Here is a 264,878-nt window from a genome sequence, read left to right as displayed (position 1 = left end):
CTTTCCTTCCCTCCATCCCCATTCCTGCCTCTCTCCACATCTGTTTACAGTTAGGCAGTGTGGTAATAAGGGCTGGGACCAGCTGTCGGGAAGCACGCCCTTATTCCACATCCTGGATTTCTGAGGGGCTGCTTGGATTACAGAAATGAGGCCCGCTAGTCCAAAAGCTCAGTCTGAGTGTCCTGCCTTCAGTTAAACTGGGTTTAACACAAGCAATTGAGCAATTCAGGCAATTGAGTTCTTCAGGGCTGAACAAGCAGGATCACAGTCACACGCCAGAACCGACTCACCCACTTCCCAGGAATGCTGAGCTGACTGAGGTAAAAGCTCGGCTGAAACACCATAAGCCGTGTTTGAGATGAGCTTTGTTTCAGAGTGAAGAGGACATGATGAGACAAAGGTACTGGTCTCACAGATCACACTGCTCACTGTTCGGTTAGAGGAACCAAGATGCAACACTGGGACGGAGCGGATGCTGGTGGCTGTCGGGCAATGTATCGATTGCCATAGATCTGTCTGGTGATGACAGGGCCTGTTGTGTCTCATTCAGGTCAGTCATGTTGAATCACAAGACAGAACCCACACACACGTCACTCCAGTCACTCCATCTGACTCACACCTCTGGCAACATGCTGCACATTCCTGCTGCCTGCTTCCAACCAAACCACATCCACACCGCCGACTGAGATAAAAACTGTTTATGTGGTCTGTGTCCGTTGCACCCGCTCTGCAAATCAAGTTCTCTGCTACATAGTTCTGTGCACAACCACCAGGTGTCTCTTTAGTCATTAGCTAGAGGTGGTGCATGATGAAGTGAAGCATAAACCTATGGCTAATTAGATATTAGCTCAACTAATTATGAGCGGTCTACAAATGCACACATCAAAGCCACAGAGAGGGGAGGAAAGAGGACTCGAGGGAGAGGAGAGCTTTTGAAGACAGCTTGTGATGTATCACTTTCATCGGCATTCATTAATGTCAATATCCCATTGCATGGAATTAATAACATTATGGCTTTTTAATTACCATTAGCCTCTCAGCCATGAATAAATGTAGTTTCCATGATCCATACAGAGCTTGGTGTGACTTCATCATGGAATAAAAAAAATCTGATTCCTGGGTTTATTTGTTTATTTTAGCCTTTTATTTATTTGACTCCTACTCCACATGTCAAACCTCCAGATCAGAAGGTGTTGGCTCCCACAGCTTCCTACTCAGCAGTAACCATGGAAACACAGGTGAATGATCTTGAAAATTTCATCAGGCTACCTGCCGAGGTGGATAGAAACCCACTCATGTTGAAATACAACATCACACCCCAAAGTATTCAAGGAGAAAAACAATTATTGTATATTTTTTTTATGATAAATTAGGATTGACGCAATAAATATTCAATGAAAATGTTGTTTGGTAGTTTGGATACTGACTATATTGCAACATTTTGAAAAACAGCAAGCAGGAGTGTTATAATAGGGCCTGGGGCTATCCTCTGCTTGGTAACCTCAGTGTGGGCAGCAATCTGACAAGTCACATGGTCTCCCAGAGGGTTTGACAGTGTAACTTTAGCCGGCCAGGGCGCCAACTGACAATTTGATCTGTCCAGTTGGACGGGCTGACACGGTGTCTCAATATGGGATGCACAGGGGCACACAGCTGGACCGCCGCAAAATACGTCACTCACCACAGCCGCAAAGCACGTCACTCCCCATACATCTCTCTTCTAGGAAAGGCCCAGAGAGGAAACTGGAAACTGATCTTCAGTGTTGCTCATTAACGGGCTCTTCTTGTGTAGGAGTGACGGACTCTCCGCTGCCGTTGCCCGAAAACACTTGTACAATCAACGTTAATACCTTCCTGTGCTGTTGTGTCAGAAGTGTGATTGCTAAATACATGACCACACTGACTTAATTTCTGTTAATGGCCACCACTAGATTCCCACCACTAGATGGCGATAGTACGGAGAATAAATGCAGACTAACAAGACTCTACGATATTGTGTTCTACTGAAAATCAGTTAAAAGTCCAAATGTGTTTCTGCTTGTACCGAAAAAGGCTGTAGTATGGTATATTTTTAAAATTGTGAATGTGCATTTTGCACTGTATGTCGTATTCACAAAAAATGCTTTAGTAAATGATGCAAATATATATACACACAATGATTCTATTTGTTGATCAACATGCAGGTCGGTAATCTCTATACTGTATGGGTCAGAGGCTTATAGGTGATTGAATAAGAGCCTTTCATGAAAAATGTGCTGAATGGGATGGGTGCTAACAGAGAAGAATCTCAGATCTGGTCGTCTTTTTTCCAGTATGAGGGGCTTGGTAACCATGGCAACCAGTGGCACTGTACGAGTATGCAGGGAGAGAGCTGAGGAAGCTGATATTGAGACAGGAGTATAAATCACTCTTGCACAGGCACACACACGCTGTGCCAACCTACATATCCCCCCTCACACTCTCACACTCTCGCTCTGCATCTCGCTCTCCATCTCACTCTCCCTCTCCCCCTCTCCCCCTCCATCTCTCTCTCAAACATACACACACATGCACAAGATTATTGGTTAAATCCCACATATCTAATGAGTTCTATCAGAGAATTCTGTTCCCTCTACCCTCGTCTTGGGACAGGAATGATGCTCCCTGCTCCTCCTGATGGCAGGCCAACGCTCCGCTCAGAGGGGAAGTGACATCAGCGATGAGACAGGAGAGCTGCTGGAGCAGTGCTGGAGTCCTGAGCAGTCAGCCTCCTCAGCACTTCCTGGTCTCCAACCTAGAATCCGGTTTCATAACAAATCTTGTAGCTGCAGCCTGCATGGGCGGTGCTAGCTGCCTTCTCCGTTACCATCTAAAAGGGAATCTGAAAGTTTGCTTTGCAACAGTACTGAGGTCATTAGTCAAGCTGACAGGAATAGAATGAGCCACGAAAGAAGTCGTCTCAACCAATCAACACACCATTTTGCACTTAAAAACAAATGAGAAAACCTCGAGTTATTTCCTTACAGTGTTTTGCACATTTGGAAGGTTAGAATTATACTCATCATTTATTTAATGTTGTGCTTAAACCCACTGTTGGACAGTATGGACCTGTGAAAGTGTGTGACTTTAATAGAAGCAAAGCTAACCAACCCCACAGCCAGTTTGCCATTGAATAATTTACCGCCATTTTGTCATTCGAGCCGAGTGGCAGCCAGAAGCTGGGTGACCGAGTGGCAGGCGTCATGGTAACAGCTCCATTCTAGGGAGTGGTGGCGAGCTGCACTGGCTGTGTCCTGGATCCACAGCTGGCCGCTGACCCAGGAGCCTGTGGCCTGGTTGGCAGAGCGGGCAGTTTGACCCAAAGGGGAGGAGGGGGAGGTATTTGTGCAAAAGCTCTGGCATAGTCCAAGTCAAGTCTAAATAAGGCTTTATTACAGTAATAGCTTTTAAAACGCCTCAGATCTCTTACATGCAACGTTTTCCCTATACTGTAAAATGCCATTGTTAAAAGCATAGCTTGTTTTCGATGTATATATTTTTCCGTCTTAAACAGTGGAGAGAGGTACAATTCTCTCTCTCTCTCCCCCTCTTGAAATATGAAGAAATGCAACGAGAGACTCCAGAGTGATCCAGTCGTAAAAAGGAGAATCTCATCATGAGACGTGGAGGAACTGGAAATGATATCTATCACGATAATTGGGTTAGGGTTAGGGTAAGATAAGATCACGAAAGCTCACCATAAAGCTGCCATCTGTCAATTTGTTATTAATTGTGTGTGTACTTGTGTGTACATGTGTGTGTATGTCTGTGTGTTTGTTGGGTGGGTGGCTACTCCAGCCTATGCAGCAGATATTTCTATCCAGGCACGGATAATTACTTACCGGGAATTGTTAACGCCAGCCCACATTCCCTGCCTTGCTTATGCAGTAAGCGCAGCACTTAATCACCTTATAGAAACTTCTGCATGAGTTCCCCCAAGGTGATGCTCCATTTAGAGCTGTGAGAACACAAACTGTATTATAACACTGTATACAGGAGTTCACATTGTTGTCAGGCTTCTAAGGAACATGTTTGAAGCAACCTGTCAAAAACATGGATTAAGCAAACAGAACCTTATCAGAAATGATACAATCTGATGAAAACTCCAAATAATGGCTCGCCTCCGAGAATTAGAGCATTAGTCCGCAAGAATTCATGGTTTGCTGTGTTTGTCAAGGGTAAACTTAAATTGGCGTACTCAGTCCATTACACCACAGTAAACAACAGCCTTTCCATGAAGAGAAAAACAACCGGGATGTGTTTGTCTGGTCAGTCAGACACAAGGTTAGTTTCCTCCTCTGGAGTTTAGTTCCATAATTGCTCACAAATGTGTACAGTCACACCTAATGGAGATGGTGAGTAGGCAAACAGAGGACAGAGCCTGAGTGTGTGTGTGTGTGTGTGTGTGTGTGTGCGTGTGCGTGTGCGTGTGATGTACAAACTGTGAAGCGGGCACTGTGCTGGGGCTTGGCGAGGGGGATGATAAATGACTGGGCTGTAGGTGTTAGGGAAGGGAGAGATAGTGCTGTGGTGAGCTATGGTCCAGGGTGATGCTGGAACTGGGACACAGACAGGAGGTACAGAGAGAGCTGGGTGTGGAGGCAGAGCTGGGTGTGGAGGCAGAGCTGGGAGTGGAGGCAGAGCTGGGAGTGGAGGCAGAGCTGGGAGTGGAGGCAGAGCTGGGAGTGGAGGCAGAGCTGGGTGTGGAGGCAGAGCTGGGTATGGAGGCAAAGCTGGGAGTGGAGGCAGAGCAGGGAGTGGAGGCAGAGCTGGGAGTGGAGGCAGAGCTGGGAGTGGAGGCAGAGCTGGGAGTGGAGGCAGAGCTGGGTGTGCAGGCAGAGCTGGAAGCGGAAGCAGAGCCGGGTGGAGGGGGGGGGGGGGGGGGGAGGAGGAGCTGGGGAGCAGACTTGGCACCTCGTCTCAGCTCTGTTCCAGACATTATCAGCAGTAAGCCGCAGCACTCGAACGCCCCACTCAGCTTCTATGGCTCTTCAGAACATCAATAAAACAAACACAAATGTATTAAGACACAGACCCACTTTGTGGCCAGCTCCTTGAACAAATATTAATATCTATCCAAAAGCATCTCGCAATATGAACTCAGCTGATATAACAATATTTATATACTGTATAAATGACAAGTGAGCTTTTTCAAAAGAGTATAAGGGAAATAGCAGTCACTAACAAAGCCAAAGCATAATTGTTTAACATTTTGTAACAGTAAAGATTAAAAATTTACAGTAGCAAAAAGTTTTTTGACGAACAAATTCAAGGTCATCAACTCAGACCTGGAGCTCTCACTGAGCCAGTTAAATAATGAAGCTGTTTGATTTGGTGTTCATTAACATGAAATAATTACATGAATTAATTTATTGCCAAAAGCCACATTCCAGTAGTGTGGAAGCTCTGCAGTACACATTTGCTTTGATGTCTCTGTATGAATTATTTTTATTGATATATATCTTAATTGGATTTAATCAAACATAGTACTTGCCAGGTTGAACATGGTTTAGGACATGCAATTCTCTCCCTGTATGTTTACCAAACAGAACCATCTGGATCGCCCAACACTATGAGTGCCAGTTACGCACTTGTTTAAAATTACACCAGTCTCAACCTTGACTATAGCAGCTGGAAATTTGATATGAAACGTTTTGCCTCAATCTGCCTAGTTCACATCAGGTGTACGTGAGATGAATGTATAATGCTGCAGACTGCTCTCTGGAGTGACAAAGTGATCAAAGCTGAACAGTATTTAACCCAAAGACAGCGAGAGCTCACAGTTAGCTCTGGTCTCAGTGGGATGGCTTTTCTTGGTTAAGAGTTGTGGAGAGCACCAGAAGAGGCTCCCGGGTTCAAACTCACAAGAAAACGAATCCCACAGAGCCTCTGCGTGTGTTTGTGTCGGTCTGTTCAACGCTCGGTCAGACACCGCGGGGGGTCCTGACCCGCGGACCCCCGCCCCCCCCGCAGCCCCCCGCCCGCCGCCATGTCACGCCACACGCGTGCCGTCTCCGGGAGTTCTTGCATCGACATGGCAACCTCAGAGGACAGTGACGGCACACACACACCCCAGGCCACACCCCCCAGGCCACACCCCCCAGGCCACACCCCCCAGGCCACACCCCCACCCCCTGGGATGAAAATGTCTCCTGGACACTGGTCACGCAATGAGTAATCAGACGGATGAACACAACCCTGGAACAGATGAGGAGGCGGAGAGAGGGGGAGAGAGCGGAGAACGAGCGAGGGGTGAGTGGAGCTCAGCGAAGAACATTTGACTGCAGATCAAGGTTCGAACGCACCCTCCCCTGAATGTAGAATTTACCGAAAAACGTGTGGTGATTGATAAGTGGATGAATCAGATTACAACAGCTGCCTACTTGTACCCCGTACAATGAAATGTCCAAATTGTCAGGGAGACGTGTTGGGGATAACCGGACGATCCGGAGAACGGACCTGAACGCTGTGACGCCTTCATGCGGCCGGTCACGTGACCTTTAATCAAGCACCGCATGAAGCCCCTCTGCACCCTCAGCACCGCAACCTTAAACATAATCAACAGGGCTCTACTGACGTGTAAAGAGCAAGGGAGTGTGCCAGCGTGAGGCAGGCCGGCCTCTGTATTGTTTACCATACTCCTGTCTCAGCTGTCAGCTCACAGCAAGGCCCTCGGATCAATCTCTCTCCTCAAGGCCACCGCTGCCCGGACCTGCTTGCTGAGACACTGCTGCCAGCTGCAGCGCCCTTCCTTCGGATGAAAGAACAAGAAACAAGCCTGGGAAGTCGACTCCCCACCCTGCACTGTTGTCCTTGGCTTCATCTTACTCTAGCAATATTTTGACTGACAATGTCGCCCGAGTGTTGTGCACGCCGACACAGCTGCCTGGAGAATCTGGGTCATTTGGTGTCGGGGACCAGAATCTCCCCTGGAGATATGTAAAGCCATGCATGTGTGAACGCGGCGCTGTAAAAACTCACACTGTAATCCACACTTCTCTCCAACTCCTTCTCTCAGTCACAGAACTGAAAGCGGAAAATGGGGCTGAAATCCTGGGAGTGAGGAGGGAAAGACATGAAATGAGAGATAGAAGAGAGAGAGAGATAGAAAAGACAGAGAGATAGAAGAGAGAGATAGAAGAGAGAGAGATGTAGAGAGAAACAGAGAGAGAGTAGGAGAGAGAGAGAGAGATAGGAGAGAGAGAGAGAGATAGAAGAGAGAGAGAGAGATAGGAGAGAGAGAGAGAGGCGGATGAGGACATTTCAAACTCGCTCCACTTTTCTTTGCTTTCTCGCTGGATTAGCATTTAGGGCAACGCAGCCCTCATTAAAAACCCAACATTACAGACTGGAGGATGCGTCTTGCCAGGTTCTACACTCCAGTCCTGAGAGTGACTAATAAGAACCACTAGAGAACAACAGGAACAGGAACTAGTTTGTGATGTGTCAGCCTCAGGAAAAAAAAAACGAGTGTTGAAGAGTACGGCTAAAAGGATGAATTTATGGCGTCGATGCAAAATCTCCCGTGTCATCTGATCCGTCTCTCCTGCTTGCGACTCGGCTCGCGGAGGTAAACAGTCATCCCAACAGTCCAAGCCCTCTCCTCCACGAGACGGTGAATCTGCTGACCTTTTCACAGTCAGTTATGTGTGAACATTGAGTATAGAAGGGATAATGAAAGGAGACAGATGATTACAACCATAGCTTATGGGAAAGAGCAACGGCTATACAGGAGTGGAAATATCAATAGGTCAAGTACAGACGTGATGAGAAGGGAAATGAACAAATCACTTGTGTTATATCCTCTTACACTTATGATGGCAACAGCAGGCCACATAAGCATTTCAATAATATGCCATCTAGTTCTCTCCCTCTCGGCATAAAAATAACTCCCCCGAAAAGATTTAATTAATCAGAGCTTAACTCTTATCAGTACAAAAAATGCACAACACATCATCTCCTCTCACAGCCTCTCAATCAATGAAGGCATTATTACCATATCCTGAGTAAATCAACCCCAGTGAGTATCGATAGCAGAGAGAATAAGCACTCCCTCTTGACGTGTCTGTAAACAACGGCAGGCACTTCAGACAGAGAGTCATCTCAGGACTACTCAGACCGGCTGTCGATGAGGCAAGAAGCATCCATCAGGAATCCAATTCCCCAGCTCCCTCCATCTCTCCTCCTCCTTTCCCCAGCTCCCTCCATCTCTCCTCCTCCTCCTTTCCCCTGCTCCCTCCATCTCTCCTCCTCCTCCTCCTCCTCCTCCTTTCCCCAGGCCCCTCCATCTCTCCTCCTCCTTTCCCCAGCTCCCTCCATCTCTCCTCCTCCTCCTCCTCCTTTCCCCAGGCCCCTTCAGGGCCTCCTACAGCCTGTCCTTGAACGGGAAGCGCTCGCTGCTGCGCTGAAGCGGCCCTGGTGCAGCGGTGGCCCGAGGAGACGTGAGTAACGAGGACGAGGGCAGGTGGCAGGGACGAGCCAGCCCTCCTGGAGGCTGTTCACATGTCCTGCCCACGGCGCCACTAGGCGTCCTCAAGAACGGCAATCACACAAAGTCAGAACGATGAACAACAGTCTTATACCCAAGGCAGTTTTTTCCCCCCTTTCTTCTCCCAGATAAAAACACACAGACCAGCCACACCTAGAACAGCTGCTTGGGAGCCTGCTTTCCTTGCATTAATGTGAAGCAGATTTCAGGGCTGGACACCATATGCTGCCAGCACGATTTTAATGGGCCAGGTGGGCAGACCGACTGACCTTACCGTTTGTATTGATGCCAGATAAGGACAGGGGAGGCCGAGCGGAGAGTCCCCCCCCCCGGGCGCTGCTCAGGAGCAGATTCAGGGAGGATCATTTGGAACTGGAACAACCACTTCTGAGCTGGAACTGTGGTATAAGCGAGTAGAAGACAGTTTGCATCTTGAGATCTGCTGTAGCTTCTGCAGTGAGAGGACCACTGACCTGAACAGCTGCTCACGGGACCCACACCATACACATCATATATCAGGAATACAAACCACAGCTCACAGTACAAACATGTAGAAACAAGCAGGTATATCTGCCGGGAAGAAAATCATCATGTTATATTTTTTTCAAAATCTTGTTTATTAAATTTAGAAAACACCATTTTGTTAACGGTTTCATAGCAATAGCAGGAAACAACTGAAAGTGAAAGAGGGAGAGAGAAAGAGGGGGCGTGGGCCAACCCCTGAGTTTAAAACCACGTGGTAGGGGCTGATCGTGTGATCATGTGCCCTGATGCGACCCCCCCTGGGGTCAGCAGGCCCTGACCTGGCATAGACTAGAAGAGACAGTCAGCATGGTAACCAACACGATGGTCTTCACCTGGTAAAACGTCTAAAGGAACAGGACATCATAAAACTCCAGAGACATCAGGTAGAAAAGTTGAATTGCAAAGTCACTCTTCAAGTCAAGGTATTTCCTGCCAAAATATACCAAATATGCAACATTAACATGTAATTAGGTTGCCAAACCATATCGGTACATGGATTTCATCACTAGGGAGACGGAGACGGAGGGGGGGGGGGGGTTCTGCACAGCTTTGGGAGAGGAGGAGGGGGGGGGTACTTCGGGATGCAGTACAGATTTAGTCCAAAAGGGAAGTGCAAACAATGTCTATAGTGTGTGGGGGGGGGAGGGGGGTCTGTGGGGGTGTAAGCAGGGTGGCCCCCTGCCCCGCCCCCCCCCCCCCTCGATCCTCAAGGTGCTGAGAGGGGCGACTCTCTGGAGGGCGAGCCCGTGAGGTCCTCGGGGGGGAACACCGTGAGCGTGCAGGCCCGGATCCCGCCCAGCGACTCGGGGAGGTCAAACACTTTGTGCCACTCGTCCTTCTCCGGGTCGTACTTCTGGACAATCTCCACCATGCAGCGGTTGTTCCACGAGTAGCCGCCCACCACGTAGATCTTGTTCTCGAACACGGCCACGCCCACGTCGCTCTGGCCCCGCAGCATGGCGGCGATGGGCGTCCACAGGTCCAGGGCGGGCGAGTAGTACTCGCAGCTCAGCACGTCGTCGTAGTCGCTCGTGCCCCGGAAGTGGTTGCCCCCGATGACGTAGAGGCGGTCGGCGACCGTGCACATGCAGTGCAGGCCGCGCACCGTTGTCATGGGCGCTTTCTGAGTCCATTTGTCTGCGTCCGGGTCGAAACACATCAGCTCCTTCTGGAAAGTGTCGTGAGTGATTCCACCTGCAAACGGACAAAACACAATGGCGGTCACAAACAAGCCGTGAAATCGATTCTCTCGGGTTTTCTAAAATAGCCCCGGGCGCTAAACAAAAAGCATTTAACGGAGCGAGCCAATTGTACACTCGACCTAATGGGGAACTCTATCCTCCCCCCGTCAGCCCAGACCTACATTACAGCCTGGCACGTTGGACAGCATGGGGCAGGACTGGACACGCCCCAGGACCCTCAGTCACATGGCCAGGCAACAGCTCTGTGACTGGCCACTCTGGGTAGAGAAGGCCAGGCCCCAGAGAAGGCAAGCCCCAGTGAGGGGGCCAGGCCCCGGAGAGGGGGCCAGGGCCCAGGGAGAGCCAGGCCCCAGAGAGGGGGCCAGGGCCCAGGGAGAGCCAGGCCCCAGAGAGGGGGCCAGGGCCCAGAGAGAGCCAGGCCCCAGAGAGAGCCAGGCCCCAGAGAGAGCCAGGCCCCAGAGAGAGCCAGGCCCCAGAGAGGGGGCCAGGGCCCAGAGAAGATGTTCTATAGAAACCCTCCACACCTCTCTGAGCATGGCTCCCCTCTGAGCATGGCTCCCCGGGACACCCAGCCCTCAGCAGCAGCCTATCATCAGCCCCACGCTCATTAAGGACAAACAATAACAAACACGCTCCTCCCTGAGAAAACAAGAGCGAGAGAGGGAGGAGGCTACTAAGTGCTCCACACTGTAAAGTGATTGTACGCAGACACACCCTGGTGGAGACACAAATGCTGGAGATGGGACAAGCAAAGCCGAGGGAGGGGGGGGGGGGGGGCGGAGTGAAAGAAAAAAAAAAACTAAACAGGACATGTCTACAGGGAAGGCTGAAAATAAAGAGGAACACAATCCCAGCATGCATCTGAGTGGGAGCCAGCCCCTCCCCCCCCCTGCCCGCCCGCCCCGTGCAGAGTGGCTGGAAGCAAACACACCACAGAAAGAATCTGCAGTGCATGCCGAGAGGAGCCGGAATCCATGCTCTGCTGTTGCCGCCCAGAGCCCTCTCTCCCCGTTTGTCTCCCTCTCTCTTTCTTTCTCTCTCGCTCGCTCTCCCTCTTTCTCCGCTTCCCTCTATCCAAGACCCATTAATCTATACTTACAGGCTTATTTATATGCTGTGGCCCTGGCCGATCAGGAGACTGATGCCAGCTCCTCTGGGACCGTCTGAGTCCCCTGCGCTGGAGAGATCGAGCACCACGATGGCCAGAGGTTCCCTTCTCTCTATGTGAGCCACTGTCCATTAAAACAATGACTTCAAGGCAGACACGTCCAGCCCAGTGAAGAGTGACCCGGTCTGACATGGCGAGTAGATCAGCTGAGTTTGCACCTCACAGCCCAAGGTTAGTGGGAGATCTCGACGTAATGAATGCTTCTTGAACACCCGCCCCAGATATCCCCCCCCCCCCGCCGCCACAAATCCCAGGCAGAGAAAAAAAACGAAACAAAGACCTACTTTTGTTCCTTAAGAAAAAAAGAAAGAAGAAGACAGTTGTTCCCGCGGCGACCACACACACACACACACACACACACACACACACACACACACACACACACACTCGGCGTCTCAGACAACAGCTTGTCGTCTGTGCCGAGTGTGCGCCGCACCTGCCCGTATCTCCCCGCCATCGCCATCGCAACGCCGCCGCTACATTCATCTGTCTGTTGGACGAGATAAAACTGCGCAGGGCGGCGACCGGTTGTAAAAATAAAAACAGATGAGCTGCTGGGTAGATGAGCGGCGCTGTAACAAAACGAGACCCGGAGTGGAGGGGGGGGGGGGGAGAGGAGCGAGACAAAAACCAATGGGTCAGCACGTTCCCTAAATCCCCCGTGGTGATAGAGAGAGAAGGGCCAGATGCAAGCTCCAATGTCACCCTGTGAAGATCTATCCTTAGTCTCGGAGTACACCGATGGCTTGGGGCAGATTCGCTGAAGGAGGCAGTTTGTTCGCCTGAGATAGCGCCGCTGAAACGGAACCCGGAAGAAAAGGAGCAGGCGTCCTTTCAGCTCAGAATACTCTCGGCCGACATCACGGCGAATCAGACTTGGGGAAGTGAACGTGATACGGGGCCCCGAAAACCTTCCAAAACAACAAAAAAAACACGCCCTTCTCCCCCAGTTCCTCCAGCAGTGGGGAGCTGCTGCTGCTGGTGTGGGCAGATGTGAGGGCCCCACCGTGGGAGGAGAGCTGCGAGGCCTGTGGGCCTGAGCGCGTGCGTCAGCTCCAGACAGCTGATGCGATGCCTTCAGACAGCCCAGCAGCCCAACCAGGCAGTGGGGCCTGATCTGGCCCGACAGCCAGCCCTGACCTGCACCTCCGCCCGCGTGGGGCCACCTCACGCCTCCGCCCCACGTGACCCTGCAGGCCCCGCTCCCTGCCAGCGCCCCTCCAAACCCCAGCCCCCCCCCCCCCCCCCCCCCCCCCTGAGCCTGAACACCAGCCCGCTGTTAGGCAAGCTCATTTACACATACCAACCCTGACCTCTGTGCTTAACTTCCCGGGGCTGGTTGCGAGCAGGTGTCATGGAATGGTCCCCCGTCTCCATGCAGAGTCGGGGCTGTCTGGGCTGAGCGCTGCTGAGCTGACCTAGCTCCGCCCCCTGGACACGCACCTCTGGCGTGACGGAGGAGGAACGCGTGTTCCCACGTGCTCCTGCCTCCTGTCCGAGGGGCTGTTTGAGTGCCAGTCTGACCTGAAGCCACATGCCAACCAGTGACAGAAATAGCGGGCAGTGCAGAGGCAGTGAGCCCCGTCAGCTGGGAAGTGTGAACACTGCAGAGAGACTGCAGCAGGCCCAGACTCCCACCACAGGGCTGGGCCGTGTGTGTGTGTGTCCTCTGATTGTGTACATTGTGTGGAGCGGCCAGTTTGGCTTAACACAACCTCTCCCTCTCTCTCTCTCTAGCATCACTTTGCATTAGTCACACGTTGAGAAACTAGGGCTCATCTCCATAAGGCAGGATTTTGTTTTCAATCCTATGAAGTGAACAAGCACGGTGCTGACTCCTACAGAGCAACAGAGGATTAGCTGCACCCAAGTCTCTGACAAGGAGCGATTCACAAGTCCCCCCCCCTGCCCCCCCCCGGCAACACCGATGTGGGGGTGCAGGAGAAGACACAGGCAGAGCCACCGGATGACCTTGGGATTTGGGGAGGGCTTTGCGTGGGCCCCTGTAGAAGCCTGTGAGCTTGAGAGCAGATCGTCTGTGACCCGCCCACCTCGTAGGGCCCGGGCGCCTACAGAGCCCTACCATCTGGTGCGCAGACGCTGAGAAACGCACGCTCAGCCAAGACGACTGGGCACTGCGTCCACCAGCAGGGCTGCCGCGCTGCTGGGGAGAAGGATCTGGGAGCCGTACCTGAAATATACATGTAGCCTCCGTAGACCGTCCCCGCGTGGCCATAATGTGGCTCGTTCATCTTGGCGACGTACGTCCACTCGTTTGTCCTGGGGTTGTAGCACTCCACAGTGGCTGGGGGAGAACAGAGAGGGGGGGGGGGGGAGAGAGAGGGGGGGGGGGGGGATATACAGCATTAGCGGAAAGTAGGTCAAGTGAGAACTAAGAAGAACAAACGGCAGCAAATGAGGCATTGGAAGGTCTCAGGGACTTAACCCCCCCCCCCCCCCTCCATTCCCCCCTCCATTCCCCCCCCGCCACAGGCTTCTACCTCCCCCAGCGCACGCTGCAGTGGCTCGACAAGAGACGGAACATTTTAGGGAGGGATGGAGGGGGGGCATCAATTACCTCGTTACATAATAACACAGCTTTTTGAAGAAAAAGTTTTTTTTATGTCATCCACTGTCGTTTTGTGCCTCTTTTAAAAATGTTTTTCTTGGGGTTCAGGCCCCGTTTATGCACCGGAACCGTTTTGAAAGTAGCGATTTGGCACTGGTATCTAAAAAACCCAAACACACCCCTGGGTTTAAACTCAACTGATCCGACAATGAGCTCACTTCTCCAGTCTGTGGGCTGGGACTGAGGAGTCAAGCTCCTTTCATTCAGACAACACGTCCATGTAGAGTGGGGGTGGCCTGAGTCTGTGTCACTCAGCAGTCAGAGAGGAATATTCAGAGCTGGATGATAACGTGCTCATCCCGGCCGTGACATGCAGGCGGCAAGCGGAGCCACCTGTCCAGGTGATCGGCTCAAACTGCAGATCCTCCTCTGTCTCTGTCACGTGACGGCACAGTGCCGCATGACTGCATCGATCCGTCGACCCAGTTCTAAACGGGAGTGTCACGGTATGTGCGTGTGTGCGAGAGAGTGTGTTTGTGTGCGAGCGTGAGAGAGCACGAGTGTGTGTGTGTGTGTGTCTCAGTGATTTTGCGCCGGTAGCAAACAACTCGACATGAGGCCCTGGATCAAAACAGACTTGGATCTCCACAGGTGAGGCTCTTCACCGAACGGTTACCATGGAAACCAACCAACAACTCTCTTATCCAAGTCTTATCTTTCTGTGACGACACGTGACCTCCTTACCTGAACTAAACATTTGAGCAATGTAAGCTATGGGCCTATTCACCTGGACAACTCTGCTTTGCCGACCGTGGGATCGTTGGCGTGGTGTGAGCATCAACCTTCCAGGTAGCTTTTATAGTCCTGAGGCACCCTAGTATCCTCCCCTGTGCCACTGCCTCAGGCACGCCCTGGTAGAGGACAGGCCCACAGCCCCAGACTGAGGCCAGGCCCACAGACTGAGGCCAGGCCCACAGCCCCAGAGCCCCAGACTGAGGCCAGGCCGACAGACTGAGGCCAGGCCCACAGCCCCAGACTGAGGCCAGGCCCACAGCCCCAGAGCCCCAGACTGAGGCCAGGCCGACAGACTGAGGCCAGGCCCACAGCCCCAGACTGAGGACAGGCCCACAGCCCCAGAGCCCCAGACTGAGGCCAGGCCCACAGACTGAGGCCAGGCCCACAGCCCCAGAGCCCCAGACTGAGGCCAGGCCCACAGACTGAGGCCAGGCCCACAGCCCCAGAGCCCCAGACTGAGGCCAGGCCCACAGACTGAGGCCAGGCCCACAGCCCCAGAGCCCCAGACTGAGGCCAGGCCCACAGACTGAGGCCCACAGGCCTAGACTTTCTGACAGGATGTTTGGTCACAGACACAGGACGATCAGTGCTCAGTTAATTGCAGCCAGAATGGAAGAATCCTTTCATACATAAAAAAAAAAATAAAAAATGGTGGCGAGAGAAAGCCATTAAAATCCAAGCAATTAAACTTTTGTGTAATGTGTCTGTGTAGCCTATTCCACCTCCTTCCTGCATAATAAACCACTTGTGAGAAAGCATGAAAAAAAAAAAAAGTATATATTTTTCCAATCTGAATTAAGTAACAGCCACACAGTTATACCCAATGCATGTCTACTTCTCCCTGGGGTACTATATGCTTTAAGGTATAAATGCAAATGACTGCTCAAGAACCATGCAAAGGCACGCAGCTATATTTACAACAGCGTCGTATAAACCAATGATTTAAACAGACAGCGTCTCTGTCATTGTTCCTCCATGTTTGTGCTTCGCAGTGCAGTGCACTGCAGTGACTTATGGTGACAGGAGTTTAGACTGACAGTTATGGAGGACTATAGCCTGAGAGGTTAACAGGATGGATGTTTGAAGAGAGAGAGAGGGGGGGGGGGGGGGGGGGGGGGGGTCGAGGGGAGAATTCCTGAAAATATAACGCCTGATGGTTTATAACTGCAGTTACCACCTTGCACGCACGGATGCGGGCACAGACAGTTTTCCACCCCGACTGTGCAAAGCCTTTTATGTTCTTTAAATCTTTTACAGCAAACTGACAGACTTTCGGTGGCTTATCAAAGTTCCAAACCATTCTCCCGTCATCGCACCTTCACAGGGTTACATCAAACAGATTCATGTATGAAAGAAACGGATACAATGCAGCCGAATTGTCAAGTTTAGAGAGGGATGAGTGACAGTGACCCTTCATGAGATGAAGGAGGAGAGAGGCAGCATTATTGCCTCACACAAGGTGACTTGGTTTGGTTTTATTTAACGTGGCAGCTACGCACACTGCAACCACACAATCCAGCTACAAAGACCAAACTTGAGGAGTGATGCTTGTCCCACTAGGGTTAGGGGCACAGCTGGCCCCCTCGCCTTGCAATTACGGCAGGGTTTCCCACAGCACTTTGCAGCAACACGCGCCTGCAACACGCGCCTGCAACACGCGCCTGCAACACGCTTCTGCAACACGCTTCTGCAACACGCTTCTGCAACACACGCCTGCAACACACGCCTGCCGCCTCAACTACTAAACAAATGATATCCGCCGTGTTACTCTGTCCTGATTTCTCCCTTCCATTTCAAATCGTGACCAACGCCAGTCTCCCTTCTCTGCAGAACGCGTTAGTCTATCGCACAATGCATTTAGGTGTTGGGTGCAGTCTGACTGCTGATGGGCTGGGCTGGGCACTGACGTCAAACCAACGTCCTGTTAGGCTGTGAACATTCGAGTCTAGACTCCAGAGCGACCCCGCTGCTGCCGTCTGTCACATGACCACTGTCCGGCTTCCGTATTCTCCATCTCATCTCATGGCTGGCTGTGCTACATCGGTACGTTGCGAAACTTGGGGTGTCGATACAAATGTATAAAGTTACAGAATCAGTGGAACTTATGTGTTTGATGTTAACGACTCCTAGATTCCTTAGCTTACCCCCCCCTTATCATTTCCAGATGTTTAAAGCTGTAGAGTTCGAGATGGAGACTTCTAGAAGCGAGACAAACTAGAAACAGGGAAACCCCCAGCTCACCTAGCTCCCCGGCCGCGTTGCGCCCTCCCACGGCGTACAGGTGCCCCTTGAGCGCGCTGAGGTGGAAGAAGGTGCGCTTCTCGTTGAGGCACGCCACCTGCATCCACTTGTTGTAGCGCGGGTCATACCGGAAGACCGTGTCCACCGCCGTCTTGCCTTTGGTGTCGTAGTTGCTCTGGCCGCCCACCACGTACAGGAAGTTCCCGATGACTGCGATGCCGTGCTGGTAGCGCGGCGCGTCCATGGGCGCCAGCGCCTTCCACTCGTGGGCCTTCTCGTCGAACAGGCGCAGCTCCTTGCTCACCACCAGCTGCTGGCGCAGCACGCCGCCCAGCGTGACCAGGTGGGCGCTGTCCGAGCGGATGGCCGTCCTGTCCGACTGCATGACGGGCTGCATGTAGGGCATCATCTGGTAGTTGCTGGCCTCCAGGAGGAGGTTGACGCAGGTGTTGTCCGTGCGCATGAAGTCCACCGTCTGCACGTGGTTGATGAGCTCCTGTGGGTTCATGAGGGGGAAGCGGATGTTCTTCATGAGCTTGGGGGCGTGGTCCATGCGACCGTCCTCGTAGCGCAGCCAGCGGCACGCCGCCTTGAACAGGTCCAGCTCGCTGCAGTGCTTCAGGCTGTTGCTGGACAGGACGAAGGCCAGCCGCTCGAAGGGCAGCTTGACGAACTCCCCCGTGCCCAGCAGCGAGGGGAAGTTCTTGAGGATGAAGTTGTTGACGTATTTGTCCACCTCGGTGAGGTTGTACGTGTTGGCGATGCGCCCCACTTCCACGCAGTTATCCAGAGACACCTGCGAGGGGGGAAAATGAGACATTGAGATTCTCCTACTGTCTGTCCGTTCTAGGCTACCTAAAAAACAAATGCACACTTTCAAATGTCAGGCACACAAACAAACAAACATATGCACATGAACCCTCACAGACAAACACACACATTGAGAAGCGAGTTGAAACGGAGCAGACCATCGCAGAAAGCCAACATTGACAGAAGCAGCCGTCAGACGTGTGTTAAGCTGTAGGTTCTAATCCCCCCCTCGTCTGGTGATGGGGGAGCTGAGCTGGCTAGAACAGGCTCCTTACCCCGGATATGAGGAAGACCTTGCAGAAGTCGAGCACAGGGAGGATCTGCAGGAAGCTGGCTGCCTCCAGAGTGTCCTGCAGGTTCTCCATGTTGAGGGAAAGCTTGGCCGTGTAGATGAAGTCGATGATCTTCTTCAAGCCTATTCGGTTCACGCCGTGTAGTTTGATGCACATTAAATCCTGTTCTTTCATTCCACCTGACGGACAGCAAAATGAAAAAAAGACGGAAGATTGGTGTTGGCTCCACTCAATTTGCTTGCTTGAAAAGGCCATTTAAGAGTCTAATTTATTTGATTTCATTGTGCCTTTGACAATTGAGTCTAAATGGAGGAAGCGTAAACTTGTGAAATGCAGTCTTCCATCCGCAATGATGTCAACATGTCAAGGGAATGTCTTGAGCAGTGCCTGGAGACGACAGAATAGTACTGGAGGACTGAGGGTCTCAGGGAAAAGCATTTACTCAGCACAAGCCTACTCTACTTATTAGCGTCTTAAATACAGTCTCACTTCCCCCTCTTAACAGGTCCACTTCAACACAAAAACACTTTTAAACCTCTTGTATATGTTCTCATCTAAGAGCAGTATAACCTCCTTGAGTTAATGAGAACGTCTCATTTGCCCCTCTTAAGGAATAGCATACGAAAACACTATTCGGTGGGATTTGTCTTTTAAGATAAAGGCATCAGGTGTATAATTCTGGTTGAAATACCATGATTAAAGAACTAGGAGAGGAAGACAAGAAAAAGAGACATGGTGGTAAAAATACACAACAAAGGATTTGAAATCAAAGAGAATCCATGCAACACAAAGCTTTTCCAGGGAGATTGACAACCTCATAATATGTTTTTCTCAACCATGCCGCCGACACCAGACAGACACGATCAAGTAATACCCTTTTGATTTTCTATTGCTAGTTCAAACACACACACACAGAAATATATACACAGCCTACGGAGCTCTGCGATTTCTGCCACCACTGAAAACCCCACACGGTTAGCAGCTGTGGTGCTCCGGAGAGCTTATCCCACCGTAGCTGTTCATCAGCGCTAACGAGGACACGCGGCTCCTCCCCCGCTCTGTGGCGGCGCTAGCAGGTGGCTGGCGTTAGCATGTGGCGGCGTTAGCATGTGGCGGCGTTAGCATGTGGCGGCGCTAGCATGTGGCTGGCGTTGGCAGGTGGTGGTGCGGGGCTTACCTGTGAACATGGCTTTGAAGTAGTCGCTGGAGGACGCCATCATGGCGCGGTGGACGGGAAAGGCCTCGTCGCCGTCCCCCGCCACCAGGGTGACGTCACATAGTAATCCCTCTATCCTCAGCTGGTCAAATCCCTGGGAGGAAGAGAGGAGGACAGGGTTGGGAGGTTAGAGACTGCAGCAAGGTGGAGCAGGGAAGAGACTAAGAGACTACGACTGGAACCTGGCCCCCTGTAACCTGGGCCCCTGTAACCTGGGCCCCTGTAACCTGGCCCCCTGTAACCTGGGCCCCTGTAACCTGGTCCCCTGTAACCTGGGCCCCTGTAACCTGGTCCCCTGTAACCTGGCCCCCTGTAACCTGGCCCCCTGTAACCTGGCCCCCTGTAACCTGGGCAACAACAGACACAAAAAAAAAAACAATTTCCTCTCTAAAAAACATTGAGGTACTGGACAAAATAACTTATCTGGAAAGATAATACAATCAGAATAGCACAGTTTTATTTGCACAATAGAAGTATCAAGATTAATGCCACAGCACGGCACATAGATTCCAAACATCCCCTTCTCCAGCGCTACGCCCTTTTCCTGACCTTTTTATGCTGAGGAAAAAGTGCTAATCAAAATGCGCGATGAAACGTCTATTAAGACACAATGTGGCCCATCAGCATCCGGCGCCAGGCTCCGACAACGCCGACTGCTTCCTCAGCAGTCACTTAGCAGGCAGCCCTGGGTAGGCGGCATGCGCTCCACACATCCTAATGATGTTTAGGTCTCATGCAGCGTACGGAGTATCTTGGCAGACGAGGGCCTGGCTGGGAGGATCTCTCCATGAACTGTGAACCCTGGTCTGCAACAGTGGCATCTACTCAGACTGTTACCGCGACAAACCCCTTAAACAGCCGCTGCTATTACAAGCGTGCGAGGGTTGACACCCGCACGTTATGGCTGAAAACACAGTTCGACTGACGTCACAGGAAATGACATCTGTACATTTTCGTTTCTGTGAGAGAAGAAAAAAAAAAAGCTACATTCCATCAATAACTGACTGAGTGGCCTCTAAGAGCCAGGCCGTGGTAATAGCCCGCCGCAATTAGACGCAGTTAGCAGCGGCCTGACAACCTTCGATGCCACGTCAATCAATGCCTTGGTGCCTCACGAGGTGGGCTGTGTGGGTATATGTAACTCTGCCAGGCCTGCCACGCCACAACGCCTTTCAGCGGGGACAGATGCCAGGCACAGGGCAGGGAACGGAGCCAGATCTTCTGAGGGTGGCATGGCAACGCAGTGACCCGTGGCCTGGCACGCTAGGCTAGCAAAGGTCTGCAGTGCAGCAGAATGGCTCGGCTTCACGTGGTCTGACGAGCAGGAAGGGGACCAGGGAGGGAGTGGGTGGGCTCCTCACCTGCAGGACCACTGAGCTGTGGGTGTTGCTCGTGAAGAAGCGGGTGTTTCCAGTCTTGGAGGCCTGCAGGTGGGCGGAGACGCCCATGTCACCGCACCCTAGCGACACTTTCATGTGAGGGTCGTCGTCCTCCACGAGGGATCTGCGATAGGACAGAGGGAGAGAGACAGGGAGAGGGGCACAGTGAGACAGGGAGAGAGACAGGGAGAGGGGCGCAGAGAGACAGGCAGATAAGCTCATAATTAGTGTCAAAGTAAAGAAACATGACCAACTGACTGGGGACTGCCAAAACTAGGAAAAGCTCAAGTGTCACAAAAGAGATGTAACACAGGGATAACACAACAAAGGAAGGCCTATTTATATGGTTCTATTCCACAGCACAGTACATGAATTCCCCAGCATCTTCCAACTGCTACACACACACACACCCACACACGCAAGGAAAATGGGTCCTGCTAGATGACAAGGCACCTGTAACACTATTACGTTACAGATCATTTGACAAGGCACTGGTATACCCCCCCTCCCCCACGTCTAATGATGTAGAGATACTGGAAGAGGTGGAGTTTCCTCTGTGGGGCGTGGCCCAGGCCCAGGCCCAGCTCCCAGCTGGGCCTGGGTATCAGTCTGCAGCGAACGAGACAGCGCTTCTCCGTTCATTATGATAATGGAGAGGAACAGGACACAGACCATCGCTGGAGCTCTTTCAGTTCCGCCTTGACTTTCATGCCCCAACGATGAAAGCAACGAAAGCCACACGAACGACGCAATCATTCCATTCATGCCGCGCGGGAGACAAGACTGCAGACGAGCATTTCTATCATGAAAAAAAAGGTTGTTTGTGAGAGCTGAAGAGATTTTGTCTCCCGCGCTTCTCATCGGATCATTTTGCATTAAAAAGAGAATCTAAAACGTTTGACATCAAAGAGAACCAAGGCTGCAATAACATTGGAGAGGAGGATCAGGAAATGCATTCGAATTATGATTCCCCTCACATGTCATCGGGCTACAGCTAGACGCCACGATCAGTCAAGATGATACAGGCCTAGCCTCCGTCTCCTCAAAGCACCCACACACACACACACAACGATGCCAAAGCTACTAAACACAACGATGCCAAAGCTACTAAAACTACCACCACAGGTAAACAAACTAGCTGGCACGACGGCCTCACAAAGAGGCTACGGACACACCCCCACACCGTGCAAGGCCACATACCCAGCCTCCAGGCCTGGGGGGGGGGGGGGGGGGGGGGGGTGAGGCAGAGCAAAGTGTACTAATGCAGATCATCGAGTAAGGATTCATACATGGGAGTTGTGAGGCGGGAGGGGGAGGTGGAGGGATGGTGAATGGCCGCTAGCGGGACATCAGGGTCCACGCTAGCAGATGCTGAGGAGTCGTCATGGCTACAGGAGTGGGCACAGTCACAGTAACAGACAGCACAGGCGGCAAAGCTACTGGTTCATTTACCCCGTCAGGTGGTAAGTCGGGGAGGCAGCGAGGAGAGAGTGGGTCGTCCAAACCACAAAGGAGTGTTGGTGGCTGCCGGGGACGAAACAGAGAGAGAAGCTAAAAGAATCCCAGAAACAGACACTCCTCACAGGCAGCAGAAACAGAGAGAGAAGCTAAAAGAATCCCAGAAACAGACACTCCTCACAGACAGCAGAAACAGAGAGAGAAGCTAAAAGAATCCCAGAGACAGACAAGCAGAAAGACAAAACGACACACAGGAGGGCTTCTGACGTCTCCGAGGTGAACGGTACGTTCTTTGTGCGTAAACACGCACACTCGTACCGTCCTCGCGGGCAGACAGACAGACAGGCAGAGAGACAGACAGGCAGACAGACAGTTATGAATGACACACCAACAATTGGTACACAAGTCTGACTACTCTGCATCAGTGGAGAGAAGTGGGGGAGGACATTTGTATTATTAGCAAGAAGCTGCAACGTGGCAAGAATCGGCTGCTTGGGAGAACGAGAAATAAATAGTGTGAACCACTTCTGAGAAACACCAGGGAACACTTAATTAAATTGGTCAAATTGGATAGGGGTAGGCGTGCGATGAGTCTTAATTGCTTTTGTAAATTGGATGATCACTATAATGAAAACTTGCAGCTTAAGGACAGCAGCAACTTTAATCAAAGAGATGTTAACACACAATTTCTTCACAGCATCCTTTTTCATGCTTCTTACAGATGCAAAGCATGGAAAGGGGAAAGGGCAGGGAATGAAAGGAAAAAAAAAGGTGAACAAACAAATATAACATCAACACCACGACAAACACCTACAAAAAGACCCCACTCTCGGCCCCTAGACACATTAGGCTGTGTCCAAAACTACAAACCTGCTATCAGTTAGGCTACATTCTCCCCCAACACAATCCACTTTCTCCTGTGGCTGATTCCAAGTCCCTGAAGAATAGAACCGACTGCTGCAATGCATTAGAGAACATTCAATTCACCCAGCGAGCCCTCGAGCTCACGTTGTGTAACCACCCTCCTCTGTGAATCCTGGACATCTCAAAGGGAGTCCATCCCAAACCCCCAAACACTGAATTACCACGACAGATCCCCCCCCCCCCCCCCCCCCCCCCCCCCCCCCCCCTAATTTGAGATGCTAATGAGGTGCAGCCGTGCTCCAGGTAGCAGGAGCAGAGCAGCTGTGATGTGATTTCATGCTGTGCCAGATTTCGTCTCCCTGAGAAGGATATTCACGGTGGGACTGACCCCTCGTACCTCCTCATCTTTGAATACCCAACATCCCTTTCAACTGGGTTGGACTGTGCGCCTGTGTCTTAATTAAGCTTTGAGAGAGAAGCACGATCAAACAGAGAGGTGCTTTCCTTTGAAAATATATATGTTGCCAAAAATGTCAGAATGAATGTTTGATAGCTGTTTATACACACATAACAATCTAGAATGATGCCCCCTATCGCGCTGCTTCTTTTGCAAAATACGGGCTTTCAACCTGAAAGTGGGGATAAACACAGACCTCCAGGTGAACCTGAAGTCATTTTGTAGGTCTTCTGGACGAGGCACCTTCACCTGCCATTCCTCCCAAGCATGAAATCTGCACCATGGGCAGCTATGCTATATTTAAACCTGTGTGGGATCACTGGAGGCAAATACACACGCACACACACGCACACACACACACACACGCACACACACACCATGATAATCTCCAGCAGAGATACCATTACACGTTTACACACACCAGCTCATCCTAAAATACCCCTCTATCCCTACATCCCTGTTTCTATGTCAGGGCAAACACTGGCACTTCCCTCTCAAAGTTGAAGCAGACCAAAGCTACGACAAGGGTAGAGGCTTCGCTCAGAGGGCACCATGGAAACGCAGGTTATTTCCCTTCCTCAGAGAGAGAGACCACAGAGAAACCTATAATCAGAGCTCTCAGATCAGCCTCTCCAAAAACACATCACACAACGTAAAGTCTAAATAGAAACGGTTCTTCCTGGACAGGGCAGGGCAGGGCTCAGTTAGAGGTTAGGCGTTTTGAATGGGGTGAAACATAGCTAAAAAGATGGGTCAGAATGAAGAGAAATTGGGTTTGGCCATACTGTGAAAACTATACGACACACTGCATTACAGCCCATGTGATGACGTTTAGCTGACACAATATCAACACAGACCGTGAAGCTAAATCTCTGCTCCAGCTCAGCCCAACCTTACAAGAGGCAGAGAGGGGTCAACATCATTAACTACGGCAAAGGTTACACGGAAGATTGGGAGTCGATTCAGTTTGGATCCAATCACTCTGTATATCCGTAAACACTGAGAAAAAGTAACCGATACTTCTAATGCCAAGTCTAAAGACTTAAACCGGTAAACTGTCACTAAGGAAGAGGAAAATCACGTAGAAATGTCCTGTTTTTCCATTCAACACTAGCCTGCTGCCACTCCTCTGTCCCAGACCAGGTGAGTGTGCAGGGGGAGACCTCCAACATCAAACCCCCTCAGCAGGCATCCAAGAAGGGGATGCAGGACAGAGACACCTCCCCCTCACACAACGGGGGAGACTGAGAGGCAGGACTGAGCCCCCAATGCCCCCTCAGCATTCTGCCCTTCCCCCCTCCACAGCAGCAGACGACAATAGCTCCTAAACCAGGGCACGTCAGGAGCACTGACAAAGGCAGGCAGGCAGGGAGGGAGGCAGAGAGGCAGGCCGACTCCTCCCAAACTGCCCTGGCCAGGAGTCCTTGTAGCGGAACACAGCCCCAGGCAGGGTGGAAGGCCGGTCGACATGGGTACGCTAACACTGAAATGGGCCAGAGATAATGAGGCACACTGCTCTGGAAGACACTGTTCCGCTAGCTGGCTGGTCGGCGCACAGCGCGCACAAAGGAGGTTATTAAATCAAGCGCTCTCGACACACAACAATGCTCCCGTCATAGTCTGCCCAATTAGGCTGCAATCAATGAAACGAAGGGGACTCCATGTACTCCAAAAAAATCTTTGTAATGAACCCCCCCCCACACACACACCTCCCCACCCCAAAGCAAAAAACAGTCAGTAACCCCAGCACCACCGTAGCATGCTGTGAATGCTGAATTCTCCGTACTCACATGTAGGCGGGCGATAGCGGAGAGGACCTGGAGGTCTTAAGCACTGGCACTGGGAATTTCCAGCTGACCGGGGAACCACTTTTCCATTTTAACGGCATGTTGTTGTCACCAGCCCGGCGCTACAGCGATATCAACAGCAAAGAGCATTTCCACAAACAGGCTTCCAACGAGGGCTTCCATCCCACTCTGCCCACACGCATCGGTGGGGGGGGAGGGAGGAGAGAGAGAGAGAGCGAGGCGGACAACAGCCGTGGCGTGGAGGATGCGGCGCAGGCTAACGACGGAGGATTTAGAGCGCTAGCGGGAGAAGCCAGAGAATCCCGTCCCCCAGTGTTCACTGGCCCGGTACGCGTCCCTCAAGTCACCTGCTGTTGGAGAGCCCTCCAGTCCTGAGGCCTCTGACCACTCAACCCAGCAGCTCCGCAACAGTGCCACCTTGTTAAAGGACAGGCGACTGCAGTGCTCGGCTTGTTATAGGGAGAGGCAGAGGAGAGGGAGGAGTAAGAGAGAGAGGGAGGGAGGGGAATGTACATACAAAGCACTGAGCAGAGGCTTAGACCACAGTAGCATGCTCCCCTCCCCTTCCCCATTGAGAGAACTGCCCAAAAATAACATTTGCTTACACTGGATAAATAACTTGCAATTTTCAACCGGCAAATTAACACCACTACTAATAGCTCCGATGACATTTGCTCTTGTAATATGTTGGATATTGCACATGTATCTGGTGCAAGGTGCTGATCTCAGAGCTTGTTGACAGTTAACGGTGGGGATGTAAGAGTAACACTTCTAGGAAGATCCTCAGAAAAGATGTTGACCGGACTTTTAATACACAGTAAGCAATGGAGCTGTTTGGAATCGAGCTGGAAGACTGCAGGTGTGCATGCAGCTGTAGCCCTGCCTGGAAACAACAACTCATCTTGATCAAACACAAACGTCCACCCTCAACGTGTACAGAACAATTTCCATCTGAGCCGTGGGAGCAGAACAACTCAGGCATAGAGCTGGGCGCTGTGCTCGTTTCTGCCATTACGCTCCCTCTCGTCTAACAACAGCTGAGGACAACGTCAAGAACGTTTAAGCCTAGGCTTCCAGTGCACCTTGTTCTTTTGACAAGTACTTTCTCCGCCTTTGCACAAGAACACTTCTAGAATCTCACACACGCAGAATGAACCCTGGCCATCATCCTCCCTAACCGTCGACCTGTCCGTCGACCTGACAGCCCACGATATCTAACCACCATCCTTCTATCTGTCAACCAGACAGGCTACAATATCCAACCACCATCTCTCTATCTGTCGACCAGACAGCCCACGATATCTAACCACCATCTCTCTATCTGTCAACCAGACAGGCTACAATATCCAATCACCATCTCTCTATCTGTCAACCAGACAGGCTACAATAATCAACCGCCATCTCTCCATGTTGCCAGCTCCTCAGTGTGTAGGATCCCACTCCACAACTCCAGATGCTGGACTCCCCACAGCAGGGCTGCTGCAGACCCAGCCCCGGCCCTGGCCCAGGCTTCAGGTCGTTATCTTCCAGCCCACACCTTCCCCTCTGAGGACACACGTGCCTGAGTGGCCCCTGGATGCTTTCTTCTGTGAACTGGACTCGAAAAGACGACATTGTCTTTTTTTTTTACCGGGCCCGAATTGAAGTGGATGAAGGTGGCAGGGACCAAGACAAAAGGGAACGAGGGGATTAAAAAGCCCTTTGTGAGATGAGTGGTGCGAGAGCACAGCCAGATGGGAGCCCATTAACAAAAACACAAAAGAACTGATATTTATATCAGAGAGAATGAACACTGGTACAATACTTTAGACAAATACACTATTTTTACTTCTCTGTATAAATACACACACCGGCGGGCCAACTTGAGAGAAAAATAAACATGATAAAACCAATTATGAAACTCAGTCAACACAGCACTGCCAACATTCAATTAACACCTATTGCAGACACTTTTCTGTCTTGATAACAGACTGTAGAACATATTGAAGAATATTTATACTGGTGTACTTCCTTGGTGATAAACCTGAAGGATGCAGCATGGCCAAGAATGACAAGGCCACAGACAAGATCACACGCACTCCATTTGTGGACATAAAGGCACAGTTACATCAACATCCTAAACTAAAATACTAGTGTTGATTCGTAAACTAAACAAAAACACACACACACACTCGATTATACCAAGTACAGAGTCAGACACACGATCCCTAAGACTGAAGAACCGGATTCAGCCTATACTACAGAACAGACAGAAAACATTGCGGAGGAGAGGATGCATACACGATTGACCATTGGATCCAATGAATTGGCTTCTGTGAAGCGAGCCTTAGTCTGACATTTACACAGACCATGAAGAGTGAGTGGAAGCATGCGCCTGGAGACATCAGGACTATAGAGACAGCCGTCCTGACTGCAGGCTGAGACAAACATCCTCCATCTACTGGTTGGAGGAGGAACTTGGTTGTCCGAATCTTGTCCGAGTGACTTCCACAGCAAGCGGTCAGCAGCAGATAAGAGGGTGCAGTCGCTGTCTCCCTCCTTCACCACTCACATCAAAAACGATCTCGCCTCTTCTGCCGGGCAGAGTCTAAGATCCTGTACATCTGTCACCACAAGAGTGACAGGACTTTCAATTGACACGTAGGGAATGTTTATGAGAGCAACCACAGGGCATGGCAGATCAAATCAAACGACTGGAGACAGAGGGATGGAACACCTACAGGGGTGGTGTCCTTCAGAGTATATTAAGCCTTTGAGTTTTTGTTTGCTTCTCCACCGAACGATGACATATTTAACACGAGCAGAGTGGCGCTCAAACTTCGGGCGTGAATCACAACACCCAGGGGGGGGGGGGGGCAAGGCACAGGAGGATGCCAGGGAGATTGTATAAAATAAAAGAAAGTATAGTTGCTATTAAAAGAAAAAGTGCAATAGGGAGTGACGCGGGCTTGAGCTGAAATGATTTCCCATTTTCAACAAGGGGGCCTTGACATCAAATGTTTGAAAAGCACTGCATTAGCAGAACAGGGCTAGGAACTAATCTAATCCTGAATAAGTGCTTGTTTAGAGACACACTCCCACCAGTGAATACATCAGTGCATGGAAGAGACTCTGAGCATTAGGAGGCTGAGGTGATGAATGCTCCAGCAGGAGCTGGTGGAGGACTCTTCACCTCCAGGATAGAACCATGCCAATGCAGCCGTGGCCAGCCGCCGACCCCGTCCTCAAGCTTCAGCCTGTTTATTGGGCTAACATAAGGCCACCGCCTCAGTCACAAACGATCTGCCATCCTCACTCACAATCAATCTGGATAACCGAGACCAGAGTTAGTAGATGGTCTTAGATGTAATGACTGCTTAATGGTTTAATCCAAGGCTCTCGACCCTGCTTCTGGGTAACTCCTGTGCTTCCTTCCATGAAGTGGTTGTTGTGAGCTGGTTGTTAGGTACAATGTTGTGAGCTAGTTGTTAGGTACAATTAGTTACAACGTCAGAGAGTAAATCTTTAGGAGGTTGTTTTTTTTGCACTCAAAAAACAGAGTTATTGAGCTCTCATTCACTGGCTGATTGAAAGTTACCTTTCACCAACGATCCCGTGATACTGCCCTTAAGAAGGATGAGCTTAACTCATCTGGCAGATGACAGGACCTCTTTCTCCCAACAGCCTCAGTTCAAAGGTCACATGGTCATCAGGACAATACAATAAAGCTACAACACTTTATTTTCATAAAAACAATCATCCGGCTGAGAATAGAAAGACACGGACATAAAGCTCTGTCCCCAAGCCTGATAAATAGTCTGGAACAACACATCCAACTGACGTCATTTTCTAATTTTAGCCATCAACTGTGAAATATAGGAAAATGACAAAGACCTAAATAGCTATTTTTGTCCTTGTTGTATTGTAGAAAAAGATGTACCTGAGCCTCAAACCGAGACTCAGCTTCCTGCAAACTGACAGGCTTTCATCAGACCAACGTCACTCAAAACTAATCACAAAGCAATACTGTCCCAACAGTGCATCATCCCCTCTATTCATTGAAACACAATATTGCAAAGAGTATTTCTTCACAACCTAAACTGGTTTGGGTTGGTCAATGTTGTGTACATGCTATATGCCAAGATTACTGGCAAGTGGCAATTTAGGCTCTTGATTAAATCATCATCCGCTTTGCCTTCAGTCAGCTTGCAACCTCTCCTGGTCGCTCCACTGCACCGCACTCACTACAGAGACAAGCTCACTGGACAAAGACAGCCATTGCCTAGCAACCACTTACTTGGTGCCTGTAATGAGGCAGCTTTCTGCTTGACAGCTGAACAGCCTGCAAGTTTTGAGGTCTCAAACTGTTTCTTGACTGACTTAAAGACTGGAACCAAGATTTGGAAATAGAAAAAAATTGACTACAAGGCTTGTCCGAACATCCTTGCCATGCCAATAATTCAGGTGGATTTCAAAAGGGGCCAAAGCAGCCATTGGCAATTGTTAAGACTAGTAAAGTATAATGGCTTCAGTAAACCGTAAAGGCTAATGTATGTGCTCAAGTACACTGTAAGTAAAGCCTACAAGCAGCGATGCATATAGCTCAAGAGCACAGCTAAATCTGTAACTCTCTGTCATAAAAGCCTTTCTGTTTCAAGAACTTTTCTTAAATCTTCTTGACGTCCTCAAAGCAGGCAAAATCCATCAGAACAGCTGCAGCAACAAGCGAACTGGCATAAATGACAGGGGATTAACGAAGCCTGACACAAATGCCAGGGAGGACACAGAGCTGACAATCATTCATTATACAACATTTTCAACTATATATATATATATATTTTCAACTATATATATTAATCTCCTGCATAATTTCCCCCCTAATCATAGAAATTCTTTGGAACTTCTGCCAATGGCAAGTTAACTGGCTTATGGAGGAAACCCACTCAACTTGAGGTAATGAATTAGTCACCTGGTACAAAAGCATTCAGTTGAGAGGGGACCTGGAAACAGCGTATGGTTGCGGTTACATGCACTTTAAAAGGTAATAATATGTGTGTTATGTGAATGTTAAATGTGATGGTAGAGTAGAAAAATAAAGTTGGACATACATTGCACAGTACCTGTCGTACAGTCCCATGGACATGGTCTCCCCTCTGTTCACAGGGTGCTCCATTCCCTCGCCAAACCACACCTCTGAAACCACAGAAAGACAACGCACAGACCCACCATCTTCAAAAGGCCACAGGGAATAAAACAGTTTACAGTTCACACATTCTCTACAAAACAACAGTAGCTCATACAAGAGTCAGTTTGTGAGTGATAAAAAAAAAAAAAATTGTATAGAAGATCAACTGAAATAGCCCTGGTTTGAGCAACATCATCCACTTCTCCACTATCATCTGTCCCAAGTCAAATGTATTAATGGACTGTGAACATATGGTCTTTCTATTAATATTTCAGACTCATATTTTGGGGCGTTGTCTGCCATCTGTCCTGCCTGCACCCCACTGTTAGACATGGTCCTGATTACAGAGGATATCAGATGGGGTGATAATTGCAGCACAGCCAGTGTGTGGATTGAGTTCATGGTCCAGATGACCACAGCCTCACAAAGGAGACGACACACTCTGAGACCGGGCATAGAGGAGAACGAAGGGCAGTAGACAATACAGTACTCACTAAAGCCTAGGCTTCTTGTTCAAGGACACTGTCACTAGTGATGGTGGGTTTAACCAAACTAAACATAAAAGCATCTACAACTTTAGCTCAACAAAAACAAACTTCAACGAGAACTATTCTGTTTCACATTTTGAGGACCTCATGGTTATAAAACAATCACAACAATGGATTTATTCAAAACTGACTTTCAGTCATCAGCTGACAACTCCACAAGAAATGTGTGGCAAAGGGCCCATTGTTCCCTATGGTGAACACTGTCTCTATACTGGACAGATGACAGCCAAACAGGGTGACGGTCAGAGAATACTCATGTTTAGAACACAGTGCAAAGAACCAGTACAATTCAATATAAATTAGCTGCAGGTACATACTTTTGCCTTTGCTACACAATATGACATTTACACCTCAAACAACACTCAACTTGCTTTCCAGAATTCTAGAGTTCGGCTTCTTTAGGAGCAACTAAACATCCAGAACAGCTACTTGGGTCAGGTAGCTGCAGGTGTCATGTTTCTGAAGGCAGGCCGGGTTCTTGCCTCTGGTCTACATTAAAATTGTCAACACGAAAACGTTTACCAACTAGCCATCAACTTCATGGAGAAAGTGAAATTGCATTTAGACAAAACATCAAGTTAGCACCAGCATGACCAGCGCGTCTTCGACATTCAAGAAGATTTTAGCAAACCAACAAGTAGTCTAAGCTAGAATGGAGAAGCACTACCTTTACAAAACGTGCGCCGTTCCATCATAGTAAAGATGTCGTATGGTTTTCGTAGCGTTAAAAGGTGTTGGGTTTTTAAAACAATGTGCTATTGATGTCTTAAGAATGATCACATCATTAGAAACCAAATTGTAATGGGGCCTAACCATGGCTACAAGCTATCTTCTACAATTGTCAGAATATATTCACCCCAACAAGCCTAAATTAGCCACCTAGCGTTATCATGACATGAAGCTAACGCGACGCTCCCGTCGCGGTGACAGAAGTAGATGACAGATTTATAAGTCTAGCTAGCTAACTTTCAAGCTAACACTGTTCTTATATCACTGTTAAAAATAACTTAGCTAGCAAGCCAAACAACTAGTTGGCTGGTGGCATACTAATATATAGTATGACAGACTTGTCGGGATTGTTTCTGACAATAACTAGAGTACAGTCGAGTTTGGCATGACAGGCTAACTAACTATCCTAACGTTAGCCAATTTAGCACTTGCTAGGTAGCTAGCACTAGCTAGCTCTATTCTGATTCGTTAGCTATAGCCACCAGAAGTAGCAACCACCAAAAAGGTGTACCGTAACGTTAATCTTAAGGCAACAAGCGATAGGTAGCCTTTCCTATTAAATAGTACGTGAAACAATGAAATTTGTTTTGAACTATGTTAAATCCCATTTAATAAACTTTCAAACTGGGCAATTCGTACCTGCAACTGTGGGATACGTCCTTGTTTTCCTCTCTTCGCAACACCCCAAATCCACTGAAAACTCTCCGTCCTCCAGCCTATCAAGACCTCGCTTGCTGGAACGGTGGAGTATTCAGGCTGGTTACTGGTGATTTTAGATGGCAATCTACTCATCACGCACAAAGCAATGAGGTTATGGCTATGTAGAGGTAGAACCTCGCACTGCCACTCTGATTTGTGTACCAGCAAGCTAACCACCTCCTCCTCCTCAATCAGAAACTTGTTGAAAATGTTAATGTTTGGAAACAGTTCCAGATGGAAGTGGGAAATATAGTTCTAATCAACTATAGTAGCCTACAACAAATCCTAAACATTCAAAGCTCTACTCTTGGTTGTCCTGTCAGTGAGTCTGGTCATTGGAAGTTTATCCTCTCATTTTTATTTGGTTACATTAATTACATTTACAAATACAGTAGCCTGAAAAACCTAAGCTCACCATCTGATGGCAGCAATGCTCCATAATGCAAGGTAAAAAAAGAAAGAAGGAACGCCTACAATTCTATGGACGAAGAAGAGCCAGCGATAAGCTGTCAACTCAACTCTCGCGTAGTTCTAACAAGCTAAAACAAGTAGGTTTAGCTCTAGCTAGCTAGGCTACGTTCACAAGCTAAGCCACAGCCCAAGCACCAGCAGAGATGCTAAACTTGCTAATATGTTCTGATTATTTGTCCTTTGTCTCTACATTTGGATTTGTTGCGGACCTCTCAATATAATATTTTGGTTATGGGCATCCGTTATAAACAGAGAGTACAGTGTCAAGTAGCAAGTTTAAATTATTTCAAACAACTTTGTTGTGGTGGTACTGGATCCAGATAGCTTGCTACCTTACGTAGCATAGCCAGCTAGCGCTTTGCTGCTTCTGAGTATAGTCTAGCCATAGATTGCAGTTTGTGGTACACACTTTAATTGTTGTATGTAGCTTCTCAGTACTCAGTCAGATCAGACGATTTCAAGATTTTTGAATCAGACCCAGACAGGCCGTTGCTTTTCAAATTGCATGTATCCAATTAGCTAGCTGTCAAGCTAGCTTGTATTGTAGAATAGAAAATTGCTAGTATGGCGTCAGATACAAGTGATACAGAAGAATTCTACGATGCACCCGAAGACGTACATTTCACCCCATCTCCCAAAGTGTAAGTAGCTGGCGAATTTGAGCATAATCTGTGTGATATTCTAACGATAACGTTGTCATTTTTGTGTTTTGTTAACGGTATTTGCTGTGATTAACAACATATGTTAGCTTGCAGGCTAGTACTTCCTGTATTAGCAAACCTTATTTGTCAACACTAATCGACCCCCTATCCTAGTAGTGAAGTAGAAGTGCAAATAAACCGCTTATGTAACTTGTCTTGTAAAACGAGTATGGTTATTCTATTTTACATTATGCCTGTGAGTTAACGTCATAGCACAGGCAGGCAAGTGTAAACAGGCAATTCGAGTCCTTTAATTAATTTGTAACGTGCACCTAATTTAAAGATTACAATTATGCCGGAACACAACATTTGCATTTTGTCTGAGAGTGCTATGGTGACTAAATGACTGCCTTAAATGTTTAGGTCTCCTGCAAAGTTTGTCCTTCCCTCAATCAAGGTATGTCATTCTTTGTACTGACAGCATGCTCTACTCCATATCCAGGTTTTGCATGACTAAAGTGAAAAGTGATGCTTTTTTAGTTTAATCATTAATTAAGATTGCCATTTGGAGTTTTATTGAGGTTAAAGTTAAGAAAAAACACAGCTCTACTTATAGTTGTTTTCGTTCTTGTGAGAGGCCTATTCAATGTCCAGAACAGGGTAGCAAGTTTATCAATATATTAATATGAAGGCTGCAGTACATATATGAATTCATTTTAAGTCTTTCTGCACCTGTTTAAAGGGCCAGGTAGAAAATCCACCACAGGATGCAACTGTTGGGCCTGTCCCACCCGAGACAAGTCAGGATGATTCCCTTCAGGTACCTATCCCCTTTTCTTACTGTCTAATCCACATTCTCACACAGCCTTGGGATCTTGGTACAGTGAATAGTAATGTGATAATAATTTCCTTTTTTTATTGTAAATTCTTTACTGTCATTTTTATTCCATTAACGACATTGAAAGAAGTATAAGGATATACCCTGTTGTTGATCATCTATTTCTCCTAGATCATCGACAGTATTATTGAGGAAAGCCAAAAGGAGAGTGGTGCAGGGGAGGTTCTGTTGTTGGGCGAGAAAGATGTTGACACAAGCCCAGAGTCAGAGCTGAGGAATGCAAGCGCAGCCGTCGTGATGCCTCAACCTCCCGTGGAACCTCAGATGGTTGCCGTGGAGCCAGACTGTGCTGCTGTGGAACCTCCGCCTGCAGGGAGGAGCCTTGAACAGCCACAGGAAGAGGCAGAGCTGCAGGGGGCCTGCTCCATGACTGTCCCAGTGAGCTCAGCGTCTGGGTCACAGGAGCACGCCCAGCCTCCAGACATTACTAGTGCCCTGGGCCAGAATCAGCCAGAACTACCAGACCTGCCAGACCTTCCCCGGGTGGCTGCAGATGGAGACAGGGAGCACAGACCGGCAGACATCCTGGACCACAAACCAGCCGAGTCAGACCACTCTGGACCATCCAAACCCCCCCGGCAGTTCACTGTTGAACCTGACATTGTGGCCAGCACCAAGAAGCCCCCACCTTCACGCCCGCCCCCTCCCGGCGGAGCTCCTCCTCCGAGGCCCCCTCCCCCATCCCGCCCGGCACTGCCACCCAGCAAGAAGTCCCAGGAGGCTATGAGGCCAAGCGGTCTTGAAGGTAAGTAACAGAGTGTGTTTGACTACAGCAGCACAAAAGCACAAAGTCAAGTGTACACAAGCTGATAAGTGCATATGTGTTTGAAATGTTCTTTTGGGGTCTGGACACTTCCGTAGAACATGTGGCTGGACACAAAGACACATTCCATGTGGCCACTAAGCACGTTTACCCCCACATCAGTAGATTCTTTTTATACCAGTGTTATACTGTATTTGACCTATGCACTTGTTGTAAAGCTTTTTCTTGTCGTTTTGGATGAAAGCGTCTGCTAAATGACTAAATGTAAATGTAATACTAGTTTATTAACAGTCAGTTAACCTTTGCCCTCTGCTTGCCAGTGTGTGTGGCTGAGCCAGTTGAAGCGATGGAGCCGCTGGGTCTGGTGTCTCCCAGCAGTACCGTGAGGAGCATCACCAAGGACCTGCAGCACTCTCTGGACCTGGCCAGTGCCACCAGTGGGGACAAGGTGGTGACAGCACAGGTCAGTGAGACACACCATTCACAACCACTGGCTGGCCTAGAAAGTAAAAAAAAAAAAAAGTTCTAACGTTTTTTTCCCTGCAGGAGAACGAGGACGGGGCGGCTTCTTCATCCAGTGGGGGGGACACTCCTGGTCCCCAACGCCCACGATCCGACTCTGGTAGAGAGCTGACTGATGAGGTAAAGAGCCCTGGATGATTCTCCCCCACCCATCTACCCATGAGCTACTCTGAAGACATTTCCACCGTTACTATCACACCATGTCATTCTGGGGAATGTAGACCTTTAACCTTGTCCTGTTTGGGTGTCCGGGGACGTCTAACAGGAGATCCTGGCGAGTGTGATGATCAAGAATCTGGACACTGGAGAGGAGATCCCTCTGATCCAGGCGGAAGAGAAGCTACCCACAGGAATCAACCCTCTCACCCTTCACATTATGAGGAGGACTAAGGAGTACATCACGTGAGAAACTCTCATTACCTCCCGTCTTAATGGGTCTCCAAATATATTATTCATGTGTTTCAATCACATTTATTATTAATTCCACAGTACAGCAGTCCCTTGCCTGTTCATTTGAACAACTGTGAGTAAAGTATAGAATAGGATGTGCAGAATTCACTAAACACGTAGATACACATAGATACATCACCAGCATCACTGTATTGCTTTATAAATGGCTGTAATATACGGGGGGGGGACCACTTTCCTCAGATCTCCAGGGAAACCGGTTCCCCCTGTGTTCTCAGTGTAAAAGACTGGTGTCCAGATGAAACTTGTAATACATCATGAGTTTTGTAGAAAATATGTTTCAAACCTTTTAGAAAACCTTTTTTAATACAGCCACACCAAGAATTGTGTCAGCCCTATCACAAAACAAGAAAGAAAATGGTGTATTGTGTATGTATTAATATTGTAATTCAGACATTGATTTGAGCCCCACGACTGGGTGGATTACTTAAAAAGTGTTACAAATTACCTAGACCCATGTCAGAATGTAAACATTTTGTTCTGTTCAGTTTGGGACGGTTAATTTTGCACTTCGGGGCGGTACTGGGACAGTGAGGGAAAAAAAAGTTAGTTGTGAGGCCTGTTTGGAACATCTTCCTGAGTCATTTTGTGTCTTTGTGTTGTTGTCCCTCTCAGCAATGACGCAGCACAGTCAGATGACGATGACAAGTCCCAGCCTCCGCTCACAGACACCGACGGGGGCAAGTTAAAGCAGAAGACGTAAGATTTGGAGTGTTAAGTTGTTAAGTTAAGTTCTCTCTCTAATGAAAAGTGAGTCGTAGTTTTATCCAATCTCATCCGGCTCTTTCCACCCCCCCCCCCTCCCTCCCTTCCCTCCTCCAGTACACAACTGAAGAAGTTTCTGGGCAAGTCTGTGAAGAGGGCCAAGCACCTGGCGGAGGAGTATGGGGAGAAGGCAGTCAACAAGGTGAAGAGTGTCCGCGATGAAGGTAGGTGAACACTCCAAGGCTGCATTCTCAAGTCTCTGTTCGTCGCCGTTGTTGCTGTTGTTGGCTGTTCTGTGGACTGTGACTCACCACAGGCTTGTTTCAGTCTTTCACACAGACCAAGACGACCCCTCCTCCAGCGATGACGAGGGCATGCCCTACACCAGACCTGCCAAGTTTAAGGCAGCCCACAGCTTCAAGGGCCCCTTTGACTTTGACCAGGTCAAGGTGGTCCAGGATCTGAGTGGAGAGCACATGGTGAGGAGACATGGTGTCTGGGTTAGCAGATGTTTACTGTGGACAACAGGCCACAAGGATGCCTGATGTTTGTTTCCTCGTGAATGTGAGGCTGTGTGTGTATGAACCCCAGTATACCCACCACCTCTCCCCTGCACGCAGGGTGCAGTGTGGACCATGAAGTTCTCCCACTGTGGCAGGCTGCTGGCCACAGCGGGCCAAGATAACGTGGTACGAATCTGGGTTCTGAAAAATGCCTTTGACTACTTCAACAACATGAGGATCAAGTACAACACGGAAGGTAAATCCCGTTCCTTTCCGTTCATCCAAAGCTTGAGCTCTTTTGAGTTGTTGCGTCGTGCCTGCCGTTGACGTCAGTAGGAAAGCATGTTCAGCAGGGTTTTTTTAACAGGGCACCTCCCCCTGTTCTGTCCCTCCCAGGTCGTGTGTCGCCCTCTCCCTCTCAGGAAAGCTTGTGCTCCACCAAGTCCGACACAGATGGTGGGGTGAGTCAGGTTAGGACAAGTCTCTATGCTTCCAGAGGTTCAGCAGAGGTTCATCTGTGCAACCTGCAGACGCGGAGTTACACAGGCCCTTTGTTCGTCGATGAGGGCTCGGCTGGGAATGTTTTTTTTTTTTTCACCCAAGTGTGTTCGGCCGGTTAAAACCTTGTGGGGTGCGTTGTGTGTTTTCTAGATGAGCAGTGTTCCAGAGGACCCTGACACCGAGGACAGGAATGCCCCCTTCCGCCAAGTCCCCTTCTGCAAGTACAAAGGTCACACGGCTGACCTGCTGGACCTGTCTTGGTCAAAGGTCAGAGTTCACGGCACCCCCCTCCCACCCTCATCCTCCCCTTCCTCATTCGCTCACGCACACAGGTCCTCATGTTTTCCCCGTATTGTTTCCTGTGATTCCAGAACTACTTCCTGCTCTCTTCGTCCATGGACAAGACGGTTCGACTGTGGCACATATCCAGGAGAGAGTGTCTATGCTGCTTCCAGCACATTGACTTTGTCACAGCCATCGCCTTCCATCCCAGGGTAAGGGCCTTGTATGGCTCTGCCACTCAACAAAGACGTGTCTCCTTATGTTTATGCAGCTTGTCTACAAATGCTTTTATATTACGTATAAACGTATACAAAATAAGTTCAATGTTATCTTATGTCCCTTGTTGATTTGATTTGTACGTCATCTCTGTTTGACTTGTAAATGTGTGGCCTGGTGCAGGATGACAGGTACTTTCTGAGCGGCTCTCTGGATGGGAAGCTGCGTCTCTGGAACATTCCAGACAAGAAGGTGGCGCTGTGGAACGAGGTGGACGGCCAGACGCGCCTCATCACTGCTGCCAACTTCTGCCAAAACGGGAAGTATGCAGTCATCGGGACCTACGACGGCCGCTGCATCTTCTACGACACAGAGGTACCCTAGCACCGCCCCCGGTCCACCGCTCTGCTGTTTCCAGGTGCTGCAGAAGGACTCCAAGCGGAGGTTTAAACTGGTCTTGACTTCCGCGAGCGCCATTCATTCGGGGTGACCATTTGTTTTGTGTGTTTCTTTCCCAGCGCCTGAAGTACCACACCCAGATTCACGTCCGGTCCACCAGAGGACGAAACCGAGTCGGACGCAAAATCACCGGCATAGAACCTCTTCCTGGAGAGAACAAGGTGTGGCCTCTCCCCCCCCCCCCCCCTGTCCTCCACCAAACACGGCTCTTAAACCCCACAGTTGGTGAAGAATTCTTCTTATCCTGCAGATTTTGGTGACATCGAATGACTCCAGGATCCGCCTGTATGACCTGAGGGACCTGTCTCTGTCCATGAAGTACAAGGGCTACGTCAACAGCAGCAGTCAGATCAAGGCCAGCTTCAGGTGGGAACAGTTTCTTCTCCACTCAGGTCATGGGTGTCACCCAGAGTGAGTGTTCACCAGGGCTGATGATCTCTCTCTCTCTCTCTCTTTTTCTCTCTTTTTCTCCTGCAGCCACGACTACTCCTTCATTGTGAGCGGTTCAGAGGACAAGTACGTGTACATCTGGAGCACCTACCACGACCTGAGCAAGTTCACCTCAGTACGGCGAGACCGAAACGACTTCTGGGAGGGCATTAAAGGTAATTGGATAGCGTTCGGCTGGCTCGCACTGAGGATACCTGATCCCATCTCAGTTCCCCACCCCTTCATCCCTCTCTCTCTCTCTCTCTCTCTCTCTCTGTTTTTTTCAGCCCACAATGCAGTTGTCACATCAGCCATCTTTGCACCCCACCCTGGCCTGATCGTTCCGCAGGAGGCCGGGGCAGAAAAGCCCGATGCCGAGTGCAAGAGCCTGGACTCCACAGACTCCGAGACCATTCCCTCAGGTAGGGTGGATAGATCCATCACTTCCTCCTCAAGACTATTCATATATTCACTGTGCTGTAATCAAGAGAATAGAAAGTCGGATCAGTCTTCCGGAATGACCCTGGTTTCTCCCCCTCTCCTTCCTCAGGAGCCTTGAAGACGGATCACACTGAGGTCCTACTCTCTGCGGACTTCACCGGCGCCATCAAAGTCTTCATCAACGTCAAGAAGTACTGAGCTCTTAAAAGGCCACGTCAAGGCATAGCCTGGAGCCGGAACTCCCATATGGACCCTGTCAGTACGTTAGTGTGTGTGTGTACAGTGAAGCCCCACCATGGACGCAGAGCTACCTGCTGCCAGCACTTCGAAACGAGCGTCCCTCTACCGGTGAGTGCTCTTGGAGGATAGATCGCCTGTCATCCTCAAGAGAACAGTGACCCAGCGTAAAGGAACATGTCAAGGAGGACGTATATGGGGGGGGGGGGGGGGGATTATGGAAGAGGACTGTAAATGGAAGAAGCAACTCATTGATATCCTGTCATTGCCTTTGTTTTTATGTTTTTTTTTATTTTTTTACATGAATACTTGTGCACCTGGTTCCCTTTGTAGCACAGGTGGTTAGATGGGAGCTGTAAAGCATTGCCTATGTGTCACTGGTGCAGAACATGAATCTTAACCAATAAGCAGGATGAGGTGGATGATTGAAAGACACTGAGCCGTCTGTGTGCAAAGGGCACGCTGTATTTGCACCGCAAAAGCTCACTGCTTTTCTAGACGCCCTTCTCAGCAATCCTTGACGCAAAACATGACACTGTAATAATTGTTCAACGGTTAGCACTCAAATTACTTGTTAGAAATTGTTTTTCATTTCTTTGTTGGTGTTTGGTATGAAAATAAATGGAACCACTGATTTTAACATTTTGATTCACTTAACAGTAATAAAGTAAAAGAAAAACCAGTGTTATATTGCATGAAATGCTCTTGATTCCCTGTTATGAGTTCCAAGCTGACATGAAAGGTACCTGGGGACAAATGACCTCAGGAGTGGAGATCTTTCATTTATTAGACTTTCCAATTACCAAACTGGAATCCGGACAGCACAGACATCATCAGGAGGGATTTATCGTGAAATCTCAGGGACTGGTAGCAATAAACTGACTGAATGGAGTTTACAAACAAGCAATAAAACAAAACTGTACAAATAATGTTCAAACTTCATCATACAAAAATGTGCCAACTCTTGACTGGACCAGTCAGGAAATGGGTACAGGGGGAGAACAAACAGCTGTCAGTCGGTCTGGAGAGCCAGTCCAAAGGTATCGTGGGAGAGAAGCATGTGGCTCTGCCTCAGTGAAGGGCCAGTCCATGGTGTTGCCTGGCCGCCTCAGAGCTCGAGGTGGGCAGGAGGAGGGAGGGAGGGGGGGGGGGTGGGGGGTGTGTGAGGTCCAAGGTTGAGGATCAGTGTTTGTTCTTCTTTGTCTTTTTGTGGGAGCGGTGCGGCGAGCGGGAGCTCGACCTCCACACCTTCCTGGCAGGCGAGGGCGACCGTGACCTCTTTGACCTTTTGGGTGACTTGGACTTTGTTCTGTTGGGACAGGGAGGAGGGAGAGGGAACGCGGTCAATGCCCACACACACAGGACAGTGACGACGGGAAACGACACAGCAGTATAAAGCCCTGGACTTACTTGGAGGGGGAGTCGCTTCTGTACTTCTGGGTCCGCTCCTCCGAGTCTTTACTCCGCCCCCTGCTTCTGTCCCGGTCTTGACTTCTTCTGCGAGTCTCTCTGTCTCGTCCTTTACCGCTGTCCTCCACCTTGTCCCTCCGCTCCTCCTTCTTGGAGCGTTCTTTAGACTTCTGTGCCGACCTTTCTTTCTTCTCCTGGTCGTCCTTGTCAAACTCCTTCAGGAGACACACGCAGCCCAGAACAGAGAGGAGGATGGGAGTTGTAGTTTTGATTTCGAAACACTTTTCTAAAGGTGTGGGTGCAGTGTATTTTAGCAGCAGCAGCGACTCACCTTCTGCAGCAGCTTGTTCCTGTACTGGGCCACCTGTTGGTGCAAGTTGCCAGACTTCTTGGGTCTCTTCCCTGACTCCAGCTCATCTTGGAACTTCATAACCTTCACCTGCGCGGAAGGCGAGAATCTACACATCAGGCCAATAGAACAATAGAACAATGCAATAGAACTCCCTAGAAGAGTTGAATACGAGTCGATGGGCGTGGGTGGTGGGAAACACTAAAAAACATGTTGGATGCGTTATGGGGGGCTGAGGTGGCAGGGCCGGGGCAGAGAGGGAGGGGGTCTGAGGAGATGTGGCGATGTAGGGGTGTGGAGGTGCAGGGTTTGGAGGTGCGGGGTGTGGAGGTGCAGGGTGTGGAGGTGCAGGGTGTGGAGGTGTGGAGGTGCGGGGTGTGGGGGTACAGGGTGTGGAGGTGCAGGCTGTGGAGGTGTGGAGGTGTGGAGGTGCAGGGTGTGGAGGTACAGGGTGTGGAGGTACAGGGTGTGGAGGTGCAGGGTGTGGAGGTGCAGGGTGTGGAGGTGTGGAGGTGCAGGGTGTGGAGGTACAGGGTGTGGAGGTACAGGGTGTGGAGGTGCAGGGTGTGGAGGTGTGGGGGTACAGGGTGTGGAGGTACAGGGTGTGGAGGTGCAGGGTGTGGAAGTACAGGGTGTGGAGGTACAGGGTGTGGAGGTACAGGGTGTGGAGGTACAGGGTGTGGAGGTGTAAGGTGTGGAGGTGCAGGGTGTGGAGGTGCATGCTTGCCTCCAGCTCCCGCAGTCGGCTCCTCTTGCTCTCGGACATCTGGAAGCTGCTCAGCGAGCTCTTGAAGTCGACGCTGTCGTACTTGGATGGACTGGACGAGTCGTCACTGCTGTCCTCCTCTGAATCCCTGTCCCCATCCTTGGTGTTGCCACTGTCAGAGACAGGAATAACAGGGTCAATTAGATTCACCTATATTCATGTTCATTCAGATTTACTGAAGGAAGGCCATCTGCTGGACAGACTCTTTACCTCTGGTGTGTATGTCTGCCTACAGGTGAAGAGAAAGCAAACACTACCCACCTTGCGTTCCTCTCATCCCCGGAGTCTCGCTCGCCCACGTTGTCCCATTTCGACTCAGTCTTGGCTGGAGGAGGAAGAGGCAGGATTAACTGGGCTGTGGGAGCTGTATAGGATCAGTACAGATGAATACAGGTGTTTCCAGTACGGTACCTAGGGGCAGAGCTTCAGCATCCTCCACCCTCTCCCACTTAGACAGAGCCACCTTGGAGTGAAGGGCGTTTCTGCTGTCGTCCACTGGAAGAGGCAAACACAACTCAAATCAAGCCCACACCTAGTGAGCCTTTAAAAGGCATCAAGCCCACACTTAGTGAGCCTTTAAAAGGCATCAAGCCCACACCTAGTGAGCCTTTAAAAGGCATCAAGCCCACACCTAGTGAGCCTTTAAAAGGCATCAAGCCCACACCTAGTGAGCCTTTAAAAGGCATCAAGCCCACACCTAGAGAGCCTTTAAAAGGCATCAAGCCCACACCTAGTGAGCCTTTAAAAGGCCTTCATTCGTACGGGACGGAAGGTGAACCTACGAGGCATTCCATCAATGTCATCTATGGGGACCCCCAGGGGCACCCCGTCTATGGGGACCCCCAGGGGCACCCCGTCTATGTCGTCCACAGGAACCCCGTCCAGGGAGGAGGGGTCCCAGCCCAGGGGGCAGCCGTCCAGGTCATCCAGGGGGGCTCCATCCAGGGGCGCTCCGTCTAGCGCCAGCCCGTCCAACGGAGCTCCGTCCAGGTCAGGAGACTCCACCTGGGGGAGGGAGGGAAAGCAGTCACCACCCTCTCTCTCTCTCTCTCTCTCTCTCTCTCTCTCTCTCTCTCTCTCTCTCTCTCTCTCTCTCTCTCTCTCTCTCTCTCTCTCTCTCTCTCTCTCTCTCTCTCTCTCTCTCTCTCTCATGCCTGGCCGCAGCTACAGGCTGGTCTCCGCCGCACTGGGTGCTGTCACTTCAGTGGCCATCTATGGAGGACGGTAGGGGGTGGGCGGGGTCTGTTTGTCGCGCTCACCTCTGGTCTGACGATCACCTCCTCTCCGGCTTTCACCAGACCCAGGAAGATGTTCTGCAGCTGGATCAGGTAGGACTCGGGGTAGATGGCCCAGTCTTCCCAGGCCCTGAAGCAGCACATGATCTTTTGCTGAGGAGGAAAGACAAACACAGATGCATGGGAACAGATTTGCACTGCGAAAGTCCACAGTCAGGACCTGTCAGACTGATGACCACTGCTTACCTTGAACTGTTCAGCTTGCAGTCTGGCTTGGATGTTCCTGTAGGCTTCACTAATGTCCCCGAATATCTGTGGCAGCTTTGTCTCAAAGCTGAAAAGAAAGCAAAAGCATACATTATTTAGTCATAATACATGCGTACCACAATATGAATGAAATATGTAGTCCTGGGAAATACATGACAGTTTAAACTTACAATTTGCGATAATAGGAGGCATTGGAAACCTTGGCACAGGAGTTGTATAAGATGTCTGACACCAGATATAATCTGGCAATCTGAAGGAGTAAATATAGATGTTAGTGAGAGGTGCATGATGTAGCTTCAGTCCTGAACAGGGAAATCAACAGGAACAAGACTTGGTGTGATAAAAGAGCTGTCAAAATCTACCTTCTTCTGTAAGGGCGTTTGGAGAAGAGACAGTGATTCAGCGATACAGCCCACCACCTCCTCTGCAGCCTCCGCCCTCTCCAGGCAGAACAGCATGGCGTCGCCAACCTCTTCCCTCCGAGGGCTGAGTCCTCTCAGCAGGGTCTCCAGCCTCTCTCTGTGTCTGGGGGTGCAAACACAGAACGACGGTCTCAACAAGGTCCACAGTCAGATGGCTGAGCGGTTAGGGAATCGGGCTATTACTCAGAAGGTTGCCGGTTCGTGTCGTGCAAAATAACTTTGTGTCCTTGGGAAAGGCACTTCACCCTACTTGCCTCGGCAGGAATGTCCCTGTACTTACTGTAAGTCGCTTTGGATAAGAGCGATAAGATAAGAGCTCTGGATAAGAGCGTCTGCTAAATGACAAAAATGTAAATTCTCCTAACACGCGTGCGGCCCTGAACGCTCCCTCCTTCCAGGTCCAGCAGGGGGCACTCACTCAGCCTTCAGCTGGCCCTTCTTCAGCTCCTCCTCTTCCTGGGACGCGGCCTCGTCCTCCTCCGCCCCCTCCTCGTCTCCGTGGAGATAGGGGTTCAGCAGGGGGGGCCTCCAGATGGAGCCCCCCCGGAACATGCGGAAGTCCGTGGTCCTCCACTCGCTGGGAGACTCGCCCTGGAGAGGGGACACACACACACAGAGGAACGTGTCTGAAGCACAACAGGGATATGGATTCCTGACCAAGGAGGAGAGAGGAAGGGAGAAAGAACCTACCTGGAGAATGGAGTACAGTTTCCAGCGGTAGTACACGTGATCTTGGCTCTTGTTGTCAAACAGGAAGCTAAAAAGAAAACAATCTATAAATATCAGATGGGTGTACACACTTTGAGTGTGAAACGGTCAACATCGGAGAGGAGTGAGAGGAGTGAGAGGAGACCGTACCGGAAGTCAGGGCTATTCTTCTCTTTGCTCATGATAATGGCTTCAAACATTGGTCCCTCACGCACCACAAACTCTATCATCCGGTGAATGAGGCCCAACAGATTCCTGTGGAGTAGAAGCAGAGTTGATCAGAGGCTCGAAGGCATGCTGTCTCTCTCCCCCCTCTCCATCCACACCTGAGGCCTTGTCAAAGCACTCACTGCACACTGGCCCTAAACCCTCCTACAGCTGCGCTCTGGTTCGTGAAACACAAAGCCACGTACCGAGGGATCCCTGTCCCTCAACTCTCACTGTCACAGCCTGATAGAAGCCTCACTGTTGTGTGTCTGTATACAGAGAATAGATGTAAATCCCTAATGAGCATCTATACTAACAGAAAGCACACATGCAGTGTTACACAGCTCATGTCACATGTCTCTACCAGTAGTGCAATTTATTCCCCCTTCTGTCCCTAAATGATGGTTTGGATTGAATCAGAGTGGCACTGTTAGTGATGGTGACTGCATTTACTTACTACGATAAGATGCTAAGGAAATGGATCAATCCATCTGCCTTCTTGCTGTATCTGTCTGCAGTGTCTCAACCAACCTGGATGTTAGCCATGGTTGATGCTGATGCTTGCAGAGTTCCGCACTCGTTTACGAATGCATGCTCTGGCCATGCCAAACTAATATCATTTCTAATTCCCTAACCATATGTTTATACTGTACATTCTATACAAGACTTTATGGATGTTATCAATAACGAGCCTCTCTATACGTCAGAAGGTGTTTGCAGTCCTAATACACGGGGATTCCCAATGCCCTGAACAGCCGCCATGTCGCCAATAAGACCCTTTGACAAAGGCTTGATGCAGACCAGTTAAAACACATCTACACACTAAGAAGCACATGAAGGCGGTTACACTGTACGCTGCCCTTTCAACTCCCATTAGTCCTGGCCAGGTGTAGGACTTAGGCCCCTGGGTCTTGCTGTTGCTAACATACTGTGTGTACACAGGAACAGTGGAGCAGCAGTCCGCTGTTCACTAACACAGTTGTGTGAGAAGGGCTGGTCAGTCGTAAGGAGCAGTAGTAAGAATGGATAGAGAGTGTGTACCTTTCTGTTGGGATAACCACTTTGACTACGGCTTCGGACAGAGTCTGTTCGTGAAGTCAAATCAAATAGTGAAGATATGAAAGAGTGAGTATAAATACAGGTGAAACACTGCAGGATACATACAGCATAGAAAACGACTACAGCATTAAAAGCTACAACTATTTCTGAATGGTGGAAAATGTCTTGTTCGACACAGTACTAAATAGCACACCCTTTTTATCTACGAGATAATCCCACCCTCCATTATGGTTACAGCTATTGGGATTACGTAATGCACTGGTAAACTACATCATAACACAGGTTGAGTCAAACACCTCTGGAATTGTACACATTGCTTTTCCCTAAACTGAAAACTAGAGCTTTCTAGTGCTGAGAATGAACTAATCAAATACATCTATACACCTACCACAGGACAAACCAACTGGACTAAAACAAAACAGAAAATGTGAAACAGAACGGTGACACCAAGGACTGATCCAGCCTTCAGCTCATGGATCTGTGAGCAATTCTGAATTCCAGGTCAAACTTTAAAGTCCAGTTTGGTCATTCTGTGATAAATGTATAGCTACTAGGTTACACAGTCCCCACACTTTGCCACGGGTCTTTAATACAGAATAAAAAGACATGTTTCAGAGAGCCATGCACAGACCCTAGAGTAAAGACGATGGTACCTTGTCAAACTCCTCCTTTGACCTGCCCCAGGGCTTGGTGAAGTCGTTACGGAAGCGATCTCGGGGCTGAGCATTAAAGGGCAGACCAGAAGGGGGTGGAGGAGTGGCCATTTTGAGAACCCCTATGGGCGTGTAGAGAGGCTGGGGAGGGATGCGAACCGCTTTCCCCCATCCCAGTTTCATTTCGAAACCCATAACTGTTTTACCTGTGGCAACAAACAAACAAACAAAAAAGGCTCCATAAGGACTCCATTATAACCCAACTGACTGAACACATGGCGTTTACAAATTTACATTTACATTTAGCAGACGCTCTTATCCAGAGCGACTTACAGTAAGTACAGGGACATTCCCCCCGAGACAAGTAGGGTGAAGGACACAACGTAATTTGGCTCGGCCGGGAATCAAACTGGCGACCTTCAGATTACTAGCCCGATTCCCTAACCGTTCAGCCACCTGACTCCCTGGCGTTCCCTGGCCGGGAATCGAACTGGCGACCTTCAGATTACTAGCCCGATTCCCTAACCGTTCAGCCACCTGACTCCCTGGCATTACAGACATCAAGTGTTGTGTGTTTCCGTAAAGACTTTATAAAGGCTCACCGTCGAGTGCAGCCAGAGCTCGCTCTGCATCTTTCCTGGTCATGAAGGCCACGAAGCCTCTGTTGGTGACTCTGGTGCGCTCCTCGTCCGTTCGAGGCCACATGATCTTTACGCTCGCCAGGGGGCCGTACTTGCCAAACTCTTTGCAAAGCATCTCCTCATTCATCTGAAGTATCATCGGTGTGATGTTAGCACAATCGCACCCCCCCACACACAAACCATTCAGACCCATGCTGGATTATATATATTTGTTATTTTCCTTGATTTACCTTTGGATTAATGCAGCCAATGTACAGGTTGGTTGTGTTTGGCACCGCTGGGTCGTCATCAAATACTGATAGAAACATTACAAGGAGACATGTTGAAGCTTCAAAGTGGACTTGTGCAACACACCCAATGGATACAATGTACATATTTAAAGCTTCAAGCCATTTTCACTGCGGGACAGGTTGAAATCTCACTTGATCGACGTGATAAAGGTAGCTCCACATCTCCATATCCACCTCCGGGTTCATTTTTCTTTCGTTTGTACCTTTCTTCACGCTCTTCTTGTATTCTGACAAAAAAATATTATTTTCAAAACAAACAAGCAAAAACCCTTTACCAAGACATTACACATCAGAGACCATAACATAACATACTGTTTAAGTTCTTCTTTAAAAAGTTCAAGGTTGCTCTTTTTCTTCTCCTCTGTCCTCTTTTTAGTATTCTGTGAAAGAACATTGACAAATATTAAAGACTACAGACATTAAAGACTTCAAATTTAAAGGCTTGACGCATTTGTTCAGCCTTGGCGTTTCCAAGACAACTCACAGGCCTTCGGAAATCAGATTGCACAGGTGAGACATTCTGTGGCACAAACTTGGTGGACGGTCTGTAAAGCTTGTTCTTCTTCACCTCTGCTGCTTCTTCTTCTGTAAAAACAAACAACAACAATAACAAAACAGCATTCATGAGATGACACTTACAGCGTTTCCCACAGATTAGAAAGCTATATGTGGGGGGGGGGGGGGGGGTGTTGTTTCATGTCAGACGGGGGGGGGGGGGTCGAAATAATTCACAAAATCAATCAACAACAACAAACAAATAATTTCTGCATATGCAGGTAGCGACGCTGCATACAGGGTGCTAAATAACTATTTAACTGGTCGGCTCCATGACGCCGGGTAAGTAGCTAGCTCTTGAAACTTCTCACCAAAACAACGAAGGGGAACCTTCGATTAAGACATGTCCGTCGGTACCTAGCGAAAAGTAGCCTCAACTTTCCTAGACCTTTAGCTACGGCACTAATGCTGAAGGCTCGCTGATATAGCTGTCGGTCTCACTAGAACGGCGTATGCATCGTTGCTAACGTGTGCTGACGTAGTGACTGTGTGTGTATGTGAGAAAGACGCGTGCGTGAAAGAGACGGAGGGAGAGCAGGGAAAGGAAATGCAGCTGAACGAATACGCTGCGTGTTTTTACCTAAATAGCGATAAAAAAAAATGTTTACGAAACGCAATGTGTGGCGGCCGGTGTTGATTCTGTGGCGCACCGCCACAAATTAGTCTATGTGTGGGAAACACTGACTTAGTTGCAGATGCTCAGACCAGCCGGTAGGCAATATTTCTGCTCACCTTTAGTAGCATTCACGATTCCTCCACGAACAAAGGTTTTCACCCCACTCTTGTCATTAGTGTCAAACGATGCTAAAAATTCTTCAAAAACTTCAGCTGCTTTTTCTTGTTCCTGATAATGATATTTACATTTTAGACACAAATAAGGCAAGCATTGTTACCATTCTTATTACTGCCTCCATTTCATGATTTCATACCTTTTTCTTGTGATCTTCTTGTTCTTTCTTTGTTAAACTTCTTTTGACACTGACAGGTTTCCCTTTTTTCTCTGCCATGCTCAGTCTGGAAGAGGAAATAACCAATATTTCAGATCCATAATGCCAATGACTGTTATTTTCTCCCAGACACAGACGCACGTTGGCAGACGAAATACACGCGCACGTACAACCCGTAACTCTGTGTCTCTTTCTCTGTGAGTGTGTGTGTGTGTGTCTGTTTCTCTCTCACACACACACACATACACACATACACACCTACATACACACACACACACACATACACACTAACTATGATGTTTGTTTACAGTGACCGTTGCTAACTGTTGGATTATTAAGATGTTTATCTTCTTACTTTGTTAACTACATCGCAAACCTAGACTTTCATTGAGGTTAATGGATCCAATGAATCGGTTGTGGCTAAAGGAGCCAGAGTGGCCTAGCTAGCGAGGGTGGCTAGTTACTACTAGCTTGCTAGCTAGCTAGCCACTGAAGTGCAAGCCTTTGCAGGACACTAGCTAGCCCGCTAGTGTTCATTAGCTAACGTTGGTTAGCTAGCCAACACGTTAGTACATGTTTATTTTACATATAATATGCGAAATACACTGGTTATGCACTAGACTGAAAGTTTCACATTTCTTACCCTTAGAAGTGTTCAATGCGTTTATTATTGCTCCACCATTTTCATTACGACAAAAATGGACATCGCGGAAAAATGATGTCAACACACCCTAGCCAATGAACGAAAGAAACGAGCCGCTGAAGCGTATGTCGCTTTGGTTAAGGATGCCCAAACCGCCCTGCGGTGACGCCTGCAAGTCACTCCTTGGTGGTTAAGGATTAGGTGGATTTTAGTCTAATATAAGTGAATATGAGTGAATTAAGCCATGTTTAATTCATAGATGACTGGATCACAAGAATAGAAGTATAAGGTGAGGTGATTACATTTTCACATAGTGAAAGCCACTTTTACTTCTATATAGCTATATAGATAATATGTTTATTATCATCATAACATAATAATTCAGAGCACTCGAAACTATTCCATTTATTTTGAGTTCAAATATGTCAATTGCACAGTGCCTAAAAACACACCAATAAAAAGTCTCCAATTAAATCAACCTGCTTGCCATGTAAGACCACCCTTATGCAGTATAAATCTGGAAAATCATAATTAAATAAAAACCGTACACTGAATAACTTCAAAATAACACATTTTTAAACAGCCCACAGCATAATGTACAGTTATGTTTAGCAAAGGGTCACTGTAAGACAACAGTCCGTCCTAGTCCCCGGCCTCTTCCTCTTCCCCTGCTGCCCCCTCTCTGGGGACCCTGTCCTGGAGGTGGAAGGATCCTCATGCCAGTGAAGCGGTCGTTGAGAGTCACTCCTGTCTGGAACCCATAAAACAGATACACTTGCAAGTTTCGTGAACACGAATCTCTCACAGACTTCATGTAAACGACTGTTAAAATAGTATTCCTTTATAACAGATAATAGATGTAAAACCAATTAATTTCTAGGGATATTTTCTAACCTAATGGTGTCCTACCTGATTGATTGTGGCCCTCAGATTAAATCTAAGGGGAATGCCTTTGGGAGAGGAAGTTTCACCACCTGTAGAAATAGAACGGTCCATAGTCTGCTTGGCCTTGGTGCTGAGAAACATTAAACACACATTATTGGTCTAAATTACCGCAAAAAAGGAAATTACAAATCTTAGTTACTGTGAAATAGGCTGTAAATAAAAACTGTACTCACCCAGGCTCTGGGCTGGCTTTAGCGTTTGGAAGGGACACTGTTAAGGTACAGCCAGTAGAGGGCGCCTTTCGCCAACTGCCCAGAAAAGTGTGATAGTGATCAATTCAGTATATGGACTATAAAATACACGACAAGCAAAGCCAAGCTAACAAAGTATAGCATCTCACCTCCTAGCTCTTTGGTACCTTTCCAGTTTCTCACTGGCTTGCATGGCAGAGAACTAAATGAAGGAGGGGGTTTAATTTGAGTTGTTCAGCATTGAATCAATATAAAATCTTAAATATTATTCAATTTAGGGGCTAAAGCACAACAAAAAATCCTTGTGGGGAGTTAAAATGATACAACTATTACTGGGAAATGCTTGAGGTAGGTTGACATGTAGGAACAACAGTAAATAGGGGGTCAGATGGCTGAGTGGTTAGGAAATTGAGCTTTTAATCCGAAGTTTGCCGGTTCGATTCCTGGCCGTGCAAAATGACGTTATTGGCAAGGCACTTCACCCTACTTGCCTCGGGGCGAATGTACCTGTACTTACTGTAAGTCGCTCTGGATAAGAGTGTCTGCTAAATGACTAAATGTAATGGAAGTACCCCTCTGTTGAGCACAAACGGCCGGGCACTTCCTCGTCTCTGTTTTGGCTGGAATGGTGGGTGTCCCTGCTCTCTGGGTGCATGGGCAGGCCTGACACCAAACCCAAAACCACAACACAGAATACAAGTTACAGTACCATTTTAAAATGCATTTTTAGAATGCACAGCAAAGGCAAGAGTGATTACTATATGATACGAAATCTCTCTGTGGAAACTGAACAAAATCACACATCAATCAAGGCGTGCTGAACCTTCTCTGTGCTGCTGTAAGACTTCTGTTTCGCTGATAAAACACTCCCTTGAAGAAAGGTTTGCGTTGTCCGAATTGAACCGTAGCCTTAGAGGGGAGAAATACAATAGTTTCATCTATGGAACCATTTTTTTCTGAATCAAAATATGTCCACTATACATTTTGGTCAATTTGATCAAATCTCTCAATCACTTCTTGCAGTTGACTTGGCAGTTCTGGAAATATTTTCCGAGAGAAGGTTTCTGTTGGTTCCTGAACATGAGAATACAGTCATTTGTCATGAACATACCTTTGTGTTCATAGGACGCCTGTTTAAAGGACTCACTCCTTTAGCTCCAATGGCAGCCTTTTTAATGTTGAATGGCTTTACTTTGTAAAACCAGCGAGGGGAGGCTCCCATGTACTTTGATCTGTAGGCGCCTTAAAACAAGGCCATATTGTATAGAAAATCACCTTATTTCCCAGAGTGACAAAGTAATAAATAATGATTAATAGCATCATCATACAAAGGCAAATGAAACAGATGTGCTGATACCTTGCTGACTTTGGCCTTGTCTGACAGGGAATCTTTGCTGGTGTCCTGGGTTGTCTAGTTTCCTCAGGACGTTGGGCTTGTTTGAGGCCTTGCTGGCAGCCCTGTTCACTCTCTGCTCTTTCCTGTTCAGTTTGATGATGTCATCTGGCAATAAAGGGTAACAGACATGTGAGGCCCCTCAGACTCTGAATCATAGGCCTTTTCATGTCATACGAGAGCCTGAATCCATTATGTGAAAGGTGAGCTAATGAGGGGCAAGTTAACGGTGCATTTCAGTTTCTCTATGCATTACAAAATCCCCAGAGACGTGTCAACATAATGGATTTGAATAGTGGGCTTAGACTGCATCTCACAAAAGAGAACTGAGCTATGTGTTTTTTTTACACTGATGGATATGGTAGCAAGAGCCCTTATAGGCATATGACAAGGAGAAGTTATTATACTCTTATCAATTCAAACAACTGTATGAAGAAAACATCAACATACTATGAAACTCACATGTGACGGAGAATTATTTAAACTTAATGATAATGTGACATATTAAAGTGAATTGGCAAATACATTTGAGTTTCTCATCAGTGGTTATACTGTGGCCATATAGAACCACTGAACAGCTGAGAATTGAACACTGACATAGACAATTAATGGCGAGACGACTCTGACGTGCAATTTAACATACATTTGAGTCGTTGACAAGAACATTATCTGAACAAAGGTAAACATGCACGAATCAGGCGCTAACCCAATGACAAGTCTATTTTATCCGAGTTGGCAGACTCCAGCGACTCCATGGGCTCCGGGTCCGGGTTGTCGCTGTTCGGTGGGTTGTCAGTAGTTGGGGTGGCGGTGGAAGAGTCGTCCATTATTTTAAGAGTTGAACTCGGTTATTAAACCTTAGACAGACCGTCAGCTTTGTTGGGACAGTCTTTTCTAATTGCAATTTAGTTGAAGGCACGTTGTATCCTTCTAATTTAGAATGATCGAGGTATAGCCTGCAGTTTTTACTTTTACCAAGTCTCTTCACCTTACTTCTACTGCAACAATATCCAGAGCAACCCAACCCTTCAACATTATGTGTGCGACCAACTGCATGACAGAACCAAAAATAGCCTGTGCTCTAACAGTAGCCGCTATCAAGGGCCTCACTGTAGACTAAATAGCGTGCTTGAGAGGACTGTTGGCATGAAGGACAAAAACACAGTCATGATTGTGATTACATCCTCTGATGGCAGGCAGACCTACGGTTTGGGACAACCATAGCCTTTTTAGTCTATACAAGCAACTGTAGCTACACTCCTCCATTTGACCTATAGGGACCGAATAACCCTACATGTAGCATGTTGAATTAGACTGCAGAGAGGCTCGCCAAGAACGTGACAACCATTTTCGGTTGAGGATACTGTGTGCAATCTCACTGTCGTGAACAACCTATTCTCATTGATAAGAAATAGAATAGGCGTAACTCGTTAAGTCGTCCCCCTACGCCCACGCCCTCTCAAGAGAAGCCCTTCCCCTAACGTCCCTGGAGTGTGCCTTTGCTTTATGCGCATGGGCGGAGAAACAGTCGCTGTTATTATTGTAAGAATAATTTCTCTTACGAAAATGGCGTCGAGTCACGGAGGTGTGGGAGCAGTAACGGCTCTTCAAAGCCATCATTATCCGAATGGACCTCAATGGAACCCGGGTATCAACCAGCATCAGCACCAGCTCCTGACGGCCCGTAGTTTAGACCGTGCTCTGGAGGATGCCGTGTGCTCCGGGATGTTGAATCTAAGTGGGAGGAAGCTGAGAGAGTATCCTGGAATGAGCTATGATCTTACCGATACGACACAAGCAGGTGGGTCTCTATTGCTTGCACTCGTAACCTCTGTTGGTTTAATAAAATAGCCAGTAAAACCTTATTGTGCATGTAACAAAATTACCAAATTTTCTCGCAATTGCACAACCTTATGCATATTAAATTTGTGTTTTACGCAACACTTGGGTGGCATGTGAGTATACACAAGGTTAACAACTCGTTTCCACAATGAACAATGTGTGGAATTCCACGTAATGTCTCTCAATGTAAAAGGGTGCTTGGAATGCAGCGGCAAACCTAGATTACAACTGTCTGCTTGTTTTGGTCGCCTCGGCTCAATCGCCCCCCTGTTGAGACCATATGCATGAATGAAACGGGCGCACCCAAGCCAATGCGAATGAGCCGTTGTACACTAACCTACATTTCTGATAGCGATAACTAGCTGATGCGCACCTGGGTATATCACAAATTGGATATAGGTTACTGTAGCCTACGACTTGTTTGTCTTTGGCCGATTAATTTTACGTTTTAGTTTCAGGGAGCATGATGTTCACTCAGATGCTGTTTTGTACCCGACAGCCCAAGACAAAAGGAGTCTTCTCAGTCTAACCTACAGTATGGGGGCGCGTGCCTCGCTGCCTGCCACAGGAAATATGTGCCTATATCGGATCCATTTCTTTAATATTGGTTTAAGATCATATTCTTTCATTAGGAATACCCGTTTTTTATTCCTCTGGATATGCAGTTGTAAATGTAGTGATTGATTAGAATTCTGCGACCATGTCAACCGCACACATCTCCAAAAAGAAAGGTGTTTGGGTGATTTTCTTATAGAGATTTTTAGGCGAGACCTACACTAAGATAGGCTAGACATGCTGACTGTTCACCACAGTGTCTCAAGGTTTTCCTCTTGATTGTAGGCTACACACATGTGATGTTGAGAGGCTCGGTGATCTATGTGCTAAGATAGGCTGGTATAGGTTCCATCAGGAGCATTTTTATTCCATCATTAATCCTATTTTAGAATAAAGCATTTGTATGCGTGTACATTTTGCATGTCTTTTCACAAGACTTCTTAGACATTATTTTACCAGTTCATTGTTTTTTTGTGTTCAAATTGATTGGATTTGTGTTTATCTGCTAAATACCCAAACTACACAGTTTCTTTTCCATCTATAGCCCAGCCCCCAACACCGCACTCACTCACAGACAAACTAGTTTGCGTTGCTTGGTGAATCCAAGGCGCCTACCATTTGAAGCAACAAGAAACTGAAGTAACAATGTATATTTAGATTTGTGCCTTGGTCTGGTAGGGTTCTTTAGATTGGTGGAAAAAGCTCTGGAAATGCTATAGAGAAGTAACATGCTTGTTGTGATTCATTCGGTTTTTAGGGGAAATGGCAAAATCAGTAGTTTTGTCTAAGATAGCTCCTTGCTCAAATAACAAAAGCATATGATTGCATGAGACCTTTGGAAGAACCAACCTACGTTATGACTGACATCCTTTGAATGACATTGTCAATTCACCAGTACACTACCTTACATCCCTAAATGAATGACATAGCCTACTCAACTACATCAGCGACGTTGATTTATTCAAGCTTACTTTGAAGGGCTTTAGTTGAATTATACATGGTATTTCCTATCAAGCTGAAGTAACAAGCTGCTTGTGTGTCTATTTTTGGAGCGATAGGATGTGCGCTTTTGTTTGTGGCCACAGAAACAGTCAGAGTCAGTCGTCTAAACAATATGACTGGCCTGAAATATACAGTGGGAGATAGCATCAGCCTACGCTGCTTCAGTACTAAAACACCTATGTCACTGGTTAAGTACAACAGCGGTCTATGATGGATGTGAATCATACAGAGTAACAAGAGTTGGAGAATCAGTCAAGACAGGAAGTGACATCAGCCTGTGCGTGCCTTATGCAGGCGTACACTGTGCTGAACGAGGTAGGGTGAGTTGTCCACATCATTAACTGGGCTATATCAAAGAGAAGGGTTTCCAGCACAAAGGGTTAATTGTCTGCTGGAGTACCAGAGTGCTGGAATGTCATGTGGCATTGCATGACATAATTACCTGAAAAATACCTCCATTGTGTCTGCATACTGCAGGTACACGTGCGGGGACATGCCACTGGCAAAACAAAATCCACTTATCCACAAAGAAGTATCACCTTTTCTTTTGAAATGCATATTTATCTAATAGAGAACTGCAGTGAATACTCCATCACAATCTAAACTGTTTATTTAGACAAACTAACTAACTCTGACTCTCCCATCCAGAACCCTGCATCTTGGAGATGAAGCTCTTTTACTGTTGAATACAATCAGTGTAGCAGCCACGATGTGTGTTTCATGTCTCACAAGTACTTGGTTAATGACTTAAGAACAATTCCTTGTACTTTTAGTTGGAGGTGTTCAAAGCGTTTCATCACAAAACCCCCCCATCTGTTAATTGGACCTTCTTCTTAAATATGTCATGGAACGACCGTTAAAGTTTCACCCAGCTGCTATGTGAACAGGGGCCACAGCCTGTGTGTCTTTGTGTGTGTGCTGTTTACAAAAGACGGACACAAAGAGAGAGAAAGGCGAGCTCACACAGTGGCGTCAGTTTGCTGTGGGCTGTTGACAATTTGTCGGCAGTCAGTTAGTTTTCCCATGGGAATGTGTGAGAGTTGTAAGCTGATGCCCTGACCTTGGAGAGAGGGGGACCATGGTCTCAACTGGCCCAGATGTTGGAGCCAAGAGGCTAGGGTGCAGCTATATGCCTCGACCCTGGCCCAAGGGAACTAGCACCCACTGCTGCTAACAAGAGAGCTTCTGCTCACCCTCTGGGAGCAGAATTCCAGCCTAGCCTCCCTCACCCTCCCTATCATCTTACCACCCTCCCAAATTCCACCCTTCAGTTGGACAGACAATGGTTGAGGAAATGCCTGGCCATCAAAGGTGAGAAGTGTGGACCGTAAACACTGGGCCCTGGGCCAGGAACCATGCAGGGCTTTGGGGAGGTTTCGGTTCTTCAGTCATGTGACCTTTACTCCCTCAGGTGCGTTGGTCTTGAATGAGTGTCATGATTGAGTAAACTGCTCCTTTAAGCTCCCAGTTCTCTTCTGGGCTTGCAGGTGTTCTCCAGCATGCTTGGACATGTTAGCACCATACCTGCCAGTGAAATCAGGAAGTTGATCCTGTGTTGTCCGGAGCTCCTATAGACTGATTAGAATTCTTTCTCTGACATAATTCGATTAGGGTTCTTTATCTCGGGCCAAATGACTGTGATTATCTGTGGGGAACATGGGTAAGAATGGGCTTAATTCTGAGCGCTACCTCTGTTGTAAACACTGCAGAGGGTGTTTGTGTGTGTGTGCGTGTGTGTGTGTGTCGCGTGTCTATCAGCAACCAGCTCTGTGAAGATACTTATCAGATTAGACCAGGAGCCCCAACCATCTTTTTGATATCCCCTGACATGATCTCTTTTGTCCGGCTGCTAAGCATGCACACTGAGGTGATGCACTTAGTTGGAGCCAGCCACTCAAGGCCTGTGCTCTTTGACAATGTGACATTGTAAGAGAAATTGAAAGCTAAGAATAAAACTGGGAAGAGCAGGTAGAGTCTCTGTGCGTGTCATACCATCCACCACAGGCTCATTGCTGTGGCCTGGTGATTAATGGCAGCCATTTTGCTCCAAAGCGTGCACCCTACGCTTCAATACCCTTGGTAGAGCCAGGAATTAAGAAGCCACTGGACTTGAAGGATATTGCCCCTCTGGCAGACACGGATAGCTCCTATAACTCCTGACAATAGCACCGTGCCTCAAACTAAACACACATTTAAAGCTTTATTAATGAATGATCCGTTACATTTAAATTGCTGGTAAGCCAGATCAACCCCATCACCACACTCAGCCTTGTAATCAGTTAGACTTCCACTGTTAACGTCTACAGTTGAACTGTGAGCTTGGGTGTGAACATGCAGGGTGGAGCTGTGTTGAGTAGCCAGTCATCCAGGCAGACCCTGTCCTGCTGTTGCTAGCTGTGGACATGAACTAACGAGCTGTAGCCCTGCTCTGCCTGCTTAGGCCGGCAGCCTGGCCCTGCCACAGATGGGGTTTGGTCAGGGGCCAGGATGGGGATGCAGATGGAGGTGGACAGCCCCACAGGAAAAAAATCCTCTCCCATCCGTCTTCCATCAACCAACGGGAGTCTCAGCGGTGGTCTGGCCTTTGTTCAGCCCTGCAGGGGCTGTGCTTCATACGCAGATGGGAGGCAGCGTCGCAACATTAGGGTCCACATCCTGGAGAGAGAGTTTTTGGGCCACGATGGTCCTCGTGGGTCCTCCCTTGAGTTCTTCTCCCTGGCAGCGTTTGTCTTTTTTCTTGGTCTCTGTACACAGCTAACTGTCTGGGTGTTGTCATCCACATGCTGCTGTTTGGGTTCTGATCGCCGTTCTGGAGCAGGGCTCCGGTGAGTCTGTGTCATGGGAATGAACAAAGACCTGTCAGAGATCAAGAGCTACAAACACACAACACACACACACACACGTGTGTTAAGCCTCCGCTTCCTTATGTTCTGACATCACAGGAAACAGGGGGTTATAAGTGTATTTTGATGGGTCTCGCCAGAAAAGGAATCCAGGGCTCAATCATGTGGTATGCCTTGGGTATGAATGATTGATGTTCTAACGCCAGATCACTCAGCACAGAACTGGCACCACTGGCTTTTCACAGGATGCTGAATTTAGACTGGGTGCTTTGAAGTTTCTCATTAAGGTGTCTGCTTGTTGGTTGGTCTTTGTGTGGGGAAGAATCATTTGGCGTGAATCCGACTCTCTTTTTGTCTCAGAGGGAGCGATACAGAAATTAAAAGGCAAGTGATTGAAAGTGAAAGGAAGATATTTTTGGTAGCGTACTGCTGAATCTAATTGACTTCCCACAGGGCACTCTCCTGTTGGCCAGTGAGGTGGTTTCCAATAAAGACAATGATTACAGAGCTTAATTGTTTAATTGACACTATTTTGGAGTTTGTGTTAACATTTGGAGTGCTTAAAAACAGGACTGAGGTATGTGGCTGTGTAATCCTGTGTGCCTGGATGTGAGGGAGCGTGTCTGGGTGTGCACGCGGGTGTTTGTGTATGTATATCCGTACATAGAAAGCCCTGTGTGTTGATCAGGGGTTGTGCTGCTCCTCACGTGGGCTCCTAACTGCTCTGTCTGTCTGTGATGAGCCCTGGCTGCTGCACCGCCCGCCCGCCTCAGCAGAGACACCGCAGCAGCGCCGAGGCCATCTCCGTTTGGTCTCTCGAGTGTGTGTGAAACGTGAATACAGGAATGAAGTCGACCTGTCACTGTGAATCATGCTCGCATACGCTGTTGGTTTTGTCTTCAGAGGAAATGTTTGTCCCCGCCAGACGTACTTGTCTTAGACGGGCGTGTCGTAGTGTCTACTGTCCTATCATCTTCCAACGCGGATGAGATTAGGCTACAAGGTCACAACGCCATTTGAGGGCATTCTCACACGTTGGTCAAGATTGTTTTGTTCACAGGGACTGACACCTTGAATTAGGGAAGGGTCGTCGTCGTCATCTGCCGCTTGTCCGGGGATCGGGTCGCGGGGGCAGCGACCTAAGCAGGGAGGCCCAGACTTCCCTCCCCCCGGCCACTTCCGCCAGCTCTTCCTGGGGGACCCCAAGGCGTTCCCAGGCCAGCAGAGAGACATAGTCCCTCCAGCGAGGGTGGGAATAGAAAATATAGTGGTGAGGTTACCTCCTCTCTTGGGTCCACTGGTCCCAAACAAAGCCCCGTCTCCCCCCTCCACTTAACCCAACAGGGGTGTATCTGAGGCAGCCTACCATGGCTCCATTTGCAGGCCTGCCTCAGGGGAGGTGTACATATATGATACACTCTAAGTTCAGGGGGGCGGCTCATGAGTGGGAGTAATATGGTGTGACACGCCATCTACTCCACCACCTCTCCCCCTCTCTGGGTCTCTTACTCTCTTCTCACCCTTTTCACACTCTCTCTCTTTCTCTCTCTCTCTCTCTTTCTCTCTTTCTCTCTGTCTCTCTCTACGGCTCTGTCTCTCCCCCTCTCCTTTCTCCTCTCCCCATTTTGGCCGTCGCGAAGAGAGATGGTCCCTGGGGGGTCGTTTGGGGGGCGCAGGAGGTGTCTGGGGGGGTGGGGTGGGGGGTTATCCTCCTTTTGGTTAGCAGCTGAGCCTCCTAGTCTCCATCATCACCAACCCTAACCCTCCACCTGATAGGCTGTGAAATTACACACTAATGGGATTTCGCTACAAGCACATTAACAGTTAGACAGGGTCGCACATGTGAACCGTGTGTGTGTGTGTCTGTGTGTGCATCTGTGTCTGAGTGTTTATGTGTGTCTGTATGAGTGTGTGTCTGTGTGTGTGTGTACATGTGTGTGTGTCTGTGTGTGCGTGTCTGTGTGTGTGTGTGTGTGTGTGTCTGTGTGTCTGCCAAGGTGTATTACCTTGCTAGTCTTTGTGATGGAGCCTGCCAGGCCGGAGGATACAGTTGTCCACTCGAGCTGACATGTAAATCAACTTCCTGTTTGGTTTTGTCTGACAGAGATGTCCCTGTCACAGAGACTTCCCATCACTGTCCCTGCAGACAGATTGTGCTGATTTGTTGCTGTTGTGTCACCACCAAGCTGAGGACGAGCTCTCGTTTCATCCTTTCAGTTGATTGGTTGGGTGGAGTTTGGGCTCCTCTGCAGAGAAATGATCCTGTTGGATCTGGGGAGGAAATTCAAGGAAATATAGGCATGCAGTTTACAGGAAGGGTTACTGAGAGCAGACATGTGGGTAGTGTAGTCTGAGGTTGGGACACCCCTTCCTTCTCTGTTCCTGTTGTGACGTGGTGGGGATGCTGGCTCAATTTTCCCTGTTCCAGATGGACCCAAATCTAGACCAGCCTCCGAATGCATGCCTGAGCTCATCTCTATCTGCATCTCTCCATCCCTCTCTCTCTTCCTCTCTCTCTACCTCTCTCCTGCGTGCCAGTTCTGTGTGGACTTTACTGAATGGTCTGGCATCTGAATATTTTATGGGTAGCCCAGGTTTTCTTGAAGACGGAAAGTGGAGGTTGCTGGTTGGCTGGTGAGAAGCAGGGATTACAAATGTGGCCATTACTAATCCTCATGTTGGGGAATGGATAACTACACATAATTCGGGCGATTAGCTGCTGCCTGTGGTACTGTCCACAGTCTAGCTGATGAACTTGATACAACTTAACTGTCAATGGAAATGGGTTTATCATGTAGCACATTATGCAGAGTTCAGTGTGTGCACTTATAATGCGGAGGACACACCTCAATGTGCTAGCTCTGTGGTAATGATGGTGACATGGTGACATGGTGTCTTGACGTTTCCTCATAGAAGGATACTGAGTCACATGATCATTTGTGTTCTTTCGAAGATTGAGCTACCTGAAAGGTTTGTTTGACTGAAGGAGATACTAACTGCTATACCTGTGGTCAAGCCCTTTCTGCAGACTGTTCCTACCATGTCTGCACACAGCGAGCTAGCAGTGTGTACACAAACTACCCTGTGGATCAACACGTATCTTTTCCAAACAACACGCCTACTTCTAGAATAGAGGAAGGCAGAACTTCATTTTCCTTAAATGTACAAATGTCCCCCTTTCAGGTGAGTCAAACTTTGGTCACAGGCTTACTTTAAGATGTCTCTGTCATCTCTGCCCAGATTAGCTTGTCTTCTTTGTGAGACGAAACAGTGGGGTCTGTGTGATTAGTCTCACTGTGTTCCAGAGAGAGAGAGAGAGACAGACAGAGAGAGAGAGAGACAGAGAGAGAGACAGAGAGAGAGAGAGAGAGGGGGGTCTGACTAGCATTGATGTTGGCAGCGTTCCCTCACTGCCTTTGATGATGCGTCTCTGCCACGGTGCATCTGAAAAGATGGTAGCCTCAGGGCAAACTCGTTCTCATGTGCTCAGCTGGTATGTCCCCAAAAACCAGGAAGGGAGAAACGGTTCTCTCCTCGCAGGGGAACTGAAGCTGAAATTGAGCTGATTCGGGTTTTAACAAATGCACGCAAATGACAGTCCAATTCTGTGAATTTGCTTGATGTGATACCTATAGTCTCTCAATGACCTTGTTTTAGAATATAAGGATGGGCACCTGGAAACTGTCAGCTGTGTTGACACATATACTGCACTGCTTACTGAATCCCCCCTAGACACACACACACATACACGCACACGCACACATTCACACACAGCCAGAGGCCAGATTAGGGACCAACAGTCTGTCCATTTTGAGGAACTTTCAGTATAATTTCCAGTTAGGTCAGCACCAGTACTCTCCTCTGCATGCACATACTCCAAGACGAGCCGGGAAAAGAGACGCAGGCTCACTCCCGAGGCAAACCCAAACACCCAGAGCCAGAGACGTCTCTCAAGACGCATTCACTCGCCGCTTCCTCCTGGACCCGTGCTGTTGCCATGGCATCGGCAGTGCCTTTACAGAATCCTTCGTGAAGCTCTGCAGCTCCACGTTCTCCTTCACACACAGGCCGGTCTGAGAACAGCTGCCTGAAGCACACAGAGTGACAGACTGCCAGGCAGGCTATCATACCCAGTCTGACATCAGAATGCCATACCATGAACACACTGTAACACAGACTAGCCTTGCACTATACAGAATCATGACCAATGTATGATGGCACATTCTGGAGGAATGTCAGACATGTAAAGTGCTATGTGTGTTTGACTCCCAAAGCCAGGTTGTTTAGTGTGATGTACAGCTCGTGAACGCAGTGTTGCTAGTTGTGTGTGTCAGTCCAATTTATGAATGAACTGAAGTGCAGCGAGTGTCTCTCTGAGGTGTGGAGGCCCGCCCCCTCCAGACGGCGCCTGATTGGCCGGCAGGAGCATCTGTCAGCAGGACTTGAAGGGCTTTATGGGAGTGATAGTGTGCTTGACTAGCTGTCACATCACATCACACATTGGTCCTCCTGCCTCACAATGGGTTCTGTCTGGAGCATGACAGCGTGTTCATAATTCATGTTCTGATTCACAACCCATGAAATTAGAGCACTGCTGGAATCGAATCAGCAGCTTAGTGCACTGCCTTCAAGGACAGCCCAAACAGGAAGATGTTTCTGGATGCTATCGAATGCCAGGTGCAGAATGTGTCAACACCAAATCTGTTACATACACAGACAGCGCTGGTGCCAGAGCACTCATGTTGGTTCGATCGATACCAGAAACACTTTGAGGATGGATGTCGCATGGATTCATCCGACCCAAGCAACAAGACTGTAGTCGTGTGAGTGACAGAACCGACAAGACAACATGCCATAACAGCAGACCTGACTTTGAAAAAGAGCCCTTGTTCTCATTGATCAATCATTTAGACATATCGACCAATCGAGACTTCCTGGAATCAATCCACCCTCCCACATCAGTCCTATCAGACTCAACTCACAGCAGCTATAGTTGCACTCTCAGAATACGGTCGGACTCCGTGTCTGCTCGCGGTAAACCCCAGGTCAGACCAGTGACGCTGTGTTTTTACGCTCCTTCCGGCCCTCAGATCTGTCCAAGAACCTTCTGACGGAGATCCCTCCAGAGGTGTGTCTGTTTTGCCCCCTCGAGTCCCTCAACCTCTACCACAACTGCATCAAAGGCATCCCAGAAGCCATCATCAACCTGCAGATGCTGACGTATCTCAACATCAGGTCAGTGACGGGTCACGTGATCCCTGTCGCAGGCCCTACAGGAGGCCTGATTCCCCAGACCTGGGGTCAGGTCCAGATTTACTGCCGTCCCATGAGTCATTACAGTGTTCCTCTTTCAGTGAATTCACAAACATGAACTTGCAGAAGCATTTCCTCTTTCACACACCAAAACAGGCCTTGAAACAAGCCAACATGCATAGACACAGACAAAACACTGTCACGTAAACAACAATAGTCTTGCCACATTGATACTGTTTGCATATCAAATAGAGCTGGTCTTCTCTTACACAAGGTCAAGAGTTCTGTGTAGATCCTGAATCATTGATATTCCACCCACACTGTGTACCTGAACACACAGAGACTGACCTTCGAGGCATGGCAGTGTCCTGTCATACTAATGTTGGTTGGCCTACCTGTATTTTGTCTTTCTATAGCCGGAACCTTCTCTCAACATTGCCAAAGTATCTGTTCAGCCTCCCCCTCAAAGTGCTGGTTGTGAGCAACAACAAGCTTGTGTCAATCCCAGAGGAGATTGGAAAAGCCAAAGAGCTGATGGAACTGGTAAGCATGGTTTGTATGAGAGTGTCTGTCTGTCTGTCTCTATTTGTGGGTGTGTGAATGAGCCTGGCTGCCTGCCTGCCTGCCTGCCTGCCTGCCTGCCTGTCTGTCTGTCTGTCTGTCTGTCTGTCTGTCTGTCTGTCTGTCTGTCTGTCTGTGCCTGTGGGTGTGTGAATGGGTCTGTCTGTCTGCCTGCCTGCCTGCCTGCCTGTCTGTCTGTGTCTGTGGATGTGTGCATGGGTCTGTTTGTCTGGGTCTGTGGGTGTGTGAATGGATGTGTGGACCTGTGTATGTTTGTCTATGTAAGACTTTGCTATGTCTCTCCCTGTAGGACATCAGCTGTAATGAGATCCAGGTGCTGCCCCCTCAGGTGGGGAGGCTTCATGCCTTAAGGGAACTCAACATCAGGAGGAACTGCCTTCAGATGCTTCCTGAGGGTCAGACTCCACCTGGTTACTGGGCCCCACCTGTCACATGATTCTACCTGGTTCTCCATGACCTTGATCATGAGAATGTCTCCCTCCTGTAAATCCTCTGTGGAGACAGAGTGAGCTATGGGTATTTTACCATCTCCATCTTTCTCTATCCAGAGCTGGCTGACTTGCCCCTCATCAGACTGGACTTCTCCTGCAACAAGATCACAGAGATTCCTCCAGTCTACAGGAAACTCAGGCAGCTGCTGCACATAGTCTTGGACAACAACCCTATGCAGTCTCCACCTGCACAGGTGTGTGTGTGTGTATCTGTCTGTCTGTGTGAAGATGACTATTAAATACAGAAATGCTCAACATGTCCCCCTAGCTGAGACTTTGTGATAATTATGTTATGGCGCCATCTAGTGGTGACTTGTGTTCTTTTTGGATGTGTATTCATGTATTTAATTATTCTTTAATTTATTTACTTGATGTTTTAGTACACACAGAGACATATTTATTTGACAATTTACAATTATTTGTATATTTTAGATCTGCCTTAAAGGAAAGGTGCACATATTCAAGTACCTGAACATCCAGGCGTGCAGGATGGATAAGAAACCTGACTCTCTGGACCTCCCCTCCCTGGGAGGCAAACGGGGATGCCTCCCCCAGCCACTCACAGACAGGTACACGCCCCCCTCTCAGTGCATCGCAGCCAATCACATCAACAGGATCCTACATATGTACCGCCCACCGTCACGCTTGGTTTTCCAATGCAGCATGGAGGACTTCTACCCCAGCAAGAACCACGGCCCTGACTCTGGTATAGGCAGTGACAACGGGGACAAGAGGCTTTCTACGACAGAGGTCAGAGGTCACTTTCTCTCTCCCGACTCGTCTGAGCTCATCGCTCGGCTGTAGCGTCCTAACGTGAAAACAGAACCTCAAGACTTCCCTCTGGAGAACCTAACAGCTTCCCCCTCAGCTCCTCCCCTTCCTCATCCCCGCCCTCATCCTCTCTTCCTCTCTTCAGCCTTCGGACGACGACACTATCAGCCTGCACTCTCAGCTGTCGGAGACGGCCCGCGCCGACGCCCTGTCACTCCTCTCCAAGATGGACTCCTGCAAAGGTATTTCATCTCAAGACAGCAGCCAGGTATCCCCCTCTGTCACCAGATGAGAATGGTTTATGTAGCATGACAGTAAACATAGCATTGTTCCCTTAGATCAAGACCCCTATGACTTCATAGAGCCCAACCCAGATGAAGATGCTGGTCTGTCAGAGGGAGACATGCAGCAGAACAGCCCTTATGTCACCTGCATAAAGGTCCACTACATCCCATTACTGCACTAGAACACCAGTACGAGTTCACTGCCTCTATGTTCCGTGGCTATACATTTTCCATGTGTTTCAGGAATTGGAGAAAGTCCTGAATAAGTCACACCAAAGCAAAGATAAGGAGAGCTGGAAGGAGGAATCTGGGTAAGACATTTTAGATGACAGACACTGCTTTGTAAATATCATCTTCTGTCATCCTTCTTGTCATCATTTTGGTTCTGAGAGTGAAAAAACACAATATCAGATTTTGTGGATCTGATATCTGCAGACCACAGAGGGAACAGACAGATCAGTGGCTGAGATAGGACATGGTATCATTCCACACCAGGTCTGACGCTAGCTCAGACATTAGATAGCCGCAACAGGAGTCATGATAATACTTTGTTAAATTCTAGTCCAGAGTGTGAAACAGTGGTCCAGACGTTAGCAGGTGTTTTCTCATCGTGTTGCTGTCCTGTCTTTCTGGGGCTCCCAGCTCTGATAAGGAACAGTTGGCCGAGGAGGAGGAGGATGAGCTGAAGGAGGTGCTGGACTTGAGGAAGATTGCAGTGCAGCTTCTCCAGCAGGAGCAACAGAACAGGTGGGAGACTGTCCACAGACACAACCACAGACACACAAACACACCCAGCTGCTCCGCCCTGCCTCATTCCATATCTTCACACTGCTGCATATCTCCCCTGCCCTCATATCTCAATGTCCTCACGGTGGCTCAGCTCAGCATCCACCCATCTCCGCCGGCTCCTTCCTTTCTGATATCAAAGGACAAGGAGGGGTGGGGGTGGATGTGTCTTCCTGCTCAGAGCCACCCAGAAAGCTTGACAGGGTAATTGAATAACAGGTATTATCTGACAGTTCCTGAGAACAGGGGTTCTCTGGAACAGAACTGGCAGAAATGTATGATGTCATCCGTAAACAAAAGCACTGGCTCATTCACCCGGATTGCTTGCCACCCTCCAATATCATGTTACCTTTTTTCCTCCCCAAGCTAACCTCTCACCTGCTGTTACTGTCTCTCTTTACCTGCTTCCTTCCGGCTCCTGCTCCCTTCCTGCCTCATCCATCTCCTGCCCCCCCCCCCCCCCCCCCCCCCCCCCCCTGCCCCCTCCCTGGACCTGACTGGTGCACACCTGATGACTGACTGGTAGACGCCGCTCCTTAATATGTAGAGCAGAGAGTCTTATTCACCGGAGAAGGGTAACTGGACGAGCACACAGGTAGAGCGAGAGTGAGACTGTGTGTCAGTGAGACTGTGAGAGAAGCAGAGTGCATGGTGAAGAGAGAGGGTTCCAGTTTTTGTCGCCGGTTAAAGTCAGGAATGAACATTTTCCTTCCCCATACTGAGACGGCGTGTTTTCTCTGTGTTTGTGTGTGAGTGTCTAGCGCATGTTTAGAACGTGAACAAGTGTCGTGCCTCCTTAGAAAAGCACAGAGAGCCGGTGGCAGCGTTTAGGGGTTCTGCCGGGCCGTGGGACTGAGCCTGCATGTGACCTCCTGTTCCTCCACAGGTTCCTCAGTCACTCAGGAAGTTCCAGCAGCAAACAGAGATCTCAATCCCAAGCCACTCGCAGGTAAGCATTCAACATTTACATTTACATTTGGTCATTTAGCAGACGCTCTTATCCAGAGCGGCTTACAGTAAGTTCAGGGACATTCCCCCCGAGGCAAGTAGGGTGAAGTGCCTTGCCCAAGGACACAACGTCATGTGGCACGTCGGGGAATCGATCCGGCGAACCTTCTGATTACTAGCCCGACTCCCTCACCGCTCAGAAGTTGCGGTCCAGAAGGGTTAGCTCTCCCCTAGTGTGCCATCATAGGCTCCTGACCACAGTCTGAACACATTTAGCTGCTTTAAACCGCTCCAGAGTTTCAGACTCTGGATTCTGACAGTTGATGAGTTGTCTGTAGGTGTTGATAGGTTGTTTCTCTTCCAGTGCTTCTCTGGATGAAGGCAGCAGTGGAGCATCAGTTCTTGGTGGCCAGGTTAGTGTTCCACTAGGCTGACATGACATGTTTCTTCACGATTGCTATTTTGGTATGAGTCTATCTCTTTCATTTTGTTGATTTATCAGCAGCAGTTTATTCATCCATGTCATGTTTCATTTTCATTTTATTCTTTCCCCATGTTCATTGGAAAGGATCCCGACCTTACTGACGACGACACGCCTTTCTCTGAGGTCATCCATTTCACCCATACATTGGTCCTTCTCACGCTTCATCATTTCAGTTCTTGAATGAGATCACATTTATTTGTTTGATATATTCTAATGAAAAGGACACATTTGTTTAGAATATGTGAGGTACACCAGCATGGAAAGTGAGCAATAATCTTATTCCCGATAAAGTTGGGGCTTAACAGTAAATTTACCGGGGACGTTTGTTTAGCTGATGTTATCTAGCCTGACGGCACGCTCCAGCATGTTGACCTTCATCCGGATGTCTCTGCAGCCATCATCGTCCTGTTCTTTCGATGGCAGCCTCAAATCTGAATCAGAAACAGAGGCCAAGTGGCCAGAGCTACCTCCCGTCCTCAACCAGAACGAGGAGCGTAGGAGGAACAAATACCTTAGAAAAGATTATCTCAAGGTACGGGCCCATTCACTATCTTCTTCATCTGAATCGCTACTTAAATGTTGGTTCTCGTTCTAATAATAATAGTGGTTACACCTGTAGTTAAATACCACGCGCTACCACGCTCTTCAGAAACATTAAACCTTTGTTCCATTCTTGAACAGTAAATGTTACATTTTAAGGAACAGGAAACAGTATATTTGTAATTTTCATTACTTCAGAACAGTTGGGTTTTAATGGTGTGGTTGAAAGGAACACTTTCCTAGAGTTAAATCCATAACATTAACTGTTGTTAATATTTAGTTGTGACACATTTACATTACATTTACATTTAGTCATTTAGCAGATGCTCTTATCCAGAGCGACTTAAAGTAAGTACAGGGACATTCCCCCAAGGCAAGTAGGGTGAAGTGCCTTGCCCAAGGACACAACATCATGTGGCATGGCGGGGAATCGATCCGGCAACCTTCTGATTACTAGCCCGAGTCCCTCACCGCTCAGCCATCTGACTCCCTTTACATGTCCTACTGCATATACAGTGAAACATGATCCAATTTTGGTTTCTGATCTTGAAAGACAAAGACACATTATCATTCAACTATGAAATAACTAATTTCATGTCATGACTCATTAAATCTGGTATTTCCATAACAACCAACAGTTGAACCACTTCAACTACACCACGGTCATTTGCACCAGAGCCTCAACATTTCAGAATTTCACTTATCACTGGACATTGTGTGAATGTTCTACTGAGGCTTTCTTTTATGAATTTAACACCCATTAGTGTTGAATTCTGAATGAAGTGCTAAGGTTTTGCATCAGGTCAAGTGTAATTTTAAGAAAAAGCGTTGACCTCTGTGTGCTGTGAACACCAGAAATGTATCATTCTTGGATTTGCTGTGGACGCTAAGACACTACTGTAATATTTTTCTGACCAATGACTCACACAAATTCTACAAAAGTTTATGTCCTGCACTCTTCAATGAAACAAGTTGACATTTGTGTTTGCCAAAGTTGCCATAGGTATACAGATTTGGGAGATTTATGGAGATGAAAGTGCTTGAGTTGCCATATTCCTATAACTTGGGACTCCATCCTGTCTACCCCAAAGGGCTATTTTCTCAGGAGTGATCCCTATCAATTGTTCTGTATATTTGACTCCCTAGAAGGAAAAGAAATATGTATACGTCCAAGGTGAGGTAATCACTGAATTTGAATTTTCTCTTCCCCAGTACAAGTGCCAGAGTGCCCGGAGGAATTCAAGTGGTAATGAAGAGTGTGAGGTAAGACAGGCAGTGTAAACAATAACACCAAAGAATCCACCTTGGTTGTACGTTAACCAGGCTGTACCTTACACAATACTGTGAATGTTTTATGAACATGCAGCTACAATCCTGTTTTATTTTCAGGAGGGAATGCGCAGCTCTGAATTCAGCACAACCCTTACCGTATTTGGTTTAAAGCCTAGATCAGGTGAGTTATTCAGAAATGTGTTCTATATTATTTATTGGCTCAGACCTTTACCCAGAAATTCTGTGGAAAACATGGTCCCGCCTTTGGTTAGGGCTTCCACAGAACTCTACTAGTCACAGCCGTAGAATACTAACAATGGACATCCTGTACTCCCTGAAAAGTGCACCTCAGTACTCTACAGTACCACGTGATAAACAGCCTCATCTTTGCATGTTAACATCCTCTACCATAAACCAATGGATAGTTTGATTAAGACAGCACTTAAGTAACCTGCCCTGGCTTTTGAAACTATTTATTTACATCCGAATCCCAAGGAACTCTACTCCACCTCTTTCCATGGGAGGTTAAATAAGCATTCTTATTGATTTAGTCACTGGACCCTACGTCTCTAGAATGGTAACGTGAAAAAGAGAGACAGTAATTGATTTGTGTTTGTGTCTGATTTTAACGTAAAACATGGTGTGTAACATAAAAAAAACAACACAAGTTAAAGTTGTCACATCAATTTACCTCACATACCAGCTGTAAGTCAATTTATAGTTCCTATTATTTGCCTAAAAGATTGGGTGGAAGAAAAGGTTTTTACCATTTTCTAAAGAAGTAATGGGTTTCTTAGGTTAAATGCAGATAAGGTTCTCTAAAATGGATAACAGGATATCCTACCATTCTCACATTATCTTCCCAAACCGCCAGAGTTAAGCCAGAGGCCAGGACACTGCAAGCCCTCACACCTCCTTTCTGCAGCAATACAAACCAAAACAATCCTAACTTGAGAGCAGAGAGTTCATGTTTTTTTCACACTTGACCTCTCCCTGGTTGTTCGTGGGAAACAGGCTGGAGCTCCTGACAGGCTCTGTACAGCAACGCCCCTAGCAGGCCGAGCCGTGTGTCTCTGTGTGGGTTCTCTGTGTTGCGTCATGTCTGCTGGTGAATCCGGACTGTTCTGTCTGCCCAACAGCATTTAGCAGGAGCAGCCGCCAAGAGTTTGCCTCCACAGACCCCAGTTTCACCATGCGGAGGAAGATGGAGCACCTGAGAGAGGAGATGGAGCAAATTGGCATCTTACGGCAGGTCAGAAGGCTCAAAAAACATAGGACAAACCAAACACAAACACACAAGCATAAAAGGACACTCAGGGCCTCATTTACTAACAGGATTGCGCCCATTTCAGGCGTAAAATAGCGGGTAAAGACATAAAACCGTATTTACAAAGGCAGCGCACTTGAGTAAAAACGCAGATTACCGCTGCTGGGGAGGGTATAAGGGAAAGTGGGTGTGTGCCACAAAGAGATGGAAGGAGAGGTGTATTTCTTCCTTGGTACATGTTAATGTTAGCTGGAACTTCGTAAACCAATATTTCTATCTCCTGTTCGCTGAACCTTCTTTTTCTTTTCCTCGAATCACCCATGGTGGCAGTTACATGCAGGCGATTTCTCCCGTCTTTTAACGGCGCGCTAAGTAACACAAAAGGGCGGAGTAAGACGTTGAAAAGGATCTGGTTTGATAAATACCATGCAAAATGCGGAAATACACCATGTGCTATTTGCGGTTTGGCAAAGGCTCAGATTGAGCTGTGGTCGCAATGTTAGTAAATGAGGCCCTTAGTGACAACACACTGCAGGCCCACTAGCAGACAGACTCTGACCATTAGTATACGGAGATAAAGGAAAACACTGCAGGCAGACTTTACATCATCTGTAAGGGCCTTTTATACTTTCACATGAGCAGATAGAGACAGTGTTCTTAGAGCACTAAAGGGAAAACAACAGGGCAAATCAAGACATGTTAAGCTATGGAAAATAGATAAATGTCAATAATGGATTTTGCGTTGTATACTTTTCACTTAAACGTGTTTAGCCATGTAGCCTTCTTAGCGATATATGGGGCTCATAAACAAGATCTGACATGAGTTAAATCCATCAGCTAAATGCCTATTTGTCATAGGTCATCAACAAGGCTTAAAGTTGTACAAAAGTCAATGAGCAAGGCAGGCTGTTGGGACTGTCATAAGAAGCATTGGCTGTTTACATAATCACATATCTTCAGTTGTAGTCATGATTCCCAAAACCTCTACTTCAATTCCAGGTCCACTGGTGCTTCCGCTCCCTCCACCAATGTCCCCTCCCTCTGCACACACTTCCACACCTCTCTCAGCCATCACACTTCCACACGTCACTCGAGTCATGTGTCATCTGTGAAGTGGATCTCCCAGGGATTCACAGCAATGTGCAATGAGGGCATGACTAACGTGAGGGTGTGGTTCTGTTTAGAACCTTGAGTCCAGACTGAAGGTTCTGCTGCCTGACGATGTTGGGGCCGCCCTGATGGACGGGGTTGTTCTGTGCCATCTAGCCAATCACATACGTCCCAGATCTGTAGCCAGCATCCATGTGCCCTCACCTGCAGTGGTAAGCCCTCCCTTTTAGGTAGTGGCAACAAATGATTGGTCAAGGGCAGTTAACCTGTGTTCTACTCACTTTGCATAAGGTGGCAGTTTGATGAAAATTAAACTTTTTGTGGCATTATTTTTACATTTTAGTCAAATTAAATCTTCATACCATTACATGACCTAGTTTGTTGCATATGAAATAGGAACAGGCATGTGTCTCCCGAACCTTTGATAGGTACTGCTCATAAATATTCTGCCCTTATAGCTCTCAATAATTAAGCAATTAAATCCAAACATGCCTCTGCAGAGAGGACTTCCACAGTAAATCATGTGTCATCTTTCTCAGCCAAAGCTCAGCATGGCAAAGTGTCGTAGGAATGTGGAGAACTTTCTTGATGCCTGCAAGAAGCTGGGCGTTCCGCAGGTAGACACACTGTTATCCTCACCCTTTTTCACACACCGTGACAAAAATGTTGACCCTGAGTGAACTTCAAGGGCTTCCAGAAACAAACATCAATCATGGGTGTGCTTGTGTGTTTTCTGTCTGTCTGCGTCATCCGTCAGGACAAGCTGTGTCTGCCCCATCACATCCTGGAGGAGCGTGGGCTTGTGAAGGTAGGAATGACTGTTCAGGCCCTGCTGGAGCTGCCTGCTTCCAAGCCCACCCAGCTGTCTGCTGTTTAGCACCAGGCTGGGCCCTGCCTCCACTCCCCAGCCCTCAGCTGGGCCCTGCCTCCACCCCCCAGCCCTCCACCCCCCCTCACATGAGAGACCTCACCACTGGGGACCAGGGAACCCAAACGGGGGACGGCCCCCAGGGCCAAAGGACAGGAGCCCGCTACCAGCTGACGGAGCCACGAGAGGGGAGGCCTTCACTCTCTTATATGATGTCAGCTGGTCCTGCCTCTCCTCCATCAGATTCTTAGCTTGTGTCCCATTGGGGGGGCCATACTGTACGTGTGTAGAGAATATGTGTGACTGTATGACCTCTGTGACCTGCACAAGGCACAATGACCTTGTGAGAGGTGATGAACCGAGTCGGGTCAAAGGTCAGACGACAGGGGGAACCTAGAGGAAGAGGAAGACCAGTTGCCATGACTATTTCCCAGAGACTGCTGAGACTGGAGTAGCCAAATCTGACCTGACAAGACTCCCAACCTTCTGTGTTTCAGACTGCCATCGTGAAGTGAAAACTGTTTTAAAAGGCAGGTATGCACTCACTTTTTCAAGAGAAGTGAACTGCATGCTGGTTCACCAGCCACAACACAGATCAAGTGGCCCTTGCACTTGTAGCTTGATTTTTTTGCTTTGACACAAGTAGCATTTTACAGATATTTGTAGTCATGATAATAATAAGAATGTTTTACCACCTGGTCTTCTGTCCCAGAGCAGGAAGTTGGGCTAATCGTATTTCTCTTCTGGCCTGGGAAACCCCAGCCAGAGCCAAAACTAACACCACCTACACAGTTTGTTTGGGGGTTAGAAGAAACGCTTGCTTGGAAAAACATAGTATCTATGATCAGAATGGCTGTTAGTATTGGAGCAGGTGCTTAGCCAACTCACCTGTTGTGTCGTCTTGACTTCTGCTGACCACTGCTGTTGGAATAAGCTGTTCCTCCTAAACTCAGTAGTCACAGGAAACGGCACACTGTAAACATAAGACTACTGTGACTCTCAGCTGCTTTGATGCAACCTTCTGTGCTTGTTTTAATACAAGTTGAAAGCACAAATTGATCAGTCAGGATATTATTATGTACAATGTACTTACTGCTGTGATTTTATCTGTTGGACAATTTGGTGCAACTTAAGAATGTTTTGTACATTTATTTTCACTGGTTCCTTTTATTTGAGTTGGATTCACAGCTAAAACAGTGTGCTTAATGCAAATAGATACACACTGACAACTCTCTACTAAGAAACTGTATATCAGGGAAATTATTTATGTATTTATTTTTTGGTTGTATTTTTGTGCTTTTGTTTAATTGTTTGTGTGTTTCAACCCTGATAACAAATTAAGTAATGTTCTGAGGGTTTTTAGCTCTAATTTGTTTGCTGTGATGTTAGTTACTGGATTTTGAAGGCTCTGTGTAGTTATTTTGATTTCGATTACAAAAAAGTATATCTATGGTCATTGAATTCTCCAAATGAGCCGTAAAAAACATCTCGTTCACGACTACATTTCATCAAGCTGGATGATTCCCAATTGTGATAAACAATACAATGTACCCCCATTCACTTCAAATTCTATTTGCTTACATTTCATTTCGTCAAATCTTTGGCTGCCTTCCTTGAGCAGAATGCCTTACAGTTCACCTACCAGCCCGTTCATGCTAGAACTGGCCTATCCAATTACGACCTGTGTCGCTGGAAACACCCTGCTCAAATCTACTTTCCCGTAGATGGACGTGAAAGTCATTGTTTATCTGGTTATAATGTACCAAGTTACAAATCAATCAAAGCAGCATCAAATTAAGGCTGGAACAAACAACAATTGATTTGTCCATGTGTTTGTCTCCAAATATCCCACTTGAGGGCCATTCCTTACATTACCCATGTCGAACACACAGTGCATCAAGTTTGGCTAAAAGATTGTCAACACATGATATCATTAAGAACATTCTGATGTATTCTGTACATAAGAATTTTTGTATTTCAAAATAAATTAAATGCATGCAATGATTCTGAAAGACCAAACCTTATGTCTGTAAATATATCCACTGTAAAAAGTTTGGGGTGTTTCTTAAAAAAGAAAAGAAAGACAAAAGAAACAAACTAATTAAACTTTGTTTCAAGGCCAAAATACAAAATAAAACGGAAATTGTTTATAGCTTTGAGTACATCCTTTATTTAACTATTTATAGTACATCTGCCACAGTAGACACCTGTAAATAAATTTCGAATGCCTTCATGTGGCTGCTTATCTGTAACTCTTTGTAGATCCAACCTCTTGTTAAATAAGCTATACAAAAGCACTGCCTCCTCAACCGTCTGGGACAAACAGCTCCTGCTGCTCCAACTCAGCAGAGCACAGCTCCACACTGGCTGCTACCACTCAGTAAGTAATGCCTTCTCCTGCTCCTCTTAGACCTTTTTCATCTCTTTTCTTTCCTGATGATAGACTGATTTTAAATTCAACATTAGATGAATACCCTGTAATGTAGAATGTATTTTACATAAGTAATTTTTTTCAATCCACGAAATCTAAATATGCTCACAAAAATGCTATAAAATTTGATTTTCTAATATCTAGCAATAGTTTATTAAGATGGAATAGAATCAGAAGAAGAACCAGAACAGGGTTTTTATCGCCAGGAAAGTTTGCACAGACCAGGAGTCTACTTTGGCATACATTCAACAAATTGGGAGTCATAAATCTTGAATAGTGGTGTACAAGTCTAACTATGCTAACGGTGCAAAGTCTAACTAATACTAAAGGGCTGTAAGAATTTCGAATAAAATAAAAACATACAAAGTTAAGTAGCTATATACTGTATAAAATTTCAATATAAAAGTACAAAAATACTAATAGGCTAACTTAGTGGAACAACTATGGTAACTTAGTGCAAATAGGGTAACTTAGTGCAATAGTTTACATGATTTGGCCATGTCAGCTTGGTTGCTTAGGTTGTCAAAGGAGACTGGACTAGCTATTGTTTTAAAATGATATTCTTTCCGTCTTTAAGGAATTTAGCAGAATGTTGCTGAGCAGAAAAACCTTACTGGGCCATGAAGTTGTATTTATGCTAATTCTACACTGGAGTGGGTTTATCCAGATGAATGGATTGACAGGTTAGTTGGTCTGACTTATTTCTCCACTGACTATTTCGGAAGCCTGCATACAGGAAGATGAGAAACTGTGCTTTTTTTCTTCAAACAACAGAGAAAGAAAAGGTTATTTTTTCAGTTTCTGTAGAGTGAACTTACATTTAATCATTTAGCACATTTACATTTAGTCATTTAGCAGATGCCCTTATCCAGAGCGACTTACAGTAAGTACAAGTACATAATTGAAAGTATGCTTATTCTAAATGAAACACATTTCAGTTGCTCCGCCGGAGGAAGTTGAGATACATGACCAGGGACGTCTGGGACAACTCCTGATAACCTGGAGCCCCCCAGCCAGCCTGCTCAACAGGACCGACTGCACCCTGCGCTACCAGCTGGAGTATCTCAACTCATACAATGGCAGGTGGACGGTAGGGACATTCCCACGCTCCTAGCCTCTTCAGTGACACATCGTCTGTGATCGCTCATGTCTGAGTGGGTGTGAAGAAGGTGAAGCCTGAGGATAGGATATTCTGTGTGTGGGTTGATCCTGTAGGCAATCAGAACAGTGAGGAGGAGCTACAGAGCTCAGTTTGACCTTGAGAAAGCAGTAAAGGTCAGACTGTACACACTGTTGAAAGGAGCCTCCACTAACTACTCAGAGATCCAGAGCAATTTTACAGATCTGACCGTGCAGCCCTCCAACACAGGTAGGTTCTAATGACATCACAGAGAGGGGGAAAACGACCATCCAAGTAGCTTCCACTCACAACGATATCCCACCAATCCTATGATTATATTCATTTATTTGTTTGTCAATGTTTTTTTGGATGTGGTTGTTCACTATTTAAATCCATTTATATGTGGGGTATCTGTTAATCTTTTTGCAATCCCCAACAGGTGTCATTGGCTCCAGGGTCCAGGGATTTTCCTGTGTGTTCCATCAGCAGGAATACTTGGAGTGTACCTGGCTCAATGGCCCTGACGTCCTGGCCAAGGCCCAGTACAACCTGTACTTCTGGTAGGCAGATTCATAGCAAGTCGTCTGTAATCACATTACAGTGTAATAACACAACTTCTGTCAGTTTTATGTACTCGTGGACGCTTCCAGAAGAAGGTGTGCTCTGGCAAGGTTTAATTATGGTTGTTAGTGGTTTAATTGCATTGTGTATTTTGTGTTTCCAAACCGCTAGGCATAGTGACATGGAACATTCTGAGGAGTGCCCAAGCTACATTGTTCAAAACAGGGCTAGGACAGGCTGCAATTTATCACATGATCTTCTTGAAGAGTTCACTGATTTCAACATCTGTGTGAACAGCTCCTCTCCAGGCGTGGTTGTGAGGCCTGCCTTCTTCTCCCTGCAAGTTCAGAATCAGGGTATTACGATTATATATCTTCACACAACGTTTGTGCCACCATGTTGAGGATTGCTGTAGTTTCTCTGTCATATCCAAACATTCCGGTGTCTCCTCCTTCCTATAGAATACAACATTGTCTCCTGGCAACAGGATGTAAATAACGCTGTCGTTTATCATGTACCTCCATTTCTGCTGTGTATCTTTAGTGAAGCCTGCAGCTGTGGAGGTGATTGATCTCTGGGCAGATCCAGACGGGAAAGTTAAGCTGTACTGGGATCCACCCCATGGGAGAGTCCCTGAAGGCTGCTTGGAGTGGGAGGTGGAGATCAGTGAGGAAATTAAAGACAGACCATTATTGCTGGTAGGCTTCACCCCATGTTGTCAGTAACACGTGACTGTCAGTTGACAGCCCGTCACAATCATAGTATTAAGATGTCAAGAGCAATATAAAGAGTTCTGCGCCCTGAGCCCTGGCAGATCCCTGCACTTTGTCTGCATGGGGAGTTGTTTTATCTGGATGAGCCCACCCACAGCATTGACAAGGGAACCTCAAACCCATGTCCTGTTTCTGCCCTGCCAGAGAACGAGTGTAACCAGAGACACAACCTTCACACATCTCTCCAATGGGGACACTGAGAGGGAGTGCTTCCGGGTCAGGTCAAGGGTGCACCAGTTTTGTGCTGACAGAGGATTCTGGAGTGACTGGAGTCTACGGTCCTGTGATCGAGGTAACCCTGTAACCGTTTTTTTCTCCATACATATATCTTCTGTTGCAGCCTCCCCCTTGACTCCAAAGTGTTACTGGGTGTTGAGATCAGTCTCTTTCTGTCAGACCTCTGATCAGACCTCCTGATGTCTGTTGCTGGAAACATGACAACGTAATTGTCCACAACTACTAAGAAGTAGGCAAAAACACAAGCAAATACAACACTACAGCGTTTCAACACCCTTCAGGCCAGATCTCTACGTCCACCCTCTGAAGAGGTGGACACAAGACACAGCAGGGGCGGAGCTACCCGCCCCGGGACACAGCAGGGGCGGAGCTACCAGCCCCAGGACACAGCAGGGGTGGAGCTACCCGCCACAAGACACAGCAGGGGTGGAGCTACCCGCCACAAGACACAGCAGGGGCGGAGCTACCAGCCCCAGGACACAGCAGGGGCGGAGCTACCCGCCCCAGGACACAGCAGGGGTGGAGCTACCCGCCACAAGACACAGCAGGGGTGGAGCTACCCGCCACAAGAAACAGCAGGGGCGGAGCTACCCGCCACAAGAAACAGCAGGGGTGGAGCTACCCGCCACAAGACACAGCAGGAATGAAGCTACCCGCCCCAGGACACAGCAGGGGCGGAGCTACCCGCCCCAGGACACAGCAGGGGCGGAGCTACCTGCCCCAGGAAACAGCAGGCGTGGAGATACCGGCCACAAGACACTACACGGGTGGAGCTACCGGCCCAAGACACATCTCCCTGCATGTTAACGTTTTAGACTTAACGACCACCCAACCTCAGCACAATGTCTTGAACCATCTGGGACTCTGTCCTGGATCTTTAACCTGACGCATCATCTCTACTGACTGGTTTCCCACCCTTGATAATAAATATATAAAGAGCTCTGCGCCCAGACTTATCTTGCCTATCCTCGTCTTTGTATCCATTCATCCATCATCAAACTGTTCACTGTATTAAGTTGTAAACCTCAATTTATTCCTCTGCCTACATACAGTAGGTTTTTGGCCTGAGTGAAGTTACAGCTATGCATATCTAATGTATACTGACAGCATGGACTGTTGCCTCTGTGGGTTGTAGATATACAGGTTGTTCCAGAGCAAGACCTGGATGTGGGGGTGGTTGGTGCCGTGGTTGGCATCACAGTGTTAATCCTGTCACTGTGTTTGGTGGCAGGGTGGACAGTGTAAGTATCATGCCCAGGCACGCATACACGCACACCTGCACACAAAAGTATCGACACAAACGCGCACGCACGCACGTTCACACAAACGCACGCAAGAAAGGACAAGCTAACGCTGTTGATGATCTCCAGGTGTACGTCCCAAAAGAAGAAGGCCAAACTCTTCCTGTCTTCTGCATAGGATGGGACATTGTACTGAGCATCCATCTGAAGACGTGCAGCAGTCTTAACACTGACCTCTACCACTACTACTGACTACTGTAACATTGCAGTACTGTTATTAAAAAATTGTCTTTATATAATTACAATTACAATTAGTCATTTTAGCAGACGCTCTTATCCAGAGCGACTTACAGTAAGTACAGGGACATTCCCCCCGAGACAAGTAGGGTGAAGTGCCTTGCCCAAGGACACAACGTCATTTGGCTCGGCCGGGAATCGAACTGGCGACCTTCAGATTACCAGCCCGATTCCCTCACCGTTCAGCCACCTAACTCCCCGTATCTCTGACCTTATCAGCACATTAAGGTCTCAAACCAGGTGCTTTTATATATACCATGCCAAGTAAAAGGATGTTTGTGCATTCTTTGTTTCTGCTCCAGTGCTGTAGAATAACCTTTCTGATTCTGATTCACTGTGGGTCCAGTCTTCCCCTCGCCTCGATACATTTAAATTCTCATTTAAGACCCGTCTATTTTCCTTACAGAGTCCTTGTTGAGTCTCTATAAGGCACTGTCATAGTTGTCCTGTCTGCTTGTGTGCTATGTCAGGTAGATCTGGGTTTTGTTATGTGTATTTTGTCTCGAGTGTCATGCTCCGTGTATATACTTCTGCATTGTTTCTACTGTATGTATTTTTATACTGAATATATCAGGTTGTTACCTAAAAATGTAATGTTTTTTTTTTTTACTTTGCTCCAGTTATGCTATTTAGTAAAGGGGTCACTATTTACTCCTTAAAGCCACTAGTCTTGCCAAGCAACGTGGAAGTGTGTATCTACTTTAAAGTGCCTCTTGAAAGTATGTGAATACAGTAGTTTTTACACTGAAACAGAAAAAAAGAAAACCCTACCTATGTGCTGCATAGCATACAGTATTTTCAATGTGTTCCTTGCCAAAATGAAATGTATGTATAACTGTTTACAATGCCACAGTTCTTGCCATTACACGTTACAGGTTAATGTATGCTTTTTAATGTTCAGTTAATGTACGGGATTACAATTGACAAAATAAAAATTATATGTTTAAAAGTATGGTTTGTGTTGGTACAGAAACTGTTGAAAGTTCCTATGGTATTTCTTTTTGAAAAATGTAAAAAACATTTCTATATTTGTATCCTTGGTTAAATTTGTCTATGTTTGTCCATATTTTGGTTTGCATTTTATTTCAAAAGATTAAAAAGACTTGCTTTAAGTGCAAATCTATCTGACCACATTGACCGGATGCAATGTGGGATGAAATCGCGATGCATGTTTCTTACATTTTTGCATCGGTATAATCAGATGTATATAGAATCGTGAGTAGGCGAACATCTTTAGTATTTAGAAATGGGACCAATGATTTGTGACTTATAATTGCAATATATTTAGATAGAATCCTCCTCTCTAACTGTTCCTTAAGCGCGCTCTCATCTCCACTGCTGTCAGTGGCCGATTCTCGTCAAGTCTCTTGGCCAAGTTTCGCGCGAATTGGAGGCGTGTTCGGGCGAGTGTTATCATGGCGGCGGAGGAGTTACACGTTCCTAAGAATTGCAATAAATCCAAGGTTTGGCAACACTTTGGATTTTCTAAGAAAGATGGGCAATATGACAATATCCACATCTTTAGCAAGATATATCGTACTGCTATAAAGTACACAGGCAGCACGGCAAATGTAGATGGTATTTGTGTGGAGACCTCTGCCTCTTCCTCGGATTCAGCTATGGCTACAGTCAGTGGCTAGCTCCACTGGTACCCCTAGCAAGAATAGGAAGCTATTCGCCGAGAAACAAATCCCTGTTGTGTACGAAAAAGTAAGACGAGAGATAACTGTCATTGAGAATAAAGTGGGACGTATGAGTTCTATTTAGCGTGTGAGGTGTTATGACAGTGTTTACAGCAGCTTGTGACTGCCAGTAGGCCTACATTCAGAGAACTCATACTACAGGAAAGAAGGACTGGTTTAAGGCAAAGTCCAGGTCTGACTTTATATTATCTTTTGTCAGAGACTTTGTTAATATGTGAGGTAAAACGTTAACTTTTTTAGTTAATTTATGAGTCTGACAAAGAAATAAATCATTATGTACCATATTAAATTGCATAGCATCATATTGTTTCGCATCGCATCTCGTTGAATCGCATCTTGTTTAATCCCACTGCATCACAATATGGGTGAATCGTATCGCGTTAGTAGTTGCTTTTATGTATCTTTAATTAATTGGATCGTTGGCAGTGTATCAAGATGTGTTGGCATCGTCCTCAATGATGGAGATGCACATATGGAAGATAAACAAAACAAAGGAACGACCGATCCTCGTCCAACTTTTGCTACAAAAAAAACCATCAGCTGAGACCGTTACGATCGCTAATTCAGTCCAAGACAGTGGGTTCCCCTAGGGAGGGTTCGGTTGGCTTATTGTCTTTGCTGCCACCTGGTGCAACGGCTCCATCTTTGGAATTCACAATACATTATGATGTTCATCTTATGACGTAAATAAATTGGTTGACTGATTCTTTTCAAAACTGTAAGTGTATGGAGTGACGTCAATGGGCCGAGATAATGTAAACAAATCGACTATTGGAAATCTCCTTGAGTAGTCTTTGCTTTAGGGTAAAGGTTCTGCGTGAAGCAATGGTAAATTGGCCTGATTAAACAATTACATTAATAAATAGGATTCCATTAGTATGGTATAGGCCTATATAAACCCTAATGTGAAAGTTTTTCCATAATGTAAGCCAACTTGGAAATTGTGCAAGAATAATTTATCAAGGTATTCAAACCCAACACCTTTACTGTCTCTTCTTACGATTGAATAAGTTACGATGATCCATGTTGAAGCATAGGCAGCGGACATGACCCAGACCACAAGAAAGTGCAAAGAATAAACAAGTATGCACAGCTGTGTCTCATCTTTAATCGCCGTTGACACATGGATGTGACAGAAGTGCCGCCAGAGAGGGAGCACCAGACATCTCGACCTCCTTGCTTTGTTTCTTGTCCCCTCACCAAACCGTTGCGGGAGACACAAGTCACAAGTCAATAAAGGTGAAGTTTAAACACCACACACGCACGCGCACACACTCACACATTACTATGCAGTGTCTATTTCTGTTAACTCTTTAGGGATGAGTGCCAGGGGCGACAGTTATGGGACCTTGTCCCAGTGGCTGAATTCAGACGTGTTCATCGTCTTTGTGGTGGTTCTGCTACTTCTTCTCCTGGTGCTGGCTGCTATGTGTTGGATTTTCAAACGCTTCAGGAATCAAAGAGCAACGGAAAGGTAAAGGAGGTTAATAACGTTACATTTCTCATTAGCAGTGATGTTAATTTTACCTCAATGCTCCGTACAAATGACCTCGGTCTACCTTGTAAAAATCTATATTTGGAACAGATTACAAATCACGGAGATAGAAATTGTATCAGGCGATGGATCAGGAAATTGCCCCCATCCTAGATTCACCCTGAAGATCAAGACTGATAAGAACCATGCCAACCAAATGGTGCAGATGCTGCTGGGTCGTGCCCAACACATGGAGGGCTCACCGTGTCCTTCCCCGCCATCAGCCTCAGCCCCATCCCCCGCTGAGGGCGCTGAGAACGCTGCTAGTAACATCCAGGGTAGAGGACCTCAGGTCGGGCCTTTACCCACAGCAACATCTCCTCCCTCAATCCTCCCCAGACCACAACCACCTGAGCGGCTGGTCACCAACCAGACTGGGGAAGGTGAAGAGGACAGTGATTCAGGGGAAGAGGATCAGTACTACTACTCAGACCAGGACGGCTAGAACAACACCTGTTATAGTGACTGTTTGAGTAGGGCCTCATTACTAATAAAAATGAAAATGTACCAAAAATATGACATTAGCTTGTTGCCAAGCTTAGATCAGTTGATGTCGATTTCTTTACTAAGTTAATTAGGCTACTGCTCATTAAGGGGAAAATACATAGTCTAGCTTTTAGTTCTATTTCTTCATACAAACAAATTGTAACAGTTAAGCCGTTAAGATTGTCTTAGGATCTTAGGAATAGGAATTCCAGTAGATCGATGAAGTTATCTTAAACAAATTCCTCCTGCTCTGTGCTGCACAAGGTCAATGCACGTTATCAGTCGACAGGGACTGGAGAGAGGCGCCTTGAATTTTGATATCATGAGAGCCCAACCGATCCGCATCTCCGTTCGTCTCTTCTTCCAGTCATGCAGTCGATGGACTCCCCTATAACCAAAGCCATATTCATTGCTCTTTTTCTCTTCGCCATTCTGCTCATTCTTTACGTCATCCTTTGGTACATATGCAGGGATGTCGACAATGATTACATCTGAACAACGGAAGGTCACTTATCCAATGTCAAGACTGCCCAAGGTAAGACAGCCAACAAGCTATCGAAGGTATGTGTCATCGGTCGGAAAGCGTGAATGTTTACTTTTTCTTATTCAATCGTTTACTCTCAAATGTAATGCGCTCTGGCGTTATACACACCACAGGCCGGCTACTTGTTGAACAGTGGTGCTTTGTATTTCTTCCCATGCAGCAGGTAGCCTATATATAGGCTACTGTCTGTCTGCCTCAGTAATTTCAAAAGCATACAAAACTTTCTGATATTTGAAAGTCCCTTTTCTTAGATGTAGAATAACCCAAGGACTACACACGCTCAATAAATAATCAATAAGGTTTGAAATCAGATTCATTTTATTCTGCCTTATTTTTCAACAGGTGAGGACCCCCTGCCTAAACCACTGGATGGAATTGTCAATCTTTCAAACCACTGGCTGTTGCGTCAGTAGTAGTTGGAACTACATGGCAAATGGCTGATACTCCTAGTGAGTTGTAAAATGGGGTTTGGAGGTTACAGATAAGACTTGGTTGAAGGGGAGGAGGATGACCGTGAACAGATCAAAGGATGAACAATCACGTGTCACCTGAGTCACGGTCTCTTTCAGGTGATCTGTCTGTCCTGAGTACATCCCAAGGCACATTTCTTTATGATCCTATAGATTCAGTTGGAACCAAATTTAGGCTGGAACTCTAGCTTGGTTTATCATGTTTGTTGAAAAGGAAACTGTTTGGTTATAGTTTCAAATTCTCAGCTCTGTTATAAATGACGTGACATGCTGAAGTAACATCTGCAAATGTGACATAATAAACATCTATGTTAAAATGCTGTGAATATTGCAGATGTGATTTTTCCCTATATGTTTTGGTTTTGGGTCTTACATTTTAAGTATACATTTTAAGTATAGATGAACTCCATTAGCCCAGCACTTTGGGATCCTTGGGACCAATATGAATTGACACTGTATTCCTGAGTGGTCGACGTGACCCTCTGCAGAAAGTAAGAGTCACAGATTCCTCTGCTGCCCCATGTGCCTGGCCTCGTGCCTGAAGGGGTTTTCAGTGGTTCTGTTCACAAACCATAACATCGAGAGACTCTACACTACACTGAGCAGACAGCGCCCGCAGATTGTATCGTATCACAACCCACATCTGGGCTGCATCACACCGACAGGGTCAACGGAGCGCAGCCATGCTAGATTACCCGTGCAGAAAACAAGGGAGGAACAGAAATGTCACCTGAAGGGCATGAGAAAAAAACAGGGACAGGCAAGGACAGGTGAGGACAGGATGAGAGGTGAGAACAAGAACAGTATTTCCGAGTCACTTCAGGAAATGACCTCGCTCCTGCAGCTTCTTCTTCCTAGCCTGCTGAGGAGCCAATCAGACGTCCCCAAAACACTGAAAAGGAAGGGTGAATCTCTTGTGACTGAGGACTGTTTTTTGATAACCTAATAAAAGCTCACAGAAGCCCAAACTAGGTGTTTTTCTGTGAAATGGAATCAGTCCTATGATTGATAGGCTATCTCTTGGCTGGCCTGCCAGCAACCATTTAAGTGTCCTAGTAGAACAGAACCCAGACAAGTGCCAACTCATAAACCAAACACATGGTCCAAGCATTATGAGGACATAAAGAGAATTCTAAATGTACAATTTTAAAAACCTGAGAGAGCAGTTGAATGTGGTTTTAAATGGCTGAGCTAGTCTTGTGTTTGAGCATTTACCCACCACTGGGTGGCATCCTAGTGTCACTTTACGTCAACATAAAAAAAGACTTTTAGGGCCAATAAAACCCACTTACCCATGTCCACCGCAAAACGACTGCTTTGTGTACATTATGCTAAACGATAAATTCACCACTTTTTTTAATAGCAGTTTATCCAGCGAAAGACAACCCACAGAGACTACTTGTGTATGTCTATGGGTCGTGGCCATATTGAACAGAGACTGTGTTGGGAGAGTGACCACCTGGTGTGTGCGTGTCCTGGTGTGTCGCCATGGACACTGCAAGGTCAGGTATGCATACAGCTGACTACGTCCCACCACGGGACTCCCAGTTCATCTACATTCACGATAATGAAAGGAGGACAAGGACACTCTGCACCAACCAGCCTCATGTGTGAAACTTGTGTGTGTTGAGTGTGAGAGTGTGTGTGTATGTTTGTTGTAGAGTTAGAACAATTGTTCTGCAGAGGTGGCACAGTTATAATGATATACAGTCCTTTTTCGCTATCATCCACCCAGAAAATGTTACAGCTAATTAATCTGTGAATTACTTCAGCGAGATAAGCTATATGTGTTGCTAAAAATGCACACGGACACACACACACAAACACACACACACACACACCCACTGGGGAGCAGAGGCACTGATGTGACGAGTGTGCCAAGAAAAGGAGACCACCTCAGAGGATGTGTCAAACTGAACACACACACACACACACACGCACAGAAAATGTGAGTGAGCAGGTAGGTGCTGCATGGGTGGGATGATATGACACTATTGTTAACTGTTGTGTAGCTGCTGCCATGGATACCCCCTGATTCAAAAGAGGAATATTGATAAGAGTAATCAATAAGGGAGCAAACACATTGACTCACGCTACTGAATTGATCAGGCATTTAGAGTCTACAAATCATTCCTGACTCGCAGCAATTGATTACTGTTACAAATGACAGAACAGAGAGCGGAATTCGGAACATTGCCGTCTCCTGGGTTAATGTTTAATTTAGGTGGGGCCTTGCTGAAGTTTAGGATCAGAGGGGAGGGTCCTGTCCAGACCAGGTGCTGAGCTGCCCTCATCCTCTCAGGTCTCAGAGTGGAGGTTCAGTCTGAAGGACCGTCACTCTGCTGCCGTGTCCTGTTCCCGAGCCCTCCACAACCAGCCGGACACCCTGAGGTCAGTACTTTTATATCTGCACATGCATAAATTATATATGTTTGATTTGCCATTTTTTGGTTAAGAATAGCTGTTAAAGTTCAGTTATTGTTATGGTTGTGAAGTAGATTCTCCATGAAAAGAGATGCCCACCAGTTTACATTTATCCGGCAGCATTAGCACTCTCTGGCCCCCAATGCAACCCACCACCGCAAACACCCTTAATCCCTCCTGACCTTCCTGTCTTCGTAGCCCCTATCCATCTGAGGCCCTCTGGACCCTACACCGTGGCCCACCACGGACCCTCTGGCCCCCAGGCTCAGTAACTGGTATCTGTCCCTGCAGAGACACAGAGAGTAGGGCCGGGCTGGTTACTGGGCCCTGGGGTCAGCCTGCCCTCCAAGAACCATAACCTGCCTCTACATCTGTCCACTCACACCAATACTGGAACAAGAAGAAAAATATGTGTCAGGGTTTGTGTGATGTCATGTGCATTTGTTTGCTGTCTTTTTTTTAAAACAAAACCATTCTTATTTGACTTGTTTCTTTTGGTAAGTTGAACAACATGTGAATGTTGACCTGAGAACTGTGGTGGTATTAAGAGGAAACAGGACAGGGGGGGGGGGAGGTGGTGGTGGGGGGGGGGGTTACTTGCCAGGTGTGAGAGTGTCGACTTGTCTGAAGGTGTCGAACAACCTGGTGTCACCTCCTCCAACACCTCCAGAAAAACAGGACCAGCTTTGGCAGCTGGAAAAACATCCTGTTGATGAGACCTAGGGCCAAACGAAGATGACAGTTTCTACAGAAATCATTACAAACCGTTATGGTTTCACCACCTTCATTAATGTTATTTTCATTTACTCAGAAGCATGATACCACAGAGTTTATCCACTAGGTGGCGAAAGTGAAACACGTGAAGGAGGCAGGTGTGGCCAGACAGACCTTGAAACTGAGAAATATCCACTGACCTCAAAGCTGGGGGATGTTGTAGAGTAATGAGGAAGATTAAGAAGGAAACACAATTATGTTGGGAGTAAACATGCATTCTAGCTCTGGCGTTTGTGGCTTCTGGACCAATGGTTTTATCGTTTACAGCCATGTGTTTTTATTTTGAAATAAATATTTCCTGAAAGCCAAAGTTTCAAGAATGATGTTACACAATGTTGATTTTTTTTTATTTTATGTTTTTCTCATGGTTAAGATGTCTCTCAGCTGACAAAGACAAGACAACACCCTCATGTACCATCAAACTAGGACTCTTAGGCTTCTGCCCCAACCCTTTATTTAAACAATCTATTCTTCAAAGTTCCTACCATAAAAGTGACCTAAACCAAAACGTAAGATAAACCACTAACCAATAGTAAAATGGCTTTCATTTCACCCTACCTCTCTGAACCACCTACAGTTCGTTCCACCAAGTTAAATGAATTCCTTTCTTGTGGCCCGTAACCGACATGTAACATGTTTAGATACCTGTCATGCTATGGAGGTCTGTCCTATAGAGAACATGTATAGCTCCCATGCCTCTCCACTATGTGACCCTGACCCCATAACAGATCAGCTGCGGTCCACACATTCCTGAGAGGTCATCTCTATAATAAGAAAACTACTGTATTGACTTAGGCTTCACACACCATAGTGGATCCCAAGGTCTTAACTACAGATATTGCTACAGTATTATGCGGATGCTTCCGGAAGGCTCAACTGAGAAGCTGTTGACAGGGTGAGAACAGAGACTGTCACCATATCGTCTGTGTTCTACAACAAAGGCCCGCGTGCATGGCAACATGGGCCTTGTTCTCACTGGTGCAGCTCAAATAGAAACTGAGAAAGAAGCTAGGGGAGCGGGTGTTGAAGATGACCCTATTTCAGGCCATGGGACCCAGCTGGTGCAGTGAGCGCCCTGCTGGGCAGAGAGGACAGGGGTCACCCGGACGGCTGGCACCTGACACCTGAGAGTGCGTGGGAGAGAAGGGCTCAGCTGAAGGCTGGCCAGGGCGGGGCAATGGGGCAGGGCAGAGGAATGGGGGGCTGCAGGGCAGGAGAGTGGGGGCCAGTGGGGCAGGGCAGGGGAGGGGAGGCAGAGAGGCAGGGGAGTGGAGGACAAAAGGGTAAGGCAAATCAGTGGTGGTCAGATGGTCAAAAGGGACATGATACGGCCAATCTACTGGACATACAGCTCAAAACTGAATATCTCTCACTACTGGGTGTCTGTGAGACAGAATGGCTCAAAACCTCCCTTGCTGAGTATTCCATCATTGTTTGTGTTAAAATAAAATAAAAAAGTAGTGGTGCTAATTTTGTCCCGCTCCCCTGTGTCCTTGGAATGAAAACCAGATGAGCAGGGCTGAAACAGCAGCCGAGACGGGCCTTCCATTCCTCAACCACGAAGGAAGCCTGAGGGGATCCAGGCTGGGTCACAGAGAGGGAATTCAAGCTTTGTCAAGGGAACTAATAAAAACAACCAATAAATACACCCACTGCTTGCTTACATAAGTGTCCCACTGTGGAATGTCCCGAGGATAGGGAAACTTTGCTTGTTTTAAGTATCATAAATGTTTGGAGGAAGAGGTGTTAACTGTACAAGACATGAACCTTCAGTCACCCATAATCCATCTAGAAAATAATATTTTATATGTCGTACATCTCATAATTAACAAATAAAATGAATTAATCTAGGCATCCGTTTAATAATAAACGGATTCCTTGAATCTTCAGACAAATACACCTGCCCTCAAACATTGTAGCACAGATTATAATGTCCTGAACTATTTGACTGTGATATTTGGCCCCATTTTCATCTTGTGGACAGGAAGTCGTATTAGTGTCTGTGTGAAGCCCTCAGATACCATCAATAGCCTTGCCAACCAAAAGCAGGGAACCTCATCACTCTCCAGCCCAGAAGTTTCATTCCCACGTCTCATTGGCCGGCAAACCCAGCCCTGATAATGACAGCCATAACGGGGCAATGGCCTCCCCTAGCCTGGCCTGTGAGGCCCTTTGTGCTGTGGAACCGGAAAGGAGAAAGTGGCTGTAGCTGCCTGGCTCTCTGCCATGCCATTTCCTGAACAGCAGAGCACCTACCCTTAGCTCTCTCTCTCTCTCTCTCCCCCACAGCACTGCTACATTCCTGCCATAGTCAGACGACTTCACTGATTGGAGCTTTGTGAGCCAGTGGTCTTGTTAGGCTGGGGTGGCTGTGGCTTGCTTCAGACCGAGTTGGAACTCGATGGAGTTTTGCTGTGATTATTCTTACCCTCAGTCGTTGTGCTAATGTCAAAACAAAGGGTGTTTGGAGAGGAGATGAGTGTGATTTTAAATGGGTGTACAACTGGACAGAGGAGAAGGTTTGGAAAGCTCAGTTTAACAAACAAATGGTATCATTCAAACAAAAGAGTAACATATTTTGCATTGCGTACATATCAGAATTGTTTATTGAACACTTCAAATGTTAAGAGGAGTTAGCAAAACCAGATATGTTTCAGCAATGAAGACGTAGGGAATGAATCCTTCTGACCCCAGATTATTTCTGTGTTCAGTAACTGCAAATATCAAACAGCAATACATAAAATATATATCTTCCTATGGGAGAATAGATAGCAAATTTAATGATACCATCAATACATTAACAACATGATTTGTCATCAGGAAATGCTACACAAAAATACACAAAAGAAAAGGAAATATATACCAACACCCTGAGCGTCTAGACTCAATGAGTCCCGCTTCCTGGTTCCTCTAACAATGGAGATCCATTGGATGTGCTGTAGAAAAGTTCACAACTACAGTGGCCAATCCAAAAACCTCTCTGTGCTCAAACACAGCGGCCACAGCCAGGCCCTTGCAGGGGTCCCGGGGACCCCAGGGGGCCAGAGGGGACTGTCTCCTCACAGCTCTGACTCCTACTTCATCTCTCCTGCCCACCAGTCAGGAGGCCTAGCCTAAGACAGGTCCGCTCACCCATTCTATAAATAACAGAGGGGACCTGTATGTGTTTGTTAAATACAGCATGTGGGTGTTTAAGCTTTTTTTTTTTTATGTAAGCCATGTACGTGGGGGTTGGGGGAGAGGGGGGGCTGGGCTGGAAATGTGTCAGTCTGCTAGGGCTCTTATGCCTTTCAAAAAGAGGGAGGGACATTGAGAGCATAGAGAGAGAAAACTAGAGAGAGAGGGGGGAAGGGAGGAAAGAGGGTTCAGTACATAGCGTCCTCGTACATGTCCGTTCGCAGGCAGAAGAGGATGCCGCCTCCAAGCATGAAGATGGTGGCCCCCCAACCCAGGCCGTAGCCCCAGTTGAACTCATGGTAGGTCTGCAGAACTGCACCGTCGATGAACTTGATGGGGTAGAGCACCAGAGCGCAGGCCTGGAGAACCACTGGAAGACAAGAGACTCAGCGTTAGATCCCCCCAACACGGTAGGAAACCACGCGCGACGTATACGATGACACGTACGATGACGTGTCATGTACAGTCACACCGTGATGATGATGTCAGCTACTCGGGAGCCAGGGGGAGTCCTGCTGATGCGGCGGTCTTTGAGTGTTAGGGAAAAGATCCACCGTCACGTCTCGGGGTGGAGTGACACCTCCATGTGCACAGCCTCACCCCCGGGAGTCCTCCCCTGGCGCTCCTACCCCCCCCCCCCCCCCTCCCCCCTCTATTCTCCATCCTCCCATGGGATCTTTTCACACCCTGTCTGCCCCTCCCACAGAGAAACCAACAGCTGTTTCTGAAGCCCGTAGCTAGCAGCTTATGCTCAGGCATAACACACCAGCCCGTGCTCCAAGAATGTACTGCATGTGGGTGTTGAGCTGTGTACTGTTCCGTACTGCTGCTAATAGCTTGTATCAACCCATACAAGGGTTTGTGGAGACTTGGAGACTACTACTCTCAGAGTCACAACAAAGCACAATTTACCACAAAGACAAACAGATCAATAAGGACCAAATAGGATACATTTTTTTCCCCATACTTTTAGGGGGCTTGTGGAACTCTATCCTAAGGAATGCAGACTTTCAAGTGGGCAAGGCATTGAATAAGAATTTCCCAGACAAATACATAAACGACCCGTGGTGTTTCCTAACTACTAGGGATCCTGCGTTCTGCTGGGCTGTGGTTGGATGTCTGGCGACACCAGTCATTACGGAGAACACATTGAGTCATACCGCCCCTCTAGAACCACACAGCTATGTGTGTTTATGCCATGCGTGTGAAACCTGGACGACGTGGATTCCTTTAGGCTCTGTGTGGCACAGGGTGGTCCCTTCCGGTGTCACCTCAACACACTCGAATGTACTGCTGTGGCATAGTCACCAACATTAGTCATTTCCACATTGCTCTAACAGCACAGACCCTGAGGGGAACACTGACTCACTGTCGTCCTAATGCATCCCATTTCCTATTAGTCAACACATTCCCTATACGGTACCTATTCAAAGAGATCCAGTGTTGGCAATGACTCGACTGTGATTGTGGTTCGGTCTTTTATTTCTGTGCGTGTGAGTGTGTGTGTGTGCATGCACCCCCCCCCAACACACACACATAAAAAACAACACTACACACAGCACCGACGGGTAGCTTGTCTTCTTTTCCCTTTTTGAAACGAGCACGTGGGAGGGTGTATACATGTGGACTAACCCTAAGAGAGGAGACATTGTGTAATGTTCTCAGACTCCACCTATTTCCTTCCTGCAGGACATGGCCGTGTGGTCAGGAGGAGGGAGGGAGGGAGGGCGGGCAGCGGGGGGGCAGCAGCCCAGGAACGTGACTGTGTTGATGGAGCCCAGGCGGAGCCCAGGCGTCTAGGGCTGAGTCTCTAGCCAGCAGACACACTCTCAGCCACTCAGACTCACTTACACACACAGCACCCCCCCCCCCCCCCCCCCCCAGCCCTGCCGTCTCCTGGTCAGGACTCTGCTGCCATAAGAGGACCTTTATCATCACCAGGTCTGAAAGCAATTACACACCACGGTAGGACGACACTGCATCTTATAGGGTACACTCTGTTAATGACAAACAGCCATGGTCAATTTAGTTTTTTGCTCGATAGTTGCTACGATCCATCGTTATCGGGAAACGCAGCCCAGAACAGTTCGCACATGGATATAAAGGCCCGACTGTGGTCCTCACAGCTGAGAGGGAAGCTCTATTTTGTTGTTGAATTGAAACGACGCAATGGATGGATTGGATTGAATAGTTCAATAGATAGATTAATTCTCTGGTATCGTTTTCAACACTTTCTGTAAGGATTTGTTAAGGAATCTCTGGGAGCAGTAGCCATGACATAACAGGATGTCAGTTATATAATCAAGTTTTATATTGGGCAGGCAGGACTGGACACAAACCAAATAAGGCTGTGGTTTCTTGTCATCGTTGTTTTCAAACCGCGTCTTCTGGCTGTAAGCCAATATATTTCTTTCTCTCTCTCTCTTTCTCTCTCATATACCATCACAAACATACAGAGAAAGGCAGAGAGAGAGAGCAGAAGACGTCATGTCTTTTTATATTCCTTGACTTTATGCTCTCTCCTTAATGGTTTGGGGTATGTGCAGTACCTTAGTTGATTTGCTACAATCAACAGAAGACAAATTAAAGAGAATTTCTTTCATGAGTGCAATGCTGCTCAGCAATGTCATTCCTAGTCTTCTTTCACGACACCCAGAGGGAGAGGGCGAGAGAGAGAGAGAGCGACAGAGAGAGAGATGAGAGAGAGATGAGAGAGAGAGATGAGAGAGAGCTGTGGGAGAGTATGTTTTTCCCCCTGCAATATTATCCATGAGGGAATACATTCCTCTCTTCATTGGTAACAGTGCAAATTCTGCGGCTGCTTTTTCTTGGCACATAGCAGTCTGCTTTCAGGGGTTCACAGCAGATTCTTCACCGTGGATAGAGGGAGAAAGAGAGAGATAGAGAGAGAGAAAGAGAGAGAGAGATAGAGATAGAGAGAGATAGAGAGAGGGGGAGAGAGAGAGAGAGAGAGAGAGAGAGAGAGAGAGAGAGAGGGAGGGATAGAGAGAGACAGCTCAACCAGAACCAGAACCATCACCGTCACCCCCGCCTCCCAACCCTCCTTGCACACTCCTATTGGAAACTCACACTTGCCTGACTTTAAAACGGAACCAAATTTAGTCAGACAGAGAGGCCTGTCTATATGGAAATCTAAAACTAATGGGTCTAAATACTAATTGTCTTTGTCTGTTTGTGTCTGAGTGTATGCATGTGTGTGTGTCTGAGTGTATGTGTGTGTCTGAGTGTATGCATGTGTGTGTGTCTGTGTGTGTCTGAGTGTGTGTGTGTGTGTGTGTGTGTGCGCGCGAACACGAGCGCCTCACCTGCGGTGAACAGGAACACAGCCACAGTGCGGTAGTGCTGTCTGTGAGTCCCCCGGCACAGGGAGATGAGGGCGATCAGGAAGGCCACCAGCGTCACTGCACCTCCAGACAGCAGCAGCACCAGGGTGGCTATCTGCCAGTCTGTGGGACAACACACACCATCAGCACACACTTCCTCCCATCTGACAACCACACTTCCTCCCATCTGAAGACCACACTTCCTCCCATCTGACGACCACACTTCCTCCCATCCTGACGATTACCGTTCACGATCAGACAAGTGTACCCATGACACAAGCTGGGGTAACGTGTGTGAGAGAGGTTTTATAAAGAGATCCCATTTGATTTGATTCTGACGATCTCCGGGTAACATACCACATCCCGTCTGCTACCCACGGTCTAACACAGGCTTGGTGGACCAGGGTGCAGGGCGCCACAACCTGATCCCTCTCACTTGACTGGCTGGCCTCAAAGGCCCGGGAGAGGTTTACTGAAGGTAGCTAATGAGCCCGGCCTAACCATGACTGCGTGACTCAGCGCGCCCCCCCTCCTTTGTCTCCTGGGGTGTTAAAGCCTCTCAGCGCCCCCCCCCCCCTCCCCCCCGCTCTCATCCCTCAGGACCAGCCTCCAATTCAGCCCTCCACATTCCACAGCAACAGAGGACAATTTGCCACACCAGTCCATAATGCTCCCTTTCGACAGGCTGCTGGTTGCTGGTTGGACGTCAGGCTGACTGGCTGGCTGGTTGGATGGCAGGCTGACTGGCTGGCTGGTTGATTGGCTGGCGTGACTGGCTGGGACAAGTGAAGTCCACATGACTACTGACGATGGATGTTGAGTGTTCCTGGGTCTGGATCGGCCCAGGGAGGAATAAGAAAAGGTGCCCCCCAGGACGTCACTGCTCCTAGGGCAACCCCCCCCCCCCCGGGCACAGCATGGATCTGGAGAGTGACAGGTGTTTTCCAGGCAGAGATAAACCCCCATGCTGGGTTCTGATGAGAGGGTTGTGATAATGGATAAAATGGCTGAGCTGGAGGCAGCGATGAAGACAGCTGTGTGAGTTACCTTCCGAGGCTCTCCCTGCTGGTAGCACAAACACAACACCGACACTTCTGGAAGCCTCAAGCTGGCGGAGCTACTGGGAGATTGTTACATTCCTCTGTTGTGGGCTGACTAATTGTGGGAGGAAAAGGAAGCAATGGGGTGTTCCGAGAATGCAACAATAGGCCATTACAGCATGATGATGACATGCTACCGACTGGATGCCATCCGCTTTAGAAGATGGTTTTATGGTCGTTCTAGGGCTTTCTAGATTTAGCCTTGCAACTTTTGGTCTCAATGTCTTGTCTTGTATCATGTATCTGTGCCTGAGAAGATCGTCTTCCTCTCAGAAGCTGTGAACGGTGTATCTAATCATGCTTTGTGTCGCCTCAGACCTTCCAGCCCCATCCCCCAATTCAAAGGGAGAGCGACGGACTCGGTAACACGGATAACAAAGCGCTGGGGTGCCCTCTCCAACAGAGTCACAACAATAGGTAGTACACACCCACCTGCATTCACAATGGCTACAGAGGTCAGTGGAGCACCCATATGGCACTGTGTCACAGGGACAAATCGCTCAGCAACTGCCTACTGAGAGAGAAAAACTAATTGCAACAGATCAACAAACCGTGACGTTATTATAGATATCATAGATTCACCTGCAGGCAATCCCAGATAAATCAACGCGGTTTTGTGATTAGGAAAAACAGAAAAAAGGCGGACGGGACACCCCTATATTGCATCGGACAATGAGCTAATGCCAATCACAGTACAGTAAATTAATAATGGTCCATTGTTTTATCTCGGCCGCAGCACCCACACACGAAATAATTGTTCCCAAATCGTTTCCCTAGGCTCACGCTACTGATTGTCCCTATCATGACACTCAGCCGTGTTCTCTTTGGGGCTAAAATCCAGAGACAATCTAGTTTTTCTGGCCTACATAATTTTCTAAACCAAAAATCGCTTTCCTGGGAATTGGTTATAAAAAAGTTGGAGTAAGATTTATGTAGAGACTATAGTTGTAATGCACTGGGGTTATTGACATCGGTTAATTGGCCATGGCAAAGCGCCCAATTTATTTGCAGTAAGAAGTGTGCGATTATTTAAAACCCTGGTTTGAAGAGAATAGTTTATTCTTACCAGATGTGAAGGTGGAGGTGCAACTCCAGCGAGAGTCTGTGATCGTCGCCTCTGATTCTGTGCATGCCTCCCATAGCGACAAAGAAAAACGATCCGCCGTTACCCAAGCGGGGCTCAATAACGCAACGATGTCCAAACACAGAGCAAGAAAAATACAAAGTAAAGCGATCAACTTGAACGGTCGGAAAACGTACACTTCATTCACAGACATTTTTTCATAATAAGTTGAATAACGAAATCCGCGAAGGAGGTTTGTACACACGTCCCTTTCAGCAGGTCTGAAAGTTCTGAATCGTTAACATCTAGTTTGGATAGAGTGAACCATCCCACACAGACCGCGTCTGTGCTATAAGTAAGTGCGTACGATGCGTTTCGTTAGCTACCGTGCGCCCCCGTCTGGTCAACCGTGACAATAGTTTACGGTTAACAAAAAGCAAAACAAAAAGGTGGACCCACCAAAAAGGTGGAAAACATGAACCATCACATGCCTGAACAGCTCCTGCCACAAGCCTTCATGCTGTGAGGAAGATTTGGCTCTACGGGGTACATAACGCGATAGGATAGAACAGGCCCGTTAAGTGGACAAGGCTCTCTCAGTCCTCATTGTTCTGTAGTTTTCTTACTGTTGGTCAGAACTTCAGTCCCTATCTATTTATTACATCCAATTATTTAAGTTGGACGTTGCAGGGTCATGTCATCAGACAATGACCCTGACGCTGAAAATATAGTACACGAAAGCAACCCGCTTTGAATTCGACTGTATAAAAGTCTGTGATTAACACTCAGGGTTGTGGGCAAGATACATGTGTGGGGTGAGCTGCCTGGAACAACATTTTGTCACTGCTTATTTCGTCCATGGAAACCACTTCATTAATGGTTAATTCGTCGCCAAGAGGCAGTAGCATACAAAAACACCATAGCGAAAAGGCATGAAATAATATTTGAAGAAAACACATCTAATTTTACCATTAGATCCGATTAGAGAATCAGAGGTTCATTGTAAAATATGTATTCAATGTATTTCTGAAGCTACCTTCCACGGTGTATTTTGAGATACAGCAGATGTGCGCGGCTGTCCTATATAAAGAAAGCGCGTGGAGATCTCACGCACTCTTCTGGCGTGACAAGGAGACCCAGCCTTATACGCTCGTTCAAAATAACGTGTGTCTTCGAAACCTCGGAATACCCGTTAGCTACACATGATTCCCACAAAGGAATAATAGCAAATTTCCATGCAGCTGGGACATGAGCAATTGACAGATTTCATATCTTTCAACACTGACAGCGACAGTTCAGAGAAGGGATACAGATCACCATGTTGGACGAGCAAATCATCTGGAGGAACTTTCTCACTCCATCTCCCGAAGGCTATTCCAAGCCACCTTTCAATTCCAGCAACCAGCACATCTGGACTACAACAATCGCCCAAATAGGGCATCAAGACCCAAGGCTACCAAGTTTATCTACATACCTCGGACTTTTTGTGTGTCTGCTATTGTTTTTGCTGGCCTTGGTTATAGTGATGCTTTACCGAATGAAACACACCATCGCGCCGTTGCCGTCGGATATGGAGAGCGCAGGTCACACGGAGATGTTCCCAGATGTAGAGCTTACGGAACCCACACAGGTTTAGCCTAAAGTGACGATGAACAGTGATAGTGAGAATTCTGTCGACATATTGTAATATTGTTGCTGGTTCATTTGTATTGTTCGCTTTGGCAGTCTTTAATTTCAAACCCAAAGGTAGAATATTACAGCATCAGGCTATTTTAAAGCAGAGGCGATGTGACGATCTCTTAAGATTTTAGATCTCAAAATTCCTTAGGCCTATTCAAGACTCAATATACAGTAGGATAATGTTTTTTTTGCGGAAGTATTCCTAGGTAAAAGTAGTATTAAATAAAGAACCTGGAATACTATACTTCTCACTCAAGTGCCAAGTTATAATAGCGAGTGAAGTGCACCAAATTGATAAATTAACGACATTTAAGATTTAGCATAAGCTGATTTACAGAATGGTGATTAAAATAACCAGTGTATGTACCAAAGTGAGAGAAAAAAAATCACGTAAATCATTTTCAATTTTTGGTGAAATTAAAACCCTCAATAAAATATTTCAATGGACCAATATTATTAACAATGGCAGTTTGGTAATCATTGTATTCACGCTGGCCAGGAGACGGCTGCATCTTTCTCAAGTGCACTTTCTTTCATCTTGTTTTAATGAAATGCTTAATTAAAGCCATGACAGGGGATTCATGTTAAATTATTCCTCTAGTACACTAAGATCTATCTGACTGAAGGACCTATGGTGGGTAGCTAATGGATCAGGCCTCTGTGTTCTGGAGTGCATGAAAGCTAATTGGGGCACAGAGAAAGCCTGGGTTGAGGGTTGAGCAACCCTCTGTGATGAAAGCGCCCCTCCTTCCTCGTTACATGTTCATAAACAGACACAATGTGGAGAGAAGTAGCTTGCATAACAGGACGTTATAGTCCAACAACCCTGTGTGATCAGTGAGACGGCTGTTGGAGAAGGTTCCAGAGAGGCAGGTGTGTCAGCTGGTCTGTGTTACAACAAACTTTGAGTGTTGATGAATGTGAAGGGCCCCAAAGAATATAAACATAAAAAGGAAACTTATCTTCCTGACCTTCTGAGCCTTTCTTTTGTAGATCCTTCTTTAGACACTTGCAATGTGCCTTTCTGGTTGCACTATCTCTTTACTACTGGAAGATCCTATCACAATGTGTGGTTCCTGTCAGTTTGCTGTTTAACACGTAACTTGCTTTTGCTATTGTCACTGTTATGTTGACTATCATAGTTGCTATAATAGCATTCTCTATCTGTGGTTCTTTTGTGTGTACAGTAAATTATTACAATTCTCCTGTAAAGTAGTAAACTCATGTGCTCAATGTATGATTGTGAATTCTGAAATATTCTAAATTATCTTCATTTAGTCACATCCCAATTGTTGTTGTTGTTGTTTAAATCTAACTTAGATACAATTTGAATCTGTCACACTATCTGAAAAATAACAGCAGGCGTTTCTAGAGTAGCCTGTAAAACCGTGACAGGCTTTCACAGTGCAGCAGCATAGGAGGTGACCGTGTTCATCAACCCTATCCAGGCACCCCAATTTCACCTTCTCCGCTGACAGAGACGGCTATATTCTTTTTTTTCCTTCTCTTTCAGTGATTACTTTCCCTGCTCTCTGACCTTGGGGAGTCTCTTGCATCATCACTGTGAGACCAAGCAGCTAAAGTGGTGAGAGACTTAGTCCTGTCATGAATAGAAAATGACACATCCTTTTCAGATTAATAAAGGAGATGAAAACCTTCAGCTGTGAATAACCGGTCCTGAACCGCGGTGTTCCATGGCAACGCTCATTCACAGTAAGTGATAAGAGCTGTGAAAGAGATCTTTGTGGCCATCACAGGGAAACATTTTTTGATTCTGGTTTGATTCGATAGGTTCAATACTTGTTGATGGACATAGATTTTGCCTGGTATTATTACAATTTCTTCATGGTTTGAGATGCCTCAATCAACCGGCTTTTTAAAGTGTAAATGAAAGGGTGGTTGGAAGAAAGGATTGGTTCATGGTCTGTAGAGAGCTTCTGGTTTGTTCTTGTAATACTAAAGGTCAAAATTGTCCCTCCCTGCCTCTGGAGATCTACCCTCCTGTTTGCCTTTCACTTTCACCCTAGCTATAAAATCACGATTCAGCTTGTCAATTGACAAATTATTAGTTGTGCTGGATTAGAGTCAGAATCAGTGTGGGTGTGACTCCTCCAGCAGAAGGCTGCGGTCCATCAGGACCAATATTTCACGCCGCAAAAACAGTTTTTTCCCTTCCGCTGTTGGCCTTTTCAACAAAGCCAAGGGTCCACACTGACTTTAAATGACTTCCTGCTAAAAAACATTACATCTACACAATTCTACCTTGTTCATTCGTATCTTTTGTAATATTTGTATTTTTTGTATTTTCATATTGTTATTTGGCAACTTATGTCTTATTTCATGGCAACTTATATTTTATTTTGTTGTACATTTTATTTAATTCTAATTCCACTTAGTACTGCTAGTTTATGTACCCTTAGTATAGATAGTCCACATATTTTAATTTTAGGTTCCTATATGTTTATTGTAGGCACCTTCCTGCCAAAGTGAATTCCTTGTCTGTGCAAACTTTCATGGCGAATAAATCCCTTTCTGATTCTGATTCTGATCTAAACATACAGAACGGTAGCTCTCCTGCTGTAGTTATGAAACTTCACACCAGGGGGCACCAGTGTAACCTGTATATGAGCTGAATGGCTTATTAGAACTCCACTGTTAGTCTGAATAGATCACCCACAACATTTGTTAATGAACACAAAAATTCCAAATATTTTTGCGGATTAATAAATAAAATAGCTTTGACAAAAATGATGAATGAAAGATTTGATGAAAAATGCATTGTACCCAATATAACCATGAAGAAGATCATGTGATCTCTCCCTGACTAGAATCTCATATAAAGCGAGGACTACAAGTTCCCAAACTCCCCACCAGGTGGCATCTCAATCTCACAGATGTCACCAGTGATGCATTGACTTACTGAATGTCCTTTGGAGTTGAACATTGAGTGGACACAAGTTGGACCTACACCTACTTGGACAGCAACAACAGTATATTTGCCCTTGTCAGTAAAGTTTGATGGATCACCTCCATTGATGTCAACATGAAACAGATGAGAGTAAACAGCTCTTCCTTTGGAGTTACAAAAAGAACCCAAGTTCAGAGTAAAACAAAGTTGGACAACAATGACTGGCCATCCTATTTGATCCTCTTTCCCTGCTCAATCTGTCGTGAGCTTTTCAACACACCCCATTGAGCCAGTCGTTCCCCTACTGGGAAACATGTTTATGACATACAGGTCACAACCAAGGTGTGGCTGGGATGAGCTCACCTGACACACTCCTTGCATGCTTCCCACTTTTGTCCCACTTGTGTTTTGAAGAGCACAGCCGTTTCAAAGTGCAACAACAATGGAAATATCCACACATTGTCAGTACTGGTGCAAAGACCTCGTGCTCCGTAAGCTTGTCTTAAATACACTGAATAAACAGAACTGAATTAATACAGTTTCCCTTTTACTGAAGCAAGTTGATGCCTGCTGTGTCGGCAAGCTTTCCATCTATTTAATCCCTAAACTTTTTGGAATTAACATCTCATTTGTGTCTTTTATTAATAACATTTGAGTAAATATGGGTGGCTCTCACACAGCTGCCAGTCCAAAGTGCTGCATTGTTTCCTCCAAAAATGTCTCCATTGAAAGTTTAGATTAAGGGGCTGAGACCCTGCTAACGATGGGGTGCCAGTCCTGTGCCACAGTAATAGCAGGGTGGTTTTTGCTTCTTTTGTCTGGCATTTAAAATGGAGGACACATTCCGGTTTCCCTCCTGCATCAAATCCTAGGGCTTTAGATTTGATTGTATTAATATTGTGGAGCAAGACCCAGAGGCACACAAAATGTAGTACAAGCTTTTGTATTTGCTGAGAAGGTTTCTCTGAAAGAATACTTGAGTTCCACTGTCTGGCTGAAGTTGACCTGAGGGATGTTTAATTGTAAGTACAATATGGGAGATGAGCTTTATCATTCATTTAAGAGATAAACAGACACAGTGTCAGTGACAATTATTAGACAACTACCTTGTCTCATTGCAAAGTCATGGATATGGCTTCTCTACAGTAAATGAGACTTTTGTCCCATTGGCCACTAGAAGTGAAACAGTTCTTCCCCGGAACCTAAAGTAGAATAATTCCACCCTCCAAAGCGTTTCCCTGAGTCTAAATTAGAGGCTTTCACTAGGCCTGACATTCAGCGTGTTAAATGGGTGTTGCAGCCTAATGCCACCCACCCCGGTCTGTCTGCATGGCAGTGCCAGGATGCCAGCAGGATGGCAGGGCAGGGGGCCTCCAGTCTGAGGCGGTCCCGGGGACACTATAATGGCCCCTCCCCACCCTCCCCTGTGGGTGTGCGCTGTGCCCTGTCATCCCTCTCCAAAACCCCCTCATTAGAAAACACGCTAAAGATACAAGGCTACTTGTTCCTCTGCACACAAAAAAAGGTAACTAGCTGCGGTAACCATAGTGATGGGAGAGCGGATGAAGGAAATCCAGGTCATGTCTTACTCTTTAGCCCCCCCCCTCCAATGCTGCCCCTCCTATTGTAACCACCCACCAAACCATCCCCTTGTTCCTTTTCCTCTGCACCGTTTGGTAAGTATGGACATAATGCTTTTCACATCCTACATACCAGCAAGGGGTCCACCCCCCCCCTGGTTACTGCCGTAGACCTCTATCAGTTTACTGAGACAGTGTCTGGCTGGGAAAAATGAATCAGAGTAGCCATTAAAAGAGCTGTGTTTAATGTGTCTCAAATTTAGGTAATTCCTTCTTCATTTTTTCCCCTCCTTACAGTGACAAGGAGGGGGAGGAGGGGGAGGAGGGAGAGGAGGGAGAGGAGGGGGTCGTCTGCCAAAACTGAGAAGCAATGAACGTGCTGTGACCTCGCTGTAACTCCTTACCTCCCGGAGTCAGAGGGAGGCTCTGTTCTCCTCTCTGACCTCTGACCTCTGACCAGGCTGTTGTCTCTGGAAGACCCAGGCATGACCCTCACTATGAACCTGCTATCCCCCTGCAGAGGCTCAGTATTACAAACTCACACACATGTTGAGCAAGAGCACAAATAGCTTGAAGGCAAACACAGTTGAAACTTGAAACTAGGAGGGAAAATAAAATAGGCTTGATCACATGATGATCACATGATGACGTCATCCGCTTGTACTTCTTTGTGGTTTCCTGGCAGTGTGACTGAGCTCATTTTCTGGCCCAAGCTCCCTGCATGGGGGTTGTCCTAGGGCACGAATGAGCCTCACGTCTAAGCCTAAGGAGGGGTCATCGCATCACAGCCCTGCAGTCAGCAACAGGAAGCGATCCTGTTCCCTCAGTGTTCTAGTCTCCATGGCAACCCCCCCACCTCCCCCCCCTCATATCCTGTCAGGCTGCTGGTCGATGGGATGATGTCATGGCGCCCCCCCCAGTCAGCCCCTCAGTGGTGTGTGATGTCACATAGGGCTGATGTCACAGAGTGCTGATATCACAGAGTGCTGATGTCACAGAGTGCTGATGTCACAGAGTGCTGAGCAGGGCAGGAGGAGGAGGGCTTATGGAGCCGTTCAGACACAAGACGAGGAAAGCTGTTCTCACAGCACTTATCGCATACTCAGCCTCCCATCAGCTCAGCCCCGTCAATCCTCCCTGAGTTTAACAGAGTCGTTAAACTGGCGATCAATAAAAGTTGCATCAGAGCCCTGCTGATTGATGACAACGAGATTCATTATCGGTCATCGTACAGACTACAGACCGTTCATGGATTGAGGTTCATGGATTGTGTTGATTCTGATCACTGGTGGTCTCACCACTATCAGTTAGGGGACCGTGAGGAGCAGAAGGTGGTCTGGGAGTGTGGTCTCTCTTCTCATTAAGCGATTAAAGCGTAACACCTCAAAATGCAACATCTCATCAATATTCAAACACAGCAGAGTTATGTACGTAACTTACTGCAATATTTAAAAGGATCCTAACAGGTCATGCATCGTGAAGAGTATGTAGAAGTTTTGGACAAGAAAGGGGGGAGGTTGTTGGAGCTGGTTTTATAGAAACACCCACCACACCAGATTGATGAAATGAAATGTCAGCTCTAACTGAGTTATAAGATCCATTTCCAAGACAAGATTAGATTGAGGGGTCCTTATTGGATCAGTGCTAGAATGAATATGATTGTTTTCACAAGTTTATTGCCACTGATGTCTTATTATCACATCCTTTTGAGAACATAATAAATCCAAAATAACCAACTGTTTGATATCCAGTCATCATCCAGTGTAGACAAGCAAAGAAAACAACACATTTGCATCGCCAGATTCTACTTTACACACTTCCTCTGTGTCTGCTGTCTAAACAGGTCGTGAGGGTAAATAACTAGTATACTATACTCTTTGGTGAAGGTAAGTGGTAGATCTGGGGCGGGCATCTGTGGATTGTGATGTCATATCCTGCTGGGTGTCACAATCACCACGGGGTCTGAGTTGTGTTCCCCTCCACCTGTCACTCTGAGGCTCTATCAGCCTGGCCTGGTTCTATCTCTGCCAGCCTGCATGTTGACATCTGCCTCCATGTTTACATCCTCGTGCACCCGTTGCTATGGCAGACAACCCCCTCCACCCCCCCCCCACCCAAACCCCACCCCACTCACCACCAAGCCCCTCCTCTTGAATACCCTGCATCCTTTTCTCGTGTTTCCCGAAACACCAGCTGTGAGCTTCTCTGTCTTACAGTACTTCTACAACACTCTTCATTTCTCTCTCTCTCTCTCTCTCTCTCTCTCTCTCTCTCTCTCTCTCTCTCTCTCTCTCTCTCTCTCTCTCTCCTCTCTCTCTCTCTCCCGTCAGATGAACAGTACAACTTTCTCTGTCACTTTTCACCTCTTGCCTAGTGCATTCCTCACACAAGATACACGTTCCACTGCTGATCAGACTTGGTCGTTTCCTCAACTTCCTTCCTCCATTTGGCTACAATAAGAAATTGAGTCAAAGAGTCAAAGAAATGGACACAAGCTTAACCCCGGTTATTCAGGGACTCCGAGATTATGAATGTACTCAAAAGAGATTCTGAAGTGTACCTGAACCATGCAGGCCTAATCCACAACAGCTTTTGAATGAGGCCCAGTGTATGCTCCATTTGGCAGCAGCCTTGTGTGACGTAGCACCCCACAGAGTGGGTAATGTCCAAATTCCCCCCCCCCCTTCCTTCCACGTGCCCCTCCCTCCAACCAAATGTACCCCCAGTCTGTTCTCCCTGACCTGGCCCCTCCCTCTGGCTGCTGGGTCGTCAGGCAGCGAGCGGTGGCCGGTTCAGACAGCTGAGGGTGGCGGTGAGGAGTCTGTGGTCATGGTGAATTAAAGTTATGTGTGACATGCACAACAGCGGATCCACAAGGCAACAACAGCTGTGTTCAAAAGTGTGGCTTTTTGAGCCTGCAGGGAGGGGTCTGGTTAAAAACATTTGAGAGTGACCACTTCTGTAAAGAAACTATTTGGATATCTAATACTAGCTCTTTAAGCTCTTTAAACTATCTTTTTTAAGGGGGGATCAGAAATGACCTCATCTGTATTGAAACATCTCACTGTGTAATCGGTGAAAAACTGCTATAAGTAAGAGTTCAAACGTGATACACAGCAGCATAGCTAACGGTCGTCTCACTCGTTCAAAAATAAAGGCCACATGTCCACCGCTCTGTGGAATATGGAGTCTGATGGAAACTACACAAGGCAATCTACCCTCCACCCTTTCCTTTGTACAACAGCAGAAACCGAGGGCATGAAGCACCACACAGCAGTGCTGGAGTGTCATGTGGTGACATGGGTAGTGTTTGTGGAAGGGAGAAAACCAAGGCCACGGACGGGCCATAACTTAGTAGGGACTCAGGTGGCTGAGCGGTTAGGGAATCGGGCTGGTAATCTGAAGTTCGCCAGTTCGATTCCCGGCTGTGTCAAATGACGTTGTGTCCTTGGGCAAGGCACTTCACCCTACTTGCCTCGGGGGAATGTCCCTGTACTTACTGTAAGTCGCTCTGGATAAGAGCGTCTGCTAAATGACTAAATGTAAATGTAGTGTGAGAAACTTGGTTCTTGTTGGAATTCATCTCCTGTGAATGTGAGTGATGGCAGGTCTATGGAAATGTGTAAGCAGCCTCTGACCATCCGGGACGGGTTCATAAATAGAGAACATAAATTGCCATGTTGTTGTCTTGTGTTTCTGGCTCACTTGGTGAGTCTCAGAAGCTGTGGGACCGGGCTTCTGTGGAGGTAACAAAGGTGTCCAGGCACGCCCGCCTGATAAGCTCGCTCAGGGCACATCACAACCGTCTTATCCCATGACATCGGACAGCAAGTCTGTGCTATCCTATCAGTGGTATGAATGACACCAATACCACACCAGAGTTGTGTTTGTTTTCTGACAGTGGCAGGGTTTCGAACACGCTAACAAGACATCCTGGTGACACAGAATCACCTCACAGCAACATCCAGCTGTGCAGGGGTTTGTTTGGACAGCGACCAACAAATGTTATCTGATGGGTGTCTTGTGAGGCGTTGATGCTTATTTGACATTACTCCCTCCAGTTAGCAGAAGATGAGGTGGTTTACTGCTGAGTAAGCCATGTTTGTATTGATCCTGAGAGCTTGTCCGGCTGTCCTGGATGTCCCATCCCCCAGAAGGCTTCACAAAAGCTAACCAGCGGGCCAGATGCTACAGCACTGAGATGATCAGGCTTTCATCTGACCCTCCCTAAAGAGGGGCAGCATGACAGTGTCAGTCTGGATTATTCTTGAAGGTGCACTATAATGACTCTCCTTTGTCTGAGTGGATTAAACATAGGGGCAACACAAAAACACAAAGCCTGTTTTGTTGATAAGGATGATACCTATATTCAGGTGCGCATAGACTCGCACACACACACACACACACACACAGAGAGAGAGAGACAGAGACAGATGAACAGGTGCCCATGGTTAATACACCTCCAAACACCAATGGTTAAGAGGAAAAGAACCCTCTCTTTCATAGACTCCTATCTGGAAGGACATCAGCTTTTACTGCTCTCTCCTCTCACTCTTGGAAGTTTATCTGATGAAAGGTTTTTTATCCTCTGCTGCCAACCTCTTCCCCACAGACACTCAGTCTCTCTCTCTCTTCTCTCTTCTCTCTTTTCTTTTTTCTCTCTCTCTCTCTCTCTCTCTCTCTCTCTCTCTCTCTCTCTCTCTCTCTTCTCTCTCTTTCTCTCTCTCCTCTCTCTCTCTCTCTCTCTCTCTCTCTCTCTCTCTCTCTCTCTCTCTCTCTCTTTCTCTCACTCTTTTTCACTCTCTCTCACACACACACACGCACACTTTATAAGTTTTCTTTCATCCCCTAATGAGCCAAACCAATGACCATCTAATACAAATAAATAATTCAAATATCGAATCTAACATCGAAATTAAATCTAAAGGTCTGACCTATTTTATTATGCTTTCAAGACAAACCCTTTTGTGCATATGGTAGGGCTTACGTCATCCTTTTGTGAGAAATACCCCAAATACCGGTCCATGCAATTGCCATGCTAGGGCGGGTTCAGACAGCATAGTCGGCTTTAGGACCCAGCAGTGCTGCCGGTCAGGTAGGCACAGCTCGTGGACTGTGAGTGAAACAGACAAAGGCAGAGAGAGAGCTCGTGCCGCTATCCTGCAGCATCCACACCCACCCACTCCACTCCACACGCTCCAACGCGGGTGAGTAAGTAATCTTCTGTCCAAGGCTGCACATATTTTGTCTAAAATCATTTGAGAAGTAAAAAGCAGTTACGCCATAATTTAAACGTGTTATGTGTCGCTGATGTTTGCTTATTTATTGAATTATTTTGAAATTGTATTTAGTTTTATTTCGAATGTAACACAATTGAGCAGGTGGTGTACAATTAATTTAAACGAAGTCCTTATAATGACAAATACATATTTTTTATAGACTGGACGTTGACGACCTTAGGTCAGGTCGGTGAGTCCAGTCTATGCAAAAACATTCTCTGATAACTAGAAACGATAAAAGGAGTGCTCCGAAACTTTTTGCTTTTTGAATATGACTTAAAACCAGCTCAGACTGGCTTAGTGTGACTAGATAAGACATAGATCAGCTCTAATAGGGATGTTAGGATTGACATCATTTTATGCCGGCACTGTTGCGCAGGATCAGAAGTCTATGTGCTTTTCTATGTGTGGCTGAATCAGTGATAGACCCAGCCTAATGTCTGTGCTGTCATTTGGACATGTCTGTGGTGAGCTGCTTCACTATGCAGCAGGGGGATGCATGGGGAAGTCTGTGAATGTCCCTGACAGCAGAAGACGGGGTGTGAGGGTCTTGGAAGAATGATGATGTCTGAATGAATGGATTTATGTCTCGTGAAAACAGGCAGCCTATTGGAAGAATAATCAATAATTGCTGATAATTCTGAATGTGTGTGGACACACCCAGAAATGTAAAATCACCCCCCCAAAAAATACTCAAATGCATGTCAGTGTAGTTCTAGTTCTGTATGGTACTGATGATGTGGTGGTGGTAGAGAGAAGCATGAGGGCGGGCCCAGGCAGCCTCACTGAGACAATGGCCTGTCCTGGATGACGTGGGACTGGGGAAGGGTCAGTCAGTGATTTACCTTCTGCCCATTAGAGAAGCAGATGGGCCCTGGAGCCTGGCCCCAGTCAGCTGAGGAGGGCCCATCCCACCCAGGTCCCTCCCCCGGTCCTTCCCCAGGTCCCTCCCTCCCACCCAGGCTGTCATCAGTCTCCAGTCAGACGCATGGGTGGGCGGGGGAGGGGGAGGGACTGCCTAGCATCCCTGGGCTGTAACAAAGTGGTCCTCTCTATTCTAACTCCTGCAGTCTGTATTTGATAGGGGGGGGGGGGGGGGGGGGGGTTAGCAATGGGGGGGGCACATGTGATTGTGCTGTAGGAGGAATTAATGGCAGAGATATAAATCAGCAGTGTTCCATGTGTGCTCTGCCTCAGCTGCTGTGGGCTTTCACTGTGGGGCGTTGCCACAGAACTTGTACACTACATAACTCCACTGTTTGTGTAGAAATGGGTTAACAAGCCCTGTAGAGTCCAGTCACATCTCATATGATTACAAATCTTTTTGTGTGTGTGTGTGAGAGAGACAAAGGGTTTGATGGGGTGTGGAGAGGTGTAGAGGTGTAGTAGTGTCTTTGTTTGGGGCCATGGAGGTATGGTCACAGTCACTAGGTAAGGATTTGGGAGGAAGTGGCCAGGCATAATTGGAAAAGCTGCTCCAATCCCCTGTGCTGAAGGCTTGGACTCAGTCCAACAGCACAAGTCACTGATTGAAATGTCGCAGATAGCAGCCTCTACACCGACACTAATGGCCATAATGAACTGAATAATTTCATAAACAATCTTGTGTCAAAGCCATCTTATCAACAAGAACCTCTAATGTATCACCAAAGCTTTGTGTCCAATACTGCACAACTCCCTCAGTGTGGTTGGGTTAGAGGTATGTTATGAAAACCAAATCAGATGTGCCCTACATGATGGTGTTAGTTCCAGTTGTAACTGGACACTGCGCTGGGCCGAAGCTCTGTTTGTCCTAGCTCTTAGGAGCTGCTTGTTTATTCCAGATAGTGGATTTCAGCCACACCGATAATCAAACTGACAAGCCCAGATCTAACACCTAGAAATCCAATAATTGTGCGGCTAAATTTAGGGCCAAGGGTTTATGGGCTATTTTAAAAGTTGCCCCAGCCACATAGGCCAAATCTGAGTGTACAGTATAGTAAGAGTTCATGTCACACACAGTAACATGTAGGCCACATGAGTAATAGATCCACTCCTCTGTTCTACACATGTACAGTCTTTAAATGTATCGAGGGATATTTTGATGTGAATTATAACCTGTTAACTGTGAGCTTCTCAATGCATTTAGTCTCAAGCTCCAGGCATGGTTCTATTCTGAAAGACAGGCCTACTTTTACTACATTTCCCTGGTGACCAGCACCCCCAGCCTTTCTTCTAATACAAACACAACATAAAGAATTTAAAAGACCAAATTCATTCTTGACAGGATATCAGAACCCCCCAGGGACACCCGACAGGGCTAGGATGGTTTTAGGAGGCTGTGAGGGAGGGGAGGTTGCGGTCACATGAAAGAGGCCTTTCCTGGGATGATAGTTGAAGAGACAGGGTGACTGTGGGGGGTGACAAGGGCGGGGTCTTCTGTGTGTTTTGTTCCAGTTGACTTCTGCCGCCCCTGTACACTCCAGGACTGGTGATGTGGTCTGGATGTGAGGGGGGTGGGGGAGTGGTGGTGGTGGGGGGTGGGGGGGGGCAGGGCAGAGGCCAGGTTTGAAGGGTGGAGACCACTGTCTAAAGGTAGGACTGATTTATCACTTGTCATCTGGCCCTATACAGACAGTTTAATAGCACACAAATGCCCTGTTTCTAATCACAGTGTGTGTGTTTGTGTGTCTGTGTGTGTGTGAGAGGAGGGGTCAGGGAGTGACTGGGGGGGTATTGAAAAATGCTTTGTTATTGAACAATAGGTCTGACAAATTATTGGGTTATTGACGAGTGTTTATTGACCGGAATAGTTTAACAGAGGACATTTTGAGTCACTGTGTGTGGGGGGGTGTCACTGGAGGGAGTTTGGAATGATATTGGAGAAAACATCAGGGCATTAAACTGAGCAGGGCCAGAGCCTGGATCTAAGTTTGACAGCCTGTGTGCTGCTACCCTGCGGAGCATGGCTACAGTGTGGCAGACACACAGCCTCCACACTCGACAGAGTCAGACCAATGGAAAGGACAGAAATCGTTATTTCACAAACAACGGGTCCAGATGGGTGAAGCAAGGCTCTTACCCAGACGGGGGATGAGGCAGGGGTGTCGGCACAGCGCAACACAGGATGACAACCATCCCCACATTCGTAGCAAAATCAAATCAAATTGTATTCGTATAGCCCTTTTTTACACGCAAGCATGTCACAGAGGGCTTCACGTACGCCCATGGAACGGCCCCTCAACCAACCTAAACCCTCAAGGAAGACAAGGACAAACTCCCAGCAGGAGAAAAAATTGAAGAAACCTTGGGACGAGCCATTCAGAGAGGGATCCCCTCCTCCAGAGACGGTTGGTGAGAGAGAGGAGCAGAAAACAGGCTAAACATAGCAGGACATAGGCGGTGTCATGGTCGACAATAGAGTGGAGTAGAGTAGGATAGAGTGGAGTACAGTAGGATAGAGTGGAGTAGAGAGTCTGCGGCAGAGAGTGTGGGGCCGACGCTGGTCTTTGTTCTGGAAGGCAGCCGCTAGACTGCGTCCCCGTCACAGCCACGTCGTTTCGTCTGTGCTCCCCGTAGCTGACAGGGGAAACTCGGCTCATTTTGATGAGATCACGGCGAGCCGCCTAATGAGATTCATTAGAAGTGGAGTGTCGGGGTTTATTGCCGCGGCAAAGCTCGTCTGGGATGCAGACGGTCTGAGGTGTTTCTTTGTCTGCCCGCCGCACTCGCACGTGGGCGCTCGTTCCCCTTCCGGAATGTCTCCCGCCGGAGCGGGCGTTAGCGACACCCGCGCTGCCAGTCTCGCCGGGCCACCAAGCCCCTCCGCATACCACCGGGCTGGGCGTGGCGCCCGCGACCTTCAGCGTGTCCTCTCTGCCCTCAGCGGCAGGGCTCTGAGACCTGTGTGGTGGCTGTTGGCGGGGGAAGTCCCCGTGTCACGCTAATGGCTGCTACCCTGCCCATTTAGTGGCTAATCCCTTAATTATTCTAACAGGCCATTCCAAAGTTCCAGTTGGAACTGGGCAGCAGAGTGCTCTGGACCAGCCTGGCCCTCCCCACCGTGCTCTACGGCCTGCCTGTCCTTTTAGAGCCCCATAAAGAGGTCTGCTTACATTCAAAAGGAGCAGATGTTCGTGGAGAGTTTGGCACAGCATTTTGGTGGGTCTAACTCTACGTTGAAAGCGGATCCCATCTCTGCCAATAATATGCACAGTCCATTAAAACAGAGTGTTTTTTATATCTTCTTCCCTCTCTCTCCCATGGGCTCAGCATGTATCTGCTCCTGAGGTGAGCCCACGTGTGACTCATCCCATCCCTGTGATGTGGGACTGGCTTTTGCTAGAAAGTTCCTGGGTGAATTTAGCCCTTCTCACACCTGGTGGGAGGAACTGCTTGCTATCAGGGGCCCGGCGTCACAGGGCCTGGGAGCAGGGAGAGATCGCAGGGACCTGTGACTAACCACCACTGACTAAGCTTGCTGTTGTTCAACAGCTTTTTGCAGGAACTGTGGAGGTGGATGCTAGCTATTCCTGTCCCTCTATGGCTCTGCCGAGCAGAACTGTGTGGGATGAACCTCACATTTGGATGAACCACACGTTATTTCCTTCACATCTTCCTGAAACCAGAGAGGACAACTTCTTCATTGTTTTATTTCTTTATTTGGAATCCATACATAGACATGAGCATTAAACCACAATGTTTCTTGTTTGAGTATCAAATTAGGGCTAAACAGATTTGAATAGACTGGAGGAAACCAAGGGAGTGCAAACCTCCATCAGGTATATGATAAGATGATAAGATGGGCAATATGTGGGCGGCTATGATGCAGCCACCAGGTAAAAACCCTCACCTCAGGAAAAGTACCTTCCTTTTTTCCATCATCCTGGTTTGACCACAAAATGCACCACAAACTCCTGTGTCCTCAGAGACCTGTTTCTCCTACATATCTCGTATCCAGTGAGGGTTATTAATAAAAGCCCTTTTCTAGCCACGCTCCTCTCAAGGGCAGCCGAATGTAGGACAGAGCAGACTGGCAGAGCACTCTCAGAACAATACAACATGTAAAGGACAAATGTGCTCTACATGCTGTAACCATGTAAGATGAATTTTCAGATTGGGCTTTGTTTAAGGATTGTTGAAAGGTTTTAGAAGCTACGTGAGTCACACACATCCTAGTTCACCTGGTTTGCACACCTGTCATGAAATATTGATCTCTGATTCACCTGGGTTCTTCCTCAACCAGGCTAGAGTTTCTGTTTCTGCTACAGCACGGTCACAGCAGATAGCGCTCCAGTTGCTTTCACACACCGTTAACTAACACGGAGAGGGGCAGGGCCCTTGAACACACACACACACACACTTACACACACGCATACACACACATACACACACCTCCCTGTTTGGGTTCCACGAGGGGTTGGACTGATCGATGCTGGGGGCTCTAATTGATTGGCTGGGCCTGAGCTCTCTTCATCCTGCAGAAACACAACACCCTCAGGAGAGGGTAGGCAGGGCGAGGCTGGGGTCAACTTACTGCCTGTGACCTCCAGCTCATCAAGGTTCACTGACTAAGGGGGTGTAACAACGGCATATTGTTCTGTGGGAAGTTAGCGGGAAGAAGTCTTTTAACAACAAATCAAATCAAATGTATTTGTATAGCCCTTTTTACACGCAAACATGTCACAGAGGGCTTCACATACGCCCATAGAACTGCCCCTCAACCAACCTAAACCCTCAAACATACAGTGTTTACACCCACTCCTTGACCTTGTCATAGAACCATGTCTCCAGAGCTCATCCCTGTGTTTTCTCCCAACAACAGACCCCCCAGAGGTAACCACCATCAGAACACATCCACGGACCCGCCCCGCCCCCTGACCTCAGTCACCATGGAGCTGGACTTCGGCCATTTCGACGAGCGTGACAAGACGTCCCGCACCCCCCGAGGCGGGCGCCCCAACGGCCTGCCCAGCCCCACCCACAGCGCCCACTGCAGCTTCTACCGCACGCGCACCCTCCAGGCCCTCACCAACGAGAAGAAGGCCAAGAAGGTGCGCTTCTACCGCAACGGCGACCGCTACTTCAAGGGCATCGTGTACGCCGTGGCGGTCGAGCGCTTCCGCACCTTCGACGCCCTCCTCGCCGACCTGACGCGCTCCCTCTCCGACCACATCAACCTGCCGCAGGGGGTCCGCTTCATCTTCTCCATCGACGGCTTGCGCAAGATCGTCTCCATGGACGAGCTGGAGGAAGGTGAGTCGCTGGGATCTAGAGGGCTGGAGGCTGGAGGCTAAGGGATAGAGGCTCCGATAGGGGCTTGAGGCTAGAGACCAGAAGCTGAAGAATAGAGGCTAAGGGGTAGAGGCTGGAGACTAGGGGGTTAGAGGGAAGGGGTTTGGGGGTCAGGGGTCGGCTCATGCTTGATGCCTGTGAGCCCCGTCCGTACTGAGAAGATTGTGGGATTAGGAATCTGTGTGTCCTGTCTAGCCGTCTGTAATCTCTACATATTAGATATGTACTCATACCATGTTCAGTCTGAGTTTCACCAGTGTTCTCCAGAGACATCTCTGCCACTCCACTAACCTCTGTTAGTGAGCACAAGTACAGTCATCCCCTTAAGCCTCAATAATTCATGCCAGCCGATTCACCCCGCGCTGCCAGACCCACAAGGCTGTGGTTCAACCTAAGAGCTAACCTCTCATGGTGTCATCACACCAGCTAGGTTTAGTACCATGAAGAGATGAAGAACTCTCTAGTGGGTTTATATCACGACATCACCACCACCTACATGCTCCCTAGATGATACTGATAACGATAGAAAATAATATAAGGATGAAGTCCGTGATGACCACAATGACAACAACGCTGGCTGTAGTCATTATGTATTCCACAACGACTCCCTTAATAGGATTGGACATAAACATTTCCTCCGTGCTCTAATTGGCCAGCGTGTGTATTGATTTTCTGCTGTTCTCATTGGGTGAAACCGTACACTACTATTAGGGATCCTCAGCCCTCCCGGCCAGACACGCGTAGGAATCCTCCCTGAGGATGAGGAGAGTGTGGCATCAGTGCTTTGCTGGCTGGTTCCAAAGCCACAACTGCTGCGTCTGCAGCCAGGAGGCAGGAAGTGGGGTCTAAACGGGCCTCGTCATCCCCTCAGGGCCCCTACTCCAGCCTGGAGCTGGACTGTGCTGTCTGAGGGGGCGGAGCTGGAGGCGGGCCCTTCACCTCTAGCTCCGCCCTTCGTCAGAGAACCCTCCCTCTGATGTCATCACTGTGTCTCAGACAGACACACTCCCTGACAGATCCTAGACAGCTGCTTCATGCTGCTCCCTCAGCGTTAATAAAGTTATTCACAGATGTTTGGTATCAGTGGTAGGGAAGGCTTTGAATACTTTCTTCTTGAAAGCTTGTCGGCTACTCGGTCTTGAATATGTGATTTACAGCGTGGTACATACAGAATGTACCGTAGTATTGTAGTGTAGATACTGTATGTTACGTAAAACTACCAGGAAGGATGTGACTCAACAGTCTGTAGAGTTTGACAGGTTTCGGGGGGGTAGAGATCTCTCCCAGACACCAGCTGGTTGCTTGTTGAGAACCGCAGACGTTTTGACAATGTAGGCTGTTAATTTTTCTTCTGGCTTGTCATTGCCGTTTCTGGAAAGGAGGGGTAGAGCGCGGAAGGAATGAAGCAGAGGAAAAGCCATGTGGGGAAGACAGTGAGGGTGCATGAAGAGAGGAGGGGAAGGGATGGGATGGGCCGTTTGTTTTGTTCTACAGGGAATAAACCAGGCATTCAGGTTTTTCAGTTTTAAGTTCTTTACCTTTGGTGCTATTAGAGTGCTAATAAAGCCTTCTCAGCGATGTCATCCTACTCTTCACCCTGACGCAGTTACTTAAGTCTTGGACTCGCGTGACCCAGGAATTCAGCTTCCTAACAGTGCCAGTGTTTGTTAAATCTCTCCCTTAATGCCATCTGTCCCAGAGGCTGGTTTTTTATCAATGACTCTCAACACCCCTGGCTAATTGGCTCTGTTCATTTCTCCTCCCCCGGATGTTCACCCTCTGTCCCTCCCTCCATCCCTACCCCCTTCACCAGCCTCTCTCCACCCCTCACTCCATCACCACCCTCTCTCCGTTTACTTCTAACCCTCTCTCCCCCCCCCCCCAGATGCTCCCCCTTCATCTCTCCCTCCATTTCCACCATCCCTCTATCCGTTTTTTTTTTCCTCAGCCTCTTGGTTTTAATCTCATTTTTGCTCGTCTTTCTTTTTTGAACATTAATGAGAAAGAACACAAAACAACATGTTATCCAATCTGAGTGTGGGGTCTGTTAGCCTTTGGGCCTCTGAGTAGAACTCTATTTGTGTGTGTGTGTGTTTGTGTGTGCGTGTTTGTGTGTGTGTGTGAGACATGGCAGTGGGGGGCCTTCAAAGGGAAGGGTGTGGTGAAAATGGGAAGGGATTATGCAAATGAAACAAAGAGAAAAACCCTGTTTTAATTTGATAAGGTGATTGTCTTTTCCACGCGAGCTGCCTGAAAGAGGGCGGGGGGAATGTGTGTGCGTGTGTGTTTGTGTGTGTATGTGTGGAGGGAGGGGGAGTGGTATACAGTACAGCACGAAAAAACAAGTAGTTATGTGTGTGTTCAGCCACTCTGCTGCTTATCCTAAGCATAGTTATATCTCCTAGGTTCTCATCTCCCAGTCTCCTATGTGCGCTCAGTAACACTGCTTGCTCAAGCTTGATTGATGTCCTCTGGATCTCCCTGCCATCTCTGCCTCTCTCTGCCTCCCCTCATCCCGCCTGCCTGCCTGCCTGCCCCCCCACCCATCTCCCTCCCTGCCTCCCCCTCTCCCTCCCTCCCTGGACAAGACGAGCAGACGAGTCGAGGGAACATGATGGAGGAGAGAGAGGAGTTAAATGGAAATGAAGGGGAGAGTGGGAAAGATAGGGAGGGGAGAGTTTTAGGGTAAGATGGAGGGGTAATATGAAAAATGGATATAGGCGATGGGAAGGGTTTGGGATGTGTCTGAGTCTGAAGGTCACACCAAGTAGGACAGCTCGAGAAAAGCCAGACTGCAGTGGAGGGCTCAGATTATATTAGGCTGAGACAGGAAAATGCAGAACCTTGGTCCTGCAAGCCACAGTAGGACTTTTGGCTGCACCAGAGAGCCCACTCTATATCCAGATTTAAAATTCAGTTGAGGAAGGATAAGGCCAATACTGTACAAATGCAAGTCAGATATTGTTAAAATGTTGTAGGTTCATTGTCAGACATACATGTTACTTATAATAAGCTGTCCCGGTACTATAACACCACTAACGCTGCCATGTTCTCTCAATGTTCCAGTCAAAAACAACAACTAAAACATGGAAAAAAAAGGTTTGGTTGTAAAAACAAATGTTTGATGTGCAAAGACTCAAATGTGTGTGTTGAGAGAAAGACAAAGACAATCACCCTTTTTTGGGCACCAGTAACCCTACAGTAGACTGGTACATGATCCAAGCATGTACATCAAGTACATATTAATGGAAATTGCAATGCAATGACAGCAGAGTGGGCCTATTTTGTGTCTGGAAGTCTACAAAAGCCAGTCATCTCACGTGAACGATGTGAAGAAACAATTTGCTGTATGTGCAGAAACTGTCTCTATTAGCCTCACGCCTATAGCCGCCTGTAACAGACGTGGTCTTACAAGTTCCGTCAGAGGCACTGTCCGCTCCGACCAGGAGTCGAACTTACCACCTCTGACTTCCCAAGCGCCATCACTACCAACTACGCCAACGAAAAGCTAGCAATTCCTTGACGCGGGTGGCTTGTTACATACTTGAGGAGTGAGTTTCACAAACACCGCCCAGAGCCGCCCACACATAGACACACATCACCAAGAGACGGTAGCCCTGCGCTCGTATCCAAACCGCCTGTCTGAGAGCTGCCGCACGGCCCCAGTCCTGTGTGTCCTCTGTGGAGTGTCGTTGCCCTTCTGTGCCCCCAGCGCTCATCACCAGCTGCACATCACTGATGGTCTCAAAGCGCTCGCTCCTGTTTTCCCAGTCGATCTGTCTTCCTATCAGACTCTTCCTCTCAGTGTGACAGGCCTAATCCGTCTACCCTCCTGTTTCCTGGGGCTCCAGATACAGGCTGAACTGGACCACTCTTCCTCTGCCTCGGGGCCATGTTCTAGACCTGCTCCTCATAGACAGTCTCCCACAGCCTCTGTTCCTCATCAGGGTTTCCTACCAGCAGTCCTCAGACAAAACGAGCTGACCCTGGAGAGATGAAACCTAGCATACCCAGGTCCAGTTACACCCACTATCTTGCTGAGCTATTCCCTGGAGGTGATGTCACCTCAGTTTTGGCATTGTACCGGTCAGCACAATGACAAAGTAGGGCAAAACAGTGGCTTGCTCCACATTGACTTAGGTGATTACTTAATGGGCTGAGCTAGGGAGAGAATCGGACACCCCAGTGCTGCAGGACCCAGTGTTGCCCTGGTTACCGTATGTCGGTTCAAGTCACTCTGGAGAGCGGGTTGTTGAGTGGGAGGGATGCTGCTTGCATGGCTGTACACTCCCCTCGTGAAGCGCTCATGTCGGACCATGACACTGCAGTAGCATGTGTGAGAGAGAGAGAGAGAGAGAGAGAGAGAGAGAGAGAGAGAGAAAGAGAGAGAGAGAGAGAGAGAGCTTCAATCCATTCCTCTGATTGCTTCATTCCGTTGCTGAGTGTCATATCTGTGAATGACCAGGATCCTTCTGCTGTTTGATGACAGGGGAAGGTTCAATGTATCGCATCCCTGCTGTGGATCAGGTCAGGGGAGATTCTGATGCCATTTCGGAGAAGGAGGATACAGCCTTCACTGTTCCACTTTAGCTACAAACTGGGACAGTAACTTCTAGTTTGTCAACACAGCACCTGTTCTGGTGGAGTGAGCCTGCATAGTTTGTGGTTGAAACTTGGAATCATGGCTCTGTTATCGAAATCATATATATGACATCAATAATGTATGCACTACACTTTGCTCTTCACCGAAGCTGTGAATGTGATCTGCTATTATCTGATATTCAATCCACAGGCTACTGCCTTTTAGTCTCAAATAACTTGTCTTCCTGTTTATGTCAACCTTTCCTCAGGGAGTACTGTGGGTTCCTCAGGGAGTACTGTGGGTTTTCTAGATTGCCAAACAAAGTTCACTTGCTTGTTTTCCAGCCTGCGAGGAGCATTCTTCTCACCTGGCATCTCTCTGTCCTCCCTCAGGGGAGAGCTACGTCTGCGCCTCGGAGAACTTCTACAAGAAGGTGGACTACACCAAGAACGTCAACCCCAACTGGTCGGTGAACGTGAAGGCCTCGGCCAGCCAGAAGAACCTGCAGTCCCTGGCCAGCAAGGCGACCGGCGAGGTCCGAGAGGGCAAGGAGTTTGTCCGGCCCAAGCTGGTGACGGTGATGCGCAGCGGGGTGAAGCCTCGCAAGGCGGTGCGCGTGCTGCTCAACAAGAAGACGGCTCACTCCTTCGACCAGGTGCTGACCGACATCACAGACGCCATCAAGCTGGAGAGCGGCGTGGTGAAGAAGATCTACACCCTGGACGGCAAGCAGGTAGGTCGCCGCACCCCCCACTCCCCCCCCCCCCCCCCCCCCCCCTCCCCGACACGCCCTGCTCACCCCGTCACACGCACACTCACCCTCACACCACCACTCCCCAGTCAGGAGAGAACAGGTGCAGGGTCATGTATAGGCCTGATATTGAGAATGTTGGGCATCTGAAATTCACCCAGTCACCTGCTTTATAGTGGGTCTTTAGAAAAGGATCAAAGTCAAATTAGACAACACGCCACGGTCGTGGTCAGACGTCAGAACAAAGCACCCACACTGACCGGGCAACCACTGCCCTCAGGATCAAAGAGGAAGAGAAACCATCGTCTTTAATATATATGGAAACGATCATGCAAACCCATTCACTAGAAACACAGTAAAGGGAAGCTAGCAGTCGTATCACAATACAGACACAACTCATGAATATCGCGGCATGTGTTTTTGTTGTCCAAATCTCTGTATCAGTGATGCTGAGAAGACTGCTGACACAGCGGACAGTCACCTGGCCAAACCTCAGGTGCTTGATTTTGGGTTTCAGTCTCTCAGAACACTGCCTCCCCTAGTGGTTACCTTTGTCAGGGAATGATATTCTGGGGCAAGGGGGACTGTGTGCATACCTGTCATTATCCACGACTGCCCTTTAACAGAACAATGAACACCACAACCCCTTTAACTTCCTCGGTAGCCACACTCAAGCAGACCTACATGGTCGAGCAGAGCATCAGTGGTTCAGTGTGTCTAAAGGAGAACAGGGGTTAGGAAGCCTCTGTGCTGTGATAGCCTCTCCTCAGCCTTCCACACGAGTGACTGGATTCATTAGTCTGTGGCACACTGGGACTCTCCCATTCCACACACACTATGGGACAACTGTGACAAATGACTGTCATTTAGGCCAACATCTGTGTGCTAACTGGGCTACGTTGTGCGCAGGGAGGACCTCCTGGCTGTTTGTGGAAGAGAGAATTTTAAAAGGTTTCTAGACACTTTCTAAACAGACAGTTCCCAACCCATCAGGTCATGTCCTCGGATGGGTTTTATGATTCAGGTGCTGTAACATTTTCATAGCTTGTAGTCCGAGCGTCCCTTGTTGGCTCCCGGCCAGAGCAGAGCCGTAACGCGTGTTTACCCTGGCGAGGAGGAAGTGGCGTGATTAGTGTATGCAGAGGCGATGGGTCAGCTGTGACGGAGGGGGTTTTAGAGGTTTATAGGCCTGCGTTCAGTGGTGGAGCTAATGCCACTGAGGAATCCTCCGAGAGCTCAAAGTGGCCTCACCTCTCGTGGGGATTCTTTTACGAGGCGCCTTCCGCAGGCCGGCCCGACCACTCGGTGGAAGATGACTGATTGGATAGTGTAGTAGACAGATACACAAATCAATAAATATTCCATCTGACTCATAGTCTTTTGGTCTTCCTTTCTAACGGCCCAGGCCAGCTCAGTGCTTCCGGCCCCTGTCTCCCTTCATACAGTAAGGAGGAGTGCAGAGGGGGAGGAGGAAGAGAGGGGGGAGAAGGAGGAGGAGTGGAGGGGCTGGACATGGCAGCACTCTGCCAGGCCATGCTAAGAGGCCACAGCTGTTCTTCAGACCCACCTCTGATATGCCTAAACGGGTCCTAATCCCCCGTGTCTGGAACACTCTGATTCTATCTGCTATCACATGCATCTGGGGGCCACGTTGCGCCCGCTCAGGAAGCCCCCCCCTGGCTGCCCCCCTGGCTGCCCCCCCCGGCTGCCTGTTGGGACCAGTCAGACCTCCACACCTCTGTGTCTGGACTGATTGAAAGGCAAAGAGACTGATCTCACTCAGTCGGTTATTTCCTCATACATATTCCGATAACGCCCTCATCACAGTCCCTGGGATTAGGCGGGGCGTGGCTGCACTCTGTAGATAGAGAGAAATAGTCCCTCTAGGGTCTTGGTCAAGCTAACTAACACTGTCTAGGGCAGGGGTCCCCAAACTACGGACCGAATACGGCCGAATATGTTTTATAAAATAAAAAAATAAAAATCTGTTCACACTGAATTATATGCATAACTAAGTAAATGTTTTGATTTCAATAGCAATTAATATGAAAAAAGGTCATTACGATTATAATAATGCTGTTTTAATAGGCTATATATCCCTTGATATGTGCGGTAGTATGGTGCATAACAAAATAATAAACAAATCTAGCATAATAAATGCATTTAAAATCATAGTACAATCTCCACAATAATACTGGTAGTCACTCCGGCTCATGCAACTTTCTGTTACAGACCGACCCGGCCCCACATTAAAAGGAAAAATGTTTTGGCCCTCGCAGCAAAAAGTTTTAGGGTCTTGTTCAAGCTAACTAACACCATCTTGGGTCTTGGTCAAGCTAACTAACACTGTCTAGGGTCTTGGTCAAGCTAACTAACACTGTCTAGGGTCTTGGTCAAGGTAACTAACACTGTCTAGGGTCTTGGTCAAGCTAACTAACACTGTCTAGGGTCTTGGTCAAGCTAACTAACACTGTCTAGGGTCTTGGTCAAGCGAACACACCGTCCTCAGTAGGCTCTCACTAAACCTGCATCACTAAAAACAGTCAGAACCTTCTCCCCGTCCTGTGAGCTGGGCCTCTGAGATGAGCCGGGCTCTGGCAGGGCCCACACACAGGGGCGGAGATCTCTCTTCAAACAACAGACGGTGTCAGAAGTTCACGAGCTGCTGGAAGGCACTGAGCCTCTGTTAGGATCTCTCTCTCTCTCTCTTTCTCTCTCTAAGAATGCTTGGCTGTTGCCTGCCAGCCATACATTTTTAAAGAGAATGCATCTCTCACGCTGATTTTAACGATGAACATGACTGCATGTGCCGTTCAGGCATAGGTTGTACTGTGTGTGTGTGCTGCATGACAAGTTCAGTTTGTGGCGACCATGTCAATCCCACACATTTGCCTTTGATCCAGCAAAACACACCCCCACACACACACTAACCATGTGTCAGCCAGCCCAGTAACTATGTATTAACGCTGTTCAAGTCCACTCCTCCGATGTTCATGTCATTCTCTGTTGATCGCTCTCAATCCATCACAGATGACGAGTCATTCGCTGGCAGCCTCATTGTGATGCACACTCTCCTCCTGCAGCAGTGGGGTGTGTTGTTGTGTGTGTCTGTGTGCGTGCGATGGCGTGTGTGTGTCTGTGTGCGTGCCACGGCGTGTGTGTAGTATTCCTGCTCTTTGTGGGCTGAGCCGGGGAGGTTGCAGACTGCAGAGCGCAGACTGCAGAGCGCAGACTGCAGAGCGCAGCCTGAGATGTGGTGGTCTGGTAGAGGGGGGTGTTGATGCAGTGCCAGCCCCTCCCTGATCCTGCACCGTTCCTCCTCTTCCCCTTCTCCTCCGACAGCTGGTGGGACCGGTTGCTAGGAGACCACATCCAAGGCACAAAGAGAGCCCAGCTGGTGTGGACTGGTCTGTCAGTCACCACATCCTGTGGCGCGGGCGTGCGGGGGTGTCTGTCCGTATCAGTATGTGTGTTCATTGTCCCCGTGCGTGTAGCTATGTGTAAGCGTGGGGGTTCACTGGGTTCACCGGGTTCACTGCTTGTACCAGCATCTCTGACTCAGAGAAAGAGAGAGAGAGAGAGACAGAGTCATAGAGAGAGAGAGTGAGAGTGAGAGGGGGAGAGGGGGAGAGAGGGAGAGGGAGAGGGAGAGGGAGAGGGAGAGAGGGAGAGAGGGAGAGAGGGAGAGAGGGAGAGAGGGAGAGAGGGAGAGAGGGAGAGAGGGAAATGGAAAAGAGAGCTGACAATAAATATAATTGCAGTGATGTGGATATTTAGTCCTTCTCAGCTTGATTTGTCCTTGAAGGAAAACCTCTACACTTCTTTTAACAGTGTGAACACCCCTCCCCACCCCCACCCTTCTTGCTGTCAGTACAGGAAAATAGCCCCCATTTTCCCCATAACTGCTTCTGCTTTCAAGCCCAGGGAGATGAGGGTGGGGTGACAGGGTCTTTGGTGCATTATTGGTCTTGAAAGACAGCAATTTAGGATGTTTTATATTCAGCGCAGGGGAAATAATTATCCCCTTTGTCTATAGAGCTGAAGTAAATTCCTTCATTGGCCCTCAGCATCCCTGCAGGGTACATTAGAGAAGAGAGAGGCTTTTACTGGCAGCCATTTTGTGCCCATTCTTCTTAACCGAGATGCCTGTATTGTAAAGTTACTCTGTGATTGGCACAGTCCTTTTTGCTGGACAGCTCTCAGTGAACAGGTGCAGTTTGGGTATGCCCTTGATTAGAATTAGCATATTCCTGCAAACTATGACTGTTATGGGAAACGTACACAGGAAAAGTTTGGTTATCTCCTCCCAAGGGGAATGGTCATTCAGTTTTTGAATGTCTGGAGTGTCTTTCAGGGTTGTGGCGAGTGCTGTGCTTTGTAACTGGATTTAGAAAGCTCATTACTGCCTCAAGGTCCTGTGCAGAGGTTTGCCATATGTCTTTTAAACCGATTCCGGACAAAGAGGCACTAAAGATGCAAATTTGCACTCTCTTAACTCTGTGTTCATTCACCCTCCTCACACAAGGTCACGTTGGGATTGTCTTTTGTACAGTAGGTGCACGTTTGCAGTAGAGAGTGAATCGTAGAGGATGGCATACATTTAGTATCCTGCAGAAGTCAAGTTTAGTCCTGCAATGGATGTGGATCGGTCTATTCCAAAGCGTGGAGACATGGTCGTCCGTGGTGGTACCAAGGCTCGCTCTCCCTTTCCTCCTTCCTATCTCTCTCTCTCTTTCTCTCTGTCTCTCTATCTCTCTGTCTCTCTCTCTCTTTCTCTCTGTCTCTCTATCTCTCTCTCTGTCTCTCTCTCTCTGTCTCTCTTTCTCTCTGTCTCTCTATCTCTCTTTCTTTCTTTCTTTCTTTCTTTCTCTCTGTCTCTCTATCTCTCTATCTTTCTCTATGTCTGCTTCTCCGCCACGGGGGAAGGTTTGGTTTTGCAAGGCATGCGGCGGAGGCGGTTGTCATGGTGATTTACTCTGCAGTGATGGACTCTGTGTCCATGACAATGGCTGTGTGTGCAATGCGCTGACTTTGCTCTTTACATTCTGTACATTGTGGTCTCACAGGCTCCACCCCCCCCCCCCCCCCCCCCCCCCCCCCCGCAATATGCGGCTCACTGCGGCACCTTTTCACCCCATCAGATACAGTACAACATTACACTGCTGGCACACACATGCTCAAACACACACACATAAATGCACTCATGTTCAGCAACTGCCATAGTACTACTACAGGAAATGAGGGAGAGAAAGACGGATGATCTGACAAAGGGGCGTGGCTCCCATGATGCAGCATCCTGATCAGACATTTCAGCCGGCGTCTGGCTCCCCCCCCCCCCCCCCCTCCTCTTATCTTCTCCACATCAGTGACCACAACCTGGGCAGTGGGTGGGGGGGTGTGAGCCCAATCTAATAACACCACAGCCACATCAGTCACACCCCTCCTCCCCCCCCCCCCCCAATAGCCTGTTTCCATAGAGACAGGCAGTGGCGTGAAGCTGGAGAAGGCTGAGGGGGCGTTTGGAGCCAGTAGTGACATCACGGCTGATGCCCGCTCCTCGGGCCAGGCGAACATCAGCCTCCAGCTGGCCTCCATTACTGGGCCAGGTCTGGCTGCAGCCTGGCTCATCTGGCCGGCCAGGAAACACTGCTACAACGGGGGGAGACTGAGTATGGGCTGGATCGGGTCGAGGGGATGAGCCATAGGGAAAGGAACTGCTAGCTGGGGAGAGAGGGGGTGGGGAGAGAGAGAGAGAGGAGTAACGTACATTTAATAGAGAGGGCTGCACCTCTCCCGCAGACTGGGGAGGAGGGATGTGTGGTGAAGCAGCTCAGTTTACCAGGGGGAAAGCCATGACCCAGTAAACCATGTTTGAAAGAAACATCTCTTAGTTATGCCATGTTGTCATTATTCCGACAAGACATGTATTCCGCGAGGGTTTTTTCTTGCCTTGATGGAGATTCTGAGATGTTTTAGTACTGTCCGCCAGACAGATACAATAAAACCTGAGGGACTGGAACGTCATAACAGCACGTCATAACAGCCACAACCCCAATAAGCTGTGACAGGCCCTGCCCGCTCTCCCTCCGCCTGAACCTCACTAATACAGAGGAACTGAGTTAGCAGGCTGCTCCCAGAGGAAGCCAGCCTGGGTCTGGATGGGCGGAGGGCTCTGTGTGCTGTCCATGGTGCTGGCCTGGCCCCTCTTCCACACCTCATTCAGCAGTAATGCTTTACCAGGCGGACCCTATCACATTACCCACCTGACCAGCGTCAGTAACAAAGGTACAGGGTATCATGTCTTCTTCTGTGCTACCTGAACAGTGATTACTGTGTGTGTGTGTGTCTGTGTCGATGTTGTGTTATTGCAGTAAGTAATTATCTTGACTGTTTACAACCCACACGGAGGGGAGGGATCATGTGACCCGCTGGAAGGCGATATGGAGGACAGAGGGGGGGAGGGGGGCGGGTCCTGTTACCTGTGTCCAATCTTGAGTCTTTGTACCCGGTATGTACTGTGAGCTAGCTTCCCCTGCCTAGCACGTAGCCTGCAGTAACTGCTGCAGCACTATCACCCCCGCTGAGACACCTCGCAGCGAGCTGAGCTGAAAATCAACGTTTTGACTCGTCCAAACCCACCACCAAGAGGCTGGGAGCCGGCCTCCAGTGGCACTGTACACCCCCACCAGCTACCATGCCAGCACACACCCCACCCCACCCTACTCCCCCGCCCCCTGCCCTGTTTAGTGTCTGTCAGTTGAAAATAGACACATTCAATTCTCTCATCCCCCATTTTAGCCATTTTGTCTTCATCCCCAAAGTCACACACTGGAGCAGCATCCATGTTCCCAGAATTCCTTTTTCGTTGGAACCCAAATTCATTGTGCTTGTAGCTGAAGTCACTCCCAGACGGTACATAACAGTGACAATACACAGGATATCGAGCGGTTGGGAAGGGATGCTTCCTAGCTTAGTTGTCTTTCACTAACATGAGGAAGAACCTTTTCTATTCATACAAAACAGTTTCACAAAAGCTTCTGAAGCGCCCATTCTATTGAACATGAGAGGAGCACTTGTTTAAACTAGATAGTGTCTGTTTACCTCTGTCCCTAACTTAACCTGAGCTCATTATATAAAAGAATGTATCTGCCCTTGTAGAGAATTTGCAACATCATCGTGGACTCAGGTTTGAGGGACTTTTAAGAAGTTTTCAGAGCAGTGACTCAGAATGTGCACTTTTTGATGTGTGTGCACACCCACGATGTTGCTACATAATCCAGTTAATCCTTGCTTTCCACGGGCCTCATCCTTAAACCCGGCAAACGAGGCTCTTCACAGCCTTTTCTCTCTCTTTTCAAAGTGCCAGTCGCCCCAAAATATCCCAGGCCCTCCTCCCTAGCTTCCCCAGGAAACACACAGATGACAGCTGGGACAGATAAGGGCATTCAGTTTCAAATATATGTTTCTGGAAGCCGCTAAGAATATGTGGCTCTGCATCAGGGCTCCTGAGTCGGAGATTATGACTTTCCATTCTATGTTTCACATAAGATGTTTTCTTGCATTTTCAAGGAGATTCTACCCTTTAATATGACATATCACAATGACTATACCCCAATGTTATGATAAAAGGCACTTTGAATCGTACAAAAAAATGTGGAAGTGAAGATAGTGGGAGAATTTGGGAGGAAAACACTGTTTCAGTGTCCTTCATTGCCGACTCACCCGATCCTTTCCCCAAATCTCTGGTCCAGAAAACCTGTTAAGCTGTTAAAGAGCTGACTGGGGACTTTGAGGAATTGTCCTGGGTTTCTTCTCCCAGGGCTGTTGCTACGCACACTAATGTGAAATAATCTCTTTTTCATTGTGCTGTCTGGACAATGCTGTCACTGTGACGTGGGAGTCAGACCCTCAGTTATTCTGTGCGTGGGCTGTGATCCACTCACAGTTAGCCGGGCTGTGATAGGTAGAAATTCATTCGGCTTAGCATTTGAAGAACACAGCCATTTAAAGGACGAAGCACGTAGATTTTTTTTTCTATACCTTTAGCAGAATCAATAAGAGAAAGAAGCACATGAGCTTTATCACCCAGTGGTCTGAGAAAAACTGGGGTATTGGGGAGGATGAAAATGGCCTGTTTTCTGCAGGCTTCAGAGCGCACACTATCGATCATGTTGCTGCGGGTGCAGAGGGAAGGAGAGACGCTGAGAGTTAGCCCGAGGGCAGTGGAGCATGGCCAGCTACCGTTTCTGCCCAGGTCTCCATCCCCACATTCTCTCACTTGGCTGGAAACAGCGGCTTCACAGCCTTCAGTGGAAAAAATCTGACTGGATATGGGTTGGTTGTGCCTTTTCTTATTTCGCTTCCTCAAACACTCTACCCAACTCTAGCTTCCACCTGTCTAACCACTAAACTCCCCTCAGCCCTCTCCAAGCATACCCCCCCCCCCCCCCCCCCCCCCCCCCCCCCCCCCAGCCCTTACCCCCTCTAACCCCTCCTCTACCTCGAGATAAGCTTGGTGCAGCAGAAACCACCGCAGTGTGCACCCTGCCAGACCCCAGATCGCATGTTCAGGGCTTTAATATTTCACACGCCACTTTGTTTTGTTTCTGGATATCCCACCGTGTGTATGGAAGCACAAGCCTGAGTGAATGTGAGATGTTGTTCAATTGCTCCTGGAGGACCTGCTGAGATGATTTAGCATGGCTGCCTGGCTCTGGAGATAGAGGTTGCCTCTTTCTCCTGTCTCATGCTACGATGGACAGAGAGAGACAGGGGGGGAGAGGGAGAGGGAGGGAGGGAGGGAGGGAGGGAGGGAGGGAGGGAGGGAGAGAGGGAGAGAGGGAGAGAGAGAGAGAGGGAGAGAGAGAGAGAGGGAGAGAGGGAGAGAGGGAGAGAGGGAGAGAGGGAAAGAGAGAGAGGGAAAGAGAGAGAGGGAAAGACATGACTGCTGGTAAGTTAATCATAGACTACGACAGTCCTGCAGTCTCTGGGGTTGGTCACAAGGTACAAGTTTATCCATTGGGCTTCCATGCTGGCATACATAGGACTGTCCCCAATAACACAGTGGTACTCCCCTCAAGATGATCAACCCTCTGCAGGGAATCTGCATTCTGGTGCAGATCTGGTGACTGTTGCTTTATAAACGACTCACCTCTATTAAACGGAGTGGAACGTGTACTTCACAGTGGAAACAGTGCTGTATTACAGCTGCTGCCCGTGGTGCAGATAAGACACGTCTACTACCAACGCTAGCATCTGTTGTTAATAAGAGACCCTCTGATAAGGGCTGTATTCAGTATGTGGCTTCACAGATTTCTCCTTTGACACTCGTTTTCTGTCTCAAGTGTTTGTGCGATAAGTGTGATCCCTCTACACGTGCGAGACAAGTGTCACCACCCATCCTGATTACACCCCCACCACCCCCCCCCTTCCTTTCCTCCCTGCCCGCCCTCTCCCAAAATGCTGTAATTGCTCTGCATTGCTCCCACAAGGAGTTATATTAAAATGGTTGCTTGGGGGCAACGGCAGGGATGGTGTCCAGGCAAGGGTGGGGGAGATGGGGAGAGAAAATGAGAGAGAGATAGAGAGAGAGATATATCTTGGAGCTCATCAGTCCTTAGTTCCACAGTGAAATGGTAATAGATGCATTCTTAAACGGAAACAAAGCCTGAGGCTGTGGTGAGGAGGAGGAAGATTGTAGATTGCATATGGAGGAGATACTGCTTCCTGCTGCCTGTGTGATTTGGCTCAGAGCTGAAGGTCAGAGACAGGAGCTGGGGAGCAGCCATCTCACTTTGCTACGCTCGGGACACAAAAACACGCTTGCTTTGTTCCTCAGAGCGAAAATGGTTTTGAGGAGAAGAGGGCTTTTTCCTTTGCTGCTCCAAATGCATCATTATTTAGCTTTTCATTGAGAATTCCTCTCCCTTGAACATGGCTTGAAAAACAAAGCCAAGCGAAAGGTTTTGGTGAAAACTCCCGGCATAGGGAGGGATTGTAACTGATCTTTTTGTGAGTGTGTTGCTGCAGATGCAGTGGCCATTTTCAGGCTGTGAATCATCACTTGTCTGCTGTTTGCTGAAGGCAGACAGACCCATCCATCTAACTGTTCTTCTTGGTTTGTGTAACATGAATCATATCACCCCTGCAGACTAGGGGTAGACTATACTGTTGAATGTATGGCTTCTCTTTGTAACATGATCCTCTTGAAAGTGATCTATTGTGCTTGTTTCTCAGCTTGGCTACAGGCAACTATTTGGTCCCTGAAAATGAATTCCTTACAAGGCCAAGTGTCTGGGCCTAGGTAATTGGGTCAAGTTATTCCACTGCTCCTTGGACGGCAGATTAGATTTTTTGCCTTCGGGTGAGATGAGTTTCCTCCAACTTGAGGGCACATTTGCTTTTTAGTTGTGAGAAAGCAATGTGGGGTCGTAGACTGACTCCACTACTGGTACTTACTAATCCTCTGGTCTTTATGTGTCAGGCATCTGGGGTTGTCAGCTATTGTTTGGAATGGTGTCATTCTAGAAAGTAGCTTTGAATAATTCAGTCGTTGTAGTTGTGGGGTCCCTGCCTAGCTGCTGGCAGTGTGGATATGTTTGGGGGACATGTGGTCCTGACAGCTGGTAATACAGGGATTATGGGTGGGGGGGAGGGGGGGCCTGGTGGGGCAGGTTGGGGGGGGAGGGGGACACCTGCAGTCAAGGAGGAGCCAAGCTCTCTGTAGGATGTCCACTATAGTTGGGGTGTTTGTGTGTGTGTGTGTGTGTGTTTGCAGGATGTGTGTGTGTGTGTGTTTGCAGGATGTGTGTGTGTGTTTGCAGGATGTGTGTGTGTGTGTGTTTGCAGGATGTGTGTGTGTGTGTGTGTTTGCAGGATGTGTGTGTGTGTGTGTTTGCAGGATGTGTGTGTGTGTGTGTGTGTTTGCAGGATGTGTGTGTGTGTGTGTGTGTTTGCAGGATGTGTGTGTGTGTGTGTGTGTTTGCAGGATGTGTGTGTGTGTGTGTTTGCAGGATGTGTGTGTGTGTGTGTTTGCAGGATGTGTGTGTGTGTGTGTTGGGATGAGGGTGGTTAGGGGACAGCTTTAAATCCATACTTTGTTTGCTCATAGGGAGGTTTTGGTTCTGGTTGCTGGGTGGTTCAACATGACATGGGCTGACCTTTCCAGAATGCAGGATGACGCTCGTCTTGTCTAATCTGAACGTTCCTCAGGGCAGACAGGCCCTTTCGTTTCCTTGGTGATGGTTGACAGAGACTGTGGCATCTCAACCCTGTCAGCTCCAGGTGTGCGGCTGTCTGTCCTGGCTTGTCTGAACATGGACACATGTCATCTCAGCCAGCTGGGTTTGTTTCCCCACGTCTCTCTGGGGGAGCAGCACTCCCAGGATAACTGTTAGCATGCATTTGTTCTCCACACTTGTCTGATTTATTTTTATTTATTTGTTCTTCCTTTTTGTTTTTCTAACGCTGTCGCCGCCTTTTCCAGACAGACTCCTCGCTGTTCCTAAAAACACACAAGACAGATGTGGGTCATGTTTTCCTCAAGGACACAAGTCTGATTTGACATAGTATTTTTTTTTGTATTCAGCAAAGAGACGCAGCACACTTGGGATAGTGACACAGTTTGCTCGGAGGTGGGTTTCGGGACTGGGGTGTGTGTTTGTGTGTGTGTGTGTGTGTAGGGGGGGGGAAAGGCGTATTGAATGCTGGAGGAGAGAAAATGACTCTCACCCACCCCAGAAGGAGCAGGCGAGAGCGGGAGAGAGATTGCGCTCTCTCACTTCTACCCAGTAACTCCTGATTTATGGAAATCACCCACCCCCCGAATACCCTTTGAGTCGCTGCAGATAAGACTCCCTTTTGCATATGTCAGCTTCTCCTTGGCACCCCTGAGAGCGTGAGTACAGGACTAATCGTTCTCCTGCTCGGCACGTTTGAATAGGGAGGGGATTAGAGGGGAGGGGGGAGGGAGAGGGCTGGGGGACTGGGGCTGTCTGGGCTTCCATGGCTGGCCTCTGTCCTGCTCTTTAACCACTCCCATGATGCCCCTCTCCAGGCCTTCGCAAAGCTGAAGAAAATCAATGGACAGGTTCATTTGTTGCTGACTGTTGGTGCTTTGTAAAATGGTATTACTCCAAGAATGATTGGAGATGCAGACAAGGACTAAGTTCCAATCTCAGCTTCTTTTTTCTTGAACGGCTAGATGTTGCTGTTAGTTTTACACGGCTGTGTGTTTATCGAGGGGGGAAGTGGTTCTGATGACGATGCCTTATCGTTGTGGGTGGCTGCATATCTCTACAATAACCCGAAGACAAGTATCACTGTGGCACAGCAACACAGATAATTGTTTCATTAATAATGAATGAGATGAAAATGTTTGCTTGATTATGTAAATTGTGCGGGGGATACTTAGTGCTAAGATGAGGTGTATTGATTTTCTGTGCCAAGCCATGTTTATGTATGAAGGCTTATCTCATTCTGTGTGATTGACAGGGATCTGTGGTGTTAGATGTGAGGGCTCGGTGGTGACAGGCATGGCCTCCACAGGGCCACACCCCAGGCCTGGAGTTACAATCGGAAGTGGAGGATTGTATGGAATTCTATGGAATTGTATGGGATGATTATTTTGTGGCAGTTCTGACCCCTAAAACCGCAAACTTGTACCAAAATAGGGTCGACATACACTGTGCTGTGTGTGTGTGTGTGTGTGTGTGTGTGTGTGTGTGAGACCTCAGTCACCTCTGTTTCCGTGGGCACTGTCCCAGGACAAGCTTCAATAGGATTAGTCAAAAACACTTTTTTTCCCCCTGTGGAAGAAGAATGGGAATGGGCTCATGTTTGGATTTCACACATTCTCTGAGCTGGCGAGCGATTTTACACCCAATCAGTGAGCATCTTTGCCAGTGTACTCCTACAGTACAGCTTCATTAGGGGGCTTACCTAGGACCCCCTGTGTCTCCCACCCCACCTTCCTACCCAGAGAGCCCTCTGCACTGGAGGGGTACGGAGGGAGCTGGGAGCCTGTACCCAGGAGCAGGCCACAGGGCTGGGATTAGCTCTAATGGGATTACAGTGGCACCGCCATTTTAGCCAGGCCTGGGAGACTGCATGCAGATTGGGATGACATCATCCCCTGGTCTGCCTCTGTCCGACCATGCTCTCTCTCTCTCTCTCTGTCTGTCTCTCTCTCTCTCTCTCTCTCTCTCTCTCTCTCGCGCTACCTTTTTTTTGTTCCTAGTTCTCTGACAAGACAAAGGATCCCACCTTTGACCCCGCTAAATAGTGTGTGCTTTTCTTTCTCCTAGCATGTCAGTTTTCTGTCATAAACTGGAGAGTTTATAATGGTCATCTGTGGAGATGAGCTGCTGAATTCTGGGAAGGCCTCCAGTGCTAATTAGCCCACCGAGTAACCTTGACTGATGACTGTAGTGGACATGCTGTGGTATGCTTGTCTGTCTCTCTGCCTAGCAAGACACTGACTGTATGCCAGGAAATCTGCAGCCCTGAACTCCTAGAATCCCCAGCACCGCATGGATCCTGTGTGTCTGTTGCCGTGGTTACTCTGGCTCATTGATCTCTCTCTGGTTTGCCATGTAAGCAGCTCTGTGTTTTCTGGGTGCTGGCGGGCTGGCCAGGCGCAGGGAGCTCACATGTCTCTATATGATGTCCAAGTGGAATTATGGTAATGTTCCACTGGCCTTTCAATGTCCAGTAGCAGTTTAAGGCTGTTGAAGGCCCCCTTCTCTCTTCCGCTAGCCCCCACCCCCTGCGCCCCCCTCCGTACGTCTGAGGAGAGGGAGGAGAGGGAGGAGGGGGGGACTGCAGAAATCTCGGAGGTGCAGTGCTCTGAAACGCTCAACAACACCCCTCCTCTGTTCAAAGGCTTCCTCCTCCCCGGCTCAGTACCATTTCAAGGTTAAAGGATTAACCTGCTAAGTGCTAATTCACTCCCAGCCAGTCGAAAGAACAAATCTGTAATTATGCTTCTCCACTGGTTCATACTTAAATAGTAATGAACTGCTTTGGGCCATACGAACCAGAGAGATGGCTCGTCTGTAGGCAATGTAGGGGGGAAATCCATTTTCTACAGATCTTTTACTGCTGTTACTTCTGAACGACGCTTTGTGCAAAAGGGATTTCAATCTGCCTAACAGCTCACTGAGTCAGATCTTTTTCTACTCCTTTAATCTTGTGTGTGTAGAGCCGTCTGTGAGCGAGGGCGCTGAGTGTGTCAGTACTGCGCTGGCGACCCAGCTGCTGATTGGCCTTGATGTGACTCTGTTGAGCCTACAGTCTAGTCTCCCTGCTCTGAGGGGATGTCTGTTGGTGGCCTACACTGTCCCTATCCATTTCCCCGGCTCAAAAAGCTGTGTGGTATGTGTGGATGGGGTGGGCGGAGTGTATCTTTGTGTGTGTGTGTGCACGCGTGTAGTGTGTTTGTGTGTGTGTGTGTAGCGTGCTGGTACTTAGTCTTCTAAGCTCCCCCATGTTGAAGGTCACCCCCCCCCCTCTTTGCTCCTCCAGGTTTTGGGCTCTCTCCCTTCAGCTCGCATCACATCAGCCTCATCTCCTAGGCTATCATCCTCTTCCTCCTCCCCGCCCTCCTCCCCACACCTCCTGCTACTGCTGCCATGTGGCCCTGACAGTGCCCAGCTCTCCTACTGCAGGGTGGAAGAGAGAGATGTAGTTTAAAGTCTCTGTAATTAGTTACGAACATCTGATATCTTTTGTATAGCTGTCTGGCAATTCATCAATGTTGTGATTTGACATTTTGTTGTTGTTGAAATGATCAGGGTTAATCTCGCTGTTTTCTTGACTCTTCATGGCAGTCATGCAGTTGATATGGCTAGCTTGTGTCCAGCCATGCCCCCGCCCCTGGTTGTTTGTGATTGGCTGATAGCCTGGTGTGATCTGTGGTGTCCGCAAAGCTGAGGGGTGACAGGAGGTGACAGATGAGGGTCAGTTGCCCTGCCTCGCACGCCACCACGCAAGGCCTTATGAGAGCTGGTGGAGCCACGCCCAATCAGGATTAAGTGGATGTCTACGCCCCAGTGTTATACTCTCCACTGCCTCTGAACCTGAACCACCTCTACTCCCATCACAAACACACATTCTTGTGTGTGTGTGACAGGCCTAGTCCTATTCCCGGCTCCTGTCTCTGCCTAGCCCCGCCTCCTAGAGGCAGAGCTGTCAGGTCAGTCAGGATATCTCCATAATCAGCAGCGCTGCACTCAATTAGCTCTGTGCCTGTGTCAGCACAACTCTCCACCCAAACAAACAGGGTCGGCTGTCAGGGTGCATGACATCCCCTCTTCCTCTGGCCAGCGCTCTCAGAGGGCTGGCTTGTCCTCCTCCTCTTCCTCCTCCTCTGGCTGTGACCAAGCATTTGTCGGTTCCACTCAGTCACTCAGGTGATGCAGACCGCTGGGGAAACTGAGGGGAGTTGACTAATGGACATACAGGGAGACGTCAGCAGCATGTGGTGGAGGCAGCACAGCATGTCTGACCTGCCGCTGCTGGGCTGTAGAGAGGAGGGAGAGAGGAGCAGAGGGGAGAGGAGGAGAGGGGAGTGCAAGGGGGAGAGGAGGAGAGGGGAGTGAGAGGGGGAGAGGAGGGGGAGAGGAGGAGAGGGGAGTGAGAGGGAGAGAGGAGGAGAGGGGAGGGGAGGAGAGGGGAGTAAGAGAGGGGGAGGGGGGGAGGGGGAGAGGGGGAGGGGGAAAGGGGGGGGAGGAGGAGAGGGGAGTGAGAGAAGAGGAGAGGGGAGTGAGAGAGTCTCACGTCATGGAAAGGCTGACTCCATCGACGCCTTGTTTTGACTACTTTCTTTCCATGGCTGCAGCAGCTAACCCCAAAGATGAGAGTTTCATTCACTCCAGATCCTCCTATCACAGCTCATTTCCAGGAGGTCTGGAGGATATGGAGGGGGAAGGATTCATTCTAAAACTGTTATAATCTCATCATGTGCAGCATGACTGATTGCAGTGATGGTATGATGTCGTACATGGGCTTGTTTCCATGCCCTCAGGTCAGCACGCTTCTCCCTGCCTGACCCTTAAAGATAAGAAGTCACTAAACAGGTCAACAAGGAAGTAAATAGGCTTCCTAAAGATGAACGGAAGCAGAAAACGACATGTCATAGAGTGTGTCAAGTTAAACACGAGGGGGTTGAGGTCTCCGTTGGTCTCTTGAGGGATACCCTCCTGTCGTCCGTCTGTTACGGTCTCATCTCACTAATGACCTCTGTTCTGACCTGGGTGACCCCTTAACTTAACCTCTTAACTAGAGCACTGGGCTGGAGGTCAGAGAAAGACCTCAGCAGTCCTTAAGTAGTCCAACAGGGCCCCCCCAGTGCATGGCCCCCCCAGTGCATGGCCCCCCCAGTGCATGGCCCCCCCAGTGCATGGCCCCCCCAGTGCATGGCCCCATGGCTGAACCCCACACACACACACACACATACACACACTGTCTCGCAGCATTGATTGCATTAGTAGTGCAGCTGGGAAGCCTGGGCCAGACTTGATTAGATGTTTCCATCAGCGGGACTGACACATGCCCCCCCCCCCTCTCTCTCCAGCAGACCCCCTAGAGATAGTACCCCCCCCCCCCCTCCACACACACACAACTTCTCCCTCAGCACCACTGGAGGACGTGGTCGTTGAGTGTTTGTGGGGAGAGGGGGGGGGGGGAGAGGGGAGGACTTCGTTCCCTAAGTCATGATTGACAACCTCACAGGCATCTGTAAAATGTCACCATTAGAGGTATATCCCCTGGTAAATGCCACACAGTAATGGTGGTGCTGCAGCAAATACAAAAGGGATTTTTCCCCCCCCCTAAGCTTCACAGATCGACTATGAAAGTAACACTACATACATGTCCATCGCCTCATTAGATCTCTACAGTCGATGCTCTACAAAACCAATATGTACAGGATTAGTATGTCACAGAGCTTCACCCCCCAAAGTCTGCCCCTCTCATTCCTCCTCCATGCCACTCCTGGTCCCCAGGGGTACGTGAAGGGGGTACAGCTGGCAGACTCCATGGCGACCGGACACCCGTCCACATTTAGCAGCACTTCCAGTACAGAGAGACAACCAGCATGGCAGCTGCCAGGCTGAGGGGCTCCAGAATTAGCAGCAGCTCATAGCTGGGCCGTGTGTCACAAAGGAGGCTGCGCTGCTGCATCCTGGACATGACACCCTCCAGAGCCTAAACCCCTGGGGTGTGGCCCTACGACCCCCTTGTCTCCAGGAAGACCAGAGAGGGAGAGAGAGAGAGGGGGGGGGTTCTTTGTTTTTAAGATCCCTGAGTAAGAGGCCCTGATAGGCCTTCTAGTCTGAGTATCCGGCCCTGTCTATTGGGGGGGTTGTGTGTTGAGGGCGGGGCCAGAGGCCTCTGTCCACTCAGCAGTGTAGCACGCGTGAACAGCTGCAGAGGAGAGGACTGGAGGAGAGACTACCGTCAGCACCAGGCCAGTGAGCAGATAGCCCTCATGTGAAAGGAGTAACCTTACTCTGTCACTGTGTGTCTGTAGTAGAAACCACCCTCCGACGTGTCGGGTGTCAGAGGCACAGAGCTGACCTACATCCAGGGGCTTGCCACGGGCTTGCTTCCGGAGCCAGGGAAAGTCTTGTGAGTTGGTGTTGAGATTAAAATGCCTGTCTACTGTGAATCTACATTTGAAGGCTGAGTGGGATCTCGCTAATTGGGATGTAGTCGAGGTTCTGTTCTCTTAAACATGGTGTTTATCCTGGATTTGACAGTTTAAGACCCCATGTGTCAGTTGGTCTTATTTGGCCATAATCAGGTTCAGTCTCCATGTGGGGTGTTTAACAGGGCTTTTAGCTAAATCTGTGAACTAGCCCCTTAGCTACGGAATAATCTCCAAATACAAGTGTATTATCTTTTTTTAATTAGTACAGTCAGCATTTTAATTGCACTCAAGCGGAAAAGGGAATTAAAAAGGAAGCAGTGTTTCTGAGGCACGTTTTGGGACACACAATGGCTCCAGGGTTGGGCTGCTCTGTCAGTTAAATGTGTTACGACCACTAAAGGTGTGTCTTCACACCTTGTGTCATTACATCTGAGGTCACTGTCCCCCTTGACCCGGTCAGTTCTAGATGTGCTGTGTCGCTGCTAACTTGTCACCTCTCTGTTCCACCAGGTCACCTGCCTTCAGGATTTCTTCGGGGATGACGATGTGTTTATTGCCTGTGGACCAGAGAAGTTCCGCTACGCCCAGGATGACTTTTCCCTGGATGAGAATGGTGAGGTGGATGACATTACTTCCTCCCCGCATCATGTCCTGGGCTTCAGCCCCCTCCCCCCCCCCATCTCTCACAGCTCCTCACACTAACACTGCTGCCCTCCAGCTCGAACACAGACTTCACGGCTCACAAAACATTCCTTTGAAAGACTGACTATTTTGTCAACACAGATTGTATTCTTATCCCTTAACAGGATCTATGTGACTATTCTGTATTCTTATATTATATTCACCATTGTTCTTGAATGTTCATCAGTTCAAATCATGCTTTCACTAAATGTACATCTCTCATACTCATACATGGCACACATTCACAGACCGCTCTCAAAAACCGTAGACACGAGGAACTCGTGTCTGTTTCGGGTTCCAGAAGGAAAGATTCCTGTAGTTAAATAAATACCTACAACCCAGTTAACTGAGATTTTGGCACGAGGCCTCTCACAGTAATGTCAACATCAGCATCAGCCTCTGTGCATATGTCTCGTCAGTCACTCGACACTGGAAAACCCATCATGGCCGTGTCCTTGCTAGATGATACTATACCCCAGCAGCTATAGGTGGACTGTCATGTGTACATGGCCGGATTTGGCATAACTCACTCCCCTGAGTCCAAAGCTTAAGTCTCTCAAATGAGTATTGCCTTGGAGCTCATTATCAAGATGGAGTTTATGTAAATGTGATTTAGACATGTAGATGGAGAGATTAGGGCTGTCTCTGGGGTGTCATTGTACAAATATCAGGGGGTCATAGGAAGCTAAGGACTTGAAGGTGCTGTTGCTGTCTGGTGTTTGAGGTCTTGACAAGTGAACTCCTTCCACACGCAGCGGACCACGCGGTGTGGAACACAGGGGTGTGGAACACAGGGCTGTGGAACACAGGGGTGTGGAACACAGGGCTGTGGAACACAGGGCTATGGAACACAGGGGTGTGGAACACAGGGCTGTGGAACACAGGGCTGTGGAACACGGCTGTGGCTGCGTGTTGATTGTGAGGTGTGCAGGAAGCAGACAGTGTAGAGCAGCAGACATTCATCTGGGTGGTGACAGGTTTGGGTCAGATCCTGTGCTGTTCCACGTGAGGAGATGAGGAGCCTTAGAACCAATCCCTCCCTCCCTCCCTCCAGACATATATTTATACATCTCTACACCCAGCCTCCCCTCTCTCATTCTCTACCTTGACATCTTCACCGTAGAGCCTCACGGGCAGACAGACAGGATCCTCATCCGCTCTGCCCGGCTCTAGTGTGGGTGACGGGTGGCAGGCAGGGTCCATGCATCCCCCACACCACTGCCCGCCCTCTCTGAACTACAAGGATATGCCAGTGTGCTTTAATGTTGTGGTTCCTTTCTTTCAGCACACTACCCTTCTGGAACCAAACCCAAATCAAGCCCGGCGGGCTATAATAACCAAGGTCAGTGGACAGGTTCTGCACTCTGGGGTCACGTCAAGTTCAGGCTGACATCCGCGTGAACTGGGCCTGGGCCTCCCCATGTGAAAAAGATAAACATGAACCTTGTAGAGTTTACATATGTGACTTCAGTGTTACTTTGTACTCTATATATGTTTACTAGGAGAATGTCCACTTACCTGTGTAAATAAGATAAGGCAAGCTGAACGATGTTAAACTTATGCAACGTCATACAGAACATGAATTGCAGACAGGTTTTATACACTGTGTACAGTATAGACATCGTGTATATTTAATGGTAACAAGTGCCCTGGTGGGATACAAGAATCAACTCTGAATGTTTACATTACCTGCAGCTTGAACATCTTAAGGAATTTTCCATATGAGTGGGTGTATCCAGAACAGGGTAGAACAGAGCTCGGTAGAACAGAACAGGGTAGAACAGAGCTCGGTAGAACAGAACAGGGTAGAACAGAGCTCGGTAGAACAGAACAGGGTAGAACAGGCTGTGGCTGTGGGATCCATACTGTTAGTTAGCCTCATTAATGCCATGACCCAGAATAAACTGCGCCATAGAAACCCAGCTGCTATACATACTACACGTACTACAGGGAGTCCGATGACTGAGCGGTGAGGGAGTCGGGCTAGTAATCAGAAGGTTGCCGGATCGATTCCCTGCCGCGCCACATGATGTTGTGTCCTTGGGCAAGGCACTTCACCCTACTTGCCTCGGGGGAATGTCCCTGTACTTTCTGTAAGTCGCTCTGGATAAGAACGTCTGCCAAATGACTAAATGTAAAATGTAAATGTACACGCAGTGAACCTTACCAGCATGCAAAACACACACTGTAAACTGTAAACTGGCTGCTGTAGAACATGCCCTGCAGTTATGTTATATACATACATCAAATGCATTGAGTAATAGCTACTAAGCAATTGCCTGAATGCTTGCATAAAGCAGTCAATTGTACAGCTGATCCTGGCCAGCTTCATGCCATGACTCTAATTAAAAACCAGAGAGGCACAATGAGCTTCATTATAAACACATCTGTGCGCAGTCTGGTCCCGAATTAACATAATACAGTCTCTGGGTTCTCATTGTTTGTTCTCAGTGTCTTTGTATCCAAGTCTGTTCTTTTGTCAGTTTTGCCTTTCTTTTCTATGTGGAACAGACTATTGCAGCTACAATGGACTCAGTCTTTATTTCTCTAATGCTTCCTCTTCTATCTGTGTGTGTTTGTCACCTCAGAATGCAGGGTGATGAAGGGGCCCAAACCCCAGAGGATCTCTAAGAGTCCAGGTCCGACCCGTCGCAGCAAGTCTCCAGCAGAATCGAGTGAGCCCATTATTATCTGATCTATTCTGCCCTGCACGCTGGGACGCAGTCCCACCTGGCCTCACATAGACCGCAGATACAGAGTTATACTCTCCCTTCAAACACCATCTTCCTTTCTGATTTGAACACAGCTAGACCTATCCAACTGATACGGGGGCATGATTATACCGTTTTTACTTGTCAGTTGCAATATACAAGTTGTTTTTCATTATATTACTTGTTTTGAGTTTGGCTACAGTTTTATTTTCTTATTTTTTATGTTTAATTATGTCTGTATGGAATTTGTATGTTTTTGCCGGGGTTGTCATTGGTCAGCCTGGTTGTCTAGAGATCCTGGTGCCTGTCTGCCTGTCTGTCTGTCTGTCTGTCTGTCTGTCTGTCTGTCTTTCTGTCTGTCTGTCTGTCTGTCTGTCAGTCCAAGAAGTCTGGATTCTGTTAAGCAGAATGGACCTTCTAATCTCACCACATCACTTCCCGGTTTACCTAAACCCAGATATACACAGAAATGGGGAGACAAAATCCCGCCTTTGTATGATCGGGATAATCTGTGCAGATTATGAATGATAAAATTATACTAATCCAGATATGCTGACGGAATCTAAAGGGAAAACAAAGGTGCTACAGACGGATAGGGTTGTAGGAACTGACCAGCTGTCTGTCTACGGGGCTGGTATTATCTGTGACATACGATGTCTGGTGTGGGACTGACCACGCAGAGAGGGAGAGAGGGAGAGAGGGAGGGAGAGGGGTTTTAGAACATGCACACGTTCCCTGGGGTAGGCAGCAGTTTCAAAGTCTCATTTAAGGTCAAGAGGGTCACAGCGGGGGTCAGTAGTCGGGCGGCAGAACGCGTTTTGCTTGGTGTCCTCCTGTCACCGTGTGTCACTCCACAGCCAGATGGATGGGCGGGTGGAGGATCGGGGTGTGCTCCTGGGTCCTGCTGCCTCTCCTCCCCCTCCCTTTCTGAGCTGTTCATATTTCAGTCGCTGCAGGGGTGGGGCAAAGGGGCCTCTGAGACAGCAGATAGGCAGCCAAGTGGCTGGTGGCCCCTAATATGTCTTTCGACGCTGAGGGAGGGAAGGAGGGAGGGAAGGAGGGAGGGAGGGAGGGAGGGAGGGAGGGAGGGAAGGAGGGAAGGAGGGAAGGAAGGAAGGAAGGAAGGAAGGAAGGAAGGAAGGAAGGAAGGAAGGAAGGAAGGAAGGAAGGAAGGAAGGAAGGAGGGAGGGAGGGAGGGAGGGAGGGAAGGAGGGAAGGAGGGAAGGAGGGAAGGAGGGAAGGAGGGAAGGAGGGAAGGAGGGAGGGAGGGAGGGAGGGAGGGGGAGCCCTGGGCTAAAGATGCCAGGCTGGAAGGGTCAGCAGGTGGCAATGTGTGTGTGTGTGTGTGTTGTGTTTGTGAGAGAGAGAAAGAAAAATATTAGGAGGAAGGTCAAAGGCTTCCTGGTGTAAGCTTTCAGTATCATATGGGGATCACACACCTCTACTGTTAACTAAGGTTAACTAGGCTCTTTGAAATGTCATATATTCTATATGATCGTCCCGGTAACACAAGATCTGTCTTTGGTTTTATCTTCTGTTATCCTGTTGAATTAAACGAAAACACACAACAGAAAAATACTGTTTTATATTGAGTACTGTTAAAGCATTCAGTGTTTTTATTTATCTCAGGCAGAATTGATATACTGTTGAATGGTTTGGTATGTGATATGATATTGTATACTGATGATCTGAGACTGTATGCTACAGTTCTCGCCCTGATGGTCAGCTTGCTCGTTTATTAAACAGCCAGCCCAGACACTAACCCCTCCCATCCCTCTATCTTCAGTGGTGGTCGGGCAATCTCTCACTCCATTATTGGTTTTGTTTGTTTAGTTTTGTTGCACTTTTCTTTTTGAATAAAAGCCATGTTTTCCTTTACTTGTGGTGCATGTTTCTGCTTAACCCCTTCCTGCATCCATCCTTATTAACACCTCGCTTCTATACATTGCTTGTTTTTATGCTGCCTGAATTAATAGGACATTCTATTTATACGGAGCACTTCATAAAGTTTCTTTTTAGCAAAACAGACACTTTTAGCGGTCCGGGGATGAAAAGGTGGACCTGATGGCATTGAAGTTGGCTTCAGCTGTAAAGCTACTTGTTTACAGTCCTGACTGACCCAGAGTGAAACAAGCCATCTGCTATGTAGACGGTCCTCACGGTTTCTATTTGTCCCTCAAAGACAAAAGGCTTTTAAAAGTCTTACTACACAAACCGCCGTCACTGCTTTAAACAAGGTCCAGCGGTATCCTAGCAACCAGACAGTGTTTGTGGAGGCGGGGGCTGGGGCGGGGGGGGGGGGGGGGCAAACTGAGGCCCAAACAGGGAGCCAGTCAGCCCCTCTGGAGAGGCTGAGAGCAGAGCGAGGCCCAGGGAGAGCGGCTGGCTGCTTGTACACACTATCTAACCCCCAGGTCTCTCTTTTTCTTTCTCTCTTTCTCCATCTCTCCCTGTTTGCTCTCTTCCCTCCTTGTGTTTTTGTATTCTGTCTCAGCCAATGGGACTGGCTCCAGCAGCCAGCTCTCCACCCCTATTTCCAAGCAGTCCCCCACCTCTACCCCCACCAGTCCTGGCAGCAACCGTAAGCAGAAGGTACTAACCGGTCCTTTCCTCCCCCTCTCTGTTGACCGTTTTCTTACATCTGTCCCCCCCCCTGTGTCCCATTTCATATTGAACAAATATGTGAACTACTAATACAATAATTTCTCCTCTATTTGTTCTCCCCTGTAGGATCTCTACCTGCCTCTGTCTCTGGATGATGAGGATTCTCTGGGAGAGTCTATGTAGGTGTTCCTCACAGCTGCAGCCTCTCTCCCTGGCCTGACACACAGAGCTGTCTCTGGTGCTGGCGCCCCCTAATGTCTGGGAGGACCTATCTAGCCTGCACCCAGCCTCTTCCTGGTGACAGTCGTCTACTTTACCTTCACCACTAGGGCTGTTCCACCTTTTGCTGCTTGAGAATTCACCACAAAATCTCTTCTTTTTTATAACAAATATTGTTAAAAATGTATATGCTGGGCGTATACGACAATGATGTAAAGATGACCACGTCTCATTAAAATTCCCAAACTGCCAGTTGTCAGAAGTTGAATTTTAAATGTTTCTCTTTAAAGAGAGCTTGCAATTTACTAACAGGAAGTCCTTACAAACTATGAAAAATATATTTAAAAAATCCCCAAATTCTTCCATGTAAACCACAGGCGTAAAAGACACTCCCACTTCATGTGCATAATTCCAAGCAGCAAACGGACTTTTCTCCAGGGGTATCCATCAGACTACGTCTACGTTTTTGTGTTCCTGATGCTAATGATTTTCCTCTTTCCTTTTTATCCTTTTTGTTGTATGATTCAAGGTGTGACAAGTAATTAGAACCCTTTTAGGTGAATGTCTTTCTCATCTGCTGTAAATAACGTGTACAGCCATCGCATCATTTCCTGCTAATACTGTAACCATAACCATGCTTCTATAATGTCAATACCGACATCCGCCACACATTCAGACAACATTGCGCGTTCTCTGACGCGAAGGTCTTCACAAACTGTGATGCACGGTTAGGCCAAACTACAGCACATCGGGCATGTACAGATAGAGTTGAAAAAAGGGAGATGGGGGTTGGGGATAAAATAACCAAAGTCAAAAGAATTAGGCCCTAGTTTAACAGGAAGTGATTTGTTTTCTTCTAATGTCAAACTGATCCTGGGAAGAAGACTACAACATACTTTGTAGTTGTTGTTTGAGCCCCTGGAAAGTTCCATTTTAAAAAGTAGCCTTGCTGCAGCACTGTTCTCGGGTCAAACTCTCTGTTCTGGGTGCCTGTTGCACACCGCGCTATACACACACATACAAACAGATGCCAATCACCAAGCTTTTTGAGGCAGTCTTGTAACAACATGTACTGTAACCATGGCAATAAAACTGATTTCTGGAAACGTGTCACTTGGTGCAGTTTGATCTGCTCTGGCAGCTATTGTTATGACTGCCACTGGGCACTGGAACACCAGGTTAAACACTCTGAAGAGTTTAATGACAATGAAGATGTCAAAGCCAAAGTATATATTTGACTGAGAAAAAGAGAAAATGGTAAATGTAAATATGTTTCGGTTCCCCAAGAAGAACAGTACTGTATGATACTGTGAGCTCCCACCAAGACACAATATCTGACTAGTTCATGCTCATTTAGGGAAATTAGATTGCACACTTAACAATAGTGGAGCTTCTCACATTTTGCATGACTTTTACCTAGTGTTAATTGATTTATCGCAATTTTAAGATAGGAAGAAGCAGAAATATGAAGACTTTTCATATAAAGATTCTTTTCTTACACGGGGTTGGTAAAAAAATATTTTAACGTATGTTAACGTGCTATCTCTGTCTGAAACAAAAAAAAAATCATGTTCTTGGAGAATAACACATGAAGGGGTCACACTGATGTTAAGTTTCTGAGGAAGATGTCCTGTGAAAATCTTATTAAAACATTGTTGTGAGACAGGAAGTGGACTGGATTAGGCCCAGGCATGGAGGTTTTTCCTGGCAGTCATAGAGGAGAGTGTGAGAGCGTGGGGCATTTTTGTAAGGAAGCAAAGTGAACCGGTGCTCCCCTCCCCTGGGACATGTCTAACTCCGTGAAAGCCATACTGTACTAAACAGTTCTACTATATTGTGCAACAACCCACCTGAGTCCCTCAATGACACCTTACTCCAGCAGGGGGCACTGTGATGTCAACGCAACAGCTAATCCAACAGCAGGTCCACTTTTACACCTTTTTGGGAATCAACAATTTGTAAGAAAATGACATGTAACTTTTTTTTTTTTTCTGGACGAAATCCGATGTGTTTTCTCCCGCCAGTTGTTCGATATCTCGTCTCTTTGCCCCCAGATTTTCTACAGCCTAACATTAACAGTAAATGTCAGTTGTTTAGTGTGAAGCCGCCGCCACCATGCAAGATGGAGGGTGTAAACCTCTCACCCCCTGTGGTGCCTTTTTTTTTAGATTGAAGTCTTTTGATAATAAAAAAAAAGAAACAGGAAAACAAAGACATGTGTGTCTCTGTTAACAAACTGTTTGTAAAACATTTCTATATGTGTTGAATTGTAGAGCTGCAGTCTACATTTGTTTTGTAGGATTCCAGGATGCTTCGTCATGGTGCACATGTACTCTTTCTGTTCTCTTTGAATGCATTTCTGGTGGAATGACTTGGGTTACTGGAAAATTTACAATGTCCTCTTTATTGGTGTTTTGCAATGTCACAGTGGCTTGTTTCAGTGCTTCATTCTATGTATTTACCGATTCCCTTTTTGCAATTAAAAGAGTTGTATTCCAGTTCTCCTTCTGACTCTGTTCTTTCGCTCGTCTCCCATGACTCAGTAGTCCACGCTCTTTGTTTTATGGTGCAGACTCATACTGTGTCACGCTCCATATCCACCCACTCTGTTATTATGACATCACATACAGCAGTCCCTCTCACCAAAGACTTGTGACCATGCTCTGCTGACAGTGAGACAATCCTCCACACGGCCTAAAATACAAATAATACCTCTAAAATACAGTGTCAATACAGCCTGACAATGACTGCAGTATAAATAATGAAAACTAATTAATTTATTATGACATAATAGAGTTAATTGTTTTGTGGCACTTTTTGACATTCCATTCCATCACTGCTTTGATGCAGTTTGGATTGTGATGTCATAACAGGTACAAGTACAATGTTTTACAGCAAAGTTGTTGAACATTTTAGTATTTGATCCAAGGGGTAGAGGAGAAATTAAATTACAGCATTTTAAATCAATGTTGTATCTTTGTAGGCTGGAATACTTTGACCATGTACTTTTAAATAGGCGTGGTCTGTGTGCGAGTAATTTTTTTACTCTGTAGGCTAGTGGTCTTGGTTGTATTTAGCACTTTAGTAAATGACGAAGTAAATTGATGACCTTATGGTTACCATGGAAACAGTAGCCTCAGTAGCCCGTTTCTACCTGTGTTCCCTGGTGCGCTTGATCGGAATCTATATGAGTGTTGCGCGTGTGTGCGTGTGTCTGTTTGCAAGTGTGTAGAAGACTGAAAATGTGTGTGTGTTGTGTGTGTTTGTGCGTGCGCCTGTATCAGAGTGTCATGCACAGGTCTCTGGTTGGCGAAGCAAAGCAGAGCTACAGAAATAGATACAAAAGACCAGACAGCGTTGTGGGTAAAAAAAGAAAAAAAAAGAAACCTTTTTACTATTCTGTTCAGGAGCACCGCCATTGGGCTGTCTCCGTCGCCATGGCAACAGAGAGTCTTTCAATAGTCAACATTGATCTCCAGTCTAAACAGGAGCTTCTTGGGGATTAATTGCACTGCACACTGCAGGGGAGAGTCCCTTACATTTACAGCGTGCTTCAGTGTGCAACATTCACCCTCTGCCAGACCTTTCAGAAACCCTTTTGAACCCTGACTCACTGCCCCCCCGATGCTTGGGTACATCCCCCTTTCAAACACGCTCTGTCAAGACTGAAGGGAGTGCATCTAAAACAGCAGTAAACCAACCATGTCACAATAAACGAACATCAGTGGTAGATTCATGCGTCATACCTACATACTTAGGCACAGTAAGTAGGTACACTTGGCATTTGAGATGTATTCATACCATGTTATGGTTGATAGTCTGTGGGAGATTAGCTGGAGATGTGAATAAAGCACACTTCTTTTACAGGGAGATTATGTATGTACAATCTTTCATGTTTCTCTGTTTGTTGTTTACACACTTTCAGTTTACCTGAGTCACAATGGCATTACTCCAACACCCGAAAACTACAACATATATCTGATCTTTAAAATATCTATGACTATATTTGAATTTAAATACTTAAAATATGTATATAAATATCCTTAGCCTTTCTGTATTTCTTTTAAATCCCATGCAAAGCAGCAGCCTGTGAGTTCTGAAACAGAACACAAACAGAACAGAACACAAACAGAACAGAACACCTGTGTATTCTGAAACAGAACACACAGAGGGCTCCTGGTCCCCAGGTAGGGGGTAATCTGCTTCCAGAGGACTGCAGTCTAAACAAGGCTCTGACGCCCCCTCCTGTAAGACTGAAGTACTGCTGTCTGCTGACTGCATGCCGACCAACTGGCCTAGGTGAGGATAGATTGTGGCTCCAACCAGACAGTTTCAGTGGTACATACGTCGAGATCACATACCAGTTAATTGTAACAGAATACATAATCCACTTGGTGTCTGCTATACTTTCTTATTAATTAGAAAATGTTTAATGTTGTAGCAAGCAGCAGATCAAAACCACTGACAAGACTGGACTTCAGGTGTCATTGTTGAGTATATTAAAGTTTTCCTGTCGCAAACAAAATTGCTTGTGGTCTCACAGACCCGACCACCACACAAGGGTTCAATCAAATACACCTCAAGTATGTGAAAACCCAGTAAAAACACAACAGCAAACACAGCACGTTTGCAGTACGACGCCTTCACATGCACCTTGCCCTTGGCTTGTCTGCCTCCTGGTGGCTGCTTTGAGAATGACATGAAGGGTACATGGACTCATTTGGCACCTCTCCATAGGAATGTAATGGTATGAAGTAGCGTGGAGGAATCCTGCAAGTGTTGCCATGAGAACCCTGAGCTCTGGCTTCCATCTGCCATCAGACACGAGGGCAGAACTGAGAGTGTTTCGTGGCAGGGAACGCTCTTATCAGCCCTGTTAAACCAGGAAATATTCCCTCTGAGGTCTAAGTCAGTTTGTTTGGCTCCAGGGAGGCAGTGGACTCGCTTAATAAGAGCAAATCTCAACTGTTGCATGAAGAGGACTTTGACATTAGTCATGATGACAAGGTCACAATTATGGGGCCTGGACTTTGAGTAATTACTGCAATTACTTGATAGAGATGGTGTAACATTTGCAGTGTGAGCAAGGCTGCCAGGAACACTGACCTTCCTAGATTGTGGTTTTAAAATGAAAATGGCACCGAATATTAAACATGACTGTCTCACTTAAACATATATATATATATTTATATATCCATTGCTGCCCCAACTGATGCCGCTCAGTCTCATGAACCCCAGGAAGTGTTATAAATCAGTTTCTTGCTCTCACAGAATATCAAAATGATTGTCTTCTTCTCTGAGAATGATAAGGCCATAGGCAGATACTGATGCTAAATGCTAAAAATAGCCTTTCTGTGAGACACACTGTCAGTACAAAAGTGCTTTGTTGCCTTTGAACACAAAACCCCCATAGAATTTCAGTAGGAGAGAGAGAGAGAGAGAGAGAGAGAGAGAGAGAGAGAGAGAGAGAGAGAGAGAGAGAGAGAGAGAGAGAGAGAGAGAGAGAGAGGGGTTGTTTTACATGTATTGTGAATGAGAAACAACAACAAGCAGCATATGAATCATGAATATTCTCTTCTTGGATAACCAGGAGGCCACAACCTTTAGTACGTATGTTGGGGAAACAGTATAAACCTGATGGGGAAATTCGACAGATGTATGACTCCATAGTAAGTTTTAACGTCATTTTAGTAGTGGGTCAAGTCTGTAGTCATGCCTTTACGGGAAACCAGATGAGTCAATGCAGTATTGGACTATCCATTCCAAGCAACTACCACATCTTTATTATGGGAACCGGAATTGCTGGACTATCTACTACGAGTAAGAATGCTGAACTAACACACCTTCTGAGACTATAAGATGCAATTTATAATACAGCACAAATACTCTAATCTTAAAGACATCTTGGATTTCGGGGGTTATATTTGACCTTTGACCTCTCTCCTCACATTCCTGTTGATCTCTTCATTTGGGAACCTCTTCAGGCTGTGCTTTTAACTCCAGCCGGATTTGACCCTCATTTGCTTCTTGGCTCAGACACTGGCTGCTGGACAGGGTCTGTCTGACTTAGAATCCAAAGTACAAGCTCTGCTCACAACATGTCTTCTTACTGCAGACAAGGATTTGATTCCTACTGTGTTAAAGTAAAGTAAATAGGGTGCGCATGTCTCAATACATTCACTTTGCAGTAAGCTATCTGTGGTCAGCTCAATGTCAAGGCTAGATGAGGTTTTACATGTCCAGCCTTGTAGGCTAAAACACATTTTCATCAGCTTTCTGTCTGTATGAACCCGTTGTTCACAGGGAGGGGCCATGCCAACAACATTAGTTAATTGTGAGGAAACTTTGCAGTCATGCATGTGCTTCTGTTCTCGTGTGTGCTCTGGGCAGCAGTTTGATCTTTGGGTTGTTATCAGGGAAACATCTCCTGTCCAGGGAGATGCTGAAGGGTAAACTGTGTTTTAACAGCCTCTGTTACTGTTACTGTGGGAGAGACAGGTCACTTTTGTAACAACTCGTACTAGTGTTTTACTAAAGGTTAGAAACTATTACAACAAAGGAGGCTCAATCAGGTAGTTACAACCCAACTTTGTAGTTACAGGCACTGCAACTGTTGGGGGGGGGGGGGGGTTTGCTGGGAGCAGACCGTAGAGTAGGAACTGCCCGAAACAGAAAGAGCTCTTTCTCTTGCCTGAGTTAAAGAAGTGCACATATTGTACCGCTCCCCCTCCACCCCCCATCTCTCTCTCTCTCTCTCTCTCTCTCTCTCTCTCTCTCTCTCTCTCTCTCTCTCTCTCTCTCTCTCTCTCTCTCTCTCTCTCTCTCTCTCTCTCTCTCTCTGTCTCTCTCTCTCTCTCTCTCTCTCTCTCTCTCTCTCTCTCTGTCTCTCTCTCTTTATGTCTCTCTCTCTTTATGTCTCTCTCTCTCTGTGCCCCCGTGGCTGACAGCACCCTGTTGCACCTTCTGTAGCCAAGCCCGACAGCCTGGGGGAGAGTGCAGAATAACATATCTCTCATCTAACTCAACTCCCATGGAATGAGTCTAGAGCCCAGGATGTGAATAACATCCCAATGCACCAAACAGGCAGTCGTCAGACTGGTTTCACGCACTGGAAGTATATGTCTACACAGAAGAGACCAATTTGGGTGAAACTCAATTTGAAACTCAAATTGAAACGCTTTGAAAGTGGACAATCCTGTTTAGGTGGAGTGACAAGGAATGCTGGGGGTCGTTACAGGGAGGGGACAGAAGGGAACGAGAATTAAAACAGCTGGCTGATGCTGGGAAGTCCCAGAAGCCAACACCTCAGAGAACACTGTGAAGAACCGAAACATCCTCTGAGGTTTTTAGGAAGACTATAGGTAAGAAAAACTACACTGCATGCAATTACCTGCACACATGGCTATGGGAGTGAGCATACTGGAGAATGTAGTTGTAGTTTTTATTTTAGACTTAATCTTTAAGTAGTGTGTCTCAAGAGCAGGATAAGAGTGTCTTCCCTCTCTGTGGAGGGAGTGAGAATGGAATGCTCTCTATCACAGCCTGTAGCAACACGTATCTGGGGCTCGACTGACAATAATGAGTCTACATATTGTGTAGCTAATTGTACAGTGTGCCATGACTGTCAGTATTTCAGACTGGTCATAATGGAAGTGTTTTAGAATGTAGGTAAAGGTGTGTCCGACCCCTATGATATTAGTGAGATTTTAGCCACAGATAACATTGGTTTTATCTTAGTTAGTGATTGTAGGGCAATCTAAAGCAATAAAACTCACAACAACACACAAGCACACAGCTATGAGCTATTATGTATAAACATTACACTGTTCCAATTAGCTGTGTGTAATACAGTCACATGTCAATATGAAATGATGTCACAGCAACAGCCCAAGCTTGAACTACCCTGAAACCAAAAGAAAACCTGTCTGACCACATCAGCCAGGCAAATGGATTCCCTCCACACACACACACACACACACACACACACACACACGCACACACACACACACATACACAACTCTACACCTTGATACAGTTTGTTCATTGAATATAATACAGTTTAGTTCTATTACATCAAAACATCATTTCTACGTCCATAAATCTGAGATTCCTCTGTGCGTCCACCTCCTGTCAGTCAGCTACCGTAAACAGTGCTCAGTAGCAACTTGACACACTCGTCATTGTGTAATGGGCGTGGCTCAAAGCACGTCCCTCTTCTTAACTGGGTTGTGGAGACGTTGGAGGAGGGGCAGGCAGGTACAAAAGACTTAAGAATACCCACCTGTCCTGTCCACTCTCTCCACAGCTAGAAGGAAGTGGCTTCCTCAACAAAGGCAGTCAGGTACAGTCGACATTTGTCGGTTTCTATTTAGACTTTTCTTGTTATAGCTATGTGACAAACTTGTAACAAGGTGCGGTGTAACAAGGTGTGGCAAAGACACCGAATATGTCGACCGGTCTGGTGTAAAAGTCAGAGTGAGACAGAGTGGAAAGTATTCTCTCTTCTTCATGTATTTTGGAATATCGCATGAATGCTTTCCTGTTAGCTGTTGTTGCTGAACCCCCCGAGGTGACATGAGTAACACGATTACAATAATGGACTGAGAGATTCCTGAGAGTATTAATTATAAGCTGCCTCTCACTGTGGCCCAAATGTGCTCTACTCTGAAATGTATTTCCTGAGACATGCATTGCTGTTAAGACACAATCCCTAACTTCTCAGTGTGCATTTCAGAACTTGTTGGCTCTCCATGAAGCAGATAACGTCATTCCCTTGATACAGATTAGTTTGCCTGTGTTTGTCATGGAAACGTCAAAAGGATAAGTACCTTGGCACTCTGACAGTCAGACTTGTTGTCATAGTTAAGGATCACCGGGAGACTGAAGGGTCGGGGTGATGGGGTAAAAGTCACATTGGTCACTGATGTTAGAATATCATAATCTCCCGTGGGACCACATGTTTTGCTCTTTATAGACCAGCCTCATGAGCTTCTTTTCCCGACAAGTTGTCCATTTAATGTCTCCAGTATATTTAGATATTTTGAATTTCTGAGTCAGTTTACTGTCCTGTGGGAGTTTGTGAGACTGTCTTTACTCAAATGATACTGAAGTGTTTCACCAAACAACCAACATTTGAAGTTCTCAAATAAGGTCTTGGTATTCTGATCTATTGGTATTCTGAAATCCACGATCGAAGTTGAAAAGTTACCATTCTGATACTATTATCATCTCAATCTGTATCTGAATTACAAGTAACCTGGTGTCTTCATCTCTGGTCTATTTGCAGTTTGAAGAGTTGACTGGGTCCAAAAGATGTTCTCCTCAGTTACGCAATACAAAAACCAGCACTACTCCCACCTAAAGAAGGACTGTCTGGACAGCAAGAGGCTGTTTGATGACCCAGAGTTTCCTGTCACGAATGCGTCTCTGTTCTTCAGCAAACCACCTCCTGGCAGAGTGGAGTGGAAGAGGCCTGGGGTGAGACACGTCAAATATTTAATTTTCAGTCCTCGTCCATCTCACTGTTCTCCTCGTGACTCACCAGGAAACACAATCCACTTTTACAAAGAGAAAAGAACACGATACTCATAAAGTATGAACACAAAGTCACACTTCCTCCTTTGCAGGAGATCAGCGATGATCCTCACCTGTTTGTGGAGGGCATCAGCTCCCATGACCTGAACCAGGGAGTTGTGGGTAACTGCTGGTTTGTGGCGGCCTGTTCCTGCTTGGCTCTGAAGCCAGACCTCTGGCAGAAGGTGAGTTTGTCTTTGTCACGTTCCTCCATCCTGTCCCGAGACGGAGAGGATGAGATGTAGGTCTGCTTATAGGTTACTGCATCCAGTTCAAACTTAAAAGTAGATGTAAATTTACAGAATGTGGTTCCACAGTCCTTTTACTAACTGATTCATTAGTTCCCTTCAAGAATGACCCCAGCTCAGAGAAAAGCAATGTCATACATTGTCATCATATTTTCCATAACTGTCTCATTGCTGTGTTGCAGGTGATTCCTGACTGGAAGGAGCAGGAGTGGGATCCCAAACACCCAGAGCGCTATGCTGGCATCTTCCACTTCCAGTTCTGGGTGTTTGGTGAGTGGATGGATGTGGTGGTGGATGACCGACTGCCCACCATCAATGGAGAACTCATCTACTGCCACTCCAACGTCAAAAACGAGTTCTGGAGTGCCCTTCTGGAGAAGGCCTATGCCAAGTTAGTGTGACAGTATACAGTGTAAACATCTCAGCTGTTCCGAGTGTCCTTCCCTGTATCCCTACATGACCTCTGACCTCTCTGAACTCAGACTGTCTGGCTGTTATGAGTCTCTGGACGGAGGCAACACGGGGGACGCTGTGGTGGACTTCAGTGGAGCCGTGGCGGAGACCATCGATCTGGAGATAGAGGCGTTCCACAGCGACAAGGAGAAGCAGGAGAAACTGTTTGAGGACCTGCTGAAAGTCTACGACAGGGACGGGATCATCAGCTGCTCCATACGGGTTGGTTGAATCCCAGAGCTTTTCCAAGTGGACCTGCACCGTGCGGGTTGTCCAGCGAGCGAAAGCGCAGCCTGACTAACCATTTGTTGTCCTCACGCGGTCAGGCGGCACGTCATGAAATCGAGACGCGGATGGCTTGCGGGCTGGTGAAGGGTCACGCCTACTCAGTCACGGCGGTGAAGAGGGTACGTTTGGGCGAAGGGCTTCGGGCTTACTTCAAGAACGATACCGTGCCCCTGATCCGCATGAGAAACCCCTGGGGGAAGACTGAGTGGAACGGAGCCTGGAGCGACAGGTGAGGATGTGGAGCACGACGGCATTCCTCCTCTCTGCTCAGAGTTGGAAACATTTAGACATCAGCGCCATGTCGGAAAACCTTTCTGTGTCTTTTTCCACTCCATCTCCCCCATCTTTTCTCTGTCTAGCTCAACAGAATGGGAGAAGGTTGGCAGCTCGGAGAGAAACACACTCGGCATCACTGTGAAGGATGATGGGGAGTTTTGGTGAGTGTCAACAGAACTTGAATTCAATTATTATGTGATAATGTGTTTCTGGTGTGTGGCGGGAATGTGTCATTAATCATATGTGGATGCGTGTGTGTGTGGGTTTGTAGGATGTTGTTCGCAGACTGGTGTAACTTTTTCTCAGAGACAGACGTGTGTCGCCTCATAAACACTTCGCTGATCAGCATCGACAAGACGTGGAACGAGGTGGTGCATTTAGGCAGCTGGACCGAACACGTGGAGCCACTGAAAAATCGATGTGGTGGCTGCATGAACCACAAACAGACCTTCCTGCAGAACCCACAGGTACCAGCCAGTCCCACACTACTGGGGTTCTAATCTGCACATGAGAGCTGCCATTCCAGGCCTGCTTAACTCCTGACCAAGACTGTGTATACAGTGCCCTCCAAAAGTATTGGAACAGTGAGGCCAATTCCTTTATTTTTGCTGTAGACTGAAAACATTTGGGCTTGACATCAAACGATGAATGTGAAACCAGAGATCAACGTTTCAGCTTTTATTTCCAGGTATTTACATCAGGATCTGATGCACAAATTAGAAAATATCACATTTTTGTTCGAACCCACCCATTTGTCACGTGAGCAAAAGTATTGGAACATATGACTGACAGGTGTGTTTTGTTGCCCAGGTGTGTCCTATTACATACATTATTCAATCAATAAATACCACTGAATGTCTACACTCAGGTTCAGATTGGGTAAGATAGGTTTTGTCTATGCAGACTGTATTCAGAGGTGAAAACAACATGAAAACCGGAGCGCTGTCTTTGGGTGAAAAACAAGCAATTGTGAGTCTTAGAGAAGATGGAAAATCAATCAGAGCCATTGCAGAAACATTGGCCATAGCCAGTACAACCATTTGGAATGTCCTGAAGAAGAAGAAAACTACTGGTGTACTAAGTAACAGACGTCGAACAGGTAGACCAAGGAAAACATCAGCAGTTGATGACAGAAACATTGTGAGAGCTGTAAAGAAAGACCCTAAAACAACTGTTAGTGAGATCAGCAACAACCTCCAGATGGCAGGAGTGAAGGTATCACTATCTACTGTTCGCAGAAGACTTCATGAACAAAAGTACAAGGGCTACACCAGAAGATGCAAACCACTCATTAGCAAGAAGAATAGGAAGGCCAGGCTGGAATTTGCCAAAAAGTAAAGAGATGAACCTCAAAAATTCTGGGACAAAGTTTTATGGACTGATGAGACAAAGATTAACTTTTACCAAAGTGATGGAAAGGCTAAAGTTTGGAGAAAGAAAGGAACTGCTCATGATCCCAAACACACAAGCTCATCTGTGAAACACGGTGGAGGTAATGTCATGGCTTGGGCTTGCATGGCTTCTTCTAGGACGGGCTCATTAATCTTCATTGAGGATGTAACACATGATGGCAGCAGCAAAATGAACTCGGAAGTCTACAGAAACATTTTGTCTGCCAATTTAAGGAAAGATGCAACCAAACTGATTGGCAGAGCCTTCATCATGCAGCAAGATAACGACCCAAAACACACTGCCAAAACAACAAAGGAGTTCATCAGGGGCAAGAAATGGAAGGTATTAGACTGGCCAAGTCAATCTCCAGACTTAAACCCTATAGAGCATGCATTTTACCTGCTTAAGAGGAGACTGAAGGGAGGAACCCCACAAAACAAACAACAACTGAAAGAGGCTGCAGTGAAAGCCTGGGAAAGCATCAAAAAGGAAGAATGCAAAAGTTTGGTGACGTCAATGGGTCACAGACTTGCTGCAGTTATTGAAAGCAAAGGATTTGCAACTAAATATTAAGTCTTATTCACTTAAATATGTTTTAAGTATATCTGTTCCAATACTTTTGATCACATGACAAATGGGTGGATTCAAACAAAATGTGATATTTTCTTAGTTGTGCATCAGATCCTGATGTAAATACCTGGAAATAAAAGCTGAAACGTTGATCTCTGGTCTCACGTTCATTATTTGATGTCAAGCCCAAATGTTTTCAGTCTACAGCAAAAATAAAGGAATTCGCCTCACTGTTCCAATACTTTTGGAGGGCACTGTATATGTGACGTCATGGTAGCATGTTGTTAGCAGTGCTGTCCACAGTGCTTCATGGTAGACATGACTTTGTTCTCTTGCTGCAGTATGTGTTTGACGTGACCAAGGAGATGGACGAGGTCTTGATCTCCCTGCAGCAGAGAGACATGAAGATCCACAGGATGATCGGCCAAGGAGAGAACCTCACCATCGGCTTTGCCTTATTCCAGGTGGGTCAGGGGGTCAGCAGAGACTGTGAAACTGTACTGAACAGCAGCAGGACTGGGAGGAAGGCTTGGCCAGCGAGGCGTCTACAGACAGGGTGTTTGTCTGGGGCGGGGGGGGGGCGTCCTTTGGGCTCCATACTTGGCTTTACCCCTCAGTCAAATAATTTGGCCACATCATCGGAATCTCACTTTTCTCCTGTTGGACAAACAACAGATCAGTCAGTGGGTCTTTACTCAAAGGACCTTACAGTTCACTTCAGGGACAAGAATAATCATTTCAACAAGAACACAAATAATTTGATTAAAATTTGACGTCAGCAAGCTGAACAAACACCATATACTCCAAAGTAATTGTCAAGGACATGGTACATTGCTCAAGCATGATTTAATGTTCCAAACAACTTTGTTTGATTTATAGGTGGAACTCAACAGGAAGTACCGCATGCATGACATCATAACCCAGCAGATCGTGGACACGTCAGCATTTATCAACGCTCGTACCGTGTTCAGGAGGTGCATGCTGCCCAAGGGTCGTTACATCATCATCCCCACCACCTTCAAGCCAGAGACACTGGGAGAGTACATGCTGCGTGTTTTCACCGACACAGATTCCGGATGCAGGTACCAGAGCTGAGGGGGGGGACAGCTGTGTGTTTTACCGCCAACTCCACTCATCTTTCCATTGTTCGAGCAGTGATGCATGTGTGTTGTGGGCCTCTGACTTTACCCTCCCTCTTTGTACTTGTTTCGTCCCTCTTTCACGCCTATCCCCATCGCCTCACTTCCCCACCCTGGCCATCTTACCCCCCCACCACAACCCTCTCACCCCCTCACCCCCTCTCACCCCCTCTCACCTCTTCACCCCCTCTCACCCCCTCTCACCTCTTCACCCCCTCTCACCCCCTCTCACCTCTTTACCCCCTCTCACCCCCTCTCACCTCTTCACCCCCTCTCACCTCTTCACCCCCTCTCACCCCCTCTCACCTCCTCGCCCCCTCTCACCTCTTCACCCCCTCTCACCCCCTCTCACCTCTTCACCCCCTCTCACCCCCTCTCACCTCCTCGCCCCCTCTCACCTCTTCACCCCCTCTCACCCCCTCTCACCTCCTCGCCCCCTCTCACCTCTTCACCCCCTCTCACCCCCTCTCACCTCCTCGCCCCCTCTCACCTCTTCACCCCCTCTCACCCCCTCTCACCTCCTCGCCCCCTCTCACCTCTTCACCCCCTCTCACCCCCTCTCACCTCCTCGCCCCCTCTCACCTCTTCACCCCCTCTCACCCCCTCTCACCTCCTCGCCCCCTCTCACCTCTTCACCCCCTCTCACCCCCTCTCACCTCCTCACCCCCTCTCACCTCTTCACCCCCTCTCACCTCCTCACCCCCTCACCCATGCCTCCTCACCCCCTCTCACCCTGTCCCTCACAGAGAGCTGACGGAGGACAAGCCAAAGGTGAAGTGCTGGAGTCCGTTCCTGGGCTACCCTCAGGCTGTGTCCCATGTCTACATCCACAAAGCTGAGGGGCTGGAGAACCAGGACAGCACAGGAGGTAGGAGACTGACCGAAACACTGACAGACTGTCTGTTCATCAGAATTTTTGTTATCAGTTATCCAACACACTAAACTACTTTTCTAACAAACTAAACATAATGGTCAACCACGGATAAATTATCTATGTGATGTTTAACTTGCCAGTGCCCTTGTGTCACAGAAGTCTATCTATTTGCTTCCATGGCCATGCGACACCTTGTACACTACAGGTGCAGACCCCTATCTGGTCATCTCCTGTGAGGGCTCGTCAGTGCAGTCTACAGTTCAGAAGGACACCCTGGAGCCCAAGTTCAAGACCAGCGCCATCTTCTACAGGAAGACCCCCAGGAAGCCAGTCACTGTGGAGGTGAGATGCCGCATTTCAGCGTTGGTTCAAAACTCAGTCAAAAAGTAGAGTCTACGGCAGCTGTCATCACACTGTCGCCTGCTCATGTCCCTCCCTGTCCAGGTGTGGAACAGCAATGCTCTGCAGGACCAGTTCATGGGCCAGGTGGTTCTGACAGGCTCGGTCACCGACTCCACCGCACCCCAGAAGATCCAGTTGAGGAAAAGGGGCCGGAAGATGGCAGACGAGATGCCTGGCTCCATCAGCCTGCGTATAGCCACCTCCACCAAGCTCACTGATCTGTGACCTCCCACTGTGGTCAGGTGACCAGGAAGTCACTTGCACAGCTCTTGAAACATTTATCAACATTAACAACAACATTATATAGACAGTAGGTCATCACTACAATATGGAAATCTACCAGCCTGACCACCGAAAACAACATAAAACCACAAAGACTACTGTTACTGGCGACCAACGATGCACCTTCATGCTATCTGGATTACATTGTATACTGTGCATGGCTATCATTTTAGCTTTTTTTTATATCTGATCAAATACAACAATGTTTTGAATGATGTGTACACTCCTGGGATATGTGAAAAAACCTGATGTGTTAGAAGGACATTGTTTCAAATTCCTCACAGTCATCACTTTTTGAATGTCCAATATGCAATAAAATGTCCTTATTACCATAACAGTTATCCTTATCTCCAAGCACTATTAAATAGATAGATAATCAACAATAATCCTATGATGGTAATAATGTGTGTTATTCACAGCACATGTATGAATGTTACAGCACTAAATGTGTTATTTTAGCAAGGTTACACAGATGTAAAAACGTGATTTATACTTCCTTAATATGACATTAAAGTTAAAAGTGTCCATGTGAAGGAGACTGTGTTGCTGTTGAATTACAATTCAAGTTCCAAGAGTGTGTGTGTACCTGCGCCCCCTAGTGGCTGCAGTTCTTTATGGCTTCATTTGCTGCTGAGTCCTTGGCTAACAGGCATGAATGCTGAGGGAGGATGCTGCGAATCCTGCGATGGTCAATACCAGGCCTGACTGATTGGGTCATAGACATGTGCAAGCTGTGTCTTGAGCTGTTGGTCACAGTGACCTGTACCTGGAGGAGCTACTTGGATGAAATTATCTTATATTTTTATAGTTAAGATCCGTATGTGTTTATTGTATGCACCTTCCTGCCGCAGTAAATTCCCTGTTTGTGTGAACTCACATGGCGATTAAAGCTCCTTCTGATTCTGATGAACCTCACCCTCGCGCGCTGTGTTTGTGTGATATTCCCTGCCATAAAGTCAACATTTCTGCGTATCGCCAACCTGGTATTGAATGAATATGGTAAATATATTATACCCCGACCTGTTGTTTTCAGGGCTGGCAACTTTTTCCAAACCCTTGGCGTGAGATTTGGTGCCAGGGGCAAGCTTTCGCGAGCTTCACTCCCCCCCCCCCCCCCCCCACCCCCCCCACCCCCACCCTCAAACCCTCAGACCCCCCCAAAACACCCCCGTAATTCGAACACTGGCTATGAGGAGTGACAAGTGAAGCTATATGTTGTTTCGGGGGGGAGGGGGGGTGGGGGGCACACGAGGACACCTGAACTGCTGGATGATGTTTGAACGTCTCAGAAGTCAAGTCTAGTGTGTTGAGGTGGTGTTTGTTCAACACCTCAGGCCACACTGTGGAGACCTGGCATGTCCTCTGAGGTTTTGTGGAGACTGAGACAGACCCATGTTACTGTGAGAGATAGCTTTTCTGAAGAAGTTAGTCAGGACATTTTTTATTTGTTTGAGACTTTATCTTAGTGCATCATGCCTCGATTAAAGGATCACAGCCTCTGCATCTGGGGCTTAACTGCCCAAACTGAAACTACATATTTTGAAGCTGTTCATACCGATAGTGGTAGTGATAGGAGTTTAAAACAATCTCTGACTTTACAAAATTCAGTTACTCAGGTGAGTAGACAAAGCTATACTGGACGCCTGTTAAAGTATAGAGAAAGACATTACAATCAGATCAAAATTTGTGGAACTAATTCATAAACCTGTTGGACGACATCTACAATACTAGGAATAGATTTGCCCCCAAGACAATCACACACATAATACATTTCTGAACATAATTGAAGAGTAAGATCCTCCTCCTCTCACACACTCTCAGAAGGCAGCAGATCATCAACGCTACCAGTCAGGTACAGTCCACATTTCTACTTCTACTTTGACTTTTTTTTTTTTTTTAATTTCTCACAAATTTATAACAAGGTCTTGAAAAGGCACAGTGTGACAGAGTGGAAAGAAGTAAGCCTTTTCTCTTCTTCAAATATTCTTTAATATAACTTGTACATTGTCTGTATATATATTTTTTTTTTCCAATCAGTTTGTTGTCCTCTAGGATGAAAATATATTTATGTCATGTAGTCTGGAAATATGTATGCAATTTTTTTGTGTGAAATGTGATAAGTAGCCACTCTGACATACAGTATGACTTTCTGTCTAAAAACCTCATGTCGTCCTTTCAGCTCAGTTTGCGGTTTCAAGAGGTTTCTGTAAGAGAGAAATGACCTCCCCGGCTACTCACTATAAAAAACAAGATTACTCCCACCTAAAGAAGAACTGCCTAGACAACAAGAAGCTGTTTGAGGACCCAGAGTTTCCTGTCACCAATTCATCTCTGTTCTACAAGAATCCACCTCATGGTTGTGTTGTGTGGAAGAGACCTAGGGTGAGACACACCAAACCTTTTTCTGTCCTCATCCTTACTGCCTAATTCTTGGGATTCACTGGTAGCGCCCAAGTTCTTTCAATTCAATTTAACAAAGAGAATTTTAAACAATTGCGTCAAGCCATCCGTGCAAACAAGATCTAAGGTGTACGCTCCTCAGTCAACTGATGCTCGGATGACGTTTCAGCCTTTGTTTGTTCTGTTTTAAGGGCCATGTAGAGCCTAGGAGAGTTACAAAGGTGAATACCTGAGGTTTGGACTAAACACTGTGCTTCATGAGTCATGGGTGGATTCTTGGATATCATGAGGAAGAATCACTGTGTTCCATTCAACAATCAATGGCATTGCCAAAAGGCCTAGAGGTTTTCAATAGAGTTTGCTACCATTGTTTCAATGGTTGATCATTCCTGAAAAAAGTCCAGGTGATACTGAATGTATTTACCCATGGTTGAAAGATTGACTACATTAGTGTTAATGAAAATCTGACAAGGCATTACGAACAAAACACATTTTTCTAATCAAACCGAATCCATCTTTTCCTCTTGAAATTCCTCTTTCTCCTTTGCAGGAGATCAGCGATGATCCTCACCTGTTTGTGGAGGGCATCAGCTCCCATGACCTGAACCAGGGAGATCTGGGTAACTGCTGGTTTGTGGCGGCCTGTTCCTGCTTGGCTCTGAAGCCAGACCTCTGGCCAAAGGTGAGTCTGTCTTTCTCATGTTCCTCCATTCTGCCTGAGCCTTAGATGACGGTGACAAGTGGGCCTGCTGAAGATAATTCACCTTAACACAGGTGTCAGCCATGATATTATAATTTTTTTTCTAAACAATTTCTTTGAAACTGGCTCATTGCTGTGTTGCAGGTGATTCCTGACTGGAAGGAGCAGGAGTGGGATCCCAAACACCCAGAGCGCTATGCTGGCATCTTCCACTTCCAGTTCTGGGTGTTTGGTGAGTGGATGGATGTGGTGGTGGATGACCGACTGCCCACCATCAATGGAGAACTCATCTACTGCTACTCCAACGTCGGAAACGAGTTCTGGAGTGCCCTTCTGGAGAAGGCCTATGCCAAGTTAGTGTGACGGTATACAGTGTAAACATCTCAGCTGTTCCGAGTGTCCTTCCCGTATCCCTACATGACCTCTGACCTCTCTGAACTCAGACTGTCTGGCTGTTATGAGTCTCTGGACGGAGGCAACACGGCGGACGCTGTGGTGGACTTCAGCGGAGCCGTGGCGGAAAACATCGATCTGGAGACGGACTTCCACAAAGACCAGAAAAAGCAGGATAAACAGTTTGAGGACCTGCAGAAAGTTTACAACAGGGACGGGATCATCTGTAGCTCCATAGAGGTTCTATGAGTCTCAGAGCTCTCCTCAAGTCATCCCAAACCATGAACTGAGTCGTCCAGTTAGGGAAACAGCCCCTCTGACAGCTTTCCGTGCTTGTCTCTCCACTAGGCAGCAAGTCATGAAATTGAAGCGAGGATGCCTTGCGGGCTGGTGAAGGGTCATGCCTACGCAGTGACTGAGATGAAGAGCGTGCATTTAGAAAAAGAGGGGCAGGCTGTTCCCCTGATACGCATGAGAAACCCCTGGGGGAAGACCGAGTGGAACGGAGCCTGGAGCGACAGGTGAGGATGAGGAGCAGGACGGCATTCAGCGTCTGAAATGTAGGCTACACATTCTCCATTCTCCTTTAGAATCCTTCCCCGTCAAACCCTCCACTCCCCCCTCTCTGTTTAGTTCAGCAGAATGGAAGAATATTGGAGGTGTGGAGAGAAACAAGCTCGGCATCACTGTACAGGATGATGGGGAGTTTTGGTGAGTGTCAACAGAACATTGTCATTTTTGGATGTTTGGAATTTTGGTTGAGGAATTAAGGACACAGCTGGTAATAAATCAACAGTAAAGTCCATTGACGCATCTCTTCAATGATTTTTTAATGTGTGAGTAAATGTGGCGTTAATCATTTGTACTTTTCTGTGTGTTGGTAGGATGTCGTTCGCTGACTGGTGTAAGTACTTCACATTCGCAGATGTGTGTCACGTCATCAACACCCCCCTGGACGGCATCAACAACCCATGGAACGAGGTGGTGCATTTTGCTAGCTGGACCAAACACCTGGACCCATTGAAGAATCGATGTGGTGGCTGCATAAATAACAAAAATACCTTCCTGCAGAACCCACAGGTACCAGCCAGTTCCACACTTCTGGGGTTTTAATCTGCACATGAGAGCTGCCATTCGAGGCCTGCTTAACTCCTGACTAAGACTGTGTATATATTTGACGTCATGGTAGCATGTTGTTAGCAGTGCTATCCACAGTGCTTCATGGAAGACATGACTTTGTTCTCTTGCTGCAGTATGTGTTTGACGTGACCAAGGATATGGACGAGGTCTTGGTCTCTCTACAGCAGAGAGACATGAAGATCCACAGGATGATCGGTCAAGGAGAGAACCTCCATATCGGCTTTACCATCCTCAAGGTGGGTCAGGGGGTCAGCAGAGACTGTGAAACTGTACTGAAAAGCAGCAGGACTGGGAGGAAGGCTTGGCCATTGAGGCGTCTACAGATAGGGTGTTTGTCTGGGGCGGGGGGGGTCACTCCAAGGTCAGTTCATTTTAGGGAGCCCTTTGGGCTCCATACTTGGCTTTCCCCATCAGTCAAAGAATTTGGCCGAAATCATCAGAATCTCAATTTTTCCTGTTGGACAAACAGCAGATCCATCAGTGGGTGTTTACACAAAGATTCAGACCTTACTGGAACAAGAATGGCCATTTCAATAAGAAGACTACTCACACTTGATATATTTTGGATATGAGAAAGCTAGACAAACACCAATCTTTTTGAAAGATTTACTTTGCTCGGGGGATTTAATCACATTACTGTTTGTGTTCTTTTTAAGGTGGAATACTACAGGAAAGATCGCTTACTTTATCACTTCACCCCCAAGGAAAACATGCACATGTCAGAGTTCTTCGAAGATCGTACCGTGTGCAGAAGGTGGATGCTGCCCAAGGGTCGTTACATCATCATCCCCTCCACCTTCGAGCCAGAGAAACTTGGAGACTTCATGTTACGTGTTTTCACTCACACAGAGTCAGGATGCAGGTACAACAGTCTTTTACAGTCGGCTCCCATTTGTTCATTATTCCAAGGTTCACACAAAGTCCTACATTGTTCATTGTGGGCCTCTTTCAATGAGATTGGCTGACATTACTCTCTCTGTCTGTACCTTTTTATTTCCCTCCCCCTCATCTCTCTCTCTCTCTCTCTCTCTCTCTCTCTCTCTCTCTCTCTCTCTCTCTCTCTCTCTCTCTCTCTCTCTCTCTCTCTGTCTCTGTCTCTGTCTCTCTCTCTCTCTCTCTCTCTCTCTCTCTGTCAGAGAACTGCTGGAGCCCGTTGTAAGGAAATAGAACACTCAACACCAAATAATGTTTGGAACTGAATTGTGTTCTAAACTGTATGATCAGCTGTTCTCTCTTGCTCTCTGTGGGTATACTATGACATTTCTGAGTCTCTTCAGGATTCGCTTTGGGTTTAGCATCAGGTCAAAATATTATTACCCTGATAATCTAATCATTATTGTGTCATGTTATTTGAGCTTTTATTATATCCACTATTTAATTTGGATTTTTTTGGTAAAAAAAAGAAAAAGTAATTACTTGTTTCCTATCAACTGTCTGCTAAGTGTTCTCAAGAATGATTGCCTTTCTCACCCAAGTGATGATTGATTTACTGTCATTGTGTCAAAAACCTTTACTCAGTGGGTTCCTTGGGACACTAAGACTCTTCCTGAGGCTCTGCCTTAACAGACGTGAACACACGGTACAACTCTATATGGGGCCTGGGGTCTCCATGATCAGATGGATGACCAGATGCCTGCATCATTCACCTGCGTCTCGTCACCTCTGATCTCCCTAACATGTGACCTGTGTGAAACTCCTCCCCCTTCTGACAGTATGCAGAGTAGCTCATCTCTGTAGTAAGGTTACATCTTTGGTTTCCTCATCACACCTAGGTGGAAGGAGTTTACAAAGCAGTGATTCATACTTTTTAACTGTTTTTTGGGGCTATAAATACTGTAATGTTCTCATTCCATTACTGGTGCTTCTTATTTCAAAACATTAAATGGAAGAACTAACAAAGACCACTGTTTCCGGCGACCAACAATGCGCTTTCATGTTATCTGGATTGCATCTTATAATAATTATGGTTATCATTTTTGCTTTTTTCACATCTGATCAAAAGACAACAATGTTTTGAATGATGTCTACTAGGGATGCACCGATACCAAGCTTATGTACTAAATACATTTTTTATTGTGACAAAGGTAATTTAGCCCTTTGAACGTTATTGGATCCTGAAATTTGTGCTGTAAGTTTGTGATAAGCACATACAAATAATAATAAAGAAGCTGTCCTACATTCATTAGTCACACTGTGTTGTGCTTGGAAAACTACCACACCACAAAAAAAGACCATGTGATGTGCATGAAAAAAGGTGTGAAGCTATGGGCTGCCGGTCTTTAGGAGAAAACAGGTCAAGGCAAGTAGCTGGCTCGAGACATCTTCAATACCAGGAAAATATTTGCCCCCAAGACCATCACGCCCATGATAAAACAGGTTAAGGTAAGTAGCTGGCTCGAGACATCTTCAATACCAGGAAAATATTTGCTCCCAAGACGATCACACCCATGATAAAACAGGTCAAGGCAAGTAGCTGGCTCGAGACATCTTCAATATCAGGAAAATATTTGCCCCCAAGACATGATAAACTTCTGAATGTTATCAAAGAGTAAGAAGATCCTCCTCCTCTCACACACTCTCAGAAGGCAGCAGACCCACAACACTACCAGTCAGGTACAGTCCACATTTCTACTTCTACTTTGACTTTTCTTTGTAAAAGTGTTTGACAAATTCATAACAAGGTCTTGTATAGCACATTGTGAAAGAGTGGAAAGAAGTAAGCCTTCTCTCGTCCTCAAATATTCTTTAATTGAACTTGTACATAGTCTGTTTATATATATACTCAATCCGTTTGTTGTCCCGTAGGATAAAAAATGATTTCTGTCATGTAGTCTGGAAATATCTTTGGCAATTTTTTTAAATGTGAAATGTGATAAGTAGCCTCATTGAAACATATCTGACTTTCTGTCTGAAAACCTCATGTTGTCCTTTCAGCCCAGTTTGCAGTTTCAAGGTTTCTGTGAGAAAGAAAAAATGACCTCCCCGACTACTCTCTATAAAAAACAACATTACTCACACATAAAGAAGGACTGCCTAGACAACAAGAAGCTGTTTGAGGACCCAGAGTTTCCTGTCACCAATTCATCTCTGTTCTACAAGAATCCACCTCGTGGTCGTGTTGTGTGGAAGAGACCTAGGGTGAGACACACCAAACCTTTTTCTGTCTCATCCTTCACTCTCTAATTCTTGGGATTTACCTGTAGTGCCCAAGTTCTTTCAATTCAATTTTACAAAGAGAGTGTTTTAAGTATTGCGTCATGTAAACAAGATCTAAGGTGTACGCTCCACTGTCAACTGATGCTGGGATGACGTGTGAAAGAAATGTTGGGGTATGTACAATGAATGTGTTTTAGAAGTTTACAGTTGGTTAAGAAGCTTGATACAATGTATGTTGATTCGACTCATTTGGTAGAGAGGCCACCTGTAGTTTTATAACACCTAACTAGAAGGCCGTTATATCTAGAAGGCCGTTATATGGTACTCCGTACTACACGATTACGGACATATGGGAAGGGCATACACATAGATGGAACGCCCTGTAACGCCCTCTCCGTCGTCTCCGGGGCCCTCGGAGAGGTCTCCCGTGCACCGTTGAAATTCCTGTCGATCCGTCATGCCGTGCTGTACAGCGAGGATACCCCTTGGCCGTGATTGGTCCGCTATGACATCATTTCCAAACGTAAAGGAAAAGCGGAGAGGAAAGCCGGGAAGAGGTACATAAACACTCGACGATGACGCTGACGACTTAAGGTCGTCTTCTTGAAAGACTGTGATGAGAACTTCTTGGAGAGAAAGTTTATTGTGTGCTAGTTTATGCTCTACTCTAGCGAATTCAGAAATGTGAGTTTGTTGTCTGTGCACTGACTGCCACAGTTTAGTGACCTAGAGTAGCACATTGTAGTTTTGACTGTACATACAGTTTGCATGGATCTTTTTGTTTCCAATTATATCAGTCTTTTTGTTTATCATTTTTCACATTGGATTATACACTTGGTGGTGGAGAAATGAATTCACAAAACCAGAGCCTTGTCTATTTTGTATCGTCTCGTCACATGATAAAATAGAGACTTGCCATTGCACAACAACATACATATTACCCAGCTATCATCATTGCTAATCACAAAAATACCAAAGAAAATAAGAACGTGTTCATTTCATGGAATCGTTTTTTAATAGTTTCTATAGTGTATATAAGATAAGCATATCATTTTGTTATAGAGTGCTACTATTTTCCCCACAAATAATACCTACCATGATAGAGATAAGTTTGCTCTTTCAGGTTTTTATGTAGCATTAGTCACAATCCTTAATATAATATAATGTGACTTCACTTGCTGCACCCATCGTCTGACTAGTGACAGCTGGTCGGAGTGTTACACGTGTGATGAGAGTTGGGAGATAAACATTTCTAACTTACAAAGACGCATCAAAGTAATGTGTTTTCGACAAAAAACTGCTTCTCCACCTACTGTTCTGGCGGTGAATTGTTTTCAGCACCCCCAGCCTTCGGAGAACCATATAGGCAACAGAAATGCTAATTAATCCGTCCTATCTGGCGGCCCGCCCATCTGTAACGGAGTCTGAGTACCATACTGGCACCTTAAGAGACGTGAAGTCTGGGTGACCTGAAAGAGTTCTTGTCACCTGGGGAGAAGAGACAGTTGGTCTGAAGAAAATGTGGATTCAACTGTATTGTTCTAAGGATTTAACCAATGACAGAAGAGATTTGGTATAGCTGCATGTCTGTAGGATGGACCAATTACTTTTGAGAACTGTGGTATCTATAAAATGGTCTGTTGAAGAATGTTCTGGGGGGTTCAGGGCCATCAGCTGGGTAGTGCTGGTGGGCTGGATTCTCCCGGTTCCATTCTATAATTGTCTTTGTGTTATTGTCTTATGTTTGTGTGCTGATGATGTTATTTTGGTAACGTTATTATGTTTAAATCTACGTCAAATAAACATTAACTTTATACGTCACCAGACTTCAGCTTGAATGATCGATTCTCCCAAAAACTTCCACGACAGACGTTACAGCCTTTGTTTGTTTTGTTTTAATGGCCATGTAGAGCCTAGGAGTGTTACAAAGGTGAATACCTGAGGTTTGGCCTTAACACTGTGCTTCATGAGTCATGGGTGGATTCTTAGAAATCATGAGGAAGAATCACTGTGTTCCATTGCACAATGAATAGCATTGCCAGAGGGCCTCAGGGTTTTTAGTAGAATACTACTAAAGCAAGTGATGCTTAATGTATTTACCCATGGTTCAAAGATTGACATTAGTGTGAGGGAACAAATCTGACAAGGCGAAATTCCTCTTTCTCCTTTGCAGGACATCAACGATGATCCTCACCTGTTTGTGGAGGGCATCAGCTCCCATGACCTGAACCAGGGAAAACTGGGTAACTGCTGGTTTGTGGCGCCCTGTTCCTGCTTGGCTCTGAAGCCAGACCTCTGGGAGAAGGTATGTCTGTCTTTCTCATGTTCCTCCATTCTGCCTGAGCCTTAGATGACGGTGACAAGTGGGCCTGCTGAAGATAATTCAACGCAGGTGTCAGCAAGGATATCAGAAATGTTTTCTAAGCAATTTCTTTGAAAGTGTCTCATTGCTGTGTTGAAGGTGATTCCTGACTGGAAGGAGCAGGAGTGGGATCCCAAACACCCAGAGCGCTATGCTGGCATCTTCCACTTCCAGTTCTGGGTGTTTGGTGAGTGGATGGATGTGGTGGTGGATGACCGACTGCCCACCATCAATGGAGAACTCATCTACTGCCACTCCAACGTCAAAAACGAGTTCTGGAGTGCCCTTCTGGAGAAGGCCTATGCCAAGTTAGTGTGACAGTATACAGTGTAAACATCTCAGCTGTGTCGAGTGTCCTTCCCGTACCCCTTCATGACCTCTGACCTCTCTGAACACAGACTGTCTGGCTGCTATGAGTATCTGAACGGAGGCAACCATGCGGACGCCATGGTGGACTTCAGCGGAGGCGTGGCGGAGAACTTCAATCTGGAGAAAGAGGCGTTCCACAGCGACAAGGAGAAGCAGGAGAAACTGTTTGAGGACCTGCTGAAAGTCTACGACAGGGACGGGATCATCAGCTGCTCCATACGGGTTGGTTGAATCCCAGAGCGTTCCCAAGTGGGCCTGCACCCTGTGAATTGTCCAGCGAGCGAAAGCGCTGCCTGACTAACCATTTGTTGTCCTCACGTGGTCAGGTTGCGTATCTTGAAAATGAGATGCGGAAGGCCTGCGGGCTGGTCCAGGGTCATGCCTACGGAGTGACCGCAATGAAGAAGGTGCATTTGGAAAAAGAGGGGCAGGCCATTCCCCTGATACGCATGAGAAACCCCTGGGGCAGGAGCGAGTGGAACGGAGCCTGGAGCGACAGGTGAGGATGAGGAGCAGGACGGCTTTCAGCGTCTGAAATGTAGGCTACACATTCTCCATTCTCCTTTAGAATCCTTCCCAGTCAAACCCTCCACTCCCCCCTCTCTGTTTAGCTCAGCAGAATGGAAGAATGTTGGAAGTGTGGAGAGAAACAAGCTCGGCATCACTGTACAGGATGATGGGGAGTTTTGGTGAGTGTCAACAGAACATTGTCATTTTTGGATGTTTGGAATTTTTGGTTGAAGAATTAAGGACACAGCTGGTAATAAATCAACAGTAAAGTCCATCGACGCATCTCTTCGATGATGTTCTAATGCTTTTTTAATGTGTGAGTAAATGAGGCATTAATCATTTGTACTTTTCTGTGTGTTGGTAGGATGTCGTTCGCTGACTGGTGTAAGTACTTCACATCCGCAGTTGTGTGTCATATCATCAACACCTCACTGGACGGCATCAACAAGACATGGAACGAGGTGATGCATTTTGCTAGCTGGACCAAACATGTGGAACCATTGAAGAATCGATGTGGTGGCTGCATATACAACAAAAATACCTTCCTGCAGAACCCACAGGTACCAGCCCCGCCCACACCATCACCAGCTCAACTAGCAGTCAGATCTGTGGACACAAGAGAGCTGCCATAGATTAGCCAGTTTAACTCCCGAGTCACAAGACTCCTTTTCAAGAGCAACTCTTGACCAGAGCTTGACCAGAGAGTTCACATTAGACGTCATGGTAGCATGTTAGGGGTGACGTTGTCCACAGTGTTTCATGGTAGACATGTCTTTGTTCTCTTGTTGCAGTACAAGTTGGACGTGACTGAGGACATGGCTGAGGTCCGGATCTCCTTGCAGCAGAGAGACATGAAGATGCACAGGATGGTCAGTCAAGGAGAGAACCACAACATCGGCTTTACCATCCTCAAGGTGGGTCAGGGGGTCAGCAGAGACTGAACAGCAGCAGAACTGGGAGGAAGGCTTGGCCAGCGAGGTGTGTACAGACAGGGTGTTTGTCTGGGGCGGGGGGGGGGCGTCACTCCAAGGTCAGATTATTTTAGGGAGTCATTTGGGCTCCATACTTGGCTTTCCTCTTCAGTCAAAGAATTTGGCCAAATCAATGGAATCTCACTTTTGGGTGTTTACACAAAGATGCAGACCTTACTGGAACAAGAATGACCATTTCAATAAGAACACTAATCGAACTTGATATATTATGGATGTGAGAAAACTAAATAAACACCATAGTCTGCATGTCTATTTCAAAGATTTATGTGATTTAATCACGTTACTGTTTGTGTTCCTTTTAAGGTGGAAAGCAACAGGAAACATCGCATACATCACTTCACCCCCGAGGAAAAAGTGGACGGATCACAGTTCAGCAGTTATCGTACGATGTTCAGGAGGTGCATGCTGCCCAAGGGTTGTTACATCATCATCCCCTCCACCTACAAGCCAGAGAAACTGGGAGACTTCATGCTACGTGTTTTTACTGACACAGAGTCAGGATGCAGGTACCACAGTCTTTTACAGCCGGCTCTCATGTATTCATTATTCCAAGGTTTACACAAAGGCCTACATTGTTCAGTGGCCTCTTGCAATGAGATTGTCTGACATTACTCTCCCTGTCTGTACTTGTTAATTTCCTCAACCCCCCATCTCTCTCTCTCTCTCTCTCTCTCTCTCTCTCTCTCTCTCTCTCTCTCTCTCTCTCTCTCTCTCTCTCTCTCTCTCAGAGAGCTGCAGGAGCCTGTTGTAAAGAATTAGAACACTCAACATCAAAGAACGTTTGGAACTGAATTGTGTTCTAAACTGTAGATGATCAGCTGTCTGCTAAAGCCTAATTTATACCTGTGTCACCGACACTTTTGAATTGGGCTTAAGTTCTCTCTTGCTTTCTATGGGTATACTATGACATTTCTGAGTCTCTTCAGGATTCGCTTTGGATTTTGCATCATTTCAAAATTGTATTGCCCCTATAATCAAATCATTGTTTTGTCATGTTATTATTAGCTTTTATTATATCCACTATTTAGTCATTCTGATTGAACTTTTTGGGTGTCTGCTAAGTGTTCTCAAGAATGATTGCCTTTCTCACCCAAGTGATGATTGATTTACTGTCATTGTGTCAAAAACCTTTACTCAGTGGGTTCCTTGGGACACTAAGACTCCTCCTGAGGCTCTGCCTTAACAGACGTGAACACACGGTACAACTCCATATAGGGCCTGGGGTCTCCATAATCAGAGGGATGACCAGATGCCTGCGTCATTCACTTGCGTCTCGTCACCTCTGATCTTCCTGACATGTGACCTGTGTGAAACTCCTCCCCCTTCTGACAGTATGCAGAGTAGCTCATCTCTGTAGTAAGGTTACGTCTTTGGTTTCCTCATCACACGTAGGTGGAAGGAGTTTACAAAGCAGTGATTCATACTTTTTAACTGTTTTTTTGGGCTGTAAATACTGTAATGTTCTCATTCCATTACTGGTGCTTCTTATTTCAAAACATTAAATGGATGAACTGACAAAGACTACTGTTTCCGGCGACCAACAATGCACTTTCATGTTATCTGGATTATGTTGTACACTGTTTATGGTTATCATTTTTGCTTTTTTCATATCTGATCAAAAGACAACGGTGTTTAGAATATCTACTAGGGATGTAACGATACCAAGCTCATGTACTCGTACAAATAAACCCGATACCAAAGACCGATACTTTTTGCACTTTTTGAAAGGTAAAAAAATACAGTTTTTGTGTGTTTTTTATTATGACAATCGTAATTATGCCCTTTGAAGGTTATTAGACACAGAAATGTGTGCTTTAAGTTTGTGATAAGCACATCAAATAATAATAAAGAAGCTGTCCTACATTCATTAGACACACTGTGTTGTGCTTGGTATGAAGCTATGGGCTGCAGGTTTTCAGGAGAAAACAGGGCAAGGCAAGTAGCTGACTGGAGAGTCTCGACCGGGTACTGAAGATCACAAGAGAAAGGGAAGTATGAATCCACAAAAAAAACTGGTAAGAATAATTCCAAACTCAGAGACTGAGCAGCCTCGTAGTTCACCATGTGACTGACGTAACAATCTGGCAGAGTTCGGATGGTGAGCAGGGTTGAAGTAGGATGTTGATTGCAGATCTGCAGCAGTTGAGAGTAGTTGTCTGTTCCCAGGAGACTCCGCCCATTGCACACACACACGCACACACAGGGAAAGGGAGGGAGGAGAACACAAGGAAAAAGACATCCAGGGGTGTGACACTCGTAGCCTACTCGGTACTTAAAAAATTGTATCGGTGCAACCCTAATGTCTACGTTCATTAACACATTCCAGGAAGGAGTGTGAATGATAGTCATTACTTTCTGAATGTCCAATATTCAGTAAAAAGTCCCTATTACCATAACAGTGATTCTGATATCCCAGCATTATTAAACAGATCATACTGTAATCAACAATAATCCTATGATGGTAATAATGTGTGTTATTCACAGCACATGTATGAACGTTACAGCACTAAATGTGTTATTTTAGCAAGGTTACTCAGATGTAAAAATGTGATATATACTTGAAATACAATTCAAGTTCCAAGGGTGTGTGGGCACAAAGGAATGCATTTCGAGGAAACCTCTTTCTAAGTAGGAGGAGTGACAAGTGAAGCTAGATGTTGTTTCGGAGGGGGGGCAGCTTCATATTTTGAAGCTGTTCATACTGATAGTGGTAGTGATAAAGTGAAAAAATATCTCTGACTTTTTCACAATTTGGTTACTTAGGTGAGTAGTCAAAGCTATACTGGATACCTATTAAAGTATAGAGACATACATTGCAACCAGATCAACTTTGTTGATCTAAATCTAAAACCAAAATAACCTGTCGGACGACATCTTCAAGACTAGGAATAGATTTGCCCCCAAGATAATCACACACATGATAAACTTCTGAATGTTATCAAAGAGTAAGAAGATCCTCCTCCTCTCACACACTCTCAGAAGGCAGCAGACCCACAACACTACCAGTCAGGTACAGTCCACATTTCTACTTCTACTTTGACTTTTCTTTGTAAAGGTTTTTTGACAAATTATTCAATTTATATAGCACAGTTTGATACAGTGGAAAGAAGCAAATATTCTTTAATATAACTTGACCATAGTCTGTTTATTTTTATATATATTTTTTCAAACTGTTTTTTGTCCTCTAGGATAAAAAAAATATTTATGTCATAAGTCTGGAAATATGTATGCAATTTTTGTGACGTAAAATGTGATATGTAGCCACTCTGACACTTATCTGAATTTCTGTCTTCCTTTCAGATCAGTTAGCGAAGTTTCTGTGAGAGAGAAAAAAATGACCTCCCCGGCTACTCACTATAAAAAACAGCATTACTCCCACCTAAAGAAGGACTGCCTAGACAACAAAAACCTGTTTGAAGACCCAGATTTTCCTGTCACGAATGCATCTCTGTTCTACAAGAATCCACCACATGGTCATGTTGTGTGGAAGAGACCTAGGGTGAGACACACCAAACCTTTTTATTTCCTTATCCTTCACTCCCTACTTCTTGGGATTCACCTTTCAAGTTCTTTCAATTCAAGTTTACAAAGAGCATTTTAAAGTATTGCGTCATGTAAACAAGATCTAAGGTGTACGCTCCTCAGTCAACTGTTGCTCGGATGACGTTTCAGTCTTTGTTTGTTCTGTTTTAATGGCCATGTAGAGCCTAGGAGAGTTACAAAGGTGAATATCTGAGGTTTGGCCTTAACACTGTGCTTCATGAGTCATGGGTGGATTCTTAGAAATCATGAGGAAGATTCATTGTGTTCCATTGCACAATGAATGACATTTCCAGAGGGCCTCAATGTTTTCAGTAGAACTCATGTTTCAATAGTTGATCACTCGTGAAAAACGTCCAGGGGATGCTGAATGTATTTACCCACGGTTCAAAGATTGACATTAGTCTGAAGGAACAAAGGAGAATCTGACAAGGCATTACGTAACAAAACACATTTTTCTAATCAAACCGAATCCATCTTTTCCTCTTGAAATTCCTCTTTCTCCTTTGCAGGAGATCAGCGATGATCCTCACCTGTTTGTGGAGGGCATCAGCTCCCATGACCTGAACCAGGGAGATCTGGGTAACTGCTGGTTTGTGGCGGCCTGTTCCTGCTTGGCTCTGAAGCCAGACCTCTGGCCAAAGGTGAGTCTGTCTTTCTCATGTTCCTCCATTCTGCCTGAGCCTTAGATGACGGTGACAAGTGGGCCTGCTGAAGATAATTCACCTTAACACAGGTGTCAGCCATGATATTATAATTTTTTTTCTAAACAATTTCTTTGAAACTGGCTCATTGCTGTGTTGCAGGTGATTCCTGACTGGAAGGAGCAGGAGTGGGATCCCAAACACCCAGAGCGCTATGCTGGCATCTTCCACTTCCAGTTCTGGGTGTTTGGTGAGTGGATGGATGTGGTGGTGGATGACCGACTGCCCACCATCAATGGAAAACTCATCTACTGCCACTCCAACGTCAAAAACGAGTTCTGGAGTGCCCTTCTGGAGAAGGCCTATGCCAAGTTAGTGTGACAGTATACAGTGTAAACATCTCAGCTGCTCCGAGTGTCCTTCCCGTATCCCTCCATGACCTCTGACCTCTCTAAACTCAGACTGTCTGGTTGTTATGAGTCTCTGGACGGAGGCAACACGGCGGACGCTGTGGTGGACTTCAGTGGAGCCGTGGCGGAGACCATCGATCTGGAGACAGACTTCCACAGCGACAAGAAAAAGCACGAGAAACTGTTCCGGGACCTTCTGAGAGTCTACAACAGGGATGGGATCATCAGTAGCTCCATAACGGTTCTTTGAATCTCAGAGCTCTCTTCAAGTCTACGCAAATCACGGACTGAGTCATCCAGTTAGGGAAACAGCCCCTCTGACAGCTTTCTGTGCTTGTCTCTCCACTAGGCAGCAAGTCATGAAATTGAAGCGAGGATGTCTTGCGGGCTGGTGAAAGGTCATGCCTACGCGGTGACCGCGATGAAGAAGGTGCGTTTTGAAAAAGAGGGGCAGGCCGTTCCCCTGATACGCATGAGAAACCCCTGGGGGAAGATCGAGTGGAACGGAGCCTGGAGCGACAGGTGAGGATGAGGAGCAGGACGGCATTCAGCGTCTGAAATGTAGGCTACACATTCTCCATTCTCCTTTAGAATCCTTCCCAGTCAAACCCTCCACTCCCCCCTCTCTGTTTAGCTCAGCTGAATGGAAGAATGTTGGAAGAGCGGAGAGAAACAAGCTCGGCATCACTGTACAGGATGATGGGGAGTTTTGGTGAGTGTCAACAGAACATTGTCATTTTTGGATGTTTGGAATTTTTGGTTGAAGAATTAAGGACACAGCTGTTAATATATCTACCGTAAAGTCCGTCGACACATCTGTTCGATGATGTTCTAATGCTTTTCTAATGTGTGAGTAATTGTGGCATTAATCATTTGTACGTTTTGTGTTGGTAGGATGTCATTCGCTGACTGGTGTAAGTACTTCACATTCGCAGATGTGTGTCACGTCATCAACACCCCCCTGGACGGCATCAACAAGACATGGAACGAGGTGGTGCATTTTGCTAGCTGGACCAAACATGTGGAACCATTGAAGAATCGATGTGGTGGCTGCATAAAAAACAAAAATACCTTCCTGCAGAACCCACAGGTACCAGCCCCGCCCACACCATCACCAGCTCAACTAGCAGTCAGATCTGTGGACACAAGAGACCTGCCATAGATTAGCCAGTTTAACTCCCGAGTCACATGACTCCTTTTCAAGAGCAACTCTTGACCAGAGCTGTGTTCACATTAGACGTCATGGTAGCATGTCGGTGGTGACGTTGTCCACAGTGCTTCATGGTAGACATGTCTTTGTTCTCTTGTTGCAGTACAAGTTGGACGTGACCGAGGACATGGCTAAGGTCCGGATCTCCTTGCAGCAGAGAGACATGAAGATCCACAGGATGATCGGTCAAGGAGAGAACCTCAGCATCGGCTTTACCATCCTCAAGGTGGGTCAGGGGGTCAGCAGAGACTGAACAGCAGCAGAACTGGGAGGAAGGCTTGGCCAGCGAGGCGTCTACAGACAGGGTGTTTGTCTGGGGCGGGGGGGGGGGCGTCACTCCAAGGTCAGATTATTTTAGGGAGCCCTTTGGGCTCCATACTTGGCTTTCCTCCTCAGTCAAAGAATTTGGCCAAATCAATGGAATCTCACTTTTGGGTGTTTACACAAAGATGCAGACCTTACTGGAACAAGAATGACCATTTCAATAAGAACACTAATCGAACTTGATATATTTTGGATGTGAGAAAGCTAAACAAACACCACAGTCTGCATATCTATTTCAAAGATTCATGTGATTGAATCACATTACTGTTTGTGTTCTTTTTAAGGTGGAACGCAACAGGAAACATCGCATACACCACTTCACCCCCGAGGAAAACGTGGACGGGTCAGAGTTCTTCAAAGCTCGTACTGTGTTCAGGAGGTGCATGCTGCCTAAGGGTCGTTACATCATCATCCCCTCCACCTTCAAGCCAGAGAAACTGGGAGACTTCATGCTACGTGTTTTCACTGACACAGAGTCAGGATGCAGGTACTACAGTCTTTTACAGCCAGCTCCCATTTATTCATTATTCCAAGGTTCACACAGAGGCCTACATTGTTCATTGTGGGCCGCTTTCAATGATATTGTCTGACATTACTCTCCCTGTCTGTACCTGTTTATTTCCCTCCCCCTCATCTCTATCTTTCTCTCTGTCTTTCTCTCTGTCTTTCTCTCTGTCTTTCGTCTGTCTCTCTCTCTCTCTCTCTCTCTCTCTCTCACTCTCTCTCTGTCTCTGTCTCTGTCTCTCTCTCTCTCTCTCTCTCTCTCTCTCTCCCTCTCTCTCTCTCTCTCTCTCTCCCTCTCTCTCTCTCTCTCTCTCTCTCTCTCTCTCTCTCTCTCTCTCTCTCTCTCTCTCTCTCTCTCTCCTCTCTCTCTCCCTCTCTCTCTCTCTCTCTCTCTCTCTCTCTCTCTCTCTCTCTCCCCCCTCTCTCTCTCTCTCTCTCTCTCTCTCTCTCTCTCTCTCTCTCTCTCTCTCTCTCTCTCTCTCAGAGAGCTGCAGGAGCCTGTTGTAAAGAATTAGAACACTCAACATCAAAGAACGTTTGGAACTGAATTGTGTTCTAAACTGTAGATGATCAGCTGTCTGCTAAAGCCTAATTTATACCTGTGTCACCGACACTTTTGAATTGGGCTTAAGTTCTCTCTTGCTTTCTATGGGTATACTATGACATTTCTGAGTCTCTTCAGGATTCGCTTTGGATTTTGCATCATTTCAAAAATTGTATTGCCCCGATAATCAAATCATTGTTTTGTCATGTTATTATTAGCTTTTATTATATCCACTATTTAGTCATTCTGATTTAGCTTTTTTGGTGTCTGCTAAGTGTTCTCAAGAATGATTGCCTTTCTCACCCAAGTGATGATTGATTTATTGTCATTGTGTCAAAAACCTTTACTCAGTGGGTTCCTTGGGACACTAAGACTCTTCCTGAGGCTCTGCCTTAACAGACGTGAACACACGGTACAACTCTATATGGGGCCTGGGGTCTCCATGATCAGAGGGATGACCAGATGCCTGCGTCATTCACCTGCGTCTCGTCACCTCTGATCTCCCTGACATGTGACCTGTGTGAAACTCCTCCCCCTTCTGACAGTATGCAGAGCAGCTCATCTCTGTAGTAAGGTTGTGTCTTTGGTTTCCTCATCACACGTAGGTCGTGGGAGGAGTTTACAAAGCAGTGATACATACCTTTTAACTACTCTTTTACCCCGGCTGTAAATACTTATTGAATGGATTAACTGACAATGTTCTGATTATGGTAATGGTTTGTGTCATTCTTTGAATAAAAGAGAATTAAAAAGAAAAACATTGTCCACACCCACATCTTGTACAGTATTGTCTAACAGCCTACTTAGTGAAAACACTGCTCCTTTTTCATTTTTTTTTTATTTCAGTCAATTTTCCAAACTGCCGTTTTTTTTGTTGTTTTACACTCAAGACACAGCCATGCACAATTCATAGTTCAAAAAGTCTATTGCTTCAACCACAATTAAAAATAGCGTATCCAAAACAGTCATTTCACCCCCGTCGCGTTTACCTCCTCTTTTTCCAGAGATGGGGGAAGGGCTGCTGACCATCCAAAGATGGTTCAGCAGTTTACAAACCCAGAGAAGAATAATAATAATTATAGTAATAATTTAAAAAGAAACAATTGTTTTGTCTTTCTTCCAATGTTCTCTTGATACACATTAATAGAGGAATTTTCACACCACTTGTACAGGTTTACACATTCAGAAGGAAGGTACAGGAGAGACTGGGGGAGGGGGAGCCAGCCAGCGAGCTGCGGCTGTCCCAGAGTTTATCTTTGTGCTCATAGTTCAGTTGAGGCCTGTACATGGAGGGGGGGCCCTCGGTCCCGGGGCCTGGACAATACCTGCGGGGAGGATTTGGGGGAGGAGGGGGACGATACACAGCAGGTGTGCTCTGGACAGACTGTGTGGCCTGGACACAGAGGGCTGCATTCACTGACTCTCTCTGTCCAGAGGGATGAGTGTCTGATAATCCCAAGCAGGAAAGTTCCATCCAGAGGTGAGGAGACTGTGATCCTATTTCTTTTTCCGTTTTTCAGGGTGCAAAACATTTACAAATACATACTGTACCATAGAGCAACCTGAATATGGTCATTTAAGTTAAGCATTTCTGAAAAAAGGGCATTTTTACCTTTTCATATTTACATACATACACACATATCCTAACAATGTTAGCTATTTGGAGATGAAATAACATATTCCCATGCATGAAATCTGTCACATCCTCCTTGAAGTGGACATTCCCAGTCTGCCCTCCATCCTGCACGGTAACATGAAGAGCATGTAACTGAGCTGCTAGCTAGCCTATAGCTTTCAGTCAAGCTGGAAAACAGGAGTGAGGCATCTAATGCATGAGGTAGCTCTCTCCCTCAAACACACACACACACACACACACACACTCACGCTCACGCATGCATGCACGCACACGATCAAAGAATAAACACACACCACACACTCACCCTACACGCGATCAAATCAATAACACGACCCATACCGTACTGTCACTCAGACATGCAGACATGCCATCTACCAGGGATAGAACTGGAGAGTTCCAGAGTTCAACTCCAGAGCCAGTGGATGGCATGATGATGTCAGGAACACCACAGGATGACCAGAGACCAGGGGCTGCTGGAACTACAGCTCAGACACTCGTCACATCCAACCCAGGGACTCCTGTCTCTCCTGCCCACATGTCTCTCTGACCTGGGTCCAATGTGGCAACATGAACCAGGAGAGGATACCACAGGGATAAGCATGACTAAACTACTAAATACTAGAGTCATTGAGACACAGTTATATACAGAGAGAAAGAGAGAGAGAAAAAAGAGAGAGAGGAATAACTAGATGGAAAGAACTAGAGAGAAAGAGGGAGACAAAGAAACAATGCGAGAAATATATATATTTTTAGAACTATTTTTGATATGGGCAGACAGGCGCAGAGTGAAAAGAATAGCTTTCCTCTTAAATATCTATGGTTTTAAATTGTCTTTAAGACGAGTTACAATCATAAAATGGCACTCAGTGATTTAAAAACCTAAACTTGGGCAAATTGTTTATATAACCACCTTCCCCAACTTTCCAAACATCTCCATAACTCACAGGAACACACACGTAGAACAAATTCGACCATACTCCCAAACACAGTACAGGAAACAGTTTTAGTAACATGAAGACACTGGAGTATCGATGGAAGCAGCATCTTCTGCTGGGGGAGTGGGGGGGGACTGACAAAGACACCATATTAACTAACTGTACACCCTGCATGGACTGAGTAACAGAGGAATTTGTGGACTCACTCAAGGACAGAGATCATTTGAACAGATGGCTTAACACACTAAACACTAAAGGAATCTGCCATAGACACGTAGAGGTAAAATGACAGGTCTCCGATAAAACATGCAAAAGTAAGGCTCAGATGTAAAACAAGTGGTGATATTGGCAAACACTGACAGAAAAACAAAACGTACAATATTTTCAAGACCGCCGTTGACCGAAAATCCCCATATAACAATCACACGAACACAATGAGCTGCACTACATCCCCTCAATGTCAAATGTCTGACTGAATACAGACGTGGATAACGACTACCCAATCTGAAGTCTTGAACGATGCCTATCACAAGACATGGGCCTTCATTTTCTAAACTTAATTATGAAAAACTATTCTTAAAAATTTGACCTTTAAGTTTTGACTTTGAATCTTGACTCCTAGCCCAGAGCTCCAACAGAAAGTCAGTGGTGATAGATAGGCTGCACTGCAGCCCCAGTGCAGCCCCAGTGCAGCCCCAGTGCAGCCCCAGTGCAGCCCCAGTGCAGCCCCAGTGCAGCCTATCTCTGTCAACCTCTCAGTTGAAGGCTGTCTGGAAACGTCCACCCAGGAGTGCAAAAGCCATATGGCTGTGATAGATATTCGCTACCTCTCTACATTCCTACTTTTCTTATATTAATACCCCCCCAAAAAAACACAAACGCACACACACACAAAACACACACACACACACACACACACACACACACACACACACACACACAGGATCGTCTGCAAAGGATGAGCAGATTGGTTATACAGAGCCATAGTCATGCAGGTGGTTCCAGAGGCCCAGAGTGTGTCTCATGTCTATTGGTCACTGCAGGTGTGGCCTGGTGGTGTGTTTTAGAAGGGGCTGGAGGAGAAGAGAGAAAAGCTGAGACAGGGAAGATAATACAAGCTCCTAATGCCACTGTTCTCCCTGCTTCTCTCTCTTGCTCTGTCATTCCTGAAAAAAAAGTAGTTTTTTCGTAATTTTCCTTTGTCTTTTTGTTTTTTTTAACCTTCCGGGACCGCACACACACACACACGCGCACGCGCCAGGTGAGCGCTCGCGCATTTCTGACTAACTGCTCCGTGAGTACAGCGAGGAGGACAGGAGGAAGTGGTGTGGTTTGTCAAGCCTCAGCAGGAGGCAGGTGTTCCGTCCTTGAGCTGGGACCATCACTCAAACCCCACACACCAGGGAGACAGCACCGTGTGTGTGTGTGTGGGCACACATCGCCCCCTAGCGGCTGCTGTTCTTAATGGCTTCCTTTGCTGCTACAATCAGGGGGGTCAGACTGGAGAGGGGCTTGGCTAACTTCAGGAAGGAATGCTGCAGGGGGGGGACGACAAAAAGAGAGGGGGGAGAAACATCAGAGTTTGGCACTCTTTAAGTTGTCAGTGACCAAGACGGTCGATACAGAGCGGTCATGTCGGGGTTGCGGTTGTGTGGGACCTGTACCTGGAGGAGCTCCTTGGCCGCGCCTCTGCGGTCCACGTCCATCTCCAGGCAGCGGTTGAGGAAGTCCCTGAACACAGACGACAGCCGCTCTGGGTTCTGGAGCTCTGGCGTGCCGTTGGTGGCTATCAGGTACAGAGCCTGAGGAAGGGGAGAGGAAGTGAGGTCACGGGCCTTCTAACGTAGTGCCGATAACATCCAAATGACGTTCAATATCATCTCGCGTGACGGGAGAGAAACGAAAGTTCTTTTGGAAAGTATCTTTCTTGGTCTTACCCTGAGGGGATTCTCGTTGAGGTATGGAGGTTCTCCCTCCACCATCTCTATGGCCATGATGCCCAGGGACCAGATGTCCACCTTGGGCCCGTAGGCCTTGCGGGTCACCACCTCTGGAGCCATCCAGTAGGGCGTGCCCACCATGGTGCTGCGCTTGTTCTGCTCCGGGGTGATCTGGGCGCAGAAGCCAAAGTCCGCTGCAAAAAGAGAACCCCCAGACCAGTCAGATCCTCTGCCCTCGCTATGCGTCCCCCTCCGACCCTAACATACTGTGGACCCCCCAGCCCCAAGCCTGCCCCCTGCTGGTCCACTCACTCAGCTTGACGGAGCCGTCCATCCCTAGCAGGATGTTGTCGCTCTTGATGTCTCTGTGGATCACCTGGTTGGAGTGGAGGAAGTCCAGAGCTTGTAGACACTGTGGAGACAAGCCTGGGTTAAGAGGACAGACCTGTGAACATACATCTAAAACAATAACAACACCATGATCTCTGGGTCTTATCATCGGGGCCTGACTGGGTGTTGGGGGCCTGTCTCAGAGTGCTGTGGAGGGCCTGTCTCAGAGTGCTGTGGAGGGCCTGTCTCAGAGTGCTGTGGAGGGCCTGTCTCAGAGTGCTGTGGAGGGCCTGACTCAGAGTGCTGTGGAGGGCCTGTCTCAGAGTGCTGTGGAGGGCCTGTCTCAGAGTGCTGTGGAGGGCCTGTCTCAGAGTGCTGTGGAGGGCCTGTCTCAGAGTGCTGTGGAGGGCCTGTCTCAGAGTGCTGTGGAGGGCCTGTCTCAGAGTGCTGTGGAGGGCCTGTCTCAGAGTGCTGTGGAGGGCCTGTCTCAGAGTGCTGTGGAGGGCCTGTCTCAGAGTGCTGTGGAGGGCCTGTCTCAGAGTGCTGTGGAGGGCCTGTCTCAGAGTGCTGTGGAGGGCCTGTCTCAGAGTGCTGTGGAGGGCCTGTCTCAGAGTGCTGTGGAGGGCCTGAGAGGCCCTGGTTCTCACCTCTCTGCAGACAGCAGCGATCTGGCCCTCGTCCATGCAGGTCTCGGTCACCACGTCAGTCAGAGAACCTCCGGCCAGATACTCCATCACCACCCACAACTCATCTCCTACCAGGTAACTGTGGAGGAGATGAGGGGGGGGGGAGAGCAGGGGTAGAACAGAGGGGACAGAGAGATGGGAATATAGAGAAGGAGGGAACGGGAAGATGACGTTTAGCGTTTGATGCGACTGCGGTCGCCCAGTTCAACCATGATGTGATTCTATCATCTCATAGCATGAGACGTAAGTATATATCTAGCAGTATCCCTGTCTCAGGACCATGTATCCGCCTCCAGCAGGTGGATGCAAGGTGGAGGTCACCTGACAGGGTGGAGGTCACCTGATAGGGTGGAGGTCACCTGACAGGGTGGAGGTCACCTGACAGGGTGGAGGTCACCTGATAGGGTGGAGGTCACCTGACAGGTGAGAACTCACCTGTCCAGGTAGTTGACAATGTTGGGGTTCTTGTTTTCCCTCATCACCAGGATCTCATTAATGATGAGTTCCTTCTTGGGCTGCTGCTGCAGGTTCATCTGCTTTATGGCCACCTGGGAACAAGGCCACCAGAGACGACAGCGTTAGACACCCACCAGGTGGGGTTAGGGTTCATGAGGAACAGGGGTTCCAAAGAGACAGACACGCAAGATACACGTGAGATTTTGAGGAGGCCGTCTAAGGTGACGACAGAAATGCTAAGTCAAGTCAACTTACTTCCTGGCCGGTTGCAATGTCGATGGCTGTGTACACAGTTCCAGAGGCTCTGCGGAAACAGGGAAAAAAACACCTTAGTTCAACACTGAAAACAGACAAATAAACAAACACCTTGTTCTAGTTGTCTTGCACGGTGAATAATCTTGCTAATTGTTTACCCTGCTAAAATAAGTCGCTTTCACGGTCTTAGTTACAGAGAAGTCATTGTGAACTTGGAGATCCCTTCATGTAACCACTAGAGGGCGATATTAACCACAGCTGGGGTTGTGCAGCTGACATCTCTGGGTTTATGCTCTACTGTGTGTAATGGGAGCAATAAAACTGTTAATGACGTGACCTTTCTCTTCCTGGTCTTACAGAGGTCGCAGCCATACCCTTACAAGATATTTAAGACCAGCAGGTTTCAAGCTGTTTGTGTTGGCACAAGGTCTGTATAACGTTTGTCTTCCTGGTCCACTGTAACGAGCAGAATCCTCCCTCTTCGTGACTGCGGGAGCTGCAGCCCCAGTGCAGCTTTGAAGGGGAATTGACATGCGGAGATGCCCTCTAAAGGAACCCCGGCATATCTGTTTTGCATGTTAAATGCAGAATAAATTGAATCTTGTCATAATCAGTTTGGGCAACTCTGTCGAGGGTACTGAGGCCTGTGGGCCTGAACCATGATGCCTCTCTCTTCTCTCTCTCTCTCTCTCTCTCTCTCTGTCTCTCTCTCTCTCTCTCTCTGTCTCTCTGTCTCTTTCTCTCTCTCTCTCTCTCTCTCTCTCTCTCTCTCTCTCTCTGTCTCTCTCTGTCTCTCTCTGTCTCTCTGTCTCTCTCTGTCTCTCCATCTCTCTCTGTCTCTGTCTCTCTGTCTCTCTCTCTCTCTCTCTGCCACCTAATACCTGGGAGTGTTGGCAGGCACAGCATGGCCCTGGTGACATCCCTCCCCCTCTACCACCGGTGACAGCAGACACTGATCACACCACTGGCTGCAATCGGAGGTACCTTAGAGGACCGTGTCGTATTTCTACCTGACTGAAGCACTCTTTGTTTATATTAGTACTCCCATTACAAGGCCAGTTCCAAGGAGGGCCTTAACCAGGGGCAGACATGCCAACTCTCCGCCTACTGTTTAGTATCTGTCCAACCAAAGGTAAACCTTCACCCATTACTTTGCTCTGATACCACCAAACCTTTACAAATGGTCATGATAGTCTATTATAAACAGCTAATCATCAGCCTACACTCTTTGCTGTCTTTCTTTCTACCAGTCTCTTTCTTTCCTATCCTTTCCATTCTCCCTTCCTCCTTTCCTCCTTTCATTCTTTCTTTCTTTCTTTTAGCCCCCCTCCCCCTCCTGGACCATCAGGCTACACGACTGTATTGTCAGAGGCTATGAATAATGAAGCAGTGCTCCTGTTTGATGCGGTCAGGGCTGGCTGAAACAGGCCCAGCCACTGATACCTGTCAGGTGACTCTAGGGGAGGCGTGGAGAGAGGTTCATGCCGATCTACAGGCTCAAGTGTGGGAGCTTCTCCATGGTTCCTCAGAAGTAATACACTGTATCTGGCAGGGTACTGGATATCAGGGGACTTCTCTGGTAATAAAACCCTTATGGGTCAATAGCAGGGAGGGCTTGAAGAAGCTAAAGCAGTATGGAGATTTAGCTGTGCAGTAGCTTTTGTTTCACAGTGATTGAGGATTGTCTTAGATCAAGGGGTTTATTTTGGTATGAGAAACAGACAGCAGTTTCTGATACTGGCCCCGGCTAAAGTCTTAGGTGGTGTGGAGATGAGATGTCTGGGCTAATCTCACCCTAGAAAGCAAGAGAGAGAGAGAGAGAGAGAGAGAGAGAGAGAGAGAGAGAGAGAGAGAGAGAGAGAGAGAGAGAGAGAGAGAGAGAGAGAGATGAAGAGGGAGAAGGAGGGGGGCTGAGCTGATCTGGCATGTGGCCATGTCAGGATAAAGTTCTCATTTCCTCTCTACTTCTCTTTTCTTTTCCTACTCTTCAAACATTCCTCATTCCCTCTGTCTCTCTCCGGCCTCTGCAGAGGGAGGTTCTCTTTCTCCTGTGCAGGCTGCCTACTCTGCTCCAATAACAGCCATTGGACCGGCAAGTGGATCTGGATTGAACGTGGACTCACCCCTGTCCTATTTTCTCAAATCGAGTGTACTTCTTTTTGGGGTCCCCAACACTCACAATGCTCCCTGGAAGAAAACACACATATTCAGTTTGTGGTTAGTCTGGAGTTTGGCTAAATCAAGGTCTAAAAATCTAAATTAGGTCAGTTAGGCAAATGCACACACACACACACAAACACGTGTGCACAAACATTTCCATTCAGAGGTGAGCTTGCCCTTTTCAGTTAGCAATGAGTCCTGCTGGGGGGCCTACATCCTGCAGGTAAATACACTGAGCTCCAGGTGCATGCTGGGAGTTTGGCTGGCCCAGCAGACCAGTGCTGATGCTTTTGGACGGGGACACAAGCAGACAGTACAGAGGGAGAGAGAGAGAGAGAGAGATTCGGTCTATGGAGGCCCACTTGGCCGTCCTGAGGCTGTAATCTCAGGCTTATTGAGCAGTCCACACTAATCACTGTTGCAGGATGGCTTTACAGCAGGACAGACTGGGAGCGCATTGCACACATACACAGACTCAGGCTATCTAACATCCAAGGGACTTGATGTTTTTTTTTAAAGAGACCTACTCAGCCGCTCCAGAATCTCCTCGTCTGTCATCTTGGACTTCTTCCTTTGCCGGTCGGTGTGGCGGTACAGGGTGCTGGACGTGTTGTCCGGCTGGACCTGGGACTCTGGAGGGGTGGTGACCTCCTTCACGGGGGTGGGAGGCTTGGTGGGCTCCATGACGGAGCGTGTGTAGATCTGGAAGGGAGGAGAGGTACTCCATCAGGAGAGGGCAGCAGGGACACCAGCACTCACAACAGGCCAAGTCAGGTCGTCCTGGGGTTACCACTTAGGGAGCAAAACACTGGGTCATCGTGAGCTCACACACTCACAGATTTAGTGTGCTCGGGTCTCGGTGCAATGACGGGTGGTGGTTCATCGTCATCATCCTCCTCCTCTTCCTCCTCTTCTTCCTCCTCATCCTCCTCCTCCGACACAGGCGGGGCTATTGGGGGCTCCGATGACGAGGTCTTGGCACCCTGGGGGTCAGAACACAGTGAGAACCAGAACACCCCCTGACACAGGCCGCAGTAGCAAGGCTGTGAAGGATATGGAGGATTAGAATAACCCACATTAAGAAGCCTCCAGGGATGAGAGGCAAGAAGTCCTGGTTTCTTTAAGCCTGAGTTAAATACAGCTTCAACTAGTAGTTTCTGACTGTATTTACAGTATAGTTCAAGAAGCCTAAAACTAATTTGTATCATTTAATCGTGCTGATGGATACACATGGGACATAGCAGGATATAAACATGACATTTAGTAACAAGGCAAATTCTGCCTTCAACTACCAGAAGGTCAAAACAAGAGAATCATCAGAAGTTAAGTTAAAATTAATAAACACAATGTAATCATTCAATAATAAAACTGCTACTGAAAAAGCACAGAGGACGCTGATGGACATGAATCTTGGTTAAATCCAAAGTTGACTAAGGATGCAGGAGAAGGTTGTGTAAAGGGTAATGAAGTGAGGTTAGTGTACTAAGAGGAACAACAACAGGAGACAGTTGTGCATCAGTACATGAAAGGGGGACTGTGCTACAGGTTATCTGTACCAGGGTGTAGCAAACCCATATGTGTTGTCACTCGATACAGCGTACTTTACTTAGGGAGTGCTCTGACTGGGGAGTATGGAATTTCACAGGAGCAACCTCACAGCTGAGAGTGAGAGCACATGCTAGAGTTTATCTGCAATGTCGGTTCACAGAACTACCCAGATACAAGATGAAGTCTGCCCTGTTGCAACCTACAACCTAACCTCTTCCCACTCCATACTTACAACCCCCAAATATTCACGCGTAAAAACATCCCGTTGATACTGTAACTCTCTTGTGTCACACCTATTGCATGCTCCTGGTGGACTCAGGAAATGACTGATGGTGTTTTGGTGCTTTGTTTAATTGCAGTACCATGGTCTGGGACCATGCTGAGGTCCGTCCTAGGGGTGAGAAGATGGCCATGTCTGAGACCACTGGGGTTCACGGGGCCCCTCAGTGGAAACAGGAAAGTACTCCTCCACTTCCAGTCTTGGCATGCAGACTATGATGTCATGATTAGCCAGATGTGCTTGAATAAGGCAGCATATCCGAGTGGTGAGCAGCTGTCTGGGCTGGGGCAGCCGCTAGCTCCCCGGTCAGCCATGCAGGGACTCAGACCTCCCTCTCCTCAGGACGATCTGCTGACTGAGGCGAGGCTGCTAACATGGGCCGACCTCAGATAAACAGATAGGGTGACTGTGATTTCATAGTATGGAGCTGAGGAAGACAGTAGAGCAGGAAGGGTTGCTGTGTTGGGGTTTTCCAGATCCATGAGGTTAACTGGGGGCGCTGATGGAGTTTAGCACATACTGGCTACGTGGGTCACGAACGGGGTAAGAAACATGGCGTCGTGCATGCAGGAAGTTGACAATCATCACAACCCTTTTTGGTACATTCCCCTGCCTTGTCGTTAGAAGGACGGGCCTGTTCGAAGACGTCTCGCATCTACATTCTGTAATTTGGAAGTTAATCACACCCAATCAAATTCCCTCCCCCTCAATAAAATGTGTAATACAGAGAGTGATGATGTCTCTAAAATCTTTCAAATCAAACATTTAGCAGATGGGAAGTATGGGTCCTTCCCATCGAACCTTCAAGGGTGCCCGGACAGCTGATCAGATCTGGCATCAACAAGACTAGAGGATCAAATGGGTCAAATTTAGCGGCAGCCAATGCGGAGCGACAGCAATGTGGAAAGTAATATGGAGGAGTTACCTTGTCAAATAATGCGCTGCAGGTTCTAAGGCTGATAGGAGGCCCAGACGACAGCAGTCGGTTCTGAATGTGGAGGTTGAAAACGGGAGGATTTACTCAACATGAACCCACACAACAGTTCAGAGCACATGGGACTGGAGGAGGGGGGTTGGGGGTGGGGGGGAGGGGGGCCGAGGGCAGGGGACCAAAACTAAGGGATGGAGGTAGGCCCTTAGTATTGTCATCGTCCTGCCTTTGAGCGTCAGAACTCCTCACGTACAATGTCGTCTGAGGAGGGATGCATGATGGGTAAGGATGACCTTCTTAGAATAGACCAATCATGCTGGGAGGACTCATCGCAGATGACCTGACCTTGCTGTTGACGTGGAGATTGCAAGGTGATCAATGCAGTAATGTGACAGAATCCCAATAAGAGTTTTGCTCTACTATGAGTCCCTCCTGTTGCCTGTATCATGGAACAGTGAGGGACCTGCACACTTCAGACCAGACTTTGCTTGTGATGAACTGCTAAGGAGTGGTATGTTTGGGCTTAACCTCTGCTTTTATCAGGTGGTTTATTGCCGAGGTTGGTTCACTGATAGCTTGGGGTGATGCTTATACTCAGTTAAGTCTGTCTTTAAACACAGTGTGTGTGTGTGTGTCCGGGCACATGTGTGTCACAGCCAGCAACTTCTAAGAACCATACTAGAAATGACAGATTGGCCAACAGAACTGTGACCAACAAAATAAAACCGACAAAACCGAAGGTCTAAAGGTCTATTGATTTCTTTTAGCTCTGTTCAGGAGCAGCAGAAAGCTGTCAACTCAGTCCAGCAAACCCATGACCGAAAACACAGAAAGCGTTTCAGGAGAAGCCCCTACGTCAGAAAACACAACATAAAATAAACCTTTCAATCGCTTTGTCTTTTACTATTCTCTCACTTCAAGGCACACGCTGATGACTTCATATATTATCTAAAGTCACTTACCTGTCCAATTACCATATGCTAAATGATTACATATACCTATTTGTGAGAAAATGTAATCACCTGTATGAAGACTAACTGCTTAATCCCTGTCCTGATGGGATCAATGTGTGACTATTAGGGTTTAACACTATAACATCTGTAATATGATGTTCTGAAATTGAACAATTATATTAATCATTGCGGATCAGAGAGCAGTCACTAAGGTAATTTACTAGGGAAAGTTTTGAAAAGCTCATCTGGTCATGTGAGGTCAAGACAGAAGATGATTGAACACCCAGTCTAGATTGTAACTGCTCATACAGCAGTACCTGCAGAACCAGAGAGACAGAGAGACAGCTCTCCCAACAGATGCTCTCTACTAATTGATTATTCAGACCTTCCTGAAAACCCTCTTTCTGGTGTGCTGCAGGTAAAAGCGATCACGGCGCCATCACAGCACTTACTGTGTAGGATGGACACTGCATGATGTACATAAATGTCCTTTCTACGTAAAGCTGAAAGCTTATAAATTCAATCGAATTAGGTAGCGTGAGAGGTTCGTTTTCAAGTTAACTCTGCTGCATGTCAAACAGTATGATTACTATTTGTGTTCTCTTCAAAGTAGCTCTTGGAAATCTGACTGCTATGTGATGAACGAGGACTTGCTAAAAGGAAAGTAGGTTTGAAATGAATCAGTACTTACCAGAGTGTTGGCAGCTATGTATCCATGTGCTGATTTGTCTGAAACGGAAAGAGTTGGTCACAAGTCAACTTTCACACAGTAACCACCGAGCGAGGCGTCTCAGATCTACATCTGGATATTGTAACGATCCAAGCAGTTGCTCAGAGCTGTGCGTGGGTTGCTGTTGAACTTGAAGGGGCATCCTAGGTATGTGGTAGTGTACCTCCAGACGTGAAGCTCATGTACTTCTGGTTGTTGACGGTTTCTTTGGAGTCGTAGAACTTGAGAACATCCAGGACGGCCTGGGGGTTCTTCTTCTGCTCCAGCTTGGTGATGTTGGAGGTCTGGAGGAGTCTGGCCCACTGTTCCGGAATGCCCTGGGGTGAAAGGTCAACGGTCAAATGCAGTCCAAGTGCAGGTCTGAGGGAAGATGCAGTAGGTGAATGAGGGGTATACTAACAGTGAACTCTCCTGTTACAGCATCGAAGCCCACATGGATAGTGTGCTCAAAGTCGGAGGGCAGGGATATCTCTGGACGTTCCTTCTCCTTCTTCTTGTTTGCTGATGGAGGTAAACAAAAGAGTAATCAGGTGTGACACTGATGAAACAGTCTGATGTTGTCAGTGGAGCCAGAGAGTGGTTTAGCCTATTCTATTCGGGTTCCGTCTGTCCTCCAGGTTCTGTGTGGAGGGTGAAGCGGAGGCGTGTACTCACTTTTGTCTCCCCCAGGGAAGATAGAGCGCAGGCGGACCTTCTTGTTCTTCTCTTCGGGAGCCATTGGGAGTGGTTTGGAGGCGTGATTCAACAACGAAGAGTCTCGGGAACTACTGTTCATTCTCAAGGGGGGGGCTGGTGGTTTCTCTTCAATATCGACACTATCGGACATCTTTAGTAGCACTCACAATGTCCTGGGAAGGAGAGGCGAAAGAGAGGTATTAGGCATTGACTAGGAGGTTAGAGAGAGGAGAAGGAGAGACAGAGGCAGGGAGACAAGTGAGACAGAGAAATGGAGACCAGAGGGAAGCAAAGCCAAAGCTGGCTCTCTCCTGTGATATGAAAATAAGCAGATGTACATTTCTCACTGTGCAACACCGCAGGCTTCCTTTACATCAACAACCACTCTCCTACGACAGAGGGAAGATTCAAAGAATTTGTATTATCCAAAAGGTTATTGCCTCTTCAAGGCAACTTACAAAATGGGATCTCGGTTACATTCTTGGATTTCAGCTCGGTAACAAACGTAACACAGATGTGTGAGTGGAGATGTCAGAAGTTCACCCAAAGCCCCATTCCTCTGGGTGCAGGCCCAGTCCTCAGTGTGATGGCCCCCCCCCCCCCTCCCCCCAGAGTGAGGCAGTTTAGCCGCCCCTCTCCCCCCAGAGTGAGGCAGTTTAGCCGCCCCTCTCCCCCCAGAGTGTGGCAGTTTAGCCGCCCCTCTCCCCCCAGAGTGAGGCAGTTTGACCGCCCCTCTCCCCCCAGAGTGAGGCAGTTTGGCCCGATAAGCAGCATGAGCAGAGGTCAGCGTGTCTAAATCTCCACGGGTCACAAGGAGGGTCCTCTCTGGGTACCAGGGGGGCACAAGATCCCTTAATCTGCCTCTGCTTAAACCTACAATTTCCTGTCGTATCTGGACTCCGGCTTCCTAATCTGCTTCCTGAAGGACGTCTTCTGTGTTGAGGAAATGGTGTTTGATGTCTCGTGCGTGTTGTGAAAGAAACAATCCAATCATAAGACCCCTGACTGGGAGGGGGGGGGGGAAATTATACCCTTAAAACTGCAGAAGATTTAGGACTAAATGAGCCCATCCAAATGCCACTGAGCAGTTTCTAAAACTGAACTTGGCTTCTGCTGCAATCGACTAGAAATGGTGATTAAAAATAGTCATAAAAATAAGTATTGTGGAGCGATTTGAAATTAACAAACTGCTTTTCCTCCATGTCCCATGACTTTGGACCTTGTTTGTAACAGAAATTCTCTGTGTTGTTTTGTTGTTGACAGTTCTCTTCTCTGGGGTCCATTCAATTCAATATTCTTCCTGTCAGCTCAGTTCAATGTGCTCCTGATTTGTATAATGGTGTAACCTGATAATCAGACCCAACCAAGCATCCACAGACGCTTACAGTTACAGTTATTGACACTCCCTGTTGAATAGAAACACTGACAGTCTAATCAATCAATAGGCCTGCTTACGTAAGCCATGAAACAGCTGGTATCAACACATGGTGTCACCATGGCCCGGCCTTGATTGAACTGCTTTGGTTCAGGGTTACTTTACACTTGTTCACACCTTCTTACCAGGTAAGGGGTTGACGTACTGGCTACTGGTTGACAGTGTACAATAGATAGTGGGCGGGCCTGAGGTTTAACGGCAAAGATAATTTAGGAACCAGGTTAGGGCCCAGGTTGGGAATCTGGTTATTTGCCTAGGTGAGGCCTATGGCCTAGGTCAGGGCCCAGGGGCTGGGCTGCAATGGAGCATAGTAAAGGTGGATGTTTCTCTTTCCTGTCTTGTTATTGCAGCTGGGAGGATCTCCCGGAGCATCAGGAGCAGAGTAATATAATGAGAGAGACAGGGGCATGGGCTGAACTACATAGCAAACAATGGGCCCTGTTGAGGCATCTAGTCTGAGAGTCAGACCTTGAGCTTGCTGCCAAGTCCTAGTTAGGGATCTCCAAGTACAGTCAGAGCGCTGGCCTCTTATGAAAATAAGGAGAGGGCCATGCTCAGATCTCCATGGAATGCATATCTGAAGGGTTCCAAGGACAGAATCTGTCCACTTAGATATGTCTCTGTAAAAGACACCACACTAACAATCTCCTGGACTTTTCCGCGCTCTGGATTGAGATGATGAGTTGCAGAGTTCGACTTGGAGTTCAATTACAGTAATTGCTACTCGCATGTAAACAAGTAAATGTCAATGAAGCGCAGCCCCTGGGATGACAGCACGTTTTCCTCATGCTGTGCAGGGAAGGGAAGCTAACGAGCTGCTCCGAGCAGCACAATTGATGGTTATGTTTGCGTGGGCTATAGGCTACATATTAGCATCTCCCACCCCCTCCTCTCATTCCCTTCATCGTGGCCTCCCTTTATCTCAGTTTCTTTTCACTGCCAATGCCCCCCCAACTCCCCCACTCCCTCCTCCCTCCCCAGGCCATGTGCTGTACAGGCCAGTCTCAGAACCAGGGCAGCCAGGGAGCCCTTCTGAGTGGAGACCTACATTAGCAAACAAAGACCCCCGGCAAAGGAACCACTCCTGTCTCCTGTACCACCTCTTTCTCTTTCTCTTTGCTGTCTTGCCCTAACCACTTCAAGATGGCATCGGAAGTGGATGTGAGTGTAAGACAGAAATACCCCCCACTACTATATAGGACTGGGTGGTCCATTTGCTGCCATTTCTATGCAAACAGAAACTGTATTATTTTCAATGCACCGTGATGTTGTGAGTTGATGGGGGGGGGGGGGGGGGGGGGGGTACTGGATGTATGAATAAGATGACGTAGGAGTGAGTTTATTCCGTCCTCTGTATGGAAAAGGTGCACTTTTCAGATCTCATCGGGTCATTCCCATGGAAAGGCAGTGAATCCCGTCTGGGAGTACAGGAGAGAGATGATCCAGCACTGGTGTGGAGACATGGGTCAACTCCTCTCCATAAGAGGACATGCAGCACAGTGTGGGAGTGAGACTGAGGGTGTGTGTGTGTGTGTGTGTTGTCAGTGATAAGACACATGAGAGGTTTAGTGCCTCGCACTGAAATACTCTTCATTGCTAGCCTCCCTCCCACACAATGCTGGTTCCTGCTGTTGCATGGGCGTGGGGAGTTACACTATATCAACGGCATCTGAAGCTGTTTTTCTGGATATACCTGAACACACCTAATCTCTTATTCTTTTTACCCTCTGTTGCCCGGTCAACCAAGCAAGCACAGACAGCATTTCTCACTTTCACCAAATTGTATTTATGTAGCTTGATTCTAAACTGGAACATCAGGAGAGCACATGGTCAGAAGGTTGTCGGAGGTCACTGGGGAATCCACGAAACAATTGTTGTATAACCGACTCCCAAAATAAGGAGAAGATCAACACTTCAAGCATGGAAATCAGGAACGCCGCACTCATTGATGCATAATACGCAGCAATGTAAACAAACCTGTGGATGCATACATTTGTATGACAGTACATCGAGCCGAAAGCAAGTGTTAACTGTTTGTACTGCTGTGTGTGTCTTTAGAGGAACCAACACAAATGAATCAGTGTTCTGTCGCAGAACAACTGGGCCACCTGTTCCATCGGAGAACACCTCACTGTCCTCCTCAAAGAGCACACGACTCAGGACACACCTGCACACATTTACACTACATTACATTTAGTCATTTAGCAGACACTTTTATCAAGAGCGACTTACAGTGACTATAGGAACATTCCCCCCGAGGCAAGTAGGGTGAAGTGCCTTGCCCAAGGACACAACGTCATTTGGCACTCGAACTGGCAACCTTCTGATTAGTAGCCTGATTCCCTAACCCCTCAGCTATCTGACTCCCACGCACAAGCTCTGTGCCACTGATGCGCCTGGTGACTGGCGATGGGCTCTGGAACTCTGAAACAGCTCCAGTCTGAATGAGCACCAGCCAGCATGAATACAAACAGTCCAGACAGACTGGCGATTTCTGCCACAAGCAATCCCCCACAGTGAGCACTCACTGCAAGCAGAGAGGAGATGCAGAGGTAGGGGGAGGGCGTAAACCCACTGGGGGGCAGAGAGGAGGTGTCCTGCTGGTGTTGTGTCCACTGTCGGGCTGTTTGCGTTCGACCTGCGGGAAAAGAGTCTCCCTCATTCCAGGGCGTGGCTCAGGGTGTGGCTCCCCCCGGCCGGTCATCTGATGGATGGATGCTGCAGGACTGCTGAGTGGTCAGCATCCACAGGGACCACTAAAGATGGCCGCCCCCACGGGCGCCCAGACATTCCTTATCATTCAGTGTAGCATAAAACATTGACCTATTTACTGGGTAGACTGACAGGCAGGCAGGCAGGCAGTTTCAAAGTGCACTGCCCCTGATATGAGTATCTCCTGCATCCACTGTACGACTCTCCCTGTTTCATAAACCCTCAGCTCCAACATGTAGTTTCACTGTTTACACAGGGGTGAAGGTAGTGACGCTTCAGCAGGAAAACTGCATCACTTAGACAGCAGGAGGGTCTCACCCTCTCATCCATCCATAAATACCGAGTGGGGTTTTCGATTGGAATATTGCACTGAACAAGCTGACCCGCTTGTAAAACAAGATTGTGTCGCCTACCGCCAGCTGTGAAAACAGGCGTAAAAGTGAAATGGGAGACGTGAGAAATTGAGATACTGAGCTTTACATGCAAACGGGGCCTAAATGGTCGTCACTCTCCTTGCTTGGTTGAGCTGGGATCATAGGAATATGACATCTTGACAGAAATAGGATTGTACACTTTTCATAAAAAGCAGAGAGAGAGAGAGAGAGAGAGAGAGAGAGAGAGAGAGAGAGAGAGAGAGAGAGAGAGAGAGAGAGAGAGAGAGAGAGAGAGAGAGAGAGAGAGAGAGAGAGAGAGAGAGAGAGAGAGCCCACTCACCACTGCCTGCTGCCAGAGCATCGCCCACCTAACCTAGAAATTACTGGGGCTATTTTCCCATTTCTCTGCCATAAACTATTAATATATCCATGAAGAGCTGGATTTTTCTCTGCTCTTTTGGCGCTGATCAAACATTAATGCTGGATTTGCAGGGCTAAAACAGGGGGAGCTGTAGTCTGGGGCTGGGGGCCAGAGGCTGGGGGCTGGGGGCCAGGGGCTTGGGGCCGGGGGCTGGGGCTGGGGGCCAGGGGCTGGGGGCTGGGGGCCGGGGGCTGGGGGCTGGGGGCTGGGGGCTGGGGGCTGGGGGCTGGGGCTTGGGGCTGGGGGCTGGGGAGGGCCCGGTGATGGCCCTGGGAAGGGGGAGGGCTGGAGATGGCCTCTCTCCCCTGATCATGCCAGCGTCTGGGTCTGGGTTTGTGCCTCAGGTTGGTATCAGCCCTGTCTCTGCCTGAGAAGCAGGTTGGTTATGGGTTATCTATTCACCTTACACAGATATATTGTAAGTTGGTTGACCGACACCTCTCGAATGACGTTCAGTTTTTGCCGTGTCCTGCAGTTTTTGTTTTTTTTAATGGAATATGTGAGAGAGAAAACCACCAGAACAAGCCCAGGTGAAATCTATCTGGCTTCAAATCATCTGTGTGTAGTCCTCTGTGGAGATTGTACGAGAAGTCCTCTGTCACGTTTCTAGGTTAGCGAAGCTCTGAAGCCCAGTGGATGACAGCTCACACCAACCCTTAGCTATGTCAGTAGGCTAGCTAAAGACAGACTCACACACACACCAGACATGCATACACCAATCACACCCAACCCTTAGCTATGTCAGTAGGCTAGCTAAAGACAGACTCACACACACACCAGACATGCATACACCAATCACACCCAACCCTTAGCTATGTCAGTAGGCTAGCTAAAGACAGACTCACACACACACCAGACATGCATACACCAATCACACCCAACCCTTAGCTATGTCAGTAGGCTAGCTAAAGACAGACTCACACACACACCAGACATGCATACACCAATCACACCCAACCCTTAGCTATGTCAGTAGGCTAGCTAAAGACAGACTCACACACACACCAGACATGCATACACCAATCACACCCAACCCAAAGCAGAACCCTCCCCCACACCAGGGCCTGATCAGAGCAGATGTCGTCTCCTCGCAGCCCAAACCCGCACCTCTCGCGCGATTCCCCTTTCAAGGTCACCACGGAAACAAGGCTTCGTCTGAGAGTCGAACAGCAGATGTCATGGAAGGAATGAAAATATTATTTTACCTCCTTTTTTGCCTCAGAAAGAGAAGGGGGGGTAATAAGAGGGCTGAGAGGAAGAGAGAGAAAAGGCAGAGAGAGTCTTGAGTAGAGTTGAAAACAAGAGCTCTCTTTGACCGCCACACAGGCAATGGAGCACATGTCACAAGATAGACAACTTCAAAAGTGCATGAAGTCATCACTGCTCACTCAGTGTTTACAACTTTCATCTCTGCCATGTAACTGTTACTCAGGTTGGTTAATTAAAGATTATAACAGATGTACAATCAAATTTACCTCGTTAGTCAGTGTGATCTGTGAACTTGGGGGGGGGGGGGGGGGGGGACGAATCTCGTAATGAGTTCCCAAGTGAATTCCCCTGGAATTCCCCAAGACAAAAACTGAGACAGATATTGCAACGGATGATTCACTTCATGTGATTCTGATTCTGTCCCATCTATCTGTCAGCATGTGATGTGGCTTTGTTCCTTGAGGCACCATGTTTCTGAGCTGGCCCCCTTCTCCAAGTGGAGCCAATCTGCTTTGCATACAGCCGGTAGCCCATGGTAAAGTTCATGAATGAGATAACCAACAGGAGATCTGCAGCTCAGAACAGGTGACAGGTGGGCCATGGTGTGTGTGTCTGTGTGTGTGTGTGTGTGTGTACACAATTCAGCCTTTCTTGTAGGACTCTCAGATGCTAATGAAGTCCAAGGTCACTTAATACAAACCAAGAGACTACCTCATCAATCATAACTGGTCAGGTTAATATGATACCGTCATCTCTGCTGTGTAACCATTTTCACTTGATTAAAAGGATCTTTATTTCTAATGGAAGGATGTAGTGTAGACTTATGGAAATCTATGACAATGAGCTGTACTGACCACAAACACAGTCATGATAATGATCTTTTTATGTAAAGGGAGATGATCAAGTAAGCAGAACTGGAACTCACCCAAGTATACATTTCCATAAAAGGGCCATATTCACAGGAATGCTTTCTCCTCTCACCAACATCCATCTAACATCTATCTTTGCAATACTGCTCTGTTTTGGGGCATGAAATACTGTGTGCGTGTGTGTGTAGGTGTGTTCTGTGTGTGTGTAGGGGTGTTCTGTGTGCGTGTGCGTTCGCATACAGGTCTCTCTCAAACTCTACTGGTGTGAATTCAGCCCGTCTCCCCCTCTGCCATTGGAGGGAACAGTGTCAACACCCCCGGCTCATTGGCTGTCATCAGTCTTCTTGAGAGGACCAGTCCCAAGACAATACTGAACTGCCAGAAATAACAACAGAGGAAAATGAAGCGCTCCAGTAGATGAGATGATACTTTGTCTTGAATGTTTCACCTGCGGTATTTTGATACCATGGCCAGAGTGACTAATGTTGACAGAACTCCTAAACCGCAGTTAAAAAAATGCGTGCCAACAAGCTTAATACTAGTGCTCGTGCAAACATGCTTAGTACTATCGTAAAATATAAGTGTTTGTAATTGGGTCGCGACAACTTCAGTTGTGACAATATACACAGTTTGTGTTTTTGTTGTGGGCTCCTTCTATTTTTAGTTGTGGTACTATAATCAGCCATAAATGAAAGTAGGTCTTGCAGAGTGGGCCTCGGGCTAGCGGCAGTTTTTCCCTCTATTCTGAACCATTGTAGTCAGTCAAGGCGGGCAGACGGACATAGTGGTGCCTGCTATACAGGAACAGATGGGAGACAGATCCTTCATTAACCCCATACTGTCAATGGTCACTGCGTTTCTCTGTCAACATCTCAGTGCCACCAGAGCTCCCCATAATGCCATCATAGTGGGGAAAGAAATACTTATAGATTTAAAGTAGAAAATGAAGCTTTTGAGAAGCAGGTTTAAATCCGAATCTGAAGAATCTGAATCTGAATCTGAATCAGAAATGGATTTATTCGCCATGAATGTTTACACAGACAAGGAATTTGCTTTGTGGCAGGGAGGTGCATAAAATAAAAATATAGGAATCTGAAATTTAAATGTGGTCTAACTATACTAAGGATACATAAACTAGCAATACTAAGTGGAATGATACATAAACTAGATACCATAAATGGTGTCTACTTTGCCTCGAGCTGGGCCTTTTTACACTGCTGTCTGCTGGCAGACCCTTCCTGAAACAGCTGAATGGTATTATAATATGGAGTGATACACAAGTCAAAGAAATTACAAACAGCCAAACGTCACAACCAGTAGCTTATCAGGCTTCACTTACTGCACAGACACATCCAAAGCACGCTTTACAACAACTTAACACTCCCAACCTCAAAGATTAAGGGAGTTGTGTCAATGTGTCAGTGTGTGAGTTTTTACCCCCACCCTCCCTCTCTCTATCTCACTCCCTTATTCTATCTCTCTCTCTCTCCCTTCTCCCCCCCCTCCCTTTGCACCCTTCCCTTAGCAAGGCAAAATGGCCAGATGGCTCCCAATCCTCCATGCTAATCCACTGTACACAGACTGTAGGTCTGACTGCACCTAACAGTGCAGACTGCAGCTCTGGAGCAATAGCCAGTCATTTCAACAAGCCTGCTACACGGTGGGACAGCCTTACTGTACCACTGAGCCTTCTACTAGGGCTCAACTAGGATCTGAAGACTATGCATGTTACCTCAAAACAGATAGAAAAACCAATTTATCTGCAATATTTTATTTCGGCCAGGCTGGAGACTGAGACTAGATTCAGGGTCTCCTGGAGGTTTTGTTAGCTGCTGGCTGAGGTGATGTAAGAGAACTCCGGTGTGTTGAGTTACTCTGAACAACAAGGTACAGCACCACTGCACAGCAACAGACCCAGCCAGCCAGCCTGCCTGCCTGCCTGCCTGCCTGCCTGCCTGCCAGCCAGCCAGCAAACCAGCCAGCCAGCCAGCCAGCAAACCAGCCAGACTGCCAGCTAGTCAGACAGACAGACAAGCAGGCAACCAGACCGACCGTCAGACAGACAGACTCCCTGACCTGTATGGTGAACCTGCAGACAAGCAGCACATGAGAAAACACACTGTGTGCATACCACCATCACAAGCTCACTAACATACAACACCTTTGTTCCAGTCTTTATGCTTCTTTTATACTGGAAAGACAATCAAAGATTCAGTGGTAACCGTGGCCACCACTGTTGTAGTCCAAGTCATGCCCTCTGTGTGCTCATCAGACAGGAAACTGAATTAGTGCTGTCCTAAATCACATGAGGAGCATATGTAACAGATCTGGTCAGTCACGCTTGGAGATCTAAGGACACTCATTTGTTTGAGAATCATCTGAACCCTGACTGTCACTATACCCAGCTATACCCTGTGTGTATGTACTTTTCACCCCAAATATAAATCTACTGTATGTGTATTTGAAGTGAGTGTGGATGCTGCTATTCGCGGGCTCAGAGCAGACAGTCAGTGGGTTCCTCCTCAGAGTGGCCATCCATGCATGTCCCTCCGCCCCATAGAGGCAGCCTCCTGTGGGGATAAGCCTCAGCACCACTGTGTTACCCTCAATAACGACAGCCCTCCCTCCCTCACACACACACACACACACACACAGACATACACACACAGACACACACAGACACACACTAGACACACACAAACGTGTGCTTACCCACAAGTGAATATACACACATACAGACACACTCAGATAAGTCCTCTCTTCTCAGAAGGGAAGGGATCGTTTTGGATGACACCCAGGTTCAAACAGCTCTCCTGTGCTGTAACGTCTGCGAAAACAAGCCTGTTAACCTCAGCTTTCAAAGCCATGGCAATACATCTATAAAACTGTTGCTTGCGTGAATGATATAATAATGAATGTATGGGCTCAGGACAAGCTTGTTTTTCTGATTCCATTTTGACCTCGAGTTCTCTGAATGGGCCGGCCTGTTCTTGGCTGGCAGGTGGGAATCCACACCCTGAGGTCTGCTGTCTGAGCAGAGGAGAAGTCATGTGTCCAGTCAGTCATCCACACAACCAACAGTAATCCACAGTTAGTCAGACACAGCTCTCTGCTCTCATCACATGATGTCATCAAAAACACGTTACTTCTACTTCAGTTCTTTTAGTTTTAGTTTTTTTTGCTTCTACCCATCAAAACACTGTCTGTCTGTCACCCAGCAACAAGCAAGGACCGATGAATTGTGTTCACTTGTGACTGATGGCGGGATGGATGGACCTGATATTGAACGGATGATTATGTATTCCTCATGCACTCCCAGCTCTCCCGGGGTCTAGCACCTGCCCCATCCCCCATTCCCCTTCCCCCAACCCTCCATCTCCTCATCCTCCCTCCGCCATCGTCACCCTCACTACCCAGCATCCTCCACTCTCCCTAGCCAGTCCAGACTGCAGGCCTTCCATCAGGCCTTGCTTCAGACAGGCAGCGATGGCCGTCCCTCCGGGGGAGAATCTCTCACCTTGCTTTCCAGCTCTGCTCCAACTGGCCCTGCACAATATCATGCAAAAGAACTGAGGGCCAGTGATGGGATAGGGAGCTGACCCACCCCCAGCTTCACAGAGACAGAATCGCTCAGTCTCCACCCCCATCCCCATCCCCATCGCAGTCAGGTGACCAGACACTGTAGATCTCCCTGACGCTACAGCCGGCAGGGCGGCCATGAAAGAGCCAGGCTTTACAGACCCGTCTAACAGCCATGACACAGACCTTCGTCTCTGCACTCTGAGAGAGAGAAAAAAAAATCAATCATCCCATATAAACCCTCCCCAGAAGCAAAACCCCGGTGCAGAGACAGAGAGATAACAAAGGGCCGTTGCTGAGCACATATCAACCATCCATCACTCCCCGTCCACGGCACGCGCAGCTCACATCCATCCGCTAGTCTCCTCTTCATCCACCCTAAATAGCGTTGCCTCTTTTTGTTACTGTGTGGCTCCTGCTGCTTCTATTCTACACAGCTGACACACACACACACACACACATACACACGACACTCTCACAGCCCAACGATCACAGCCTTGAACGTCTACAAAGATGCTTTTTGTGACAAGACAAGACAAGGGGGAGGGGGGGGGGGGTCCATCAAACCTAGGGAGAGATGGGGTGGGGTGAGGGGGGGGTGGAGCTGTTAAGACTGAGCTGGCTAGCTACCGCATCTACCGTCCATCCGCTGATGCAGGCATCCATTTCCCAATCTGTACAACAGTGAGAACGCCGATCACAACAGCTGCCTACTCCTCCTCCTCCTCTTAAGCAAGGCAGAATGCAGAGAGGAAGAGAAAAAGGCTACAAAGCACCCCCCACATACACAGCCCTCCTCCCTCCCTCTCTCTCTCTCTCTCTCTCTCTCTCTTTCTCTCTCCCTCAACCACATCACCGATTACAAACACAGAGAGGATTACCTGAAATATGTCTTGACATTCTCTTTCTCGGTGTGTCGCCTTTGGATCCAGTATTCTGGTAGGTTCATCCTCAAATGTGCAGTCCTATTGACAGTTTACAGGCAGGATTGCCATTCTCTTGTCAGACCGGTTCCTGACCCCAAACTCAGGCTTGCTCGGTAGGCTGGATGCATCACTGGCTGCTCGCTGTTCCCTAGCCCATGATGTCATCCACCCGGTGCTGCTCATTGGTGGAGAGGCGGCATGCTAATGAAGCTAGCAGCTCTGGGGGAGGAGGAGGGATCTAGGCAGGCTGAGTTGATCTTTTGTTTGACAGACCAAACCTGCTGAGCAAGAACCAGAGGAGGGAGGGCGGAATATGTTTTTCTTTTTTATCTTTAATCATTCTTTTAAAATAATAAGACTTCCATTAAAAAAAAAAAAACGTTGGATTTTGCTTGTTTTAGTCTGTACATCTTTTAAGTCTCGTGTATGATTGTCAAGTAACAAATATACCCCAAAATATATAAAGCTCCACATGCATTTGTGTACCTTGTAGGAGATTGTATTTTTATTATCAAAGCTAAAGAAAAGCATATTATATTAACCATTAACTAGTTAACTACAAAGCAATTTCACTGTATAAGTATAGGATTGTTTGAATAAAAAATGTGGAACTACATATTTTATGTAGACATTTTTTTGAAAGTCTGGTAACTTACAACTCATGTGTGCATAAGGTTTTGAAACGTGCACATCCTGTTGTGAAATGATGGATGTTGTACTATCAATGTTTCCTAGACAGATAAGGAAGAGATAGTTTGTTATACATACTGCAGACTCACCGGTCTGTAATGGATGCTACCCCACAAGCCGTAGCTACTCTGGCTTCCTGGGTAGGCGGACATAACAAACCAAACACTTTCCATTTGCCTTCATTTGACTATGATGTCATCTTTTTCCCGAGCTTACCTGTGATTGGCTGGCTGGCTCAGCATCTTCTCTGATCTCCAGGCTAGTGCTTCCTGCCTGAGGTGGAGACCCATCCGAGGCACTCTGAATCACGGCTGGTTGTCGTGACAACCCCTGTGATGTCGATTCCTCGTTGGAGAATAATATGGCCGTCGTGACAGCGTTCACTCAAATGGAAGACGGAATCCTTTACGATTCTCTCTCAACAGACAAAAAAAACGATACCCACATCAATTACTCTATACAGAAAAGTATACGTACTCCATACAGAATATTGTGGTTTAAAAATGGCTCAGACGATTTGGGTAGCAGAACGGTGATAGCTAATACATTGAAGGACACAGCCATGGGTGTGCAATTCAGTCACATGCCTGAAATATGCTTGGCATGACGTCACATACAGCAACAACAATCTATATCCATGACTAATTAAAAAAAAACGCTGTTCTAATTATGGATGAGGAGTACCAAATAAACAGCATGGAAATAGGTAGACTATTCTGAGTCCAGTGTCTCATTTCTAATGAGACACTGTCATCCAGGAAGCCACATTGCAGTCACGAGCTCTCTGGGCAGACGTGATTAGGAACCCACACACACACACACAGACCAAAGCAGGCATGATTTACACCTCTGATTATGTTCATGATGTTTACAAAGCTCATACACAACTGTAGTAGGTCTCCAGATGCAGTACACACTTTTGACTAAAACACACACGATAAAAAATGGCTGCCACTGGTGTCTCTGTTTTATATTTAACAGCAGCACCATGCAGACACTTATTTTTAGGCACTGAGGCAGAGAGTTGAAGGGAGGTTTATTAAGTCTGAATCCCAAAAACACAGTCCCAAGATCGACAGGAACACAACTTCCAAATCTGAATATCAAGTTGAGTCAATCGAAACTAAACAACTATACAGCTGTACAAATAACTACACAGAAGCCTCTAAATGTTATGATAACAGTTTTTCTAGATGTGAAAATGCAGGTGTTGTTATCACAAAGTTGTCATCATTTCCTAACCACATTAATGTGTTCTAAATACCAGCTATGCATCAGTCAATGAACTGTATAGAAAGTATACAGTATCTAGTTATAGCCTTGAAATATGTTCTCATCTTTACAGTGAAGGGGGGTGGGGGTCACAAGCTCAGTTAGGTCAGTTTGTGAATCCAAAGTAATTAGGCGTTTATTGATCCAATCAGTAAGCTCCCTCTCTCTTGCGTAATCTCCTACTGACCGGCCCACTGTAACTAACCCAGCAGTAATGGGCACTGTGGTGTGGTGACAGTCACACACACACACACACACACACGCACACTCACGCACACACACACGCACACTTGTACACACACACACAGTACGGTGGAAGCCAGGGTGGCGCTCAGACAGTTTTAACTGCTTCTCTAAACACTGCAGTGTGTGGTTAACTGAGTTAGTCGAAAGCAAACACATTAGTTGTGTGTGGAGTGGGCTGAGAGATGGCTGCTCACTGGACGATTTACACCTTTGTTCCAAAAGAAGACACAGATATTATTCAATTCAAAAGGCTGAATGCAAGCGAAGAAAGAGTATTGACAATTCATATGCGATGAAAACCACGCAACCGTTTGTCTAAACCGAACATATATTAGATATATTTGGGACGACAGGATTTGGTACAAGAATAACATTGTGCCAGGATATCTCTGATTGTGAGAGGAGGGGGCGGTAGATTATTGTCCGCGTAATTTGTATAGACCGCAGGGACTCACATTAAGCACAATATACTCTTTGTTTTTTTGTTTTCACTCTACCAGCATTCATCTCATCCAGAGAGACCTGCACCAAGCCTGTTTCCCCTGACTCATTTGACAGGAGTGACTGAATGTGTGGCTACAAACCCTGGCCTGACCTTCACAGTGACTGATGACCCATCACATTCCGTAGCTCATGACACACTCTACCCAGGCCACACTGTCGTCCTTTTTTACGACAGGAAACGATTCCCTTCAGAGCCCCCTTCCAACTAGTGAACCGTCATTGTGACACCTAGGTAGAGTGTGACGCGGGCAGGTGGGCCCGGGGCAGAGGGGAGCAGACCCAGTTGAGACTCCCAGGGCTGCTGAAGGGCGGCGGTGGAGCTGTGGGGAGGGGCTGACATGACAACCCGCTGCTGCAGTTGTGAGGGAGCCTGATTTACTCCGTCCACAGACTGGTGCTGGCCATCAACTTTATATAATTAATCCTATAAATATCCCGTACGAGGTGGTGTCCGCACATCACCCTCTGTGGTGACATTTAGTAATGAGCAGTGTCTGGAGCACGCCTGCTGTAGCAGCCACGGGGGCGTCTTCAGTTAGCAGCTACCAGCCTCCTCACAGCCTCCATGCAGCCTCTCCAGCCTCCTCACAGCCTCCACAACCCCATCATGGCATCCCCACACTCCTCGTAGCCTCTGTTGCCCAGTCAACTAGCTTCCACGGGATCCCAGTCCCCCCACAGCCAAAACCACAGCCTGTGCAACCGCCAAATCCAGGCTCCAGCCAATTGTGCCTCGGTCCCACCACAAGGCCACAGCTGAAATACTGCAGCCAAAAGCACCTCCACTTCCAAGTTCCACAAGAGTGTCATGAACACTGAAAAATGTCTAAGGACACGAAACATGCCGGGGGTGTTAAAGGACATGAATGTGGTAGCCTTATAGTCTTCAGGCTTCAGAGTCCCCACCTCCCACAACTCAGAACAACATCTTTCCCTCACTCATATCTCTGTTTCCCCTATGCCCCCCCCCCCTAACACACCCACACCCACAACACACTATCCTTTGAAAATGCCGTAATGAATCAAAGCAAGTTGTCATGGCAACCCCTCCACCGCGCGGTAGGCAGCCATGTTAGCATCAGGAGAGCTCATCCTGGCTCTGGTGGTGCTGGGGGGGGATGGGGTTGGTGGTAATGGCAGTGGTGTTGGTGGTGGTGGTGGGGGTGATGGTGGTGATGGTGGTGGTGGTGGTGGGGGTGGTGGTGATGGTGGTGGTGGTGGTGGTGGTGGTGGTGGTGATGGTGGTGGTGGTGGTGGTGGTGGTGGGGGTGATGGTGGTGGTGGTGGTGGTGATGGTGGTGGTGGTGGTGGTGGTGGGGGTGGTGGTGATGGTGGTGGTGGTGGTGGTGATGGTGGTGATGGTGGTGGTGATGGTGGTGGTGGTGATGGGGGTGGTGGTGATGGTGGTGGTGGTGGTGGTGATGGTGGTGGGGGTGATGGTGGTGATGGTGGTGATGGTGGGGATGGTGATGGTGGTGGTGGTGGTGGTGATGGTGGTGGTGGTGGTGGTGGGGGTGATGGTGGTGATGGTGGTGGGGGTGATGGTGGTGATGGTGGTGGTGGTGGTGGGTTCTTTCCAGAGCCCCAAAGCCCTGCTTCAACTCCGCCTGGAAACACGGCATGAATATCAACAGCAGCTTAATAATGCTTCTCAAATATCTTTGTGGTGAGGTAGTGAGGTGGGTAGCCTTAGTTCTCTCTCTCCTCCCTCTCTGTCTCCCCCTTTCCCTCTCTCCCCTTCTCCCTCTCTCTCTCTCTCTTTTTCTTTCCATCCCTCTTCCTCTCTGCCCCCCCCCCCCCTCTCTCTCTCTCTCTCTCTCTCTCTCCCTCTCTCTCTCTCTCTCTCTCTCTCTCTCCCTCTCTCTCTGCTGTGGTACAGAACAGCAGCCTCGTGCCACAGCCCCTGCCTCAGGCTCCAGTCTCCCTCCTGCTGATCCGCCCAGACCTATATTTAGCTGTCCTGGGGAAGAGCCTGCGATGGGTGTGAAAATATCACCCCTCGCTGCAGGCAATTCAAGGATTTTCCTTGTTATCGTGGCACTGGAATCCTGCAATCAGAAAACCTCCCTTCTTACAGTAATCTCAAAGAGAACGTGTTTTGGTAATCAACTGAACTTTGGATGAATGACTGCAAAACTTGTTCGTTATGTACATTAACGATGGCTATTTCTATACTACACTGTCATCGTTGATGCTTCGAGTTAGGATTTTGATATGCTGACTGTCCACTGTGTTGCGCTGAAGAGGGTTGTAATGGGCTTCCTGGCTGTAGCACTGCAAAACTACAGGGCAGAAGATCATCTGTTCCACACCATCTGACCTCTCTTCAAGCATGGATGTGGGAGGAGAATGGCAAGTAGTTAAACAAATAGAGAGCGTACTTTGTTTACTGTGAGTCATCACTCTACACAGATGAATGTTTACAATGATGTTCTCCCCTCCCCTAATCTCTCTCTGCCCTTTCGTCTCCCCCTCACGTTCTCCTGTTGAGTTTTCCTGCCGAAATGTGCCACACAACGTAAATACTTAACCCTCACAATTTGACATTGGATGAGGGGTTTAGATGTTCAGATGGTGGCAGTTTCCGTACTAATCAATAATCCAGGTCTGAATCCCAGACATACAACCACCAGCAGGTGGTTGAGTAGCGGGGGCTCAGACCACGCTTGTGTCTTCCAACCGACCAAATTACAAGCATTGCCAAACCTGTCATCCCAGCCAGATGACTGATAGGCTCCTTTGAAGATGGCCCCATGTTTTAACCATGAGCCGCGCCGGGCCCCGTCCCTGCCGAAGCTCCCCAGAGGTGGCAGGAGGCAGGTCAGAGAGAGGGATCATTGTCTGAGGCCCACCGACTGTGCAGGCGACTCCCACATGGTGAGCCTGGTCTATTTGCATGGCCACGGGGGGAGGGGGATGCACTGGTGGCCAGGTATTTGCATGGGAGCGTGACATCGGAATGGCATTTGAATGGGGAACGAGATCGGGCTTGCTGGGATCACCAAGAACGGGATTTTTCCTCCCTCGGTTCTTCCTCGACCTCTAATGTTGTCATTGGTGTTCTAAAAGGAAGTCTGTCCACACTTCATGACCACGATGTGTTAACAAGTTGCCGAGTCCATTTTGTATGAGTAAGATGGAGTCAACACAGTATTTACATTTCAAAAGCAGTTCATTTGACATATTCTGGCTCCATTTAAAACGTGCTAAATGTTCAGACAAATTAGTAGGCTGATAATTGCGGTTCAATTGAGCAAGACAACCCCAAAAGAATCATCAAAGTGCATTTGGACTCTATTCTCTGGCCTTCAGTGAAATGTTCAAATCAATGTTGCTGGGGCATAACAGTGGAGTAAATGAGAGGTTTGGTGACAGAACAGGACAGTCAGATCCATTGCACACCCATTTTCAGGTCAATCATAGCAGCACTTAGACCACACAGCTTATAATGGGACTCCTCCACCCTGCTAAGCCTGGCAGCGCTAAGACAGAGAGGGGTGGGGGAGCTGGAAGGGAAGAAATACAGGAAAGGGTGTCCCTCCATAGCATGGGAAACCTATAGGAAAGATACCTCTTTCACAACCACCAATCCATCTGTTCCACAGGAAAACGAGAACCAGTTTGTCCCACAAATACTTCAAAGCGTTTACATTACAATTCAGCTGGGGTGTGGGGGGGGGGGGGGGGGGGGGGGGGGGGGGGGGGGGGTAGGGGGAAGGGGGGGGTAAGCTCCTTACTATTGTCATCTCACTGGAAAGTTCTAGCTCAACAGTCACTCTAATGATTCTGTGGTGTCGGTTTTCATAACATTGTTAAGGGAACGGGGGGCATGTGTGCTGCACTCTGCCCATCCCAGAGGAGTCAGATGTCTGGATCAGGGCCGGGGTCGCCCGTCTCCCCGCTGGATTAGCGAGGAGACAGAGAAAGGCTCCAACTGACATTTTAGTGGTTCGTCTAAAGGTTTAAAGCTCTTATTTGACCACTGCGGATTAATATCTGCCAACGAGCCTTCCTCTGCTGTGGGTTGACCAGTGTAACAGATAATGGGTCACGCTCACATGAGCCCTCTATCCTTGCTGCAGGCGTGTTCACCAGTAGCATCACCACACCACTGGCCTTTCCTGCTGGACATGGGATATGCAGACATGGTAGGGATTAGGCACAAATTGAGGTCAGTGGGTCTTTTACTTAGTGACATACTAAACCATGGACTGTATCCATAACCTTTATGTGGTATTAACCAAAATATGTGAAATAATCGTATGGTAAGAAGTGGGTCTGTTCATGAAATTACAGTGTGCACAACTGCAGATTTGTTTTACGTTGGTTTTCGAAAGTTGGTTTTCAACCATTGAAGAGAGTGTCGTAAATAAGTCAAACGGTGCTGTTACAAGTCACACATGGTCTGAATAACTGAACGCAGTTGTCAGCTTGAAAAACTGGGATATGATAGCAGCTTTACAAAACAACTGTCTCCGCACAGACCCTGAGGGTACATGCTGCACTGACCCAGGAAGAGAGAGACATGTCAGCAAGAGGCATCTCTGCAGTCCTACACCTTACCCAGTTTGGGCTTTGGACAAGCCTTTTAACTGGGCCAAAAAGAAAGCTAGGTCGCTACCTTGATCTTCATCCTAGCTAGGTGGTTCTGGTCTGTCTTGAGTTAGGTAGATCGTGCTGGACCAGTCTTGAGTTCGACAGTTGGAGCTGGGTTCTGAATGCCTGAGAGCTGAGTGGTTGAGATGGCAGCTGCTGCTCACAGTGATGCCCACTGTGATGAGTGAATAATTCACCCAGCTGAATGTTTTCAGAGTCAACCCAGGCTGCCACTCAGTCGGGGGGACGAACCAGACGGGGGTACGAACCAGGCGGGGGTACGAACCAGGCCAGCACAGCTCAGAGTCTGCTGCTGCTGCTGGTGGGGAGGGAAAACTGACAACACCTCAGTCCAGGGTTGGGATCAAGCCCCTGGCCTCTGTGAGTCCTGGACACACACTGTATACAGGCACGGAACAAAGCAGTCTATTTTGGTCTCCTCTGACTGCTCCTTCTACTCCTGCACATCTCCAGAGGGGAATCCTCAAAAACATTAACAAACATAAGTTGCAGAAGACATGTCCCATAAAAGAGGAGAATGTTATTTAATGACTTATTGTCTCTTACTTGTAAAAGATCAGTACAATTCAGTACAATTTCTGTACAAAAGGGTTTTTCTACGGTTTTGCTCACAGAATAAAGACACGATTCCACTGTCAATTTAACTTCCAAATTCTGTCCAGAGAGCTTTGATCACATGCTGTTGCCATTTCAAAGACAACGCCTCAAGTGCATCAACCAGAACAAACAGGCCTGAAACGTCACAATGAGAGATGGATCATTAGTTTGGTGAACAAGTTGGTTCTTTCCCCGACAGCAACTCAAGCAGCATTGCTGAGGGAGTGGTCATGACATGCACCTCTGAATGCCAAGCAGCATGGGAGTGTACTTGAATGGTCACTTGGGACTGGGGGGATGGGGAGTGCGACTGTAATGAGCGTGTGTGTGTGTGTGAGTGAGAGAGAGAGAGAGAGAGAGAGAGAGAGAGAGAGAGAGATAGCCTACGCTCCTGTCAACATGTAATGCAGCATCCTAAGGACCAAGGTGTCTATCCTTCCGTCCGCTGCATCAAGATCCCCTCAGACGTAGAGTGTGTGTGCGTGTGTGTGTGTGTGTGTGTGTGTGGGGGGGGGGGGGGGGGGGCATCATGTCTAAACATGTCTCCAGATGAGCCTTCTTTATGAGTTACAGTCAAAGTAGAATTGGATACTTCCTCTTTCTTTTGCTCCCCATCCTTCATGTCTGTGTGGAGTGTGGCCAGCCACACCCCTCCCCCACCCTGTTCACTTGCCTGCCCTCAATCAAGCCTTGTGTCAATATTAATCAGCGCGTGGTGTGCCTGCTAGCTCCAAGGCGCATAAATTCATAGGCCCGGCCAATCAGCACGCAGGGCCTGACACAAAGACCCTATCCATGGCGGCGCTGGCCCAAGCAGGCCCCTCCCACTGACAGCTGGCCTATTGTGTGCAGTGCCACTGAGGCTGCCTTGTTTTCCTTGGCTAAGCCAGTTCAATAACTAATCTCAATGCAGCCAGCAGCAGCTTTTTCAACTGGAGCTTTGCAAAGGAAGAGGGAAACGCTATCAACCCCAACGGCAACACATAATCTGCTTGTCATGGTGCTGTGGGCAAAAGAACAAGTTCACTCACCTTACAGCTACACAGATGTCCCAGGGCCTAGTGAGCAAATCTGTTAAGAATGCAAGTTTCAGGGGAGACGAAATGATATGTGTTGTTCCGTATTCTAATAGGTTCTAATCGAATGATCCAAATGCCCGAACACAAAATGATCAAATGATCAAACACATAGAGGACATTAACAGGTACATCATTATGACAATACTATTTATTTTAAAGGAAGGAATACTACTCCTAAAAACATATTTTGTGTTTTCTCCAGTGGTGCCTGGTAACCCACAAGACTATTCCTACCAAACAGATGATGACAGACAGGAAGTGGAGCGGGGCTGCGGCACACGCAGACATGAATGAAAGAGAAAACTGTTGGCCGCTGAACGCAGGGGCGGGGGGGGGGGGGGGGGTGGAGGGGGGAGTGGGGGGGGAGTAGGGGGGACACACACGCGAGCTGGCTCTCCTCTCTTCCGTTCAAGAGCGCTCCCTCGTCACATGGGAGGATAATGACCTGCAGGCTCGTGCTCCTGACGGAGGGGAGGGGCTCCGTGCGTATGCGTCGTGTTCTGCCTGGACACAGCAACAATGGGGCCTCGCCTGGAACGTTTGGGGGCCCCAGCCCTCAGGGAGGGCAGATGGAGCACCGGGGTCCGGGATTGGACCACATTAGCATGAGAAAAGACAAGCAGAAAGAGAGAGAGGGGGGGGCACAGTAGAGACCCCCCCCCCTCGCCCGCCCGCTCCCCTCTTTTCTCCCCTGTTACATTAGAGAGAGGGAGAGGGGGGAGGCCTCCTCTAACCCAACTGAAGCTGTGTGCAGCAGTAAATTGGTGCACAATGGGAGACATGGTGTCAAGCTGTCGCCACGTGTGAGATACACTCCATTCACGACACACTGGAAGGCAACAAAAGAAAGGAGAGCCGGAGAGCCCTCAGCAGCCTCTTCTTCAGCCATGCTCTCTACAACAAATGAAGAGCGCTCAATATTATGAAATCATTAACATTCGTTCACGTGTGTTTGATACTGTACGTGCTTGGGTTAGGCACATAGACAGCTACTGATTTAGACACAGAGAGATAAATACTGCCACTGTGTTTAAGTTTTCCCACAATTATTTTCAAGTTTGTACAAGTGTATCTTACTTACACTATGATTGAGACTAAGACTGTGAGAAACTAATTAGGGTCTAGTTGGGTTGGAATGCCCCCGGTTAAACCGCAACACTGAAATTAAATGTGAAAATATAATCCGAGCAAGCAAAAAATACACAGCGAAGTAAAACATCTCAACTTTTCTGTACCCGGAGTGATACTATGTCTCCCCCTTGCGGTTATTGAAACAAACTGCAGGTCTTAGGGACTGACGACGATAAGTGGATTGAAACTGAAAACAATGTTATATATGCGGTAAACCCCAGGTTCATTGCATTCTTATCACAGATTCCTAAAAGTGTATGAAGAAAGTTAAATCTATACCTGCGCCTCCAATTTTAAAGTTGTTTAGGTTTACTTGTTTCAAAGTCAGCTTGCCGTTGAGGTGAGAAGACTGCATGGGAACTAACCAAGTTTCCCATGTGGATGTGGTCAAATGGAAACTTTGAAAAGGGTGATGACATGAGAACGGATGACATCCCAACACGTTCAGGCTTTCATGAATGAGAATAGGGCAATAAAAGCTCCATCCTCGCACGCCTAAAAGGTGTGACTTAATCCTTTGATTTGAATCAGCTTCTTTGATTCCCCCCTCGCCACAGACATCGGCGCGTGTCAATTGTACGCCTCAACATTTGCATGCTCGTGCCACAATAGGTGTTGAGTTAAATTACAATGTGTTTCCATCCATGCCATTCATTCCCCACGTTCTGTGCACATTTTAGGAATTTCTCCAAGCAGATAAGAGTCGTCCTCAAAGTTGTGATCATACACCGCAGCCCAATCATAATGGTGCGTCACTATTGATTGTATGTTTGTGGTTGTGTAATAAGCTATTAAGATTTTACCAAGAGTCATGATTTAAACATATGGAAGGATTTATTGTATACTCCAACAGACAACATGAACATTAAAGAATTCACATATAAATTAGTGTGCAAAATAATGACAAGAGAACTAAAAGTTACACAGTAGCCTACACGTCATGGTGCATGTTATATATAGCTTAATCTACAATATTTACAATTTTAATAAATGCAATTCTGTGTGGCACAGTGGTAATTGTATGGCAGAAAGGAACCTAGTGTTCAAAACACTTTGTAATTGGCGTCCTTCGTGTCCATCTCTGTCAGAGGAAAACCAGCCTGGCTTTCAAGCAAGTGAAGCCATTTTAAATATTATAACAATGTGTAATTATCAACATTGTGTGATCAGGGCCAAGGTCTCCACACAGTCTGGCTGACTGAAAGGTTCTGGGCCTTTGAGATAGCTTGGCTCTGGGACTGGCAATGATAGAGAACATTGGCATCCCTTTGTTGGGGTGACTTATGATGGGTCCTGTTGAGGCCACAAACCTGCTGTGTGTACCTGGAGTCCTGCATCTTCATCTGAGGTTTGGACGGAGGGCTCTTCATGCTGGTCAGAATGTCAGATGGGTGAACTGGAGCTCTGACACCCACAACAGCCTGGCTTACAAGATGACCAGCAAGAGGAGAGTTCAGCAACCCCTTCCCTTCAGGACCGAGGAACCGTGCAGCTCTCTGCAGGCAGGTGGAGAACCCGTCTTTAGAGGAATGTCGTCCAACTTCCGCTTTCTTTCTCTCCACATCACCGGTGTTCTTCAGGAAGAGAGCCGTGTGTTCTAGGATCTCAGCTTTCTCCACTCTACGCTGATACTGACCCTGAGGAAGAGGAGAACAGAAGTAAATGTACAGTTCCGCAACCAGGAAGTGTCTACAGCCATGTGCTACTTTAAGAGAGTCAGCGTGGGGAGACTCAATGTGGTTACCTGCTGTGGTTCCTTCAGCAGCAGGGTTGTCAGACGCTCCAGACTGTGGTTGATTCTCTCCCTGCGTCGCCTCTCCACCTGAGGCTTGAGAAGCTACGGGAGATAAGAGATTGTCAATGGGAGGTCACACAAGTGTCTCTGTCAACAGCCAGCATCAAGAGCAGATAAACTGTGTGTCATTATTTTAGAGGACATTTATGCCATTACTGTGGTAGACATTGTCCTTTTGAAGGCCATGGCGCACGTTGTTATTCATAAAGTATGCATTGGTATTGGCATGAACATTTAAAATCTAATCACATATTGCAGCTCATACATACAGTTAAGAAGCAATCTATATTGATGCTGTAAGGGATTCTTACCTTTCTGTCCATGTTCGTGCTCGCTGTTCCAACAGGGTTGATCTGCTCTGTAATAGCGTTATCAATAATCACAAGATTGTTGGAGTTTTTGGCAGTATCCACAAGTTGAAATTGATGACAAGTAGTTGTCTTGTCTGCACTGTCAGTTGGTAAAATATATTTGTGAATGGGACGTTCTTCTTTTTTGGTGTCTTTTAAAGGCCACAAAGTTTGAAGGAGACTCTGAGCTCCGCCCATCTTGGGATGTAACCAATGCTGGATGTGTCGTCTATACAGACAACTTTGAAAGACTTCCCACTTTTGACAACTATAAACTATAAAATACATGCGCTACAGTTTGAAGATGTAAGTCTAAACCATCACCCATAAGTCTAAGCACGTGAAATCACATCAAGACAGGTAAATCTATCAAGTGAAGAAGTTAACATGGCACTTGATGAAATCATGTATAGAAACGTAGAGGGATAGAGTTGTTACGCGGTGAGATCAAAGAGTGGTCGTCCCCCCGTCCCCCGTCCCCCGTCCCCCCCACTCCCGCGCCAACAACACTCAGACACCCAGCAGTCACAAACGGCACGCTTATTGTAATGAGCCGTGTGTGATGGTGTCGAGAAGGAACAACTGCGAGCTCTTCCCCAAATGTGTCACATACGTGTGAATTTGAAAAGGTGACAACCAGAGGATTCTAAGTATGGCACAACAGGGACTTAAGTTTCCCAAATGGCACGCGCAAAAAGGTCTGGAGAAGTGCTATTTTGAAAGTGGGAACTGAGAACGACACTAATCTTAGATGAACCCCAAATGAAACCTGTATAAATAACATTTGTTAAAAAAAATTCACATGCGATTTACTACTGACTTCGTTTGGATGACAAAAGTTATCATTCATTTTGAACGACTCGACAGCGTCATTCGGTCTGCCTTTCAGAGATACATTTACTTAGATTGTGCATCGATTTGGGGTCGATATACCTGGAAACGGCTCCCCTTTGCACAACCAGTGTCTCTCATGTGTGTACGTTTATGTATGTTTTCCCAGTAAGTATCAATTAATGTTAGCATATGTTGGGGCTGAGATTACGTCTAGTTTAGTTCGATGGAGAAAAATGATGTTTCTGTTTGAACTAACTGGACATGCTTCCGAACACGACTCTGCATTTGCTTTTGTTAAATACAAATTTAATTGAGAGAACACAGGCCTATATGTGTGTCCGTAAAAAATGTGATAAAATTGCGGAAACACAGTCCCGTGGACAAGTGTGAAACCGGTCACAAGGCCACGCGTGAGGAGAGGTGTGAGAATGAGCCGGACAGGCTTCCTCCCGGAGTTGACACCGGAGTTTGAAACTGTTGCTATCAAAGGAAGCGTGACCATTGTGGGCCTCCACTTTTACATAAAACAAGTAGGCCTATATGCCACGCAATGACAATGGTTGTTCAGGAGCGTGCCTTATGCCCATTTTACGCATACACCTATTATGCATTTATGAAGTATGTTTTGGACGAGATACACGTATATGATTAATGGAATAATACTTTAATACATTGTGTTAAAGAAGTCAACGTGTGAGTGGAAATAAACTGGGGAACCAACTACAACTCCCACGACATCAGAGGCGGCAGCCTACACTTTATTGCGCCTTGGTACCATTTTTAACAGGTACTAGAGAACTGATTGCAGTCCCTTTTCCCAAGGGAAAGGGCCCAGTACATTTTCCCAGCATGGCAGATCATGCACAATATATTTAGATCTAAATGTCGGTCTATTATCAACCTTAGCGTTTTATTGAACATTGTCATGTTCGAGAAACTGGAGGTGTACGTTGCAAAGTATTGGAAGTCGAAAAGAAGGAAGCATGTATAGCGTGTTATGTTTGACCAACTGGCTACTGGGGTGTGGACCCAAATGCACGACTCCACTGAAGGTCAAGTTGACTGGTTTATTGAATTGAGGTGAAGGAGAGCGAAGGAGATCCGGTGGGGCAGGCAGGTGTGCTAGGCAGGCTGATGAACCGGAGGATGTGGTCTGTAGCAGGCAGAGAGGAAACAAGGTTTTAGGACGGACTAGATATAGTACCATGTACTAGGAGCCGATACTACCTTCTGGACGAAGCGTTGAACTGGCGATGAGTGACAGGAAAACCGGGGTTGAAATACTGTGGTGCTGATGAGGGGATGGGTTGCAGGTGTGTCAATTACACAGGAGGAATGGAGTATGGCATGAAACCTGGAGCCGGCACAGAAATCCAGAAAACAGAAATCCCGGCCCGGATTAGGCCGGGGACATAACATAGCGTATACACAGACATTTTAGACGGAACGTGAATACTATTTATATTTTTGGAAATTGTTTAATTGTTCAGCAATTTATTCGGTCAAATATATCGTTGTTCCTAATTCCCTTTGCAGTCTGTACTGCTAGTAAATGTTCTCAAGTATTTGATGGTTATTTTACAACCAACATATAATATTGAGATCACTTGGGCAACCATATTTGGACTTGAAAGCAATATAGGCTTCATGTTAACGAACTTGTATGTCCACAAAAGGCGTAAGTTCAAAGAAATGACCCCAACCCTTCCTTTAAGCCCTGAGGTGTGGAAAAATGGCTCCCACTGAGACGTTTCTTTCATCTTCCGGCACGCGACGTAACACCTATAGGTGCGAAAGCACCGGCAATGCAAGTGTTCCGACACTGAAAAACGGCACGTGCTGACAAATGTATGTTAATATCCTACCAACACAAGTATGCATAAAAAATCAAGACACAAACGTCATGAGGAACGTTTTTATTTTTCTTTAGCTTAAAAAAATGTAACATATAAATTAGCGTGCAAAAAAATAGATAAGATAAATATAACAGTGATGTGCAAACAAGGTATACAGTGTATCTGTTTTGTTCAGATTGTCAACATATTTACACAATATTTACATGTTTTACATTTGCTGCTCAGTACAGTATTGCAATCACTGCAAATCAATGAATCATCAGAGTCTAGTGTTTACAACACTGGATACAGAAAACAGAAAAAAATACTTCCTTAGTAGTCTTTAGAGAGATCTATTTGGAATTGCATGAAGGCTTTCAGCCATTTGAATTCAAGTTTTGTATCAGTCCAGTATTGTGTGTGATCAGGGCCAAGGTCTCCACACAGCCTGGCTGACTGAGAGGTTCTGGGCCTTTGAGATAGCTTGGCTCTGGGACTGGCAATGATAGAGAACATTGGCATCCCTTTGTTGGGGTGACTTATGATGGGTCCTGTTGAGGCCACAAACCTGCTGTGTGTACCTGGAGTCCTGCATCTTCATCTGAGGTTTGGACAGAGGGCTCTTCATGCTGGTCTGAATATCAGATGGGTGAACTGGAGCTCTGACAACAACAACAGCCTGGCTTACAAGATGACCAGCAAGAGGAGAGTTCAGCAACCCCTTCCCTTCGGGGCCGAGGAACCGTGCAGCTCTCTGCAGGCAGGTGGAGAACCCATCTTTAAAGGAATGTTGTCCAACTTCTGCCTTCTTTCTCTCCACATCACCAGTGTTCTTCAGGAAGAGAACCGTGTGTTCTAGGATCTCAGCTTTCTCCACTCTACGCTGATACTGACCCTGAGGAAGAGGAGAACATAGTAAATGTACAGTTCTGCAACCAGGAAGTGTCTACAGCCATGTGCTACTTTAAGAGAGTCAGTGTGGGGACGTTGTGAGTGAGACTCAATGTGGTTACCTGCTGTGGTTCCTTCAGCAGCAGGGCTGTCAGACGCTCCAGACTGTGGTTGATTCTCTCCCTGCGTCGCCTCTCCACCTGAGGCTTGAGAAACTATGAGAGATGAAAGAGATTGTCAATGGGAGGTCACACTTCGACACTTGTCGTTGTTGATATCCACCAAATTAAACTGAATCTGGTGTCTCTCAAACGTCTCTCAAACGTCTCAATTTTCAGTATATTACGAACATTAACAATATAGAATTTCAAACGGTCAAAATGAAATTACCTTTTTGCAAATTTTCGCTGTCTCAGATCTGTGAAGTTTCATTGTAATATCCATACTTGTAGTTCCCAATTTGTTTTGCATTTAGTTTTACATTTTCTTTCCAGGGAACGTTAATAATACAATCAACAAGAAAGTCAGGGTAAGCACACAGATAATGTGGTGTGCTGAATGTGACATCTCAGTTCTCAGAACCGTTTTAACTCCGTGAGATGACTCCGCCCCTCCCCTCAGCAGCTAACCAATCACCGCGCCGCGCGCAACTGTCCTTGAGGCGCACTGTAAATATTCGACAAATAAATAAATGCATGTTACTATAAACCTCCTATTTAATTCTAGTTTGAGTAAATTGACATGGCATGATTTAAATGTAGTCAACATTACATTGTTTTGTGTCGTATTGTGCATTGGTGATTAAGGTTTTTTCAACATGATTGGTAGATCACCAACTAGCAACCAACTGTACCAACTGCACCAACTGTAGCACGTGCCATTTACTGGCACGTGCTACAGAGTGATCTGGCACGCGTATTGTAATTAGAAGTGAGGTGTTAACATCGGACAAATGCGATTGTTTCCTCTCACATAAGGAGACACATCTAAAGACAAGCAGAATACGCACACACACGCACACGCTCACAACGGTTGTTGTATGATCAGTGCTGCTGCCGCCCTCCACCAAACCTTTCTCCCCCATGCTGTCTGTATGTTCTATCATCAGGGGGATTATTGCTCCCTGCCTCATAGGCTATATTTGTTGCATCGAGGAGGCAGGGAGTGCTTCCCTTGGATAATCCCCTCCGCCAAAGTCAAACATGTCCATGTCATGTAACTATAAATGCTCAAATCTAATACGTGATTGTCTTGACTGAACTAAACGTGTGCTTATTACAAGTTGATAAGAACTTTTGCACAATGGTAAGTCTAAAGTCACAAACCTGGCAAGCGTGTTCACAACACGCAGAGAAGCTCAAACGAATGATACAGGAAATAATTCAGTTGGTGTATTTTACGCATCGACTCAAACTTTTACTCTCGGTTTTATTAGTATATTATTTTATCAATGTAATGTATTTTTGAAGTTGTTAAATAGGCCTACTTTTTGCAAACTACGTAAAATATGGTTGCAATAAGCAGTGTAGATCTCTATAAATTAAATTAGACTGGTCTCGTTGTTTATACATACAGTAGGTTAGGCCTACATATTTGCCATGGATCTAGCCTGATATTTATCTTAGCAACTGTGAGAAATCGTGATTGCAAATCCCACGTTTAACTCACTAGTTTGTGTGAAGCTGAGAACCAATGCTTTCAGACACCCTGTACTAAACGATGTATAAATTCTAACAGGTAATAAACTGCAAATGTATTGTATATGGTCCCTGTTCTCATGGGAAACTCTCCAAAGACTTTCTCCCACTGCTACACGTATCTTACATGCGTGGAATCCTTGCGTAGTCCTAAATAAGTAATTTATATTTTACATATAGGCTCATTAATTTAGCTGACGCTTTCATACAAAGTCATGTATTATATTTTGGTGGTCAGGAAGGTCACGGAATAGTCTGTATTTACTGCAAACGCTATGGGTATTAAGCAATAGAGGAATAAACTATCTTTGGTAATTTCTTTCACTTCAGAAAATCTTCTTTCATTATTTATTTAAGGACAATGCACTGACACTGACACTGTTCATTAGCAGCCTTTCACTCCCATAGCAAACGGCACGTGCTAAGGAGAGAACTGGCACGCGTATTGTAATTAAAGTGAGGTGTTAGCAGCCGACAACTGCGATTTCCTCTCACGGAGACGCACCTACAGACTCGCATGGTAGAACAAACAATCATTCATTTAAACATTTTGACAGTGACACAACATATATTATACTTAGAATGGTGTAATGAGCTGTATGAGAATTGGTGGAAATGTGTTCATTCATTGAAACGGTAAACCTGTATTTTTTGAATGGCGTTGTTTTCATTTCAACGTGTGAATCTGGGAAGCAGTTTTCCAGACACCCTTTCCTAAAGTGTATTCACATTTTACAGGTAATAAACTGCAAATGCTGTCTCCGGGGTCTCTGTTCTCATGGGAACTTTTTAAGAAACCATCTCCCACTGTTGCACCTAAATCTAAGTAGCCCAAATCATTGCAGACATCGGTTAATTTGTTTAAAAAATCAATAACTCCACTCGAAAGATTTGATAGGCCATGTGGAACACTCAAATAACTTGATAATTTACAGAAAGTAAGTCGTTTAAAGAAGTTTCAAACAAGTGACAGAGTATGAACTGCACTTTTGGATACTGTTCTTTGAATGAAGAAGCCTAGCAACGCCGTGTTGCTAAAGTCCGGGTAAAGATCAGAGGGTTGGTAATATGCTACGGCACAAGTTAACATCGGCTTACCGAGTAGGCACGCGTGTGAGTCAAGGCCACTGTTATTCCAGACATTACCAATAAGGTGTTGTTGTTAGGCAGCTGACAAACGGCAAACACCCCTGTGTGTGACCAAACGCACTGGATTTACGCATGAGGCCACGTGCAAGGGATAGGTGAGAGTGTATTATGTCGGACAGACATCCGGCCGTTCCACACCGGGGTGTGAAAGGGTACTCTGTGAAAGGGGACTTCACTACAGTCTACTCTCCCCATGACGCGCAATGAAAAGACAAAAGACACAAAACTGGCACGCGTACTGTTATCAGAAGGGAGGCGTGAAAAAGAGCAGCCAAATGCCTGAAATAAAACACATCAAACTTTTTCTCTTGGTTTAATTTATTCATTAATAAACTGAATATCATTGAAATATAATTGTAATTCAACGCATTAAATAGGTAACCTACATTTTAGCAAGTTGTAAAATACGTTTAGCAAACAGGGGTCAGAATAAACACAGACTAATTTAGATGTTCCAATCTCAATAAACAAAATTGTATTGGACTGGTCTTGCTATATATAGGCTATCTATGAATTAATTGAAAAGTCTTGACAGATATTTGCCTAAGATGTATCAAAATAAAATGTCACCTGTGATAAATCGAGACAGCAGTCCTTATAACCCCTATACGCGTATTCGTTTTACAGTTCAAGTCGTGCGTGTGAAGCTGAAAACCACTGGCTTCCAGACACCCTTTACCAAATGATGTACAAATTCTAACAGGTAATAAACTGCAAATGTTTTTGACATGGTCCCTGTTCCCATGGGAAACTCTCCTGAGACTATCTCACACTGTTTCATTTATCTTGCATGCCTGCATGGACGCCTTGCGTAAATCAGATAATTACATTTTACATTCAGCAGGCGCTTTTATTCAAACGGACTTAGGCCTATAGTGCACATAGACCAAGTATCAGAAGTTCATAGAACAGTATTACAGTGTGTACTGTAGGGGTGGAGAATGCAACGCGGTGCTGAGAAAATGATCATGTTCATAAACCAGTGATTTAAATTGACATGGAACCCCATTGTCAGTCAGTCTGGAATAAACTCATATTCAGTAGAGGAGCCACATCTGTTTGGTTGAAATGTTGTTCTGTAGAGCATTGTTGCTGAATGCCGTGTAATTTAAAGTTCAAAAGGTTGTTGTTGTGCAACAGCACAAGTTTTCACCTGCTCACCAAGCATGGGCACGAGCTTGCGAGAAGGAGCACGGGTGTTCTAGCACAAAAGGCTGTCACTTCTAAGTGTGACGAAATGCACAGAAAACAGCAGTCCTTACTCGGACTCGAGTTTTTTTGTTGTTTTCATAGACGTGCTTAACAGATAACACTTGGTGCTTCACCATTGTAATTAATTGTCCATGTTGGGTTAGACGTAAGTGGTAAGTGTGGGGTAGACGTGCGGGTGTGGGAACGAGCGCACTTCACGGTAGCGACACCTCTATATGAGGTGAGTAGCCTACTGTTTCAGTTCTAACAGGTAATAAATAACAAAGTGTGTCTCCATATGAGGTCGCAAGACAATTGTCAGCCTGTGTTTTCAGGGGTATGACTTCATCACTTTTTCATTTTGAAAAAATGATATATTGTTCAGAAAGGGTCAATAGTCAAACTAAACGCCTATACCGGAGTCGGTTGTGCGTTACGGTTGGGTGTCTGTGTGACGTTTGATCGTGAAATCTCAAAAAAAACAATGAGTCTGTAATGCTACATAAGCATAAGGGTATTTAAGAACCATTCATTCAGGGACGTCCGTTTAATAAGTATGATGTTTGTTTGCTCTGCAATATTCACATCGTTGTAGCGTACGGGCCAAAAGGGACTGTCCGGGCCAAATTCTACCATCAACAGACCTCTCTAGCAAACTTTTTCACAAAACAAGATGTTTAGAAAACAAGTGTAGACTTAGACATTATTTACGTTCCATAATTCATCCTGGTGGGAATATAAGGCACAGTTGTTGAATCCTGCTGATCATGCGCAAATTGACACTTCTGTGTCCTGCATACATTTTTTAGGACGCATGTGTTCACGCTCACGTGATGGTTTACTCTGACACTTGCTTCTGGTTTAGTCGTCTCTGTTCCCACGAGACAACCTGTGACATGACCCTTACACATTTGTCTACAGACAAATGAAAACGCGTATGGGGTGGAGGATCGCGAGAAGAGGACGAGATACACAAATGCTCTGTTGCAGTGAGTGTGAAGACACACCCACAACTTTAAAAAGTCGAAACCAAATTGCCCATATATTTGCACAAACCCATAAATGGTTTACTACTCAATTGCACTCATAATGGTATAAAAACATTATACAATTACAAATGTCAAACAGAGGTCAACATGCCGAATCAGTAAATATATATATAATTCATATGTCTACGTGAGGACAGTCCTAGCTGTCTGAAATATAAATATTTTTTCTACGCTTACTCACAGAAAGTAGCCTACAAGGATTTGGGGATGTTTTTGTCTATATTAGCATTATAAAATATAAACACCATTCAATAACTAGGCTACTGGTGTGAAAAATACGGCAAGGACAGGAGCAGCAAGTGATTATTGAATTATATGCTTTCATTTTGGTAATAGTTTCCTAGATCTAATCTCCAGCAGTTATCCATTTGGTGTCAGTTAACACATGTTGCATACGTCATTGACACATTTAAACCAATGAGGAATGACCTGTCTGACCCTATAAATGCTCTCTATCTCCGCTTTCAGCAAACTGTTCGCTGCCTGAGGGTTGCATTTTTGTCAATTAGCTTGGATAATTCATTGTCTATTTAGTTTGTTTCTATTTTTGATGACCAACGTGGATGACCATTTAGGATCTAAAATGAGTAGGCCAGATCGTCTAAAAAGGGTAAGTGAAAGAAATAGGCCTAGATGAATCACGACGTGTATGTTATTTGTGTTTGGATCTGAAGATCAATTCTGTAGTATTTAAAATTATGACTTTTCAGGTTCTAAAACCGGTGATTGAAAAGAAGAGGCGAGACAGAATAAACCAACGTTTAGATGAGCTTCGGACAATCTTGTTAAGCAACACCTCAGACATGGTACAATAATTTACAACTTTTGCATTAATGGCTGTTTGTAGAATAGTCTGCATTTTTGTATAGCCTAGCTGTTTTCTTTTATCGCTATATGGTAAATTGATTCTTGTCAATATGCAATAGTCACAGATAATTTTCTTCTCTCCCAGCGGCTAAAAAATCCAAAATTGGAAAAAGCTGAAATATTAGAAATGACAGTGGATTACATACGAAGAAAAGAAAATGGAAACGAAAGCAAAGGTATAAAAATCTTCAAACATACATTTATCTTCAGACACTTATTTTCTGCTCCCTTGGTTCCAAAATAAAGTAGGCTATAACTTTGTTTATAACATTATCATGAGTGCTAATCATTTGTTTTCCTTTGTTTCTGTAATCCCACTTTTCCTCTCCTTCTCTGAAAACACCCACACACACTCTTTTATTTGGCAATCTGATCAATTGACTTTCAAAAAATCTTGTAATCATCTTTTCTTTCCTACGCTCATATTCCATTATGGTCTGACTCTATTGATTAAACCCATCTCATTTCCAAAAAAGATTATTCTGCTCCAGTGACTACCACTGTAACCTCTCAAAGGACATCTCACCTAAACCCCACACACAAACAACAAACACAGGCTCCACTCAGCCCTATCTACAGCGCAGGCTTCCAGGAGTGTTTATCCTGTCTGGGTAACTTCATTGAGATGGTGGAACCTTCCCAGAGAGACAGTTTCATCCAGGGGCTGAAGGATCATCTCGATGCCCACAGCACCTATCCACTCGGGTGGACCGTGAACCAGAGCTTCCCTGTGGAAGTTCAGCCCTGGGGTCCAGCAACAGAGAGGACATACTGCTTTGAGAGGCTTCAAGACAGGAAAGACGGCTCGTCAATGGGACATCCAAGAGGCAGCAGGGAGTCTTCCTTCCCCTTCATCAACACCTCTCTCTCTATGTATCCCCAACCTTTTGTAATCCACCACCCACACCCAGCCCAATCCCTCGCACATCCATACCCATCTCCCCCTTATTCGGTCTCACCTCCACCCTCCCCCTGCTACTCCAGCTCACCACCACCTTTCATCACAACCCCTCCGTTCTTCTCGCTGCCCTGCCACTTTCCCTTCCCTCCGTCTCCATCCCAGCTTTCCTCCGAATCCTTGTCATTATCAACTCATTACACCTCTCCTCCGGTCATGCCAGTGATAACAGCGAAGCCTCCTCTTGGTTCCAATCATTCGACCCCTCTGCATCGATCTGCGCCTGTACCCGATGGTCCAGCAAGGACTCTAAGGCGGTCACTGTTTCAAGTAGATCCCCAGGCAGTATGGAGACCCTGGTCTTAACATTCAAACAAGAGAGTAAGTAAACAAAATAACTTGGTGCAAATGATAGTCTTTGGCCAGTTTGACTGATGTATGTAAGAATCATAAGAATCTGATCATGAAGGATTTCTTCAGGGCTGTCTTTTTCCCCATAGAAGATATTTAGATGATCACACTTTTGATGTGTAACTTTTCACTGTCACTTTAACTAGACTGTAAGCAAACTGAAATTGCATGTGTTTTTATGTTGTAGGAAGTTCTGCTTAACATTCCTTTTTCTAAATTATATGCGAAACTTTGTACATATGTTCTATATTTATATTCTGTCATGACCAAAGTCTTGTAAATAAACAATGATATAATTTTGCTATTCTGTATTATTTTCTCAGTGCTCATTAATAATCTTCACAGCAAAAATAGATTATTTTAAGAAAGTTTATTTCGTCACTAAATTCATATCAGAAAGTTCAAATCAGAAACTCTTTCAAAGGCTTCATGGTATTTGTTTTGTTAGCCCTAGTTATTAAGCCTATTATAACTTAATGTTTAGAAATGACCAAGAGAGTGTTATAATGTTGATCCAGTCGTTATTAGTCGTAGCATTTGAGGTAAGTAGTCTAAGAGGTAGAAATTATATTGTCCGCCTCTGAACAATGTCAAAGAAAAAAATAATCTAAACAAGGCACTGGACTACAGAGTAAAACTACATGTCCCATCACCACATGCTATTTTCCACCTGACCACATGTCCAAACTAGGGTGAGGGGCAGAGGTTAACGTATGAGTGTTGGTACTACCCATTGCTTGTGAAACATGATCTCGATGGCAATCCGTAGTCACTAAAGGGTTGTAGTTGTTGTAAATAATGAGGGAATTTACTGAACCCTCACCAAATGGACAGACGACCCGAAAATTATTTCAAGCAGGCAAATCGATGGATAGCTATATGTATGCTAAACAGGACCTAGGAACATGAGCCAGCCCAAACGTGTCTCTGATTGGTAGATTTCATGGGCACTGGCTGAAACTCTTTACCTCATTGGTTATTTGGTCTATCAGTCTCAGTGTTGCTTCAACCCTGAAGATAAATTAACCCTTGGAATCTCCAACCTGCGCGAGATTGAGCTGTTGAGCTAGAAGTTACCACACTGAAGACGGACTATAGTTTGGAGAGCTGGGCAAGCCCAACATTCCTTTAAAACACGCACGGCGCATCTCTCTCTTTTTGTATAAGTCCCCTCCCGACGTGATTAACTCATTTAGTGCTAGTACATTTGAAAAAATTAACGCAATCGACGAAGCCGATGCTTGGGGAGGCATCTGTAACTCGGGAGGGAGTGTGGCTGTGACAGTTCTGCTTCACCAGAAGGCGGGGAGAACGGTGTTGTGTTGATGGTGAGTATACACAGTTGAATGTAACACTAGCCAAATAGCAGTTGTAGTTCATGTCCTTTGACTTCTGCTTGTGTTCACTGAGACATAGCTCAGTATCTTTGATCGCATGAATTCTGGAAATTACGTTGAGATAGATTGATGTTGGCAAAACAGCGCTAATCATAGCTAGCATAATATATAGCAGCGTTATTATTATTGAGAAAACGAGTTCTCTAGCAGTGCTGTGAGGAGGTAGAATCACTTCAGTCTGTGTACTTCATTGTAACGTTGCTTTGACTGGTGCATGACGTTCATTCAACGTTTGCCTTCCGCCGTAACAGATGAACTTTCTAATCATGTGTTATTGGCTGACCCTTGGATAATTATTCATAAATAATTATTTTCGGTTGGATTGCATAATGTGATTGTTTTATCAACGTACATGATTGCATTTATACAAAAAAATTAGTTAATAAAGATAACCATTTTTTTTTGTGTATGTACTTTCAGATCCATAGAGGCTTCCATGTCCGAACCAAACGTTTTGAGTGAAAGATGATCGAGATGTCGGTTGATAAAGAAACTGTCACAACTGGAAGTACGAAGGCAAACTCCACACCAACGCTGCAACTCCAGCAACTCTCAGAATGCACCGGAAGCTACAACAATGCCTCCACAATTACAGAAGTCTCCCTGGCCAACTCTGGCTTCACTGATGGTGCGTCTGCCTGCCCAACTGGGCTAGCCGGCGGAATCCAAAAGAAGCAAACCAGCCCTGCTGACTCCCACAACCAGACTGAAAATGTTGGAGTCAGAGTGAACGAGAAGCCTCTCAACACCCAAAACGGTTTGCAGCAGCCCAAACAACAACAACAACAGCAACAACAACAACCACAGAAACTATCAAAGCGTCGCAGCACATCTACCACAGGCTTCAAGCATCCACCATCTGGTAAGAGACGACGGCGTGCCAACTCGGAAAGCGACTCTGTCCTTCCCACAAATTTCCTTCTAGGTGGCAACATCTTCGACCCGCTGAACCTCAACAGCCTGCTGGACGAGGAGGTGAACAGGGCGCTGAACGCAGAGACCCCCAAATCCTCCCCCCTGCCAGCCAAGAGCAGGGACCCTGTGGAGATCCTCATACCCAGAGACATCACAGACCCGCTCAACCTCAACAGCGGCATGACCGGCACCAGCTTCCTGGTGTCACCGTTCAAGAGACGGAGACACCGGCACAGACACCACGGGGGAGGGGGAGGGGGCTCGACTGGGCCCGGAAGCGTATCAGCCCCCCATGTGGATGCGTCCGACTCGGAGAGAGCTAGTGACGTTAACACCGGTACTTCCTCGCTGCCCTCGAGTAGCTCCGCCCTTGCCTCAGAAGTTGCCCTCAAAGGGTGCAGAGTGCTGTCCAGTGTCCCAGGGTCCTCCCTATGCGACGATAAGCCCAAACCCTCCATCTGCAAGGAGGAGGCGGTGCTCCCCGTGTCGAACCACCCGTCCCAGCCTCGCATCCCCGAGGAGCCCGGCACCGTGGCAGGTGGCCCCAACCAGCACACCAGCCGCCCACGCAAGCGCAGGCGCAATTCCGGCAAAACCGAGCCCCCTTTTGCCCAGTCCACTTCGGTGGGAAAGCCTTCCACTGAGGATAGGAGCAGAGGTGCAGCCACAGGAAAGAGCATTCAGACCTTCCACACCCCAGTGACGGGTTCCAAACCTGGGCAAGGAGGCCGGTACCAGCGGAAACAGCAGCAGCAGCAGCCGCAGCAACAAAGGATGAAGTTCCAGTATGGGAACTACAGCCAGTACTATGGCTACCGCAACCCGGGCTTCAGCGAGGACCCGAGGTTCCGAGTGCTGCGTCCAGAGTGGTTTCAGGGAAAGGAGGTGCTGGACCTGGGCTGCAACACCGGACAGCTGACTCTGTGTATCGCTAAGAAGCTCCGTCCAGCCCGCATCCTAGGCCTGGACATTGACGGGGCACTGGTGCATGCTGCCCGCCAGAACATCAGACACTACCTGTCAGAGATGAAGGCCCAGGAGGCACGGCGCGTGGCGGAGGGGGCGGAGCGGCCTGCGGGACAGGAAGAGGAGGGAGAGAACAAGAAGGAGGAAGAGGAAAACCGAACCGGAAGAGGGATCCAGAGAGACGTACAAAAGGGGGACAAACTGAATCCGGGAGAAGCTAGAGCTGAGAATGGAGATGCCGTGGGAAGGGTGAAGAGAGAAAGCGTCTCGTCTGAACCCACCGATCAGGGTGAGCCCTGCCCTGCCACCGACGGAGGACGGGAGGAGAGAAGAGCAGGGAGGGCGGAGCATGGAGACTCGGGTAGAGCTCCTGTGGATCCTCCGGGGAAGCGCTCTTTCCCTGTGTCCCTCCGGATCTCCAGAGGACCCATAGCAGCACCTCCACTGCCAGAAACCCCCACCATGCCTCCTGGGGAATTCCCTGCAAACGTCTCCTTTGTCAAGGTTAGTGGGTGTACTTTAACATTTGCCTAAGGATTTAACAAACTGCAGGCAGAACGTGTCGGTTTGGCTAACCCCTCTCTCTCTGTCTCTCTCTCTCCCTGTCTCTCTCTCTCCCTCGTGTGACCTGCAGGCTAACTATGTCTTGGAGAACGACGCGCTGCTGGAGACCCAGCGGCCGGAGTATGACATCATCCTGTGCCTGAGCGTCACCAAGTGGGTTCACCTGAACTGGGGAGACAGCGGCCTAAAACGACTCTTCCACCGAGTCTACAGACACCTGCGCCCAGGAGGCAGGTTCATACTGGAGCCACAGCCTTGGGACACCTACGGCAAGAGGAAGAAGCTCTCGGTAAGAGACCAGGGTCAGACAGCACCCAAACAAAACAAAACAAATTCCTAGTTGGCACAATATTTTCGGAGAACAGTGCTTGCCTCAGATTTTAGTCCAATCTTTAGACCGTGCAGATTTTTGAAAGAAGGATAACTATTTAAGATTCTGCATATTTTACTAGACAGTATGAACTATATCTTTGAAGTTTGTTGAGAGCTCTTGTGTGAAGGAGAATAAAGTTGTTGTTTTTATATTGAGTACAAAGGACATTGTTGGGACTTAACAGGAAATGTGATCTCAATGTTACAGGATAGCATTTTTCGGAATTACCACGGCATCTGCCTGAGACCAGACCAGTTCTCAACGTACTTGATTAGCGAAGTGGGATTCTCCAGCTATGAACTAATTGGGACACCTAAGAGTTCCTCAAAAGGTAAGCTGCACCTGTGAATGAAGGTCACTAACAAAAAAATCAAATGAATGTCTGGCATCTCAATTCCCTTTTTTTTATTGTTTACTTTTTCTACAGGTTTTGAGAGGCCAATTTACTTGTTTTATAAATGACCGGTTGGTCTGGAAGGTAACCATTGGAACAGCCTACATAGTACCTTTGTACTCCAGAACAAGCCAGCCGCCTGCCTTCATTATCCATCTGCAAGCATGTCTTGGAACACTGGACAGTTTTAAACATTGAGCTTCTTACAAAGTGTGTTTGGTGAACATTGAAACATTTGAGACATATCTCAAGACCTCAACGGAGGCCACGGCTGATGACGACCGTGAAGTGGACAACCTGGAGGACGGGAAACTCAATTATGACTCAACTCTTTCTGTGACAAACACAGGCATTGTGTTCTAGGTCCTCAACTACTGTTTGGACTGTTGTTCAGTCAAAGACTTTTCTTCACTGTGTTTTAACTGAATTTGGATGATTGTCAGTGTTTCAAGGCTTTGAATCTTTTGAAGGGAACAAATTACCCAATGTGATTAACCCACAGTCATAGAAGACCAGCGTGTTTAGACCACATGCCTGCGTAGAGTTACTCTTTGGCTTAACTGACTACGAAACCTGCCCTAAATCATTTGTTTCAATGTGACCTTAGGCCCTGTTAGGTTTTCCAATGTCTTAACCGCACTCGGCTTCCCCCTTGCAGAAGCAAGGGGGAAGCCGAGTGCTCTGTCACTTGCTTCGCGGTAGATTCAAGTACACTTGCCAGGTAGCTCTAGGCTCTGAGGTTGGAGGGAAGGGATTCTCTGTAGGGTCTTGGTCATGTGACTTCGGCCTTTATATTTCTTTGACCTTTGTTAATGTTCAGATTACAATGTTTTTGTTACTATTTTTTCTTTAGTGTGAGATGTGTTGTTTTGAAATTTGCTGCCAACTAATACAGAGCAACAGTGGTTTTGACTTGGATAGAACTCACTTCATCCAGCTTTGCTCCCATAAATCAGTCCATGATTTCTTTGTACACTTTTTTTTGTACACTTTATTTTCGTGTTTGTTTGATTTTCCTGTGACAAGCAGAAGAGCATCAATGCTGGGACTCTAGGTCTAATTTTCTCAATGTCTTTACAAAAATAAATACATATTCTGTTATTCTGACTGTGGTCATTAGAGGAAGGACCAATCAGCCTCCCTCACAACTTCCTTAGTAAACACAATCTGATTTAACTCTAATTCAAACCAACCCAGACAAACAAGATGGCCATGTCTGGATTATTTAGTTCCAATTAGTTCCAGTGTTGGCCAATTAGGGAAATGAATGTAACAGTGTTTTGGGGGCCATCAAGATCGACCAAAGTGAATATTTTAAACATGTAATGCGGCTTTTTTGCCATCAATACATGTTGCAAAAGCATGTATTCTCAAAAGTCTTACCATATCTTGGAATGAACAGTGGACATTAACTTAAACGTGCTTTGGAGACTTCATGTAAGATGCTGCAGCAGCACTGAAGTGAGAACTAAGCGATTGAATACTTGTCCGTATTCGTTCATATCCCTGTGATAATTGGTGCAATCGACGTCATGCAGCGCCGGCGTCGCCTGCATCCGGCTGCCTTGAAGTTGGACTAGGTGTGTTCAACTTCATACAGCAGCGGTGGCTGCAGTCGGCTGCCTTGAAGCTGAAAATGTCATTGGCTGCTTCAAGTCAGGTGGGCTGCAGGTGGCAGCAGGCGATGCCGGCGCTGCATGTAGTCGAACGCACCTAATGCTTCAAGGCAGCCGGCTGTAGGCGCCGCCGGTGCTGAATGAAGTCGAACACACTTATTTTAGTTAGGGATTTTTTAAAACATAATTAAAACATTTAGATCAATTGTTTAAACATTTAGATACATGTAAATCAAGTAGCGAAATCTAAATTTAGCATCGTGACATGGACATCGTTTTCGAAACTACGAGTCTTTCATGTTACGTTAAAAGCCCCCAATTTTTATTTGAAGACTTGGCATTTAGCCATCAGTAAATATGATAGACTAACGTCTCCTTCTGCCTCCTCTCCTCCTACGCCTCATCCTGGGTCTGCGCCTTCTGCGGACGGGGCGGGAGGAACGTCTTGATCGGCGTCTTCTGGGCATGTTGATGATAGATGAAGATTCAACTATACTCATTGAGCGGCTGGGCACGCTTCTTATTCTATTCTGCCTTCAAAAATGCAGGCTTTTGTGACGTCACGAATACGATTCAAAGAAACTCCAGACGTTCAGGCTATAGTGACGTCACGACTACGTTTATACAAAACTCCCGACTCATAATCCGAAGAATATGAAAACAAGAGATGCACTTTTCGTAATTGCAGACAATCGTTAGTTGATTTCTGTCCTCGATAATTGTTTTGTATAGTTATTATTAAAAAATTGCCTAAATTGTATTTTTAAAGACTAAACCCTCTCTGCCCTCACTATTCTCGTTGCTGTATTGGTTCAGACACATTGATTTACTGTAAATTGTATGCTATTAGTTTAATCAAATCAAAATCAAATCAAATGTATTTGTATAGCCATTTTTACACGCAAGCATGTCACAGAGGGCTTCACATACACAGTTTAAAGTGTAGCAGCCTACAAGAACTTTCAGGTTTTCCATTTTTATTTTAAATGAAGTTTAGTTGAAAATGTTTAAATTTAACTAGGTTATATAAATAAAGGTAATATTCGTAGATAGCCATAACGATGTCAATAGCTCAGATTGATTGGGCATTCAATTATTTTGTGTTTCTTAATCTTTCAAGCACAGTCAGGTAACCTGTATTCTTGCTCAGTGTTTAGTGCATTTACATTTACATGTATTAATTTAGCGGACGCTTTTATCCAAAGCGACTTCCAAGAGAGAGCTTTACAAAGTGCATAGGTCACTGATAATAACAACAAGATAGCCCCAAGCGTTGCGGGTAGCCAAAACAAGAAGCACACGTTGTGAACAACCCAAAAATAAGTGCCAAAGGGAAGAACCATAAGAGCAGTTAAGCAAGTTACAATTACACAACATGAATCGTTGACATGAAAGTGTACCTGTAGAAAAGGAAGCAACACTAAAAATAAAATAAAAAATAGGATAAACTAAAATATAATATTTAGCAGTGAATACAACAGTTTAAATCAGTTACCACTAACCAACAAGAGCAACAAGTCTCTAAGCAAGAGTCATTGTGATCTTTGAGGAAACTAGCATTGGGTTCAGCAAACCATTCCATAGTGTAATGAACTATGAAATATGAATGGAGACACTAACTTTGATAATGATAGGGAGAATAGTTTTTCATAACGTGACAATAAAATCTATGATAAAGACAATAGTTTTCCTAAAGTGACAATATTTCGAAGCAACCACGTGACGTGGTTTTTATAATAACTACACAAAAAATTATCGAAGACACACATCCACTAACAATCGTTAGTGGATGCAATCCACTTTTCGCAATCGTTGTCTGCAATTGCGAAAAGTGCATCTCTTGTTTTCATATCCGTCGGATCATGAAAGTCTGGAGTTTTGTTGAAACTTCTTCGTGACGTCATAATAGCCTGAACGTCTGGAGTTTTGGTTAAACGTATTCGTGACGTCACAATAGTCAGAATTTTTTATGGCAGAATAGTATAAGAAGCGTGTCCAGCAGCTCAATAGCTATAGTTGAATCTTCATCTATCATCAACATGCCCAGAAGACGCCGATCAAGACGTTCCTCCCGCCCCGTCCGCAGAAGGCGCAGACCCAGGACGAGGCGTAGGAGGAGAGGAGGCAGAAGGAGACGTTAGTCTATCATCTTTACTGATGGCTAAATGCCAAGTCTACTAATAAAAATTGGGGGCTTTTAACTTAACATGAAAGACTCTTGTTGTTTCTTACACGAGGCTAAATTTAGATTTCGTTTCACACAAGATTGGGGCGGAAACAAAGTCTCACATTTACATGTAATTGATTTACACATTTTAACATTTATTTAAATGTTAAAACATTTAGATCGATTGTTTAAAGCAGGGGTCCCCAAACTACGGCCCTTGGGCCAAATACGGCCCGCCCACGTATTTGGACTGGCCCTCTGAGCTATGCCAGATCCATTTTTATTTAGGCATATATAACAAAAAAAACTTTACTGATTATTTTTGCATACGTAGATACATTTTTTCATTTCAACAGCAAGGAATCTGACAAAAGGTCATTACGATAGTAAATGCTCTTTTAATGGGCTATAACACTGTCTGATATATGTACGGATGTATAATATGGTGCATAACAAAATAATAAACTAATCTAGCATTTCAAATCATAATAAAATCTCCACAATAATACTGGGTCGGTCTGTTACTGGTTGGTTACAGACCGACCCGGCCCCACATTAAAGGAAAAAAAATGTATCTGGCCCTAGCAGAAAAAAGTTTGGGGACCCCTGAGTTAGATCATAAACTCATAATTTACCCCTTCAAAATACCCGCCATAGACTATAGCAATATGGTCTTCCAAAATTAAACATTTGGCTTAATATGATACACATTGCAAACGTCTTTTTTTTACATGATTTAGGTCTACTCAGTTGTAGTTAATTATTTTTGCCGCGGCGCGGCGGTAGACTCCAGGAAATAGCAGCAGAAAATACTGCTAAACTATTTTGGTAAGTTAGAAAGAGGATAAAACACGAGCACAGCGAAATTTAAAGGTAGTTTTATAATGAATTGTATTTAATGTGGATGTGTCCTTGACACGGGCTATTTGAGAGTGTTCATCATGTGTGTCACGCTCTTACATAAACTCAAAATAAATTTTAAGTTGTAATATATACTACAAACTTAACCGAAATATGAGCAAATACGTATTCTGTCCATTCAAGTTTGTTCATACGCTGCTGTCTTCATACACATAAAAAACGCCTGACACACATTTCTGTCGTTGTGATGGTGGTACTGGAAAATTTGCATTTAACCCAGTTCATATCAAAGCTGTGAGTTTGGCACTGGAAAGATGTGATCCATCTGCAGCATCCTCATGATCACCCATATCATGTTCCTCCTGGGTTTAGCCTGTTTGGATGACCAGTGCTTGTCCTTGGCCTACTTTACTCAGAGGCAGGCAGTGGGGCCAGCAGAGCAGAGTCTTGAAGCAGAATAACAGGAGGATGGAAGCTACATACTTCTCGGTGAGTGTTTGTCTAGTTCTAGGTTCTGGAGGGGGTAGTTTGGAATGCATTCCAGCATTCCGGCAGCATTTTGAGTTCCACAATGCTGTCTCTGCCACATGGATAAATATCTGTCTGTGCCACTTCTTCATCACATTTCATACAGAAACTATCAACATAGAGGAGTTTGTGTGTTTGTGTGGTGGTGTGGTCGCTCTAATACATCACTTGACGTATTACTAAGAGTGGAACATACTATAAAATGTATATATTTAAAATTATCTTGAATTCATCTCATGTTGTTTCATCCCTGGGTCCCTGTTACTCATCTGCTAGCGAGGAATATTTCAGATGGTAGGTGGCTTCGCTGAGGAGGCATGGTGAGGAGAGGGGCTGAAGTTGAGCTGAGCCAGTTAGGGGGTGTGTAACCTCTTGCTCTCTCCCTCGCTGACTCTAGAGAAGGGTTATGTCATCTGATAAACAGGTCAGAAATATTAAGGTCACTTGACTTGAATAACTGTCATTACACACGTGCATTAAGATAATGCAGGAACTTATAACGTTATGTTTACTTGCGGTGTGGTTTTATTCATGGTACACTTGAATGGCTTAGTAGGGATTGATTGTAGTCGCTTGCCCACAGGCGATAAATGTGAGAGTGTTTGTTTTGCGCTAAGGAATACAATATAGGTCAGGTCTATGTTAGTATCTGGTCCGTTGTGATCAACAGGAATCCCCTTTCTGTGGGCCCTCTTTCCCCTGCTCTCTGTAAACCAGGTGGACCACGAGGTAAAAGCTCTATACTGGGAATATTGGGGATCCAAGCAAGTCTATGGATTTAGTATTTTTTGGGAAAATGCATGCTTATTATGCGAATACATTGGATTATATCTGTGTTCACATAGTACACAGATTCACTGTGTGTGAATGTGTGTGTGTGTGTTTGTGTGCCTGCTTGATTGTGTATGTAAAGGTGTGTGTGTGTGTTATATTGTTAGCTTTAGGTTGGATCCATGCCTCTCGTCCTCACCCCAGGGAGTAAGTGTGTGTTCATCATTTAGAATTGCTTTATTGCTGCACCATTGCTCCAGCGTGGTTGGGATCTGGCAGGGGGGAGGGGGGCTATGCTGGCTTTGTACAATTACAGAGCTGATGAAGCAAAGACACACAAGTACATATTCCCCCATAAAGCAGCCTTAAATGGTGCAGTCCATAGTCTTAAAGGAAAAGTGTACCCATAGATGAACACTCTTTTTTTTTTTTTACTGCAGTTCGTTTATTCCATTCCATGCTGAATGTAGAACATTAATTGACTGGATTTAGAATATTATTTTACATTTTACCTGTTGAAACAAGGACAATGTAAAACCCTAGTGTGGGCCATGAACAATATCATATAAATATTCTTATATTAAATTCCTGATCCACATGTGATATTTAGCCAGATGCTTACACACACACACACACACACACACACACTAACACACACACTCACACTTACACACACACGCACACAAACACACGCGTATCGTCACACACACACATACACCCTCGCACATGCATGTACATGTGTGCATGAATATGCACAACCTAGACACATGCTCTAGTAAACCAAGAACAAATTGTCATCACAACCATTCTTAAACCTAAACATCGGGGCAACGTCCACATGACAACAACAGCCCTTCCGATTGCCACGGCAACAACTGCACCATTGCTAAGGCAACAGCTGCAGAGTGCCACAACAAGCAGAAAACCTTTACGCCTTTTCTTTCGCTCATTGTTTCCTGTGGTTTACGCAATCGCTTTTCACTTTGGGTTGTTTATGTCACTCTGGTTGTCGTATGTGTTTCCATTCTCTGTGATGCATATGTAATTTGCTCTCTCTCTCTCTCTCTCTCTCTCTCTCTCTCTCCCTCTCTACACATTTTCTTTCGGTCTAATTCCTTCTGTCTTCACACACACACTCCCCCTCTATCTCTCTCTCTCTCTTTTTCTCTCTCTCTCCTTCACTGTCCCCTCCCTCAGCTCTCCCTCTCCATCCTCTGCTATTTCACTGTCTAATCCTCTCTCTATTTCTCTCCTTCTATCCTTCTTTTCTTTCGCAGAGCGAATCGCCCCTTTTACCCGCACCACCTTTCCTTTCCCCCCTCTGTCCATCTATTTTCATGCTCATCCATTTCTCCCCCTGCCTCCCTCTTACCCTCTATCTCTTCTGGCTTTGAAACACAGACGCGTTCCCTTCTCCCCCTCTCTCTCTCTCCCTCTCTCACTCTGTCTCTCTGTCTCTCTCCCTCTCTCATACAGATTCTGAGCCCACCCTCCCTCTCCCTCTCTTGCTCTTTCTCTCTCTCTTTCCCTGTGTCCCTCCCCCTCCCTCTTCACATTACCCCCTCCCTCCATCCTCTCTTTCCCTCGCTGGTTCAGTTAGTCCAAAAAGACATACAAGGAAGGAAAGGAAAGGGGGGTAAGGCAGGACGAGAGAGTGCAGGAGTGGGGCAGGCTGGGGAGAGGGGTGCGGGGTCTCTGCCCTCTGTTGTGGGGGGGTGGGGGGGTTGAGATACACCCCACCTGTTTGTTCTCAGTACCATGGACTGCCTCTGCATTGTGACTACAAAGGTAAGCTGATCCGCCGTTGGTTACACTGAGAGTGCGAGCGAGAGAGAGAGAGACAGAGTGAGGGAGAGAGCGACTGGAGGAGTGTTAGTATTTTGTCTGTGTGTCGGGGAATATGTTTTCGGGGGGGGATTAACGCCTCCCGCTGTTGATGCTTTTCCTCATCTTTGTAGTTTGTGTGTACCTGTACCGTAGAGTGTTAGACATGAGGGGGCCGTGTTACAGGCATGTGGTCGTCCTCTGAAAACCCCTCTCTCTCTCTCTCTCTCTCTCTCTCTCTCTCTCTCTCTCTCTCTCTCTCTTTGTCTCGCTATTACGGCCTCATGCTTTGTGAATGGCGAGGTTGAGGTGAACTACCTCAGGAGCGTGTGTCAGGTAGCGCTCCTCCTGTTTTGCCCCCCTCCCTCTCCCTGTCTTTCTTCCCCTTTGGCCACATCTAGCCCTGTGTGTAGGGCTGTGTTAGTGTATGAACGGGGCAGGCGAACCGGCCCGGCTGGCTGAGTTGGGGAGGGCGTGGGGGGGGGGGGGGGGTAAGGGGACCTGAGGCTGGCTCTGCTTTATGCTTAACCTGCATGGGATAGGCGCTCTGCATGCTAACCTTCTTCATTCAATCTCTCTCTCTCTCTCTCTTTATCTCTCCCTCTCTCTTCCTCTCTCTCGCACTCGCTCTCTCTCTCTCTCTCTCTCTCTCTCTCTCTCTCTCTCTCTCTCTCTCTCTCTCTCTCTCTCTCTCTCTCTCTCTCTGTCTCCCCCTCTATCTCTCTCTATCTGTCTCAACCCAACCACTGCCGTTGCGACAGCATCCTATCTGACTCTTCGCACAGCCTCACAGCTCCTACATCATCATCATCATCATCATCACACACAAGACACATGTGTTGTCTCACACACACACGCTCCGCACAGGCGGGCCCCGGCGTGAAATTGCGTGGGAGCGTTTACGTAAGGTGGTCCTACCCAGGCGATCAGTCTGGGGAGCGTTCTGCCCTGCTCTCCAAGGTGGTCCTACCCAGGCCCCAGGCTCTGCTCTGCCCTGCTCTCCAGGGTGGTCCTACCCAGGCCCCAGGCTCCGCTCTGCCCTGCTCTCCAGGGTGGTCCTACCCAGGCCCCAGGCTCCGCTCTGCCCTGCTCTCCAGGGTGGTCCTACCCAGGCCCCAGGCTCCGCTCTGCCCTGCTCTCCAGGGCTCCGTGTCTGGGGCTCTGCCGTTCCTTCTCAGGAACCCCAGTTTGCTTTCACACTTCCTCCCTCGCGCACAGACACACACTCATCCACGCAGAGCTCAACCTGGTGGGGGCCACTGTGAGCTGGACCAACTGCCTGTAGAGTGGTGCTCTAACCGTCCTCATAATAGGACTGGAGGAGGGATGAGGGACGGGGAAACACACGCACACACACTTTCATTGTTTAGCTGAATGAACTTTGGTAGAAGTATAATGTGTGCCGCTAACAGTACTTTGTGCGGGAAATGTCACGCGCCCACCCCTCTACCGGCTATTGTGGTCAGAGAGGGACAAACAGAGAGTGCTTGGTTGTCTGTCATCACAGTGCATTTACTGCTTAATCATCAAGCATTCATTCGCTTATCACTCACTTCAAGTGTACTTTATGTAAGCTGGTTCCCTTGACAACACAGCTCCTTCTGGTCAGCTGACCGAAATAGAAGGAGAGAGGAGAGAAGACGAGTACAGAGACAGAGTATGGTAAATTAACAGTAGATAGAATCTCTCGCTGCCAGTGTTGACGTTGTTCTGAGGTGGTAAAATATGTCAAAATCTCACTTAATCACACACGTTTATTACTGTATCAGTGACCTGGGATTTTGCAAATGACTACAGTTTGTTGGGAAGAAGACATAACTGATTAAAGTGCCTTCCACACCAGGCTCCCTCCGTGAGTGTCGAGGTGTGCTGAAGCAAGCTGTATGAAATGTATTTACACTACCAAGCGGAGACAGGCTTAACAAGCTCAATTAATAGCAGAGAGGGGGCGGGAAAAAGCACGAGAGAGACCGCCTGGGTGATGAGAGGCAACCAGGCTCCCTTCATTTGTTTGTTAATCCACACATACAGTCCACCTCCTGACATCCACGTTGCTGTCCCTACTGCTAGCGAGGACAGGCCGGCCGCCCTACCGTGTCAGGTGTTGGGCTGCATTGTTTTTCAGCTCCTGGCATGTTTGATTCGACCTATCCAAAATGGCTGTGTGGATCCTATCCGTCAGGCAGCTTTGCTTGGGTGTTTGGTGCAGTAGAGCTTTGGAGAGGTTGTGTCTTTCTGCAAGTCTTCCTACATGGGCCCTCCGCTCTTCTTTTTGATCTGCATATTCATGGCTTCCACTGTACTGTGAGTTCTCCTAATACTCTCCCCTTCATGTTTTCTCTGTCCTTCCTGCTCACTCTCAGCTGTGTTGTCGGGGGCTATTCTTAACCAGGGTCTGAATGAGCGAACCAAATGAAGTCTGGAACATCTTTTCAGGACTTGCTGTTTGTCCTGTTTTTTTTTGTGTTGCTTTTCAGTGAAAGAACACCGTCTGTGTCCGTGGATATTTCAGAAAGCGCGTTCCCCGAATCACACGTCGCTGTCTTTCCTTCAAAGTGAGGAAAAAAAAACAAAAAAAAAAACGTTTTTGCGCCAGCCAAGAAAGGCACACTTTTGCCAAAGACTCGGGAGACAGATGGTCAATTTATAAAAAGGGAAGTGCAATTAGTACACGGAGGGCCACAGCTCTTTCATGGTGGGTTATAAAGTATTCATCCTCCTGCTGCCGGGGCTGTGGTTCAGGTGAACAGCAGCTTGACAGGCCCTGTGATCGTCATGCAGCAGCTCAGCTGTGATACCGCCCCTCACAGGCCCACACGTGAGCTCCTGTAGCCCCTAATCGCTCTCTCGTTGATTATTTGCTGGCGGGTCTGGGTACCCAGAGGGACGTAGCGGGGCGGCAGGCTGAAATGCAGAGGGCAGCGGGTGAAGAGGGTTGTGGCTAATGTAACGTAAGTGTGTGCAGCATGTTGAACTGGAGCCCCACTGTATATATATATATATACTTAGTGGGCTTGCAGCAGTCCTCTTACTTACACAGCTAATGGCCGTTGAGTGTCTGAATGGTACTTGTAGCGACACGCCAAGCTTCAGTTTAACCCAGACTAACCTGGGTCAGATGTGGCCGTGTCCTGTCTCGGTGGCTTGCTGAGAGGATCACACTGACCTCTCACCCCTGACCCCTGGCTGTGTTTGTGGGTTGTCCAGTGAGGCTCACATCAAGAGGGTCTTGACGCCCAGGGGAGGGTGAGCATGGTGGGGGGACGCAGAGGACTGTATGGATGTGTGGTACTGTGGACTGATGCAGACAAGACATCATAGACTGTAGACGGTCTGAAAGAGCAAAAGGGATTTGATTCAAAAGGGAGAAACCTAAACATGAGATGTACGGTAGCATGCTCTGGTCCCTGTGCTGCGGTGGAGCGAGGAGGAGAACCAGGGGGTGTCGACAGAGAGGTCAGTCCCAGGGAGTGGGAGGATGATGAGGTCCTCTCTAGCATTCCCAGCCCTTCCCTGGCTCTTTGGTCCAGGGGACACAGAGTGCGTTTTCGTCTTCCCCTTATCTGACTCTCCCCCCCCACCCCTCCGCCCCCTCTCCTGTCGACTCACACAGCTCTTTGTCTCCTTTCCTTCTCTGTGTCACGTCGTTCCTCCTCCATCCTCCACAGTCCTCCTCCGCCCGCAAGCCCACTCCTCCTCTTCCTACCCCCCGCTGTCCTCCATCCTCCTCTCCTCTGCCCCCCTCTCTCCACCTCTCTAATCTCCTGGATTTGCCTCGCGACGCTTTCCCACTCTCCCTTTATCTCCCTCCCCCCTCTCCACCCCTCTCCCCCCCCCCCCCTACCGGCTCCCCTCTCCTCTCTCCTCCCCTCTCCACCCACCCTATCCCCCCTCCCTTTCTCGACCTCTACTTCCTTTCCGGCTTCCTCCCCTGTTTCCTTGTCACTCTCTAGGCTTTCCTCATTAGTGCTCCTACAGATGAATTATATATCAGACAAGATGTACGCAAAGTCAGCAGATATAGTGTGTGTGCACGAGAGCAGCTCCATGTATGTGGCTGGCTCCTGTTCAAACATCAAACAGCCAGGCCCGGTCTCGACGCTGGGCTGCCCTCGATGCCACCTCTTTTATGGGGATGTGAATATTGTTAGTGACAATCTGAAAATTGTGTGTGGGGCGCGTGTGAGCGCATACGTGTGAGTGTGTGTGGGTGGCGTGTATGTGTGTGGAGTGTGCTTTGTGTGTGTGGTGTGTGTGTGTGTGTTGGAAGGATGGGGGATTGTAAAGGCTGGTGACTGCATGTGACTCTATTCCTCTGTGTCTCTTAGATGGAGTTTAACTGTCATGGCTGAACCCTCCCCATCACTCACACCCAATCAAACAGACCTACTTCATTATTCATTCAGCTAGTGCATAACTCTGCTCAGCTTAACTTCTTTGACAAGAGTGTGTGTGTGTGTGTGTGTTTGCGTGTGTGTTCACAGTATATGCTGCTTGAGGTAAATCAGTATGCCACTGTGCCAGTGTTTCTGGAGTGTGCAGAAGGAGTGCATCTCTATTTAAAACAGGACTGAGTTGTGATAAAAAAAAGTGTTTGAATAATCTATCTATAATACATGTATGAGTGCACTGTGACTAATAGTTTTAGCCCGACTATATGCACGTGGATGTTTTTTTGTGTGTGCGTGTATGCATGCATGCGTGCGTTTGTGTGTGTACATCCATTCAGCATTGGTGCGTGTGTGTGAGAGATTGAGTTATGTGCAGTAAGTCTGGGCTGAGCTCATGAAGTCAGTCTGTGGTTCATGTTTGATCTCCCCTCAAGGACACGGGCCTCTCCCCTTGCCATGCCTGCACACACAGCCACAGGGCCAGAGAAGCAGAGCCTCTCAACCTGCCAAAGTGCTCCCTGGGCTCTGTTAGTGGAGCAGACAGGGCCCGCCCTGGTGCCAGCCGGATGCCACGACACAACCATATTGAGCTGTATAGTGTCAGAGTTGGGGCAGGGAGGGGGGGCGGGGGGGTGGGGGATGGGGGGTTCACCAAGAGCAGGAGAGAGGGGTGAAGTGTTACATCAGGGATCACCAAATCACAGACGCACCTGATACTCTCACAGTGTGTGTGTGAACGTATGTGTGTGTGTGTGTAAGCGTGTGTGTCAGTTTGCTCAACGCTGACAAATTTCATCTTCTCCTTTCCTGATGATTCTTACCTCCATCATGTCTAACCCCTTTCTCAGGCTGCCTTCTCCACCCAGCCCTGAAATCTGTCTCTGTCTCTCATCATCTCTCTCTGAACTCTCCCGTTCTGTCCTCGGCGTCGATGACGCCTCTATATTTATCCATACAAAGAAAAATATTCTTTCTGAAAAGCCTTTTAGTTTACCTCAGATTTTCTGGTCAGATGTAGAAATACGTCACCGCATGCACATTCACACGCCGGAACACAGGACACAGCCCCACCCCCTCCCCAGCCTCCTCTCGACACAAAGCCAAACACCCACACGTGCCCACTCTCTGTTACACATAGCTATCTGCCCACCCCGTCAGAAGTCTCCACACACACAAACACAGGGTCTAGTTTCTATACACTCAAATCTACCCGAACAGAAAGCTAGGCACCCACATACAGTATACGCTCATAGTTACACCCACCACAAACACTTACACTATAACATTCACCCTCCTACACACACACGCACACAAACACACACACAGAGACACTACCATAGACCAAGCTCCCTGACACTGCCAAGAGATACAGAAAAGGGAGACACAAAACACCCTCTTTTCTCCTCTCTATTTTAATTGAATTCTAAAAGTGACACTGATTATTTGCTGGCTCCAGCCTTTGTCTCGATGTTTGTGTTTGTCAGCAGTGCTGTCTGTCCCTGAATTCCTCAGATCACGTTCACGAGTGACAGTTTGGATCTGTCATGGGGTGTTTGGGCTGGGGACTTTGTCACCTCGCGTCGGGTGAGAAGACTCGTGGTGCAACACAGTCCGTCCAAGGCTGTCAGTGAGGAGGAGGGCCCTCCAGGACGACTCTTCATCCTCTGCTCTGGTTGGCTGGACTGCTCCTGTCTCTTCTCCAATAGGCTGCCCTGGACAAACGGTGTGGCTTTTTGCTGGAGCACTGCAGCCTCGTGGATGTATGGAAGGATGAGAGAGAGAGAGAGAGAGAGAGAGAGAGAGAGAGAGAGAGAGAGAGAGAGAGAGAGAGAAAGAGAGAGAGAGAGAGAGAGAGAGAGAGAGAGAGAGAGAGATTGATACAGAAGACAAGAGATGGAAAGAGAGAAGGAAATGGAGAATGATAGGGAGCAGTCACAGTTAATAGACTGACATACAAAGATATCAAAGAGAATCAAGTGAATATTAGTGTGTCTAGGGACCAGGCCAATGAAGACACTATATTTCTCTGAGCCCCAACTGTATGAGGAGGAGATGGATAATGGTGATGACATCACCGATATGAGTAGATGTGGTATTAGCCTTGCAAATAGGATCAGATATTATTACAGTGCTGTCATCATCATTGTTCACCGTAGCACATGCTGACACCTTGTGGCACGATGTCAAACTGCAGCGTACGAGTGCGTGGAAATATAGCCCAGGGACACAGTGCTATTTCTACTGCTTCAGTAGCCTACTCCTGTTACATCCTTCCAGTCATTATATTCCTGTGTATTATATAGGTCCTGGTTTACATGGTCTGTGCCCACCCTGGGCTCTCTATAGAGGATGCATAGGGAGATAAAACAAGCAGTCTGAATTCATGTGTTGTGAATCACTTGTCTGTTAGCAGGGTCCTTTTCACACTGTTACAGCATACTGAGCTAATGACATCAGAGATGAGACACACACGCACACACACATACACACATACCACAATCGCGCACACACACACACACACACCACACACACACATTTGCGTGGTTTGTTTGTCTCTGACTTTGTATCTTCATGTTCCTCTTATGGGTGATGTCAGTTGCTTAGCAACCAAGCTATCGGGGCCCGATTGTTGCCATGACAACATGGCAGGGTATCATGGAGAGAATAGAGATGAAAGGAGGGGGAAGGAGAAATAAAAGAGGGGCTGAGAGAGGGGAGTGTGGATAGAGGGAGAGAGGGAGAGGAGAACGAGAGAGAGAGAGAGATAGAGCGAAAGAGAGAGAGTGGGAGAGAGAGAGAGAGAGTGGGAATGAGAGAGAGAGAGCGAAAGAGAGAGAGCGGGAGAGAGAGAGAGCGAGAGAGAGAGAGAAGGAAAGAGTGGGAGAGAGAGAGAGAAGAGAGAGAGAGAGAGAGAGAGAGAGAGAGAGAGAGAGAGAGAGAGAGAGAGAGAGAGAGAGAGAGAGAGAGAGAGAGAGAAGGAAAGAGTGGGAGAGAGAGAGAGTGAGAGAGAGAGAGAGAGAGAGAGAGAGAGAGAGAGAGAGAGATGGAGATGTTGTTGATGAGTGTTGACGATGTGAGAGCCGTGGTGTGCAGGTAGGAGGATGTGACCTCGACGTGGGCGGCAGAGGAGGAAGCCAGCGAACGTCGAGCACAGGAAGTGGAAACAGATCATATATGGAGCTGATTACCCGTGGACACCTCATGATCCACGTTGGCTATCTTTAGTCACAGAAGGAGGACATCCCAGACCTCCTCCATGGCCCCCAGACCTCCTCCATGACCCGCAGACCGTGAGCTCCACCATGGCTGTGTCAGACCCAGGCAAGCAGCCCCAGCCCTGAGCAGTACACTGTTCACTCTGCTCACCTCCACGTAAAGCAGGCAAAAAAGCCATAGAACATTCAGCCATCCAGGCTAACATGAAGAGGCGGTCTGCTCTGGGCCTGAGGTAACATGGACCAGGACTTTGTGTGCTAACGCTAATGAAAGCCAGTCCTGTGATTGAGTGATTGGATCACGTTGGGCTGTAGTGGCCAGGAGAGGAACAGCTCCAGCAAGTAATACAGACCCCCACTGGGGGTCATTTTAGCTGTCAGATACTAGACACAAGTAATCCTAATGGAATAGCCTCATGTTAGCTTCAAGTCTAGGGGGCTATGTGTGTTTAGTTGTAGTGCAATACATAAACATTATAGAAAAATCCAAGATTTTACTAATCTCACTATTAAGGCTATAGGTATTTTATTTGACACAAAAGACGGTTTTGAATAAATAAATAAAAAATCGCCCCAAACGTTCAGTCTGGTCGCAGGTGTTTTTGACCTTGGACCAGCCATGTTCCTTGAGCTGTGTTTGTGTTTCACACATGCTGATGCTCCACCAGACATCTCGATGGTCATCAGGACCATGATGTGGTGCTCCTCTGGTGCTCTGGTTTACATCTGGCTGCGGTTAGTGACTGACCAGGGTGTCTAGCGATGGCACAGGTGTCATTCACACCACGGACAGAAGCGTCAGTAAAGAACAGCAGCGGTAGCTACCTTTCCACTCTCTCCATCCCCAACCCTGCTCCAGCCCTGAGTCATAAAGTAGTCATCCACATGAGGACGAGGAGGAGGAGCTATGTGCGTGTGTTTGTGCACGTGTGTGTGTTTGTGTTTGGGTGCGTATGCGCATGTGTGTACTTGTGTGTGTTGAAAAAGAAAGATATTTGGGGGGGGGGGGGGGGAAGCAGAGCGGGGAAAAGAGCGGAAGAGGAAGGGGGATAAATAAAGGGATGGGGACCCGAGGAGGGGAATACAGAGCTCCGTTCGTTTGAAGGCTAAAAGGATAAAAAATGTGCTAAAAGCGTAGGTGAGGTTTACTCTCTCTCTCTCTCTTATTGTCTCCCTCTCTCTCTCTCTCTCTCTCTCTTGCTCCCCCTCTCTCGTTCTCTCTCCCCTCCCTCTCTCGCTGGCTGTGGCAAACATATTTTGTGAGTCACGGCTGGATCCGTCAGCCAGATCTGCCCGTTCAGACCCTCGCCTTAACACAGACACGTTCCCAACCCCAACTCTGGCTTCCAGGAAAACTCTCTTCTCATCTTCTACGGCAACCCCCTCCCCCCCCTCCCTCTTTTCCCCTCCCTCTCTTTTCTATCCCCCCCCTTCCTACCCATCCACGGTCTCTCATCTCTCTCTCCTCATCACTCCATCCTTTTCCTCCTTTACTGCGGGCGTCTGAAAAGGCTGTTTTTCGGCGTCTCTCGCTCATGAAGGGCCGCACTAAGCTCCCCTCCCTCTGCTCGTGTGTGGTAGGTAGACTTACCTCTGTGTTTCCGTCCTTTCCTCTCCTCCTTTTCCTCTCCGTCTCTGTCTGGCGTGTTGGGTCAGAGTCTGGTGGGTGACGTGGGCTGTCACGTCTGGCAGGAGTCTGTGTCTGAGTCTGGTTAGTGTCTCTGTGCTGTTGGCAACGGTGCGAGCTACATGTGAATTGTCAGGTGTCGTATGAATTGCGTACCGGTGCATGGCTAGGTGGGAATCGTTTTTTCTTTTTTTTGATACGCATTTGTGTGTGCAGGAGTGTAGATTTGTGTGTGCGTATGTGTAGGAGTGTAGATTTGTATGCGAGTGCGTATGAATGCGGCCTGGCACATGTGGGTGTGCGCTGGAGTACGCGTGTGTTGCGAGGGGCCCTTAATAGACTTGTTGAATGCAGTCTTTTGCATCACTCTGTTGAAGACGTTCAATTGGTTTGGGATTTGCTTCACCGAATGGGCGCATTGTTTGCGAGGTGTTTCTGTGCATGCTTGTTTTTGTGTGAGTCTGTGTATGAGTATGAATGTAAACATGAGAGCATTGATTAGTCAATAGGAGCCCAGTACTCCCTAGCCTTAATTAGCTGAGTGGACATAAACATGGCCTGTGCTGTCTGGGAATTACTGCACTGAGAGAAGACTTAATGCAGTAGAACAGCTAGGGAATTGGGGTGTGTGCTGCATATGTATGTGTGTACGTGTGTGTGTATGTGTGCATGTGTGTGTGTACCTGTAGGTGTGTTTACATGCACCTGTGTGTGCACACATGCAACCCGTGAAGTGTGTCGTAGAAAGATGACGTGTCTCCCAGGGTCACACGGATAAACTGATACCTTTTATCAGGGTTGTGCATGTGTACAACATAATATGTGTGTTTACAGGCTGGTGTTGTGTGTTACCGTGTTGTGTTTTGTATTATTGTGTTGTGTTGTGTGTTACAGTGTTGTGTTTTGTATTACTGTGTTGTGTTGTGTGTTACAGTGTTGTGGTGTGTGTTACTGGGCTGTGTTTTGTATTACTGTGTTGTGTTGTGTGCTACAGTGTTGTGTTTTGTGTTACTGTGTTGTGTGTTAATGTGTTGTGCTGTTTGTTACAGTGTTGTGCTGTGTGTTACAGTGTTTTGCTGTGTGTTACTGTGTTGTGCTGTGTGTTACTGTGTTGTGCTGTGTGTTACAGTGTTTTGCTGTGTGTTACTGGGTTGTGCTGTGTGTTACTGTGTTGTGCTGTGTGTTACAGTGTTTTGCTGTGTGTTACTGGGTTGTGCTGTGTGTTACTGTGTTGTGCTGTGTGTTACAGTGTTTTGCTGTGTGTTACTGGGTTGTGCTGTGTGCCCAGGCCTGCTGCTGGTCCTGGTGGTCCGCACAGAGGGGCTCAGAGACTCCATCCACTCCTACACATGGCTTGATGAAGCTGCATCCGTAATGCAGGTCATATCATTTTCATCTCCACCATGACTGCAAAATGCACTTAGAAGCATGGACCAACTGACAGGAACAGTCTATGAGTGCCTTGTGCATAAGTGAGTATGTTTGTGTGGGTGGCTGTCGTCGGTGTACATACGTGATACCCGTGTGTGTATGTATACTGTGTGTGCGTGTGCGACTCGACTCATAGCAGCCATTTTGAGGCTAAAATGCATTATGGTCCTATTTGCACTCACCGCACCTCTCCCAATCCCTCTTCCTACAGTACTCACTGTGGATGGAAATGGGGAACATGGGGGGTCCCATGGCAGAGCTCTGAACACGACTGTGTTTAACTGAGATGACAGGGGAACCAGCGGGATCCCTCCTCTATAGCATCTTAACTGTTTTTTAACGGAACAGGCTGACCAGGAGGCCTTGCCCGGTTTGAAGGAGGTTAACTGGGCTTTCAGTCAGGCAGCCATGTTCCTGAGCTCGGTAATGAGGTGCAACTGTGTGCTTAGGGAACAGGTCCACTAGTGGTCCGATAAATTAGACGATCCCTCCGCCTTAACCAAGACCTGATACAATACTGTTTTGCATACTTAGTTGTGAATGTACATTTGTCTTAAGCTCACAAATATGTGGTTTTACATTGAAAGGGTCTTGCCTTTTCTGACCAAATGTAATCTACAGAAGGAACCAGCAAATCCAAAGTATTACAGAAACACTTGGAATGAATACTGTGTTCCCTAACAGTTGTTCTTTCTGGGCCGTGTTAATGGGTCTACGTGGGGGCCGACGAGGGGGCACTGTGGGGGCCGGCGAGGGGGCCCTGTGGGGGCCGGCGAGGGGGCACTGTGGGGGCCGGCGAGGGGGCCCTCTGGGGGCCGGCGAAGGGGCCTTGTGGGGGCCGAGGCTGGGGACATGCAGAGAGGCAGGAGGGGGCTCGGCAGCCGGTGTGTTCCAGAACGTGTTGCAGTCATCCTCGTCAGGAACGCGGTGACCAGCGGGGGGTTTCCAGAACGGACCGTTCGTCGGGGAATCCCCGCCCCCCTTGCAGACGTTGTCATGGAAACGCTCTGGCTCTTGTGGGGTTTCCTCTCTGAGTGTGCTGGTTTGCTCTCGATGCGGCACAGGGATGGAAGGTGCACTGGTAGCCCACACTGGGCTGGTCACGTGACACCACAAGGCTGGTCATGTGACGCCACAGGGCTGGTCACATGATGCCATAGGGCTGGTCACGTGACGCCACAGGGCTGGTCACGTGACGCCACAGGGCTGGTCACATGACGCCATAGGGCTGGTCACATGACGCAGAGTCGGCGTGTGACGTTACAGAAGCCAGAGTGATGAAGTTCAGTCTGTTCAGTCTGTCTGTAGAGTCCATCTATGGGTACTTGACTGTGGAGAGGTCAGGCTCCCACAATGCAGTAGGTTTAAGGCTGGTTGGGATTACTCATCCAGTATTTAAAGATACTGCCCTTGCGGGGTTACACAATGCTATATTGGGATGCGTTGCTCACCTATGTGCCCACACAATGCTGCATTAAGAAGTATGATTGACCCCTCCTAGTTTTTCTGTCTGAGTGAGTTTCCCTATTTACATGAAGATATGAGAGGTACCAGCACACCTGCGGAAACTAGCTTTCAGACTAGCTAGCCGACTCTTCCATCTCAGGTTAGGAGACATGGCAGTCCAGGGATGAACACACACACGTCTACACTCCTGGTCTTTGCTCCCAGATGAGGAGGATCCTTAGAGCTGGGTCCTGTGAGCCCACTGAGGGCCAGTCCAGCCCCTCCAGTCCCAGTCTGAGGACCCAGTCCAGCCCCAGTCTGAGGACTCAGTCCAGCCCCTCCAGTCCCAGTCTGAGGACCCAGTCCAGCCCCAGTCTGAGGACTCAGTCCAGCCCCTCCAATCCCAGTCTGAGGACCCAGTCCAGCCCCAGTCTGAGGACTCAGTCCAGCCCCTCCAGTCCCAGTCTGAGGACCCAGTCCAGCCCCAGTCTGAGGACTCAGTCCAGCCCCTCCAGTCCCAGTCTGAGGACCCAGTCCAGCCCCAGTCTGAGGACTCAGTCCAGCCCCAGTCTGAGGACTCAGTCCAGCCCCTCCAGTCCCAGTCTGAGGACCCAGTCCAGCCCCAGTCTGAGGACTCAGTCCAGCCCCTCCAGTCCCAGTGTTAGAAGCCAGTGCAGTCCGAATGTGATGGCCAGTTTGTGGGTTAGTAGTGTCCTATCATTCCCAGTGTGATTGCCGAGTCTAGTCCCAGAGTGAGGGTACAGTCCAGTCCCAGGAAGATATACCAGTCAAGTCCCAGTGTGTCGTATAGGCCTGTCTGCTGTTGAGGATCCTGCACTCTCATTGGTCTTATGGAAAGGACACCTGACAGCAGGCGGCTTCACCGTCCAATGAGGGCTCAGACAGAGGGACAGACAAGGCCTCAGCTCTGTTCTACAGAGGGACAGACAAGGCCTCAGCTCTGTTCTACAGAGGGACAGACAAGGCCTCAGCTCTGTTCTACAGAGGGACAGACAAGGCCTCAGCTCTGTTCTACAGAGGGACAGACAAGGCCTCAGCTCTGTTCTACAGAGGGACAGACAAGGCCTCAGCTCTGTTCTACACAGGGACAGACAAGGCCTCAGCTCTGTTCTACAGAGGGACAGACAAGGCCTCAGCTCTGTTCTACAGAGGGACAGACAAGGCCTCAGCTCTGTTCTACAGAGGGACAGACAAGGCCTCAGCTCTGTTCTACAGAGGGACAGACAAGGCCTCAGCTCTGTTCTACACAGGGACAGACAAGGCCTCAGCTCTGTTCTACAGAGGGACAGACAAGGCCTAAGCTCTGTTCTACACAGGGACAGACAAGGCCTCAGCTCTGTTCTACACAGGGACAGAGGAGGGGCAGACACAGGACTGTTTTTACTGATCTCGCTCTCACTCCTCCATCTTCCTCTGTCTCTCTTCCTCCCCCCCCTTCAATCTCTCTTTCACGCTTTCTCTATCACACACTTACACCCACACACATGTGAGAATACACACACACCACACATATGCACAGGTATAACCATCAGCAAGTCACCAGTAAAAGTTCAAGAATAAAAGCAAAACACACACATACACTTAGTAATACGAAAATGTATACTTTGTTGCTTACAAAAAATACATTTCAATCACAGGCTTTCAGCTATAGCGTGAGTTTTAACCACTGAGTTATTCAAGATAATGTTTGCTTCTAGACAATATTTTATAATTTATGATTTGATATTGATCGGATAAAGAGCCTCTTGGAGTTACTTCCCTGTGTGTACACAATTGATTTGTTAGTTGATGGACACAGTGGTCTCTGTGAATCCAAACTTTGGGCAGGAAAGAATCTAGATGCGCTGCCTAAATGCTGTCAGTTCAGTACATTTCCTCGTTTTATGTAGTTACTTTGCGGCAGTGACAAGGTTTAGGGAGACTTTGAAAAAGGAATTTTAATGCACCCACCCGGTGCGTCTCTAACGGTCGCATCTGTTAGATTTAACATTGACGTCACCCGAGAGCGTGGAGCCCTGCGCCGCAGTCGGTCCTGAGATGAATGCACAATATTTAGTCCACCTGGTTCTCTCGCTCCACCCTGTGGATGCACTCAGCCAGCACCTTCCTGTGTGAGAACTTATTGGGTAAAGCTTCACATTCTTCGGACACTCGAGACCGCTGGTATGTTTCAGAAGAACGGCAATTAAATATTGTACTGCACGCACGTGTGAGTGAATGGGGAGCTGAGGGCGCTAGGAAGTAGAGCATATGCATATACATCCATTTCCGCTTATTTAATCGACTCTGGAAAATGGAAGGATTGGCTTGTGTCCTCCATCCATAAGACACTGCTGCTGTATTCTCGCTTGTTGCTGCTTCAAGCCCTCAGTTGAAATATGAATGCGCCCATAGACAATGACACAGACCTTGTAAATGACCTTGTGTGTGTAATCAGTTGTATCGTTGCCTTAGATACTGTTTTGATATCGATATTTGGCACTTAGCCTACTGACTTAGCGGGATGACAAACGATTAGCATCAAGGAGAATGTGTTGCTAAAATGCTTAATAGGAGCATTTCAGCACCACGGGCAGTTACCTTCAGACGTTTCTCTAAGTGCCCGAGGGGGGGCGCCATTACTGCACTTTGGTCAATGTAATGAACCTTAGAACAATCCAACAGCACACTGCACAGTTTGATCTACAGCAAACGAGGTGGGCTTTTTGGTGTAGAAATTAGATTTATGGAAAATAAATGTATTGAATAGCGTGTGTTGTAGGCAAACGAAGACAAGCATTCAGGTTTTATGAAGGTGGTGGAAAATCAAGTGAATTGCCTTACATTTTCCTGCTGCCTTTGATTCATTTGGTAGTATAGGATGCCGTGGCAATATAGAATTTCAGTGGCAGTTGCGCAGTGAATACAAACTTTACGGTTGTGCGAGAGGAAGGAGAGAGAGAGATGGGGGCGGTGGACTGTTTGGTTTATTGTTTAACTTATGAATGATTCTGTGTAAACCCAAATGCGGAACCGGATTGACAGAACCTCAACATGGTCAGAACAAAGTTCACTGATAAAATGAACACAATCTGAAGTTGAACGTTGGATTTGTAGGTTGAGTACCACGTTCCGGCTGGGTACCAACCGCGCATAGTCACCTGCATCCTCCCCACGGTTCTCCTACCCTCCCTAGTCTTCATCATCGCGACTCTAGCGGTGGACCGGCGTGGTCTAGTGTATGGGGTTTGAACTGATGTCTCCGCCTGTTAGGAATTTAAAGTGCCTCTCTCCAGTGATGTGCCAGTGTAAGGTCATCTGCAGCAACCGGACTCTCTCCCTCATGTTCGGTTGCAAGGTAAGCTCAGGCTAATGATCATGCCGCACATGCTATTTACCGATATAGCCTATAGGCTACACGGGTTGAGTAGTGTAACGGTACATTTTTATAACAGTTTTCACATCGTGCAGAGAGCAAAATACGATTAGACGGTTGGAAAGATGAATGAGTAGCTTAAGTGCATGTGCCCGAGTGAGTGCGCCTTTTCACCGTAAAATGTGTGTAATATTTTTTTTAACCCATATACACATTCTAACCCTTTCGTTGACACAGTGAAAACGCTGACATCGCCTTCTTTTTTGAAGGTAGCCTATAGGCTACACAAGTGTTTTCAGACAGATTTGTAGAAATCTCTGCCTTGGTTTGGTCATTTGTCTTATGTTGCCTATCGCATGCTTATTAGTACTGTTATAGAGTTAAATGTATAATGTATAATACACTACAGTTGCCAGTATTGTATGTTTACGTTCAGCCCGAACCAGCTTTCATGGCGACATTTATATGTGGCATTTCCATGGCCCATTCTAGCTCCTTGATGTGTGCCATGTTACCATATGCTCGCTCCAAGACATCTGTCCATTAGATAGGCGGCTGGTAGATGGAGAATATAATCAATGACGCTCATATTTCCATCGTTTAGAACAAGGGTAATCCAATCAGTACGAGCTACACAATGGCTCTGAACACCTATACCGTGTACTAAAAGACCCCCAGCTTTGCGTTCCAGTAAAGGATATTCGTGTTTCTCCTTCTAATTCTACAGGGCTCTTGACCTTGCCAGATCCAGTTTATTGATGAGGAATAATGACAAAACATTCAGTAATCTGGCTGTTTGTACACTTGGTTGTCAGCATATTGTATCTGCTGTAAACAACGAGGTGTGTACTGAGAAGTGCACATCAGATCAATCTATGAAGATGTCCCTGCTCTCTTCACTGGATATGGAAAAGTTCATTCATTCAGACGTAGGCTACATCCAGAGAATCTGTTTAGTGGACGCCACTTATCCATATGCTATCAATGCGTTTTGTCACATGTTATTGTCCCTTCCTTGGACATGTTCAATAGCTTATTTATACAAGGAGTCCCAGAAAAAGGGTACTTTTCATCAGAGGATCCAGAACGCCAATATCCTCCCCTTCCCCCATCCGTTTCAGGTGTTTCCGGCATTGCAGTCTGCTCAGTGTCCCCTTCCACATGGCGCTGAGTCTGGAGGCTGCTCTCCTCCCAGCCTGGTAGCAGTGTGGAGCTAAGCCTGCTCGGGGCACTGCCAAACAGCCAACATGCTGAGACCAAGGTGTTCACCACTCCCTGCTCTGGCCAGTCAGACTGAGAGTCTACTCTCGGGCTAAGAAGGATATGTGTGTGTGTACGTGTGTGTGTGTGTACATTTAGTCATTTAGCAGACGCTCTTATCCAGAGCGACTTACAGTAAGTACAGGGACATTCCCCCCGAGGCAAGTAGGGTGAAGTGCCTTGCCCAAGGACACAATGTCATTTTGCACGGCCGGGAATCGAACCAACAACCTTCTGATTAATAGTCCGACTCTCTAACCGCTCAGCCATCTGATTCACGTACTGTGTACGTGTGCGTGTGTGTGTGTGTGTGTGTAGAGTCCCACTAGTTCTCTCATATGTCTCTCAGCTGTTTCATACCTTTTGGAAACAAGTGGAAACAGAGCTCAGAGCAGATGAAAGTATCGCCTCTCTATAGTCGATGTGGAACCTGGCTTGTCAGGATCAGCTGGGGGGGGGGGTCATTCCTGGTGGGTATGAAGCTGCCAATCACACCTGTGGTAGAGTCGACATGTGCGTCCAGCTGATGGTTGGATGCAGACAAGAAATCTTTGCTGAATCAAAAGAGAGGTGATGGACACACATTGTGTATTATTACTGTGATTGTTGATCCCTATACCTTAGCTTGGTCTTTCAGTTTCATGTGGTGGAGGCGATATGTGCAACACATACCTTTTCCCACCCACTGCGTTTTCAGGATCTGGTTTCCTGTCTTTTCCTTGTGTTCAGGAAGACTAGGTCATTGGTCCCCTGTCTGTGTAGTGTGACAGTAAGAACTCTATTACCGGTCATCTCCCGGGGTGATCGTCAAGGTGACACTTCCCACTGATAACATCAGCCAAACACTTAAAAAAAAAAAAAAACCTTCCCTGCTAACTCTGCTTGCTCCTCTAACACTATCCACTTCCTTCTATTGGTGGGGTGGTCAGGTGGTGTAGGTGGTTTAAGGAAGCTGGCATTCACACTGCTGTACTGCTGCTTTATTGAAGTGTATACATATTCATGATTCCAAAAACAGAGTTAAAATGTTTTGCAAAGATACATTTTTTTTATGTTGTTAAAATATGTTTTTTCGCCGTTCTGTGTCACTGCTTGGTCCCAGAGAGTTGCATTGGAGGGACTTGGTGGCGCAGGTTGAAGGGGAGCAAACTATCCCAGGTATGAATGATTAAAGACTGGGGAGATTGATCAGCGTTCGACCCAGTGTGGGGATCAATGCTCAGCACACCCTGGGAATCCGCTCATGAGGTCTTTACCGGAAAATGGCCAGGTCATGGTGCTAATCATCGTGCTAATCATCGTTTCCTCAAGGTTCACAATGACTCTTGCTTAGACTGTTGCTCTTGTTGGTTAGTGGTAGCTCATTTAAACTGTTGTATTCTTTTTTAGTTAATCCTATTTTTATTGCTTTCCTACAGGTACACCTGCACTTAGAGATTAATGTTGTGTAATTTTAACTTGTTTAACTACATGCTCTTATGGTTTCTTCCCTTTAGCACTATTTTTTGGTTGTTCACAATATGTACTTCTTGTTTTTGACTACCCGCAATGCTGTGGGGCTATCTTGTTGTTATTATCAGTGACCTATGCACTTTGTGAAGCTCTCTCTTGGAAGTCGCTTTGGATAAAAGCGTCTGCTAAATGAATAAATGTAAATGTAAATGTAATGTAATGTAATCACCGTGGACCCAAGACCTCACCGTCACTCTACCTAACAACCAATCAAACAATCGATAGCGACAATCCATAGTAACTACTGTATAGATTATGATGGAATAGAATAGAATACCCTGTTTAGAATTGTATAATTTATTGTTCGCTGGTTTAGCAGCTGTCTGAGCGCACATTTCCCCTGGTGGAATTTGACCTATTTCTGCTGCTGAGTTTCTCGTCGTCAGTTGGAGACTGGGCCGAGCTTCTACTCTCATCTAGTCAGGTCAGCCGTCCTGCACATGGGCTCCCCCATAGTAAAGAAGGAGGGGCTAGTTCAATAAGCGTCACCCTTCGTCTAGCTCCCAGTCTTCCACATCTTTGCATTTCTCTCTCCGCCGCTCTCCCCTCTCCTCCTCTCCCTGCTGCCCCATCATCCAAGCTGCCTGCCCTCCTACACCAGCCTCATTACATTATTGAGTGAGCAGCTGACTTGTCCAAGCAAGGGGTTGAATCGGGGCCATTGTGTGGACGGCTGAGACCCCCCAAAAATGTCAAAGGGTCATTTGAACAAATAGGGTAAAACCGTAGACTCGTCCTTATATATGGACGTTTTGTTTTCTAATTTGCTTTCTTTTCATAACTCTTAGACTCTTTTGTTTCGTTTTTTTGTGTTGACCAGTGGAGATTAGATAAAGGGTCTGCATGGTCCAACACAGCTTCAAGGCTAGGCCTCACATGACAAATCTCATTGATTGATTTATGTCAGTGGTAAGCAGTTGTGTGTCTAAAATGACATCCAGACTAGCTATTGCTTCACAATCACACTAAGGAAGAATAGTTAAACTGTTGCCATGGCATTGTGATTGAAGCCAAATCCATTTGGGTGTCGTCTCTACTAACCTCTGATTAGAAAAGGTTATGTTATTGAAATTCTTATCAATACATTTTCAGTCCACCATTAATTTATTTTCCCTTATGTTCTCCTTTTTCTTCTTCTCTCTCATCCATCCTTTCCTCTGCAACTCTGGAGTGATCTTCCTCTCCATCTCCTGTGACTCTTGTTTTATCCTTCCCTCCTTTCATCCTCACTTTCCCATATTTAACTCCTTCCTGTCTTCTCTCTCTCTCTCTCTCTCTCTCTCTCTCTCTCTCTCTCTCTCTCTCTCTCTCTCTCTCTCTCTCTCTCTCTCTCTCTCTCTCTCTCCCTCTCTCTCTCTCTCATTCTCTCTCTCTCTCTTTCTTTCTCTGCTGTGGTCTTGCTGTCTCAGTGTAATCTGATCTAGCACCACTGCTGACTGGCCCCTGCTCTGGTGCTGCACTCTGCTCTGCTCTGGTTGCTAGGCAGCTGATCTGAGACCAGCCTCAGTGCTGCGCCTCCCTCCCTGGCTTCCTCCAGAAAGAGGGGGTTGGGGGGTAGTGGGGGGTGGTGGGGGTTAGGGGGTGGTGGGGGCGGTTTGTGGGGGTGGAGGGAGCACCGTGACACCCATCCTAATTCCACGCTCACCAGCGGGCAACATTCAGATAACCCCTAAAACGTCTGGGGCTTTGGAGAGAAGGGCTCCTGCTCCCCATCTGCAGTGCTGCAGAGACTCTCTCAGCCAGAGGGGGGAGGGGGTGGGGATGGGGTGGGGAGGGGAGGGTGGTGAGGATCGGTTACACGAGCAACACAAACAAGAACCTCTGAGGACTGGGGAGCAGGTTCACTGCTTCAGGACGGCTCCTCCTGACGTGCACGTGTGTGGACGTGCGTGCACATCAGGGTGCGTGAAACGCTGCGTGTGGCTGTGTGTGTCATCCACCTAGCTGAGCATGTAGTCCACGGTGTGTGTGTGGGGTGAACACAGTGGGCTCTTGGAAGGTGGCCCAGGTGTGGGGTGCTCCACAGAAGCAGGGGGATGGGCTGGGTTGGTGAGAGAGAGTGTTACAGAACAGCCATTATGACTCACGGCTGCTTTGTGTTCTGACGGTGCTAGGTAACCATGGCTTATATCATCACGCTCCATTCCCAGCTAAGGTCCCTTTTTGTTCCCTGTGCGTCTCCGTGCGAAACTGCCTACAGATTGTTCGGGTGGGCGCCACTAATGTTCTGTTCTGTCCGTCGCCTCCGCTGGGGCCGGCGTAGCCCGCGAGCACCCTCGATCCTGACAGACGTCCCTCTGTCTGAATGTGCACCAAACTGTTTACTGTTAATGATGGTCGACGCCTGACACGTGAGACCAGTCAGCAGTAACACCCCCTCCCTCCCCTCCTCCCCTCCCCCCTCCCCCTTGTGTGTGTCTCTCTGTAGAAGTACAGGTACCAGGATGAGGAAACCCCCCCCTTGGAGCACAGTCCATCCCACCTAGCTCCAGGGAAGAGCGCTGAGATGCTTCACATGAGCGACAAGAATCTAGCCGCTATGGAGGCCATGCACGGATACACACCACATACTCACATCTCCCCCATCAAGGTAGGACACGCACACATGCCCAGACACTGGTCATATGTTCTCTCAAGGCTGGCCAAATATATACAGTACACACACAAACCATTAAATATGCCGCGCGCCTACAACTCTCAATTAAGGTGGGACAAACACAAATCAATTTCCTCCGTCAAGGTGAGGCGTTTAGCTCGCAGTCGAACACCGCTGAACAGCGAACGATCAATCAAGGTTACAGACACGTTTCATACAACAAACCAGCGCGTCAGTCATGTCTGCCAAGGGCAGTGTAATACACCTGCACAGGGTGTACTGGGTGTCATGTCACTGCAAAACCTTAGACACATGGTTGTGGAACAGACAGTACACTGCAGACAGATAGACAGTTCAGAGGAGGAACACAGAACCTAATAGAGCGAAATGTTGAGAAGGCCCTCAGAGGGGAGTCTTTAACCCTGTGAACAGGCCTGGGTCTGGTGGTCCAGTCTCTCCAGGGGGCGGTAGGTTGCTTCAGACGGAGTGTGCTGGACAGATGCTTCCAGACAGGCTGACTCCCTGCTCTCTTCGCCAGCTCTGGGGAGGAGCAATGGGGGAGGCGGGGGAGGCGGGGGAGGCTAGCATACAGACAGCGCTGCACTCAAACCGTCGGGCACGCGGCCAAAAGGCACATCTGATTTGAGCGGCGACACAAGCACGGTCACCTGACATAAAGTCCATCAACGCATGCAATATGTATAAATGAAAAAGATTGATGTGACGTGACACACTTCCACAGATGTTACTGAACACTTGCCTCCATCTCCATCCATACTCTGGCTATCTCTCTCTCTCTCTCCACCCATGTGTGTCTACATTTCCCCCCTGCGTCTATCACTGTGGCTCGTCTTGGGAAGCATACATTGACATTTCTCTCTGTAATCAACAGTCACAGCAGTGTGTCAGTCGTTTATCCTTTGATTGCCTGTCTGATTTGTCTGCGCTGCTGGAATACTGAATACGGTAATGCTGAAAGTATTCCTTCACAAAGGTTGAATTTTAAACGCAAGTATGAAGATGTCATGCGTGAATAAGATTGGTACAAATCCATTATTTATTATTTGTTTATAACATATTATCTTGTTGCTTTCCATCAGTCCCGTCAATTAAATATTGTCATATTTCCGGGACAAAAGAACCCTATTTCATGCACGTAGTTTCTCAGATTTCAAGGGAATAATTTGACCTTACTGAGGCTATGTCTATGATGTCACAGAGGACTTCTTGTAATCATAGCTTCATCATTACAAATTATCTCACTTTTATTACGATTCATAGGATTTTAATTAGATTGCCATTATTCCATGACAGATTATATGTCAGTGACCTCATACTGAGATTGATCTTGTATGACATCATGAAATAAACAGGATGCCTGTTTGTTAAATGTGTTTGTAGAGATTCCACATCGGAAGGGTCCTTCTGCTGTTAATGCCAGTGTTTACCTTACACAATACTTACTTATTTAGGCAATCCTCAACCTTTCCAAAACAATGGGACGGTTAAGAATAGAATACCACTAGTTGATATTAACAACTGTAATGCTAGATATTTGGTGTTCTGATTGAAGTAATGAGTGTTATTTGCATGCATTTGAGGATCATGCCATGTCTCTATTTCTGGAATAGTGCCCTAGTTTGTTGGCTCTGCTTCCAGAGTTGATTCCAGTATAAAGGTCCTTTGTTTTTCTGGCCACTCAGTTGAGATGTGTTTTGCCCCCTCATGTGTTGGAAAAGAGCAACTGCCTCTCTTTCCAGATGAGTGCTGTGAGGACAGTGGGGCGCTTCAGTGGAGCTGTGTGGTGATTCACCAAGAAACATGGAATAGAAATGTGTGACATCATTGGGGATGCTGGAAACGAGATCAGTGATGGCAGTGGTGATGATTCTGAGAAGGATGATGATAATGATGAACAAGAGTCCCTCTTCAACAGGAAGTGATGCCATCCTTCCTGTTTTATCATGTCATGTGACTTAGTCCTCCAGCCACCCCTGGGTTCGATCACTCGTCTGTCCTCCCTCCCTTTCTCCACCTCCACCCTCTCTCTCCACCCTCTCTCTACACCTCCACCCTCTCTCTCCACCTCCACCCTCTCTCTCCACCCTCTCTCTACACCTCCACCCTCTCTCTCCACCCTCTCTCTACACCTCCACCCTCTCTCTCCACCTCCACCCTCTCTCTCCACCCTCTCTCTACACCTCCACCCTCTCTCTCCACCCTCTCTCTACATCTCCACCCTCTCTCTCCACCCTCTCTCTACACCTCCACCCTCTCTCTCCACCCTCTCTCTACACCTCGCTCATCTTCCTCACCCCCTCTACACACCTCTGCCTGAACAGTAGTTACCCTCTGCCTGAACAGTAGTTACCCTCTTCCTGAACAGTAGTTACCCTCTGCCTGAACAGTAGTTACCCTCTTCCTGAACAGTAGTTACCCTCTTCCTGAACAGTAGTTACCCTCTGCCTGAACAGTAGTTACCCTCTGCCTGAACAGTAGTTACCCTCTGCCTGAACAGTAGTTACCCTCTTCCTGAACAGTAGTTACCCTCTTCCTGAACAGTAGTTACCCTCTTCCTGAACAGTAGTTACCCTCTTCCTGAACAGTAGTTACCCTCTTCCTGAACAGTAGTTACCCTCTGCCTGAACAGTAGTTACCCTCTGCCTGAACAGTAGTTACCCTCTGCCTGAACAGTAGTTACCCTCTGCCTGAACAGTAGTTACCCTCTTCCTGAACAGTAGTTACCCTCTGCCTGAACAGTAGTTACCCTCTTCCTGAACAGTAGTTACCCTCTGCCTGAACAGTAGTTACCCTCTTCCTGAACAGTAGTTACCCTCTTCCTGAACAGTAGTTACCCTCTTCCTGAACAGTAGTTACCCTCTGCCTGAACAGTAGTTACCCTCTTCCTGAACAGTAGTTACCCTCTTCCTGAACAGTAGTTACCCTCTTCCTGAACAGTAGTTACCCTCTTCCTGAACAGTAGTTACCCTCTTCCTGAACAGTAGTTACCCTCTTCCTGAACAGTAGTTACCCTCTGCCTGAACAGTAGTTACCCTCTGCCTGAACAGTAGTTACCCTCTGCCTGAACAGTAGTTACCCTCTTCCTGAACAGTAGTTACCCTCTGCCTGAACAGTAGTTACCCTCTTCCTGAACAGTAGTTACCCTCTGCCTGAACAGTAGTTACCCTCTTCCTGAACAGTAGTTACCCTCTGCCTGAACAGTAGTTACCCTCTTCCTGAACAGTAGTTACCCTCTGCCTGAACAGTAGTTACCCTCTTCCTGAACAGTAGTTACCCTCTGCCTGAACAGTAGTTACCCTCTTCCTGAACAGTAGTTACCCTCTGCCTGAACAGTAGTTACCCTCTGCCTGAACAGTAGTTACCCTCTTCCTGAACAGTAGTTACCCTCTTCCTGAACAGTAGTTACCCTCTTCCTGAACAGTAGTTACCCTCTTCCTGAACAGTAGTTACCCTCTTCCTGAACAGTAGTTACCCTCTGCCTGAACAGTAGTTACCCTCTGCCTGAACAGTAGTTACCCTCTTCCTGAACAGTAGTTACCCTCTTCCTGAACAGTAGTTACCCTCTTCCTGAACAGTAGTTACCCTCTTCCTGAACAGTAGTTACCCTCTTCCTGAACAGTAGTTACCCTCTTCCTGAACAGTAGTTACCCTCTTCCTGAACAGTAGTTACCCTCTTCCTGAACAGTAGTTACCCTCTTCCTGAACAGTAGTTACCCTCTGCCTGAACAGTAGTTACCCTCTGCCTGAACAGTAGTTACCCTCTTCCTGAACAGTAGTTACCCTCTTCCTGAACAGTAGTTACCCTCTTCCTGAACAGTAGTTACCCTCTTCCTGAACAGTAGTTACCCTCTTCCTGAACAGTAGTTACCCTCTGCCTGAACAGTAGTTACCCTCTGCCTGAACAGTAGTTACCCTCTTCCTGAACAGTAGTTACCCTCTTCCTGAACAGTAGTTACCCTCTTCCTGAACAGTAGTTACCCTCTTCCTGAACAGTAGTTACCCTCTGCCTGAACAGTAGTTACCCTCTTCCTGAACAGTAGTTACCCTCTTCCTGAACAGTAGTTACCCTCTTCCTGAACAGTAGTTACCCTCTTCCTGAACAGTAGTTACCCTCTTCCTGAACAGTAGTTACCCTCTTCCTGAACAGTAGTTACCCTCTTCCTGAACAGTAGTTACCCTCTTCCTGAACAGTAGTTACCCTCTTCCTGAACAGTAGTTACCCTCTTCCTGAACAGTAGTTACCCTCTTCCTGAACAGTAGTTACCCTCTTCCTGAACAGTAGTTACCCTCTGCCTGAACAGTAGTTACCCTCTGCCTGAACAGTAGTTACCCTCTTCCTGAACAGTAGTTACCCTCTTCCTGAACAGTAGTTACCCTCTTCCTGAACAGTAGTTACCCTCTTCCTGAACAGTAGTTACCCTCTTCCTGAACAGTAGTTACCCTCTGCCTGAACAGTAGTTACCCTCTGCCTGAACAGTAGTTACCCTCTTCCTGAACAGTAGTTACCCTCTTCCTGAACAGTAGTTACCCTCTTCCTGAACAGTAGTTACCCTCTTCCTGAACAGTAGTTACCCTCTTCCTGAACAGTAGTTACCCTCTTCCTGAACAGTAGTTACCCTCTTCCTGAACAGTAGTTACCCTCTTCCTGAACAGTAGTTACCCTCTTCCTGAACAGTAGTTACCCTCTTCCTGAACAGTAGTTACCCTCTTCCTGAACAGTAGTTACCCTCTTCCTGAACAGTAGTTACCCTCTTCCTGAACAGTAGTTACCCTCTTCCTGAACAGTAGTTACCCTCTTCCTGAACAGTAGTTACCCTCTTCCTGAACAGTAGTTACCCTCTTCCTGAACAGTAGTTACCCTCTGCCTGAACAGTAGTTACCCTCTGCCTGAACAGTAGTTACCCTCTTCCTGAACAGTAGTTACCCTCTTCCTGAACAGTAGTTACCCTCTTCCTGAACAGTAGTTACCCTCTTCCTGAACAGTAGTTACCCTCTTCCTGAACAGTAGTTACCCTCTTCCTGAACAGTAGTTACCCTCTTCCTGAA

At 47.1% G+C, this 264,878-nt stretch overlaps 16 protein-coding genes across 35 annotated transcripts; 10 read left to right on the top strand and 6 right to left on the bottom strand.

The window, feature by feature from the left end:
• Positions 1-9,100: 9,100 nt before the first annotated feature.
• On the bottom strand, positions 9,101-32,728 carry klhl13 (kelch-like family member 13). Of its 5 annotated transcripts, XM_047020885.1 has the most exons (9): positions 32,372-32,728; positions 30,379-30,463; positions 22,157-22,228; positions 20,687-20,828; positions 19,287-19,419; positions 18,092-18,288; positions 17,007-17,802; positions 13,593-13,706; positions 9,101-10,225 (listed from the first exon to the last, which is right to left on the bottom strand). In XM_047020885.1, the coding sequence occupies exons 2-9, from the start codon at positions 30,441-30,443 to the stop codon at positions 9,738-9,740; spliced, it is 2,007 nt and encodes a 668-aa protein (XP_046876841.1). In that variant the 5' UTR covers positions 30,444-30,463; positions 32,372-32,728; the 3' UTR covers positions 9,101-9,737. The 5 variants fall into 5 exon arrangements, with proteins under 5 accessions (XP_046876841.1, XP_046876837.1, XP_046876838.1 ...); XM_047020881.1 differs by lacking the exons at positions 30,379-30,463; positions 32,372-32,728 and adding an exon at positions 25,274-28,114; XM_047020884.1 differs by lacking the exon at positions 22,157-22,228 and having other exon boundaries at positions 9,102-10,225; positions 30,391-30,463; positions 32,372-32,717.
• Positions 32,729-32,909: 181 nt separating this feature from the next.
• On the top strand, positions 32,910-40,652 carry wdr44 (WD repeat domain 44). Of its 2 annotated transcripts, none has more exons than XM_047020878.1 (20): positions 32,910-33,543; positions 33,967-34,000; positions 34,286-34,363; positions 34,553-35,186; positions 35,525-35,667; positions 35,751-35,846; positions 35,992-36,128; positions 36,810-36,893; positions 37,017-37,123; positions 37,227-37,378; positions 37,520-37,658; positions 37,799-37,863; positions 38,054-38,170; positions 38,275-38,397; positions 38,585-38,776; positions 38,920-39,021; positions 39,111-39,226; positions 39,338-39,465; positions 39,577-39,711; positions 39,840-40,652. In XM_047020878.1, the coding sequence occupies exons 1-20, from the start codon at positions 33,467-33,469 to the stop codon at positions 39,926-39,928; spliced, it is 2,748 nt and encodes a 915-aa protein (XP_046876834.1). In that variant the 5' UTR covers positions 32,910-33,466; the 3' UTR covers positions 39,929-40,652. The 2 variants fall into 2 exon arrangements, with proteins under 2 accessions (XP_046876834.1, XP_046876833.1); XM_047020877.1 differs by having other exon boundaries at positions 37,799-37,872.
• Positions 40,653-40,728: 76 nt separating this feature from the next.
• zgc:163098 (uncharacterized protein LOC100037380 homolog) lies at positions 40,729-50,220 on the bottom strand. 2 transcript variants are annotated; one of them, XM_047020879.1, is made up of 24 exons: positions 50,120-50,220; positions 49,459-49,543; positions 49,262-49,373; positions 48,459-48,559; positions 48,287-48,354; positions 48,107-48,201; positions 47,915-47,979; positions 47,646-47,811; positions 47,044-47,249; positions 46,373-46,416; positions 45,275-45,379; positions 45,107-45,173; positions 44,835-45,007; positions 44,357-44,519; positions 44,165-44,244; positions 43,974-44,061; positions 43,752-43,880; positions 43,275-43,497; positions 42,904-42,987; positions 42,754-42,817; positions 42,454-42,604; positions 41,709-41,816; positions 41,378-41,592; positions 40,729-41,276 (listed from the first exon to the last, which is right to left on the bottom strand). In XM_047020879.1, exons 2-24 carry the CDS (start codon positions 49,534-49,536, stop codon positions 41,150-41,152), a joined length of 2,712 nt encoding a protein of 903 aa, XP_046876835.1. In that variant the 5' UTR covers positions 49,537-49,543; positions 50,120-50,220; the 3' UTR covers positions 40,729-41,149. The 2 variants fall into 2 exon arrangements, with proteins under 2 accessions (XP_046876835.1, XP_046876836.1); XM_047020880.1 differs by lacking the exons at positions 46,373-46,416; positions 47,646-47,811; positions 47,915-47,979; ... (4 more) ...; positions 49,459-49,543; positions 50,120-50,220 and having other exon boundaries at positions 47,044-47,218.
• Positions 50,221-50,456: 236 nt separating this feature from the next.
• On the bottom strand, positions 50,457-53,710 carry si:dkey-17o15.2 (UAP56-interacting factor). Its single transcript, XM_047020462.1, has 9 exons — positions 53,355-53,710; positions 52,613-52,756; positions 52,367-52,497; positions 52,079-52,164; positions 51,828-51,918; positions 51,405-51,457; positions 51,238-51,312; positions 51,029-51,134; positions 50,457-50,870 (listed from the first exon to the last, which is right to left on the bottom strand). Exons 1-9 carry the CDS (start codon positions 53,473-53,475, stop codon positions 50,739-50,741), a joined length of 939 nt encoding a protein of 312 aa, XP_046876418.1. The 5' UTR covers positions 53,476-53,710; the 3' UTR covers positions 50,457-50,738.
• A 435-nt stretch (positions 53,711-54,145) lies between these two features.
• On the top strand, positions 54,146-75,760 carry lrch2 (leucine-rich repeats and calponin homology (CH) domain containing 2). 5 transcript variants are annotated; one of them, XM_047020108.1, is made up of 22 exons: positions 54,146-54,449; positions 63,981-64,125; positions 64,560-64,686; positions 65,015-65,120; positions 65,274-65,410; positions 65,649-65,785; positions 65,879-65,966; positions 66,133-66,229; positions 66,326-66,426; positions 66,515-66,582; positions 66,914-67,018; positions 67,584-67,652; positions 67,944-68,006; positions 68,370-68,418; positions 68,574-68,612; positions 68,821-69,021; positions 70,242-70,292; positions 70,419-70,482; positions 71,441-71,553; positions 72,753-72,890; positions 73,218-73,295; positions 73,436-75,760. In XM_047020108.1, the coding sequence occupies exons 1-22, from the start codon at positions 54,155-54,157 to the stop codon at positions 73,553-73,555; spliced, it is 2,391 nt and encodes a 796-aa protein (XP_046876064.1). In that variant the 5' UTR covers positions 54,146-54,154; the 3' UTR covers positions 73,556-75,760. The 5 variants fall into 5 exon arrangements, with proteins under 5 accessions (XP_046876064.1, XP_046876068.1, XP_046876065.1 ...); XM_047020109.1 differs by having other exon boundaries at positions 54,147-54,449; positions 68,884-69,021; XM_047020111.1 differs by lacking the exon at positions 67,584-67,652 and having other exon boundaries at positions 54,147-54,449; positions 68,884-69,021.
• Positions 75,761-75,825: 65 nt separating this feature from the next.
• il13ra2 (interleukin 13 receptor, alpha 2) lies at positions 75,826-81,158 on the top strand. Of its 4 annotated transcripts, none has more exons than XM_047020115.1 (10): positions 75,826-75,926; positions 76,555-76,660; positions 76,916-77,067; positions 77,193-77,346; positions 77,537-77,657; positions 77,956-78,014; positions 78,202-78,356; positions 78,576-78,723; positions 79,804-79,909; positions 80,039-81,158. In XM_047020115.1, the coding sequence occupies exons 2-10, from the start codon at positions 76,567-76,569 to the stop codon at positions 80,085-80,087; spliced, it is 1,038 nt and encodes a 345-aa protein (XP_046876071.1). In that variant the 5' UTR covers positions 75,826-75,926; positions 76,555-76,566; the 3' UTR covers positions 80,088-81,158. The 4 variants fall into 4 exon arrangements, with proteins under 4 accessions (XP_046876071.1, XP_046876072.1, XP_046876073.1 ...); XM_047020113.1 differs by having other exon boundaries at positions 75,827-75,926; positions 77,830-78,014; XM_047020116.1 differs by lacking the exons at positions 79,804-79,909; positions 80,039-81,158 and adding an exon at positions 78,950-79,793 and having other exon boundaries at positions 77,830-78,014.
• Positions 81,159-90,702: 9,544 nt separating this feature from the next.
• LOC124468203 (transmembrane protein 47-like) lies at positions 90,703-97,162 on the bottom strand. The gene is made up of 3 exons (XM_047020840.1): positions 96,829-97,162; positions 94,645-94,785; positions 90,703-91,688 (listed from the first exon to the last, which is right to left on the bottom strand). The coding sequence occupies exons 1-3, from the start codon at positions 97,037-97,039 to the stop codon at positions 91,507-91,509; spliced, it is 534 nt and encodes a 177-aa protein (XP_046876796.1). The 5' UTR covers positions 97,040-97,162; the 3' UTR covers positions 90,703-91,506.
• Positions 97,163-108,078: 10,916 nt separating this feature from the next.
• Positions 108,079-146,247, top strand: LOC124467882 (neuronal migration protein doublecortin-like). 3 transcript variants are annotated; one of them, XM_047020376.1, is made up of 8 exons: positions 108,084-108,200; positions 114,076-114,506; positions 119,520-119,860; positions 138,039-138,141; positions 139,495-139,551; positions 140,798-140,884; positions 143,415-143,512; positions 143,651-146,247. In XM_047020376.1, the coding sequence occupies exons 2-8, from the start codon at positions 114,143-114,145 to the stop codon at positions 143,705-143,707; spliced, it is 1,107 nt and encodes a 368-aa protein (XP_046876332.1). In that variant the 5' UTR covers positions 108,084-108,200; positions 114,076-114,142; the 3' UTR covers positions 143,708-146,247. The 3 variants fall into 3 exon arrangements, with proteins under 3 accessions (XP_046876335.1, XP_046876332.1, XP_046876334.1); XM_047020378.1 differs by having other exon boundaries at positions 108,084-108,204; XM_047020379.1 differs by lacking the exon at positions 139,495-139,551 and having other exon boundaries at positions 108,079-108,200.
• A 4,475-nt stretch (positions 146,248-150,722) lies between these two features.
• On the top strand, positions 150,723-160,155 carry LOC124467898 (calpain-5-like). Of its 2 annotated transcripts, none has more exons than XM_047020404.1 (13): positions 150,723-151,104; positions 153,030-153,220; positions 153,370-153,501; positions 153,747-153,955; positions 154,047-154,239; positions 154,344-154,534; positions 154,665-154,742; positions 154,853-155,048; positions 156,885-157,007; positions 157,423-157,625; positions 158,429-158,550; positions 158,762-158,898; positions 159,001-160,155. In XM_047020404.1, exons 2-13 carry the CDS (start codon positions 153,056-153,058, stop codon positions 159,181-159,183), a joined length of 1,932 nt encoding a protein of 643 aa, XP_046876360.1. In that variant the 5' UTR covers positions 150,723-151,104; positions 153,030-153,055; the 3' UTR covers positions 159,184-160,155. The 2 variants fall into 2 exon arrangements, with proteins under 2 accessions (XP_046876360.1, XP_046876361.1); XM_047020405.1 differs by lacking the exon at positions 150,723-151,104 and adding an exon at positions 151,967-152,084.
• An 881-nt stretch (positions 160,156-161,036) lies between these two features.
• On the top strand, positions 161,037-166,051 carry LOC124467902 (calpain-5-like). Of its 2 annotated transcripts, XM_047020410.1 has the most exons (12): positions 161,037-161,092; positions 161,420-161,622; positions 161,832-161,861; positions 162,191-162,322; positions 162,485-162,693; positions 162,784-162,973; positions 163,082-163,254; positions 163,367-163,444; positions 163,618-163,813; positions 163,987-164,109; positions 164,530-164,735; positions 165,010-166,051. In XM_047020410.1, exons 2-12 carry the CDS (start codon positions 161,458-161,460, stop codon positions 165,038-165,040), a joined length of 1,533 nt encoding a protein of 510 aa, XP_046876366.1. In that variant the 5' UTR covers positions 161,037-161,092; positions 161,420-161,457; the 3' UTR covers positions 165,041-166,051. The 2 variants fall into 2 exon arrangements, with proteins under 2 accessions (XP_046876366.1, XP_046876368.1); XM_047020412.1 differs by lacking the exon at positions 161,832-161,861.
• A 180-nt stretch (positions 166,052-166,231) lies between these two features.
• On the top strand, positions 166,232-172,968 carry LOC124467901 (calpain-5-like). 2 transcript variants are annotated; one of them, XM_047020408.1, is made up of 11 exons: positions 166,232-166,486; positions 166,808-167,011; positions 169,203-169,334; positions 169,491-169,699; positions 169,790-169,982; positions 170,087-170,259; positions 170,372-170,449; positions 170,635-170,830; positions 171,062-171,184; positions 171,566-171,768; positions 171,991-172,968. In XM_047020408.1, the coding sequence occupies exons 1-11, from the start codon at positions 166,409-166,411 to the stop codon at positions 172,019-172,021; spliced, it is 1,620 nt and encodes a 539-aa protein (XP_046876364.1). In that variant the 5' UTR covers positions 166,232-166,408; the 3' UTR covers positions 172,022-172,968. The 2 variants fall into 2 exon arrangements, with proteins under 2 accessions (XP_046876364.1, XP_046876365.1); XM_047020409.1 differs by lacking the exons at positions 166,232-166,486; positions 166,808-167,011 and adding an exon at positions 167,022-167,202.
• A 990-nt stretch (positions 172,969-173,958) lies between these two features.
• On the top strand, positions 173,959-179,201 carry LOC124467903 (calpain-5-like). The gene is made up of 11 exons (XM_047020413.1): positions 173,959-174,272; positions 174,563-174,761; positions 175,315-175,446; positions 175,609-175,817; positions 175,908-176,097; positions 176,206-176,378; positions 176,491-176,568; positions 176,751-176,946; positions 177,170-177,292; positions 177,675-177,877; positions 178,379-179,201. Exons 2-11 carry the CDS (start codon positions 174,597-174,599, stop codon positions 178,407-178,409), a joined length of 1,500 nt encoding a protein of 499 aa, XP_046876369.1. The 5' UTR covers positions 173,959-174,272; positions 174,563-174,596; the 3' UTR covers positions 178,410-179,201.
• A 2,192-nt stretch (positions 179,202-181,393) lies between these two features.
• Positions 181,394-203,632, bottom strand: LOC124467899 (serine/threonine-protein kinase PAK 3). 2 transcript variants are annotated; one of them, XM_047020406.1, is made up of 16 exons: positions 203,434-203,632; positions 191,933-192,126; positions 191,679-191,779; positions 191,442-191,595; positions 191,240-191,277; positions 189,590-189,652; positions 187,673-187,819; positions 187,364-187,538; positions 186,800-186,863; positions 184,677-184,725; positions 184,401-184,513; positions 183,927-184,044; positions 183,262-183,361; positions 182,947-183,143; positions 182,674-182,811; positions 181,394-182,544 (listed from the first exon to the last, which is right to left on the bottom strand). In XM_047020406.1, exons 2-16 carry the CDS (start codon positions 192,102-192,104, stop codon positions 182,455-182,457), a joined length of 1,719 nt encoding a protein of 572 aa, XP_046876362.1. In that variant the 5' UTR covers positions 192,105-192,126; positions 203,434-203,632; the 3' UTR covers positions 181,394-182,454. The 2 variants fall into 2 exon arrangements, with proteins under 2 accessions (XP_046876362.1, XP_046876363.1); XM_047020407.1 differs by lacking the exon at positions 189,590-189,652.
• A 15,220-nt stretch (positions 203,633-218,852) lies between these two features.
• her7 (hairy and enhancer of split related-7) lies at positions 218,853-219,833 on the bottom strand. The gene is made up of 3 exons (XM_047020924.1): positions 219,710-219,833; positions 219,442-219,534; positions 218,853-219,323 (listed from the first exon to the last, which is right to left on the bottom strand). Exons 1-3 carry the CDS (start codon positions 219,788-219,790, stop codon positions 218,853-218,855), a joined length of 645 nt encoding a protein of 214 aa, XP_046876880.1. The 5' UTR covers positions 219,791-219,833.
• Positions 219,834-223,162: 3,329 nt separating this feature from the next.
• her1 (hairy-related 1) lies at positions 223,163-226,834 on the top strand. Its single transcript, XM_047020923.1, has 5 exons — positions 223,163-223,175; positions 223,521-223,597; positions 225,116-225,211; positions 225,358-225,448; positions 225,749-226,834. The coding sequence occupies exons 1-5, from the start codon at positions 223,163-223,165 to the stop codon at positions 226,534-226,536; spliced, it is 1,065 nt and encodes a 354-aa protein (XP_046876879.1). The 3' UTR covers positions 226,537-226,834.
• A 781-nt stretch (positions 226,835-227,615) lies between these two features.
• On the top strand, positions 227,616-232,291 carry mepcea (methylphosphate capping enzyme a). The gene is made up of 5 exons (XM_047020197.1): positions 227,616-227,909; positions 228,399-230,363; positions 230,494-230,712; positions 231,004-231,127; positions 231,224-232,291. Exons 2-5 carry the CDS (start codon positions 228,444-228,446, stop codon positions 231,256-231,258), a joined length of 2,298 nt encoding a protein of 765 aa, XP_046876153.1. The 5' UTR covers positions 227,616-227,909; positions 228,399-228,443; the 3' UTR covers positions 231,259-232,291.
• The last annotated feature ends 32,587 nt before the right edge of the window (positions 232,292-264,878 follow it).

The sequence above is a fragment of the Hypomesus transpacificus genome, chromosome 5 (assembly GCF_021917145.1).
Source record: "Hypomesus transpacificus isolate Combined female chromosome 5, fHypTra1, whole genome shotgun sequence".
Lineage (NCBI taxonomy): Eukaryota > Metazoa > Chordata > Actinopteri > Osmeriformes > Osmeridae > Hypomesus > Hypomesus transpacificus.
Note: the sequence above shows the minus strand (reverse complement) of the source record. Positions and strands in the feature narration are given on the sequence as shown.

What these genes read in the sequence shown, in the direction of transcription:
- mepcea (XM_047020197.1), top strand. Translation starts at nt 228,444, where the DNA reads ATGATCGAGATGTCGGTTGATAAAGAAACTGTCACAACTGGAAGTACG. An exon ending in GCAAGAGGAAGAAGCTCTCG is followed by an intron (nt 230,713 to 231,003) that starts GTAAGAGACCAG and finishes TCAATGTTACAG; the next exon opens with GATAGCATTTTTCGGAATTA. An exon ending in ACCTAAGAGTTCCTCAAAAG is followed by an intron (nt 231,128 to 231,223) that starts GTAAGCTGCACC and finishes CTTTTTCTACAG; the next exon opens with GTTTTGAGAGGCCAATTTAC.
- wdr44 (XM_047020877.1), top strand. Translation starts at nt 33,467, where the DNA reads ATGGCGTCAGATACAAGTGATACAGAAGAATTCTACGATGCACCCGAA. An exon ending in AGGACTAAGGAGTACATCAC is followed by an intron (nt 36,129 to 36,809) that starts GTGAGAAACTCT and finishes TGTCCCTCTCAG; the next exon opens with CAATGACGCAGCACAGTCAG. An exon ending in CAGATGGTGGGGTGAGTCAG is followed by an intron (nt 37,873 to 38,053) that starts GTTAGGACAAGT and finishes TGTGTTTTCTAG; the next exon opens with ATGAGCAGTGTTCCAGAGGA.
- LOC124467903 (XM_047020413.1), top strand. Translation starts at nt 174,597, where the DNA reads ATGACCTCCCCGGCTACTCACTATAAAAAACAGCATTACTCCCACCTA. An exon ending in CTGGAGAAGGCCTATGCCAA is followed by an intron (nt 175,818 to 175,907) that starts GTTAGTGTGACA and finishes CTCTAAACTCAG; the next exon opens with ACTGTCTGGTTGTTATGAGT. An exon ending in TCGGCTTTACCATCCTCAAG is followed by an intron (nt 177,293 to 177,674) that starts GTGGGTCAGGGG and finishes GTTCTTTTTAAG; the next exon opens with GTGGAACGCAACAGGAAACA.
- si:dkey-17o15.2 (XM_047020462.1), bottom strand. Translation starts at nt 53,475, where the DNA reads ATGGACGACTCTTCCACCGCCACCCCAACTACTGACAACCCACCGAAC. An exon ending in AAAGCCAGCCCAGAGCCTGG is followed by an intron (nt 51,135 to 51,237) that starts GTGAGTACAGTT and finishes AATGTTTCTCAG; the next exon opens with CACCAAGGCCAAGCAGACTA. An exon ending in TGAGGGCCACAATCAATCAG is followed by an intron (nt 50,871 to 51,028) that starts GTAGGACACCAT and finishes TATGGGTTCCAG; the next exon opens with ACAGGAGTGACTCTCAACGA.
- klhl13 (XM_047020881.1), bottom strand. Translation starts at nt 25,371, where the DNA reads ATGCCGTTAAAATGGAAAAGTGGTTCCCCGGTCAGCTGGAAATTCCCA. An exon ending in CCGACTTACCACCTGACGGG is followed by an intron (nt 20,829 to 22,156) that starts GTAAATGAACCA and finishes GTCCTATCGCAG; the next exon opens with ATCCCTCGTGGAGGACGACG. An exon ending in AGGCTACATGTATATTTCAG is followed by an intron (nt 10,226 to 13,592) that starts GTACGGCTCCCA and finishes GTCCGTTTGCAG; the next exon opens with GTGGAATCACTCACGACACT.
- LOC124468203 (XM_047020840.1), bottom strand. Translation starts at nt 97,039, where the DNA reads ATGTCTGTGAATGAAGTGTACGTTTTCCGACCGTTCAAGTTGATCGCT. An exon ending in CACCTCCACCTTCACATCTG is followed by an intron (nt 94,786 to 96,828) that starts GTAAGAATAAAC and finishes GTTGTCCCACAG; the next exon opens with ACTGGCAGATAGCCACCCTG. An exon ending in TGTGTTCCTGTTCACCGCAG is followed by an intron (nt 91,689 to 94,644) that starts GTGAGGCGCTCG and finishes CTTGTCTTCCAG; the next exon opens with TGGTTCTCCAGGCCTGCGCT.
- LOC124467899 (XM_047020406.1), bottom strand. Translation starts at nt 192,104, where the DNA reads ATGTCCGATAGTGTCGATATTGAAGAGAAACCACCAGCCCCCCCCTTG. An exon ending in CTGTAACAGGAGAGTTCACT is followed by an intron (nt 191,596 to 191,678) that starts GTTAGTATACCC and finishes CTTTCACCCCAG; the next exon opens with GGCATTCCGGAACAGTGGGC. An exon ending in CATGAGCTTCACGTCTGGAG is followed by an intron (nt 191,278 to 191,441) that starts GTACACTACCAC and finishes TTTCCGTTTCAG; the next exon opens with ACAAATCAGCACATGGATAC.
- LOC124467901 (XM_047020408.1), top strand. Translation starts at nt 166,409, where the DNA reads ATGTTATCAAAGAGTAAGAAGATCCTCCTCCTCTCACACACTCTCAGA. An exon ending in CCCACAACACTACCAGTCAG is followed by an intron (nt 166,487 to 166,807) that starts GTACAGTCCACA and finishes TTGTCCTTTCAG; the next exon opens with CCCAGTTTGCAGTTTCAAGG. An exon ending in GACACAGAGTCAGGATGCAG is followed by an intron (nt 171,769 to 171,990) that starts GTACCACAGTCT and finishes TCTCTCTCTCAG; the next exon opens with AGAGCTGCAGGAGCCTGTTG.
- LOC124467898 (XM_047020404.1), top strand. Translation starts at nt 153,056, where the DNA reads ATGTTCTCCTCAGTTACGCAATACAAAAACCAGCACTACTCCCACCTA. An exon ending in TCGGCTTTGCCTTATTCCAG is followed by an intron (nt 157,008 to 157,422) that starts GTGGGTCAGGGG and finishes TTTGATTTATAG; the next exon opens with GTGGAACTCAACAGGAAGTA. An exon ending in GACACAGATTCCGGATGCAG is followed by an intron (nt 157,626 to 158,428) that starts GTACCAGAGCTG and finishes TGTCCCTCACAG; the next exon opens with AGAGCTGACGGAGGACAAGC.
- il13ra2 (XM_047020113.1), top strand. Translation starts at nt 76,567, where the DNA reads ATGTTGCTGAGCAGAAAAACCTTACTGGGCCATGAAGTTGTATTTATG. An exon ending in CCAGATGAATGGATTGACAG is followed by an intron (nt 76,661 to 76,915) that starts GTTAGTTGGTCT and finishes AACACATTTCAG; the next exon opens with TTGCTCCGCCGGAGGAAGTT. An exon ending in CGTGCAGCCCTCCAACACAG is followed by an intron (nt 77,347 to 77,536) that starts GTAGGTTCTAAT and finishes AATCCCCAACAG; the next exon opens with GTGTCATTGGCTCCAGGGTC.
- zgc:163098 (XM_047020879.1), bottom strand. Translation starts at nt 49,536, where the DNA reads ATGGCAGAGAAAAAAGGGAAACCTGTCAGTGTCAAAAGAAGTTTAACA. An exon ending in GCCGACTGCGGGAGCTGGAG is followed by an intron (nt 41,817 to 42,453) that starts GCAAGCATGCAC and finishes CCTTCCGCGCAG; the next exon opens with GTGAAGGTTATGAAGTTCCA. An exon ending in GGAACAAGCTGCTGCAGAAG is followed by an intron (nt 41,593 to 41,708) that starts GTGAGTCGCTGC and finishes TGTCTCCTGAAG; the next exon opens with GAGTTTGACAAGGACGACCA.
- lrch2 (XM_047020108.1), top strand. Translation starts at nt 54,155, where the DNA reads ATGCGCATGGGCGGAGAAACAGTCGCTGTTATTATTGTAAGAATAATT. An exon ending in TGCAGTCTCCACCTGCACAG is followed by an intron (nt 65,411 to 65,648) that starts GTGTGTGTGTGT and finishes TGTATATTTTAG; the next exon opens with ATCTGCCTTAAAGGAAAGGT. An exon ending in TTAGAAAAGATTATCTCAAG is followed by an intron (nt 69,022 to 70,241) that starts GTACGGGCCCAT and finishes TCTCTTCCCCAG; the next exon opens with TACAAGTGCCAGAGTGCCCG.
- her1 (XM_047020923.1), top strand. An exon ending in TAGCGACACCTCTATATGAG is followed by an intron (nt 223,598 to 225,115) that starts GTGAGTAGCCTA and finishes ATGACTTTTCAG; the next exon opens with GTTCTAAAACCGGTGATTGA. An exon ending in TAAGCAACACCTCAGACATG is followed by an intron (nt 225,212 to 225,357) that starts GTACAATAATTT and finishes CTTCTCTCCCAG; the next exon opens with CGGCTAAAAAATCCAAAATT.
- LOC124467902 (XM_047020410.1), top strand. Translation starts at nt 161,458, where the DNA reads ATGACCTCCCCGGCTACTCACTATAAAAAACAAGATTACTCCCACCTA. An exon ending in CTGGAGAAGGCCTATGCCAA is followed by an intron (nt 162,694 to 162,783) that starts GTTAGTGTGACG and finishes CTCTGAACTCAG; the next exon opens with ACTGTCTGGCTGTTATGAGT. An exon ending in TCGGCTTTACCATCCTCAAG is followed by an intron (nt 164,110 to 164,529) that starts GTGGGTCAGGGG and finishes GTTCTTTTTAAG; the next exon opens with GTGGAATACTACAGGAAAGA.
- her7 (XM_047020924.1), bottom strand. Translation starts at nt 219,790, where the DNA reads ATGCAAAACAAATTGGGAACTACAAGTATGGATATTACAATGAAACTT. An exon ending in CAGCGAAAATTTGCAAAAAG is followed by an intron (nt 219,535 to 219,709) that starts GTAATTTCATTT and finishes CATCTCTCATAG; the next exon opens with TTTCTCAAGCCTCAGGTGGA. An exon ending in TGCTGAAGGAACCACAGCAG is followed by an intron (nt 219,324 to 219,441) that starts GTAACCACATTG and finishes CCTCTTCCTCAG; the next exon opens with GGTCAGTATCAGCGTAGAGT.
- LOC124467882 (XM_047020376.1), top strand. Translation starts at nt 114,143, where the DNA reads ATGGAGCTGGACTTCGGCCATTTCGACGAGCGTGACAAGACGTCCCGC. An exon ending in CATGGACGAGCTGGAGGAAG is followed by an intron (nt 114,507 to 119,519) that starts GTGAGTCGCTGG and finishes GTCCTCCCTCAG; the next exon opens with GGGAGAGCTACGTCTGCGCC. An exon ending in ACACCCTGGACGGCAAGCAG is followed by an intron (nt 119,861 to 138,038) that starts GTAGGTCGCCGC and finishes CTGTTCCACCAG; the next exon opens with GTCACCTGCCTTCAGGATTT.